Source organism: Antedon mediterranea, chromosome 8, assembly GCF_964355755.1.
Source record: "Antedon mediterranea chromosome 8, ecAntMedi1.1, whole genome shotgun sequence".
NCBI lineage: Eukaryota > Metazoa > Echinodermata > Crinoidea > Comatulida > Antedonidae > Antedon > Antedon mediterranea.
Genome location: NC_092677.1, coordinates 4,006,712 through 4,285,145, shown reverse-complemented (window position 1 = coordinate 4,285,145; position 278,434 = coordinate 4,006,712). Strand labels below are relative to the sequence as shown.

General features: G+C 33.8%; 17 protein-coding genes across 22 annotated transcripts; 12 read left to right on the top strand and 5 right to left on the bottom strand.

Annotated features, from left to right (window-relative positions):
* The first annotated feature begins 2,773 nt into the window (after nt 1–2,773).
* On the top strand, nt 2,774–3,748 carry LOC140057148 (histamine H2 receptor-like). The gene has a single exon (XM_072102700.1). It carries the CDS (start codon nt 2,774–2,776, stop codon nt 3,746–3,748), a length of 975 nt encoding a protein of 324 aa, XP_071958801.1.
* An 8,708-nt stretch (nt 3,749–12,456) lies between these two features.
* On the top strand, nt 12,457–14,544 carry LOC140056715 (trace amine-associated receptor 7d-like). Its single transcript, XM_072102184.1, has one exon. It carries the CDS (start codon nt 12,602–12,604, stop codon nt 13,523–13,525), a length of 924 nt encoding a protein of 307 aa, XP_071958285.1. The 5' UTR covers nt 12,457–12,601; the 3' UTR covers nt 13,526–14,544.
* Nucleotides 14,545–17,218: 2,674 nt separating this feature from the next.
* Nucleotides 17,219–31,146, top strand: LOC140056106 (purine nucleoside phosphorylase-like). The gene is made up of 6 exons (XM_072101358.1): nt 17,219–17,352; nt 20,078–20,247; nt 26,277–26,380; nt 27,053–27,228; nt 29,140–29,330; nt 29,524–31,146. The coding sequence occupies exons 1-6, from the start codon at nt 17,309–17,311 to the stop codon at nt 29,727–29,729; spliced, it is 891 nt and encodes a 296-aa protein (XP_071957459.1). The 5' UTR covers nt 17,219–17,308; the 3' UTR covers nt 29,730–31,146.
* A 1,240-nt stretch (nt 31,147–32,386) lies between these two features.
* On the bottom strand, nt 32,387–49,876 carry LOC140056105 (uncharacterized). The gene is made up of 9 exons (XM_072101357.1): nt 49,714–49,876; nt 44,839–44,987; nt 39,171–39,467; nt 36,752–36,849; nt 36,378–36,466; nt 35,798–35,833; nt 35,212–35,313; nt 34,483–34,611; nt 32,387–34,113 (listed from the first exon to the last, which is right to left on the bottom strand). Exons 1-9 carry the CDS (start codon nt 49,745–49,747, stop codon nt 34,055–34,057), a joined length of 993 nt encoding a protein of 330 aa, XP_071957458.1. The 5' UTR covers nt 49,748–49,876; the 3' UTR covers nt 32,387–34,054.
* Nucleotides 49,877–63,864: 13,988 nt separating this feature from the next.
* Nucleotides 63,865–68,201, top strand: LOC140057273 (uncharacterized). The gene is made up of 3 exons (XM_072102856.1): nt 63,865–63,984; nt 66,783–66,841; nt 67,214–68,201. The coding sequence occupies exons 2-3, from the start codon at nt 66,822–66,824 to the stop codon at nt 68,127–68,129; spliced, it is 936 nt and encodes a 311-aa protein (XP_071958957.1). The 5' UTR covers nt 63,865–63,984; nt 66,783–66,821; the 3' UTR covers nt 68,130–68,201.
* A 3,150-nt stretch (nt 68,202–71,351) lies between these two features.
* On the top strand, nt 71,352–83,469 carry LOC140056207 (phosphoenolpyruvate carboxykinase, cytosolic [GTP]-like). 2 transcript variants are annotated; one of them, XM_072101501.1, is made up of 9 exons: nt 71,352–71,485; nt 73,192–73,449; nt 76,621–76,805; nt 77,288–77,491; nt 77,686–77,873; nt 78,413–78,751; nt 79,169–79,370; nt 80,161–80,256; nt 80,704–83,469. In XM_072101501.1, the coding sequence occupies exons 1-9, from the start codon at nt 71,454–71,456 to the stop codon at nt 81,156–81,158; spliced, it is 1,959 nt and encodes a 652-aa protein (XP_071957602.1). In that variant the 5' UTR covers nt 71,352–71,453; the 3' UTR covers nt 81,159–83,469. The 2 variants fall into 2 exon arrangements, with proteins under 2 accessions (XP_071957602.1, XP_071957603.1); XM_072101502.1 differs by lacking the exon at nt 71,352–71,485 and adding an exon at nt 72,578–72,730.
* A 1,020-nt stretch (nt 83,470–84,489) lies between these two features.
* Nucleotides 84,490–88,872, bottom strand: LOC140056792 (proteasome assembly chaperone 2-like). The gene is made up of 7 exons (XM_072102276.1): nt 88,750–88,872; nt 87,269–87,440; nt 86,885–86,943; nt 86,415–86,533; nt 85,820–86,020; nt 85,424–85,544; nt 84,490–84,841 (listed from the first exon to the last, which is right to left on the bottom strand). Exons 1-7 carry the CDS (start codon nt 88,804–88,806, stop codon nt 84,758–84,760), a joined length of 813 nt encoding a protein of 270 aa, XP_071958377.1. The 5' UTR covers nt 88,807–88,872; the 3' UTR covers nt 84,490–84,757.
* A 161-nt stretch (nt 88,873–89,033) lies between these two features.
* LOC140056412 (AN1-type zinc finger protein 1-like) lies at nt 89,034–97,257 on the top strand. Of its 2 annotated transcripts, XM_072101779.1 has the most exons (9): nt 89,034–89,091; nt 89,462–89,504; nt 89,796–89,835; nt 89,920–90,059; nt 90,246–90,337; nt 90,441–90,565; nt 90,869–91,030; nt 91,571–91,757; nt 96,995–97,257. In XM_072101779.1, the coding sequence occupies exons 1-8, from the start codon at nt 89,037–89,039 to the stop codon at nt 91,736–91,738; spliced, it is 825 nt and encodes a 274-aa protein (XP_071957880.1). In that variant the 5' UTR covers nt 89,034–89,036; the 3' UTR covers nt 91,739–91,757; nt 96,995–97,257. The 2 variants fall into 2 exon arrangements, with proteins under 2 accessions (XP_071957880.1, XP_071957879.1); XM_072101778.1 differs by lacking the exon at nt 96,995–97,257 and having other exon boundaries at nt 91,571–93,752.
* Nucleotides 97,258–107,503: 10,246 nt separating this feature from the next.
* LOC140057856 (adenylate cyclase type 2-like) lies at nt 107,504–170,506 on the top strand. 2 transcript variants are annotated; one of them, XM_072103621.1, is made up of 24 exons: nt 107,504–107,890; nt 128,079–128,443; nt 130,322–130,681; nt 131,183–131,332; nt 139,953–140,116; nt 144,935–145,046; nt 146,404–146,531; nt 147,985–148,143; nt 148,424–148,556; nt 154,038–154,196; nt 156,130–156,188; nt 156,679–156,759; nt 158,475–158,547; nt 159,286–159,468; nt 159,949–160,068; nt 162,248–162,439; nt 164,273–164,439; nt 164,772–164,856; nt 165,162–165,320; nt 165,655–165,801; nt 166,151–166,276; nt 167,324–167,447; nt 167,740–167,864; nt 168,113–170,506. In XM_072103621.1, exons 2-24 carry the CDS (start codon nt 128,171–128,173, stop codon nt 168,269–168,271), a joined length of 3,438 nt encoding a protein of 1,145 aa, XP_071959722.1. In that variant the 5' UTR covers nt 107,504–107,890; nt 128,079–128,170; the 3' UTR covers nt 168,272–170,506. The 2 variants fall into 2 exon arrangements, with proteins under 2 accessions (XP_071959722.1, XP_071959723.1); XM_072103622.1 differs by lacking the exon at nt 107,504–107,890 and adding an exon at nt 110,969–111,043.
* A 1,156-nt stretch (nt 170,507–171,662) lies between these two features.
* On the top strand, nt 171,663–174,589 carry LOC140057147 (uncharacterized). Its single transcript, XM_072102699.1, has 2 exons — nt 171,663–171,730; nt 173,986–174,589. The coding sequence occupies exons 1-2, from the start codon at nt 171,663–171,665 to the stop codon at nt 174,587–174,589; spliced, it is 672 nt and encodes a 223-aa protein (XP_071958800.1).
* An 84-nt stretch (nt 174,590–174,673) lies between these two features.
* On the bottom strand, nt 174,674–182,838 carry LOC140057539 (ribonuclease P protein subunit p29-like). 2 transcript variants are annotated; one of them, XM_072103243.1, is made up of 7 exons: nt 182,796–182,838; nt 182,194–182,334; nt 181,824–182,059; nt 180,514–180,591; nt 175,517–175,578; nt 175,252–175,353; nt 174,674–175,006 (listed from the first exon to the last, which is right to left on the bottom strand). In XM_072103243.1, exons 2-7 carry the CDS (start codon nt 182,272–182,274, stop codon nt 174,870–174,872), a joined length of 696 nt encoding a protein of 231 aa, XP_071959344.1. In that variant the 5' UTR covers nt 182,275–182,334; nt 182,796–182,838; the 3' UTR covers nt 174,674–174,869. The 2 variants fall into 2 exon arrangements, with proteins under 2 accessions (XP_071959344.1, XP_071959345.1); XM_072103244.1 differs by having other exon boundaries at nt 182,568–182,801.
* A 38-nt stretch (nt 182,839–182,876) lies between these two features.
* LOC140057537 (cleavage and polyadenylation specificity factor subunit 1-like) lies at nt 182,877–215,544 on the top strand. 2 transcript variants are annotated; one of them, XM_072103241.1, is made up of 42 exons: nt 182,877–182,969; nt 183,335–183,511; nt 183,802–183,847; nt 184,045–184,178; nt 184,621–184,701; nt 185,082–185,230; nt 185,578–185,721; nt 185,922–186,061; nt 186,442–186,552; nt 200,922–201,015; nt 201,580–201,667; nt 202,121–202,211; nt 202,327–202,352; nt 202,441–202,492; nt 205,275–205,372; nt 205,662–205,736; nt 206,051–206,131; nt 206,302–206,391; nt 206,513–206,605; nt 206,883–207,024; nt 207,153–207,328; nt 207,756–207,886; nt 208,273–208,365; nt 208,691–208,769; nt 208,960–209,054; nt 209,714–209,810; nt 210,054–210,143; nt 210,417–210,566; nt 210,771–210,923; nt 211,359–211,475; nt 211,575–211,665; nt 211,753–211,837; nt 212,026–212,167; nt 212,302–212,370; nt 212,562–212,645; nt 212,847–213,023; nt 213,398–213,464; nt 213,732–213,779; nt 214,159–214,317; nt 214,549–214,678; nt 215,099–215,237; nt 215,409–215,544. In XM_072103241.1, the coding sequence occupies exons 2-42, from the start codon at nt 183,368–183,370 to the stop codon at nt 215,454–215,456; spliced, it is 4,299 nt and encodes a 1,432-aa protein (XP_071959342.1). In that variant the 5' UTR covers nt 182,877–182,969; nt 183,335–183,367; the 3' UTR covers nt 215,457–215,544. The 2 variants fall into 2 exon arrangements, with proteins under 2 accessions (XP_071959342.1, XP_071959341.1); XM_072103240.1 differs by having other exon boundaries at nt 182,878–182,969; nt 183,324–183,511.
* Nucleotides 215,545–215,763: 219 nt separating this feature from the next.
* On the bottom strand, nt 215,764–217,348 carry LOC140057538 (mevalonate kinase-like). The gene is made up of 2 exons (XM_072103242.1): nt 217,216–217,348; nt 215,764–217,114 (listed from the first exon to the last, which is right to left on the bottom strand). The coding sequence occupies exon 2, from the start codon at nt 217,097–217,099 to the stop codon at nt 215,936–215,938; it is 1,164 nt and encodes a 387-aa protein (XP_071959343.1). The 5' UTR covers nt 217,100–217,114; nt 217,216–217,348; the 3' UTR covers nt 215,764–215,935.
* A 3,984-nt stretch (nt 217,349–221,332) lies between these two features.
* Nucleotides 221,333–229,594, top strand: LOC140057418 (vacuolar protein sorting-associated protein 26C-like). The gene is made up of 7 exons (XM_072103065.1): nt 221,333–221,660; nt 227,583–227,726; nt 227,848–227,997; nt 228,123–228,278; nt 228,629–228,806; nt 229,107–229,232; nt 229,426–229,594. The coding sequence occupies exons 1-7, from the start codon at nt 221,607–221,609 to the stop codon at nt 229,506–229,508; spliced, it is 891 nt and encodes a 296-aa protein (XP_071959166.1). The 5' UTR covers nt 221,333–221,606; the 3' UTR covers nt 229,509–229,594.
* An 819-nt stretch (nt 229,595–230,413) lies between these two features.
* LOC140057417 (cystathionine beta-synthase-like) lies at nt 230,414–242,572 on the top strand. Its single transcript, XM_072103064.1, has 13 exons — nt 230,414–230,665; nt 232,609–232,743; nt 233,556–233,665; nt 235,241–235,375; nt 236,688–236,972; nt 237,515–237,606; nt 237,757–237,967; nt 238,386–238,491; nt 238,646–238,729; nt 239,187–239,321; nt 239,632–239,740; nt 240,188–240,272; nt 240,420–242,572. Exons 2-13 carry the CDS (start codon nt 232,643–232,645, stop codon nt 240,551–240,553), a joined length of 1,587 nt encoding a protein of 528 aa, XP_071959165.1. The 5' UTR covers nt 230,414–230,665; nt 232,609–232,642; the 3' UTR covers nt 240,554–242,572.
* Nucleotides 242,573–242,721: 149 nt separating this feature from the next.
* On the bottom strand, nt 242,722–247,395 carry LOC140057419 (uncharacterized). Its single transcript, XM_072103067.1, has 5 exons — nt 247,238–247,395; nt 246,246–246,334; nt 245,434–245,520; nt 244,694–244,996; nt 242,722–244,486 (listed from the first exon to the last, which is right to left on the bottom strand). Exons 2-5 carry the CDS (start codon nt 246,280–246,282, stop codon nt 244,230–244,232), a joined length of 684 nt encoding a protein of 227 aa, XP_071959168.1. The 5' UTR covers nt 246,283–246,334; nt 247,238–247,395; the 3' UTR covers nt 242,722–244,229.
* A 309-nt stretch (nt 247,396–247,704) lies between these two features.
* Nucleotides 247,705–264,854, top strand: LOC140057146 (uncharacterized). The gene is made up of 12 exons (XM_072102698.1): nt 247,705–247,735; nt 248,843–248,902; nt 249,234–249,484; nt 249,662–249,911; nt 250,032–253,834; nt 257,877–257,978; nt 258,630–258,783; nt 259,038–259,376; nt 259,851–259,991; nt 260,083–260,189; nt 260,388–260,640; nt 260,916–264,854. The coding sequence occupies exons 2-12, from the start codon at nt 248,872–248,874 to the stop codon at nt 263,786–263,788; spliced, it is 8,304 nt and encodes a 2,767-aa protein (XP_071958799.1). The 5' UTR covers nt 247,705–247,735; nt 248,843–248,871; the 3' UTR covers nt 263,789–264,854.
* Nucleotides 264,855–278,434: the final 13,580 nt, after the last annotated feature.

Sequence of the window (278,434 nt, the reverse complement as noted above, 5' to 3'; positions counted from 1 at the left end):
TAAAATATTTTACACAAAGAATTTTCATTTGTTTGTTTTCATTTTACAGCCTAAATCATACAATGTAATTATATACAAGATAAAACGAAATAAAAAAACATAATAGCTTAGTACCACCAGTAACTCGTATCACAGTATTTCCTTTTCTGATAATCGTATCAATTTAGAAATTATATTAGCATAATAGTATTACTTAAAGCTACCCATTTTTCTATACTTGTTTCTTTATTGTTATATATTTCACAATCAATGTTATATGGCATATTGCTTTTAAATAAATTCCATAAAGATTTACCCACTGGCTTATTTAATGCTGATAATAATATTTTTATTCTATAAAATAGTGAAGGCTGCAGATGTGTAAATATAATCTATTAGGTTATCTCCCGTTCCTAGTATTAATTGCTTAAATGATATATTATTGTGGTTTAAACTTAAAAAGATACTAAGCATTTTCCTCCAAAATTTCTGAATAAATCTACAACTATAAAACAAATGATTTTCATTATCAATTTCTCCACATTTGTCACACGTTTGTGTTTCTTTAACTTTCCACTGATAAAGCCGTTTGTTGGTAGGCAGTATTCTATGTAACATCATATAATTGAATCCTGTTGTTAGATTTCTTTTAGATTTGCCTTCCCACAGTTTAAAAGCGGTTCAGAGATCCTGGGTCCGGATTTTTTAAAAAATGTAGTCTCCCGTAGCTATATCTTTCAGGGCTTTGAATTTGTTAGAGATCCGTTTTATAGTTTTGAAGTGTACTAAGGTCTATTATAAGTAGGATAATAAGTGATCCAGTATTTGTCCCAAAAACTTCTTTTCAAGTTCAGTCGCTTGTTTGTAGCGTCCATTATACCACCCCTTTGATTTTTTTATTATAGTTTTAACTTTTGATAACTGTTTTATTGTAAGTCAACTGAAAGTTTTGTTAGTTGATACAATTAATATTGTTATTCTGTTTTTTAGTACCAGAATGTGTCGTTTGTTTTATGATTCTGTAAAACTGACATCCAGTAACCCTGTATGGTTAATTAGGCACCACTGTCTTACAGAGGTGATCAAAATCAGCTGATAATTAAATATTAAATAGACCAAAAAAAAAATCAAAAAAAATTCCTACAAATATTTTCAAGCTTTTTTTGCAATTTATGTTTTTTAATCATTACATTATAAAATCGTTAATTTTATTTGGTCAAGATCTTTGTCAACAATATCAACAAGAAAAAAGAAATACACATAAAATGTAGTTAAATAGGATAAAACTGCACTAAAACAATAAAAAGCAGAAGAGCATTAAAAAGTATCAATGAAGCAATGAATCCTATGATAGAATACTGTATATCTTTACCCGAATACACTAAAGATGATACCGTACGAGAATTAAATGTTTAGTAGGCCTAGTTTTATCTTATAGAACAAACAATTGCATCTTTAAATGGACCCTCTAATTTCAGCTTGTATCCTTTTGACAAAAGAATACACATTTTTGATAAAATGTGCACTTATGTGGTACGTAATTGTGTCTATAATTCCCGAGTGGTTCATCACATTTTAAGCTCTGTTTACGCTATCAATGTAGTTTGACAGGAAAAGTGTAACATGCCCAACCATGGTAGTGATATACCAAAATATGGTAGTGGTGTGACATCATCATGTCCATATATAGGCACATCACATATTTTGTCACATAGAGTTATAAAAGATAGTGTAGACAAATCTTTGGACGTCATACACATTAAATCTTTAGAATTGTCATAAAACTAAGTGGTTCAATTTCACCACTATCTATCAGTTCACTGGGTCTCTCTTATTACACGTTCGAGTACATGCACTCAATTTAACAATTTACTAATAAACGTTAGTGATTTTCTATTTAGTTCATTATTTGTTGAACAATACTCCAGATGTTTATTGTGTAATATGACGCATAATTGCTAATTTCAACCAATTATCGTTTCTTTGCTCTTGGTTAAAACCATTGTTGTACCACTTTAAAATAAATTACGTCAAAACAAACAGTGTTATATAATATTCATTTCGAAATTGACATGTTTAAAATCAAAGATGCCTATACAATTAAAATGTGACAGAGCGCATGAGTGTTAAGGGCTAATTTAAAAGGCAGTTTGCTTGGCCATTCAACATAGTGTTAGATCAGTGCATATTACTGACCAAACATCAAGTATATTCAGAACTACTGCTGATTTTGTCATTTATTGTATCATACCAAACACATTTGAATACTAACGACTTGACAAAAAATATAAAGGTAACTATTTTATATTTATTCTTATATTTATACTCAAGTATACTATATATATATATATATATATATATATATATATATATATATATATATATATATATAACTATATCATTAGTTTTGAACTAATATTAGCGTTCATCAATGACAATGTAAACAATATAAATTATATTATAATTATGTATATTTGCAAATTGTTTACTTTTTAAATGTTCATAAGTTGTACTGTAATTTATTATCCTAGGTCTGTTTTAATATTTTGAGATTGTAATTTATTTTTTATTTTATAAAAGCCTAAAAATAATTCAATTAATTTGTGCGTTGATCAAAGAAGGAATAAGATACACATACTGAGATACAAGATACAGATGCCTGTAATAAGGAGGGCGGCTCGTTTACCATTCAACTGAAGTTTCAATACTTTGATTTATTGTGCGTTTTTCTTTTTATTTCATTTCAGCCAATTTTAACCAATTTCTCAACCAGGTTACCGGACCAATAGTCATAATGAATTATTCTAACAATACCGAACCGTTTAATTTTGCAATACCGATGGCAACTCAATTGCAAGACATAATATACTTGGTTCTATATCCAATATCTGGTGTAGTCGCCGTACTTGGAAACGTGTTTGTTTGCTGGGTTTTTATTCGTAATAAATTGCTACACACTCCGACTAACATGATGTTGCTTAATCTTGCTGTTATTGATGAAGTGACCGGACACCTACTGATTATTATGTCAGTATTTTACAATACAGGTGACTTCGTCAAATTTGGAAAGGGGTTTCAAGTTGCTGTCACTTTCGTCTTCATGTCATTACTGAATCTATTTGTCATTGGAGTCGATCGACTACTAACTCTGACGTATCCGTTGAAATACATGAAAATAAGTGACAAAACTAAATGTATTGTTTTTATTGCGTCTGTGTGGATTTCTGGAATGTTTGCGTCATATATCGTCTTCTATTCCGGCTCCTCAGTCGTTATAATTGACTGTGGAGTGTACGTGACGACCGTTAGCAGCATGTCCGTTGATATAGTAATTGGAGTGTCTATCGTCTTTACGATTGGGATTCATGCAAAGGTGTACTTTATAGCATCTAACCAGGCAAGACGTATTTCAGAATCTCAAGTTCAAGGCAGAAAGAAGCATAACATCAACGTCAAAGCCATCAAAACCACGTTGTTTGTACTTGGTGCTTTTGTTGTGTGTTACATACCGAGCTTAGTGTATCGATACTCATCATATACTTGTAGTCCTCTGGGTGGAAAACACACAGCAGATGTGTTCGCTGTGGTTTTTTACATCTCGATGAGTGGGAGTACCGTCAACCCTATCATCTACTCTCTGCGAAAAAAGGAATTCAAGAAACAGATTTTGAACATTTTCAACAGATGTGGTTTATGTAGAAAGCATCAAGCGTCTGCAGAAATGTCGATGTCTATGTCTGTCACAAGAACTGCCATTCGTGAGGACTGATCCTTAACAATTTACTAACCGTTCATGTTTCTGCAGAAGAGTTGATGTCTGTCACAAGAACTGCCATTCATGAGGACTGATGCTTAACAATGTACTAACCGTTCACGTTCCTGCAGAAATGTCAATCTCTGTCACAAGAACTGCCATTCAGGAGGGCTGATGCTAAAACATTTACTAAACGTTCACGTTTCTGCAGAAATGTCAATCTCTGTCACAAGAACTGCCATTCAGGAGGGCTGATGCTAAAACATTTACTAAACGTTCACGTTTCTGCAGAAATGTCAATCTCTGTCACAAGAACTGCCATTCATGAGGACTGATCCTTAACAATTTACTAACCGTTCACGTTTCTGCAGAAATGTTGATGTCTGTCACAAGAACTGCCATTCATGAGGACTGATCCTTAACAATTTACTAACCGTTCACGTTTCTGCAGAAATGTTGATGTCTGTCACCAAAACTGCCATTCAGGAGGACTGATGCTAAAACATTTACTAACCGTTCACGTTCATTATACATTCTTATGATGATTGGCCCTTTAGGCAAAATGAAAAAGTAATGCTTACATTGCACTTATAATGCAGTTAATGATTGTGCATGTTATTTAATGTCTCATTAGTACGTACTAATGAGACATTAAATAACATGCACAATCATTAACTGCATTATATTATACTTACGTACTAATGAGACATATTCATTATCTTGTGCAAATCGTTCCTATTATCTGTGTTCACAGTGCTATGACATCAATTGAACAAATCGCTATTTTTACATTACATAGTTGTGTAAAACATCTTCTTACCTGGTTTCTTGACGACAAATCAGTTAATATTTCGCAGTGATATTTGATTAATGATATCTGTAATAATATAACAATGTAGACAAGCTTATGTTTCAGGCAGTTTAAGAACTACAAAAAGCCCGAATTTAACGAAGTCAAAAAAAAAAAAAAAAAAAGTCAATTTAACAAAATGACACTGAGCTCGTAACAGCTGCGACAAATAACAACAGTATAATGTACATTCTCCATGGCGTGCGGGGCGTGGAACTGATCGTGTCGCAGCCACAGATAAACCGTTTGATCTCCAGAGCTCAGCATCCTATTAGATTGCCTTTATTTAACCATCTTCACACAGTTTAAAAGCGGTTCAGAGATCGTGGGTGCGGATTTTCTGAAAAATTCAGTCTCCCGTAGCTCTGTATCTTTCAGGGCTTTAAATTTGGTAGAGATTCGTTTTATAGTTTTGACGTGTACTATGCCCTATATAATATAAGTATTATAATAAGTGATCCAGAATTATGATCCAGGTCCGGATTGCCTCCGAAATTCAATGGAGTGTTTCTTGGCCATACCTATCAGTGGTAAAATCCGTCTTTTAGTTTTAACGAACAACGAACAAAAAAAACCCCACAAATATCGCAATAATAACCTTCTGGTGTCGGTAATAAAAGCATTATTATTAAATGACTAAACATAAAAAGGCCATAGCATTAGTCTCGCATTCTGATGCAAACAAATTCAGTACAGGAAATGAAAAATTTGAAATGAAAATGGAAAATACGAAAATGTTATTTCTCCGTGTGTGAGTTTGATTAATTAATTTAAATAATGCTTAGAACATAGGTAGGCAGATTGTAGGCTACATAGAACTGTCTGATCCGAATTAAGCTACATTCCCACTCTGTTTCACGGAAAGGAAGACGGGACCGTTCAATTCCTTGCAGGATTTTACAATCTGTCTAGGCCTACGTCTGTACACTATCAAACTTCATGTGACAAAAACATGTGACATATTCCAATGTATGGACATGATGATGTCATATCACTACCATATTTGGGCACTTTGTTGTGAAACTAGTTTGATAGTGTAGACAGAGCTTCACAACCAACGTCGTGCTCGTGAGATCAGTAAACACCATGTGGTTAACTTTGTACTCCTGTCCTTATTTTCCTATGAGAATTGAAGTGGATTTAGCTTATCTAATTGTAGACATATAAACATTATTTAGTTGGTGACATCATTATTGCGTAAGTTGTTGTCTACCATGGCAACAACTTTATACTAATTCAATCAGATTGTAATACAAAACTACCCTCATAAAATGCGGGAATACGTTGTTTTTAGTTAAGTGTCAAATAATTGAAATGTTATTACAACAGCGATGGCCACCTTTCAAGGTATATTGTATTTACGCATGTAAAGTGACCGCCGTGATTGTCTCATCAAGTTTGCATTTATTATTATGTGTGTATTGTAAAGATGTCCTTTGTGTGTTTAGTTATGTTCATTTCATTCCATATTAATTGTTATATGAGATTGTTCATGTAAGGAAACGTCTCTATTTAATACAGTAACCTAATTTTAACTTCTGATTTTCATAATGTTATACATAATTTAATATAATAATGTAGGCCTACGTATATAAGTTTATTACTCGTAGGCATATACATGAGCTGGGAGTTCAATTGTGGACCGGAGGATGAAATGACATTTTGGCATTTGAATTTGAAGTAATTAGTTCTCAACATTTAGATGTGTCACCATTTTTTTCTGATATTGATAGAAATGTAAAAAACGAACTTTGTAATCAAGAGAGTTTCGCTAACATTAGAGGAATTTCAAGACATGTAAAACAGCAAGGTAAAGGATCCTGATTCAATCAAAACGTTTCACCAACATTAGAACTATTGTATCGATAGAAAGGTAAAAACAAGACAACCTGATTCAATCGAGATGGTTTTACTAACACTAGACCTACTGTAGTTTATTCGGGAGAATTTTGTGTAATAAATGATAATTATGAATTTGTCAGATTCATCTTTGAACCCTTTCTCCTTCTCAGTATCTACGACGGAAGATGTCGTTTATGGAGTTCTTTTTAAAATATCTGGAATATTTGCTTTACTTGGCAACTTATTTGTGATGTGGGTTATTATTGGAAACAGATCCTTGCATACCCCAAGCAATATTCTGTTGTTAAACCTTGCTTTAGTCGACCATCTCACCGGTCTCCTACTGACAATAGCTTCGACATTTTACTCTGTAGACCACTTGAAAGGGTTTGAAGGAACCATTCAAGCCGTTGCATCTGGTCTTATTATCTCTGTATTTAATCTTCTCTTTATTGGACTTGATCGATTATTAGCTCTTTTATTTCCGTTAAAATATATGACTATCAGCGATAAGTCAAAGATCGTAATGTTACTGACAACAATCTGGATCATTGGACTAACGATGGCATTCTTGAGCTTTTATGGACCAGGCACTGTCGCATTTAATTGCGTTGGATTCGTGCCTGATGTCTTAATTAGAGGCGTTGTCGTCCAAAATGTCCTGTCAGCTACCGCAATTCTATCCATTCTGATACACACCAAAGTGTACTTCATTGCTGCGAAACAGGCTAGACGGATTGCAGAATCACAAGTCCAGAATAAGCATCAATCTGGAATAAACGTTAAAGCAGTGAAGACCACCTTGATAGTGCTGGGAGCATTTCTTATTTGTTATTTCCCTTCTCTTATTTACCATTATTCTGCGTACGACTGCACTCCACTTGGTGGAGACAATTCGCAGGTTCTATCTAGTTTCATATACTTGATTTCTTTCAGTGGGTGCACTGTAAACCCGGTAATATACACCTTGAGAAGAAATGAATTTAAGAAGAAAATTATTTGGCTTTTCAACAAGATTTTTAGATGCAAATGTAAAACTGACAATTTTTCCAGAGAAGTGACAACTTCAACAAATGCGTAATTTTACTGACATTTACACAATTAAGAAGACATTATTTTAAGAAGAGTAATTTGCCTTTTCATCAAATTTAATGCAGATGTTAAAAATATTCGTTTATCCCATTTTTAGTCGCGTGCAACGCGACTCTACAGCTCACTATGTCGGTCGGTTGGTTGGTCGGTCGGTAAACACTAACTTAAGCACGCGACTGCAGCCATGTATATGACATTGTTTTCTATTTCAAAACACTTCTTGTTCATTTGGAGAGAGTTTGGAGATTCTGCCGGTCCAGACCTGTGACTCACAGCTGCTTCTACTGCACCTCTTAAGCCTCAAATGATAGACACACTTTAGTATGAGAAGAACAATTCTTAAAATGGTCAACATACAAATAAACCAATATTGACCTATCATTGTGAGTTATAATCAGGCGCGCACTGTAATTATTGGTGTATACACACATGCAACATACCGGTATCAAATTGATACGCCTTACTCAGAAACAATACTTTAGGTTTGTATCTAGAAAACAAGAAAAACGCTATAGCCTACTCATCAGTATATTCTGTGATCTAAGTGGTCAAGACGCCAGCCTCTTTTTAAGGAGTTGAGATGACGTTTTATCACCGAAGAGATTCAAATCATGTTTCTAGGCTAATTTAATTAAAGGCGCCGTGAAGGTGAATTTTGCAACAGAAGATGCTTTTTTTCACACAGTTCCATCTTCTTTTATTTGATCGCTAATATTCATAAACAATTCAGCAAAAACAATTATGATCGACTTGATGGCTTTAAAGTGTATCGACCTTTCAGGTTTATTGTTTCACACAATACAATATAATACAGAACATAAATTAATAAATATAATTGTGTGAGGAGGACGCATTAAGCCAAGGCTTTAAGTTTGGTTCTCCAGATGCTCTCCCTATGGTTAGGGTTCTTGTTGATTGTACAATTTATTAATATTACAGGTATTATTAATTGATGAGTGATATTGAATATAATCATAACATACACTTTTTCTTGTAATTGTAATCCTTTGCTGTTTTATAGATTGTGTACATTTGGTAATGTCTTGTGCACGCGATATCACGTGATATCAATACGTTAGATTGGTGTCCCATTTTTACTGTATCCTTTTCATATTGGTTCTTTTGACGCATGTGATTATGTATGTATACACCCATATGCAATGACATTAATGTTAGTTTTAAAACTACTGTATATTATACCCACGTAACGTTTAGATTGTATCGATTCGAATAATAAACCGAGACATATCTGGTGAAAAAAACAGCTGAACATTATTTTTACGAAGAAAGCATAACTACGTACTCTCACCTATCTCTAAATGGACACATAATGTTAATGATCGTTAAGTATTTTATAGTGTGACGTCACTAATATAACCTAGACAATTCTAGCTGTCTGATGTGACGCTTTAAGAAGGCACAGTATTAGTGATAACATTAAGAAAATGTACTTTCTCTGTTAGAGTAGCACCTGTTTTGTCTTAGCAATAATGAAACTATTATAACGAACAGCATATATTGAATTATCTCATTGTTATGATGTTACGATATGTAAACTCCGTATCAATTTGTTGTAGGCTACTTTTAATCGTGTGTATATAATATATACCATGTTTATTATACATAGGCCTACTGTATCGACGTATTAGTTAGTGAGGAAACCATTAAGTGAACTTAATTTAAACATTGATACCTGTGTCACTTGGAACGTTGTCCAAAATATCCAAGCTCAAGTAGTATACGTATGAAACGTCATATGTGCAAAAATATTTATCTTTTTACTAATATTAAGACAAAACTCCGTCTGGAACCCAGACTAGGTTTATGTCTATGCATTGATAGGTTGTGTCTGTAACACATAGACATTGACACGTTAAGTAGGCATATGTCGATGCTATGCGCATTATACGTAGGGACCTCTGCTTCACTGGTGGGCATTGATACGGTGGGCCTGAATATGGATACTGGGCATGTAAGCGACCTGAGCATTGACGTAAGCGCAACATGTTGACCCATATGGATTATTCGACATGTCACTTGTGATTGGTTAAATGGCTTGCGTTGAGTCTACGCCTTTGCCATGACGTGAGCCCAACGTAAATGTTGACCAAATCACAAGCCATGGATTATTCGACGTGTCGTTTATCGTTGGTCAACTCGGGTTGCGTCATTGCATAGTTAGTGTAAGAACCCGCTTAAGTATTAATACGTTAGACCAAATGAGCATTCCATGTCAATGTGAGACGGAGAGGGGACGGTACTTTACTTTGTTGATACGTCGGAAGTGTATTGGGTTTGACTTGTGTATGAATAAACTTCTCATGAACCTGAAAAAAAAACGTATAAAGGTGGTTTCTTAATAGCCTACACTATATCAATAAAAATAGAGTACTTGCGTGCGTGTCATAGTTGCAATTATGAAAAACAGTATGAGTTTCTAGATCTTTCTAATTCTCAGATCAATAAAGTATTAGCTATCAAACTACTCCTTTTGTGTAAATAATTTATTAACGAGAACGGATATGAGATCTAGATCGCGCATAAGCAATATGTAGTTATTGTTATATTAAGATGTTTTTTAACTAAATTGTTTTACCGATAATATTCAAATTAGTAGTAAATTCAGTGTTGATTGTGCTACTTGGTAAATTACTCGTTCGTCATATCTAAAATGAGTATGATCGTTATTGAAATGAAAGGTAAACACGAAACAGTTTCTGACCGGATTTGAACCTTGCATAGAATACTATTTGATGAATTCAAGTTCGGATCCATTGCATGTGATTGTTCAAATTACTTACGATGCGCTTACGTCTTTGCGATGCGTCTAAGTGGATCGTGACCAACTAGCTTATCATCCGAACTGATTTGTCAACTGGTGCTCTTTGGCGTCCAAGTGAGACTTAAGCTTTTTATCCTACTTCGATTATGATTGTTCAAATAATTTGCAGTGTGATTATGTCATTGCGTTGCATCCAAGTGTCACCCAAGCTATGACCCGAAGTCGCCTGTGATTGGTCAACTCATTAAAGCTTGATTTCCACTAGGAAAGATGCAAGGCGTAAGCGCAACTCAAGTAATTTGACCAATCACACGCGATGAATCATCCGAATTTTCGTTTGTGATTATTCAAAAAGTGTAATGTGCCCAAATATGGTATTGATATACCCAAATATGGTAGTGATATGATATCATCATGTCCATATATGGGAGACTTGTGTTGTCAAATAGAGTTTGTATATACAGTATATACAGCGCTTTAAACGACGTGATGATTTCATTTATGCACACAGCACTGACATCATTGCTGTGCCAAGGTTCCTAGAGAAAATAATCAATATTGTGCAGACACTGAGACGTGTCTTGAATACAGTACTGTACTGTGAGTTATATATTTGATGCACTTCGTTTTAATTGCAATATTAATCAAACTTTTAATGTGCATGTTAAATCACATATAATAATGTATTAGCGAGCGACAAGTAATTGACTTAGAATCTCTTAAGAGTAAATATGGGGAGTTACAGAAACCTTTAAGGACGTTTGTTGCCCTTAGGTTTGAATGCGTCAACGTCAAAACGTAGCATTTGTCAAGTCAATGATTCGAGGACTGTGTCATGTTGCCTATTGTATTACGATTTTAACATCTGATCAGCTGATCTAAAGTTCCGGTTTTCCTATGTGCATATTAATTATTATATATTTCGTAATAAATTAAATTGATCATGATTTTTTCTACAGCTCGCTATATGCTGGTCGGTCGGTAAACACTTATAACTTGTTCTTTTAAAATGAACTGCATGTAACTGAATTTGTTAACACAAAGCATAAATTAAACGGTACTGACTATCACTTGCTGTTGTAGTTACGAAGGAGGATTTCTACAATTCGGCTTAACTTTCAATAAGATTTTGTTTTGGTTTTGTGGGAAGTATAAAATAAAAAATCTTCTTTAAGATATTTGATTTAAAAAAGTTTTTGTTAGCCTTAACCACCCGCAAGTAGGCGCCAGGCGTGAGCTTGACTTGCTTTGGGGCAGGGATATCAGAAGGCTAATTACTTTGACTTTTTCGCCAAAGATATGAGCTTTGTAGTAGCTCAGTACGTAGCACTGCGACAGTGTAGGCCTAGGCCTACTACTGGGGTCCCACCCATCACCTACAACCGGCTCTCTACCACCAGACGTATTAGCTTGCATTTTGGAGCACGGTAGAGTTAGTCAAGAGAAGCCGTCTTGAAATCTCAATCGAATTTGAACCATACGACAAAAGTATCAGTGGTCTAGGTAGACAAACTATCGTTTGTGATTGGTCAAAAAGTGTGATGTGCCCAAATATGGTAGTGATATATCCAAATATGGTAGTGATATTACATCATCATGTCCATATATGGGAACATCAGACCCGCGTTGTCAAATACAGTTAGGTAGACGTCAGCATATCCAGCAGAATGATTCAGGGTTGAATCTCATCTCAGGGTTTTTCTCAATCTTACATTTTCTTCCTCTTTACTGTTTAAGAATGCAATAAGCAATTCCATGTATATCATTCTTCTATGCCTGTCAAATATTATATATTTTTATATTTATATATTTCATATTAAATTAGTACATCATGCGGGTATGTATTTTATCACCCAATCATTGTATCTCACCTGCCTATAAATAGAATAATAATTGACAGTAGTCCAATTGTCACCTTTGAGTCTATTGAACCCGAAGTTCATACCTTGATCGTGTATTAATTAAAATAATCATCCACACCCAATTGTATAGGCAACTCCACGAATAATTGTGTTATTGTCCCTGTTTTACTGTTACACTGATCATAAATGGGAGTGCTCTATTTTGATCCAATCGGTTTAGAGCATAAAAATGCGAACTAAATGATTCGTTGAAAAGCATTAGAAATACTTCATAATGAATAAAACGCCAGCTAGTTAATCATCTCGGTTATCAATGTGGTAAATGTAGAAACAATTTTGATGTTGCTTCATAGTGTAACATACATTGGCAGTTCATCGTATTCTGGAATTTGATCGTCAGGATTTGGATTGTGCCGTGCTGGTAGTGACGTTAAAACAGCATGAATTCTTCGGCTTTGGAAGATGACTTTTGGCAGGTCAACTATCTTATTTTTCTCAAAGTTACCAATATGAATTACTTAATTTTGTATTTTATTTGGCCAGTGACTGGTTTATTAGCAGCGCTTGGAAATGGATTTGTTATGTTTGTCATATATCGATACAATAGACTACATCATCCACGTTTCTACTTCTTATTTAATTTAGCGTGCGCAGACTTTATATCCGGGATCACGCTTGTTTTACTAAGCGTAACACGTGCGCTAAATAGAGAGACATACACCGTGGTATTGTACAGCGTTGGTGTTTTCACAATATTGGTATCTGTTGCTAACATTTTACTAATAAGCCTAGACCGATTGTTTGCCATTTTAAAACCGTTTCGTTACGTTAAAAAAATGACTACATCGACTTCCTTCAAGTTAATTGCGTGTACATGGATAGTTGGACTTCTGCTGGTAGTGTTCGAATACACTATACCGGATACGCTATTGTATACATGTCCAAAATCAAACATTCAAGATATTCGATTAAATTTTCTCTTTCCTGTGATAACGGTATATGGAATGATCGTGATTGTTACCGTCGTACATATGAAGATATTTATGATCGCAAGGAGGATATCACTGTCGATGACTAGTAAGGCTGTTAGCAGTGCCCGCCGAACAGAATTAAGAGCCGCTAAAACTACAAGTTTCATCGTATGTGGATTTGCTGTCTGTTTCACGCCTCTTGTCGCCTATCACAACCTTATATGCTTCTGTGTTCCTCTGTCTCTTGACAGCATCGCAGCTTTCAGTACCATACTCTCACTCACAGCGTCGTGTAATTGTGCTCTCAATCCAATTATATATTCATTTCGTAAAGATGACATTAGAAAGTGTATATTGCGTGCATTGAAGAAATTCAAGGTATGTAAATTGTGACAATTTACTGTGATGGAAAAAAACTCTTAAACTATTCGAAAATATATAGCACAGCACGTATAAGGCAATGAAAACACTTTTGCTGGTTTTTCTTCACTTTGTAACAATCCAAAGATCCCGTCCTCCTGAAGACAAGTCTCCCGATCATAATAGTTTTGTCCGTGCCTTTGCCTAATTCTTCCATTGATTATTACAAAGAGGAAGGCGGACAGTTTTCAGCAGACACACTTTGTAATATTATGCAAGAAAGAGTTTAGAAATAGTTGATGTGATGTTATATAAACGCTTGCCATTTATTTTATAAATGAATTTTAAAATAAAAAAACATTTATTTCCTAAAGGTGCTTGCGCTAATATTAAGCGATTATTATCGATTGGTTTTCTATGCAGGGAACCCGATGTGGAGACGGGTAGCATAATTATATTATTTTTGTATTTATTACGACGAGTCTTCTAACTATGCCGTTTCTAGGCATGTCTATTTTAATTAATACGCTGTCTTATTTGTGCGATGCGATTGTACATTTTGTGTAATAGCTAACATTCTAAGTATAAAAACTGAATTTATTAGCATAGCATTGAACATCAATATAATCAATATAACTACTGAGGTATTATGTAATTAAATTATAATAATCCTTGAATACATGGATATACTAGGTTTTGTTGACAATTTTGTAAGTCAGGTTTTTCATCATGATAATAGAAAGAGATATTACAGTTCATTACCCATCAATCTTAATGACACTTCGTATGATTCGCAACTCCCTAACGACTCGATACTAGAATATTAAATTAATTTAATTTGTTTTTGTATCTCATTTATTAATGATTGTTCGGATATTGATATGTTAAATATTGTTTTAATGTTTATAATATAAGTATATATTTTTCTACAACTATATTGTGGTGGTATTGTCATCCATACAGAGTGACAATGATTCGAACAGAATATTCAATTAAAATGATGCTATATATTTCTCTGGCTGTTTTACTTTTTCGTCTTGCTTTAGCTTTTTGCTTATTTTATTTCGTATCTCCATTTAGAGATGCAGCCACAGCATTGTCATTTTTTTCTTATTAACTTGCCTTCGGATTTAATTAAAATTGTGTTCTTATATTACTTCAATATATTATTAATTTCATTGCACTGATAATGATAATTAATTTGACACGATAAGGATGAGAAAATCTGTGAGAATTATGAGAAAAAGTCGCCCAAACTCCGACTCTAACCCGGAACCTTCTGCTTGATATGCAAATATCCTAACCATTAGACCCGGAACTTCCATGGTATTGTTCAAACTCGATTGGATACCGATTCTTTAACATTCTCGGCGTGGTACGGCGTTAAAGCAATAGTTCCTCAATTGTACGCATGCGCACCAGAGATCATATATAATACATTTATGTTAATATAATTGTTTATTATTTAATATTATTATATTAATATAAATTAAATATATTTTTTCTAGAAATTCCTGTTCGTACTAATGGAATATTCGGATGAAATAAAAATAATTACTTATCTTTATAATTATCAGCTGTTTGCTGCAGAGTTTAGCTCCGAGTTTAAAATGTTTTCTGTTTATAATGATATACAGACTTAGTTTCTAATTAGTCTACCTTTATAACATATTAATTTGGATGTGGCGATGATTATCGTAGAAATGTTGTTTCTAAAGGTATTACGGATTATGACTTGTTGCAAATGCGTCGGTAATTAGTCTAGAAAATTGATTAAAGCCTCAAGACTCGAAACTCGGAATGTTATTGCTTTCTAATTAGGTAAAAAAAGTGATGGTAAAATAGAAATATTGGAAATAATTGTTTAAAGGTGTGTGGTAATGACGAATTTCAATAATGTGCTGCCAAGGTATCGTTAATTAGTCTTATCCCAATTATAGTTAAGATAATTATAGAGATGATATTTACACCAATTAGCCGTAGGCCTACTGCAAAACACAATTGCTTAGCTATTGCGAAGAATATTTGCCAATATGGATGGGGGCGCTGCTCTACAACTCATATAGCAAAGCTACTCATAGCAACCACTAACATCCAGTCCTTGCCGGAGATTAAGACTTGTTGTTGACGTGACAACAAGTCGAAATTAATTACTGGTTTAACGTAAAGAATTGTATACAGATATTGCGAAAAGTAGCTAATAATTGGTCTGATGTTGTTTCTATTCTCACTTGCGCTCAAATCTAACCCCAGCCCTACGCTCAAAGTAATAGAGCAAACATCTGACCAAAAAGTATAAACTCTATAAAATTAAATCATCACCCTTAGTTCAACTTAACTATTTCTGAATATTTTATTTATGAGATATTTTTGTTGCTGTTTCCATTATTTTCGTGCACTTTTTTTTTTCTATGTTTTTGTTTAATACGTGAAACGAAAATTTATTTTTTCTAATAAAATAATATAGACTAGGAAAAAAAAGTAGCATTCGGTATTAATATAATTGTGTGTTAATATAACTTGACGGAAAAACTAAATGAGTGAAAACGCATCTTCACCACCTGTACGCTACCGATTGGTCAAACGAATTGTGTTAATGAAAGTTATTCTAATAATGATTTTTATTGAACTACCGAAGTCATATGTATTCTAGAACTTCTAAAATAATGTTTATGTATTATCATATTTTTATGTGTGTGTGCTCTAATGCTTTAAGATAACCTAATTAACACATTCCCGTTCCGTGTTTCAACCCGTACCCCATCGATGGTATCGGATTTCAAAACGAATACACACGGCATAACTGATGAAACTGATATTATATTAGTAGATAGTCGATTTTATTTATGCCTATAATTGTTTTCAATAGCAGTATAATCTATAAACGGATTTTCTCATCAATAATACCAGGGAAGAATTAAAATTAACTCTTCCCTGATAATACAAACATTGACTTTATTTTGAATTAAACAAAAAAATAAGAAGGTATATTTTTAAAAACGCATTAAAAAATTATGATTTAAATACGATCATTGTTTGTCTGCATCTGACATTAAGAGAAGCCTATCTTGAAAAGAAGCCCAGTGGGCTTGATTTCGGGATGAGCTTCTTTTCGAAATTACTTTTGCAAACCAAAGAGGGGGTTTATTTTTATAATTTTTTTTCGGTTTTACGGTACTCTTCCTATTTAATTTAGAGTGAGGCATACCGGTAATTATGACATAGAGGATGGTACATTACATATTTGATATATTTTTTTAGAGTGTATGTCTTGTTATAGCAACATACCGTATCATTTAAAAATGACCTTTACGTCGTGATCAAATCTTAAAATAATATAAATTGTGACAAATTATCTATATTGTCTGTACAATCAATCTGCACAATCAATTTTGTTTACAATTTGGATTTGATTTATAATTTTAGAGTAGTTTTATGGAATCCATTAGTACGCCCTCAAGTTTATTTGATAGTTGCTTTTTTAAGCTGTGTAAAAATAAAGCACTAACTGTAGTTGGGCTGAGGGTTTACAAAAAGTAAAGTTGCAAACAAAACACAAAAAACGTTAATATGATATGTCTGTAAAACTTTTTTCAAACAACGTCATCTAGGCCTACACACGGCACGTGGGAAAAGGCACGTTGTGGGCGTGTCAATTATTGACGTCACACATCCGGTTCACGACAATCGGGAATGAAAACGCGCCAACTAGAGAGACGTAGTTTTCATTCATTAATATTTTTATCACAACTGTGACACGCTTGCGAGGGCTACGCAGTATTTTGTGTATTTATTTGCTATTTTGTTAAATTAACCATGGAAAGTGGTTCAGTGTGCTCTGCTGGTAGAGTGGGTAAAACGTAAGTATATCTATTATTAAAACTAATTATCAATAGTAATACTCTCTACCCTAGGCTTAGGCTAAGGCCTCATTCATTGTTACTGAGTGAGTGTCGGCGCGCCTCTAGGTAGGCCTACTAGTACTACTAGTGTAGTAAAGAGTTTATATAGCCTATATAGGCCTCTCAGTCAGTCTCTGTCTGTAGTGAGTAGGGGTCTACTACTAGCCTAAGCTAGCCCTACTAGTAGTACTAGTACTACGCCTAGGGCTAGGCCCTAGTTAGTAGGCCTAAGGCTAAACTAGTAGTAGTAGTCAGCCTACTACTAGCTAGTCTAACTAATTTCATTTTTTACTTTAGTTAGAAACAAAGCATGGCATGGATGGTGTCCAACAACAGAACAGCTAACTTTGCACAAGAAGCCTAGGCTAGCGTTTAACTTGTGTTTTTGTGTTTCAAATAAATTACGGGTAATTTTTGTCAAAGCTGGCGGTATATTAATGTCAGCGTATGCCAGCCGTTGTAGTAACATTTTGATACAGTACATTGTCCAAATTTATACAAAAAAGGAAAAGAAATGAAATTAATATTTTCTTAATACCTCGTCTGGACTATTGTACATGTACATGGGCACTTTTCATGATTGTAGATGAGGCATTATTACAGTAATTGCAACACAAAACTTAACCAAAAATAATGAATTAAACTATATTTTTATCAAAATAATTAATAACAATTAAATGTACAATTTGTCCAGCTGTCCTCTGTAATTAGGCTGGATATCCAAACAAAAATGCCAATAGGTTCCAGGATGTGATTAGTAACCACAAGGTCATTTATCAAGGTCAAACTCAAGTTCAGTTACTTGACACCATTTACTTGGTAAAATTACTCAACTTTATCTACTAAAGTAATAGGAGCTTTCACAGGAGCAAATGAAAATAAGTTTGCTGTCTCATACTTTATTGTGTTTTTATCCTATGATTTTATGTCGGAATAAAGAAATAATAAATAAATGTTAACTTTAACGGATGACGTCAACATTCTCCTCATTTGCATATTATTAGCAAAATTCAGCGAACAATTGCGGGAATGTACGTTATGATGTGGTGTTTGATGTGCACTGTAAAATGAGCCCAGTTTCGATACATGGTTCTAGCGTGTGGCTGATTGTGGGTACAGTATAGAAACTGCCTTGCTGAATGTTGTTTACTGTATTCTTGATATCAAAATAATTGAGCATTTGTTTTCTTTTAATTTGCTTTGCTGGAACGATGTTCACAGTAACGTCCAGTAAGTAAACATATTGTAAATTGTTTGCCTTTTTTTTTATTCTTTAATGGTGAAAGTAGAGTACGTTATTAATTTATTTTAAAAAGGCATTCTCTTTTGTGAATTTGGAATTTCTGCTTGGTTTAATAATAATAAATGCATTTATAGACAACCATATATTTCAATACATCTGTACGGGTAACAAACTCACCCTTTCTCTAGATAGTCTATATAGCCTTTCATTGATCTCAATGGCATTATTGTACCTTCCTTTCACTTTCTCCTGCTCCACCTTCTCCTGTCTTCCTCTCTTTCACTTCCTCTTCCTTCTACAATATATCCTCCCTCTTCCTTCTAATATCTCCTCCCTCTTCCTTCTATCACCCTTTATCCCTCTCACTTCCTTTTCCTTCTAATATCTCCTCCCTCTTCCTTCTATCACCCTTTATCCCTCTCACTTCCTTTTCCTTCTAATATCTCCTCCCTCTTCCTTCTATCACCCTTTATCCCTCTCACTTCCTCTTACAATATTTCCTCTCATTTTTCCTCTCATAGTCTTCTTTCTCCCATCATCGTCACCTTGCTTCTCCCCTCTCCCTTTTATGTACCCTTTCTCCCTCTTAACCTTTATCCCTCGGCCTTCCATCCCCTCTCTCTCCCTCTCACTTCCTCCCTCTCACTTCCTCTTAAAATTTCGTCCTTCTCCATCTACTTTTCTTCCTTCTCCCTACCTCCTTTTCTTCCTCTCCCTCCCTCTCATTTCCCCCTTCTCTCATAGTCTAAGTCCTTCTCCCCTTTTCCTCACTTCCTTACTTCTTTCCTCTCCATTTTTCTCTTTCTCCTTCTCCTTTGCATCCCACTCTTTTTCCCTCTCACTTCCTCCTAATTATTTCCACTTCTTTCTTCTCCCTACTCCTTTTCTTCCTCTCCCCTCTCATTTCCACCCTGAATAGCAGTATGAATAATTATCTGGTATTTTGTACTTGATTTATATTTTTATCACCATGCTTCATTCATTTTAATGCATTGGATGCTTTGCATGTGACTAAAATAAAAACATAGGTTTTAAAATACACTTACAATTAAATAGATGGTGGTTGGTCATAAAGCACTGATTTGGGAATAGCTCACTGTATGCTTTCTTGTAATTGTATATTTAATAGATACTGTGGTGTTGTGATTTCTGTATTTTTTCATAATATTTTTTACATTACACATGATATGCAGTGTTTATTTTCTTTAAATGAAATGAACTTGAAATTTGGTGTTGGTACAGTATATTAAAAACAAAAGCTAAAATGCCTCTTGTGACCCACATTCAGTTACTTACAGTATACTTTGAAGCCCATAATGGTATTAAAGTTCTTATTTGACCACTCAGGCCGGTCACACCAAAAGAGAACCTACCAGCCCCCTGCCTCAGACACTTCTTCACCCCTTGCACACTATTTGAACATTTTGATTATTTTTTCAGCTATAGCTATGATGAGATTGAATCAATGGCCAACCTCATCCGTGGCAAGGTGTCGATCAAGCCCGAGATTGGAATCATCTGCGGAACTGGTTTATCAGGACTAGCTGCTAAAGTTGAAAACCCAGAGGTCTTTTCTTACAAAGATATTCCAAACTTTCCTATCAGCACAGGTATAAAGCATGAACAATTTTGTTTACCTGTATATATTGTTTCTTTAGATAGATTTCTAGTTTTTTTATTTGAAATATTAATTTTGGATCATTGTTTGGATGAACTCATACAGTACATGTGGCCCCCTTAATAGAGGTTAGTTTTATTGCCTCCTTGTTCATTAAATATGGGAAAGAGTCCCCTTAACAGAGGTTTTTCCTGATCAGGGGTATCCCAATGGAAAGCTACAGTACAGGTTACTGCAGTATAGCACTTTACATTAATTATAAAATGGTATAAGGTAGGGTTATTTCCATGCTTGCCTGATCTGTCCATCACAGGTCACTACTGGATAACGACTTCAAACCAGGATACATCCAGGACTTCTATAAAAGGGACAGGCATGTCTTGACCACTCCACATAAATGTCTGTATTTTAAATAGAAAAATTCAGTAGTTTTTTATGCATCATGTCAAACATTCTCCATGTAGTACAGTACATTCCAAGTATAGAGGTATATGGGTCATTCCATCTCAGATCACCCAATTAGTTAAACCCTACCTTCTTCAATTTTGGTGAATGGGTAATTTATAGTTATTTAAAGTCAAAATTTAACTTTATCAGTCTAGCGGTTTTTAAGAATAATTATTTCAATTTTCAATTAGCGTAGGGTTTAACAATGCATTTTTTTTTTGGGTCAACTTAGATGGAAGAATTACCCATATACTGTACCAATATACCGTAATATAAAGGTCTATTCAAATTGTACTTAAAAGTAAGTCAATATTTTGGCATAACAAAGTGATACTAGCACAGTAGTAGTGATAAAGTTCATCCATTGTCCATGTCCAGCAAATAACCGTGGAAAGACCATCGGACATAAATGGAGTGGTAAACAAAATCAATTTGACCATCAGATTAGCAAGGAAAAAATGCAAATGTCGCCTTCCAATGTTTTTTGGAAATCATAACTAAACCGAAAAATCAATATGATTTTATGACAGATGTGCCATACAGTGTGTTGACAATGTGTTCTCAACTTGCTATTTAAATTAATTTTCGTCTTGATAAAAAATTCTGTTAAATAGAAAATTTCAGTTGTTTTTACGCCTCACATCAATCAGTTATTCTGCACATGCCCACGTGTTTCTGATCATGTTTCTAACAGACAGTACAGTAGTTGCTTAGTGCGTCATGAAATTAAAAGTCCACCACGCTGTGTTTTAACTCCCCCGTACGATCAGGGAAAACCCTGGAAAGTGCCCTTTCATTTGTGTGGGTCACGTTAATTTGTCGTTTCCAATAATGTATTAAAGGCCAATTTAATTTTACTTGGTTTGTATAAATTTTTCCCATTGTATTATCTTCATTTTTATACGTCTTCTGTAATTGTGTATCTGTACAGTTAATAACAATACAAAATAGATAATTATTAAACTGTAATTAATAATTGTTTTGCATTTTTTAATAAATACAGTATTAATCGATGATAATGAATTAATAAATCATGTTTAAATTTTAAATTGTTGAAAAAATACTTTTTTCTTTTCCCCCTCCATTCATCTCTCTCACTTTTCCCTCTCCCTTCTTCCCTCTTCCTTCACCCTTCTTCCCCCTCCCTTCTTTTCCTCTCCCTTCTTCCTTGTTCCTTCTTACTTTTCCCTTCTTCCTCTCCCTTCTTCCTCTCCCTTCTTCCTCTCCCTTCTTCCTCTCCCTTCTTCCTCTCCTTTCTTCCTTGTTCCTTCTTCCTCTCCCTTCTTCCTCTCCCTTCTTTCTCTCCCTTCTTTCTCTCCCTTCTTCCTCTCCCTTCTTCCTCTCCCTTCTCTTCCTCTCCCTTCTTTTCCTCTCCCTTCTTCCTCTCCCTTCTTCCCTCTCCCTTCTTCCCTCTCCCTTCTTCCTTGTTCCTTCTTCCTCTCCCTTCTTCCTCTCCCTTCTTCCTCTCCCTTCTTCCTCTCCCTTCTTCCTCTCCCTTCTTCCTCTCCCTTCTTTCTCTCCCTTCTTCCTCTCCCTTCTTTTCCTCTCCCTTCTTTTCCTCTCCCTTCTTCCTCTCCCTTTTTCCTCTCCCTTCTTTTCCTCTCCCTTCTTTTCCTCTCCCTTCTTTTCCTCTCCCTTCTTTTCCTCTCCCTTCTTTTCCTCTCCCTTCTTTCTCTCCCTTCTTCCCTCTCCCTTCTTCATTGTCCCTTCTTCCTCTCCCTTCTTCCTCTCCCTTCTTCCTCTCCCTTCTTCTTTGTTCCTTCTTCCTCTCCCTTCTTCCTTGTTCCTTCTTCCTCTCCCTTCTTCCTCTCCCTTCTTCCTCTCCCTTCTCTTCCTCTCCCTTCTCTTCCTCTCCCTTCTCTTCCTCTCCCTTCTCTTCCTCTCCCTTCTCTTCCTCTCCCTTCTCTTCCTCTCCCTTCTCTTCCTCTCCCTTCTTCCTCTCCCTTCTTCCTCTCCCTTCTTCCCTCTCCCTTCTTCCCTCTCCCTTCTTCCCTCTCCCTTCTTCCCTCTCCCTTCTTCCCTCTCCCTTCTTCCCTCTCCCTTCACCCTCCCTTCTTTTCCTCTCCCTTCTTCCCTCCCCCTTCTTCCTTGTTCCTTCTTACTTTTCCCTTCTTCCTCTCCCTTCTTCCTCTCCCTTCTTTTCCTCTCCCTTCTTTTCCTCTCCCTTCTCTTCCTCTCCCTTCTCTTCCTCTCCCTTCTCTTCCTCTCCCTTCTCTTCCTCTCCCTTCTCTTCCTCTCCCTTCTTCCTCTCCCTTCTTCCTCTCCCTTCTTCCTCTCCCTTCTTCCTCTCCCTTCTCCCTCTCCCTTCTTTTCCCCTCCCTTCTTTTCCTCTCCCTTCTTTTCCTCTCCCTTCTTTTCCTCTCCCTTCTTTTCCTCTCCCTTCTTTCCCTCCCCCTTCTTCCCTCCCCCCTTCTTCCTCTCCCTTCTTCCTCTTCCTTCCTTCCCTTTTCCTTCTTCCCTCTTCCTTTTAAAGCTGTTTTAAACTATTTTAATCTCCTGAATCCTATTCAATTTTAATACCTAGTCATTTTTACACCGTGTTTCATAACTTATATTTTTTGTGCAATTATGTGTGTGTACATAATATATTATATTGTATATCTATTTATTTTTGTATTGTACTAATAATTGTCAATCTTCAAGAAGAATTTCTGTTTTTATTTTATGATGATGGACAAATAAAGCATTTCAGTATTCAGTATTCCTTCTTTCCTCTCTCTTCTTCCCTCTCCCTTTTTTCCTCTCCCTTCTTCCCCCTCCCTTCTTTTCCTCTCCCTTCTTCCCCCTCCCTTCTTTTCCTCTCCCTTCTTCCTCTCCCTTCTTCCTCTCCCTTCTTCCTCTCCCTTCTTCCTCTCCCTTCTTCCTCTCCCTTCTTCCTCTCCCTTCTTCCTCTCCCTTCTTCCTCTCCCTTCTTCCTCTCCCTTCTTCCTCTCCCTTCTTCCTCTTCCTTCCTTCCCTCCCCCTTCTTTCCCCTCCCTTCTTTTCCTCTCCCTTCTTCCCTCCCCCTTCTTCCCTCTCCCTTCTTCCTCTCCCTTCTTCCTCTTCCTTCTTCCTCTTCCTTCCTTCCCTCTCCCTTCTTCCTCTCCCTTCTTCCTCTTCCTTCCTTCCCTTTTCCTTCTTCCCTCTTCCTTTTAAAGCTGTTTTAAACTATTTTAATCTCCTGAATCCTATTCAATTTTAATACCTAGTCATTTTTACACCGTGTTTCATAACTTATATTTTTTGTGCAATTATGTGTGTGTACATAATATATTATATTGTATATCTATTTATTTTTGTATTGTACTAATAATTGTCAATCTTCAAGAAGAATTTCTGTTTTTATTTTATGATGATGGACAAATAAAGCATTTCAGTATTCAGTATTCCTTCTTTCCTCTCTCTTCTTCCCTCTCCCTTTTTTCCTCTCCCTTCTTTCCTCTCCATTCTTTCCTCTCCTTTATTTCCTCTCCTTTATTTCCTCTCTATTCTTTCCTCTCCCTTATTTCCTCTCCCTTCTTTCCCTCTCCCTTCTTTCTCTCTCCCTTCCTCCTTTAAAAAAACTTTATAGTGAACTATGTAACCATTCAGTACGTCATGTATACTAATTAGTAGTAAGTATACTGTACACTTGTTCCAAACATCCTGGTGCACTGTACCACATAGTAGTACAGTAGCCCAGGCTGCGGTTTTCAAATGTTAATGTCTCAATAAACTGGTTATGATTATTCAATAAATATTTACTTGTGATTAGTTTTATCATGACAAGAGTTTTATCAAACGGTTTGCTGTACTTAATGCCTATTAGGTAATCTTGAGTTTTATCGAACTGTTTACTATACTTAATGCCTATCTGTAATCGTGACAATAACGAACATTGCTTCCGAGTTAGCGTGATTACATCATGTGACTGTGTGACGCCAGAAAAACAAAACAATATAGAACAACAAATTTTGGGGTCAATATAAAATCATTTTTCAAATCAACATCTGCTGTGTGAATTCTGTTTAGAATGTTATTTCCGTCTGTCATTATACAGTACAGATGTTATATTAGGTTATTTGCTAGATAGTGCGCCGCACTTCTTGTAAACATTGAAATGCTAAGTGCTCGTTACTTTTTGATGACATTAGTAATATACAGTAGACGATGTAAATTATTATTATTCCGCCCCCCCCCCCCCCCTCGTCTCGAAAGATGTACTAAGTTCTTTTGATTTTTATCTACTGTATTTATTGCATCATTTTTACCCAACAACATCTGTCTTGACAGAGGTTACTTACAACATCAGTATCAGAAGTCTCGCGCAGGCCATGTAATGTCTACTTCCCTATTATAACTTCAAGTGTAATGCAATATGCTGTATGTAAAATCATATATTGACCTTATGTCTGGAGTTTTAGGTGACTCTATTTGGTTTATAATTCATGTGAGGCAGGTACGGTTTATCAGTTGACGAACAGTCAAGTTTAATGATTGTACAGCGGTGGAATAAAGTAGTACATTAACATAAACATCTGGTAGACTACAGCACAAAGGTTATTGAGGTATACTGTAGCATCCTGTGTTTCTGAGAAACTTGCCTTATTGGGCCATATGTTTACTTTGTGGTAGTGATTATTACCTCCACCCAGGTACTAAGGTTCTGACCCTAGTAATGACAAAATGGTAGAAAACCACAGCATTTAAGCATTAGAAATGACTGTATTATCAACATTCATCAAACAATTATAGCGATTAAAATGGCTGAGCAGTTAAAGTGACGTTTACCTAAAAGAGCCAACAGTATTGGCAAGGGTTCGAGGCCAACTCGCTCCATGTTCTCGGATAATGACTATAAACCGTAGGTCCAGTGATAGACAGTTATAACCTGTGTGCACTTTAAAGAACCCAGTTCATCATTTGAGACGGGTAGGGGGTTACCCCGGTAAACTGGTTCACAAAATAGCCCCTGTATCAGGGGGATTACCACCTATCTGATAGGACAGTGATTAATTTACTATTGTAATGTTGTGTTTGGGTGGGGTCATTGTGGGTGGGGTCTTTGTAGTACGTTACTTAAGTGGTAGGTTTATAAACCTACCATGAATACTGTGATTATCTACGATTTAACATAATTAGGTTGCCAGGTTATCATAATACAACGTGCTATTTGTTTTGTTTAAGCTTGTCGTCATTCAGTGGTATGTCATTTATCTCAACACTTCTTTTAAATGTCATAGGTAATCTTAGAGATTTACTAATTCAGACAATGTACCATACTGTGTCTAGGGTTTCATTAGAAACTGCATATATTATAAATAATAGTATATTAATTTATTTATTGTACAACTGTTGCTCCTGTTACTCTGCCTGTGTACAGACTACTGTAATAGAATGCACAGTAATTATTTTATTTTACTCTGTATCAATATATTATCATAATTTTTAAAGACATTGTAGATATCTGAAGTCAATTATATTATTTTAGACTACCTGTACTTAAAAAACCAATCTTAAAAATCCTTGGTAACGTTACAAATACAAATCCTTGAAATGAAGTATTTTATAACTGTTTGTAAAATTATTAAATTTTAAGTTATTTTTGTTTTTAAGTTGAAGGACATAAAAGTGAATTTGTGTTTGGTCACATCGAGGGAAAACCAGTGATGTGCATGTTGGGAAGATTCCATTTTTACGAGGGATATTCATTACCCGAGGTACGTAATGTTTTACTGTATCAACATGGTTGAAAAGATATAGTTTTGAATACAGTACACCCCCTTTTTTGGAACGTCCCTATTCAGAGGTCATACCTATTCTGGAGACACCTGTATTACAGTACACACCCCTCTTACAGTACGTTCAGTAGAAAATGTGTGAAACAAACAAGGCGTACAGTACAGTACAGTATTTTTTAGCATTAGCTCCTACTGTATTTAGGGGCATTCTCATTATGTAGACACTTTGATGAAGGATTTTGACTATTCAACTGTATTAATACTGTTCTGTATCTATGTTACATAATGGATATTAAACTGCAGCGAGTGAGTGGTGAGCGGTTAAGACGGTAGAACCGCAATTACAAAGCCATATTAAACATCGGGTTCAAGGCTCACTCGCTCCATGGTTCTGGTGGTAGAACGAGTCTTCTCAGATAAGTACAAACCAGTGTACACATCAAGCTCATGTGCACTTTAAAGAACCTAGTACATCTTTCGAGACGAGTAGGGGGTTACCCCAGTGTACTACAGCAGTAAACTTACACAGCCACTGATCATAGCTGGGCCCCCTGGGAGAACAGTCTTTGACTAAATAGCCTATACCTAGTATAAAGAATAAAGAAAAAATGAATGAATGATTTCTATTTTATTTGTTCCTACTTGATTTAGCTTACTATACCGGTGAGAGTGATGCGCCTACTTGGTATTAAGACCTTGTTTGTAACAAACGCTGCCGGAGGTGTGAACAGGGATTATAACGTTGGTGACGTAATGATCATCAAAGATCATATCAACATGCCAGGGCTATCAGGCAACAATCCATTGTGTGGACCCAACGATGAAAGGTAGGTCCTGTACACTAGTTTCTGTGGGAAACATTTTGTTTTTAAAAAAATTAGATGAAAGTTCACAAAATAAATTAGATTTTAATTTCTGTTCTGGAGCAGCTATCATTCCAGAGTGTCCATTATTTGGGGATGTTATCTAACACACAGTATACTGCACGAGGCAGAACACCCACATCTCTCATCTTTGCATTAATAATACTTAACCATTGAACACAATTGAACTCTGGACCATAGGATTGAAACAAGCTTGAAGTAGCACTTGAGCTACCAGTAATACATTTATACAAAATAAGACTCATTTAAGAACTGGACCACAGTAATATAAAAAATATATAATATTAAAAAAAATTTATCTTATTTTTAATACATTTATACAAAATAAGACTCATTTAAGAACTAGACCATAGTAATATAAAAAATATATAATATAAAAAAAATGTATCTTATTTTTAATTATTGTAAAAAAAATATCTATAAATAATGTGGATTGTTTGATACTGATAGTGAAATGAATGGGAAAAAAGGACAAAGAAAGTTATGAAACATTACAATTTATTATGTCGCAAGATTGTGAAACATACTGGTATAAAATTATAATATGTGGTAGATGTTTATTCATTTCACTTGCATTTAAAAATATATAAAAAAAAAACATGCATACATTATTATCATATTATAAAATGGCAATAAAGAAGGTTAAAGAAAAAGGTTTTTCGAGTTTAATCACCTTTACAAAAATGATATCAATGATTTTATTATATTCATGGTATCTCTCTGTGTGGCTTTACATTATTTCTAGAATGCTAATATTATTGAAATGCACCTTTACCGTCTCATACATGCTTGTGATTTTATTGATCCTTAAATACAGCCTGAAAGACTAGCATGACCTTTTACCTTTGTCCATTCTATTTTGTAATCTGTTTGCTTTTAAATCTTTTACAAATTACCCTAAATTCCATGTCTGGTTCCTGCTGTTGTGTGGTTTTATGTCTACGTGATATGACGAAACTGTGCACCGCTCCTGTGGACTGGTCACAACGTGAAACAAATACATGCTGTTTTTTTCCGTTTTTGTTAATTTAAAACACTCATTTTCTGTAGATTTGATTGTTTCTCTCATACAACAAATGTATACAGTTTTATGTTAAATGATAAAATTAATTTTCTCGGTCTCCAATAATTGGATAAACTCTGTATAATAATATCAAATGATGCATTTTTTATGAAATGGAATTTATCCAATCGTTTCCTCCTTTCAATAATAATTAATAATCTTATCATTATTCAAACAATTTCTAAATCTCATTTTCAATTTTTGTTGCTGTGTTTTGAGAACTTTATGATTTCAATATTATGCTGGTGGTTCCTGTACAGAAGTTACTTATAAAAAAACATGTTAGTTTCACATCACCTCCTTATCGCATATTGGAGGTGATGTGAAACTGAACATGTTTTTTTATAAGTAACTTCTGTACAGGAACCACCAGCATAATATTGAAATACATATTTGTGGTTGCAAATACAAAGTTTAGGGTGAATAACACCATGATGTAACAACGCCATCACCTAATCACATTATCTCTCAATTTATCTATAACAATAGCATCACCCAATTTATGTCATCTCCTTAAAAGATAAAATTTCCATTGTATTCACCAAAGTCGAAACATATTAAACATTCTTATGAGACAAAGGTTACTTGGTTTTGGTAAACAGTAAATAGACCCTATAGTAATTGTATAAGAGCTCTCAATTCAAGCGAGATTTGCACTACATTCAACTCTATTAAAGATTTGCAGAAAGATTTACATTTTCAAAATTCCACACCTTTTTGATAGTGTAACTCGGAATGGGTTGTGGCAATGTCGCTTAGTTGTTTTAATTTAAATTCTTGTCTTTTTAAAGATTTGGACCAAGATTTCCTGCAATTTCAAAAGCATATGATCCTAAGCTGAGAAAGTTAGCACGAGATCTTGCAGACAGTCTAGGCTATTCGTCGTTCTTGCGGGAAGGCGTCTACTGCATGGTGTCTGGACCCTCATACGAATCCCCAGCTGAAATCGCCCTCATCAATAAGGTTGGAGGAGATGCAGTGGGTAAGAAAATTTAAAAACTAGGTTGTATATTCAGGGGTAGATCCAGTGGGTTCATTTGGGGCATGCACTGCTCAATTGACAGCTAAAATAAGTCACAACAGGCTATACATTTTTTTTTATCATCATCCAAATGAATGTTTATTGGGAGAGAAAAATGATTACTGTATTGCTGACATTTACTGGTTATTTGCAGGTATGAGTACATGTCCAGAAGTGATTGTTGCCAGGCACTGTGGTTTGAGGGTTTTTGGTCTTTCTCTTATAACAAACAAATGTATAATGCTGGGAGATGAGGAGACGGATGAGGAAGCTAACCACAAGGAGGTCCTTGAAGTCGGTGCCAAGCGCAATTCTGCCATCGAGTTACTATTCCAGAAACTTATAGCCAAAATGGAGTAACAGAAGTTACAGAAGATTTCTAATTTTATTTAATATCCTGAATTTCTGCCTATACCTTAAATTAATATTTATTTTTTCTTCAGCCAGTGTAAATATTCTAAGTGTTATTGATATAAGCTTTGTCGTTTATTTAGGATTTATTTCTTTAACTATATCGTAAAATTGGGTATTTAAACTAATATAAGTATCTTGTTTTTTTAAAGACACCTTCCCTACCTTTTTTAGATCTATTTTAAGATCACAAACTATATTTAATCTAAAAATGATACTATATGGTCCTATTGCGATAACTTTTTTTGTCTTTGAATGGTTAAAAATGTAAAAAATAAGTCAATTCTAATAATTATAGCGGCCCGCTATAAATCCCAAAATGCATTGCGCGCGGATTGATATTTCTGTTTTTCTTCTGTAATTCACCCACTTTTCGATCGATCGTGAGGCCAAAACAAATGGAAGACTCCTAACTTTTCAGCGAAAATACCGGGTTTTCCCCAATTTGTATCAACGGAGTCTGGCAAAAATAGAAAGACTAATGCAGCAACTATACAACGTCAGGCTAGGTATATAAGTAGCATACGATGTTCGTACGTTACCGATGTTTACCAGCTAGGCCTACAAAACTAAGCCTAGCTAGGCTAGGCCTAAAGACCGTCCACGAGAGGTCAGTCGCCGCGAGCTACCTAGGTAGTGCATTGTTTCTCACTTTTTATCATAATTTACCATAAAACGTACATTTAAGACAAGGAATGAACTGGTTTAATGTTTTTAAAGTAATATATATGTATTATTTTTACAAAACGTCACAAATTGTACTGAAGGTGTCTTGAAGTACTGTTCTTTACCAGAGTATAGTCGCATTAGCTCTTCAGCTAGGTCACTCGCAACAGAGATATAACTCGCAGAGCAATGCTGAACTGCAATGCAACTCCGATAGCGCTTTTTTGACTATGGTAAAGAAAAGAGCATGTAAACGTATTTATGCTCTATGTCCTGGACTACCAGCATTCTTACTCTTGAGGGACAATCAAAGCATATTGATCAAAATGTTGAGAAACTCTTTTCAGAACTACATACGTGTTGTACCGCAAACTTTATATGAAAACATATCTATTGTTAAATTTAATTTGTGTAATTTTGTTTTATATTACAGTATTACGTTTCGAGAAGCATATAAATGCTAGCGTTAATATCCTAATCGATCGCGTTTACTACGTATACCTGACATTCAGACGATAGAAATCAAAGCCGACGTATTACGATTATTTTCCGCGTCACTTTCATCGTTTCCGCTAATTTTTGTATTTGGATCGTGCGTATCGTCAACTTTAATCAACGTACAAATGCATTTGCTTGCTTGTTTTTTGAACAAATATTTTATTACATTACCTTATTAAATTTGTATTACCAGTATTTATTTTTTTTTACTAAATATGCACAAATATATTAGGGTAAAGATTTTTACCTAAATAACCATTAAAACAAAACAAAAACTTAAAAAGAGTAAACTTCAACCATGAAGGAATATATATTTCCCCCTGGCTTTAATTAAATTTATAAGAGATCGTACACAAATACGCAAAATGTATTTTCAATATGCATTCCTTAAAAATATGCTGTAAAACTGAATTTTTTTCTTTCTCATTTTCAGTAAAAGCTATTTAAAATGTTGGGAAAATGCATTTTGATGTCCAAAAAAAATGTGTTTTTTTTTTTGACAAAGAAAGAAAATGTATTTAAAATGGTGCTCCTTTAAATTCGGGTATTTTTATGGTCATTTGTATTACTTAATATATTTAACAATAAATTATTTTGGCCGTTTGAAGAAAAGTCTTGCAATACTGCAAAGATTTAGTGAATGGTTGTACTGTAGTAAGGTTTTCTGGGTTTTCTATAAATTTTGTTTCTACAGGGTAGGATTACAAAAGCGGAATTTTAAAATGATTGTAAGAATAGATAGAGCAGCTGGTATAATTATTATATTATTATAATTGAGACGTCACGTTATTAAAATTAAATATAAAATTTTGTTGTGATTGTTTAAAATTAGACAATATTAGTAAACTCCTTTATTCAAAGTTAAAACGTTTCTATTTTCTCTGTTTACTGCCCTCTATTGTCTATTTTTTTCCGTGCTGGAGTCCCCCATCCCATCCATCGGTGACATGACTCAATCGACTCTTTGGTATAAGGCTGCCCGCTATTTAGTTTTCTGCCGTCTATTGTCTGTTTTCTGCCGTCTATTGTCTGTTTACTGCCCTTTATTGTCTGTTTACTGCCTCGTATACGTAATTCCTCCACGTTAAAACCGTTTAATCTTGTAAAAAAATCCACTTTTTGTATTTTTGTTAACATTTGTTTTGTTTTCATCGGATATTTATGAATTACAGGAAATCGAATTTCTACTATTGTCAGTAGCCTACTGTCATCAGTATCTCAGTGATACCATGGAGGAGGTATACAAATATTTGTATACCTGCCTGATGAGACATCGTTTCTTTCCACAAAATAATAGAAGATTCGTTAAGTAAATTAATCGCCATGTAACGGTTGTATTAATCTATTAATTCCAAAACCTTTTAAACCAAAAATCGAACATTAAAGATTGCTGAAAAAGAAACTCCAAATAAATAGCAAAAGCAAATTAATTGTAATGTTGCAATTTATTTAGTTTCATCAAGGTTCATAATACAACGGGACTTCACAAGCTTGACAGCATATTAATATATATTTATATATACACCTGAGATATTAGTAAGATTCCAGCACTTTTACTACGGCAAGGTAAATAAGTTGCAAATTATCAAACATTGCCAGTTTTTGCTGCGTTTAAGGAAACCACGCATCAACCTTTTCCCGAGGTGTAGTATCAAAAATTATCTGTAGCTATCCTTAGACATATCATTGTAGATAGATAGAACAACACGTGTTGTTAATGTCTTAGTGTGTGTTCATGGCGAACTTTTTAAAACTGGTGACATCAGGAAGTTTCTCTCGTGTGGTCCCGAGAGGAGAAGTACTGCTGCCCCAAGGAAATTTACACGTGTCAACATACTATGAATATCCCCTTTCTGTTATACACGGGTTTCCTGTTGTTTGAGAACTTTCATTAGATAATGTAAAACACACTGATGCGTGGTCTCTTAGTGGTGAAATTGATCGATGTGTTACTAAAAAGTGTTTAATTGTATACTGTTTTAGACCTATTACTATTGGTCTCGTGGTCAAAGGAGACACGTAGGCCTACTACTACATGCATAACGACCTGGGCTAGAATTCTCACCCAGTAATAATCGGGCTATATAGCCTACTTGAGGCTAAATAAACATTGTACTATCTGTCAATATATAAATAAATTATTAAATTAAATTCCAATGTTCATTTACATGAAATGTTTGAATTAAGTTTGTTGTAACCACTGAGTTGTTTGTGATCAGCTGCATTTACCTTATATACTGTACATCCATTATATATATTATATTTACACTTATTACAACATTTACCAACAAGAAGTTATATCTATACGAATAATTCCAATGTATACGTTACAGCATAATCTTATATACAGGTGTGTTTTATTATTCATTTACAGTCCCCCAATGAGGAACCCATAAGTGTTCCATTAGAATAGCCATTTGAATAAGGCCGCCTAAGGTGGTAGAAAATATATCATAGCCCGTGTTCGTTTCACTGGAAAGTGTTCCCTGAATAGTGACATAATGGGTCCAACTGTGGTATTTTTTTTAGATTCAAGTTTAAATAATAGAGACATTGATTAGGCCCTTCTCCCATTGTTAAACATACCATTATGACAATTATCTGTTTAATAATATAGAATAGGCCTATGTTAACATTAAACCCATGTACCTATTTTCAATTCCATTTTGTTTTGTGAGCTAAGTGGTCTGCATTAGCATTACACCATTTGGCCATTTGTCTTATTTGTTTATTTACTAAATGGAATTACGTTGTTGTAAGTTAGAATTATTGGTCTGTCTTAATTTCTTAAATTATGATTTATGTTTTGTTGTTTTTGTATTTCATTTTAATCTGTTCATGTTTTATTAAAATAAGTGCTAAACTGTAAGGTTTAATGGCAACCTTTAGTGACGTCACGCTGTAAGCGTTTTAATTCCTTAGTAGAGAAACAAACTAGTCTGATATATTATTGTTAATAATGTTATTTTCATCGATTTCATCTTGTAAAGATTATTCGAAGTCGATGACTTTATGCAGCGCATCGTCTTCTGAAGTCAAAATGTCAATGACATTATGACGTCGTCGCGATGTGTTTTGGAATGCAGAATTCATCTTAAATGGTTTCTCTACTACTCCTCCTTCGGTAAGTGTTGTTGTTTTATCAACTTAAGAACATCGGGTGACTTTTCTGTGGTAAAATAATAAATTTTGATTATTATTAATAATTTCCATTACGTACTTTAGATGTCAGATGTTTTTTCCTAACCTGACGTAATTGTACCAAATGTGTTTTTGTTTATTTGAAATTACAGACTTTGTGATTGTGTTCCCAATGGTAATTTTATCTGTTCAGAAAGTCTATCTTGTGATGAGTCGTTTATCTAAGGTACTATTTATCAATGGTAGGATTAAAACTGATTAAACTTTAAAACTAATACAAACTATCTAGGTGATATGACTATAGACTATCAATACCTAACACTTCATCTTTTTTTTTTGGCAATAAATAAAAACTTATAAATCCAAAAATGGTTTGTATACAATACAAACTACTTACTGCACCCATAGTCGCAGTTCTCTTTGCAGAACAGCAGCTGAAGAAACTTGTCGTTCTTACAATGTTCTTTCGTGTTTATTTCAGCACAGTAGTCAAAGTTTTCGTATATCTGGACATTTTCACAGACATCTAAATAAAATAAACAATAATTAAAAACTGATAAACTGTTGATTTGAATATGTGGGTTATACTTTAGATGAAAACAAAAGTAGGGAGTAGTGAGATTATCTCGCTCTCTCCTCACAAAATAAAGGAATATGTCTATCTTAACATATAGAAAAACTTTGTCTCTGTGATTGTTATGTTGTCCTCCTACCTCGTTCTTTATTATGTTAATTATTTATATACACCTGTATAGTAGGTGGAAAGTACTTGAGGCGTTGATTACAGTTCTGATGAGAAACATGTCGCGTAATTCAAAGACAGTTTGACTGTTCATCAAATACGTTTTTATACGATTTTGATTTTAACTCGAAATGTTTGTCTCTATTTTAATATACACAGAGACGAATTTTCAATTTTCAAGTTAGAAGATTCATTATAGTTATCAAATTATATTCTTAATGAATGAGATGTATAGACGTAGGCATATAGTACAAGACAAAAGGATAATGCCGATTTGTTGGAATTCCTTAAATAAGAAAGCAAAAGGAAGCAGAAAAGAGATGACTAATGTTGATCCTATGATGGAATACTGCTGATTCCCATTACAAAGTTAGTTAATTTTACCTTGGCAATCTGTTCCTGTTCCATAGCTGCATTCACATGTGCATCTTGTTTTGTCGAGAATGCCTAAGCCAATTCCCGTGTGAACGCACGTCTTTGGGCAATCTGTCAGAAAAAGACATACCAGGATAGTAGTAACATAACGATACACGTTTCAAGTTTATTTTTGGTGCGGTGCTGTGTTCACAAAGTGAAACAATTTCATCGTATTTTGCACTTTATGTTATTTAAGTCCCATAAGCTTAACTTAAAATCTATATCGGAGGTAAGAATGTTAACAATTTGACAATAGGTTAACTAATTAGATGAGTCATTGTCGTTATTGATTAATTACTTGGCATGAGTTTACAGAGATTCTCGTTTTATGTGAAACATTAAGATGTTTCCAATCAACAGGATTCGATAGATCAATTTGGTTACAACTTTCAAACATTGTGGTTCGGTAAAAACATAAACACACGAAGGCAAGTGTGCCTCTATGGTGGATGTATGGATTATCATTAGCGGATATTAGAATCGAATACAGGCCAATTTTTGTATGAACTTGGAAAGGAAAAGTATTGTATGGTAAAGTTACTTTAATACTTACAGCACGTGTCTGCCCTGTTAAAACCACAGGAGGAAACTGCAGAAAAAATGGTTAAAGAAATGGTATCAGCATTTAAAATAATACAATATTCAATGTAGTTCCCACTATAGACGCAACGCAAGGACTTGAGGGCCACGCAAGCGAGCTGACAAATGACAAGCGACAGCTCGAATAATCCATTGTTTATGATTGGCCAACTTGTGCGTACGTTGCGCTTGCGTTACACCCTAGTGGTTGGGAATTAAGCTTTACAATATGCAAAGTAACGTGTGCAAAGTAACGTGTGCTCGTCTGATTTTATCCATTGTAAAAAAAAAAGTGGAAATCTAATTTTAAAAAACAGCATCAATCATCAAAATAGATATCGGCAAAGAACATTAGGCCTATATTCTTTGATATCGGATATTTAAAAATAAAGTGTTCAAACTATTTAATGCTATGATATTCAACAATTTACATTTAGTCCCACATTGAAAGAAATCATAGTTGTTTTAATGACTACTATTTTGTTTAAAGATTTGTTTAGTGATGTCCCAATTTAGATATCTTCTTTGTGCATTTTAGTGTTCTGTCTACTTACCACATAAACCCGCGTCACAGAAAGATGCAGATTCCGGGCATCTAGAACACACCGGACCCACCGCAAAAGGCTCGTCCAATGACTTTGCTCTAAAAAAGAAATATTGTATTTTTAAAATGTACTTGTTGACAGAGAAGACGACATTGCAAAACTCTAGCTTAGATTTTTGTCCGAGAAAGATTATGTAGTCAAAATTCTTGTTAAGATGAATTATACAAATTCAGAGTCCTTTTGTTATCCATAATGGAAATTACATAAGATCTTGGACCCTGGTTTAACCAGTTAGAGCACATAGCCGTTACGCCACTGCAGCTTGCCTTACCCCTTTTCATTGTAAAGTTAAATAAATATGCTATTTTATGTAATTTACTTACTCAATATTGAAAACACAGTTGAGGTAATGAACGTTCTCATCCGAATGGCATTTAGAGTTGATGCTGCAACCGACTTTATCAGCATCGGCCCACGCAAGCTGAAAAGAGAGAATGTCGAAATTGTTACCAGCATTTTCTCTCTCTTTCTTCTGGATTTTTTACTTTATCGTTTTGATTTAGCTTTTTGCTTATTTTTGGTTACTCTGCTTTTCTTCTTTTTTTTTTTTTTGGTTATCTTAGGATATTTTATGGATCATTTTTTTTAGTGTAAATACAAATTAACTACAATCAATGTAAATAGAAATCAACTGAACATACAATTGGACATTGAATTCAATTTAAAGTAGCGTTGTTTATGTCGGTACCGTTTATGTCGAGCTGACACAATTCGGAAACAATATATCATCAGTCGCTAAATAATTCCCAGAGCTGCAACTGTGACGTCATAGACAGCCTACGGCAGTGTATTACGTCATGGTCATATATTTTGCCAATGTTTTTTTCGCGACTTTCAATTTTGAAATTTATCTGATAAAAGTTGATATCACATCATAGATATGAGATATAACGCAGGTACAGTACCTACAGTATTATTATGCGTTCGATTTTAAACAGGGAATTGGGCCAAAGGTAGTCGCATGCAGTATTCACTGTACATAAAATCTAACCTAACATCCGTCTCGCATAATTGTGAATATAGGCCTATAAATTGTCATTTAGTCATTTGGTCTAATATAATTAATTAATTAACTAAAAAACAAGTTGACGAAAATAAAGTCTGTTGTCAGCTTCTACTCTGTTTTGTATCGACAACATAAAGGTTAATGTACAGCACAAAAAAAATACATTTTCTAAAACTATTAATTAAAGATAAAAGAAAAATCGGTGGCATTTTTTCTTACTATTTGACAATTTCATATAAATTATATTAAAGAATTAAAGATGTTATTGTCTCCTTAAAAAATAATGTGTTTAATATTTTGTTGAACTGGATCGAGAAAAAAAAATGATTTCCCTGAAAAACTGTAATTTAAAGCAAAAAATAGTAAAATTTACTGAAAGGCAATGGGTTTTTAGTTGAATTCAACGGTTTATTTTGTATTACTTTTTTCTCTATGGAAGTGAATAACTTTCTTAGACTTTCTGAATATTTGTTTTTGAATATGCCATTTTAAATCACGTGATCGTACTTTTGGTAGGATAACTTCCTCATCCCTCTCAATATTTATACTGTGCATAACGCATTGGGTGTTAAATATGTTGATTTAATGGAGATTTATTGTATTAATGAAATTTCACTGGGTGAATTCCGGCCTATACCGTTTAGTTTTTAACTTTCCTAATGATAGCAGCAATTTCACTGGCGTTTAGGCCTACTTCGTATATTAAAATCAATATATTTTTATGATGTAAAATATTACAAAGTTGTCACTTGTTATTTATGCTGCCATAAACAGTTTCGTTTTACCGATTACCCAAACTTAAATTCTGTCGAAAATCGAACGATTCATGGCAAGTCACACTTCCTACAGGTGATGAGATTTAACAAACGGGAGCAATGATACGGGCATTGCCCCCTGATCTTTCCAGTCAGTCTGTCCCCCTAACAAGGCCTAAGGCTAGAAAATATTTGACCTCATCTAGCGTGTGGTGTACTTACAAGATATAATGATATAATAAATGATATACAATGTGATAGAAAAATAACAGTAGGCTCCGACGATCGACATGCCAGGATACTGTTTACCACGGTAGCGGAAATCATAGGAGATGGGTGGGGAGAAAGGGGGGAGAAAGCAGGTGACGAATCCCCAAATCACAGACATGATTGATATAAAAAAAATATGAAAGCTTTTAACTGGGTCAATGGAACATTATCTAAGAGAAACTTCATAGAAACAAATCTATTCGTAGACGTGCAGTGTTCGGTGGCGAATGATTACGTCAGTGCTATTTTAAGATCGGTTGTCAACAGTTTTGTAGTAAAGTTTATGTCTTTGTTTCATAGGCCTATGGATTTTTGATGATTTTTTTTTGTAAGAAATATTTTCTATGATATTTTTCTGCATTTAATAAATATTTACATTTTGAATTGCATACGGAAATTGTTTACGGAATATAAAATTTCTTCTTTTTATGAATTGTTAAGAAAATCGTCTGATGTGTAGACTCAATTCAAGTGATAATGTTTTAGTCTCAAGGATTATAGGCAATGTCTTATATAAGTCAAAGATGCTCTCCATGTGGAATGCCATTGGAGATGAGTAGTAGTAATTTGTACAGTCTTGTTTATTTTTTATTCATTTATATGTAATTTTACTTTCTATGGACCAGAGATTTCGAAATAACGCCCCCGACTTTTTGTTTTAACGATGGAATCCGTTGTCTTGGTCTCAGACCTTTTTTTTACGAACCTCACCTGAAGGAAACGGCTACAATTTGAACCTTTCTGGCACCGTCGAGTGAAGAAATTGAAGTTGTCGCCTTCTTCAAAAACTTCACTAAACATCTCGTCTAAAGTTAAGGCGGCCGTGTTCCGAATAGACAATACACCTTGGCTGGCCGCGGTGTCGATCCATTCCCATTCTTCTCTGAATGACGTTGAACTACCGCTACTGCTGAAGTCAAAGAAAGACATTTCGCTTTCTTCCTCATTCAGTAAGTGATCGCAAGATGTTAGCAGCGTGGCTTCCTCCTCAAGAGCTTTATCCCAATGCTTGAAAGAAAATATATGAAATTATTATTCATTAACTACATTATTACTTAAAGATGTATTGTCCACCAAAAACATGAAACATGAAGATTAATAAAATCAAACTTTGAATAGGCCATTTTGTAGTATTAACAAACTCAATCACATGCGTAGAAAAAAATACCCCTAAAAATAATATTTTCACTTATAAAATAACGAAATAAACGGTTAAATTCAACCAAAAACACATAGGCTGTCATCCAATTTTTTACTTAAGTTATAATTTTTCAATCTAATTTTTGGTAAAAGTGAATAACTATTATGTTGATATTAAAATGGCATATTCAACAAAAAATTATTGAAAAATATTTTCAGGGGGATAATACATCTGCAACCTCCGCGCCATACATCTGTGAATATGAACAGGGTAAAGTATATCGCAACATTTACAAATGTTACTTTACAAATAGATTTGCTTGAGACCATTGATGTTTGCGCGTGCCATACCTAAGCGTACCATACAAAAGACAAATATTAAAGTCATCTCTTTGACGCTCGCTCAAAGTTAAATTAAATTGGTTCGAAATCAATATTTTCCATCATAAAAGAAATAAAGTAACCATAACGTTTCGATTGATGACGTAATTGTTATTTGCATAGAACACCCATTTAAGACCCAAACAAGTTCCCCCGTAATTACGGTTGCCCCCCTTCCCCGACCAGGCTTTGGTCCGTTTTGTGTAACCTATTGCCCTCCATTTGTTTCACAAAAATGGGGTCTTAAATGAGAGGTTCTGATCTATCTCAATTGTATTATTATCTCTTTGTAAATTAAATTTGTTACTACTGTGTGTTTTGAGAGAGATGTTGATTTTCCTTCAAGTCATCTTCGTTTCATCCTATATGAGTCAGCAAAAACCGTAATAGATTTAGTTCCCGTAATACAACATTTCCGAACTCCAAAGAATAACTTAACTTAAAGTGTATACATGTAAATATGTTTCCAATGAAAAGCATTATTTTGTGAAATTGAATTTCACTTTCGTTTAATGTTTTATACTTCTATTTACGATTACACCATTTTGTGCTACTCTGATGCGTAATTCGGAAGGTTCGACTTGATTCTATTTTTAGCATGTTTTTTAAAAACGTTCAAGTTGACAAAGGTATTGCACCTGCTATTTTTCTCTGGAGTAAATTTGCTCCGGAAATTGAGATGAACATTGTGAATGTTAGGGCACAACATGAATTACGGGAACATCCGTAGGGATTTGATACATTGTCATGTGCAATATCCATAGGGTTAGACACAAGATCTTTATACACGCAATTTAGTTGCTTTTACCAATCAAAACCAACAGTTCAGATAATCCTTGGCTAATGATTGGCCAAATTACTTTCGTTGCGCGTAAGGTTTTTTTTTCGTTGTGACCATGAAGCGTGGTTCCCTAGAGACGCAACGCAAGGATGTACGCGTAATGCAAGCAAGCTGACCAATAATAATCCATCGTTGTGATTGGTCAAATCACTTACGTTGCGTTACGTCCTTGCGTTGCGTCGCTAGTGGGAAATAAGCTAAAGAACCAATGGTGAAATTGGATTTCAATCCTACCATTTTAAAGTATACAACTTATCTATCAGTGTATATACTTACTTCACCCCCACCTCTTAAACACTGTTAGTTTCTTAGTAATTGGTGGTCGATATTTTTTTTAACAAAATGCTTATTGAACATGCGCAATCTCAGATGCATGAATAATTTATAAGGCAAATACAACATCAAATTGAATATTTTCCCTGGGGTAATCAGTGGTCTTTGGTAAGAGTTATATTTTTTCTATTTTTAGAAAATTCAGCTGATTTTAACAATTTATCTGGAATTTAAAGAATTTTAATGACAGTCATTTACTATAATGTGATTTATTTGAGTTATTATCTAGATTATCACTAAGTATTTTTATCCAAAATAATTTTAAATTTAATTCATGTTTAAAAATAAGAAATAAATCACTTTTCGACCTTCATCGTGGTACTGAAGCTCGACGATTACCTTTCAAACCAAGGTGTTTGGTTCAATCCAGAAATCAGCCCGACACAAGCTTAGTAAACGATTTTTTAATCGTTTATCACCGTCCAAATAAAGGAAAATGTATGTTTTAAAACATGGTCAATCGTTATTTTATGTAATACTTCCTAATCCTCTGTCTACACTATCAAACTAGTTTGACAAAAATGGTGTGATGTGCCGAAATAATGGTAGTGATATGCCAACATATGGTGGTGATATGACATCCTCATGTCCATATATGGGCACATCACATATTTTTTTTGGCAAATAAAGTTTGATAGTGTAGACAGAGCTTTAGACACTTCGTTGAGTCCAGAGGGTGTCCCCTTAATAGTATTCTCTGTACACGATGTTAAGTTGCAATATGTATTATGTAATCACAATTATAATTGTAATAGTTTGTTTTAATGGGAGTATATAAAATGCTACTAGAATACTAGAAATGTTGTTCATTGGCGCTTTCTAAAAATAATTCTTTTTTATTTGTTATCTATTATTTTAATACAAGTTTAAGCTCTGTCTACACTATAAAACTTTATGTTTTGAACAAATTTGGTCTGCCTATGGACACGATGACGTCATATCACTACCATATTTAGGCACTTTTTTGTCGAACTATAGTTTGATAGTGTAGACAGGGCTTAAGATTCAGCATTGTAAACGATAAAATATCCCAGAGTTCACTTGTGTTATGAGTTATAGTCCAACTTTTGATAATTGCAGTAGTGGTAATTAATACTTCCGCACGGCCACCGTCTCTAGAGAATTCTAGCGTATCCGGCGACCGTCTAAACAGACTCAATCCGCACTTAAACACAACGCTGTGTAGATTGCTTATGACTGGCAATGTCTAACTTGTGTAGTTCGTAAGAGAGCAATATCCTTATATATTACGTGTTATGTGTTAGTTAGAAGAAGATGTGAAACTTAACAAGGAGTCTCATGGGGAATATCTTTTATGAAATCAATCGAAAGTAGTCGCACTTTTTTTATTTCAACATCCACAGGTGGAAAATCCAATTACAGTTAATAACATAATTATTATTATGATTGACGAATAACATGTAAATTTAATCAATAATGATTAAATATAATTTAATATCCCGCTATGAAAACATAATTTAGAATTTTATTTTCTATGTAATGTGTAAAATCTAAGCAAATCTTTTTATATACTCGGGTTTTTTTCTGGAAAAATTTATATGAAATATATTTAGTATTCCTCTTAAGAAATTATTTTAAAATTCAGTAATACGAAATATAGGCTAATTTGTAATGAATATATCGACACTTTATAACAATAAGGTTTATAAAGGAAAATTGACAAGAAAGTAAAATTCCAAGTGTCTTCAGTTTCAGTTGTTCATTTTTCGGCACTGCATCTATTATTTGTAAATAAAATCATAGGCAAACTATGGGATACAGTGTCACTTATTATAACATGTGACGCTTGCATTATGGGCCATGATAACCTTACCTAACTGCCTCACTCTTCCATTCATAAACATACAGGATAGTATGATGTAAAAACGTATAACTGTTAGGTATAATGAAACTGTACAGGAAGTGCTTCCAGCTTCTTCTATAGAAGAAGAACTACCATGTCCAGTAGTCATTAAGTTAATTAATTAATTGTTATGTCTTGGTGTTTAATTTTAAATATAAATAGACTGGGTAATCATCAGGAATAGTTCTGAACATGGAGATGAGCGCCCCTGCCCATCGATGAGTTTCGGGATCCCTTTGACCCGGAGGGAGAGTACCCGTCAGGGTCCCTACCTTGGATTACTGGTCTCAGGTTTTTATTTTTTTTAAAATTAATTAGTGTTCCATGACCTTCTGATCAAAATTAATGTCTCTCCTTGTTGTATTATGTCAATATAATGTCAATGACGGCGAAATGTCCCCAAGTAAGTAACACCATGTGGAGATACAGTCGAAGTAGGCCTATATCTGATGTTGACAACCATGTCACTGCTTCCCATATTAAAAGGACACATTTAGGACCCAACAAAGTATCCCCTTAATACTCTGGAGTTGTATACCTAAATAGAGATTGGGCCGTAGTGTTCATTCAAACTTTTATGTTTTCCCTCATTCGTTTTAGGGATAATGTCCCCTTAATAGGAGTGTCCCGAAGGGGTGCATCTAGTGTAAATGTAACTGGATACTACTAAGTGTAGAAATCTCATTAAAAGTTTGGCAGTATTTTTAATTGATGCGACTGTGCTAAAAGGCTTGTAACAGTTTTAATGAGGCCGTTAATTAATATCGTTATAAATAATATACCGTGCAAGTTATAACGTTGCCGGTAGTTACGGTAACAAAGGAATTAGGTATAATGACCAATTCAATGACGCTTATTTTGAAATGCCGATAAATCCCTGTAAACGACTTAATCCCGCGGTATAAGACGAAGGTTTGACCCTTGCTAAAAATAGCCACCTTTAAGAAAAATTGTACTCGTTAATCGGAACGCAATTAGTGAATGATGACGCAATTATTGTTAAGTAGAGATCAGAAACAGGACGCATTCCTGTGGTATATTGTCAATTGATTGTCCAGGTAGACCAGAATTAATATATTACATTATTTTTCTTATTTTTATTGAACATTTGACTTTCTTAAATATACATTGTCCTCTCAAAAATTAAAATGGATGATTAATAAAATCAGACTTTGAATAGGACATTTTGTAGTTTAAAACAATTAAATCACTTCAGTAGAAAAAAAACGAAAAACAAGTTTTCACTTTCCCAAAAAGACAAAATAAACGGTTAAATTCAACCAAAAATTAATATATAAAAGAAATTAAATTACATTTAAATTTTACATTTGACAATAAAATGGCATAATATTGATAAAGATATACTCAGAGGGGGTAGGAGGCCCTATTTTGTATACGAAAACTATGTTTGAAAATGGTTACTGTAGAATACATAAAGTATATACAGTATATGGTCCATCGTGCTACTTATAGCTAGGTTGTTAAAACTATGCTGTTAAAATATCGACATAAAAGATTGGTCACTTATCGTACTTTTTTAACCTTGTGAGGGTTTTAAAATATATTCAAATATTTTTTATTCGTAGAAATTTTAAGACGCTTTAAATGATCAACACACCCTTTATACTGTTAACAACGAATATAGGATTAGTAAATAATCTGGGATTAAGTCGTAATATTGGAAAATTTATCGTTTTCGCTTCGGAAATATCCTACGCGATTCGATGCATTTAGCGTGAAATTAACACGTATTATTGAGTTATTTATCACTTGGAAATAGAAATGGTGAAATGTAATCAGTTGTGGATAATTGCTCTTACCAGCATTTTCATATTTGACGCCGTCACGCCTTCCGCTACTTTAGAAGCCGCTTTACGTCGTAATGAGTTGAGTGTGTTTAGAATCTGTTGGTTTTGTCGTGGTTCGAACCACTGCTCCGACCGTCGCTCGGCCCACGTAGCTTTTACTACTGAAAATAAAGAACATACATTCCTTGTTATTATCTAATACAGTAGAACCGTAGGCCTACTTTGGGACACAACCTATTCCAGGAACACGGAACTCTAAGTGGAAACTTCCATGTGAACCGAATGAGAGGAAATCATATCAATCAACATATATATTTTGTTCATCTCTTTTAAACTACTGATTTATGTAAGTTATTGAAAATGTAAAAGCCCTAAAAGTTTTTAAAAAAACGGTTAGAAATGATCAACCGAAACTTGTATCGGGTAAGCCGAATATTTGTTACACTACAATACAACTAACGTCTATATTTATGAGAACACCACTCGTATAATGAGGACAATTTTTGTAGTCCAAGATTTTCCAATAGATTCTAATCTCTGTATTGTTAATTACGTTAATTGGTATTATCTTATCAATATCGATGTCATATTTTGTCAGAAGATAATTAGACCTACAGTACATACAAAAGTAACAAAACAACTAATAGAACAGTTTAAAACATGAAGGCTTGTTAAAAACCGAAATAAATAAATAATATATCTCACTAACGTAGAAAATGCTAAGAATATTTAAAAATTAAAATTTAAAAAAATCTTTGGAATATAGATATATTCGTAATCTGAGGATGATGTATTTGGTACATTGTACCATTATCTTGCCCCGTTTTCAGGAATGCAACACTCATGTCAGAATTGAGATAAGAATGGGTGATGATGTTGTTGATCACTACACTGTAATATCTTTAAATAGTATCTGTAAATAGTTTATTGGTAGCGCCCTCTATTAAATAATATTCTCAAACTTTTTTGAGGAAGTTTGTTTGTTAATATAATCGCAGAACCACGTTTGTTTTGCTTGTCTATTCGGGAGCGTAACCTTGTCAAATACCAATAGAATATAAAAATAAGGAGGTTCAAAAGGTCATTGTATTAAAGTACTAATATGTTCCCTTCGTATAGGATAAACGTGATTTAAGAGTGTGGAAGTTATTTTGAGCAAAAAAGATTGTTTCCATTACTATTGGAATGGCATGTTTATCCAGTAATAGTGCCTATATTATATGACATTGTTGATCTTGACCTCAATAATCCAGTTATATATAAAATAATACCATATATCAACAAGTGTTTAATATATTGCATTATGATTACGTAGGATGTCTAGACGAATATTATGTATCGTATTATGTCATTTATTTTGTATTATTGAGAATCAACGCATAAACTAAAAACTGGACTTCAGCTGATGAATTATACTTTGGTTTAGAATAACAAAAATCCTATCACATAAAAGATCCCAAAAAACATGAAAAATAAAGATTAATAAAAAAGACTTAAATAGGCCATTTCTCAGTTTTGTTAAAGTTAATCACTTCGATAGGAAAACAAAGGTTTTAATTTATAAAACATTTAAATTCAACCAAAAACCTCCAGAGTCAGTTTGACTATTTGTTGCTTTAAATTACAGTTTTCAGGTAAATCCATATATTATTTGTTTGTCCAATTTTCGGTCAAAGTAAATAACTATTACTAGCAGTAGGCCTACAATTACGTTTGTTATCATACGTAAAGCTCTGTCTACATTATCAAACTAGTTTGACAAAAAACAGTGTGATTTGCCCAAATATGGTAGTGATATGACATCATCATGTTCATATATAGGCACATCACATTTATTTGTCACATAATGTTTGCTAGTGTAGACAAGGCTTAAGTCAATGAAGACAGCAGCCATAATAAAACTATTACCTAATAATCAGACAAGTGTGATTGTCAAGTTAGTTATCGGTCATTTCCGAATTAGTGACAATTACGAATAATTAGTAATCTTTATTTTATTTTGGTAATTAGAGAAACTTGATTAACAAACTGTTTCGTTTTACTCCTTACTGTATGGAAAAAACACTCATCATGCTGACACATTTAAACATAAAAAGATAATCAATGAAAATCAATTAATCAATCAATCAAAATCAATCAATCAAAATCAGATGTATTTCCTTCATTCATAAACAAACATAAATCTAATTTCTTAACAATATACAACGTAAAGGTTTGAAAAAGCAAAGCTTGTTATGAAAGTGCCAACAGAAAATATAATTTAAAAAAACAATGATAACAATTAAGTACATAAATAAAAATAACAAAAATCTACAGATAAATAAAGTAAAATTAAACTATTGTTTTATTTCATATAACTTAAATTAGTAATCTTTTAAATTAGAAACAACAAAATGTGTGTTATGGGTGAATTGATGATGATGTTTTCAGGAAGTAATCTAACTTTGTTTTAAAAGATGTCTTTTTATGTTTTATGAATGTGAAGTTTATTACAGATTCTGGTAACATATATATGGAAATCGTTATTATATGAATATAAATGTGATGGAAGAAGAACATTTGAACTTTTAAATAAACATTGTATAATAATGAACACTATCAGTTATGCCTGTTAGGCTATAGTTACAAGGTGGAATTTCATATACATAAACAGTATTACACCATTTAGAAAAATCAATTAATTTCAAATTCAATTCATTGATTACAAAAAGAATGATATTCAAAGAATGTAATTTAATGCACTACAAAAGAAAAAAAAAAGTTTAAAGAAGTTACCAAACAAAATTTGAAAATTGCCTGAACAATATATTATTATAAAAGAGTCTGTATTTATTTTCGAATATACAGTACTTATACCTCTGAATCGGAATGAAATTAATCGGAGTTGTATCGGTGTTAACGACATACTAGGTAAGAGATTAACTGTTCACATGTGCGCTTACGCCGGAGTTAACGGCGAGTTAAAGATAATTAACCAATGTGCGCTTACGTCGGATGTTCAGTAATTCTGATTCGGATCAGCTGAACTTAAATGTTATACACGATTAACTCGTACGTGTGAACACAGGTGGTACTTTAAATGTTGGCCTATTCTTAGCCAAAGTCATTTCTATAGGCTAGATATGACTCATTCCGAAATAATTAGAAATGAAATAAGTGATAATAGGAATAACATTTCCTCCCCAGCATTCTCTCGTTGTAAGATAGATGGGCCATAAAGACAACTGAAATGTGTCATAAAACATAATCACAGTTAGGCCTAGCGAGCGCGTCGTTTGTAATTGAGAAAACCCCTCTCCTGTCCCCAGCGTGTCCCTTGTTCCAAGGGAATGAGTGGGCCTTGACAACTTGGCAAGAACATCAAAGATTGTTCACCATAAACCACAACAACTAACCTAATTTATATACCAAATCACTTATATTAAGTTAAGTAATTATCCGTATTTCCCATTTTTATCTATAAATAAAAGAGCTCATAAACTTTTTGAATTACATCATTATTTTTACGGATGGGGTTGACGCGAAGGCGTTCAACCCTCCTCCAGGGTCACGCGCGGTCGTTTTATTTGTTTAAAGACATGAGCTGCGGCAAACGGCTTTCCTGTTTTTCAGTAACACTCATAAACGCGTCACAAGAGAATCTACATCAAGATCACATCAAGAAACACATTATGAAAAAATTACAAAGTCATTCGTATATTCTTCTCACCACGTGTTCGCCTCAGTGTGAATATTAATTCTACCTGAAGTATTTTGCAACGCTTCACTTGTGATTTAGTGTCTTTTAAAGCTCTGTCTATACTATCAAACTTTATGTGACAAAAAAATGTTATTTGCCCATATAGACATGATAATGTCATATCACTACCATATTTGAGCATATCACTACACCATATTTGTGACATAAAGTTTGATAGTGTTGACAGAGCTTAACGGATACATTTCGTTATAAACCAAAAGAGTTCCTTCTTCAACCCTCGTTTTATCTTCGCAGAAACAGGATAGTATACTTCACGTAAAGTGGTTGGGTCCACATTTACTACTTTGTAGCTAGGCCTATAATCTGTTTAGTTTGTATACGGTGATTTTGAACTTCTTTCTCAATGAAAATCGATTTTCCAGAGAGAGGCTAAGAAAAGTGTTCAGCCGTTGTCACAATAGCTAATGTGATGGCATTAATCGCACATTATGGATTTTCGTTAGTGTGAGTGACATACAGGGAACGTACCACTACCACGCCATATCATGTATTAAAACATTATTGACACCAAAACGTGTTTTATATTTCATGCCATCTTTGTACAACGCTAGAATGCTAGACCGCTACAGCATTGCAAAATAAATGGAGAAACATTCCCCTAAGCTAATCAATAATAAAATACACAAAAAAAACCCCTCCCTCTCCTTTGTCGATTAACATCTGCCAAATGCATTAAAAATTATTGCATGCATACTGCGTATAATGTTCTTATAATGTTTTCATTCAACATTTATAATCATTTTAAAGAATACATTTGCAAGTTATTTATTTATTCAGGTTACATTTTAATATAATTATTTTTTATTATTTATGCATATAAAATTAAATGAATTTTAGTTATAAATCATAGTAGCAGCTTAAATTTTAGTTAGAGTTTAAAAAAAAATTAATACAGTCAGACTAGTATCTAAGTGACTTGGGACAGTCAGTTTCCATTTTTTAAATTATTTTCTAATAGAAGATTACGTAATAATAGATTTAGTAGGCAGCTATAAAGTGAACCCTAAAAAGAACTGTCATTTTTAATATATAGGTATATGTTGTTGCATAATTCAAGGTGCCGATTTATACTCATGTGTACTATTATGTTCTAGGCCATAACGTAAAAATAATAAACTTGTACTTACCCACAATTAAAAAGATCAACACGGAAAATTCCATTTTATACGTGTTTGTACAAAACTACACAGATAATCAATTTATTCCAATATTCGTACTCATATAACAGTGAAATAATACCATACTGACAAGCAAAATACGTTTTTCTTGTTTATAGGTAAACCGGGTACAGAATGTGTGCGCGCTTATTCAATGAACAACCAATCAGGATGCGCTATTTACCCGTCGTTCTCAATGGGTCTTGGTATACAATCGTTATTGGCTCATAATCCTGAAACTTCCAAGATGAGGAATATCAGTAACTTGTTGTGTTATTGGTTCGCTCTGTTTGACGAGAGATGATTGCTGTTATGCTGTGTTGAAAGCGTGTGACGAACTAACCGTTAGTAAGCACTTTGATTTTTAACCGTTCCGTTAAGAAGCTAATTGGTACTGTGTATTATCCACCTCGTATTCGACAGCATTGAGAACATGTGTATGTTCTTGCCCGGGTAATTCGGTGACCTACCCATCAAAGTAAGCGACGGTGCCCATTAAACCAATTTCCCCGGGTAAATAACACATGAAGGCCAATTTACACATACAAATATAGAATCCATTTTATTTCTTAAGCTTGGTTCCCACTGGCGACGAAACGTAATGCAACCTACGCAACGTAAGAAAATGCCCTTCCAATAATTGCGTGAAATCAAACCGGCGATGTTTGCAGCACTGTTGCGTCGTCGGTTCCCACTTGTGATTACGTAATACAGCACCTTGCGCGAGTCGATACGTTGCTGCGTTGCGTTACGTCTCTAGTGGGAACCACGCTTTATGACCATTTACACACAACGCGAAGTGGACGCGCGGTTTCCGCGTTCTGAGGATACGTGGGACAATCTACGCGGTTCTCCGATGACCTTAAACGAGCCCATACCGGTAGTGTGTGTGTGATGGGTTAGGTGAGTGATTTAACTTCCCATAATATTTTTATTACATTTTTTATCTAGGCTTGCATAAAATGAAACCATATATTTGGCTTACTGTACCCGCAAAATAATGTTATTGTCAAACTACGAGGGTTTATAATGTAACATGACAATTTAATGTGTCTTTTGTTAGGGTCCTATATTTTATTACTGCTATGCAGTATTATAAGGCTTTGTACATTGGTAGGCCTATAAGACTTTCTTTAATATGCGCATGACCTCATAAAATAAATACTTATTTACATCATGTCTGTGCATGGCGAATTCGTTTTGGCTATAGTAGCCTAGAATTACTCATTTGGGGGTACCCCTATTCAAGAGACACCCCTACCCAGTGAATACCTCTATTCAAAGGACACTTACAAGTGGAATTTTTTTCAAAACTTCTAAATGATCGTGAAAGGTGTCTCCTTATTGGCGACCCACTGTAATTAATATTTTCTTAATTATTCAATTTTATAAGTTTGTTTTTATAAGATAAAATAAACATAATTCTCTATTCGTCTATAAAGGAAGACGAGATTTCCACAACGGTGCAGTTAGCAAAGCTAATGCAAACTCGTTATGACGTCAGTATGACGTAAAACCGATTTCCATGGCCAAGGTCAAGACGCTATGCGTTGCATTGCACTCGTTGGGTATAAACTGTGATCACGGTTTGAATTGGTTCGTGAACGAGGGTTTTCAAAGCCGAAAATGAGTGTGTTTAATAACCCTGTCACCTGGAAGGCAAATGTATATGTGTAGGACCGCATAGGCCTACAATATTGATATCTGATATTATATCGTTATGTTACTTCATCCTTCGTTAACACCCACCCATAATGATGATGGTTGGCCTGAATGAAAGTCATTTAAACGAATCTCTCGTAAATTATTTATTGAGTTATCTTCGTTGAGACTTTTGTATTGAATTAATTGGTATTTTAACAAATATAGGTACAATTTAAACAGGGATTATTTTTGATATATTGAACAACAACAACATGAAAACCTCTATTTGATGAAGGATAAGAGTAAAGGCTCTGTCTACACTATCAAAATTTATGTGACAAAAAAATGTGATGTGCCCATATATGGACACGTTGATGTCATATCAGTACCATATTTGGGCATATCACTACCATAATTGAGCACATCACGCGTTTTTTGTCAAACTAGTCTGATAGTGTATAGCTTTACGGCATGGAAACCAACATGTTTAAAAATCCTAATCTGTTTTAAATATTATGTTTAGGCCTATAGCATTACGTTACCTCAAAGCTCTGATGTCATACTAGGCCCTTTGTTTCGACAAATACTGTAGGCTCTTCAGACCTCGATTTGTTCATACTTATTTAGATCAGTGTATATTAAAATAATATTATTATGCGTAGGCCTATTGGTTTATAAAATATTGTCGGGATTACACTTTACCAAAGATTGCTACCCTCCGAGCAGTTGGTTAACGCAGAGGCTTGATACAAGGTACAAGATAACTTTATTGTCAAATAGTTCGTCAACGAAAGATTTGAAATTGGTTTTTCTCATGGCAACTTAATATAAAAAAGAATAAAATCAGCACCCTGGTGTAGTGACCCTCCAACCCTGCAGGCCTCGGATGTTTTTAGCCTTTTTCAACATATTTCAATGCCTGTTTTTTCCTCTGGACACTGCTCAGGGGCTCCATATAGGCCCCGGGGCCCCTGTGTTTAGCCAGCGAGCGCTCATAGCCGATAGCCGTTACGCCGCTGCCTCAAAAGTTTCCCGTTGCAAACCTTATATTCTCTTTTATTTTTGTTTTTGAAATAGCATAAAAATGCTGCCAACATTTTCAAGCTTGTATCTCGTGTCAATACAGCGTTATGCAGTTCTAATTAATCCATTGATTGAATTAAATTTGTACTTTTCGAATGAATAAAAAATACAGATTTGTAAAAATTCTTTCGCGGCAAGTTGACAATGCTTGTCTATATAATCTTAATGCCATTCAATTTGCATCGTAGTTCTAAAATTGCCATTGACTCACAACTGACAAGAGTATAACTAGAACTTCAGAAGCAAAACCACGGACACCAATTTAAGAAAAAGTGAAACCCGCCGAGAGACTAATTTCCCCACACGCGTTGTGGAGTCAATTTCCTGAGTAAGTTGGCACTTACTCCTTCATGGTCTTAGTTTTGATGGCTTAGAATTGGAATGTTTTATCTAAACTTTGGTGGTCGTATAACACCGTGATATTGCGTGAATGATGGTGAGATTGTAAGCGGACGATTTTCCAGATGGGAATAATGAAATGATAGAAAACAAAGCGCGGTGACACTAACATTAGTATGAAGTACTCGATACTCGTGCGGTATCATGCCTACCGACAACAAACAGTGTACAGTTTCGTGTCTGCTGACGCCAACCTTCGTCTGTCGTCCTTGTTGAGGACGGGACTAGGCACTCGCGCCGGGTAAGAGGAAATGTGCTTAGTATGTACCTGTTTAAGCATCTTCACTTGGTTGGCCTACGCGTCGGGACTACAAACTGTCCTCAGTTCGTGGTGGTAAGACCCAACCTGATGACGGAGGTGGGGAGGGGGGCGGTTAGCCTACTATGTGTCAGATCTGTCATTCGTTATTGGCCTTTTGGCCCTGATAATGATCAAAATGAATATCTCTATAGTGGGTAAGGGTATGATGGTTATCGGCCTGAACGCCGCGGAAGCAATTAATTTAAGTGACGTAGTAGGCCTAGCTTGTCTGGTCATTATGCCATGGGGATGTGATGCATTTATGTAAATTGACCTCACCACCTGTGATTATTTATAAATTAGTCCGCAATTAAGATAACATTTGTTTGTATTCACAAGGGAAACTCGTCATTGCCAAACAGAACATTGGAAACTTCCTAAAGTTCTGTCTTCACTATCAAAAATTATGTGACAAAAAAGTGTGATGTGTCCAAATGTGGTAGTGATATGCCCAAATATGGTAGTGATATGACATCATATCAAGTTTGATAGTGTAGACAGAGCTTTACATGTCATTTTGTTTGACTTTCCCCAAGGCCGTAGTTATTTCGGGCTCAAGTAGTACAGTATGAAACGCCATATTTATCCTGATTTTATTTATATTATTATTTGGTTCAAATTGCTATAGCCTATTATCGTTATCGCCTCAATAAAAATATAGGTCGTATAAATGCTGTTATATTTTATAAAACCAGCGTAAATACACATAAACTTTCTCCACCTGCACATTCGGAAGCTGAAGGATGTCTGGAGATTGACCTCTTATAGAAAATACCTTTTTTGTAGTATCTTATCTTAAGCGGAGATAAAATATTATTAATGAAAAACAACGTCTAAGGGCCAATTTACACAGACAAGCGGCAACGATAAGCGGGAAATCGTAAGCGGAAACAATAAAATCTATGTTATTTCTTATATGACCATTTGCACAAAAAGCGGAGCGAACAGACGTCGTTTGAACGAAGTCCTCCTAAATACAGAAATGCCAATTTACGGATGCTCTGAAAGCTTGAACTGGGATACAAAAATGACGTATGTACAGATGAGATGTGCCTCATCGAACTATCTCCTGTGATTGGTCGAAGCACATGATTTGCGCGTACGTCGATCGTTTGGGTCATCATTAGGCTTAGTTCCCACTACAACGCAACGCAAGGACGTAGACGCAACGGAAATGAGTTGACCAATGACAAGGAACGGTTCGAATAATCCATCGCTTGGATTGGTCAATTTGCTTGCGTTGCGGCTTACGTCATTGCGTTGCGTTCTAGTGGGAACCAAGCTTTACGTGCGAGAACAAATCTAATGCAATCCGAGCACCCTTCGAGCAAAGTTCTTATTAACTTTCCTAAATTCACACATAGAATTGCACAGTTAATCTGTGATAGCAGGGAATTTCTCTGGTGATAGGTATATTGCCGTGTTTTGTGTTTTCACTGGTTTTCTCCTACTTTATACAACCTAATCTAATTTATCATCATTTTGTACTATGACGACATCGTTTTTACGTCACCGTAATTCTTTCAAAGCAATGAAAATACCGTTATAATTAATTGAACATTTATACTTGTTTTTTAAGATTTATGTTTCTATTTCATGAGCTTCGTGTGGGATGAATAAATATAATTTTATGTTTTTACTGCAAACATTGTTAAGAATCTGAATGTCAAAATGTTTTTCCAACTGCGGTGGTCGTTTATTTAATCTAATGTAAAATAATATATTGATCTTTCAATTTGCGACGATCTAGTACCTACGCGCGCGCGTATTGTGCTGGCCGTCACGTGGACCTATAACATCCGTCTTGATAAAGCGTGATGATGTCATATTAGCTCGACTAGGCCTATATGTGATTATATATTTTATTCCATGCAAACGTTCTAAGTTATCAGGTAATCGTTTCCCTCCATTATCGTCATCAGTCCTCGGGTTCCTTAAGATTGGTTCCCACTAGCGACGCAACGTAACGCAACCTACGCAACGTAAGAAAATGCCCTTCTAATAATTGTATTTGTCCCGCCTGCGTGAAATCAAACATACGATGTTTGCAGTACTGTTGCACCGTCGGTTCCCACTTGTGATTACGCAATACAGAACTTTGCGACGATACATTGCTGCGTTCTAGTGGGAACCACGCTTTAAGGTGACCCAGAGCTTCTATACTTCAGGGTGACAAAAATGTAAATGCTAAATCGACCAGCAGAAATATTCAAACATCAACGTCATCAGAGCTTTTTTCAGTCAACAATTCTATCGACAAAGAAATTTATGAATAGTTTAGAATGAGGTGTTGACAAATGTGTCGAATAATATTCCAAACATTGTTTATCCTGCAATCAAATACCGACACTTGTTAAAGATTGACTGCCGGCCAACGTACTTTGAGTGACACGCGAGGGCTCCGCTTGCCAGACTCTACATCTAGATATGCACCCGATTTTTAAACTACTGTATCTAAATTTCTTCTCCAGTATCATAGGAATTTGGTAATACAACATCACATCATTTCCTGGTATAGTATTCATAACCTAACCAAAAGCTAACCTAGACTAAAGCTCTGCCTACACTATCAAACTTTATGTGACAAAATGTGATTTGTCTATATATGGGCACGATGATGTCATATCACTACCATACTTAGGCATATCACCACCATATTTGGGCACATCACACTTTTTTGTCAATGATAGTGTGGACAGAGCTTTACATGATACAGGCACCGCACGTGATACAAAAGAGATGCTGCTGTAATACAAAATATTCCCATGATACTTGGTAATGCTATTTTGTGATGTGATACAGTACAGCCCTGAGCAGGTACTTGACTGTCAATAGTCAGTTAAGATCTACCTAGAGACAGCCGCAGACACGGGTGAAATACATTACCGTCATTATTACATTATTACGTATAAACTTATTGTTAATTACTAAAAAATCAAAATCAAATAAGTTAAAACTGCCTCAATTATAAGTTTATTTATACGACATACATCTTTGTTATTTAAAGACAATACAATTAATTATAAACACTTCTTAAGTACGGTACTGTTTGTAATGCGGGCCGAGCTGATTCTGGGTACTCTATAATATATCCTGTATCCTAGGTAATCACAGTGTCACATTATGTATCACATGTGATGTCTTTAAAATTCATAGGCCATAAAACTAGTTTAATACTAACATAATTATGTACAGACACCGCATGCGATGCAGTGCATATACAGAATCAATATTGAACAATTTATATAGTAATATTTCGAAGAAAAATATTGTCTGATCGCATGGTTCAAATTTTTTGTAGAACTTTCGTCGTGTGGGGACACTCTGGGGACACGTTTAATAAGTGTTAAGGGAGCCATTTTAAGGGCATATTCAATAATCGCCCCTAAATCAGTTGAAATTATCGCAGTGTGGGGCCATCCTAAAATGCGTATTGCGATACAGATTGTGATTTTGTTTACCTAATATAATTTTTCCTGTTTTCAACACAGGCATCTGAATTTGTTAATCGAAGTAGCATTTTGCAAATATAAAAATAATATAGATTTCTATAGACCACATACCACTCAAGAGTGCTCAAGGCGCGTTAAAAACAAATTTAAATTATTATTATTAAAACAAAATAAATAAATTCAATATACAATATCTGGCTTATTAAAACGCAATGTCTTTGTAAGTATCGATGCTACCATATTAGCCGGTTTTTTTTCAGTACTGATTATGCACACATGGTGTTTTGTGGTTTTTCTTTTGCTAATCTGAAACTAACATGCCGATTACTAATACGTTGGAAATGTTTAGTAGACTAATAAGGCCGTTATCGAATCTTCTTTAAACTTTCACTACAACACAAGTCGTTAAATAGCTTAAGTTTATGCAACTAATTAATATGAAATAAGTAAAATGAATAAGGATTGAAAAAAATGAATGAAAATGAAGACTGAATTGCATTCTCATACGAATGATATCCGACTTGCTTTGAACATCTTACTCTTCCTCAAAATTTCTGCTTAAAAACCATCTTCTTGTTTAGTTGCTTCCTTTTTCCTATCTTCTTTTCTGAGATGGCCAATTTTATTTCATTTTATTTAATTTTTGATTCAAATTTGTTCGTGCTTTATTTTATTTTGTTTATCTTTATTAATTATATCTATTTTAATTACATTTTCATTGTTACATGTTTATGTCTCGTCATGTTGTATTTTTGTGAGTGTCCCTAATGACACCCTAATGATCAGTTTCGACTAGATGGACCACCCTCGTAAAATATTGTTAAAACAAATAAACGATGTTGAAGACCGCTAATTGGTTCATATCCATCCGCGTCTAATTGTGCTAATACTATTTCACGTTACCGTCCCACGCAACATGTCATAACACGATAATCAAACATCATACTAAAGTTTATACTTACATTTAGACAAATTTAAAAAAAAGAATACGCAGAATTTTAAGTCCATATTTCATAATAAATTATACAATAAATTAGCTATTAAACTTTTCTGAACTATGGTGATTTCTTCTCGGTCGATTCAGTCGTTGTTTTGCCCACGCGTAACGTGTGTGATTGGTCAATTCGAGCCGTTAACGTTCCCACGCTTCAGGCCGTTGATTGGTCAATACGATTCCTATATCAAACGCAACTTTTAATGGCACATTATTATTGTTTTCGGGTCTCGAGATGTTGTGAATTCAAAATGTCAGCAATGTCAGATAACGAATTTATTATCATTAATTCTAATTGTCCTCATTAATTAAATTCAGATGACATTGACCGTGAGTAGCTTTATAATATCTCGGATCACACTGTCTTCTTATTTATGTGTTGAACACGATAACACTAATATTTAATTGATTCTTCTATTTTTTTTAAAGATCGCCATCCAAGTATTAAAGTGGTCGGTTTGAACCAGGGTTCTGCCAGAGTTGGTTGTGATATTCCGCCTACAGATAACATTCATTTTCATTTTTTTCCTAAAAAATCAAGGTGACCGTGTGGTGCATAACTCCTAAATGTCAAGTTACATACTATACGTTAGGATAATAATCAAATTATTTTGATAGCTCTAATGCCCATTGATTTACTTGTAATAGGTTGAAAACCGGAATCGATCGGTCATTACTGATAACATCCTTATTATCTGTCCATTCGGAGGTTAGGTGATGTCCTCAACAATCAGAATATTACCTTGGCATTTAATATATATTTTTTATAGCTCTATAAATACTTACCAATTGCTAATGTATGTATGCTTTGGGAATAGCGAGCAATTACATATGACTACGAGGTTCGTATAAATATTGAATTTTAAATACACGGATTTGTATACGATATCCTGAACTGATCACATTAAAACAATAGCTCTTACTCATCTTTTTTACATTTCTTTGTATTTTATCCTAAAAGAAGAATGGAGCCTAACAGTAAGTGGTTAAATAGACATTTATATTCAGTGTAGACTAAGGACTTCTTCATCATACTTTGATAGAGCAGATATTGTATGTTTTTATTAAGGTCTATTTAAACGGCAACATCGTTTCTCTAGCAAGTTACTTTGACAAAAGTCGTGTATAAAAGGAAGTTCATTTGTGAGATTCTTTATAAAGAGTCCTACACATCCTATATTACAGTCTTGTGTTTTTGTTGAAAAATATAATTGATTATGAAATTAATTAAACCAATTAATAATAACTGCTATTTCAACGTTATCGTTTCTCTAGGAAAGTAGTGTATGAGGTGCTCATACAATAGATGAATTATTAACGAGCACAGACTCGACAATTACTATTTTATAATCTTGGTGTAATCCTCTATGCTCACACAAAAACATATTGGTGTTTTACTTACTAATTCCACTAAGAAATAATTTTATGTGAATGTTTTGATGAAAGTAATTAATACGTAGGTATATAATTGATTTTTAAACAACCGTTTCTCAGTAAGTATAAATGATTAAAAAAAATGTAAATTATTTCTTTAATAAACTTAATCTTCATCTTTAACTCTTTATCTTTAAATTCAATTGTAAAATGTTTTATGATTAAGATTGACTGATGTCTATTGGAATACCAGGTGGGGTTAATCATTGAGTCATGACAAACAATTGGGTCAAAAAGGGATTCAAATTCAACCCTCATCGTATACATATTTTTCAAAGGTAGTTGAAAGAAGAGCAAATCCGGTATGTGGTTTATTAATAAACGTGTTGACACTTCCTGTCAACAACGGTGTTCAGCTTGCTAAAATATCTAGCGTGTTCGTTACTGTAGCTGTCGTGAGAGTGCTGGAGTCTAAACGCCTCTTTGGCATCTGTCGCTCTTTGATGATGGAACTCAACGTCTGACAAATTGTTGTTGTCTCAAATAACAACAAAAAAAGTACATCTGAACCAACAAAGTCTCCATGTGTCTACATCCGGGTTTTGCTTACATTATGTTGTAGAATGTTCAGATGTAATAAGCTATATACTAACCAAATTGGGTAAGTGTTTAAAGAATATTTTCCCATGGGTTATTAAAATATTTTGTATTGACCTATTTCAAACATGAAACGTCAAAAACATGACAGAAGAAAACCAAAAACTTTCTCATTAAAAATAAGGTGTCACCTGAATAGGAGTTGGTCTTAGTGTAAAATCGTTTGTTTACTCTCGTTTGGTTCACTGGAAAGTGTTCCCCCGAATAGAGGTGTCTCCAAAACAGAGGTGTCTCTACGAACAGGGGTGTCCCAAATAAGTGAGTGAGTGAATGTATAGTGAATGAACTAGACCAGACCAGACATATTAAACATGTACATTTTCATTTGGATCTATATGAGTCTCAAATCTTTTTAAAATGTTAGACTTTCTTCATTTTTTTTACGATTTCAGTTATAGTTTTTTTCGTGTCGCAAAGAAGGTGTGTGAACTTTTCAGAATCAGTAAACTCGCATTGGTTGAAGTTCTACAAAATTCTTTACATTCCATAACTGTGGAAACAGTTGGAATTATAACACATCAAATTTTTAATTTCGTCATAATCGCTTCTTGCCGGAGAGAACATTTTTAAAGTATCCTTGCTTTTCTTGTATCCTTATCTATGGCGCGCAAGCTTTTTTTTCGGCGGAAATAAAGATATCTTAGTTTTAAATAGAGATATCTTAATTTTTAATAAAGATATCTTAGTTTTAAATAGAGATCTATTAAAACGATATCTCTATTGCTTGAATAAATTACAGCTTGGCGCGCCATACCAATCCCACCTCATATTAATAAAGTGAATATAAAAACATATATTCTAACGATTTTGACACCATAATTAAGTATCTGTGACTAGCGGTTTCCTAGATACAGAGTATACGTTATTAAAAATGGCGGCCATTATTAATTATGCAAATTAGGCTATTTCCCGTTGTCGAAAAATGTCCTAACGTTGATAAATATGTTCAGTAGGGTCTAAAGAACACATTTCATCAAAAAAACCTTTTCTTGCAATTTGTGTGAGAAAAGGGTCATTTTTTAGCTAAATCCCATGGACTATATACCAAACCAAAATGTTGTCAGTTTCTAATACAGTAAATTGTAAATTTTGTTTGACGACGTTACACTGCAAACAACCATCTTTAGCGCCCACGTTTATATGGAATGACATTTTTATTTACTTTGCTTGACTTGTAAGTTAGGCTATATATCCATAAATTATAAAATGAAATGAATAACAATAAATTATTTTAATGGTCCTCTGATTGGTCAATGTGGTGGGCGTTTAAGTAATAGTCCTACTAAAAGCACAGTCTAATACTACTATTAATTGGTTTGTTTTATCACCAATTAATAGCCATCCCTGTCCACGCTTAAAGGTCACGTGAATAGCGTAGTTTCAGTGGATCTGTCGTCCAAACCCATGCTCTTTAGATATCTGTATGTTTTTCTTATGAATAACTAAATTGAAGAAGAAACTTTGATTTGTTTTCCTTTCGATTTGGTTTCTTAAAACAAAAAGGAATGTCTGATTTATAGAGTGCTTTAATCCTGCTTCGTACTTTAAGAATTTTATCATTAATAGAACATAAGCTTTGATTGGTTGCGTATATTTTTTCGTATTCAAACATTGAAACGATTTCGATTCGGGGATGGGGGAATACATTCACCTACTGAAAACAGACCTTAAAGATGTATTGTCACCCAAAAACATGAACAATGAAGATTAATTAAATCAGACTTTGAATATGCCATTTTGTAGTTTTAATAAAGTTAATCACTTTCGTAGAAATTTGTTTCCTTCACTAAAATAACATAATAATGGTTAAATTCAGCAAAAAAAATCCATTGGCTGGCAGCCAATTTGACTATTGTTTGCTTTAAATGACAGTTTTTTCAGGTAAATACATTTTGTTTAGATCCAATTTTTAGTGAAATTGGATATTAAAATGGCATGTTAAAAAAAATAAAAAAATATTTTTCAGTGTTTTTTTTCTTCATATTTGTGTTTCTAAAAATACAAGATAGAATAAACAAAGACTCCTCCTCCTAATATTGTGAAAATACATTTATACCAGCAGATAAATTGCTGTGTCAAAGCAATTCTAGACAAAATCACTTACTTTTACCGCCTTTCTCAGTCCATGTCATTCAAAACAAAAACCATATAATTTCGAGGTAGTATCGTAACACCATTTTGGTGTTGAACACGTGTCATATGTTTCAAGTCAATATTGGTTTCCCTTTTCTTGTACAAGCACGCGAGGGAAATCCCTCGATAATCAGCAGGATTGTATTCCCCCACATAGCCTCACTTAATCACATGACCTCCTGACCTAGTTACTCGTGCCCCTATGTATTATAATGATAAAGTTTACTTGCATTAATTTCGAATTAAACTTAATTATGAGTGTTTTTATGATTTCATTTCAAAACGTCATTCATCAACTTTGGTATTGATTATGGTTAACTATTTAGACCAGACTGAACATTTTCTGTCATCGGTCCGATTGACAACGTTAGATAAAGCTAATGCAAAGAATATCTTAATCAGTATACACTTTCATTATTTATTTATTTATTTAAGATCCCGAGTGTTACTTTTGAAGATGTTAACATACAACATAGATTGTTAAATAGAAAGCAACAACATAATTAATTTAAATATTTATATGTAACATAAAAGAAAGACATTTTGAATGTAATTGCACATTGAGAAAAACAAACCTGTTTGATTTTAGTAATTTTAGACAGTAATTTTGTTTACAAGCGTGTATAATTATATTATTATTATTATTTAATAACACCAACTATTTTCTGCGTTTTAAAGCAATTGCAGGCATAAAATAATCTGTTATTGTCATGCTGCAATGGGAGCCTCCGTTAGGATTTTGTTTAACTATATACACTAACACGTTCCTTCAAACCTTCTATTGGTAAAGGTGGTTTTAGTAAACTTTACCATTCTCAGAATGTGCTGAGTTTGCAAATCTTGAAAGGTTTGCTATTGTGATATTACTGAACGTGTTTTCTGCAGTTTCACAAAGTTTGTCAACTAGCCTACTAGCAACCTTTGGAAATCTTTTCTCGAATAACTTAGTTTTTGTTCGAATTTTCAACGAAAGGTTCACCAGTGTCCCCTTGTCTAGGTCTTCACACTACAGCTGGGTTGAGTTGAGCTTCCATTTCCGAGTTGACATAAGCCCATCAAAATATAAAAGTAGTAGTTAGTAGCATGTCCATTATGTATTCGTGTACAAAGGCTATGCGATGAAACAAATGTTACGGGTCGAAGACCGTTTGTTTTGTTATAGTACAAGTCTGTGATATTTTTAAATTCTTTTCACACAAGTGGGTGGTTCATGCTATAGTAAGTGCACCTGTTAAATAAATGAGAAAAGAAGACACAAAAAGATATTCAAAAATAAAGTAATTACACGTGAGATTGTTACTAATTAAAACCAGACTTAACAAAAAAATTGTAAACAATCCACTGTTGGTATTATTTTTGTAAAAGACAGTGTCCCGTCACCTCAAATGCACCTGGATTTCAGGTTTTGTACTGATTTTAAAACAATAAAATTGACCCGGACGACCGGACGTGCGCGGGCGGGAAGAATTTGCAGAGGATCAGTTTTTTATATCAATATTTAATTAAAGAGCATAAATACACCTCACTGTGAAAATTTCACCTGTTAAAAGACGAACGGTAAAACTACAAACGAAAGAGGCTTTACCTCACAAACAGTTACATAGGCCTAATCTGAAAGAGCTTCAGTCTTCTTAAATAGAACCAGGCTATCTCACATACACATTGTACAAATGTTTTTGTTTTGGCCTAATTATATGACCTGAATAAATTCGGAATTGGTAATATAAAGCTACCATGCAATGAAGTACAGACGTCATGATCATTTTAACTTTGCGTTGTACAAAGTCTAGTTACTTGATTCAACGAATTTAGGATTACAGCAGTTCCCAAATGATAGTAAAGAAGTGGATAAATTGATAACATTTCTACGCTAGCAATAAATTTCAACCAACGAACAGTGACTCCATATGGGATTGAATTATTGACTTATAATCGTCACTTAACCTTTACATTTTCAGATTTTCTATACAACTATTATAACTCGCTTACAACGTATAGTTTTAGTTAGTAAAACTATAACAATACCATATAGACTCAGCTACGGGCAGGAAATTCAGATATTAAATGTGCACTGTACATGAATTAAAATGGTGTAACAGAAATCACGAAGAAAACAAATCTGACTTCTTTTTTTTCAGTCTGTAGTTCTGATACTGATTACCTTTACCTCAAGATGACTCAAATTGATTGAGTGGGTATATACGGTAGGTAATGTTTGATATAGCGTGAACATAACCAATCTGAAGTTGAATAAAAACACAAAATAATGTAAAATTCAAGTTATTATTCAAGTTTACATAATGTTGACAAACCAACACACCTGGGCAATTCCAACTGAAAAATTATAAACATAGTGGAAACTATATAGATCGATAATTATTGGAAAGTATGAATTCGTTTGCCTGCAACTGGCCTTAAAGTAGAGGTGACGTTAGGGGAGGGGAGGGCGATGCGTTCATGAGAAGCTATTGTCTTCATACTCTATTGGATTTAAAGTTACATCCTGGTACCTCTGAAATCTTTGGAGTTATATCGAAGAATATATCGGAGTTATATCGAAGGAATACATCGGAGTTATATCGGAGGAATACATCGGAGTTATATCGGAGGTAGGAATACATCGGAGTTATATCGGAGGAATACATCGGAGTTATATCGGAGGTAGGAATACATCGGAGTTATATCGGAGGAATACATCGGAGTTATATCGGAGGAATACATCGGAGTTATATCGGAGGAATACATCGGAGTTATATCGGAGGAATACATCGGAGTTATATCGGAGGAATATATCGGAGTTATATCGGAGGTAGGAATACATCGGAGTTATATCGGAGGAATACATCGGAGTTATATTGGAGGAATACATCGGAGTTATATCGGAGGAATACATCGGAGTTATATCGGAGGAATACATCGGAGTTATATCGGAGGAATACATCGGAGTTATATCGGAGGAATACATCGGAGTTATATTGGAGGAATACATCGGAGTTATATCGGAGGAATACATCGGAGTTATATCGGAGGAATACATCGGAGTTATATCGGAGGAATACATCGAAGTTATATCGGAGGAATACATCGGAGTTATATCGGAGGAATACATCGGAGTTATATCGGAGGAATACATCGGAGTTATATCGGAGGAATACATCGGAGTTATATTGGAGGAATACATCGGAGTTATATCGGAGGAATACATCGGAGTTATATCGGAGGAATACATCGGAGTTATATCGGAGGTAGGAATACATCGGAGTTATATCGGAGGAATACATCGGAGTTATATCGTAGGAATACATCGGAGTTATATCGGAGGAATACATCAAAGTTATATCGGAGGAATACATCGGAGTTATATCGGAGGAATACATCGGAGTTATATTGGAGGAATACATCGGAGTTATATCGGAGGAATACATCGGAGTTATATCGGAGGAATACATCGGAGTTATATCGGAGGAATACATCGGAGTTATATCGGAGGAATACATCGGAGTTATATCGGAGGAATACATCGGAGTTATATCGGAGGAATACATCGGAGTTATATCGGAGGAATACATCGGAGGAATAAATCGGAGTTATATCGGAGGTAGGAATACATCGGAGTTATATCGGAGTTTATGACTACGACGGACGTTGGATGTGTAATTCGGATAGATTCGGATCAGTTTAATCGTATATGAATGAAGTGAAATTAATTGCGTGTGAGAAGAACCAAGTTTAAAGCACAACCAGCACAGTGCTTTACATCCCAGGTTCCGTAACCAGATACATAGAAGGCACTATATACTAACAATTGAGTGTGATCAATCGATTTTTCAATACCTGAAATGCAGTATCCTATAGTGTCGTAGGCCTAACACAAACGTACGTTACGTTATTAAATCCATCGCGGCATGATGCGTCACTACTGTATTACGTGGACATTTAAACCCAGTGAAATGTAGATGCGTATGTGTTTTGTTCGCGCCGCGGCTCTAGCCAGCTATGTCCCAAGAGGACATATTCATTAATCAGCTGTTTCATAGCGGTATCCTTAGTATCTAAGGCCGACAGTTTTGCGAATTTGTAAACTCGACTATAATTTATAGGTCCCAGCTGCTGGACCCAAAAAAAAAACGTCTAGGAAAAGAGAGTCTATGAGGGCTCACGATTGAACGATTTTGGATTCTCGCCCTTTGATTGGTTGACGCGAATCAACAGACTGGAAGAAATTTCTCACTTGTGTACCACCGTGAAGTCACGTTGTCTCGTGAGGGTATTCAGTTGCATGCCTACAGTACAGGTCGAACTCACACACAAACAGCCTACAACACATTAAAGTTAAAAATTGACCATTTTTAAATGCCATTTTTTAATTAGTAGTAATATTTTTTAGCAAATAATACATTGTTGGAAAGGTACACATGTCTTACAAATGCTGTGTATACAATTAACTATCTGTGATTTGTATGTATCTTTGCGATTAAAGGACATCTTTAATAATTAATCATAAATTAATCAAAAGAACAATGATTCATTTTAAAATGTCGAGCGGCGTTTTTTGTAAGAAATATTTCTTGTTTATTTACATTTCACAGATAATTTAACAATATGCTTTATACGAAGGTACAAATAGCCCATAGAGGGAGACCTTATGATGATCAAAGTAATCCCTGTTTCCACACCTATCATTTTACGATACGATACGATATTATTTATTCTCATTTAAACAACAAGGTACAAGTGAAATTTAGTTGGTTGGTTTAAATTTTGTTTACGTACAATGATACAATTTGAATACAAAACAACGAGTTTAACCAATGAATCTAAAGAAATCTTACGAACTTCCTAAATTAAAAACGTGAATAGAATTATAAACAAATTATATTGTCGGCAACTATTGTGACGTCAATTATAATATATGATAAATTATTCTTAATTGTTTATATTTTAAATCGTGTCATTTACTGATTTTGGACGTGACACTTTGGTGGTAATTTCTGCATTCCAGGGGATTCATTGTTTTACATACGATAACGTGTTCTTGAAAATGGCACTTCGACTGTTGCGGTAAGTACAAGTGCTATGGCAGTCAAGCACGATTAGAATTTTTGACTTCCATTACTTTTTGTTCTGAAGCTCTACTTGTGTATTAATTATTGTAGTGTCTACACTATCAAATTAGTTTGACAAAAATAAAGTGTGATCTGCCCAAATATGGTAGTGATCTGCCCAAATGAGGTAGTGATATGCCCAAATAGTGATGACATTATCATGTCTAATATGGGCAAATCACTTTTTTTTTCAAATAAAGTTTGATAGTGTAGACAGAGCTTTTCTTTCAATCGTCCTCTTAATTGAGGTCGTTGACTGGTTTCAATTGTCAATAATTAACGTTAGCGCCTAATTTTACCGGAATCGCATTTATTATTTGTTTTTTAGAAGTACCTCTGTGGTCAAAACATTCAACAATGTTCAACAGTTGAGAGGTTTTACAAACACAACACATCCCGCAATGGCTATGATGACGGGAAAGAGAGGTTTTACAAACACAACACATCCAGCAATGGCTGTGATGACGGGAAAGAGAGGTTTTACAAACAAAACACATCCAGCAATGGCTGTGATGACAGGAAAGAGGGGTTTTACAAACACAACACATCCAGCAATGGCTACCATGACTGGAAAGAGAAGTTTTACAAACACAACACATCCAGCAATGGCTACCATGACTGGAAAGAGAGGTTTTACAAACACAACACATCCCCCAATGGCTACCATGACTGGAAAGAGAGGTTTTACAAACACAACACATCCAGCAATGGCTACCATGACGGGAAAGAGAGGTTTTACAAACACAACACATCCAGCAATGGCTGTGATGATGGGAAAGAGAGGTTTTACAAACACAACACATCCCGCATTGGCTACCATGACTGGAAAGAGAGGTTTTACAAACACAACACATCCAGCAAAGGCTACCATGACTGGAAAAAGAGGTTTTACAAACACAACACATCCCGCAATGGCTGTGATGACGGGAAAGAGAGGTTTTACATTGCCAACACATCCCGCAATGGCTGTGATGACGGGAAAGAGAGGCTTTACAAACACAACACACCCCGCAATGGCTGAGATGAAAGAGAATAACTTTACACCTGGCGTCAAAGACGTCATGGAGATGGCTGAGATCTGCAGACCATACAGCATTGATAGATGTGACGGTTCTGAAGAAAAAGAACGATCACTTCTTGACCTCATCAAGGAGGTTGACCGCTGTAAATGTGTTGCCATTTCCAAAAGAGGTTCCACACTTTCAGAATCAAGGTTCTTAGCAATTTTAAATAATCCTTTTTGAGCGTTTAAAAGATTTTTTATTTGTCTTTAACTTGTTTTTATTTATACCGGTGGTACTAAATAGCGGAAGGGATTTTGCTGTAATTTTCTTTTAAAATGTTTCTTTCTTTTTTTTGTATTTATATAGTGTTTTATTAATTATCACTATTTTTTCCAAATTTTATTACTTTCTGGGTTTTGCCTCTGAATTATTTATATTTAAATTGTTATTTCGTTTACTTTGAAAGATAAGAAATAAATGTTATTATGAATGAATTATTAACTATTAAATTAGTTAAAATTAGTTATTAAAAATAGCTATAAAAGTTGTTAAAATTATTAAAATGCCAAAAGACCCAGATTCAGTCATAAACCAAGGCATGTGGTATTCATTACTTCGTTCATTATTATTAATGTTGCAAACCTACAAAGTTTTAGTTTGAGAAGCTTCATTCATTCTATCAATAATGTTATGGGATGGTAGAGCGTTTCCAACGATTAGTTTTACATATATCATCACGAACTTGTGTAAAAACAACAGTTGTGCTGTATACACCAGTCTCGTGAATAAATGTGTATATATAAATATATAACACCTCTAATTTAATTATAAATTTAAATAATTAATTTTTGGCGTGAGACCAAATAATGACTTCGTTTGTGTAATTTACAAACAATAGAAATAAATAAAAGATCATCAATAAATACGGAGGATTAATAAAATATATTAATAAGTAATTAAAATACAAATTTGATAAATGTCACTGAATAACAATACATTATACTGCTACTGTACAATTTCCTTTCAACAAACAGTTAAACAAAAGATAGGAAAGCACAGTGGGAATATGATGAACTTCCAGATCAAAAAACAAATTCGAAATAAAAGAAAGAAAGCTATATTATGACAATTTTGAGAAAATTTCGTATCGCCACATGACGTCATATTGGCCTCTTAAATAATCAAGAAATAAATTAAAATCAATTTTTAATTGATTTTTAAATATAAGCCAATTATGGGATAGAATTTTACTTTAAAGAAAATTTTTAATTAATTTTTAAATATAAGCCAACTATGGGATAGCATTTTAATTTAGGCTAAAGAAAATGTTTAATTAATTTTTAAATATAAGCCAACTATGGGATAGCATTTTAATTTAAAGAAAATTGTTTAATTAATTTTTAAGTATAAGCCAACTATGGGATAGAATTTTAATTTAAAGAAAATTTTTAATTAATTTTTAAATATAAGCCAACTATGGGATAGAATTTTATTTTAAAGAAAATTGTTTAATTAATTTTTAAGTATAAGCCAACTATGGGATAGAATTTTAATTTAAAGCAAATTTTTAATTAATTTTATTTAATTTAATTATTGCACTAACATTAATATTGATATTTATATTTATTTAAACTTGCACATTAATTATCAATATTAAGTGTTGCACTACATGTATTAATACAAGTTTTAATTGTTTTAAGTATCTGTTGTCAACATGTCGGCTGCTGTCGTGTATCTAGAATTTCCAGTGTCATTGGAAATTCCGTAATACAACATATTACATAATTTCAATGTTATCAAGATTAATAATCCACGTAAATAAAAGGTACTGTTTAGTGTATCCTGTTGTATTTTTTACGTAAAATAACTTTAAAATAATTTTTTTAATAATAATTTTTTTTTGCTAGCTACATCGAAATTTGCATAATTAGTTATCAACTATAGAGGGAGCTATGACGTTTCGATAACCAGAGCCATATATATGGCTGCTCTGTCGATCATGATAATCGATGCATTTTGTGTTTACCAAAACATTTCATTGAAACTTGAAACTTATTGTGTGTGGGTATAAAAATTACATAGGCTAATTTGCCTCTTGTGACCCACTAGTCAAATGGTACAAAATCCTTATTTGACCAATACATTAGTTACATAGCTTCTTATTTTTTTTAATAATTGAGAGAGTTTAGAGGGTTAAGTTCCATTAATATTCGCGGGTCGTTTCGTATTTCTACCTTGGAAAAAAAAACCAACCCTGTCAAATTTTCTATAACTAACTAAAGCCTAAGATTTCCAAATATTAAATTTGATTAGTTTTTACTATTTTTGTTCCCACGATATGATTTGGTTTTATATGTTTACCATGCTTATAATTTATTTTGGGTAAATAAAAGAAAGAAAGAAGAAAGTAGCCGATATTGCCATCATTTACCACAATAAATGTTTATTATTAATGTTAATATTTATAATAAACAAAGAAATAATAGTGTTTTTAATAATACAGCTTTTTTAATGAAGCAAACATTCAATATTAAATCATTTGTGGCCATACGACTTCACTACTGCATTTGATTACCTGTACATTATAAGATAGATTATGTACGTGTTACATAAATACCAGGATCGCAGGAAACGTGAACCATGCAGCAACCCGCTCCACCCAAACCCACACACCACCCCTCCCCCTCCTTGGTCCCCTACCCGGCCCGTTTTGTAAAGAATTATTTATGACGTCAGTGTAATTGTTCTTGCTCACACGTCACAACACAGTACGGTGTCTCAGGTACGGTAGATTTAACTTTGGAGTCGAGGCCGTGTCATTGTAAAATGTCGTCAAAGTCATTGTTGGTTGCCGACGTGGCATATTTATACGTTGTACCTGTACCTATATCAATGCATTGTAAGAATACTCATCCGTAAAGTGGTTTTCACACTGAGTTGATGTTTAAAGGACGTCTTTTTTTAAATAAATAGGCTAATCTCAGAACCCCATATTCAGGAGGCCCACGTGATTTGACGCGCGCTCGTTCAATGGCATAGAATTAATAGGCCAGGTCGTCTACTAATTTTCTGTGGAGGTTAACATGTCCTTTCAGATTTCACTGAAGAAAACAAATCGTCATAAACTTAAAAGTCACAGTAGACGCATGGTTTATGCCTCCCTTGGTTTTTATGCTTAATAATAGTGAATCGAAGTTTTTTTTTAGTAAAGAAAACGCTTTTTTAAATTATACAGTAAATAGTGCAGAATCATTTTAAAACAAGGACAATAATTTGTCATTTTCCAAACACAATAAAATGATGGTTGCATCATACGCCAGTCGTCACGGACTATTGACTCACAATAGTTATTCCACAAAATGTCACCGAACACACCCCCGAATTAGCCAATGAAACGGCAGAAATATGCCATGCCCACTATTTTCCATACCAAAGCCATTCATATTGTACGTCACAATATTAAAACCATCTCACAAGGCAATTTAATCTTAAAGTATTATATTTATTTGTTCCTACGATTATAACTGTCGCTGTCATCCGTGTCGTCACTTGATAAGTTGATCAATGTCCGTAGTTCTCGTCATATCCTCACTAAGGTAAGTACACGTTTTTAATTCCGGTTTTCTAATTGTAGATCATTATCAATAATAGCAATGATAACGAAACAGTTAGATAACAAAATATAATTTAAATAGCTGACGAAAATGTCGACGAGGATAACTATTAGTGATGTGATTCATTTTAAAGTTGAATTTTCTAGTATTACAAGCACAGATAAATAAAACTATCATGCTTTATTGATTACGAATATAAATCAATTGGTTTTTTTTCTTGTTAAATCCATTATTATACATAATATAAATCACGAAGATATAGTAGATAATATGTAGTAACTAAGTTATCTTGATAGGCCTATGAGTTTGATATTATGATAAATATATATTGATATGTTGATATAAAGTTTGCCGTCACCACGTATATTAATTCTGAAAAGAACTGTGGAGTTTTTCCATAAATATTGTATTTAGTATACATCAGTGTCCGAATACTACTCAGTAGGCATAGCTTAGTTATTTACAAACACCCACCTACCTGAAACAGAAAGAAAACGCGATCCTAATTTTTTTTTTCTTAACAGTGGGCTAGGACTAAAATACATCATTTATCTTTATATCGTGGTTTTTTATATACGTTAATGTAGTAGATTTAATATAAAGCTTTCATAGGAGGAATATTTGTTTTGATTGCGTATTAATCATAAAATAATTCGTGGCTACTATACGTTTTACCACATCGATCAGCTGTTGTCAAAAACAATGATGCAATGGCCACACCGGCGACACACACCACTTATTTAACCAATCAAAATCTGTAATTATTACACACCTCCACATATACTTAATATTAGTACGCGGGTGATAACAAGACTGTACTTAGTGGCGATCTACTTTAATTAACCGAAATTAATATTCATAAAATTATCAAATTTGAATTTAATAATTAATTAAAACATAAAAATAAATCAATAATAATAATATACCGATCAGAAATAAGTTGTTAATAGCAAATTTTGCCTTTTTGGTATATTTTGTTGCTTTTAGCACAAATGAGTGGAATTTTCCTATGTGTGAATTGACATTTGAGTCTGCGCAGATTGATCTCCCGGCCGGCTTTGCATTAGGTCATCTTCAATCCAGCTGATCGCGCCGTTTGATGCTGTGGTCACTTAGTGAATTGACAGTTTTTGTATATTTTTAGCAATAGAATCCTTATTTATTTGATCTAAAATAGTATATAAAAGTGTGCTTCAAAATGACACTATTAACATTTCAGCTGTTACGGTAAGTGAAAGTGTTAAAAATAATCTTGAAGCTAGGCCTCTTCAAAAGAAGGGACCGTCCAACCAACCGGTTGTTGCTGGACACTAAACAATGCCTGTTGTGTTTGTGTAGGAGGAGGGGCTAGCCTAGGCGTACGTGTCAGTTTGAAAGAGCGCATTCATATTAGTAATTTATAGCAGTTTGGTTGGTTTAAATATACGCCTTCGAAATACAGTCCTAATAATATGTGCTCTTAGATTTCCAACAACAGTAATGACTAATGTTGAATGTCAGAATTAATCGAAAATCTACTTTTTCAAAAAAATATTTACCTGGGTCTAATCTGTAGTTGTTTTAAACAAACTAATAGCATGTCTTAGTATAAGCCAAGAATTGTCTGGACTACTGTCAGACGTACTTTTTTTAAATTATTATAAGCAATCATAATCAATTATATACTGTATTAATTTTATTTTTTTTAGGAGAAGTACCTCTGTGGTCAAATCATTTAACAGTTTTCAAAAGTTGAGACGTTTTACAGTAACAACACATCCAGCCATGTCGTCGATGACAGTGAATGACTTACGACCTCACGTCAAAGAGTATGTGTTGGAAAAAGCAGAGCTCTGCAAACCGGACAGTATTTATATATGTGACGGATCAGAAGAAGAGGAACAACAACTTCTAAAGCTTATGGAAGAAGAAGGCATGATAAAAAGACTAACAAAATATGAGAATTGGTAATTTAGTGTTGTTATTAATTTTGCAATATTATATTCATACTACCTTTATTGTCTGAAGTTTCTTAATCACTCCTACAGTACAGTAAAGCTCTGTCTACACTCAAACTAGTTTGACTAAAAAACGTGATGTGCCAAAATATGGTAGTGATGACATCACCATGTCTATATATGGGCACATCACATTCAGAAGGCCTACATGATACCTTCTTGTAAAGCTCTATCTACACTATCAAACTAATTTGAAAAAAAAAAAATTTGATGTGCCCAAATGTGGTAGTGATATGACATCATCATGTTTTTTGTTACATAAAGGTTGATATTGTAGACAGAGATTAACATAATTGTGACAATGTGTTCCTCCTTTGTCTTTCACTTTTAAATACTTTTTAGTTTTGTTGAATCACTCCATTGTTTCAAGTAATGACCAGTGATTCATAAGTAGGTAGTTCTAACACTCCCAATACCGAACACAATTAGGCTGTTTTTATTGTGAAACAGATTTTGGAGGCCAAAAAGTTTAGTTAAAAGAGAGTTTCTGGTGTCCAGTGAATCCTGTATTGTGAGAGTTGACTGTACACTTGTACAATAAATATAACTAATCCCTTGCCCTGTTATTGAGAGTGTGTAGCCGGCCCACCCACCTATTTCATAAAGCATAACTACTGAACTGTTTTGTTTGTTTAGTCCAGGTAAAATTTACTTAGTAAGAATTCTGCGACAGGTTATCAGAAAATGTGTGAAGTAATCTTGATAAAACAACCAGTCCAAGGTCCGTAAAATATTTCAATTGTATGGATTAAAACCGGGACATTGTTTTTACAGTCAAACTACATACATTAAATAAATTCTAATAATTGAATAGTTGCCAAGTACTGTAGCGTACACTACAGTAGTTTGACAAATATGGTAGTGATATGCCCAAATATGGTAGTGATATGCCCAAATATGGTAGTGATATGCCCAAATATGGTAGTGATATGCCCAAATATGGTAGTAATATGCCCAAATATGGTAGTGATATGCCCAAATATGGTAGTGATATGCCCAAATATGGTAGTGATATGCCCAAATATGGTAGTGCTATGCCCAAATATGGTAGTGATATGCCCAAATATGGTAGTGATATGCCCAAATATGGTAGTGATATGCCCAAATATGGTAAGGTAGTTATATGACATCATCATGTCCATGATAGTTTGGTAGTGTAGACAGAGCTTTACAGGGGTGACAGTTTTTAAAGTCAAGTGTCTCTGTTTAAAGTACAAAGCATTTATGTACTGTCGGTCTAGGTCCCCTACAAAAGATAGGTGACGTTTAGCATTTCGTACATACAGTGTACCTATCCTCTTTTGCCCGCAAGGCTGCACATTTTTTCTCAAGTGAACCCAGTCTTTGGTCACAATCTTGTCTTCATTCTCTATAGTATTTCCATCCCAATCACATTCTCTCCTTTTCCACTCTGTTCACCAGCACATTGCTCAAAAGGCGTCTAACAAACTATTCTTTTTAAAAAAACCGAGTCAATATTAACCAAAAAGTATCAAAATAATTTGTAAAACATTTTTTTAATACCAATTGGTCATCACTTCTTTATGTTGCAGATCATTCTAAAGATGAGCAAAAGAAAAGATATGTATTACTACTTAGACAGTACAAACACATTATTTTATAAAATGACACTTATATACTACCAGCAACTTGATAACTGATAATATTTAAATGCCGATTTTATACAATACAGTATAGTTAAGTTTTTTGGTTTTTTTGCTGTGATTTGACTCCGTCTAAATTTAATTGGTTAAATTTATCTTGAATACAAAGAGTACAGTACTATAATCAGTATTATTAATAACATAACAAAAAATAATCATCTTTTTAAAATATTGAAATCCTTAATTATTCATGTTTATTAATTTATTTTATTGAAATTGTCAGGAAAACTTTTTGAATGGTCCCTAAAGAGGAATTATAGAAAAAGATTTAAATATAGTATAGGTTAATATTGAAAGGTTAGATAATGAAAGGAAGTGAAAACCACATTGTCACATGACAATCTATTATTACTACTAAGTACTAAAGAATGGTCATCACTTAAATTGCATTGTGTTGTGGTTTTTGCCATTTGAGTATTTTTATAAAGTGTAGAATTCTATCTAGAGATAAAACAAACAGGTATTGTTGTACTGTAGTCATCGGATCGCCTTTGTTATGCAAATCATTTTCTAATTTCCAGTTACATCTGCAAGTCATGAACATTAATTTTTTATATTGTGAAATACCAATCTGTACCATCCTATTGATTTGTTTTCTGAACAATTTAAGTCATGTGTAAATAGAGATTTGGATTAATATTTGTAAAAGAAATACATTTGGCACACATTGAATCACTTTAGAAAAAAAGACTTATGTACTGTATATATTACAGTAAGTTAGGAAGCTTTTCGAAAGCTTTGCAATTTCTTACTGCCTGTACTGTATGTATTTATTACCGTTTTAATATCGTTTTGATTTTGCTTATATTATCTTTAAATTTTTATTAGAATTCCATTGAAATCCAGCCACTGAATGTACCCACAACATTTACATTTTTTCAGTATTTTTCCTTTAGATATTGATGTTAATATGCTGTACACAGTACATTTCTTAGTAACTCTACAATGTTTAAGATATTGTACAGCATTATGATGCATCATTGTTATATGAACCACATTGGTGTACTGTATTTACTTAACATTACCACCAGATGTTAAACATATTGTTAAATAATCATATTTTTAATGGTTTTTATAGCTGTCTGAACAGACCTTTTTATTGTGTGACACACAATATCAATATTTAAATTTTTACCAACTAAACGGATAACCATATCAATTTTAAATCTTGTGTACAGCTTAGGAGCTTCATGATTCAAATTATTCTCCTGCAATTACTGCAGTAACTAGGCGATCACTGCAGTAAACTATGTACTAGTTTACACTCAGCCACTGTGTCGTGGACAGAAGAGTAAGCGCCGTAAGTGGCTGCAGGACATGACAAGACCCTTAGGGGAGAAGCATGTTATTGAAAGTGTAACATTTAGTCCACAGCGCCTTGAGCACTTTAGTGGATATGTGCACTTAACAAATCTTAAACATATTATTATATTGTGCAAATGTTATTAACTTTTAGCTGGCTTGCAAAGACTGACCCAAAGGACGTAGCCAGAGTGGAGAGCAAGACCGTAATATGCACACCAAACAAACGAGACACCATTCCAATTGTGAAGGAGGATGTTAAAGGAACTCTGGGTCAATGGAGATCTCAAAACGAGCTCCAGCAAGACTTCAGGGAACGCTTTCCAGCATGTATGAAAGGTACAACCGTAGTTTATTAAATTGTCAATTTCAATTTTAAGTTGAAAATCGTAGATGACAATACAGTAGACCTACTAAGCAACCTGTCTGTATTTAGAGTATTTATACTTACTGTACTGTATATTAGCAACAGCAAACTTTCCATTTCTTCGAGATTGTACACAAACATTAATTCGACCAAATACAGTCCTGATTATGAATCATTGGACCAAGGCAATATACAGGACCATGAGCTCGCCATGCCAAGATAGGAACTCGTAACAGTCCTTTGATCTTATGTCTGGCTGCAACAAATACTAACAGTACTGTACCATGTACATATTCTCTGAACCTTAGTAGTAGTAAGGAGACACCTTTTTGGTCCCAAAGATGTGCCCGTTAATAGAGTTTGTGTTTGAAAGATTGTTACAATTGTAAATCCACTATATAAAAAAAACCCATTGATATAAACAATTGTAATTATAAATTATAACCTATTCCAGGAAGAAAGATGTACGTTATTCCATTCAGTATGGGACCAGTCGGGTCTCCACTGTCCAAGATCGGCATCCAGGTTACCGACTCCCCCTATGTTGTAGCTAGCATGAGGGTTATGACTCGAATGGGAGGTAAAGTTCTTGATACGCTAGGAGACGGAGAATTTGTCAAATGTTTACATTCGGTGGGACAACCTCTTCCAATGGAGAGTAAGTATTTTGAAACATTTTTCTTCTTATCTTGAAAGTTTTATACAGTAATCTTCATTATCTAAAATGTATGGTGAGACAGGTGTATACTACAGTATACTGTATGGACAATACAAGCTGTTTTTTAAAATAAACTATTGTTGTAATATTCTAATAAAATATACAATGTAACTAATTTAACTTGTTTATTTTAGAACCACCTGTAAACAACTGGCCGTGTAATCCCGCAAAGACCCTAATCGCTCACATTCCTGACCAAAGGGAAATCTGCTCATTCGGTAGCGGATACGGTGGAAATTCTTTACTCGGCAAGAAGTGCTTTGCGTTGAGAATTGCGTCACGCATCGCAAAAGACGAGGGATGGTTAGCCGAACATATGTTGGTAAGAATGGTTGTTAAATTTAATTAAATAATTGAAACCATTAGAAAACATAATAGCATCTTATTTATCCATTCATCATATTAATAATTGAATACAGACTACACTTAACACTCATAGTCAAATTGTTTTTTTTTTAATGAAATAATTAAAACCATTACAAACCAATAATTTAATCATATTGAAATACATTTCATTTCATTTATTTCACTCCAAATATATAAATATAAAGTTGAGGAGCCTAAAAGAAATCAAAGCTTGTGGTGAATAGGCTCGACCTCAAAACAAAAAAAATAAAATATAAATAATATAGTACAGATTTGAGTATATCAACCTCAAGGGCAAATTAGATACACAAAAGTAACACAATTATGAATTTATATTATGACATTTCTTAGGAAAAACCAAAAAAACCTTGACACTATTACTGTTTTGATTGAATTTAAGTATTAGCCAATTTATAAATTAAATTAATTAAATATGCATTCTTGAGGACAAAAAAACCAAAACATGACATTGTTTTACTTTTTGATTAAATATAGATTTTAGGCATCACAAATCCTGAAGGGCAGAAGAAGTACATTGCAGCGGCTTTCCCAAGTGCTTGCGGAAAGACCAACTTAGCCATGATGAACCCAACCCTTCCTGGCTGGAAGGTGGAGTGCGTTGGTGATGACATCGCTTGGATGAAGTTCGACAGCGAAGGAAAGCTCCGTGCTATCAACCCAGAGGCTGGATTCTTTGGAGTTGCTCCAGGAACGTCGATGAAGACAAATCCAAACGCAATGCTGACGATTCAGAAAAACACAATCTTCACAAACGTAGCAGAGACCTCCGAGGGAGGGTTCTGGTGGGAAGGATTAGAGGATGAAACACCAAGTGTAAGATATTTTCCTACTTTGCCAAATTTACTATAAATAATTATTTGTCTGGAGCAACCAGTTCCAGCTATATAAACATACCAAAAAGCTCTGTCTACATTATCAAACTAATTTTGCCAAAAAAAGTGTGATGTGCCCAAATATGGTAGTGATACAGTATGCCCAAATATGGTAGTGATATGCCCAAATATGGTAGTGATATGACATCGTCATGTCTGTATATGGGCACATCACATTTTTTTTGCAAATTAGTTTGATAGTGTAGACAGATCTTCAGAGGGTATAATACTTTTTTTTTACTATAACTTCTTTCATAAAACCTTATCAATCACTACATGTAACGATAGAGATTTATAAGAAAAATTATTATTTTAACTATTCTTTTAGGTCATTACGTTTATAATTATTATTTTTTAGGGCCTTACATACACATCTTGGCTAGACCACAAGAACTGGCATAAGGACATGTTAACAGACACAGGCAAGAAGATCCTTGCAGCTCACCCTAACTCTAGATTCTGCACCCCAGCCAGCCAATGTCCTACCATGGACCCAGCCTGGGAGAGCTCTGAAGGAGTGCCAATTGACGCTATTGTGTTTGGTGGGCGTAGACCAGAAGGTAAGGTTGGAAAGAGTGTGAAATCTCACAACAGGACCCTACTGAGCTTGCCTTGCCAAAATAGGAACAAGAACAGCCCTTTGATCTTATGTCTGGCTGCGACAAATATTAACACTACAGTACTATATACATATTTTTCACGGCGCGCAGGGGTGTTGAACTGATCATGTCGCAGCCACAGATAAACCCTTTGATCTCCAGATCTCAACATCCTGTTGTTAAATTGCCTTGATTTGTGTAAATGTTATCAATTGATAAAGTATTCCTTTCAAGTAATTGGGAGGGTTCGAAATTAGGAAGGTCATTTCATCCTATTGGAAAGACAATAACAATTAGTACATAGATTAAAATTTATTTATTTATTTATTACCATATTTACTGAGGGTAGCCTATCCAGTTCCTAATAGAACTGATCATTCAGGGCCCTCGATAAAACAAACATACAGTACAACACATAAAATATTAAATATTAAAATGACATGAAATATATTAAAGGCTTAAAAATTTACAATGATTATATAAAATTCATATAAAAGTTAAAATCGTTGACAGAAAAAAACAAAAAATATATATATATATATATATACATAGTACGAACAATATTAACTGGAAATAAATTGTTTAAGTTCACGTTTAAAGGAAATAACATTTTCAGATTGTCGAATGATTTTAGGAATCATATTAAAATACATAGGCGCTTTATAACTGAAACATTGTTTCACAACACTATGTATATTAGTGTTTTTTTTTTTTATATAAACCGACTATAATATGTACAATTGTCTTTCAGGTGTTCCCCTAGTATACGAATCTTTTGATTGGAAACATGGAGTATTTGTAGGAGCTGCAATGAGATCAGAATCAACTGCTGCAGCTGAACATGTTGGTAAGTATGGTACTATTGCACGCCATGTGACCAACAATCGTCCAATCAAATGACAGGAATTTATTTAGGCGTTATATAATATGGTCTACTTCTTCTTAAAAAAGATATTTTTTTTAAGTAAAAACATTTTTTCTGAAATGTTTAATTGATTTTTACATTATTGTTTATGTTTTTAGAAATATTGTAATCTGTTTTTTGATGATTCTATCTATTGCTGTTCCTGTATATGTAGCTATTGAGTACAAAGGTCATTGTGAACGCTCAGAAACATATGAGCATGCACCGAACGACTGTTAGACTGACTCAATAGCTGCTTATTTTAGTGGCGTATCAAAAGATTGCTATTTTTTACCTTATTTATTGTAGAATTTTTTTAACAAATTATTTAATATAACATGTATATTTAATAAGTAAATAAAAAAATTATTTGGTTTTTTATTTTTCTAGGTAAAGTAATAATGCATGATCCATTTGCAATGAGACCATTCTTTGGTTATAATTTTGGTGATTATTTGGGCCACTGGCTGAGTATGGAAAACCATCAGGGCGCAAAATTACCAAAAATATTCCACGTCAACTGGTTCCGCAAGAGTTCAGAAGGAAAATTCCTCTGGCCTGGATTCGGTGAAAACTCACGAGTGCTCGATTGGATCTGCCGTAGAGTTGACGGAGAAGACAATTCCAAGAAAACCCCGATCGGTCTTGTGCCAACGAAGGGCAGTATAAATACGGACAATCTCGAGCCAGTAGATATGGATGCAATCTTCGATTTGCCAAAGGAATTCTGGGAAAAGGAAGTACAATCAATCCGTACATATTTTGATGAACAAGTAAATAGGGACTTACCAGAAGAGATTGCTAACCAGTTGAATGCTTTAGAGGAGCGAGTTAGGAATATGTAAATGTACTCTGTTAACAATATTATAATCTGTAAAATTAATCCACTTTTTTTTCAAGGATATTAATTTTAATACATTGTGTTTGATATAAAAACAACTTGTATTTATGTTAATACAGATTAAAAAGTTGTATATTAATTAACATTATTTGTTAATTAATTATGATTGTAAAAACTGTGCTATTACCTCATGTAAATTATAATTATGAAGAGGTCTAATTAAAAAATATCATTTTTTTTCTATATAAATTATGTTTCATCATATTGATTGAAACATATTGAGGTATTATATTATTGACAAAAATTTGCTAGAATATTAATGCTAATAATTATTTACATGTTATTTAATTTTCATTTACTAATTATTAAATTCAACCATATGTTGTGTACTGTTTAGTATTTCTGGTTTTTTCAGTTGTAATTATTGAAAAAGAATTTTTTTAATTCAAGTATTTATAAATATTAGACTACTGTATGTTTGTTTGTACTGCACTGTGCTTAAATACACACAAAAACAAAATACTTTATTATCTAATGCATGGGTTGTTGACCCAAGTGTGTCAATATCTCGGAGAGTTGCCCCCGATTTTTAAACATTAATCTACTAGAATTGTTGATTTCAACATTCTGTTTTTTCCCTTGACAGAGATCAACTAACTTATACTCTACAAACAATGTTTTAGGCCACAAATTAATTAAATAGTTGTATAGAGATTTTGATGTTTTTAAGCTTGTGAATTACATAGAATAATAAATATAATTGTGAATTATTGATATTGTAAGGCCAACAAAAATAAAAGTGAGATTTTTAAAATTTATTCATTCCAGTTTTTTGTGCAGTAAAGTAACTTTGAATGAGAATGAGACTCAATTTAATTATGATAAATTTCTAGGTAAAAGTCTTATAGTGTGTAGGCTTTATTATACTGCATTGCATCAGGGGAAAAAATTATTATTTCATTTAAACTTGACCCTTTATTATTACTTGCAGTTAAAATTCAAAGGTCACAAGAAACCTAACCCCAAACAGGTCTTAAATTGAAAAAACTTATACTAAGCTATCCTTTTTAGCATTTGATATAAATGTATTGTTGTACGGATAATATTATACATCACAAATATTTAGCATGTGCACACATTTATTTTATTAATATCTGAAGATATGTTCTTGTAAATGTATAATAATTCTACATATGGCTTTATTATATTATACAATAAAACCGTCCAATAAAATAATACAGAAGAAACTAGTAGAAATATTTAGGGGACATCTTCAGGACCCCTTTAATAGGGTCATATTAAAAGGGATTTCCCCTTTAGGGTTGTCCTTATAATATGGATGTGTCCTGAATAGAGTGACCTGTATTTCTTCTCAATCATTTGATAATACAATAATACTCTACTGTCTAAGATCAAAGAAAATATTGTACTCAAATTACCTTACATTTCTTTATGTAATTATTAATATTCAACTACAGTAGTAGTATAAGTACTGTTGTTGTGAATTTAATTTGGAAATCGCAGATATGAAACAGATTATTTATTTTTTATGATTAATTTGAACCCATAAAAAATTAAATTAAAGTATAGCAATAAATACACATTCAGGGCCGTAGCCAGCATGAGACAGACAAGGCGCTTGCCATTCCACCTCAATTCTCCAGCACACAGATCGTCATATTTTATATTAATAATTATATTTAAAGCATCTTTGCCTCTTCTGTTTTTAACCTCTCGCTACGGCCTTGATAGTGACATAAATAGAGAATAGCATCTACTCGTTAAAACAACCCCACCCCTTTGGTCATAGCACTGTCTAATAGTATCGCACTGTACATTGTACATGTATTTTTACCAGTCATTGCCATTTTTGTTATTACCTTGTCAATTATGCAGTAAATTTTAGAATCAAGGATTTGTATTGGAGGCTTCTCTTTCTCACAAATGGGGCAAAAATCATCCATAAGCTAGGCCTACTTAACATCACGTCCACTGACTGTTTGTTAAGGGCACGGCAGCAAAAATGAGGGTTTGTTTGAACTCTCAATCCCCTTGTCTACAGGCTTGACAAAACATAGTATGGCAGTATAGTGGGGTCCATTGACTATGTACTCCATCACATTGATGGCAATAGATTTATACCATATATTGGTGTTAAATGAAAACAATATTTGTAAGATATTAGTTTGAAAGATAATTTATAATATTTTTCATCATCAAATTGCTAGTTGTTGTAGTGTTACACGAACGTTTATGGTAGGGGTCGAAATAATCTGTGCTATGCTTTTATTATTAAATAAAGAATTATCTTGTTACTTTACTGTTGTTTAATTAAATTTATAATTGTTAACTAGCTAATTAGCTTGTGTATTTGGTAAGGTTTTAAGAGCATGTGTGGTACCAGTAACTTGTTACTGCTACCATCTTGGCTTAATTTTAGTATCTCATTACTTGATGTTAACTAACCAAGTACTTAATAATAATCTTCTGTAGTTAAACCCATATTTCAACTGGTATTATTACCGTATATTCAATAGATAGCAAGTTATTAAAAAATCGCCGTGGCTAAAGATACGGTACCGTATTCTAACTTCTGTTTACTAAAGGTACGGTAAAATTGCATTACGTCATAACCAGCCAATGAGGTGCTGGTACGTGTGTGACGTCATCGTATAAGGACTTGGGGATTTTTTTCATATCGCGAAAACAGTGATCAACCGCATTTTCTTTATGTTTCATTTATCGCTATTATCGCCGTCGTGTGTGACAAAAACTAAATGTAGCCTACGTCTGTTATTATTATTGAAAAGCCAAAACATGTTGATTTTAATTCTAGAATACAGAAAACCGTTTCAAAAGAGGCCTAGGCCTAGTACTTACTACGTACTATAACCTCATTATATGAGTTTGTTTGTGTAGGGAAAGCGATGCCAGCTGCATGTGTGCGCTGATTTCTGTGACTCAGACCTGGGGCTACTGTCTAAAAATCATAGTATTTGAGGGCCCCTTTATTGTCCGCATTTGCTTGTTGTTTATGGTCACCATTGTAAACAAAGTTTTAAAAAATATAGGCCTATAAAGGCCATTTGGAATAAAAATAAAACCCTCATCAGCGCACACACATCCATGCAGCCTGGCGCCGCCGACAGGAATTCTCTACATACAACAGACGCGATATGAAAAAAAAATCAAAAGTCCTTATACGATGACGTCACACACGTACCAGCACCCCATTGGCTGATTATGACGTAATGCAATTTTACCGTACCTTTAGTAAACAGAAGTTAGAATACGGTACCGTATCTTTAGCCACAGCGTTAAAAAATATAATAATGGTAGTACATTAAATATACCAACCAATTAATGTACACCTTTGTGTAAATTTATAATTGCTGACCAATTATGGCACTCGTTGTACACCATAACTGTAGGTATGGAAGGCACAAAGTAACAAAACATGTTTATTGTGTTTTGTTTGGGTCCACTGCTGCCCACCTTTTTGTTTTTATAGCAATCCATATTTGGATTTTTTAGAAATTCGTCATCCGAAATGTCAGACTTTCCAATCTTATTATTCACTAATTGTGTTTAGAGGGGGATAGTTCAATATAGTTCCGGATTGACAGCATTTCCAAATAGCAATGTCCATGAGCTTGGTATCTTGAAAGAACACCCTGATGCCTGTTTCTGTAGAAATAAATATAACTGAACCAGCTTATACATGTTATGTATTATAAGAGTTTTTGCTATTCAAATGAATGGATCATTGCTCATGGCACAGTGAACTGGGGTGTTACTTTTCAACTATATACTTCTACCCTAAGTGTCACATCAGTGCCAAACTAAGGTGCACTCTCTTCTGTCCATGACAGTCGCTGTGTGTGAACTTGTACACCGGGGTATCTCCCCCACCCCCACCCCTACTCATCTTGAAAAATGTAATAGGTTCTTTAAAGTGCACCCGAATGTTTTGTGTAATTTATTATTCACATTTTGGAGAAGAGATAGGCACTGCTGGGAGATATAGCTTATGCCTGTGTATCATATCATGATGAGTACTACTACTGCATCTCATCTGACACGCCCCTACAATCATCTAGGTCATGCAATAACTAGAACTAGATAATGTACACATGATTAATTATTTGAGGCTTAGGGCGTCATTAGGTCAGAATCAATCCCTGGGATTGCAAGCTACTACTCCACTACAAATCATTTTCAGTATGAAGGAGTTTTAATGCTCTTGTTTTAATGTACCTATATACATACCGATTTCTCTGTGACTTTGAGCCACTCATTCAAGTAGTTTGCTAGCTGGAGGGCGTGCGGAATATTATCACCCTCGGAGCAGAAATTCAGTAGAATAGCGAGTGCAATATCTTCCCGGCAACTAGTTCAAATAGAATAGAAATGTTAAAAATCATAATTTATTAGCATCGATTCTAATTGTTCAGATGCTTTGCCCAACTCGGACGTAAATTACTTTTTATACTCTATATATTTTGAGAACACTTTGCAAGTCATTTTTGGGTCGGACTCAAAACCCATGACTTCCAGATCACTAGCCTGGCGTTCATATACCTCCAGACCACAGAGCTTACGCCGATGGCGACATTTTGATCTCTTTTTCGTTTTTATAAATAAATAAAATATCTTCAACCATACCAGTCTTCAAAGAACCTTTTAGCAATACCTCCACCTGGTATGTAAACACCTTTGGCAGCTTCAGGTATTGATGTCCCTTCTGGTTCTGGTGACCACACAAAATCCCGCCTCTCAAGTTGTTTCCAATGCCCCAAGCCGCATTTTGTTGGTGAATTTGGATGTTTTTCTAGCATTGGTGTTGTAAGATATCGCAGAGGTGATCTGTGAGTAGAATAAAAGTAGGGATATTATTGTGTGTAGATAGTGGGGTTTCAACATGAATGAACATTTTTTTGATGACGATTGATGTATCTTCCTCTTTATTGTAGTAATAACGTATATCCTCAGGTATAATCCCACTAGAGTCTAATCCCACCCTCTACTTTATGTCTGATTTCACAGTATCCCCAGGTATAGTCCTAGTATTGACTTTTGATCTGGATGTAGGCTTATATCTAGCCAGTTCAAATAAGGTTTTTACAAGAAATGCTTACCAATCAATTTCTTCCCTAAACCAGGTATAGTCCCACCTTCACAGTCGGCCCAATTTTGTGTTCTAGGGGGTCGGATTATACCAGAGGTATCATGACAAATTTAATAAGTAGCTCAGATATACCCTGTGATTTGTGAATCTATTCTTTCATATGCGAAACTGCTTGTTAGAAGAATCACTCGACTAAAGTTACTCCGTTTGATCCAGTCAAGTAACTTCTTTCTGAACTGGCTGTGTTTACCCTAATAAAGATAAAAACATACAGCTTATTCAAATCATAAAGCAGTACATTATATATTTTTTAGATTAGTTGGGTGGAAACTGGTATCTCCCTTCTCCCCTTCTGCATTCGCCTATTCCGAGGTGAAAATATTTTTTTCAACTGCGATGTTTACGTATGAATGGTATTTCAGAAAAATAGTCATTTAAAGTCATTAATGTTTAATGAAAGATAAATAATAATGCTCTTTCTACACAAATCAAACTTTTGTCAAAAAAATTGATGTGTCCATATTTGGACATGATTATGTCATATCACTACCATATTTGGGCACATCAGATTAGTTTGATAGTGTAGACAGAGCTTAACACACCTTCACCAGCAAGGCACGCAACTGTACCACCAGTAATTTTTTCTCATCACTTTGGTATACTAAAGGAAAAATAATAAAGGAAAAGATTTTGATAGGAATTTTTTCAAATGGATGTGTATGTAGTTTTAAGTTTTGAATACCAACAATATTTCTTAAACCGTATTGTTTATTTATTTTGTAATTAAAAATCTGGAATCATGTTAAATTCTTAAGCTCTGTCTACACTATCAAACTTGATCTGACAAAAAAATTTGATGTGCCCATATATGGACATGATGATGTCATATCACTACCATCTTTGGGCACATCACACTAGTGTAGACAGAGCTTAAGTCGATTTGAATCCATTGTAAGGTGTACCTCAACCTCCAAACCATATCTTACCCTCTGCTGTTGTGCACAGTTTTCCTTCTACAAGGCCTGACGTATTAAATGGGTCATTGCCGCACATTGGTAGCATACTGGAATCAGAAAGATAACCAACATGCTCCATCTTTAAAGTGGAGATGATAAGATCTGTTGCTAGCTGCCCAACATTACCTACAGAAATGCAGGGCTAGACAAAATTGAAAAAATAATTTGTTTTTTTTTTAAAATTTATAATAACAAAACTAAATCTAAAAAAAAAAAAAGATCCTGACAATAACAAGGGGTTATCCGCCAAGTACGGATAACCAAATATTATTGTGAATATTTTGTAATAAGAGATATAACCTAAACTTCGAAGTTACTAAAGGAATTATTATTATTATGAACTTTCCCATACTTTAATGTGTACAGAAAATGCTTTATAATTTGTATTAGCCTAAAATGGGCGCTAGGCCTAGTTCCGTTTCGCACCTGTCGTTTATTTCGACTCAAAATTGGTTAAGTAACTTTATCGTGAGTACCACACCTTAGAATTAGGCCTCAAAAATACTTTTACGAAGGAGATCACACAAAAAGTAAAAAATAAATCCTTTAAATTGATGAATTTACAGACGTGTTTCCCGCACATCGGTTCGTGAATTTAGCATACTCCATGTTCAATGTTGTTGTTTCTATGGAGCGCCAAAAGAGCAATCATAATAGAGGGCTAAAAACTCAGTAAATTGCGTATATTTAATGCATTTATTGGTGAAAATTACGTTCAATTTTGTCAATGTAACAAACATTTTACTGTTGATACTGTACATGGTTTTTGCAGGAACTTTTAGGAATGAAAATCGACAAATTCATCATCATATTACATGTACTGTAGGGGTATACCTGATCTAAATAATATTCCTCTTATAGTCTTAGTCTTACTCTTAGGCCTAGGGTTGGTTGCTATTTGAAAACAGCAAATTATTAGCAGTAAAATGTTACAGCATTTTTATTGACAAAATATATTAAAATTAAACGTGTATTTCAATAATAAATGCATTAAAAGAAGACGCATTCCACTGAGGTTTTAACCATCTATTGTTGTTGCTCTTTTGGCGCTCCATAGAAACGAAAATATTGAACTTCGAGTATGCTAAATTCGCGGCGAACGGTATGCGAGAAACATGTCTGTAAAATCATCAATTTAAGGATTTATTTGTTACTTTTTATGTGATTCTTCTTCATAAAAGTACTTATGAGGCCCAATTTTAATGTGTGGTATTCACAATAAGTTGCTTAACAATTTGGAGTCAAAAGGAAGTCGAAATAAAAACAGGTGCGAAACGGAACTAGCGCCCTAAAATGGACCCGATCGTCTTTGCTTTTGGGATCTATGTATCCAGATGCTCTCAGACAGGCTATCCACTTATATTTTTTACAGCCTTTACTTAGCCTAGATTTAAACTGCATTATAATAACATGCAAAGCATATATATGACTGTAAATTCAGGAATACGTACACAGACTAATGTAAAATCTGACCACTTTGTATCGCTAGAATTTAATGGAATAAACATTATGAAATAATGAATCAAAAAGTAAAGTAGTAATTCACAAACACTGTGTGGCACGCGGTTGTTTATCGAAACTAGTCAAGCATACAATTTGCGAAATCATGGTGGATGAGAAATTGTATCCACTGAAGTCCTATTGTGTGAAAAAAAATCAACAATCCGACGATCCGATTGGCCAGAACGAAAACTTTAGCACGGTGAAGGTTCCGTTTCATACTGTCGAAGAAACCGCGATGGCTGAACTTGAAATCGGCGAACACTGTTCTTTTCCAAATTGCAATCAACTTGGTTAGTTATTAGTTAGTTACATGAATAAATTAAATTTCCTTTGTTAATACATGAGCTGAAATGAACGTAATTAATAACGACTCTAAAAATAATAATGAAACGTATTCGCGGCGTAAGATCGATCTAGGTTAGGCCGCCTCCTACTTGTTTTACCCGCACCGTACCACCAGGGCTTCTTCGCCGATTGATTGAGTGGCTGCTCCATGAGAGTCCAAAACAAGACACAGGCCTAGCCCTTTTGTTTTTGTTTGTGGTTGGTTGTGTTGGTCATTTATCATTTACTTAATTCTAGACTAATTAAAACATTAATTAATTAAAAATAAACATCAATTTTACATTCCAAACACACATCCTTTTTTTTTCTATTCAGATTTTCTTCCATTCAACTGTGAGGACTGTTGTCAAGTCTTTTGGTATGTTAAAAAAATAAAATCTACGATCAATTTCAAAGTCTAAAGTTAATAGGAAACAAACACAATGTTAATGTATAATGTTATAAGTATAGGCCTGGCCCTAGTGTTGACTAACATAATTATTACACATGACATTAGTCATATTTGTGTGTGACTGAAAGTATCAATTAATAATATTATTCCTACAAGTTTATATATAGATTTGTTTGTACTTTTTTTATAATTCTATATTTATTCATCAGCAATCATATATGGTTATAACTTATATGAAAACAATATTTTTAATTATAGTAAAGATCATCGAAGCAAATCCTTGCACCAATGCATACAAGTAAGTTGCATGAAATAAAAATATAATTAATATCCTGAAAAAAAATTTCATTTTTCACTTATACATAGTTGTTTTTCCATATAGGATGTTCAAGATACTGGAGGAGTATCATCAGAACCTCCAACATCAACTTTCTCATCATATCCATGTGAACTAACTGAGTGCAAGGATAAAGTACCCACACAAGTTATATGTGAACATTGCAGAAAGAACTTCTGCCTTCGGTAAGGTGTACAGGCATGATTGGCCAGAAAGTGACCATCATCTCCATATTTAGTAGCACTTTCACTGCTGGTGTCTAAGAAAGGCACTTCAAGAAAAAAAAGTGTTCTTTTATTTCAAGCAGATATGTTCTGTATCACTACGTAACAATTTACAAAGTAATTTTTCAATTCAATTTTGTTTTTCAGACATCGACATCAACAAGATCATTCCTGTGCAATGCTGATAGAAAAGCCAGAACCAATGCAAAAAACAGCTGAGCTTGTGAAAAAAATAACAGGTACAGTAAAAGCTAAAGGTCAACAAAAGGAACCCAGCTTTAATTGCAGTAGGCTTACAGTAAATGTTTATTTTTTAAATTTATTTTTATCATTCTCCTGCAGACTCGATAAAATCAAAGCCACCCAAACCAAAGAAACAGCTGAGCAGCAAGGCACAGAAGACCGCTGCTAAGGTGGCCCTCATAAAGATGAAGATGCATGCAGTTGGTGATGCTTCTATTCCTCAGGTAGTGCAGCTGTGGCTTGGTTGTTAACATGTTTGCCTTCTAATCCCAAGGTCCAAGGTTCAATCCTGACCTACAGTAGTATCAGGGTTGTAACTTACGACTCTTTCAACTCTACTCCCTAAGCCTCAAATGAAGCACTAAAAGTTAAAATTATATTTAATTTTTTTTAAATATTAAATTATCTCTTTATTTGCTCTGTAAAATATAAGCGAATTCTCTCTATTAATTAATCTTATTAAATTTCCTTCTATTAATTAATTAATTGATCTTATTAATACTCTTTATTGCATTTGTTTTACTTAGACTGAACGTTTATATTTCCAAGTATATTTACCCATTGAACATCGGTGTAAAGAGAAGAGCAAAGCAATGTATTTTTCAAAAGAATGGAGTGTAGGTCGCCTTGTGGACAAAATAGCAACTATGGCAAGCTTAAGGAACGAAAACAATCTAGCAGATAGTAAGGTAAATAAAAATACCTATTATCTGAAATTGCATGCTCAATGGAACCTGTTGGGAAAACACCTCTATTAAAAGAATATTGTCATATGAAACAACTAAGGGACAATATAAGTTTTAGCACTAAGTTCAACCCTTTTCTTGTTTGGGGAGAGGGGCAGCTAATAAAGGGGAACTGTCCTTTGAAACAAACAAGGGACAATATATGTAATAACACAACCCCTTTTTCTTGGGGTGGGGACATCTAAAGGGACACTGTCCTGTGACAATAATATGTTTATAACACTAAGACTAACAGCTATTTAGAAGATACTTCTATGGATCCTGAAGGTGTCCCATTAATTAAGCTCTACAAGTTTTTTTTATGTATATGCTTGTATAAAGCTCTGTCTATGTGTGATGTGCCCAAATATGGTAGTGATATGCTTAAATATGGTAGCGACATCATCATGTCCATATATGGGCACATCACATTTTGATTGTCTCATAAAGTTTGATAGGTGTAGACAGAGCTTTAAAAAAAAAATCTTTATTTTCTTCTTTAAGAAACTCCGACTTTTCCATCCGGTTGTTGGTTCAACATTCCCGATGGATGCGAAGCTGACCAAACTGCTCCATGAAGACGAACCTCTGTTCAACGGTGGGGATGTAATAATAGAATACGTAGATAACGACGAAACACAGCTTGATGACCTTGACCTCTATAAAGTTTGACACGATTGATCATGAAAACGTAAGCAGAAAATAGATCCATTTTCCTTTATTTCAGTCTGTGTATTGTTTCAATCTGCAGACTGAATGTTTCATGGAACTGTATATTATATTCATGTATCTTTTGTCTGCTAAAATATATCAATTTCATCGTATCAACCGAACTACTGGGTCTTCCCCAATTTGCATTCTTCCAAAAGATGAAAGACAATTAATGCAGCAACTAGACAACACCAGGCTAGGCCTAATAGCTAGTGTACGATGTTCGTTCGTTATCGGTGTTTGATTGATTGATTTTATTCGATATTCATAAAAATAGTTAAAATATACAATGTACATATTAAAGAGAATACTAGGATAACCCATTAAGTCGACAAATAAAAAGTAAACTTATTTCCAATGGGGTCCAATCCAACTAAGCCAGGCTAGGCTTGAGACCATCCATGAGAGAACATTCAACCCGAGTAAGTTACTATTGTACAATATTCATTCAGATAGAATAAAAATAAATATGAAATTGATCTCATAAAGCAGAGGTTCTAAATAGACGAATCAATATTTAGGTAGTGAGCCCTCTATATTACTTGATTGCATCAATGCTGGAAGGATGATACCAACATCACAGAATTTCAATATTCTATTTCGTAGATGTGGTATAGCCGAGTGGTTAGGAAAATTGACTATCACACAGAAAAACCTGGGTTCAATTCCTCAATTAAATGCATTGATGATGATGCATCTTTATCTGTGTTAAATAAACAAATCTTATTTTAACTGATATAAGTTGACTAACTTTGGCCTTTTCTCACTTCCTGCCATCTGATTGTTCATTTTTCCTATGTTTTTTTCTTTTTGGGACCCCTCAGGATACAAACCTCCGGGTTTAGAGGGTTATCCTTTGCTCCTACTCGTTTTTTTGTTGTCTTTGGACTGAATTTGCCTGTTTCTTTTCTTTGTTCTGACTTTGTTGTTTTTTAAGTCTGTGACTTTTGATGTATATTTCTGTTCCACTGTTATTTTTATATGAGCAAGAAATAAAAACAAACAAACAAAATAGTGCAAATGTACTATTTGTCTAGAGAATCTATTGTATTTAGAAAGAAATTAAACTAACTGCAATTAATTTGATAATTTATTCTGCAATAACGCATTGTTCTGTACTTTGAATCCTTTTAAATCTAGCAATTTTGTTAATATTTCATTAATGAATGGATACAACACGTAGTATAAAAGTGACCGACTTCTCTATTTGACGGCTCAGTTCGGTCAGTTTATGGCACTGTTAACTCAGATGTAAAGCTCTGTCTTCACTATCAAAATATTGTGATGTGCCCAAATATAGTAGTGATATGCATAAATATGGTAATAATGACATCATCATGTCCATAAATGGCCAATTATTCAGGGGAGGCGTTTATTTTTTTAGTGCAATATTTGTAACATGCCCCGTTTATTTTAATAAATATGGTTAGTAAAGTTATATTTTATGATTCCTGAAGAATTACATGAAAGGTAAGAAGGTCAAAGGTCACTATTTTTATGATATTCCAATAAATACGACTTTATTATGTTGTTATAATTCTGGTATCCTTTAATAGGATTAAGTACTCGTTAATTCATTAGCGTTTGCAACATTTAATAGCATTTGAGAACATTTAATTCATTTCCAATTAATATATGGCATCTTGCGCCATTTTCAGGTCTTCAAAGAGATCAAAGATTACTCTACAGTTTTGCACAATGAACAATAATAACACTAGAACACTAAAAAATGCCTTTTGTTCGCTAACTAATGAGTTAATATGTTTTTGCGTATATGTTATTCAATTATCTAGATTGCAGCTATAAGAGTACTATGGAAAGCCTTTGTTTGATATGTCATTGCGCAACATATGAAGTTTATTAAAATTATTTCATCCTTTTAAATATAACTCATCTTGTGATAAGTTTATTCAAAGATAAATCAAAGATTTTCAACAAGTAGTTTTATTAGAGGTCTGGGAGGCTGGATTTCTTAAATAGTAAATAGTATCATGGGGAGGGGTTCTCAATTTAAGGGGTGGGGGACGGGCATGCAATCAATCCTAGCTTTTTGAGGTTTGCCATTGTTCTGTTTTGTCCAATCATAATGATTGTGAAGTTAAAACTTAGATACAAAAATCAATCAAGTAACACACATTTGTACTGTGAAGTAGTTACCTCTTAAAATTTACGATTACAGATAAAAATCACATACATTTTTCACAAATAATTAGAATTTCATCTGGTACATTATTAATGTGTTTACCGCTTAAGCTGATATGATAAATAAAAATAAAATGATATAACATTTCATATCAAATTTTCAATTTTTTATTCTTATAATATATATAATAACATAGTTATTATGTAAAAAAAATCATAACATTTTAATTTATTGAAAGAAATAAACTGAGTAACATATTACAGAAATACTCCCTATTGCCAGTGATCTATAGAGTTATTTGAAGCCAAACACATTTATCACGTTTTGTACAGATTTGATGATCAATTTATGAAACTAAATAGAGATATCAAACTATGACATGTTTTACATTTGATACATTTGAGTGTGAACGCTCAATTAGATTTAGTAAAACAATATCCAACATGAAGAATACATCACTTGTGCTTGCTGCGTTTATTGCTTGTATAAAAATGACTACTTGTGTTTTTTTTGTTTATTTAATAATTATAATTATGTATTTGTTGTGTTCAATATAAATGTAAATAATATATAAAGCTCTAATCTAAAAATAGTGAAAGATTCAAAATTAAACAATATGCTCGAACTTTATTAAGGTTGAGCTCTGTCTACACTATCAAACTAGTTTGACATAAAAGTGTGATGTGCCCAAATAGGGTAGTGATACGGTACGTTCAAATATGGTAGTGATGACATCATCATGTCCATATATAGGCACATCACATTTTATTGTCACAAAGTTTAATATTGTAGACAAAGCTGTATAAGCATCTTGTGTACACAGAACTTAAATGTATATGCTAATAAACTTAGAAATAATATAATACCATGAAGTGCAAGGGGGTTTTTCTGGTTTCAAGTCATACTTGTTAGTATCCATTTTGTTGTCACATAAACTAATAGTGTAGACAGAGCCTTATATGGCGCATATAAGTACTGCACTGTACATAAATAAAATTGACGAGAAGTGGCCATAATTTAAATTAATTTAAAACTTGTCTTATTATATAATACAATAAACTTATCTTATAGTTTATACATTTCTACCTGTTGCATCTGCTGTGTTGTCTACATTGGGCTTTCTTGCATATTTGAGGTACCAAATGTAATAATAACCAACTCCCACTGACATAGACGGCACAGGGTCTAACATTTATCCCTAAGCTATACCCGTATCCTACTTTGTCAAAGACAACATGACGGTACAATACATTGCATGGGTTCAACAGAAGACACACATTTGTCTGTCAATTATAATATCTGAAATCAATAGTAGTCGGCATGACATGAGGTATGGTTGAATTCTCTTCATGTTTGATTTCTTTTCTTCCATTGATGGATATAATGAAATTGAAAGTGTGTCGAGTCGCCGGCAGCCTGAGCGTACCTGCTTTACAGAGCAAGTTTGTGGTCAACTATAATAAAGCTCTGTCTTACACTATCATAGTTTATGTTACAAAAAAATATGATGTGCCCATATATGGACATGATGATGTCATATGACTACCATATTTATACACATCACTACCATATTTAGGCACATCACATTATTTGTCAAACTACAGTAGTTTGATAGTGAGACAGAGCTTAACTTCTTTTGAATTGATCCTTAAATAACTAAAGCTAAAAATATTATTTCGCTTCAACAGACCTCCCAAGTCTCCTGATTATCGAGGAAGTTTCAGGTGATATCCTGTCTCCAGCTAAAAAGTGCAATTTATTTCAATTTTTTTCTTTTTTTTATATACAAAAATAGATTATGAAATAAATTTACCATTTAAGCTCTAATACTAGGCCCTCTTTGGCAACGCATTTTCCACAATGCAAACCAGCAAATTGGAATGCATGGTTAGAAATCACCTGTCTGACCATCGTTTGCTACAGTAAACTGATTTTTATATTCTTATATAGTATATTATTTTAGATTATTGTCTTGTACTAAATAATATTTAAACTGTGACGGCCATTTTTACTGGTCTCTCCTTACTGTTAGTGAATAATTTCAGGGCCGTAGCCACCAGTACGGTTGGTAAAGTTGTTTCAACCTGACCAATTTTTTCTCAGAGGCCTTTGACAATCCAGTGGCTTGAACAGAGATTGTTCCCTTTTTTTGTGAAAACCGGACCACTATTTCTTGTGGCTACACCACTGCATTTCGCATCTATCGTTGACGATCTATGTAGCCCTAGTACATCTATGGTTTCCACAGAAACGTAAATTATTATTAGTAATTATTAATAGTATTACAAAAATAATGACCTTTAGTCTCCGTCCGTCTGATTATGTTGTAAAAACATTTTTACCAGCTTTGTGCTACTTTAATCAATATAAGGACCATTTAGTATATAGCTTCATTATTTTTATTATAATTTCTATTATTGTGACGTATCTCCAGAAACCGATTGATTGAGAGTTGTTTTAATGGAAATTCTCCATTTCTGATGTAATCAATCAACCACTGTAATATTGTTGAATATGATTTGTATCGGGGTAGCGAGTGGGGGGTGGAGAGATATCTATACTTTTAGGTAACTAGTGTTTCTTGGGTCATTTTTTACGCTTGGTAGAAAGGAAGTCCATAGTAGATGAGATACAGTGCTCCAAGTCCTTCCATTTTCGGCAGAGTCTAGAAGCTGGTAGAATGGCATGTTCCATGTCTTGATGTTATCCCTTTAAGTCATTCTGGGACAGCCTCGTTTTCGTTTTCCTTCCAAAGATCCTAGGAGGATGGTTTGTGCAAGGTTTGATGTTACAATCAGTGCAATTAATATAGATTAATTAACCCTATACAGTAATTACAGTATATCTTTAATCCTTCAATATCACACTGTTTAAAAGCACAATTATCTATTGTTAAAACCAACACATAGTATATTTTTCAATTATTTGTATGAATTCTGCAGGATGAGAAACAAATCCTTGCTACAATAAAGAAAATAAGCAAACATCTAATTTTAGCTCAACAAAGGATTCTAATAACTATTAACATCATGATTAACCTAAAAAATCTGGTTTTCTTTTTGAAATTTATGTAGATCGTAGAAAGAAGATAAAAAAAATTACCAATAGTTATCTCAGAACATCGTAGGCTGCCCTGATCCTGTACACAGACGTACAAAGTTTGGAGGTGATACGCAAAGGTTCAATTAGAATATCAGGAGCGTAAAATGTATAGTTATAAATTGTTTGAATTGCTCTGTATTGTTCTGAGGTTCCATGATCAGCTTCAGCTGGATGGACCACCCTCATAAAATATTGTTCTAATTAAAATAAATGTGGAACGATACAAAGAACCTTTCCGTTGGGACACCCAACTTTTTTTCAATTTTGAACTCCATTTAGAAAATAGTTTAAATATATATATATTTTTAGAATTTTGGAATTTTCTTCTTTCTTTTTCTGTTTGTACGTTTGTTGATATGGATGAAATATTTTCAAAATAAAAAAAATTCAATATATCTTAAAATGAAAACTATATAATCTTATGTGAAATGTTATTACCATTAAATTTTAATATAAATCGAGGAACAATGTGTATGATTGTATTTTACCATTATACTTTAATTCATTTATTAAAATATACTTTAGTACGTGATGGTGAGTTCCACTACAGGCGATCATAACTAGAGCCACCTAAACATGCAAATTAGATTAGTTAGATAAACCTAACCAGGCTACTTCATTGATGTACTGATGAAGAAAGTCTATCTGATTCTTGATAACTTTCAGTATTATCTTTTTAAAGGAAGATACATTCCTTATTCAATCTCAGCGTGCATTGACACAGATTTTACTGAATATGAAAATTGAATTATAAATACACCTAGCCCCAGGGTTTACAAGCACTGTACATCTGCTTATAAGATCAGGGTTATAGGTAGCCTATACCTGTTTGTTTGAAGAAGTGTTTTGTTCTGAGATCTTTGCCAGATGGAAACCATACTGGAGTATTCCCAGTGTGGGTGGTGTTTGTCTAATATTTGTTTCGTGTCTGTCTGGGTGTATGTATACATTTTTTTGTATTTACCAAAATGGTTGCCAAATTAATTTTTAGTTTTGGTTACCATTACAATTGTTTTTATTGGAGTTTTAGACTACCTACCACTTAGTTGAATAAATAAGGTTGGTAATTTCTTTCTGACTTTTGTACTTTTTTGTTTTGTTTTAGCTTTTTTAATGTTTTCAGTAATTTTCCTTTTGAATAAATAAATTTATATATATAAGGTCTATAAAATCTATGGACAAATGACAGTGCCTTGGTTGCCAATGGCTGGATCTCAATGGAGATACAAATAAAATAAGCACTGACAAAATGACAATGCTGTGGGTATCAGTGGCTGGATCTCAATGGAGGTACAAACAAAATATGCAATGAAAATGACAATACTGTGGGTATCAGTGGCTGGATCTCAATGGAGATACAAAATAAAATAAGCACTGAAAAAATGACAATGCTGTGGGTATCAGTGGCTTGATCTCAATGGAGATAAAAAATGAAATAAGCGTGGAAAAATGACAATGCTGTTGGTATCATGCAGTGGATGGATCTCAATGGAGATAAAAAATAAGCAAAAAGCTAAACCAAAACAATAAAGTAAAAGTAAAGCAGCCAGAAAAAACAACAACAACAGCAACACAGCCACTTTGTCAGTGTATTACCTTTATATATCCCCATCATATAAACTTATAACATAACCAGAAAAAAACCTATTAAATTCAGTGTGTTAGGTTTAGTTACAAATGTAATCATGAAAGTCAAACTACATACATTTGTAAGGTCACAGAAAACCTTTAGGCACCTGGAATAATATTCTCATCCCTGGAGCTACAGTAGTTACCTTAACGTCAATGCAATCACGTAGTGTTCAATCCATTCACTCCAAATTACTGTAATTATATCTAATAGAGCATTTGATGTTATATAAATTATATATATAAATTATGTAACATTGTGGCAGTATGACATTAGAAATTACCTATATACAACTGTGACGCCCATGGGTCCCTGGAGATTTATGGGTAATCCCTAGGCTACCAGATAAATGAGACGTGTGTTTTATGTTTGCTCTCAGTTTTTCCATAGACTAGGTAATATAATAATTCTATGTTTTCAGGCTGCTGCTCTAGCCCGCTACGTCCCATTAGGACTACTCAATCAGAAGCTAAAGCAAGCAGCAGTTATAGTTCTAAGGACAGACAGTTTTGTGAAAATGGAAACTCCACTATAATTTATTGATTCCAGCTGCTACAGTAGACCCAAAAAACGTCTGGGAAAGAGTATTAGGACATTTCATGCTAAAATTAAAAATCCCTAAGCATTTCTGGTATATTCACTGTCAGATATTCATTGAATTATTATCGAAACAGTCCATTAAAGTTTGTGTTTGTAATAGGATACTTCACAATTGAAATATCTAGGGTGATGAAGTGACCCCCAGATTTGACCTTAGCAATAAAATTAACTAAAGTGACAGAAATTGAGTATTCACTTCTGTAACAAAAAAATAATATTTATTCACATATAAAAAAAGAAAAGAAACCCAAAAACCATTGTCTGACAGACAATTTAAGTATTTGTTGCTTTAAATTACATTTTTTTCAGGTAAAATAACTATTATGTGACAATAAAATGACACATTCAAAAACATTTGAAATAAAAAATATTTTTCAATAAGTGAGCAGCGTTTTTTGTAAGAAATATTTCTTGTTTATTTTATCCTTAATTCATCTATGTACTACTATCAACCAGGCTGCTTTTTTTATGTAAAATTTAACACTTGCAACTATTTTGATTTGGTTAAAAAGTAGATGTGACTTGTCATAAATAAATTGAAATGGGTCACATTCACATTTGCCTATAAAATAATAGCATACAAAAAGGTTAAAAAAAATATTCAATCCAAAAATGTGTTTTTTCCCCAAAGTTAATTTTTCTTATTTGTTTATTAAACAACCTAAATAAATATTCCATCCAGTAATGTGTTCTTTTCCCCAATTTATTGTTCCAGGCCTATTTCTTTAAACTTGCCAAGAATCTAAATGACACAACTATACAATTATTCCATCTTATATTGTATACTTAATTTTCCACAATTAGATGCTCTTTATTAATGTTAATATGTTTCATAAAGTATTGTATTCACTTTTGTTATGAGACGTCTTTACAATTTAGTTTCAAAATGACATAAACTATGTAAAGTTGGTGACAACTTTGGCTATAGCTTTCACAGAATTTTAGATTTATTTCCTTCATGCTACGATTGCATATCATATTTTTAGATTTTCCAATAAACATTCATAGTTTTTGAAATGTGAATATTGGGGTCAAAGGTTGGGTGATTAATGACCGATTTTAAGTAACACTGTTGATCATCCAGGTGCTACTTTGCATATTTAGTATTTCTGTAAAAAGATGTGATATATAACTGATGTTTTAGTAAGTATTCAAAAAGGCCTCTCCAAAGCTAAAGGTATGTTTCGTCAAAACTGCTGAAATGTTTCATAGAGACTGCTGTAATGTTTCATCAAGACTCTTGAAATGTTTCATCAAGACTCTTGAAATGTTTCATCAAGACTCTTGAAATGTTTATCAAGACTGCTGAAATGTTTATCAAGACTGCTGAAATGTTTCATCAAGACTGCTGAAATGTTTCATCAAGACTGCTGAAATGTTCATTAATCCTGCTGAAATGTTTCATCAAGACTGCTGAAATGTTTCATCAATACTGCTGAAATGTTTCATCAAGACTGCTGAAATGTTTCATCATTACTGCTGAAATTTTTCATCAAGACTGCTGAAATGTTTCATCAAGTCTGTTGAAAATGACATCAAGACTACAACTTGGGCCTAGATTTATTATTTATTGTAAGTTGAGAAAACTGTGCACTACTACTAGTAAGTATTATCTACCTGAGTTTACAATATATTTATTTCTCTTCAACAAAACCAGAATACTTTCATTAACTTGACCTTGTTGTATTTCTTTGTTTTGACACGATTTTAAGACATGAGCACGCCACACCCCGAGGCATCACATGCCGTAACTCACTTCCCTGTATTCCTAATACTGTAATACAATAATTATAAAATACAATTAACCAACTGACTTGCTAATTTTTTAAACAATAATTTTATTTTGTCCCTTTAAAAAAGTAAAATAGGCCATTTAAATATCACATTTTCACTTTTACCAAAACTATTTATCAAATAAAAAAGTAAAGAAGGAAAAAACAAAATAGTCACCCGGAACACAACGTGATACAACGTTAACAAAAAAACCTATTTAAAGTTATTTTATGCACATTTTTTTATGTTTTGGGAACAAGATATCTTTAAATCCCATGTAATTTTAGGATTTCAATTTATCCAGTAAATTTAGAGGGAAATCTAACTTTTACTAACATACAATAAATGAACGTTCAACCTGTTATGGTATCGTGTATAAACGTTACGGCTCATTGGCTCACCATATCCCCAGGTTTCCAATTCAGAATCAAATGAGAGTTTGACTTTTCCTGAACAAAATATGCAGTGTGTGAGTTCATTAAGGTTTATTCAATAAATAATACATATAAAAAAAAATAAATAAAATTATAAATTCTGGAAAAATGAGTTTGTACAAAAAGTGTTTTAAAAATTCTTCATCTAAAAATACATCTTGGCCTATGCTGTGACAGTTCTAAAGGCTTTAAAAATCTGAGATAATTACATGCATTGTGAGTATAGGTATATGAATATAAATAAGGATTAGCATAATTATTATTTTAATTACTTTATGGTTGCCTTATAAGACAAATTGTTTTGCGACCTACAACTCTCCATAGACATAGTGAGTAGATCACTTTAATCAATTAGCTTGTCTGTCGTGTTTTTCACTGGAGACAAATATTTATCTTTGGTCCAGTTGTAATGACAATGGAGTCATAAATCTAAAGTCAATCAATTTGTTGTCTAATAACGTGAATTAACATTAGATTTAAAGATGTGTTATTTTGTATGTTGCATAATATCTCTTTTCTCACACAACTGTGGAATATACGGAGAATGAATATACAGTATTCATGGTATGGTCTTCCGACAGAACAATTAAGTTATCTAACCTGCTCATAAAGCACTGTTGCCTGTACAGCATTTTTCCGGCACTAGCATTGTTTCTAAAGCTCTGTCTACACTATGAAACTAGTTTGACAAAAAAGTATGATGTGCCCAAATATGGTGGTGATATATGTCCGCATATGGTAGTGATATGACAACATCATGTTCATATATGGGCTCATCATATTTTGTCACACAACATTTGATAGCATAAACAAAGCTTAAGAAGAGCTGCTAGAGCAGAGTTATAAGCTGATCTAAATCATATCAGAGTAATAATTAAGTCCTTGTGTGATCTTTTATACAGTTCCCCATGAAAAATGTGCAGTAGTTGCAATAGATTAAATATTCATTTTATTATTGACATGTGTCGTGTTCCATGCTCTTAAGTGTACAACATACCATTAATTAACAGCATACTTGTCTTGTGTAGCAACTATTACACTGCAGTAGCAGGGGTGTAATGCATAAACAAGTGTTTCATATTTTCAATAGCATGTGGTCCATCTCAAATGCAGTTACTGTAGCCACAGATGGTGTATTTGATTGGACTTATGTAATCGGTTACTCAATGTGAAAAGATTAAGTACAGTTCAAGTTGATGGTTAAGTTGTTCTAAATTATTTTTCTTCTAAAGCACATTGTGTAGAAGAAAAGGAACAACAGTGGGGTGTCCATCAGTGGAAAAAAGGCTGGAAGTATTTAAACATATTTAAATAAAGAGGCCTGAACCTAACAAATTTTTTATTTATTTTTAATGAAACCTATTCTTTTTTTTTTGAATAAAATTGTATTTTCCCTCAAAGCATGAAAAATATAGATTAATAAACATCAAATTTTGAAAAGGTCATTTTTTCCCTGAAAACAAAAAAAGTTCATACTGTATTCATTTCCTGTAAAAACATATAATTATTTATTAACTATTGATTGTATGTTTTTATAATTGTGCTAGTATTTTATCTCAAGGTTGGTTAATTGTCATCAGTCCTGTCTCACCTGTACAGGTGTATGGTTGCCATGACACTGGCATGCAAATATCTTGTTAATGTCATGTGATTTCAATATCGCCAGGTGTTTCAATGCAATGCATCTTGTCAGACTTAGTAGGAAATAGCATTTTATATTTGTAGAATATCGATCTGCGTAAGCATTTATAGTTGATACAATGATTTTAAAAATATTGGTACAAAGTACTTTATATTAAATTCATAGCCATATTTAAAGCCCCATTCCCTACGTTTTTTAGATCTAATTTAAGATCACAAACTATATTTAATGTAAAAATAATACTATATGGTCCTATTGCGATAACTTTTTTCGTCTTTAAACGGTTAAAAATGTGAAAAATAAGTCGATTTTAATAATTATAGCGGCCCGCTATAAATCCCAAAATGCATTGCGCGCGGATTGATATTTTTGTTTTTCACCTGTAATTCGCCCACTTTTCGATCGATCGTGAGGCCAAAACAAATGGAAGACTCCTAACTTTTCAGCGAAAATACCGGGTTTTCCCCAATTTGTATCAACGGAGTCTGGCAAAAATAGAAAGACAATTAATGCAGCAACTATACAACGTCAGGCTAGGTATATAGCTCGCGTACGATGTTCGTACGTTACCGATGTTTACCAGCTAGGCCTACAAAACTAAGCCTAGCTAGGCTAGGCCTAAGACCGTCCACGAGAGGTCGATCGCCGCGAGCTACTTAGGTAGTGCATTGTTTCTCACTTTTTATTATAATTTACCATAAAACGTACATTTAAGACAAGAAATGACATGGTTTAATGTTTTTAAAGTGATATATATGTATAATTTTCCAAAAAACGTCCAAAATTGCAGGGAAGGGGTCTTTAAGTTACATATCTCTGTTATATAACTGTGGGTAGGTTTTAATTACTGTAGAGGATTTAACAGACAAGCTCTTCTGGTTTTTGTCGGGTGAGTGGGGATGGGGGCGGGGGAGGGAGCACAAAAATTGTAAATGTGAAACGACCTATGGACATTTTGAAAAATAGAGCTGCTATGAAAATGGTAGTTATATGAAAGTCAACAGGACCAGCCCACCATGATTGGGGTGGATCAAGAACATTTTGAAAACTAGAGCTGCTGGGTATTCATAAATTGCACATACTTTGAATATGTAAGCGTATAAAAGTGAACCTTTTTTGGGGGAAAGGTGGGGGTGGCCATGCCTCTGCAGGTTGAGATGGATGGTGTTTGGAATGGGATTTATAACTTGGTTTTCCATAAAAGGGGGTAATCTTGGAAGTTTCTAGACATCCCTGTTTATTCAAGTACTACGATAATTCTATTTTAAATCATATTTAAAGGCCAGGTGCGGGCAAAAAATTTCTATTGATCATACATTCCAATAATTATCGATCTATAGTTTCCCCTATGTTTCATAATTTTGTAAATAGAGAGGCATTTTAAAAAGCTACGAAAAATAAACAGTGTGGTAAAAAATTTTATCAGATGACAAAGTAAAGGTAATATAACTTGAATATTACATTTCTGGAATTTTTATTCAACTTCAAATTTTTATTTTCATGCTATAGCAAAAATTATCCACCGTATATCCACCATCTTTTTTCACCTTCTAGGGAGTCACAAGACATGTTATTACATTAGGTTAACTACCTAACTACTGAAAAAAGGTCTTCCTGGTTTTTATGGCAGAATTTTGCAAAATTTTGTATTTGGCCATATTAAGAGAAATTCATGTTTTTTCGTCTTGATTTCTGTTACAAATATTTGATTTATGTACAATTAACCAAATATTATATTTAAAATTCATGCCTGTACCTGAGCTTTAAAGTCTAATGTTGAAAACATGAATGTGAGTGCCTCACATTGATAGCTTTTCACCATTTCTTCAATATTAAAACCTTTTTCCAATACTTAATGAAATAGAACTGCTATATTGCTTCAACCGGATAGAGCCTCTAGGCAGTAGAAGCATTTATCAAAGACTGATGAATCTATAAAGTGTTTTGACCCTAGGATCAATAATTAGCCGTTCAATTATTATAGTATGTCTATCTGCAAAGACACTGTATACTTGTGAATGTCTTATTTCACTAAGTGCCTATTTAAAGAGCAGCCATTTGTCGGCACCTCTTTGATGCTGATTCTGTATAATGTAATAAGTGAAAATAATAAAATATATTTTAGCCCTATTTTTTATGTTTAAGTTAGTTTTTATAGCATGAATGATATGTGGAGTTTGGAAATACCCACTTAGAAAAGACAGACATATATAAACTTTATTGTCACATATTGCTGTATTAAATATAAAATGTGAGATTCAGCACCTTGTTACAATCAATTAGAACATACATAAAAACATAATACAGAAAAAAAACACATAAAAGACATATAAAAAAAGTTACAATATCAAAAGGTTAAAACATACTAAACGTATTAAGTCTATATCTTCTTCAACCCAGCATAATTTTAACAACATGCTCCTATTAACAAATTTAAAACAACCTCTGGATATTTGAAAATACTTTTATTTTTATTTATTTTTTTTGTGGTAAACCACCATTTTCATTAATTTTGGACAATTGTATGCAGGATGATAAACATAATTACATTATACTTGTAAAAAGATTGTTATAAATCAATTTTGTTTGTTACAAACAGAACGGCAAGAAATAATGGTTAAAAAAGTAACAAATGTGATTAAATCAAAACAGTTTATTCTTGTTCGAGTGGCTATAACACACTCTTAAAACGTTTTTGCTATTTAAAAATAAAATAAATACTACATTGTAAATGTTAATTTTAAAATGTTTTAATTAACGAACTAAAATTCACAGGTGAATATTTTTAATTTTATTTACAATATCCTAACCAAAAAAAAAAAAAAAAAAATCTATATCCTTTTTGTAAAACCACAACATAATCTTGTACTTTTCCTGTTTCTATAATTTTTCCAAGAAACAAGGAAGCAATTCCATTTAACTAACTAGAGCCATTTTTTTGTTAGTGAACATGAAACCAGCACTGTAAATTACATTTTAAAGGTTGATGTGACTACTTTAACAAAGTATGCATTGTAAATTGTATTTTGGAATAATAAGAACTTTAAAATTTAAAAAAAAAAAAATTTTTTGTTAGCTTATTTTTTTTCCTAAAATGTATTATATTTTGTACAATGTGTGGAAAGTGAATGAATGAAATTAAGTCTTATGAATGGATCGTCGCCTTGTATTTCAGGGCAGTGGTGGAGTACTGTACGAGATTCCTTATTGACAACGTGCAACGTGCCCATACATAAAATTAAATAATAAATCTTGGCGATTTTTTGAGAGAGGAGTTGAACTTGTAGTTGTGTCGGTCAGTATCTTTTCTAATACTAATAACAATGTTCAAGGACTCTATATCCATATTTGTCCATTATTCCAATTACCAATCAAAATAAACGTTGTGTAATAGATCTTTGGTTTAATGATTAAAATTACCATATTATGCCAATTATCAGTCGAGGACATGTTATATAAAGCTCATTGATGGAGATTTCTTAATGAGTTCACGGTCTTTTATTGTAATATTGAGGAATATACTAATTATAATAATAGTAATAAATTTTATTATTTGAATATATTGGGTAGAATACCATATTTACATTAGTTTTATTGGATCTCTTAAAGTTGTTCTTTATCATATTTATATTAGTTCTTTGCTTGACGTGTGGTTGTTATTTATTTGGTGTTGTAGGATTATTAAACCTTGTTATTTTGTTTTTTTATCTGTAATTAATTTGCTCCCTCATAAGCCAGAATTGACTGGTCTTGTAAACAAAATACAGTAAAACCCATATTAAGGGCAGTTCTTCCGGACCAACAGAGCCTTCCTTTAACAGATGTCCCCTGAATAGGTTTTCATACTTCAGTTGTAAAACATACCCTTGTTTTTTTTCACAGGAAAATGTCCAGTACAGTACTATACAGATGCCCCCTCAATAGGGGGATCCCGGCCCCTGCTTAGGGATGTCTCAAAGGGGGTAAAACATTATTATGGTTCGATATAGTGTAAATCATTTTCACATGATTTTTTTTTAAACTTTTCTTTATCGATACAATATTATGGAACATTATCAATTATACTTTATCAACATTGTTATTAGCTTACTGATATCAACTTGATATTGTTATGATCTTACAATTGTACCTTTGAGAATTATATAATTACTCCTGCATGTTTCTCTCAAACTATTAAGTTTAATTGAAAATGTATAATTTATACTAGCGTTTGATGATAGTGTAAATAGTACAGTAACACCTTATGTACACACTTAATAATTGTTAATTTTCCAACACAAATATATAGTTTATAAATCAAGTAGAGATACCATTTGTTTATCATTGTAATTTAGATTAAGATTATAAAGATTATACCTAATGCGTATTAAAACTGATTTTTTTTTCTCAGAATAAACTTGAATCGTGAGTGTACACCCCTGCATGATAAATGGAACAGACCATATAGTGTGTCAAAAGGAATTTTGCTTTTCCTACTTCAGATGTGTGGCCCTGTGAGAGAGCCAACAACTGTACTTCTCTACTGATATATAATAATTGACAACAGCGATGGATAGACCAGGGAAAAGATGCTAGATAGATGGCATTTTCTTTCTTGAGAACAATAAGTCGTAATTATTATTATTTTGGAAATCGTAAACTGTGAAGAGAAGAGAAAAAAACGTTTTGGAGGAGGAGGAGGAGTAGCAAAATATTGATTTGAAGTGGCATAGTGGATGTACTTTTCAACTTCCTGCTCTACATTGCCATTGGTAAAAAGAAGCTGGCAATTGGAATATTTCAGGTTTATGTAAGTTTTTTGACTTATTTGTATTATATCTCGACTGTCCTAAAACAACCTTGATTCTACATTTGAAGTGTTATTATCCGGTGAAAACTGCTTCACACATGTGCACAGATATTTAAATTGTAATTATAGCTGTTGTCAAAGTGTTTTTTTCATTAGTATCATTTGTTAAAATTGTATTGTTTTGAGGGTCCCTAATGACCAGCTTCGACATAAAACCCTTGTAAAATAGTGTTGAACACAATTTTGGTGCAGGATTTGGTTCAACCAAGTCAACCAAGATAAACATAAACAAAATCTTCCTAAGATCTAAAAAAAAATGAGTAAATGTTAATGGCAGTGGGATAGGGAATATTTAGGATATTTAGGAACTTTTTCAAGGTGTGCGCATGGGTTGCTGACAGGTACTATATTACTAAAATAACCAACAACTTTGTTAACCCATCACATGATTCAATCAATTAAAACTCTTCACTGACAAATTTCTACAAATAAATTATTAAATGCTTGAATATTATTATTACACTGAATTGAGAAGATGCCAGCCTTTCTTGAAGGTATTTCACCTTGACCTCATGAGTCTATTAATCCTAATTTAATTGTTTTTTGTTTATTAAATGTTTATTAATATTCAAACTGCATGGTTCATGTAGAATTCTGAAAGTCAAGAACGTTATACTCGCTGTGCCTCATTTTCATCAATTAACAATACAATTCTCTATGGACCTATACATTTATTCTCCTTGTTTCTACATATTGATTGAACAAAAATAACACAATTATTTATCACAAAATAATATTATGATTCCATCACTTTTAAAATAATTCAATTTTAATTAAAGTAAACATGTTTAATTAATTACCTTCAAATTGCAATCAAGTAGGATAGTTACTATAGGTCTACATTTTAAAGGTTTCACCAACGGATATTCGTAAATAATTGCTACAATTTTATTTTGTACCAACTTTTTCTGCCCCATTTTAATTACAAATTTGTTCCCAACAAGCTCAAAATGATTTTTGTGAAATACTGAAAAGTTTACAAGCCTGGTAGCCAGGATTTTTCTACATTTGGCAAAACGGAAGAAAGTAGGCTGTTATCTAGTGTAGATGAAAGTACATTTGTCTGCTGGCCATGTATAGGATTGTGATGAGTTAGGCCTATTTTACTAGAACTGTTGCTGAAAAGGGCACTTCAGGAAAATGTGTCTCGGTTCTTTCTAACAGAATTTATTTTTAGTTTTTTATTTATTATTTTATTACACCTTATTTATAGAGGGTGACCCTAAACAACCTATGCTGACAATCAAGGGGCCCTCTTGATGAGTGACAGTGGCTGAATCATGTACAGTATACTGTTTCACACACATTTGAACGCAAAAGAATTAAGCGTAGTTTCCACATCGGACACATCGCAACAAACGTACAGTAGGAACAACGCAACAGTTTGGATAGTCCATCGTCCATCGCATCGTAATTTATCAAATTGCTTACGTTTGAACCAAGGTTTAAACCGATAAAGAAAATAGCGAGTAATCATAGGTAAAATGAGTACAAAGTGTCTCTTAGTGTAGCTTCTTCTTTGATTAAACAATCATAACTAATTGATTTATCGGTTTGTTAATAGCTTCTCTTATTGACAGTCTGGTCATTGACCCCTCTGAGTGGCAGGTAGTAGAGTATACTGTACTGTAGGTGCATCCTGTTTTTAGCTATTAGTACTGTAGAATGCCAACACAGTTCAACAAATTTAAACTTTCTTTTTGATTGATATATATTAATATAATATAATAAATATTATATCTCATCTTCACCCTTGTTATAAATTAATTAACATTAATCTCTCTTAAGGACAAGTAAAATTAATTAGTTAGTTTCACATTCCCTCTTTATAAACTTTAGGAGCCGCATGAACAAATTTACTACAGTATTTACTATTTTCAAAAAGCATAATTAAAAATAATTAATTGCATTATTTAATGCAATTAGGATTGATTATTCTGGGCTTAGGACATGAAAATATGAAACATTTAGTACAATGATTTACTTTAAATCAAATACACAAATGTGTGTATTCACATATTTTACTGTATGTTTTTTTTTTAAAGGCAATGAAATGTATTAATAACATACAGTAGTAATAGTTACGCCTTACCATATAAAATCCCAGACTTAAAACTAACAGTCAATCAATATACTGAGTGCCTGTAAACATTCAGTTTTTCCACTTTGGAATACTAATGGAGAAAGTTTATTATTTCTCCATGTATAAACCAAACCCGGTCTCCTCTTTCTTTCCTCTGTCATTATTTTTGTTTCGGAACAATCATATTTATTTTTTTGTTTTTATAAAATTGCAGGTAGTAGTAATTTAAATTTTTGCTTGTTCTTACTAAATTCCTTTTTAGACATCATATCATGTGATACGTCATGTGATACGTGTATCCCTGACTGTTTCGTCCATTATTACCATGGTTTCTCTTTTGACTTCTGATTTGACATCCCCTCATGCTGGGATTTGGTAATCCATAACATATTTATGAGGACTTTAAATAATGAATATGACATTAAATGCCATATTGTACTTTTTACCAGAAATTTGTTTGTATTGCGTGTGAGGTTTTTATTTTATGGATTTGTTTATGATTCTCATAAATACATACTGTACTATTGATGTTGAATAATATTCTAAAATTGTGGACTTGACATCATAAAAGAAAAAACTTGGTGCAGATACTGTTTACATACATACGGGTGCCAAAAAGGTATGAGGGTAGAGGTCTATAATCTTCAAACAAGGGGTATGGGGTGTTTTGGTTAAATACTTGAATATTATAAATGGTATAGAACTTAGATTGTGTCAGTAAATACAGAAGGTGACATGATTTTGAGCGGTGAATACATATTTAATAATTATTTCTTTATGAAATTAGTGGATAGAAGCCCCAATGGAGGAGTCTCTCATTGCGTCTGTGGCAGTCCAACACTAATATGTATGTATATTTTGTGTGGCATGTTTAGATGACCGTAAGGCTGAGTTATATCATCTATGGCGTCTTCAAAATCACTTTTGTACGGTTTGAGAAGAGATAATGATCATGTGCAGTGTGGGATATAATCCACTCATTACCTCTTCTAATGATGTGTAACATTTTGGTGAGCTATTAATGTATTTTTTATTACATTAATTAAAGTAATGATGGTAAATAATATTGATTTATTTTATATTTTCTTAGGAATACTTAATTTTTGATAAATTTTGTCTTAGTTCATTTGATACAAATCTATTGATGATGATGCGATTTGCCAAATAAGGCCGTTGCACCGTGTTGAAATCATGGATGTTGATTGGTTTATGTTTTTCGGTCTCTGGAGATGTTTTGCGAGTGTGTAATTGGAGGTTTTCTATTGAATATGGTCATGCATAATGTAATCTTCAACTACCCTAAACTGTTTATTATTTTCTTGCAATGAAAATGTTAACATTATAGATTTGTTTTTCCAATATGCATGTTTTCTTAGAAGTAATGCCAGAATTCCAGGTGTGAAACTAGCTAACAATTGGAAACAATTCGATCATTTCCAGAAAATTCAGTTGATATGACTTTTTAACTTTTTCATGTCTTTACCATTTTTATACTGCATATTTATTTTAGAGTTTTTCTATGCCATTTTAGGCTAAAATAATTCTGTACCACAATATATTTTATTACAGCACTTAGGTATTCTAACTCAAAATCTTTAAAAAACACGATTATCAATATTTTTAATTAGATTTTTGAGAAGTTTTAATTAACCATATCCCAACTGTACTTTCAGAATTACGTTTCATCCAAGCTTTTGACATATTTTTTTGCTTAATATATTTTTATGGATTATTATATCATAATATTAATTCGTATTACGTAGGCAGATAGACAAACATAGTTTATAGTTTTGTTTATTGATGACAAATGGAGCATAGGCAACTGTGTTACTGATCCGTAGAGTTATTTTAAATCATTGGGGATGGATTTTAGTTTATCGTGCCGAAACACGAAAGCATACGGTCTACTATACTGTAATTTGATATTGCAACATGCTTGATTTTACTAATTGTACAAAAAGCACTGATGGAAAATACAGTGTAATAATAAAAGTCTAATGAGATTAGAAATAATTGTTATATTGCTGATGATGGTGCCTGTGGTATGAAGTTATAATGATGCAGTCAAGCATGACCAGATTGCAAATTAAAATCATCAATGTATGCTAAAGATATTTTAAGAAAATGATGTTTAAAATATAATCCCTTTAACTGTATAGCTAGGATTGTTTAGAGGAAGGTTAAAAAAAGGGGGAGGTCAAAGTGCTAAGTAGGATTGGCCAATAAATCTTCAATGACTGCTACAGTAGTAATTGCTACAGTAGTTTGAAAAAGGCATCCCTGGCTGTTTGTTTATGTGACAACAAAATGTGATGTACCCATATATGGACATGATGATGTCACATCACTACCATATATGGGCATATCTCTACCATTATTTGGGCACATCACACTTTTTTTGTGAAACTAGTTTGATAGTGTAGACAGAGCTTTTTAAGCTGTCCTTTCAGGTTTATGGTGTTAACTATTATAGTTTTACTAAAACATCAAAAATGGTTTAATTTGGTGAAATGTTTGCAAATACAGCTGGGTACAGTTCCCCTCACTGAAATGTAGTTTTTGTAAATGCATTTGATCAGTTTATCAACCAATATAGTATTATATTTCTTAAAGCTTTTTTTTTAGATTTCTAAAGTATAAATTTCTTTTTTGTGCTTAATCACCTGTCATGTTAATTAAAAATATAATAATGTCAAAGTTTGTTATCTGCTTTACTTATTTTTCTATGGCAGTGAAACTTGAAAGGGAAGTCTGAGTAGCTTCTAGCATCCTTTGATAGATTCATATTGAATCGATAATTTTCTCATATTTTCTGACGCTTTTATATCGCTTGACATTCCATGACGGAACTTGATTAAGAGATATTTAATTCTTGACAGTTTCTTTTCTTCATTCCAATCTGTTTTGATAACTTATTTATTTATATCTATTTTTTACACACGCATATCAAATTGCAATGATGCATTTTATTTTGTTCAAAAGTATTCTACTGCAGTAACTGTTTTTTTACTGCAGTAAAAATATCAAGTTGAAGCAGTCAATACAGTATGTCTAATTACCCAAATAATTATAAAAAAAGTTTAAATCAAAATGTAGTTACTGCAGTAACTGCAGTAGATTAATTTGACATAGCATTTTACTTTTTTTTATTAAAAACAAAAAATAATTAATTGGGGTGTAAAAAATCAAGACCAGTAGAGCCTAGTGTAAAACTAAAACCTAAATTCCGAAGATATGATTCAGGAACAATGCTTGTCTCTCACCATGAACCTAGCTCCTCTATATTACACCATCACACCATGAGCAGTCGTTTTCAACCGCAAACCGTTGTGCACTCAGCATGACCTGTTGCGTTTCCTTTCTGGTGCGAAATAGATGATCGTATAAAATTACACGAAAAATGCAGTAAAGGTGAGGTTAGATAAATGATGAATATCATAGTCATCTATTCTTGTCTCTCATTAAAGAAGAACGAGCTTGACAAGAATCGGTCTGATGTTTTTAATTTAAACATTTAAGATTCAAGGACAGGATTAATATCTGGAAAATATTTTGTTGAAGCATTGAGGTAGAAATAATTGTGGTTGAAGGGACCATTCGGGTGTAGGCCTATAAAGGAACCCAGTTCTTCCTTAATTTGAATGTCAACATTAATTGAAACGTGAAAAAACAAAGCAAATTTTAGTTATTATTGGAATATGATTTATTTATTTCAGTCACTTGTTGTGTTGGGATTGAGGCTTTACCAATGAGTATTGTTTTTCTGTTGAGTACTTGGGGTACTGTACTTATTTAACCAAGTATTTTGAGTGTTGAAATTGTTCTTAATAAAAAAAAGCTTGATTTGTTGTTTTCTATTCAAATGATTTTCTGGTGCACACAATCTTCATGTTGACTACGAAAGTTCCAAATTAAATACAACCATTCACTCACTCGATAGTTATGTTATAAAAGTACAGTTCAGATTTTAATCCACTGTATTTTTTGATGATAAAATTAAATTGATCTTTTATGCTTTTTTTTTACCAAGTCTTTTTGTAAAGTTTGTCAGTAGGTGGATTGCCTGCCAAAGAAAATAGTATTGTAATTGACGGAAACATTTCACAAACAACAATTAAGTCCTTAACTTAAATATCTAATCTCTTTTTGTCATAAAACTGCCTATAAATGACAAATCTAAAATCTGGCTCAATTAGATACTTGATAAGGTCAAAGGTTACATTGTTTTTGCACAAATATGCATATTCTATGAACAATAATACTAATGATTTGTATCCACTTTGTTTTTAAAACGAAGAATTTGGAAATATTAAATAAAACTAGACATGTAACTCGTCACTTTGACGAGTTAGTTATCCGCACGACAAACGCCACGTGCACGTCATACGTTGGAATATTCCACACAGAAAAAGATTATGGCATTATGACCTGAACTGATGAATATGATAATAGTTGTTAGTGCTGAATTCTGTCAATTTTGTGTCATATAGTATATAGTACAAACAGTATAATCTGTATATATATTATATACAGTGTAGAATAGGTGAAATTACGGGACCCGCCATTTATTTCAATTTTTAACATGGAGACGGTATCAAAATGAAACACTAAGGTAGCAATTTCGGAAGGAAATTATCTCGGCAACAACATATTAATGTGTAGAAGAAATTAAAATACGTAAAATATTGATGCGCGCTCTTTTAAATGTAATGAATTATGACGCAAAAGATGAAAATACGACTTTTTTTATTTAACTGGCCATATGATGACGTCACAACATCCGATTGGCAAAATTTTTACATGATTTCCTATCTGCAATCCAATAGCTTCTAGAAAACGTTTTAATCGTGATTATCAGATTTTATTCTTACGAGCTATAACAGATTAAAATTTACTGTAAAGATGAAATTATTGCCATACGTAATTTAAATTTTTAGGCATGATGCCGTGACAAAAATTTAAAAAAATTGAATTCATGCGAAAGATAGTTGATTGACCTACACAATATTAAAATCGGGGTGAAAATGGAAAACGAATAAGTGGAGAAGCGCTCTATTAAATGTGATGAGCTTTGAAGAAAGATACAAAACTCCTAAATTGTATATTCGCGTGGCCACACGATGACGTCACAATGTCCGGTTAGCCATATTAATACATGATCCGATATCTACAACTCATCAACATCCAGAAAATGTCATTCACAAAAAGTTGACCGTGCAGTTTAGAAATTACGACTGTTTAAAAAAAGGCATAATTTTGACGAATTTTTGAACTTTTTCATCAAAAACGCGCGCAAATTGTCCAATTCGACGTGCTCGTATGACGTAACTTTAAGTCGAAATTGTTTAAAAGTTGGTAAAATTACTAGAAAAGGCTGGAAAAACATAAATCACGCGAAAAAATTATGTTTTCAACGCTACTTGCGCACCGCACACGTAAAAATTTGCGCACGCGTGGGAATTTTTGACATGCTTAAAATGACATGAAACGCGTAGAAAGTTGATACGACATTAATTTTGCGCATTTTGAAATTTTAAATGCGCGTGCGCGCGTAACTTTGTGTAAAACACGCAATTTTTTTTCAACAGAAAGTTAGCGCATGATATAAATTAAACTTTTGAAAAGTTTCAATTTAAAATGTTATTTGGTTTTTTACCTATGTTAAATACGAGAAAATCGTTAAATCGCGCGTAAGTCACGTTGCGCAATTGTAAACATCCTGAAAAGGTTCGCTGCACAACTTCATATGAATGAAGATATGTTGAGAAAGTTACGAAATGTTATGTTTGCAAGTTTTACAGATACGGGTGACACAAAATTTACAGAAAGAAAGAAGATAAAGAACTAGACATGAAACTCGTCACTTTGACGAGTTAGTTATCCGCACGACAAACGCCACGCGCACGTCATACGTTGGAATTTTGCACACGGAAAAAGATTATGACATTATGACCTGAACTGAAGAATATCATATGCTGTTAGTGCTGAATTCTGTCAATTTTGTGTCATATAGTATATACAGTGCAAACGGTATAATCTGTATACATGTTACATACAGTGTAGAATAGGTGAAATTACGGGTCCCCCCGTTTATACTTATTTTTAACACGGCTTTGGTATCAAAATGAAACACTAAGATAGCAATTTCGGAAGGAAATTATCTCAGCAACAACATATTAACGTGTGGAAGAAATTTGAATACGTAAAATATAGATGCGCGCCCTTTTAAATGTGATGAACTATTACGCAAAATATGAAAATATAATTTGTATACATATTACATACAGTGTAGAATAGGTGAAATGACTGGACCCGCCATTTATTCCAATTTTTAACATAGTGACGGTATCAAAATGAAACACTAAGATAGCAATTTCGGAAGGAAATTATCTCGGCAACAACATATTAATGTGTAGAAGAAATTTAAATACGTAAAATATTGATGCGCGCTCTTTTAAATGTGATGAATTATGACGCAAAAGATGAAAATACGACTTTTTTGATTTAACTGGTCATATGATGACGTCACAACATCCGATTGGCAAAATGTTTACATGAATTCGTATCTACAATCCAATAGCTTCCAGAAAACGTTTTAATCATGATTATCAAGTTTTATTCTGACGAGCTATAACAGATTGAAATTTACTGTAAAGATGAAAATAAGTGACCCACGTTATTTTCATTTTTAGACATGATGACGTCATAAAAATTAAAATATTTTAACTCATGCGAAAGAGAGTTGATTGACCTAGATAATATAAAAATCGGGGTGAAAATGGAAAACAGATAATTGGAGATGCGCTCTATTAAATGTGATGAGCTATGATGAAAGATACAAAAATTCTATTTTTTATATTCGCATGGCCATACGATGACGTCACAATGTCCGGTAAGCCGTATTGATGCATGATACATGATCTACAACTCATCATCTTCCAAAATACGTAATAAAAATAACTTTTACCGTTTAGTTTAGAAACTACGACTGTTTAAAAAAAGGTATAATTTTGACAAATTTTGACTAATTTTTGAACTTTTTCATCAAAAACGCACATAAATTATCCAATTCGACGTGCCCGTATGACGTAATTTGAAGTCGAAATTGTTTAAAAGTTGGTAAAACTACTAGAAAAGGCTGAAAAAACATAAATCACGCGAAAAAATCTGTTTTTAACGGTACGTGTGCTCCGTGCGCGTAAAAATTTGCGCGCGCCTGGGAATTTTTGACATTCTCTAAATGACATGAAACGCGTAGAAAGTTGATTAGAAATTAATTTTGCGCATTTTGAAATTTTAAATGCGCGTACGCGCGTAACTTTTTGTAAAACACGCATTTTTTTTTCAACAAAAAGTTAGCGCATGATATAAATTAAACTTTTGCAAAGTTTCAATTTAAAATGTTATTTGGTTTTTGACCTATGTTAAATATGTGAAATTCATAAAATCGTGCGTAAGTCATGTTGCGCAACTCTGACATAATTCAAAAATAGGAGGTGCACAACTTCACGTGAATGCCCTCATGCTGACAAAGTTATAACATGTTATGTTTACAAGTTTTTGAGATACGTGAGACACAAAAATGGGGGAGAAGGAAAGAAAAAAAAAAAGTAACAGGACAGTTACAAGGAGTTATCCGCTCAATGCGGATAACTAAAAACTAGATTTGAACTCGTCACTTTGACTAGTTCTGGTTATCCGCGCAAACACAACCATGCACATACTTAACCATATGAACCTCGACAATTATTATGCCATCCTATGACATGAAATAAATATGTTTACAGTGCTGAATTGTACCTATTATGTAGCATATATCATATTACAGTATTTTACAGAATAAACTGTATAATGTTATATACAGTGTAGCATAGACAAAATTACGAGACCCATCTTTTAAATCCAATTATTAACACAATGACGTCATCAAATTGACATATAAAGATAACAATTTTAGAAGATAATTATCTAAATAATTACATTATTGCAAATTTGAAGAATTTTGGGCACGTAAAATTGAGATGCGCTCTCGTTTAAACGCAATGAACTTTTACGCAAGAGATGAAAATACCACTTTTTGAACTCAACTAGCCATATGATGACGTCACAACATCTGATTGGCAAAATATTCACATGAATTCGTATCTACAATCAAATAGCTTCCAGAAAACGTATTAATCATGATTATCACTTTTTATTCTAACGAGCTATAACAGATTGAAATTTACTGTAATGATGAAAATAAGTGACCCACGTTATGCACGCTTTTAATCATGATGACGTCATCACAATTTTAAAAATGTTAAATCATGCGAAAGATAATTGATTGACCAAGACAATATAAAAAACGGAGGGAAATGGAATAAGGATAAGTGCAGATGCGCTCAATTAAATGTGATGAGCTATGACGAAAAAGACAAAAATCCTATATTTTATATTCGAGTGGCCATATGATGACGTCACAATGTCCAGTTAGCCATATTGATCCATGATCCGATATCTACAACTCATCAACCTCCAGAATATGTAATTAAAAAAAAGTTCACCGTGTAGTTTAGAATCTATGACTGTTTAAAAAAAGGCTTAATTTTGGCGAATTTTTTAACTTTTTCATCAAAAACGCGCACAAATTGTCCAATTCGACGTGCTCGTATGACGTGATTTTAAATCGAAATTGTTAGACAGTTGGTCAAATTACTAGAAAAGACTGGAAAAACATAAATCACGCAAAAAAAAAAGGTTTTTAGCGGTACGTGCGCACCGCGCGCGTAAAAATATGCGCTCACGTGGGAATTTTTGACATGCTTAAAATGACATGAAATGCGTAGAAAGTTGATTAGAAATTGATTTTGCGCATTCCGAAATTTTAAACGTGCGTGCGCGCGTAACTTTTTGTGAAACGTGCCATTTTTAATCCATAGAAAGTTTGCTCTTGATATGACTTAAATTTTCACCAAGCGTCAATATAAAATGACTTTTGGTTTTTAATCTATGATCAATTATTGAAATTCATAAAATTGCGCGTAACTTACGCTGCGCGACTCTAAAGTAAAAAAACGAAATGTCCTGCACTTCTACAGTTAAAGGTCAATCTTCTGACAAAATTATACGATGTAATGTTGATAAGAATTTGAGATACACGTGACACAAAATTCTGGGAAAGAAAGAAGAATAAGATAGAAAAAAAAAAAAAAGATCCTTACAATAACAAGGGGTTATCCGCCAAGTGCGGATAACCAAAAAGATGATGATGATTTCGTACAATCACAAGGAGTTATCCTGCAACTTCGTTGCGGATAACTAATGAAAAATTACAATTGACAAAAGTCATACTTACATTTGCCTCTCTCCACCCAGATAAATGGATGAAAGAGATGAGAACAAATGAAGCAATGTTATTGATGAATAAATGTTATATAGTACCCTGGTCATTTTTATGGATCAAACATGTATGGAAACATATTCTCATAATGCAGCTAAAACTTTGTGCTGATTATTATTAACGAAATATTATAATTTACATTTAAAGAAAATGTTCATCCCGATCTTGGATAAAATGAATTATATTATGAAATATGGATCAACACAGTCTTCTGTTGCATGTCATATTAACATCCATCAATATCTATTCATCAATCATCTTACCTCATTTGTTCTCATCTCTTTGATCTCATCTAATTTACCTTTTGAACCAACAATGACAAAAAAAACTCAACTGACCCAATTCCGTATTATCTATACATGAATGTTCTTAACACATTTGCTTTTCTTTATGAGTAAATAAGATGCAAGAAATTCTTGTAAATGCTATTTTCATCTCGTTTAATTATCTTGGATCTTCATTTTTTCATCAACTGTTTTCCAGAAAAAAATTTTTAATACTTTTACAAACATCATTTCGTCACTCGAATCATCAATATTTGATTGCCGTTGTAGCCATAAAACAGAATTTGCAATTAATTCCCTTGAAAGAAATGAAATAAACATATCTTTTTATATTTCCTATTTTTCAAGATTTTAATGTTCAATTGACACCATTTTTATGAAAAAATTAGGTTTTTGACAAGGTTATTATTAATGCAGCAAGAGAAGAATTAACATATTATGTATTAGCAGGTGTTTTTCATTCCTGTTTTGTAATTTTTTTTAATATAGAAGTTGGTGAAAGATGTGGAACATAATTCCACAAATGTTGTGTGATGAAACCAAAGTTGGTTTCGTTTTCGTGTAAAGTTTTTTAGAATGTTCTGTTTTGCAAAGGTTGCAATATCTTTACAGAATTTGTTGTTTTTAACCTCCCTTGTAATGTAAGCTTTTGGAAATTGTCTTGTGAAGGTAGAATTATAACCTTCCATTAATTTTTCAAATGTTTCTGAAAAATGATCACACATGGAGGACATGTTGTCAGCTTCATTGCCAATTCAATTGCTATTTTTAAATTGCGAAGGTAAGATTTTTTACAGTAAGTATAAACACTTTAATTTCCATGGTGTACACATGTAAAATAAACAGAAATCATAGTTGATACAAACATAGAAAATGCATAGTTGTTTTTATTTTGTTTTATACTTGTTAGGTGCAAAGTTTTTAGGACAAAAAAAGTTAGGTGTGCCTGAAAATGGTAGTGATATTCCCAAATATGGTAGTGATATGACATCATCATGTCCAAACATCATCATTTTTTCCACATAAAGTTTGATAGTGGGTACAGTATTAGTATTGGTTTGAAAGTGGTATAAAAAGTGTGAGCAGTATTACAAGATTTTATACTATTAAAGACATCCAAACCAGACTTTCTATTAAATTTGTAAGCTCTACCATTTTGCCGCTTTTTTTGACTATTGACAAATTAATTCTGAAAGAAGACGATTTTGCCAGCTAAAGGTAGTCTGGGTTGCAGACAGAGTTTTGACTTAATATCAGTAAAAAGATTTTGGCACATATCGCGTTTCATTTGATACTACTTGACTTTGGATAAATTTCAGACAAAAATCAAAATAAAAACAAATAAATAAAGAAAGACAATGAATACAGACTTGGGGCAAGTCTAAGCTAAAGGATGTACATTTTTTGCAGAGAGTTCATTGTTTTAAAATTAGTTTCTAATTGTGTAAAATTTTTAGAAGATACTATGTTCTTGTGAAGGATTTTAAGCAAAATTAGAATTGACAATCTGACATTGGTGATTTGTTGTGTATTATTAGAACATTTATTGTTCAGTGATATTAGAACGCCAAGGAAATTGTCTTAACATAAAAAAGTACAGTAATGTCAAGTTTGTTTGTCATAGAAAGTTTTTCGAATGTGAAAGAAGTGAGCAAGACAGGATTTGACAAATCGTAAACATAGGTGTTATTAACCTCAGTTTGTTCCTTGTTGTGCAATTATAACTCAACTGAAATGACAGTGATAAAATATCAAATGTATATTTGTTGAACATATGCTGCAATGGTTTGTATGGTTAATGGTGCTTTATTAGAAAAACCTTCAATAAGGACAGTAACCTTTTCAATTTTAAAAACATTCATTTGCTAAAATTACCTAACAATTTTATCTAATAATTTGTCACATCACATTCTGTACAAGATTTCATCTATTTTATTTCATTTATTTTCAACAAAAGTGTCTAAAGCTGTACACTATCAAACTAGTTTTACCAAAAAAGTTTTATATATATATGGTAGTGATATGCCCAAATATGGTAGTGATATGCCCAAATATGGTAGTGATGTGACATCATCATGTCCATATATGGGCAAATCACATTTGTTTGCAACATAAAGTTTGATAGTGTGGACAGAGCTTAAAAGTCTTCTAAAGAGTCAATGAAGCTCATAAGCCAGAAGTCCCAAAAGGTATCATGATACATTTTGATTTCATTCGGGAAATTATCTTGTGATGTATAAACACAAACTATAGTTGATACTTTTTCTCATGAATCGATTTTATTTTAAATTAACTATCTATATTCAAATATTGTTTCACCTATAAAGTTTCTATTATTTATTCATAAAGTAGTTTAAAGTGTGATATTGTAGGTTAAATGGTTTAGTCCTAAATTGTAGTGGCTTCTGTTTTGTTTAAATGGTTTGTCACAATTTACATTCAATTAATTACTGGTTCAGTACTTACTACTTACTAGTTCAATACTTACTGGTTCAGTGAACGACATAAAATTATTAATGTTTCAAAGGCCATTACATTTTGTAACTGATACTAAATAGATAAAAATGAAGGAAATAAAAACTTAATTCTCTCGCAAATGATTTATTTTAGCTTAGGAATGTTTTATGTGAAGTTATAAAATATTACAGGAGATGATTCCATCGATATACTGTAATTAAACTTTTGCATATCCCATGACAACCATTATTACATAATGTATTTGAACGAACTGTACAATTACTTTGGTTCCAAGGACACCATGTATAATAATTTGTCTTCTTTTACATATCTCACAACTCACAAAGATTTTACTGATGATGATGATTACTGCCTTTCCGCTAAAAAGTCTGCCGACATTTCCGCTTGGGCTGCTCCGTAAATCTCTTTTACCAGTTTCTTCCAGTCTGATCTTTCATTGGCTAGTTCTTGTTGTTTGATGTATTTCTTGGTTTTCAATTGTCCGGGATACTTGATGTTTGTGTTCTGCTAATAAAGGGTGAGTAGGTCGTTGCTGAGAGTTATTGGTAGGGTGGTTCTCGTTCTTCCTCGAAATTTTACTATCTTTTTAAATTGAATTTAGAAATTGTAAACCATAACCTTGTTAATCGATTTGTTACAATGTTGGATGGACTCGCTTATCTGTTTATACTACTTTACATGCAACTTTACTGTTTTTCCAATTGACTTCTGAATAAAAGAGTTGGGAGTTGGTGGTATATTTTGTTGATGCATTACTAAAATAGAGAAAAAACAGACATTTCAAATTGTCTGTATACAATTGTACAACATATTTAAGATGATTACATATACTGTAGTATATTGAATTTGTTGGTTGTTTACTGAAAGTAACTGTCAATGTCTGTTTAATGATGTTGCTATGTATGGGCTGTCAACATAATGCCTAGAGTATCTACAATACTCTATTTACACAAAACACTAAGTGCAAACAATACAGGTAGGTTACAGTATGTCCTTGATTAAACTGATGTAATCCTCAATTACAATAGTATTCATGTTTAGGAAAATGGAAGGCAAATTTTGAAGTACATTTACAATTGTCATTGTTAATCAATGAAACTTGACTTGAATAGAATATACTATTTTATAGTGCTAGTTTACACTATATTGAAATCAAGGTGGTTGGTTACCAAAAATATACAGAAACCGGTTTAATGCTAATCCACTGCCTTGTTCAGACAGTAACGTGTGACGAATCACAGATGAATGACTAAAAGTAGTGCAGGCTTTCTTCATCTGAATATGGAAATCCAGGTTTGTACCGAAAGTGAAACAGTTTATGCTAATCCACTGCCTTGTTCAGACAGTAACTTTTGTCAGTTGTGTTCATAGATAAATGACTAAAAGTAGTGCAGGTTTTTTTCATCTTGAATATTGAAATCCAGGTTGGTACCAAAAGTGAAACAGTTTATGTTAAATCCACTGCCTTGTTCAGACAGTAACTTCTTTCAGTTGTGATCACAGATAAATGACTAAAAGTAGTGCATGTTTTCTTCATCTTGAATTGAAATCCAAGTTGGTACCAAAAGTGAAACAGTTTATGCTAAATCCACTGCCTTGTTCAGACAGTAACTTTTGTCAGTTGTGATCATAGATAAATGACTAAAAGTAGTGCATGTTTTCTTCATCTTGAATATTGAAATCCAAGTTGGTACTGAAAGTGAAACAGTTTATGCTAATCCACTGCCTTGTTCACACAGTAACTTTTGTCAGTTGTGATCACAGATAAATGACTAAAAGTAGTGCAGGTTTTCTTCATCTTGAATATTGAAATCCAAGTTGGTACTGTGAAAGTGAAACAGTTTATTCTAATCAACTGCCTTGTTCAGACAGTAACTTTTGTTAATCCAGATCACAGACAAATGGCTAGAGTAGTACAGGTTTTAGTCACACTGGTAATAACTGGAGCTTCATCCTCATTTAATAGTGAAATCTAGGTTGGAATGGTTTAGTGTGAACAAGAAGGGAACCTATTCTGTGGACACTTTCTTGGGTTCAAAAAGTGTCTCCTTTATAGGAGTTCTACTGTTCTACTGTATTTAAATTTATTTACAAAATGTTTGAGGAATATCACTTCGCCAGGTGTATCTTTACAACCTACTAACTATAATTGTCTCTGAATTTCTTGTACAAATATAACTGTCAGCCCAGTAGCAAATATCCTATTAGGTCATTATTGCTATAATTGCTTTAGAGAAATCCAATTTGTGTATTTACACAAAAAAACTTCAATTAGTGTCAATGTAGAATAATCTCTAAGGAATGAGAGAATTGTACTCCCTGCTCAGAGGAACTCCATTAATCTTTAGTTGGTTATATTAATGCGATTCAATTACAACTCCCCTGTCAAAACCTTTCAAAGAACGTGTTATATTAAAGGTGTATATATTGCAAACATTTATATTATCAATTTGCAGAGACAGAAATAGTTGTTCTCCAAGACTTCAGACAAAACTTCATTTTTATCAACTTTTTCTCCAAATTTGATACATTGAAAGACCGATATTACAAAATACAATACATACAACACAAGTACAATAAGTAGAAACTAGAATGGGTGTATGTGATGATAATGCTGTTTAATGATAGAAAAGGATTTTGTTGTGGAAAAAAAGTATAATCCGTTTGTATCAAATAAACAACAAACTGTACAGAAAAACAATGATTGTAGAGTGAGAGTGAGAGTGAGACAAGGCCTCTATTACAAAAGGAATGCCAAGACAAGTTAAAAACTTATTTCCACTTTACACAATTCCTAGAAACAAAGAAATGAGATAAATAATATTATATATTTGTATAATATATCTGCTTACAGAAGGCCAAAGAAAATTTGAATATTAGAATAGAAGTTTATTAGATTAGATTAGAAGTGAAGTCAGAAATAGAGTAAAGTTTAAATTTAATTACAAACTAAAATATTAGCAAGATACTTTTCATATAGCATTTCAGTGTATTTCACATCTGTATTTCGTCTGATGCTGAGTCGTCTTGCTGCTTTGTGTGGTGTACTGCCAAAGACCTGTCAGAAAGCATAACAATGTGGTAGATGTTTGTTAGTGTTCTTGTACAAGAGGCAGTGAGCACAGCATGGGCAACAAAACTTACAATGTTCCAACTGTCATCTGTTGTTTCATAATATTTTAGTTGACTTTCTCTTTATAATTTCAGAATGTTTCTAATTTAGCTTTTATTGCTTAATTTGAGAATTGAAAGAGAAAAAAAAAAGATTAATAATAAACAATATTATTTTTTCCTTTCTCATAATTTAATTCAAATTCATATCAAACAGATTTTAACTAGAAAAGAATACACACTGCATGGGTTCCAAGAATCACATCCGATGTTCCAGGAAATTTTCATCACATAAACATTACTTTTGGTGAGATCTTTTTGTAGTCGTACTGTGAAGTTTATCATGGAAACCAGTTGTAGTCATTTTGCAGATGATTCAATTTTGTTTCCATCCCTATCATCTATTTGGTATTGTTTGTATCTATATCTATTGTATTTGTAATGCTGATTTAATATTTAAGATATTGCTATACCTGGTATTTGAGAATGTGAGTAAAGCTCTGTCTTAACACTATCAAACTAGTTTGACAAAAAATGTGATGTGCCCAACCATGGTCCATATATGGGCACATCACATTTTGTTGTCACATTAAGTTTAATAGTGTAGAAAGAGCTTAACATGAGCTTCATTAATCTAAGTTCCCTTATTTACCTTGATCTTGGACATCTAAAGCAATGCTTGTGTGTCCCTCCGGTATATTCTATTGCATGTTCTATCATACGGGGAAAACTTTAGTGGGTGGTGATTCCAAAATTTTTCTAGTCGGTTTTTAAATTGATTAACATTTGCAGCTTCTATTACATCCTGAGGCAAGTTGTTCCATGTGTCGATAATAGAGTTTGTAAAAAATTTCTGCCGTATCCTTAAGTGAGTACAAGGTTTACTAATTTTCAAAAAGTGTCCTCTGGTTCTAGATTCAGTGGTTAACTTAAAAAAATCCTCATTGTTACATTTAGTGAAACCGTAGAACATTTTGAATACTTGAATCATTGCGGATCTCAATCTTCTGTATTCTAGAGTAGGAAGGTGCATTATGGAAAGTCGTTGACTGTATTCATACTGAAGTAAATCTGCTATCATTCTTGATGCACGCTGTTGAACCTTTTCCAACTTATCAGATTCTTTCAAAAAAACATGTTGCCAAACAGTACTGCAATATTCCATGGATGGTCTTACAATCGATTTATACAGAAGAGATAAGGAGTGGCAGGATAAATAATCAAAAGACCTATATATGATGCCCAGCTTTTTATTTGCTTTCATAGCAACTTGAGCCACATGGGATTCGAAAGTTAATTTATCGTCAATTACGACCCCGAGATCTGTCATTTTGGAGACCCATTGTAGTAGTTTCTTGTTTTCTGCATGGCCCATCTTGTATTGAAATGTATTGTTCTTTCTACCAAAATGCATGACACTACATTTATCTAAGTTAAACGGTAGTTGCCATTTTATAGACCATTTAAACAGCTTGTCAATGTCATCTTGTAACTTTTTGGCATCATCTAAATTATTTATTTTTCTAAAAATCTTGGTGTCATCAGCAAAAATTGTTATCTCGGAATCTATTTGATCAGGAAGGTCGTTGATATACAAGTTGAAGAGCAGTGGTCCTAGAACACTTCCTTGAGGTATTCCACTTGTTACTCTTTTGCTGTTTGACCTATATATAGAGACATGTGCAAGAAAAATGTTCTCTTGCCACTTTTGTTACACAATTTTCTAATGATATACCTCTATATCCAAAAATACTTTGTTTCAGATTGTTAGCAGTTTAATAATGCTAATCAAAATTGGTTAAAAAAATGTTCCATTCAAATCAAATTTTCTAATTTATCTGTGGAATATAATATTACAGTAGAAACATTTTTTTTATGATATTTGGTAAATTAGTTTTAATCTTCAGATGTTGTTTGATATCCTTGTCTCATTCTGCCATATCAAATAAATACAGTGATTTTATTTAGCGAATAATAGTCTAGCATTTAGTTTGTCATCTGAAATGTAATAAATATAGCAAGATTACATCTCTCATTGTTCGAATAAGAAAGAGGGGAAATCTATTTAATTATTTCTATGCACATTTTTTTATACAGCAATATTAATTGTCTAAAGTAGTATAACTATAATTAAAGGGACTAACACAGCTGTGTACATACTGTATGTCAGATTATATAAATGGGCATATTCATTTAAACATAATGGAAAGTGATTGTAGGCATTTTGTTTGATTGAATACTGTGTTTTTCTTTCTATTTTGAATGTCTGATCAGTATTTATGTAAAGATGAAAAGTTAATCCCCCTATTTTGAGAAAAATGATTTGGAAGATTTAGGTATTTTAGAAAATAAATTATTGAAACTGAAGTAGAGATGTCTTGATAAAAATAAAGAAAAGAAAATTCAAAATAAACATATTTTGAGAGAAATTGGTTGGAAGATTTAGGTATTTTAGAAAATAAATTATTATTGAAATTGGAGTTGAGCTGTCTTGCTAAGAATAAAGAAAAGAAATTCAAAATAATCATATTTTGAGAGAAATTGTTAGAATTATGTATTTTAGAACATAAATTTGAACAAATTTAGTAAACAACTGTACTTTTTCTTACTTTTTCTATAACCTTTATTTTATTAATTTGGATTTACAGTATTGTATGCTACTGTGCGAACCAAATTGATGATAATATATGGATTGAATGATTTTATAATAAGTTCATTGTACAGTAAAATTGTTCATTATTTTCAATTTAATAACTCTTTGGATGATTTTATTTATTCCTTTTCTTTCAGTGAAAATGAAAATTGTCGTAACCATGGAAACCATACAAAACATGCAAAATAACAGAAACATGTAAGGAACTCCTCTTGCTGAAAAAAGCAAAATGTCTGCAAAAGAATATTACCAAATGAGACACCCTCACGGAGACTTTATGAACTTTGGTTCGCTTGAGGACTTTTTAGAAGAACGAGGAAACACGATTGACCATGCGGGATGGTCTTTGCGCCATCTTCAACGTAAATTCCGAGGAATGGACATTGAGGATTTGTACCAGAAATATTGCGTCTGGTTGAAAAGAGCGTTGCTGTCACTGTTTTGTTTGATAGGATTATTAAACGCTGCATGTATGCTAGTTGTAAATGTTATTTATCATAAGGTACGTTTTAGAATCCTAATTCATTTTTTTAATTAGAAATATATCATTTTTATTACTTGGAAAAATTGAGACCAATGGCAGTGAAAAGCATTTCAAATGTCAACTTGCTAGAGGAGGCCAACTTAAAAAAATCTTGTCAGCATTTTCTTTTTGTTTAATGGAATGTAAGTCTGTGTTCTACTTTGAGCTGCATAGAGAAATGTTTAGATTTGGGAACAAAATGAGTCTTACTTTTAAGGTGAAATGGGTCTATAAATGCTATCTTTCATAATCATATAATCATAATCAATTTTATTTCCATCATAACAAACATAAAATACAAATTGAGATAGAGGACGTACAACAAAGGCAGAGCCTGAAAAAACGTTGTACTAAACCTTTACAATAAAAACACTAACAATAACATACACATAAAAATATTGAAGGAACATAAATAAATAAATCTTTCTTTCATATATTCAATAAGTTGTAAGTTGTAATAATAAATTTTATTTATTCATCTCATATTTGTTAAACTAAAATAACATTCCTAAAATATGACACTGACTTCTAACCTAGTATTATCCGTGATGGAGTCTGTTATTAAATCTTTCAGACCTTAACTCTCCGTGACATATTATCAGTTTGGAATCACAACCCCAGATGTATTTATTTGATCAATTAATGTGAACAAATTGTGTAAGCCACTTGAGTAAATACCCACAGAAAATCAAAGGATTATTAAGAGGAATTAATTAATATATGTTGATAGATATTTGTTTCTGGTAAATTGACATAGTCGGCCAGACTACTTTAGGGATTTAGTAAAGGTATATTTTAATTTAAAGTGTATGTTTCATTGATACAAAATTAAAAGTCGACAAATTCCAAGTTTTTGGTGTTTTCTTGGCAACTTTAAAATGGCTACTATTGCGTGGTAGGTTGCTCTATTGCATGGTTAAAAGTTAACATACTCTAGGTCGTTGGTTCAACTCTTTGTTTCATACTTAGAGAAGAAATATTACTATAGTACATGTATCTTCAAGGTATCAATTATGGCCAAAAAATTGGTCTGATTATGCAATTTAATTAAGTCATTTTTAAAAATAACTTGAGCAAAGGGATAAAGTTTTTTTTAATTGATATGATGATATTTAGGAATTGAATAATAACCAATATGTTTCATTCTTTTGCCATGCATGTTTTAAAAAAAATTTAGAATACAGATTACGAAAACGCTATCCCTAGGCCTAAGGTTCAAGTTTATATCTGTCACATGATATCATTGCCTGTAGGTGTATTACTTGATATGTTTGTTTAAGTGGTGAATTTGTTTACTCCACCCATCTATGCTCATGGGTTTGTTTTTTAATTGGTTTATTAATTACAATCGTTTATTTTTCTTCTACTCTAGTTATGTTTATTATAATATAGACCTCCCAGATATTTAGGTTTTTCTGAATTCTCAATTTCTAAAAATTTACATTTTACGAAAAATGTATTCAATAAGATTTTAAGTAGCTCATAATTACTTACTTGTAATTTGGCAAAATACCATATAAATTTTTTTATATGGTATTTTGTTGAATTACTGTACAAGTAATTATTATTACAATCTTATTAAATCAATTTAGTTAATTTGTTTTATTGTTTTCCGTTCGTTCCATACATTTAAAGGTATTAGGCAAGCCCAGTATACATTGGTCCTTGAATACACTTTAGGTCTTATGATAAACTTTACCAGATTTAATGTCTCTTGTGGGCCTATCCCTGGACCAGTCCTGTGCAAAAAAAACTATGTATATTCCAATTTCAAGGACTATTTACTAATTTTATTATTTATTTTAAAATGGATATTTAAAAGAATAACATTTTATATCTCTTGTTTTCTGTCGACAGGATCATCTTCGTTGGGAGCAGCTTAGTCTACTACTTATATCTTCTCTTATATTCTTAGTTTTCTTTATCGTTACAAATCTCGACACAATTGTACGTGGACTTATGCTAACTATTTCAATCATAGTCTGGTTAAACATTGTAATAACGACATATATAGTCATTGCGCTGCAAAAGGTGCATTATCCATTCGATGAAGTCGGAACGATTATATTAATTACTGTGTTGGTGTACACGATGTTACCATTGTCACGGATTCAAGCGGTGGTCATTGGAGTTATAACTTGTTTTCCACATATTGTGTTATTAGCAGTGCTTTCAAAAGAGAACAGAAATGTAACGGACAATGACATTCTTCTTCAAGTGAGTACCTATTTATATCGGGGTGTTTAGGCTTTTACGCAACGCAATGGCATACACACAACGCAAATGACCAATCACAAGCAACAGTTTGGATGTCCATTGCTTCATGATTGGTCAAATTACTTGTGTTGTGCTTAAGTCTTTGCATTGTGTCCTACTCAGTGGGAGTCCACATCAAAAATAATTGTACTGCTGTTACTGCAGTAATTACATTTAGTTTACGCTTTAACTTGATTATGCAACAATTTAGCAACATTTATTGGGGGATGAATGACTGCTTTAACAATTTAGCAACATTTATTGGGGGATGAATGACTGCTTAAACATGAACAAATACATATTTACTGCAGTAATAGAATAATTTTTTAATTGAATATTTATTTATTAATCTATATTTTTTTTTTACATTCATCCATACAATTATTTATTCCAATACAGTACAACAGACATTTTTTTCCACAAATTTTGTTCTAACATTTTTTTTTTGGTTGTTTATTTCAGATTTTTGCAAATTTAGTTATTTTTGTTTGTGTAAACTTCACTGGGTTGTATCATAAACATTTGCTGGATATAGCGCAACGACGTACTTTTCTAGATACAAGAAGCTGTATAGAATCCAGGATCAAGCTAGAACATTCGCAAGCCCAACAGGTGAGTCATAATAATAATAATATCCTAGATTTATAGATTTATAAAGCGCCTATGTTGTGAAACCTCTAAGCGCTGTACATCTAATACGATAAAAGGGATTCCAACCATGCCAAAAACACCCCTAAACCGAAATAATCCTAAGCGTTTGTCGCTAACCAGGGATTGGTCTAATTGAACCCCAGTCAGCACCAGTTGTGTCTCGGTAATCCTGGACTCCGGCACTTCCTCCCCTACTTAAACTAGATCTAAAACAATCTACTGTAGGTGACATGGTAAAGGAGAAAAAAATGGTATTAATATGCTTTATTAAACAAGTATTTCTAAGAAGCCTCTTAAGTTGAGAGGGCGCACTAGCGGTGGTTGGTCGTGTTTGTGATTTCGTAGTCTGGAGATCTTTTTACTATCATAATTTTTACACTTTTCGATCGCAAGTATTTAAAAAACATAACGCTATTTGCTCTTTAGTATTATTGCTTGACGGATTCATTGAAAACAAGCCTTTTTGTTCAAGGATTGTTGTGATTTTTAAGGATGGCTAGTGGAGGCTATATTGGAGGTGGTGGTAGGCCTAAGACAGCTCGTAAGCTTAGGTCGGCGTTAACCCCAGCGGGGGATGATTCGATACCTCATCTAGGCCTATGTGGTAGTTGTAGTAAAGCTGTTGACAATCAATCAGTAACGTGTGGCATGTGTGGGTTTTGTTTTCATTGTTCATGTCAAGACGTAGGAAAGTCTTTATTTGATGTTATTTCATCTGGTGAACAGGGCCTTCATTGGTATTGTCGTACCTGTAATAAGTCGGCTTGTGGTTTTTTGAAAGCGTTGTCGACGATCGGTAAAACACAAGAAAATATTCTCAAAGACATAAAACGTATAGATGATACTATCACACGAAATTCAAGTGATATTGCTGATCTCAAGGCTAAGGATTCAACTGATAAGATTGATTTGTTAACAGCAATAAATGAGAGATTTGAAGATGAAGCTGAGAAGGAAAGAAGAAGGTGTAACCTAATGTTATATAATATTGAGGAAAATACAAGTAGTGATCCCATGATCCGCAAACAACATGACTTATCTGTTATCCGTTCTTTTTGTAACGGTTCAGTTGATATCGACGCCGAAATGAAAGTTATCTATCGTGTTGGAAAAGCTGAGAAGGATATTAAGAGGCCTTTGAAATTAGTTTTCAGAAAGGAGTCTATTAAACGTCAAGTTTTTTCTCTAGCAATTCAAAAGGGTTTTGCTGTTAGTAATGATAGAACCATGAAAGAAAGAGAAGCATTCACTAAGTTAAAAGGTGAATTAAAAACGCGATTAGATGCAGGTGAGAAAGACATAGTTATCCGAAGTGGGAAGATTGTGAAGCTTTTTCGTTCCCAATAAAGAAAATAAAAACAGAAAGTTCTCTAATTTAAAAGAAAGTACGTTTTCCAATCAGAAATTTAACTTTTGGTACTCAAATTGTGATGGTTTTCTAAATAAGAAGTCAGAGTTACTTTCCCGTTTGGTTTCAGAAAAAGTTGATTTTATTGCATTGACAGAGATTTTACCAAAGCATTGTTTGTACCCGCCACTGATAAATGAATTTCGTGTCCAAGGTTACCAAGCATTTTTTTCGAATGAGGATTTTACTTCTGGTCGTGGTGTTTTAATTTATGTCAGAAATGGAATTTCAGTTTCTCAAATTTTCTTTAAGAAGAATAAGTTTGTAGAGTCAGTTTGGGTTAGAGTAAAAGAAGTAAAAACGGATCTTTTATTAGGTTGTGTTTACCGTAGCCCGACTTGTAGTATGGATAATAATATCAAGCTGAACTCATTGTTCCGTGAAGTATATAAATCATCTTTTTCTGATTTAATCGTTGTCGGCGATTTTAACTATAAAAGTATTAACTGGGAATTAAATTGTGTGTCTTCGGAAGATGGAGATTCCAGCAGAAGTTTCTTTGACACCATCAACGATCTATTTTTAATTCAACACGTTATGGAACCTACTAGATACAGAGAAGGCGAAACACCCAATGTTTTGGATCTGGTTTTTACAGACAAAGAGAATACTATAAATGGCATTATGCAGTCTCCACCACTGGGTAAAAGCGACCATATGGTGTTACAATTTTCATTGGATCTTGTAAGAGATGACAGAATTGAACCAAATATTCGAAGTTACAGGCATGGTAACTATGATTTGCTGCGCGAGAAAATTGGTTTGGTAGATTGGGATGTGGTTTTCAATGACAAATCAGGTATTCAATCGTGGGACGAATTCGAGCATATTCTTGCGAAGAATATTGATGAGTGTATCCCGATGAGGAAGGTTTGCCACGGAAGAAAACCTCTTTGGATGAACAAAAAAATTGAAAAGCAGATTGCCAAAAAGAATAAATGTTGGAAACAGTATGTAAAGGCCAAGAGAAAACAAAAAGTATGTGTGTCAGCAAAATGGTCGAAGTTTGTCCAAGTAAGAAATCAAACAGTAGATCTGATTCGATGTAGTAAATCTGACTTCGAAAATAAAATAGCAATTGAGATCAAATCTAATGAAAAGTCTTTTTGGAGGTATCTCAGTTCTCAGATCAATATAAAGTCTGGTATACCCAACTTAACTGATAGTAATGGAAGGCATGTGTCTGATGACAAGGATAAGGCTGAGTTGCTAAACACGTTTTTTAGTAGTGTATTTGTCGATGAAAATTTTTCGAATGTACCGGCTATTGATGACATTTCAGAGGATTTTTTATCTCAAGTTGACTTTCCTTGTGACGAAATCTTAAATATTTTATCAACGTTGAATATTACTAAAACAGCTGGACCTGATGGTATTCACCCACGCATCTTAGTCGAACTAAAGGATATCATTTGCTATCCCCTCCATATTATTTTTACGAAATTGTTTCAAGAAGGAGCCGTCCCTAATAGTTGGAAACGGGCTATAGTGGTACCGATTTTTAAAAAAGGAGTGAAGTCTGACCCAAGCAACTATAGACCTGTGAGTTTAACTTCAGTAGTTGGTAAAATTATGGAGAGAATTATCAGGAAGGAATTATTGGACTTTCTTGAACATCACTCACTTATTTGTTATGAGCAATTTGGTTTCCGGCAAGGTCGTTCCTGTGCTTTACAATTACTTGATGTTCTTGAAAACTGGTTTTCTTATTTTGATAATCAGGATTGTTTTGATTGTATCTACCTTGACTACAAGAAGGCTTTCGATAGTGTGCCTCATCATAGACTCCTTCTGAAAATGAGTGCATTGGGTATTAGAGGTAAACTTCTAAACTGGTTTCAAGAATTTCTTAACGATAGACAACAACGGGTTAGTGTCAATGGATGTGTTTCAGATTGGGCTGATGTTCGTAGTGGTATCCCGCAAGGAAGCGTTGTTGGACCTGTTCTTTTCATTATGTTTATAAATGATTTACCTTCTGTTATTTCCTCCTCTGTACGCATGTTTGCAGATGATACTAAATTGTATAGAGTAGTTAACACTGTGAATGATGCTCAAGTTCTACAAGAAGATTTAGAGAAAGCATGTGACTGGTCTGACAAATGGCAATTACCTTTTAACGAGGGTAAGTGCAAAGTAATGCACTTTGGGAAGAAAAACAACAAACATCTGTATGCCATGCGTGGTTTCTTATTGAATGAAGTTGATCATGAAAAAGACCTCGGTGTTACTATTGACTCTAAACTTGTTTTTAATGTACATGTGGCAGATGTAGCAATGAGAGCAAATCGGAAGTTGGGCATGGTATATCGAGCTTTCAAGTTTTTAAATATGGATGGGTTTCTTCGTTTATATAAAGCTATTATTCGTCCGACCTTGGAATACTGCAACGTTGTTTTTAACTCGCTACATTGTAAGGAGGAAGACCTATTGGAAAAAGTCCAAGAACGTGCCACCAAGCTTATTTTTTCCATTCGTCATTTACCTTATTCAGAAAGGCTGAAAATTCTCAACCTACCTACTCTCGCATACAGAAGGCAAAGAGCTCATTTGATACAGATTTTTAAAATTTTACATGGAGTGGATAGTATTTCTGCTGATTCTTTTTTTGAGCGTGATGAAGATGTTAGAACACGTGGTCATTCTTTTAAATTAAAATTTAAGTTCTCACGCACAAATTGGATGAGGGACTCATTTGGTCGAAAAGCTATTATATTATGGAATTCGTTATCGGAGGATGTAGTAGCTTCAAGATCAACCAATCAATTTAAGTCCGGTCTTGAACGGGCATGGTCCAACCACCCTCTTAAATTTGCGCCATATTCAAGAGTTGATGTAATTATCAAGAGGGGCTTATAGGCATAGCCTAGCCTCGACTCCGGACCCAGCATTGCTGAGCTCCGGAAACAAGTAAACAAGTAAGTAAACAAGTAAACAAGTAAAATGAGCCACAGACTGTGCATCTTTAAAGCAGTTTGGAAGAGAATTCCAAAGCATACTGTAGGAGCTTCATAAGATAATGCACGATGACCACATTGCACACAGATTTGAGCGTTACTGTCTAGTTCTATTGCATGCCTCCATTCAGTTCTATTGCATGCCTCCATTCAGTTCTATTGCATGCCTCCATTCAGTTCTATTGCATGCCTCCATTCAGTTCTATTGCATGCCTCCATTCAGTTCTATTGCATGCCTCCATTCAGTTCTATTGCATGCCTCCATTCAGTTCTATTGCATGCCTCCATTCAGTTCTATTGCATGCCTCCATTCAGTTCTATTGCATGCCTCCATTCAGTTCTATTGCATGCCTCCATTCAGTTCTATTGCATCATAAAGTTCTGTTTTGTTCTATTAAATCATTCTATTGCACATTCAGCTTTTTGTAAACGTTTTGTGCAACGCGAGTCTAGTGAAAGTTGGACATCTGAAAATCAACTTGTACTGTTCTACTCGGTGGTTAAAATAGTCTTTTATTGGTCTAGTCTCGCCTCCTATAACTGTAAAGATAGACTCCTACATCTTTCTATGAATGGGTGGCTACTTGGTGACACGAACGCTATTGGATGATGCCCAGTACCCGATTGATTTTACGATCATTCGGGAAAACATCTCACAGCGAAAATCAACCCAGTGTTCTACTCTGCGGCCTAAAAATCTTGCTTAATGGCCTAGTCTCGCGTCTGGCTACTTATGTAGCATTCAACAGTAATTAAAGATAAAAGCAGTAGATTAATTGAATATTATAGTAATAATAATATTATAAAATTATATCATTAGAACAGTTACAATAGAATAATGAATGTGTTCATTCTTTAAAAGCCTTTTTCAACTCATGAAAATATTCACTCGATTCATAAACATTCATTATTTGTATAATATTTAGTCAGTGAATAAAGAATTGCTTATGCTCAATATATTTTGCAGTTTTATTTAAAGGTTTCCATGGCAAATAGTAAAGAACTTCAATTTTATACATCACACCGTGCATACAATAGCTAAAACAGAAATAAAAAATGTATTGCATAACATAATTTACCGCAGAAGATTAATATGGGATAACATGACAACAACGTAAACATTGTGACATTCTCAACTCTGTTTCCTTTTTAGGAATTATTTTGGTGTACTTTAACCTTAATACTTTAATAATAGCATTTTCCATTTTTTTTATCAAATGTATTAAAACATTAAGTAGTTTATTGATGGTATTAATGTCTAAGACTTAGATCAAGTTATAGTTTCATTTAAATTACAACACGCCTATTTAAAGAGCGTATAAAGCTCTTTCCTACAATGAAACGATGATTTGTTCGTCTGCGGATTACATTGATAACAATTGCTTTGAAGAAATGCTCGTAAACCGACTCAAAAGTCATTCCACATCTAGTTTTACCATCAAAGTTAATTGAATCACGCAGAAGTTATATCTTAGAGAATTTATTTATCCATTTCTTATTTTCTATTCTATTAGTATTGATTCTTTTCAAAATTGTAAAAACTATAGCTAATTTATATCTGTTTGAATTTAAATTGTTTTGATGTGTTTTATGTGTTTTCAATCTTATATTTTACAAATACAGTAGAACCGCCTTTGGGGTCCAACAAAATGTCCCCTTAATGAAATCTCTTGAATATGTTTGGCTGTAGTGTAAAATGTACATTGTGCACCCTGGATAAATCCAGGGGCCTTGTCTTTCCTGGCTAAACACAGGGGCCTCAAGGGACCCAGAACATACTGTAAGCAGCCACAATGCAACTACCCAGCGTTGGAGGGCCCTTAGGAGTGCTAAACCAGGGGCCTTTTCCACCTGCCTTATGCCACTGGGTTCTAGAAGATCATTCATTTTTTTAAAGTGAATTCTTATTCAGTAATTACAACATTAACAACGATTTAACTCAAATCGCATCAGTAAATATCTCATCTACAAACTTGAAAGTGCTTGTGAGTGTAGATTTAAAGTTTGATTGGTGTGGTAAAATTTAAATTATTTTTAAGAGCTGAGATTTGTTACTCCTTTTAAAAAGTATAACTCTAGTTGAACTATACTTGAACTCCATGTTTTATTTCTCACTTTATTGATATTTCAGTTGACAGATTCATTGAAAAGTATGTCTAGTATGTGATGTTATTTATGATGGACTAGGAATTAAAAAAAAGAGATGCATTTTCTGGAAGTCTGTAACTCTGTATTTAATCATTCCTAATGGATATCCACCTGGATTTAGCTTGACTACAGAGGCCAAAGCTCCTCCTTCCCCTCTCCTGGAAAATTTTCAGGGACCACACAGGTCGTTTGGAACTGTGTAGTGTAGTAGTTTCAGATATAAACCAAGGACTTTATGAGAATTCTATATGCAAATCGTGCTACTTTTGTGCAATGTAATTGTTATTCGGTTTAGATGTTACAGTTGACATGATTCGAGGATGCTTGTTTTTTGGTAGCTTATACCAAATTTGTAAACACAACTTTGGAAAGAAAGGATGGGTTACTCCAACTCCAATCGACCAATCATGTATGAGAATAGTTTGGTGATGGTGAGGTCAGTGTTCTGAAAGTTAAAATCAAAGATTTATGAAGTCTGTGATACTTAAGAAGATTTTCACACAAGTCCATAAATTATTAATTCCTGCTTTTTTTTTTTTTTTTAATCCATCCAGATTATAATTGTTTTCAATAATAATTAATAATTCAGTAGAAACTTTATTAAGATGTCACCTTTGGTACCAAGTGTTTACTAATATTTTTTATAATATAAATATTTATTCAATTAAAAATTTATTTATCTTGTTTATTAATATAGTCATGCTATAATCCATTTGTTAGTTGATTTTCATTGTTGTTCCGGTATTATGAGATTATAGATTTAATTATTATTTTTTTGGAAACAAGTTTTGATTAAAAATTGATGGTGTATAATCTGATTAGTCTTACTTTCTAAAATCAATTCAAGTAAAGTTGAGAATGTTTAGTTTGTGCTACTAGGAATAGTACTGCACATCTGAAGTTCTGTCTACACTATCAAACTTTATGTGCCCATATAAAGACATGATGATGTCATATCACTTCCATATTTGAACATATCACCACCATATTTAGGCAGATCACACTGTTTTTGTCAAACTAGTTTGATGGTGTAGACATAGCAAAGGTAAAGTTGAAGCGAATATTCTTATAACATTACAGCAACCAATATGTTGAGACATTTTCAACTGTCTTTTTTAAAAGTTGTCACAAAATTCACAGTAGAATTCATTTCCTGACGCTTCAATGCAATAAAAAACATTATGTGCTGCATAATTAACTAGTGTCTTCTCGACAAACAACATAGTCACACCTGAATGGGTGTCATGTAATTACCCAAAGTTATGGTTTAATTATCTCAATTGATTACATTGATGACGGCAATAGCGTTATTTACGACTTGTTTTATTTATCATGGAAATGCTCTTAATGTCAAAGTCTGTATTATTCATCTTGTGAACAAACGTCTTTCAGTCAGCTTGTCCTGACCTTATATCCACATCTGAGTCCTCTTCCCTCTTTTCATTTGAGTGATTTATAACAACAAATTTTATGTGTTTACTAACTGTAAATGTTTATACAATTGTATTTTAATGTGTTTTGCAATTAGGGATCATGTAAAAAGTATTCTACTGCAGTTGCTGCAGTATTCTGAGTAACTACAGTATATACTTACAGCAATAACGTATGATTGTTAGTTTCCTTCAATGTACTGCATGTGCAATATTTAGATCTACACACAACAACTTGTTTACAAAAATTGTTTACAAAGAGGTATTTATTCTATGGTACCTTCCAAGCCCCATGCCAGGATTTGTACAGGGTATTCTTTTTTCTATAAAAAAATTATCACAACACAACCTAGGCTAGTGAAGGCCCCGTGAAGGCCTATTTACCATCACATCTGATTTGGTTGAACTCTCAAAACTCACTGGCCACATGTTTGCTTCCAATTGTTAAAATGGGAGTCAATTTTGAAAGGTATGTGAAATTAACCATTCACATGGTAAGGATACATGTTTACTGTGGGTTTTTATAAAGATATAAACATTTTCTATAGTAATGTAGTTTTATTTATGTTATCTATTTTAAATTTTTAAGGAAAAACTTTTTGAAAATAAATTAGTTTGATATTTTGTGATATTTTCAGGAACGTTTGTTACTCTCCGTGTTGCCTGCGCATCTGGCTTATGAAATGAAAACAGAGATGATGGAGCGAGTGAGGGCGCCGACTATGCAACGATCGCCACATAGAAATGTAATGAATACCACACATTTTCATAATCTCTATGTGAAACGCCATAAAAATGTCAGGTGAGTTTTACGCTTACATATAACTTTGAACATCAATTAAGTATAATGTAATTTACTTTTGAGGAGAATTTTTTCTTAGTGAGTAGCCAATCGCTTTAGGCTGGGGCACCGAAAACCATAGCTATAAAATTGTCACATTTCTGTGGGTAGTCAAGTCTTCTATGATATGAGAACTGGAGGACCCAGTACATCTCTTTAAATGAGTAAAGTCACAATACACCAATGTTGGTCCATCAGCCTGTGTTGTGGACAGATGAATGCGTGTTGTTTGTCATGCCAGTTTACAACATGAAGGGACACTTTTGAGTCCACTAGTGACTACACTCAAAATGAGGTTCTTCACAGTACAGTAAAGGATATGAAGTGCTTTTGAAATAAAGATCACAGGCCTAAAAATGATGAAATGAAGTTGTCAAGTTTAATTTTATGTCCTATTTTTTACATTACAATTGGCTGGCACTTACTACCACCTCCCCCCACCCCTTCGAATTCACCCCTGATGATAAAATCAGTTATTATTTTAAATAAATTAAGTGTATGCCCTTTCTGCTAAAACCTTTTATTCTAAGCTAGACTAAATAGTATAAATGCTATGATAATAAAAACAGTGGGTGATTAAAAATGATGTTATTGTTTTGACAAGTGAATGTAAATTACTATTTGAAAAATGTTTCTGTTTTGAACGGTTTGTCTGTTATTCTACTTTACTGAAAACAAATGTAGCAAAGGTTGTATGATATGACGCAAGTAAAATTAAATTTTATTGAATGTTGCATCAGGTAGACAGGTATTTTCACCTGTGTCTGTAATAGTAAATAAAAAAGTATGAGTGTTGGAAATTATTTATTGATTTACATATCAACAGTGTACCGTAATTGATGAGCAAGTTGCGGCCACATTATAAAAGGTTGATAAATTGCATAAATGATTCTACTGCAGTTATACTGCAGTAACAACATTTTAAACTGTAATTATATACAGTATGTGCTTAAACTAAATTTAATTTGTTTATAATTTTCCCTTTATGGGTATTGAACAGTGTCACGTTTATTATCAGTTTATCCAGTTTCTGCTACAAGGAATTGTGGGTAATTTATTCACATGTTTAATAATCGGTTAACAACAGAAACAGGGCCTAGAATGATAATGAAACATTTTTGGGTCTCTGAGAAAAAGGGTTGCCCTAAAAATGTTTAGTATAATTTTGTTCACACCAACTGATGTTGAAGGAGACAAACTATATTTTGACCCTTGAATAAAACTTATCTCAACTGTTTTATAATTTCCACTAATTTTCAAAATGCGTGAAAACTGCAGTCAAGAATTTATTCTTGCATAAAGATTGTGTTTCTCTTCCTAACACAAAGTATATCAATCGCCGTTCACCAGCTGTGTGCTGTTTGCGTTGTAAAGTTAGATTGGTCACAAGAACCTTCGATCAGTATGTTTTGATTATTATTGGAATGTAATCCTAAAATGGCTTGAATTTCTTTGTAGATTTAGCGCTCTTAGTTCAAGCAAATTAAATTTTAAGTTTGCTTGTTCTGTAAGTGAACCTCACACCTTAAATACCAACATCAAATTGATCTTCCATCATCTAATACTTCATCATCTGTGATGTATTGTGGGATAGTCGTCTTTCATAAATTAGATTTGCAATACTAGGATGCAGAATAATCTTAAATTTCATTTCGATTTCAACCAGTTAGTAAAATATCTATAAATGATGCATGTTTGTTCAGTTATTTGATACTTTGGCCTCGAATTCAGTTTTAAATTAAACCAACTTCACAGTTGTACAATGCAATCTCAAAGACTATCTCACAGGATATATTTTTTTGTTGAATTTGCCATTTTAATGTCACATATTAGTTATTATGGCGCTTGCGAAACATGTGACCCGGCAGTGTGCGACAAGCAACCGAGCGAGCAATTTACAGTGCGCATACGGATACAAGAAATCTTAAGCAAATCGTTGAACAGGCAACGCAATTTGACATTGCCTGGAGGAAGGCAACGTGAAGTTGTTTCTGACTTGCGCATCGCACACTGCTGCATCACCTACGCTTTGACGAATGATACAAACTAGATCGCCAGTATAAAGTCATCCGAGTCATTCTTGTCCCTGATCCACAGACTGATCCGGCTGCGAACCCAAGCCAATAAAGCAGCCCATCTTAACTTCCCGTTCATTGACTCTTCGTGTTGCTTTATCCTCTTAATTGTTAGTTATTCATTAGTTTGTATACATAATATTTATTTGATTATGGCACTTAATTTAATAACACCAATCTTTAAATTGGAAACGTGATTGGTTTCGACAATTCCTTTTTAAATTAATTTTCTTTTTAACTACAAACACTGTTAGTAAAGAAAATCCTCTTAGGAATATCAATAATTCAGTTATTTATATTGGTCAATCAATTTTATTACATTGTAAAATTAATTGTTTCTAGTACCACTCAGTATATTAAATATTTAATTTTAATCTGCAATTGACCTGAATTTTTCTTTTTAATTCTGGCCCTATGTGTTTTGTGAACTTTAGAACATAAATTGTAAAATGAATTGTGCAATAATGATTTTAATAGTGTGTGAGGTTTTTGAAGTAGTCGCAGCAATAAAACAGTGTGTACTACTCATAAAGGCTTGCTATAATTGTGTAAACATATTTAATAGTTTATACTTACTGCAGCTACTGCAGTAGAATAATTTTAGCAGGTTCCATCTACAACTATTAATTTAGTACAGGGGTACTATCAGTATATTCAAACAGTTTTGTTGCAAAATGTCTAAATATTTATCTAAAACATATAACTATTATTATTATTTTTAAAAATGTCATTGATTTTACAAAAGGAATTTCTTATCTAAATAGTTTGAACAGGGAGTTCTCCCTGGTTTGAACATGTTGATTTCTTTGTCAGAACTATTCTTGATCACATTTCGTTTATGTAATCTGTGAGCTTTATAACAATAAATGCAGTTATTAATTATAATGATAGCTTAGATCATGTATCAGTAGCTATATATACATTCTCAGCAACATGAGCTCCCTGTAGGGTGCCATTCTCAATTGGTGGTATCAGAGATAATGATCTTGTTTAAAATTGTGGAAGATGAAGTTATCACATAATCAGTTCTTGAAGGGGATGTTACTCAATCTTTGGAACATAAAGAAATGCAAGAAAATGGTTTTCTCACGCTTTTATTAGAATTAATTCACATTTTGTTAAGTTAACACATGCATTTGTTTTGAATTTTTTTTTTATGATGAAAATATTTTGTATTCATTAAAAGGAGAGAATATTTATATTTATTGAATGGTGAGAATATTTATATTCATTGAATGGTGAGAATATTTTGTGTATATTGAATGTTTTGTATTCGTAAAATTGTGAGAATATTTTTGAAAGTCAGTCAATCTTTAACTCAACTTAAATAATAAACTCTATTCACCCCAGAAAATGGTGAGAAAGTTTGTATATTTGTTGAAAGCCAGACTTAACAGTCAATCTGTAACTCTTTTTTTTTTTAATGGTGAAAATATTTTGTGTTTATAATTAAAAGGTGAGGATATTTATATTCATTGAATATGGTGAGAATATTTTGTATATATTGAATGTTTTGTATTCGTAAAATAGTGAAAATATTTTGTGTTCATTAAAAGGTGAGAATATTATGTATTCATTGAATGTTTTAAATTCATAAAATGGTGAGACTGAACAGTCAATCTTTAACTCATGAAAATATTCACCCCATTCAACTCTTAAACATGAACATGATAACTTTGGATATAGTGTATTCAATCACTATAGAGAATTGTAATTACATTGTCCAATTGCATTCAATGAGTAATAAAGAAGTTATAGCTTTTCAATGATTCATGAAGTATTTCTGTGCAATCACTATATTATCGTATTTAAAATTCAGAATTTTAGATACGAAAACCGCATAAATTGTCTTAATCATAATACATGGGCAATTTTCCTTAATTGTTATGTGAAATGCCGTTTGTGGTATAAGAAAAAGTCCCTGGTGTAAGAGAGAGAATTATACTTGGTGATGGCAAGTTTACAGATAACATTTGTTTTGATTAAAGCTCTGTCTACACTATTAAACTAGATTGACAAAAAAAGTGTGATGTGCCCAAATATGGCAGTGATGTAATATGGTAGTGGTATGACAATAAAGTTTGATAGTGTAGACAGAGCTTTATATAGCTATAAAGAATGTATGTTAATATACGTGACTATGTCAACATAATGCAGGGATTTTGTTTATTCTTTATTACATGTTTATGTCATTATTTTGTAAGATTTTTTGGGTAATCGCATTGTTCATTTTTATGGCCTCATAAATTCTAATTTCAAACAAACTTAATTCATACGTTATTGAAGTACATACAAAATATATTTACTGCAGTAACTACAGAGGAATTATTTTGACATTCCTTAGTTTGATAGTGGCAAAAAATGCCAATTTACACACACGAATGGTAACGGTAAGCAGAAATGCGTAGCTTGTCTCGCATGAATCTTTTTCTATCCAAGGCGGATTTCAACCGTCCGTCCTCTCCTCATTTTTTTGTAAATAGAAAATGTTTTTGGTTTTTTCCCAAAAACTTTATTCAATAATATTTTTTATTATATTTAATGCTTACACATAAGAAATATTAACATAGATTCTATATTTTGTTTTCCATTTACCATTACCGCTTGTTTTTGTAAATTGACCTAAATACAAGATAATTCAATTTTAAACCATTTAATAAATTAATTAATCAATTTGCCTATTTCTTTATTGATTTCTTAACAGTATCTTATACGCTGATATCGTTGGTTTCACGGGCCTTGCAAGTGAGTGCTCTCCACCCGAACTTGTGAAGACTCTCAACGAACTCTTTGGTCGATTTGATAGGTTGGCCGAGGTAAGTTGTAGAAAATAAAAGCTTTACATTAAATATGCAATTAGATTAAGAATGCTTCAGCTGATTAAAATCAATGTATAATAAAGAATACTAGGAATCCTTACTATACATTCAGCTCATGTACTAATTGATCAATAAATGCACAAATCGTTCGTAATGCATTGTGTCCAATACAGATTGCTTTGTACTTTGAAACAAGTATTATACCACAATAATAAGCAGTATTTACTTAGGCTAACAACATCATGCTCAGTGAATGTATTACTTAATTTTAAGAATGAAGTTGTATCCAATCACGAGTGTAATACATTTACAAGGCAAATACGATTGCACTTAAGGCTTCAACATGTATTCAATTAGTGTAGGTCAATATTGAACCTCAAGTAGATACAATGTTTTATAATCCAAACAATATTTATAATTTTTAAACAAAATTGTAATTGTATAACAAAAAATTTGGTTTTTGAGTTTTACTGTTTTTTCTAAATAACTGAAAAGCGTTTATTTGCAAATAACATTTTTATACAACCACATTTCTGCTATTAAGTCTGTGAATTTTTTTTTTATTAAGTCTGTCTAAGAAAAAATATTTGTTGAAGATCGTTTATGGAACATTTTAACACTTAACAAAATGCAATGTCCTCATGCTGATGAAATGTTTAGAATTATACAATAGTTGATTCAATCAATAATAATAATTCATTATTTTGTGTTGCAACTAAAAGTTGCAAAGGGATAACCAGTTAAATGCGTTTTAACATACAATCGATCGGGTGTTTTTAAAAGTTATTTTTAGAACACCATTTATTGAAAATTTAATATATTTAAATATAAATTTAATATTCACGCAGTTTAAAATTAACCAGTTATTTTTTCTTAATTAATCTATATATCAAAGAATACCGTTAACTTTAAACCATGCTTTGAATTTAATCTGTGTTATTATTTTTGTCCATTATTTAATTAAATGGATAATTAGTATTCATCGTATTATACCTTGACGCTTTATTGAAGTGCTTAATTAAATATTAGTATCTTGTTATTATCAATGACCCTGTATTAGTATAACCTTAATTAACATTAATTATAAAATCATGTTTATGTGTGATGGAATTTGAAAACTAGAGATGTTGAATCATCTAAAATAATGGTGATTGGCCATATGTAAAAATCATGGATCTCATTCTTGGACAAATACCTACAATGGGCCTACACACACCCCCTCTTTTTTCCTTTCGTTTTACTGTACTAAGAAAAAAAAACTATACTGTAGCTTTCAACCTATAACATTTTTCTGTAAACCATATTAGTTTTAATGAATTTGTATTTGTAATTTTTTAATATTTGTTTATAATAGGAGAATAATTGTATGCGTATTAAGATCCTTGGTGACTGCTACTATTGCGTTTCTGGTTTACCAATCTCGAGACCAAATCATGCTATCAACTGTGTTGAGATGGGATTGGCAATGTGTGATGCAATATTGTAAGTACTACAAGAAAGTGAATGTATGTTGAATTCCCAGGGACCAGATCTGAATGCAAAATGCCCAGGGACCTTAATGTAAATTCCCAGGGCCTTAATGTAAATGCCCAGGAACCTTAATGAAAATGGCCAGGGGTATGATTTCAAATGCGCAGAGACCTGAATGTTATTGCCCGGGGGACCTGAATGCAATTACCCAGGGACCTGAATGCCAATGCCCAGGCACGTGAATGCAAATGCTCAGGGATTTGAATCCATATGCCAAGGAACCTGAATCCATATGCCAAGGGACCTGAATCCATATGCCAACAGACCTGAAATAAGGTTCCCTCAAGGAATGTACACTAGGCTTATAAAAATGATTCCATAATGTGGAATCAAAATACACATTTAAAATGTACAGTTATTTAAAAATAAATATGTAAAATAGAAATTTTTTATTTAACAAAATCTATAATATTTTGAAATAACAACATAGGAATGTTCACAAGTGACATGAATTATCCTGCTGGAATACTAGATTACATCATGTAATGAAAATATGCGTGGAGGCGATGGTATTTCTATTGCTCTCATCATGGTGCTTAACACATTCTACAACTTTCTCGATAATTTTCTTGACATCGTAACATTAATGTCATGTCTGCCCGTGTTGATACGTCCTGTGGGAGTCCATCTCACAGTTTGATGTGAATAGATTGTGCCAATAGATTAGCTATCAATGTTCTAGTGCTAACAAGTTCAAATGCCTACGTTCAAAGCTTGTTGTAAGGGTTTATTTTGATCTTTTATGAGAAAAGAATGCATAGTAGAGATTGAGAAGTTGTTTAGAGTGACAGATTTAAAAGGTGAGGGGATATTCTTCGAACGTTCACTGTGATTTGGAATTATACCATACCATAATAATTTATTAACAAATTGCGATGAAATTTACACACAATTTATTCACTTCTAATTTATTGGAAAAATTTATGAAATTTATCGACTATCACAGATGTGTAGCCATTGGCCATGTTTCCGCAGCCAAAACAAAATAGTCGGTTAATTTTTGTTACCAATAAGTGCCCATGATCAGTCATTACCAAACAACCAGAACACAATGCAACAATTTGTCCTTCAAGTCAAAAGTGGAAAATTATCGCATTTATCCGATTATTATCCGATTTGAAAGAGATAAGTATTAGTTCATTTTTCTCGAGTGGGATCGGTTAAACCCCGGTTTCCACAGGCAGCATATCGGTTAATTTTTATCGGTTGAATTATCGGTTAATTTTTAGCGGTTGAATTATCGGTTAATTTTTGGCTGCAGAACACGGCCATTGAAACCAGGCGTCATTAGAGAGTTATTTCATAGTGATTCTGTAATGTCTGTCTATCAATGATTGTGTTAAGAAAATTAATCATACCAGATAACATAGATCACATTCACTTTTAATCTGCTATCTTTTTGCAGGAATGTACGAAAGGCTACCGGTGTTGACGTAAACATGAGAGTTGGTGTGCACACAGGCAATGTACTATGCGGCGTTCTTGGACTACGGAAATGGCAGTACGATGTTTGGTCACATGATGTGAGTTTAGCCAATCACATGGAGAGTGGCGGTTTACCAGGGTAGGTTTTTCTTAAAAATTAATTCTAGTATTGATGTCTGAAACACCAAGATAACCAAAAGAGATCAGAAATAATTAATTTTTTTTTTTCACCATCGACTTGAAATGTAAGGTTCATCATACTTTTGTATGTTCCTATATTTCTTTTCAGATTTGTTTTCATCAGAAAACAGCAAATTGAATAGAAAGTGATTCATAAATTTCAGATGTATGTCTAGTTCAATTGTCTACAGTAAACTGTGTCTATTACATCTCTCTCTCTTATTTGTACTCTTTCTTAGAAAAGTACATATAACTATGGCAACCCTGGAACACCTGAACGGGAAGTTCGAAGTGGAAGAGGGCAACGGCCAGGAAAGGAGTCAATATCTAAAAGAAAACGACATACACACGTTCTTTATTATTGCGCCTAAAGTAAGTTCATTGACCTGTCTTTTTTCAATGGCTTGAAGATATTTTGTTGCTATTTTAAAGATGGAATGTGTATTTAGATAGGAAAGCTGCAGATATCCATACATGCATGTTTTAGATAGGGACATGTGTGAAAACTGTATACAGTAAGTAAAAGTACAATTTTTTTTTATTAATTTTTTTTTTTCATGCGCATCCCAACAGCGAGCACAAACACGCCAATTACAGGATGGATAAACTATTTTATAATTTATCATGCTTATAAATAAGTCTCTTTTTGAGGTTTAGGGAGTGGTATTAAAAGAGTCGCGAGTTACAACTCTGGCACTAGGTCAGGATTGAACCCCGGACCTTGGGATTGGAAGGCAAGCATGTTAACCACCAAGCTACAGCTTTATACCATCAAGATATATTGTATTGGAATTTTTTATTTTTTGTTTCACATTTGTTATTATTTCATTTTGTTTACATCCAAGAGGCATGTGCACCTGAGAGTTACCCATCATCATTTTTATGATTAAATGTCACTGATGTACTAACTTCTCCGCTGAAATTTTTACATTTTATCATCAAAAAAATGATAATTTACACCAAATTAGAATCAAAGATGATATAATTTTCTTTCATTGTCTTTGTTCTACTTCAAATGAACTTCCAAGAAAAGGGAAAATCCCTGCATTGGTTCAGATTAGTGGGACTAGTGGGATTATTAAGTTTGATAACCTCTAAATAAATCAATACTGGCAAGAAATCCTGTCAGCATTACTGCTATTAAATAAACAATTATGAGAAAACAATGAGAAAACATCACAATAAAATATCACTACAAACTCTGATTTGTAAGTCTTTTAAGCTTCTGATTGTAAAGCTCTGTCCACACTATCAAACTAGTTTGACAAAAAAATTGTGATGTGCCCAAATATGGTAGTGATATGCCCAAATATAGTAGTGATATGCCCAAATATGGTAGTGATATTACATCATCATGACCATGTATGGTCACACCACATAAAGTTTGATAGTTTAGACAGAACTTTAGATAGTGTTAAGTTGATAATGAAGCCAAAACATGTTTTTTTCTTTCCTGTTAGTTACATCAGACAATGTATACTGTATGTCTCAATTCAACACATTTCCCAATGTATATATTTCTCTATGCCTGAATTTATATAGCTTACAGAATAAATGAATATTAAATTCCTTTTAGGTAATAAACCACAATTTGTATGCAGTATACACATTTTGTTTGTGAACAATCTGATGAGTGATGTAGTCTACCTTAAATTTTTCTACTTTTTTGTTTGTTTCTACTTTATCTTTAACACCTTGTTGATGTGTTTTAGAAATTCCTAAAATGTGTATGCTGGAAATGTAGGCAAATGAATAAATAGATGAAACAAGAAATTAAGGCAAGAATTTTTAGAACATTTCTTTTTAAACTCCAAAAAGTAATTTAATATGTTTTCAAATTTTGCTGCCTTCCAATCCCAAGATCCGGGTTCAATCCTGAACTGGTGTAAAGGTTGTAAGACATGACTCGTCGTACTCCACTCGTTGTACTCCACTCACTAAGCCTCAAATGAGCTTTATTACTACCTAACTACTGAAAACCGGTCTGACTGGTTTTTAGTTTAGACTTTTCAGACTCTACAGCTCACTATGTCGGTCGGTTGGTCAGTCAGTAAACACTAACTCACGTTTGAGCACGTGACTTGAGTTGCCTTGTTAAAGTAAATTTTTGAAAAATTCTGTATTAAGATTTCTGTTGTACATTTTCAATTAACCAAATATCATATCTTTGATAGCATGAGCTTGATAAAGCTAATTGTGTCTTATAATCTATCTTGGCTGCTTCTCTTCTTTCTTTGACCCTTTGAGCTCTTTGTCTTCGGTTACAATTAAAGCAGTTGAAATTTGGTGTGTCATTTATAATTGGAGTAGTTAACCAATTATTGGCAAACATATCATAACAATCTCATTTTTAGCTTATTATATAATGAGGCTATCACATACACGCCCACACACATCTTTAGTATTTACGACTGTCAAAATTAATTCAATACATTTATAAACAATATTTTCTGAATATATATGATATAATTTATAATTTAATTTATTACATTTTTGTGCAATAATGTATTCTATATTAATTTTTGTTTATATATATCTTTTTTATCGTACTAATATTGCCAATCTTTAAAAAGAATTTCTATTGTTATTTTATTATGATAATGGACAAATAAAGCATTTTCAGTAATATTAGCAATTTGAACAAGAAAATAATAATAAAAAAAATTATGTTAATTTAAACATAAGTAATAGCAATAATTAGTTTTTTTTATTGTTACGAAATATGAAGACGAGTAATTATCATCACTATAGTGGCACTGTAGCTCGGTAATTAAAATATTTGCCTGTTATAAACCCAACGTATTAAATTCACATTTCATTTAATTTCCCATTTCGGTTCATTCAATCTTACAGACCAAAAAAAAAAGTACAAGAAAACAATATTAACTAAATGAACATGATAACCCAAGAAATGTTAATAAAAAACTTTCTCCCCAGCGAGAGGGAGGGAGAGATCAGCCAGAGATCGATCAGCGAGAGAGAGGGGGAGAGATCAGCGAGAGAGAGAGAGATCAGCGAGAAAGAGATCAGGGAGAGAGAAATCAGCGCGTGACAGAGAGAGAGATCAGTGAGAGAGAGTGCCAGAGTTAAGTACAGTATCTTTAAAATTACTACTTTAAACTCCATGGAAAAGTAGACTACCTATGTACATATTTTTATAATTGAAGAACATAGTAAATGAATCCAAAACTTTTGTAATGATTGTGCAGGCCTAATTGTCATAACGCTTTGATAGTTTAGCTTTAAATTTTAGCTGCTGGAACCTATAGCTAATTTATAACTAGACAATTGGACACAAGGGAAGCAACCCATTTTTACTTATTATCATTTTACATATAATAGCATGTTTCTGCATTACTAAAACCGATCAATATATTGATGAGTTATCACAATATTACATAAGCATATGTGTTTATTTTTTTTAAATAAATACAATAGGACACCTCTTTTGGTACATCCCTTTCAGGGGGTATCCCTATTAAGGGAACACTTTTCCTGTGAAAGTAGTAGTGCTGTTGCATTGGTGGTTTACATGCTTGCCTTCCAATCCCATGACCTAGTGCCAGGGTTCAATCCTGACCTAGAGCCAGGGTTGTAACTCACGACTCTTTAAACTTCACTCCCTAAGCCTCCAAATGAGACTTAGTTTATAGGCACAATAAATTATAAAATAGTTTATGCATGATCCAGCAGTTGGTGATTTGCTCGCTGTTGGATGCATATGTAATAAAAAAAACCTCTATCCAGGAACACCTCTATCCAGGGACACCTCTATCCAGGGACATCTCTATCCAGGGACATCTCTATCCAGGGACACCCCTATCCAGGGACACCATATCCAGGGACACCCCTATTCAGAGACACCTCTATCCAGGAACACCTCTATCCAGGGACACCTCTATCCAGGGACACCTCTATCCAGGAACACCTCTATCCAGGAACACCTCTATCCAGGGACATCTCTATCCAGGGACACCCCTATCCAGGGACACCCATATCCAGGGACACCCCTATCCAGGGACACCCCTATCCAAGGACACCCCTATCCAGGGACACCTCTATCCAGGGACACCTCTATCCAGAGACACCTCTATCCAGGGACACCTCTATCCAGAGACACCTCTATCCAGAGACACCTCTATCCAGGGACATCTTTATCCAGGGACACCTCTATCCAGGGACACATCCCTATCCAGGGACATCTCTATCCAGGGACACCCCTCCCCTGGTGATTCTCAGTCTTTTATATCCTTTTGGTCTCCCTAAGTTAGGGTTTTTCTACTGGATTTTTGAAATTATAAGAAGCCATTTTGATTGTTCATATAATTGGCACTTTATTAACACTAATATTTGGACGTGTGCAGAAATACGAAGAAAGCATAAATGACAATTATTTTTCATTACAGACAGAATCTTAGATTTCGCGATAATAATTGAGATTTAGGTCTCTTTCACACAGCTGCTATTGTAGACACCATCAATCTTATCAAGTGAATTTAATAGTTGGCAGTGAAGATAAGACTTCCTATCTTATTGTAATACACATAATGTCACCTAAAGTAAAGTCGGTGAATCTTGCTATAGGCATAATAGGTTTCTGTTATACTCTTTGTGCTTCACACGGCGGCAAGTAAAAGCTATAGAATTTTAACTAAAAACGTGTCTTTGTATATTTTGATTTACATTCTTGTTGTGTAGGGTAATTTTTTTTCTCACCCACAGTTTATTTTAAGTCTTTGAAGCCAACCAATCAATTTTATATAAATCCTAAAATTATAGAATGGTTTACCAACTCATGTTCAATCTTAAGAAGAACAATTCTTATCATTTTCAGCACTATAGTCAGAAAATTGTGAAATTTACAAATACTTTTTGATATTTTTTAGAAAGATTTTAACAAAAAAAGAGTTCATTATTATATGTAGGTTTCACTAATCGTTATGCCTTTTTTTTAAACAGAATGTATGATATACTTTTATACGTCGGTTGTAGACTGAAATTAGTAAAAAGATAAACATTTTTGGCACTTATGGCGTTTCATATTATGTATATACTTGAGCTCACAACATAAAAGGACATTAACTACAGATTTCTTGCAAGTCTATTATTATACTGTATATTTAAATTAAAATAATTTTCAAACTATTACTGATTATGATTAATGAGTAAAGCCTTGTTTACACTATCAAACTTTATGAGACAAAAAAATATGATGTGCCCATATATGGACATGATGATGTCATATTTGGGCATATCATTACCATATTTGGGTACATCACACTTTCAAAATTAGTTTTATAGTGTAGACAGAGCTTACAGTGTACTTCTTTCCACAGTTTTGTTTCCATTTTTTTTCGTTTAGAGCAGGATAGTTTGTTACTCATGTCTACACATTCTTGTCAATCTTTCTATATTATTTTAAAGTGTGTAGTAAAATTAACTTAATTTTGTGTTTTGTATTAGTTAATGTTTGGATATTACAATTTTCTATTGCCGCAACATCCTAGCGTTTAGTTGTAAACAATTCAAGAGTGTCTCATTCATCAACATGATCTTTCCTCAAGAGACCTACTTGTAAAGTACAGTGTGTTTTACAATAGATTCGTAAATCTTGTATCAAAATCGCATTTTAACAACGTCTATCACTGTGCGATGAGTGTCTTGTTGATGAATACAGATGTTGAAAAAAAATGTTTTTTTATTATCAAAAAGTTATCAAATTGATATACTATTTCTTTTTTATTATCTTAAAACTTACCTTCACATACTATGTGTTTTTCTTTATTATCAAAAAGTTATCAATTATATGTTTTATCATAAAAGTTATCAAGTTGATATGTGTTTTTATTGTAGTCATCAAAGAATGAAATGCTACACCCTGAGGATAACGAGAAGGAAACAAATCGTATGAGAGCTTCCAAAAAAATGGCAAGATATCTTGAAACGTGGGGAGCTGATAAGCCATTCGCAAATTTAGCCTTTCTTCCTGTTACCCGGACTGTCGGTTTGTCTGTAAGTACACATCATGAAGTAGAGAAATCATAGTATATTTGATACCGTACATGACTATTCTTAAGTTCTGTTTACACTATCAAACTAGTGCGACAAAAAAAAAAGTGCTTATAAATATGGTAGTGATATGTCATCATGTATATGGGCACATCACATTTTCTTGTCACATAAAGTTTTATAGTGTAAACAGAGCTTTATACTATAAAGCAATAACTTCAAAAATTTGAAAAACTACAGAAAACTACACACCATAAAGAACGACAATCACCATAAAAATGTCAGGCTCTGTCATATTTTGCCATTTCACTACCATATTTGGGCACATCACATTTTTTTTTTGTCAAACTAGTTTGATAGTGTAGACAGAGCTTAATAGACCACATGACCTACATCTATGACAAAAGTCACATTCAGATAGATTCTAGGAATTTAATAGTTACAATTAGTGCAATTGTTTGAGTAATTAGCATTCTGGAGACACATTTCTTACAATCAGAATTTACTCAAATAGTTTGACGTCTTGATTTGAAAGAATAATTATCATGTATGTGACATTATTAAGGAACAGTTGTTGTCAAAACCATTATCATTCTATTTTTGTCACATATTATTTTTAAATGACAATGTTTACAAAGTTTATTGACTTTGGGAAGACGATTACTATTATTACTGAAGGAATAGTCTAAAATAGTGTTGGTCCAACTTAAGCTTGGTTCCCATTAGGACACAATGCGAGGACATAAGCACAACCGGAAATGATTAAAAATTCTTTAATTTTAGACAGTTTTCAAATATTTTTAAATTCACTTAAATCACATGTTTTATATTGACTTTGTTGAATCGACTATTATGTATTTTATCCGTTTATTTTATATTAACACTGTTGATTCGTCTATTTGTTTTTTAAATATTTTTATATAGTTTATTTTATATCATTGTTGTTACTTTGGGAGTACGGAACCTTGTTATAGTGATAAGGTTCACTTTTAGGTTCCTGCCTACTCCCTTAGTTTCTGTGTTTTGTTTGTTTGTAACTGGTTTTTGGCAATAAATAATAATAATAAATAATAATAACAACCTATCAAGTTGACCAATCACAAGCGATAGTTAGAATAATCCATCGCATGTTAGTGGTCCAGTCTATTTCGTGAGATCCCTCCTGTATAGACTCTACATATGCCATTATTCCCAATATGGACACCCCTCGAAAGGAAAATGGAATAGTCCAGGCGCCGTAGCGGGCTGTACAAACGTCTCTCACGCACTACATCGTCCTCATGTTAGTGGTCAAATTGCTTATGTTGCACTTACGTCTTTGCATCGCATTCTAGTGATTTAAAATTCCAAGATTTAATGTCATGAGGTTTTTCTTTAACAGTAGAACAGGGAACATCTTTGGCGAAAAAAATGAATAGATGAGGTGACCATAGTTTGGAAACATACAATGCCTTTTGTTCGTTTCAAAGTGTCCCTTTACTAAATATTGTAGTGATTATTACAATACTTTGTGTTACAATGTTATACGTCATGGTGGAAGAACACCTTTCTAGAGTTTTTCTTTCCGTTAGAAAAATAAAGATTTTATTATTGTTAATACTGCGCTATTTAAAGTTAAAGGATTATTCTGTTTGTGATTTAAAAAGCATGACGCATAGAATATATGTTTTATGTATGTTTTTATTAAGATATTGTTATATCCGTTGCATGAAAAAGGGATGAAGAGAGACAGATTATGAATATAAGACCGCATTTATTGATCCATATATTTTTATTCATCTTGGATTTGTGTAATATAATCTGGTGACGTTCGAGTTACGATTCCATCTGTCATTTGCGATCATATTTATGAGAATCAAATGCAGAAAATTATATATTAAGTATTATATAATAACTTTAACATGCACAGCCATACTTTTTTTGTTTTAATCCTCAGGGCATATTTGCTATCAACACCTGCCTATTCCCATTATCAATAATGGAACACAATGCCAAGTAAGTATCGGTATACTTAGATATTCTGGAATTTTTATATAGATTTTAAGAAGATGTGTAATACTTATTTTGTGCTTATTGATATTATTTTTTTTAACGGTTAATATATGTTTTAAAATGTCTCTGTTTGTCATAGGAAGGAGAGAAGATCAAATTCAACTTTTTGACAAACTTTAATGAGGTGTTGTTTCGACTAATAAAAGCTTAACACCAACAGAAATTAAAAATTCCCAATGTTAAATCTAAGATCAAAGAAAGAGTTGTTTTATTGAACATAGCAGTAAACAAAACAAAATGAAAAAAATATATATATTAAATATTTATAAAACTAGATATTGTTTATTGTGATAAATCATTTTCTTTCTTTTTTCTCAGAATTCATTGTCATTCTATGATATAAAATTGGCCTATATTAGAATATAATGTATCGGTTTTATTCACCGCTACTCTGTCATGCAGTAGAGTAACAGATGAGTTTTTTTTCTTTCAGAATTCATCGCCATTCTATCATGTTTGACAGACGTGTAAACGAGAGGATGTATGAAGCAATTGACGGCATTAATTCCGAAAAGTAAAGGATTTATATTTTATTTTATATAGCGATATTTTATAAATGCCAGAAGGCTTGGTCGATTTAATGTTTTATATAACATGCTCATCTCCTATGAGTCTGTCATGTCATATTCTTTGCAGCCATTATCTATCCATGATGATAATGCTAAGCTTCTAAGCCTTGTCTACACTATCAAACTTTATATGACAACAAAATGTGATGTGCCCATATATGGACACAATGATGTCATATCACTACCATATTTAAGCATATCACTACCATATATGGGCACATCACACTTATTTTGTCACACTAGTTTGATAGTGTAGACAGAGATATTGTCTTGAATCTAACCCTAGCCATAAGCACAACCTTGGTGGTCTAGAGGTATGAACACCAGGTTAGTGATCTGGAGGTCATGGGTTTGATTTACCTGACCAATTAATGTGAAATAAGTATGGCAACGCAAAGTAACCTCTTTTTTTGTCAAAGGATGTATTACATTTGACATTGGGAGAGTCGGCTGCGAAAACATGTCATGAAGCAACCATGGACTCAACGTAGCTCCTATCTTTGGCCTTGACTCGCTGACTTTATATATCTGTAATAAGACCATAATTCTCACCATCATGCTACTAAAAATACTTCGGCAACAAATTCAGTCGTACACATGCATTACTGCATTCATTGCTATGTACATTTTGAAATTTTAAATGCGGTAAAAAATGATTATATTAATTGTTGCATTTCACATTTGTATTTAGTAATTTGTCTAGTGTGTGTTTATATATAACATTAAGATTATAGCTATTTATAACTTTAACATTAAGTGTCCTATTTCTCTTGACGTGATGTCGATGTTATGTGTGAAACAAGGACATTCAGATGACATTTAACCAATATGTTTTCAAAGACAATACAAAATAACTGTTAAAGTGTAAAATTGGAAACTGTGTCACTATTATGAAGTGCACTGTTAAATGTCACCTTTCAGCTTTTGCAAAGTTAATACTGCAATAAAAATAATATGTTTTAAACCCTGATTTTACTATGATTTGTCACGACAACATTTGTTTGGGGTCATAAAATTCTGTGCCAATTACAAAAAAAGTCTTATAAATAACTTATGTCAATATACTTTCACATTATTTATATAAATGAAGGAATATTATTTTTGATTACAAAAAACATATTTTGAACCACCTAGCAATACTCCTTCAATAAATAATATCTGTAGCTTGGTCGTTAACATGTTTGCCTTCCAATCCAAAGGTCCAGGGTTCGGTCCTGACCTAGTGCCAGGGTTGTAACTCATGACTCTTTCAACTTCAATGAGACTTAGTTTATAAGCATCATAAATTATTAAATAGTTTATCCATCTTGTAATTGGTGTGTTACTTGCTGTTGGATGCATATAAAATAAAACTATACAACTATGTACCTAGAAGAATCAAAAGTTCATTCTAGGCACACTCTTGTACTAAGCATCCGCAATAGACACATAGTCTAGTGGTGCACTGTGAAAATGAAACATTACTATTAACAGTGAAGATGATACAATTTGAGTGAAGAAAGTCTTGAACTAGAACCTTCTATGTGTTATGGAGGCACCATAACATATAGACCATAATTAATTAAATATTACCTGGTAGTTTATTGTACACATGGAACAGAGACTATAAAGATGTGGTATAAAAAGACGTATTTAAATTTAATTTTTTTCATTATTTCAGTCGGTTATGCATGAACTCTGACGATTTAGAATTTGGTACCATGATATTCAAAGTGGACAACTGGGAAAAAAGGGTAAGAAAAACTAAACACTAAAATTCACTACCAAATTTGGCACATCAAATTAGTTTTATAGTGTAGACAGAGCTTTATGTATGCCGCTTCTAACCAAATTCTCCATGTTGAACTGAAAATATTACAAGAAATGGAGTCATAAATTTGAAATATCTCAATTCTTATTTTTTTTAAACGGTTCAATTTCACAGTGCTTTCTTAATTACCTATTTATCAAATTATAATTGGTTGACACATTTAAAAATGCCATCTCATCAAGCAATTAAAAAAGTATTTAACACTGATACTAAAAAAATGCTATAAATTATTCCTCTGTGTTATTAGATCTTTTATGTAACAAATGTGCAAATTAGTTTAACATTCTTTGTCTGCAATACTGCAAAAAACTATTATTATACTGCAGTAACTACAATTCCAGTAATTATTTAGAAATTTTGTTTCTACATGCTGTTTATTTTGCCATGACTGCCTCTGTTTTACTCATTCTAACATCTACCAAATACAAATAAAAGGCAAGGAAAGACCAAAAAAACAGAAAAAAAAAACCAGATTAATTACAACTTACAATTACAGCATCTACAGAAAATTAAGCAACTAGAAAAAAGGGGTTATTGTAATTAAATTTCCTCTTAAAAGTAAACCATACATTATTGCAATAAAATAAATGTATTTTCTGCAGTAACTGCAATAGAATAAATTTGAAATGATCCCCAAATAATTGTTTTGTTTTCATTACAGTATAGTGAGCTGGCAGACCCATCTTTCAAGTACTACATTGGAACATCTTTCTTCATATTTATATGTATCGCAGCTGGCCAGTTTTTGACGATGCGTAAGACGCCTCTGCTCTACATCTCTTTCACGGTTGGCTGTCTTCTTCTTCTCTGTGTTCTTATTGTGGGTATGGCTGATCAACTTCTAGTAAGCTATCATTCGTGTGTTTTGATTACCTAAATTAGCACCCATTTGATTCCTCTCTATAATATTTCTGTCCACTCTTGCAGTAATTACCCAATAAAGATATTCCTTAGGTATAAGCCTTTGCACAAGTCATGGAGAAGGGAGTATACTTATAAACCTAATTTTTTTTTTCCAATTGTGTTAACACATTAATACAATAAAAAACAGGGGCGGATCCAGGGGAATGGCACTAGGGGATGTACTACCCCCTTTTAACAAAAATGAAATTTTAAACTTTTTGTAAATTATATGTATAAAAATCGCCCCTTGATAAATATATCTGTATTGTTCTTGCCTGTTTAAGCTGATGGACTTGACTATTTTATTTTTTTTTCCTCTGCGCACACACATACACATAACATTTACAATGAAAGAACAAAATTTATACACTATAAAAAAAATAGATACTAATAATTATAATAATATTATTTATTCCGATAGTGTCACAAAAAATTGACAGCAAATTGGATAGCTCAGATGGTATCGTCTAACAGATCGCTACGCTGTGCTATTGCACTGATTACCGTCTCCATTACGCTATTAGTTGCGTTTGTGAATGTGGTAAGTAATATGCAGAACCTGATACACTTGCTTTCAAACTAATTTTAATTTTATCAGGCATGAGACAACGTTATATTTGCTCATCTGAAAGGGATCGGTTTGATTTACTTTGTTATGACCAAACGACTACCAGCTTGTACATTCATTTATTGTTACTGGAGGATTAAAATTAATCCTGTGTTGTTTTAATTTCAACAATATTCAAAAGTATTTTTGATTTGCATACTGAATGTTAACCATTACATTTTAACAAAATTCTAAGACACTTTCAGTTTCTGAGATCAATAAATTGTAATGATTACTGATTTACCTAAAGCACTACTGAAAGATCCGCAACCTGTCCTATACCATAAATTAAAGTGCGTTGCTACTGGGTATTACGAGGAAAATATTATCTTTTTTGATTCACTTCCTGTTTATGTGTTTGCTGCACTTACTTTGTGGACTTTTCTAATAAGGCCAATTGTATGTTTATATTTTCAAATTCTGTTAACATGTTCCCAATTCTTACAATTGTTTGTTGTTGAATATGACATTAATGTAACATAGTAGTTATCCACTTTGACAAAAAATTGGATCGAAAAAAAATTATTTACTTTAAAAACTGTAATTTAAAGCACAATGAGTTTTTGGTTGAATTTAACCAGTTATTTATTCATATTATAAGTGATAACATTTTTTTTTAATTTTTTTTTTCTATGGAAGAGATTTATTCTATTGAATAACCTATTCAAAGTCTGATTTAATTTATCTTCATTGTTTATGTTTTTGAGGGACAAAATCTTTAAGTGTACAATATAATTTGATGTTTTTATCTAGGTGAATGTACACATTTAAGCCTTTGGCTGCCTTCCATCGTATAATTGTAATTGTTGATTGAATGAATGGATAAATATTCCTTAAATCATCATCATTATGCACCAAAATGTATGTCACAGTCACACAACACAACAAAGACTAATCATAAATTACACTGTTGCAGAATATACAGTTCCTCATCAGCATAGTTTTTTATAGTCTTTCCATATTGATCTATGGGTGCTTTGGCTTTTATACAATAAGGCCTAGCTTTATCTTCAACCCATAACTCTAAGCGACAGCCTGGATATCCGTTATTGAGTATGATCAATTCCTCTGTGAACATCATGATTTCAACAATTATATGTTTACTGCCCTCTGTTGATTGGTTGGTACATAATGCCTTGCTGAGGCTACGCATACAGAATCAACTAAATGACAGTGAACAGTGCAGAGAATTCTCCTCAGAATGGTACGAAAGCCCATTAATGCCATTTTAAGTATATGTTTTTCGAACGTAATCCGTTCTAACGAATTAGTAATTCGTTTGAACGGATTAATAATCTGTTCAAACGAATTAGTAATCCGTTCAAACGAATTGCAACATATACAACAAGTGCCATTTAAAGTATATGTTGTAATTCGTTTAAACGGATTACTAATCCGTTCAAACGAATTACTAATCCGTTCAAACGAATTACTAATTTGTTCAAACGGATTACTAATTTGTTCAAACGAATTACTAATCCGTTTAAACAAATTAGTAATTTGTTTAAACAAATTAATAATTTGTTTAAACTGATTACTAATTCGTTTGGGCGGATTCCTAATTCGTTTGAACAGATTATTAATCCGTTCAAACGAATTACTAATTCGTTAGAACGGATTACGTTCGAAAAACATATACTTAAAATGGCATTAATGGGCTTTCGTAGAATGGCTACCGTATCTGTTCATAAATATGTGATTACTGCTCTCTGTTGATAGGATTTTGAGCTTTACAAAATCCTAGTTGATTTTAATAGTTGAATTTATAGAGGTATTATATAACTAGAGAGAGCTCAGCAGCAGCGAAATGATGACATCTCAAAATTTTCCCTGTATCTATTTATAAAATTTATGATTTAAAATATGAAAGCCAAAATCAGTTTTTAATATTACTGTACAGGGATATAAATGTAATTGTTAATTAACTAATTGTGAAATTAATCATTTGTTGGTAAATGTTGTGTTGATATCACAGTGTCTATTGAATATCTGATAGAAGGTGCAGCCATATTAGTGAATAACTAAGTTGACACTCTAGTTCTCTAGTATAATACCTTTATGGTAGGAGTATTCTCTATTCTAATTTTATAACCTCTATGTGTTTTACCAACAGATAGACTGTCCACCACCTGTACCTAGTAAATATCCCATCCTAGCCAATCAGCAACAAAACGCAACAGAATTGTTTGTTTACAAAAATGATATTGTGAATGATGTCATTGGAGTAAACAATTTAACCATCATACAATCAACAGTGACAACTGGTGTCAACAAGTTATCAACTACAGAATGCGAATTCCCAGCTGTGAGTGGTTTTTTAAGAAAACATAAAACATATCTTATTTTATTTTCCTTCACACTATCATTTCTGAATGTATGCGTCCGCTACGTACACAACTTGAACACAAGAAAAGATTCCATTTTTAATTTAATTTAATTCCACCTATATTTTTTGTCAAATTTTATACCCAAGCCTGCTGGATCAGCAAATTTACGATTGACAAGTAGACTCAAATAAAATAATCATTCAATGTTAAGTTTGCAGATGATACTTGCCTAGTTGGTTTAATTTCAAATAATAATACATCCCTGTTTAATGAATATGTTGAACATTTTGTAAGTCTGGTGTAAACAAAATTTTCTTGAACTAAATGCCAAAAAAACTAAAGAGGTTATTGTCGATTTTAGAAGGAAAAATAAAACTAATCATGTAAATATTGAAATCGATAATGAAATTGTTGAAATAGTAGAAAGTCATAAGTATACTTGGGATTAATAATTGATAATAAACTAAATTGGGAGAGCAACATTAAAGAACTCCGTACCAAGGCTAATAAGAGAATGTATTTATATACAAAATGAAACGGTTTAATGTTAGTTCTCATCTCATTTATATGTTTTATTCCTCTGTTGTTCAATCAATCATTTCTTATTGTATTATTGTTTGGTTTTCTCATATCAATGTAAACAGTAAAAGTCAAATTCAGAGATTAGTAAACAAGGCCAGCAGAGTTATCGGTGTAGAAGTGAAATCTTTAGATGAAATGTTTAATATGTTCATACTTAAGAAATTTGACACAATTATGCAAGACCCATCACACCCATTACATTCAGACATCATTATACGTAGATCAGGAAGGGTTAGACTGACACAGGAAAAAATTTCCACAAACCGTTTCAGATTTTCACCAATGTACATAGCATGCGGCAATTTATTTAACAAAAACTTTTCAAGATAGTCACTTGTATCATTTTTATTTATTTATATAGTTATCACATCGTATTATTTATTCTACTCAGGTACAAAACATATCTCGAAATTGTTAACAATTTTGACAATAAAGTTATCTTGTATCTTGTAAAATCCTTGAAAAAAACTTCTGTTAAGCTGAAAATTTGCATACATGTTTCGGTATGGTCCTACCATGATCAGTGAATAAACACAAGATTATACAAAATGTACACCAACAAAAGGCATTGCAAACATCTTATATAAGAACACATGTTCAATTATGTAAGATGTCAATAAATTAAAGGGATTTAAGAATGTCATTGTGTGCATATTATATAATTTGAATATACCTGGATAACAACATTCATTAAGTATATAGGTATACTTTCGTTTTGTAAATGTTTATAAAGATATGTTTCTTCAAATAAAAATTTTAAAAATTAAATAGTAATACATCATCATTAGAAAAAATAAGATATGAATACATTTATTTATTAAAACAAAATTAATAATGCAATATATTAGTTGTACAATATATACAGTTCAAGTTCTTTAATTCAATAGTCATTTCAACATAAATAACATAGCGTAAAATTAATCAATATCATCACTTTTTTTTCACTTTTTTTTTAAACTAAATGTAACATTCTTTAGTATGTTTTTATGTACTTTTTTATACCATTTTTAAATAACAATAATAATAATGATAGTACAATTATTCTTCAATCATCACCTGATAAAAAATTATCATTCTTTAACTGTCATCTGATAAAAAATTCTTAAATGTGTTACCTTTATACTGATTGATTGATTGAAATATATATTTCAATCAATCAATCAATTTATTTGCTTTTGCAGTAAATAACCAGTTTTTTTGGCATTTAATAAGTGATTTTTTCCTTTCAGTATCTTCCATTTTCCGCCATGCTAGCAATGTTAACAGTAATGATGTTTATGAAGATGGGATTCCTCCTGAAATCAGTTGTCATGGCAATCAGTTTTGTTTTGTACTGTTTAATTCTCCACCTCACCCATAAATCTGTTTTTACAATTGATGATCAAACAACAGATGGGTAAATAATTTAATTTTTAAAATTTAAGAGTAAAATTCACAAATTATAACACCTCTACTAAAAGTTAACAGGGTTTTAAAAAAGCATTGGATATGATTAGCAATTAGAAAATTAATAGAACATTATTGTACCTGTATTAAATCCCACCTTCTGTACTCTCTCTCAGAAACAGGGCCTTCAAAACTAGAATTTTATGAATTATTGTTTAAAAGTTTTTTTTTAAATATTTCTGGCCTCTAAAATGTTGGTTAAGGATGGGTTTTAAACAAGTAGAATAGAGATTTGTAACCATATTTACATTTTTGTTTTATTTATTTATTTTGGTATTTCAGTGAAGATAAACGTATACCTATGGCAGTATCTATGACAGTTCAACTGGCTTTGATATGTATTACACTGCTTCTGCTAGACAGACAGGTAGGTGGTGGGGTTCAAATTGGGAGAAACATGTTATGTTACAACTTGTGTTAGGTAATTTTGTGAGTGAATTGGTTTGAAAAAATGGAGAAGAATTAGTTTGAGGCAATGTTTGGGGTAAAGATGTTTTAGGAAGGGATGTTTGCCAAGAGTGGTATACTGCTGGTGATATTCCCAAATATGGTAGTGATATGACATCATCATGTCCATATATGGGTACATCACATTTTGTTGTCACAAAGTTTGATAGTGTAGACAAGACTTTTATTCATTTCTTAATGGTGTTCTGTGTTTTTATATTTCAGCTTTGTTACATGTCAAGATTAGGCTTCTTATGGCAAATGAAGTTCAGAGTTGAGAGAGAAGAAGTTGAAACGATGGAATCTCTTAACAAAGTACTCCTTGAGAACATGCTTCCAGAGAATGTAGCAGGCCACTTTCTAAGAAGGAAGATAAAAGCTGATGTAGGCAACTGTTAAAAGTATTTGCATGCTGAAATGTATCAATCGTTTTGCTTAAGTCAAGATAGTTAAAAAGTGCTTAATTGAAAAACTCAGGCTTTATTATTATTTATCAAACCTACATAGAATGAACATCATTCGTAAGAAGGCAAAAATATTTACTTAAGCTTATTTTAAACAAAGTAAAATTATTCTTTAAATTTGATGAGTCTTATTCAAATTAGAATTTCTTATATCTTCCTGTGAAATGAACTAGGGTCAATGTTAAGTGTTGTTGGTCTTGTTGGTGTCCCCTTATTAGGGGTTTTACTACTTACCTGTTTTAATCTCTTTCTAGGAACTGTACCATCAGTCATACAGTTTGATAGCTGTGATGTTTGCCTCTATTCCTAATTTTAAAGAATTTTATATGGAAACGGACATTAATAAAGAAGGTTTAGAATGCTTAAGGTTACTTAATGAAATCATCGCTGATTTTGATGAGGTGAGCTCGACCCTTCCATATTTTCGAAACTTTGTTTTAAGAAAACTCGAAAATTTAAACTGGAGGTAATGCACATTTCTGTGGGCATTTTAAAAAAGAGTAGATAGTTACCCTGGTGTTCTGTTCCATTTCAGCCCCTATCGTCAATTGCTGCATTTTCCCCCATCTTGAAAAGAAATCCTTTAAAGGTTTTTTTAGGAATTTTAGGTGCGCTTCTTTTCAAGATGGGCTCCTTTTCGAGATTACTTTTTCAAACCAAAGAAGGGGCTTATTTTCAAATGGGCTTCTTCTTTCAAAAAGAACCCAGGGGCTTCTTTTCAAAGTTTTACGTAATACATTTTTGTTACAGTTGTTATCAAAACCAAAATACAGCTGTGTTGAGAAGATCAAAACGATAGGGAGTACATACATGGCAGCTGCAGGCCTACACCAGGACAACGAGAATAATGACTCATCATTTAATGATGCCTACAAGGTAGGGATAATGATAAAGGAAGCAGGGACAATAACATAACATTTTGACTATCTTAGACCAGTAGGTGATCATTCTCCTTAACTTAGTAGTAAAGAGGACAAAAGGCTATTTTTTGTAAAGTAGGCTAGATAAAAGTTAGACCAGTAGGGCATCTAGGCTGCCTAACAACGATCATCCTAAATAATGTTTTAGCCAGTGGTGTAATGGCTATGAGCGCTCACTGGCTAAACCCCTGGGCCCTAGAACTTTAGGGACCCCACAAGCTTTAGGAACCCCAGAGCATAAGCAGCCCAATGCAACTACTCATCATTGAGGCTCCTTAAGGAGTGCTAAACCAAGGGCCATTGCCTGTTGTGTTATGCAACTGGTTTTAGCCAAAGAGCTGACAGGAAGTAAATGGCCTCAAAATATATCTAAAAATAACAATTAGGAATATTTAAAAAAACATCCAAGGACATCATTTGGTTCTTTGTTTAAGACACAAAAAGGAAGCCAAACACCTGGAAAAAAATAATTATTGGTTTCTGTGCCTAGAAACTATTTTAGTCTTTGAATGAATGTTCAGAAAGTTCATAGATATATTAGAAATTATACATTTTATATACATTTATACATTTTTAGATATGGTTTAAAATATATGGTATATCATCTTTATTAATGTTAAATATAAACCAACTACTTAACTTTTTGTCTAAGTTTTTAATATAATTGTTTACTTTTGCGCAAGCCTCACTCTGTATTAAAGCTTACTTTTCCAAGTTTGGACAGGGTTTGGAAAGCGTAAGTTCAAAGGTCACAAATAAAGGGTGCTATACTAAATATTTAGAAAGATTATATTTTTACCCTGGGCTGTGATTTCAATCAAATAGTGAAATCATAGAGCTACAAATTTAGATAGCTCCATGGTAAAAGTGTTGGAGTCAGTGTAGAGTCAAAGGTCACAAATTCTAGGTTTATATTCTATGGAATATAGTATCTCTAGTTTAGATTTATTTTTGAAATAGATGAATAAGGCTCATATCAAAATTGTTTTTTGTTTGTTATTAGGATCAAGCTTGCCAGCGACAAGCCTTGTATTACGTTGGCGTCCTGACTGAATTTGCGATGTCAATGCAAACCAAACTAGAGCAACTAAACAAACATTCATTTAATGAATTTGAGCTTAGAATAGGTAAGGTAACATTCGCAATGAATTCTGTATTATATATTATAATATTAACACAACAGGAATTTAATTCATTAACTTAATAAGATGAGGAAATCTGTGAAATGAGAAAAAGTCGCCCCAACCGAGATTCGAACCCAACACCTTCTTCTTGATATGCAGATGTTTAACTATTAGACCACTGGGGGCTTTCATGGTATTATAACCGTCTTCTATGTGAGGGAGGCCTGCTGATTAACCGAGAAAACACATGTAAAAAAATGTTTACAAATGTAAATTAACTTTTTGTTTTGTTTAGGTATAAATCATGGTCCCGTAGTTGCTGGTGTAATTGGGGCACGTAAACCACAATATGATATATGGGGAAACACTGTGAATGTTGCCAGCCGAATGGACTCGTGTGGCGTTATTGGAAACATTCAGGTTTGTGTGTTTGTGTATAGGCATGCATTGGTTAGATAATTGGTACAGGTATGTATTAGTAATGTATGTACCCTGTATTGGTAATGATTGGTATATATTCGTAATGGTATGTATTGGTAAAACAATTGGTATTGGTAAAATAATTGGTATTGGTAATAATTGGTATGTTATATGTAAAAATTAGTATTGGTATGCATTGGTAATTGTTTTTTCAATGACATTTATTATCATTGTTTCTTTTACACCAGGTTACAGAGGAGACTGCCAGCGTATTGAATGAGCTGGGCTTTACTTGCGAAAGCCGTGGATTTGTGTCCATTAAAGGAAAAGGCAATCTGAAGACGTACTTAGTAAAGAAGATGAACAGATCTATATCACAATCCGCTAACCTTAGTTCTGTCTACTGATTTTTATTTGAGAATTGTTTTTTTTATTTATTCAAATTTCTCACTAAGATGTACTGTACATTAGTGAAGAATGGAACCAACAGGTGGTAAACACCTCTAAAACGGTCCAGTACCAATTGCATAGTGCTGTGTGTGTGGACTAGTACACCGGACTAAATCTCTACTTGTGTCGAAAGATGTACTAGCTTCTTTAAAGTAAGCTAGATTAGATGTGAACACTGGACCTACAATTTATAGTCCTTATCAGAGAAGACTAAAAAAAATTAATTATGGTTCCACTAACTAACTTAACCGCTCGGCCACTCATTATATGTATCTCATATTTAATACAGAATATCTTGGGTCTGCTCCAAGCTTTGTGATATCCTAGAAATGTCAATAAACCTGAGCTATATCTGTTAAAATTCACTTAACTTAAAACATATTTTATGACCTGGTTTGGACTTTAACAAACTCAACTGTATATTTGCAAACAAACAAACCATGTTTAGGCTGCTAAATTGTGTCAAATTATGAAAATGGTCCCATGGCCCATTAAGTTTGAGTACAGGTATTTTTAAGTGGCGATTTGTGTTTCTGGCTTTACCAAAAAAAGGTTAAAATTGCCTTCCAATTGACGGAAGTCTAAACAAATTCTGAAACATAACATTTACAATATTTATTGCGATTTTTCTGCATTAATTAAAGGTATGTTGTTGTATGGTGCTGTAAAGCTTGTTCGAACTTCTTCTGGTAGTTGTAATACTATGAAATCAAGAATTGTTTATTAACAAATTTTCGTTATGTATGTATTTTATAAGAATGAAGTTTCAAGGTATGATCATTATTAAACATGGTTGCTTAGTGTGTGTATGGAGTTAATAATTAATTACAACTCCCTGGTGCGTGTGTGTTTATATTACAGTATTACAATTCAACAAACCTTAAATGTACTGTTTAGATTATATAAAGTGTTTTGTGCTAAAGCACCATAATTATTTCAATGTGAACTGGCTATATATGCAGTATATTTCATTTTTATAATATTTGTGAATTATTATAAAATATTTTTTTTTATAATATACAACCATACAGCAAAGAAATATTGACAGCAATGCATCAATCTTCTAAACTAATAAAAGCTCCCTAGACTATTTTTGTTTTTTTGTTTTGCTCTACAGAAAAACAGACCTCTTCTATATTTTTCCACCTGGACCTTGATATAAAATTCTGTATGTTTGTAATTAATTAATCTTAATTTATTGTAAAATAATAAACATTCCAGGTTTTTTTTTAAACTATAGACAGGACTGTAAATATATTTACCTGTTAAAACCCTTTTACAAATGTCCTCACATATTGTTAGGTACACAGCCATCTGTACCCGTATTAATACATTAGGTTTGAACAAATTCTTGAACGCGTATTGCAAGCGTACTGTATATACAGTACAATAAGGCATTCTAATATTTAACCCTTTTGATGATCTGAGGGTGTTTTTATTTGTTACAGTATGGGTCTTTTACTTTTCCGCATATTTTATAGACTATGCGCATTGATGCATCGTTGGTCTTATAGTCTGAACTTTAAAATACAAAAAAAGTCAGGAAATAGAGTGATTTCCCAACTTCCCGGCGTTAGCACAATGAATTTTGACATGACCTTGTTCCTAACGTCGTTGGTTGTTGCTCCCTAAAGCTACCTAATTACTACTGCACATCCCAGCACGTGTCTACGACTTCACATACATACCTGTGCCTAAAGTAAACTACTCCATTTGCATAACAACGACATAATTTTGAATGCTTTTCTTCCATTTTTTTTCGGGCTAAAACAGTTTCTAGTCAAGTCTTGGCACAGGAAGTGCTCCCAACCCAAAGCACGATAAAACACATAAAGCCAATAAACGAAAGATGAAATCTGATAAAACTTTTCCACAATTAAGTCTGTCTGCTAGAATCAATGTTCAACATTTATCAATATCAATTTGACAATTGATATTTATTTATTTTTTTGGCCAAATATATGTCATTTATGTGATATGGTACTGTATGTCTATAAGGACACATCTTTACAACATGTACATTTATAGCATAATATACTGTGTAATATATACATAAGTTTAACTTATTGTCACATTGCTCTGTTAATATTATTATATCCAATTGTTTTTTATCTGCTGAACTAATTGTTGATGATATTAATAAATTATTTAAAATGTTTAACTACATTGTATATTATATTCAGTGTATTATTTTCAAACTGATTTTCTGTATTGTATTTTCATATATGAATATTTTTCAGATTATCTCGCAGATTCTGCAATACAGTATCACACGTGGTGCCTGTATCATGATTAGATTAAGGGTTATGGTATATCATACAGGCTTCAAATGTGATGTTCAAAACAAATAATTTCCAATACCATGATGCAAAAACAACCAAGAATTGCACAAAGGTCAATGAACTTCAAACCCAGTTGGTCTCCTGTTTACCACTAATTAATATCAATCTTTAAAAGAATATTGAAAAAATGACAATTTGTTTATTTTGTTGACATTGAAAATATAGGTTAATATTAAAATATATTTCCATCAAAAACATTGTGTTCAATACCGATGAAGGGCATATGTATCATCCAATCAAAAACCTTGTCTTTTGCAAATATTTTACATTTTTCTTATGGTCTTTAAAACCATTTTCTGCTTTGTAAAACTCTTTAGAAGTTATCTAGTTTTGCGTTAACAATTGTACCTCCCACCAACATTATTATAGACCACCTTCAATGCCCCCACGTCGGAAACGAATTGCGTTTGCGATCATTCTACTGATAATCTCAAGGCATTAATAGATCAATTACAAAAATCAATAAATTCAGAAATAAATGTCCTCATTTCGCAGTGCAAACTAGATAAGAACGTGTTTCAAGTACAATACCAGTTTACGTCTCATCGACTACAGACCACCATGGCATATTAAACGGTCTGACGCGTCAGAGGCCAGTAACTCAATGTTCTGACAGCTTGCGTAATGTATCAAATGGTACAAAGCGTGAAATCGAGTCGTAAAGGAATTAGTGCTGTTAAATGATATTGTCAATTGTTTTAAATAATTCATGGCACAATAATCTTCGTCGATATATAATCTCTGATTCCGTTGTTGAATTTTTTAATAGTATTGATTAAGAATATCGATTGATAGTGATACAGCGTATTAACGCGCTAACGAACAAAAAAGTTTCGGTTGTAATTTTCCAGCTGATGTGTTCATGTAAGGACAATGATACGGCTAATTGAGAACCAATGAGATATCTTTTGCCTCATTAGCGCAGACATCTTAATCAAAGTTACCCCCTGCCGACTGAGATGAACGTATAAATTGTAAAAGATGATGCGGCCTCTCTTCATTTGCTATGAAACCATTGCAGTGTACACATCACAACAGAGCTCTTACAACAACACTTGGTGTATTTAAGTGGAGGTGAGTTGTAATAATTAAAATTGTATTCATACTTCATTAAGTACTAATAACTTAATTAATAGTTTAGTAGATCCCCTTTTTGGACATCCTTATTAAGGAGCCAATTTAACACCCCTGACAAGAGGTTGGGTCTTGGGACACTTTGTTGGGTCCTGAAGATGTCGCCTTTTATTTTGTTCTATTATATAAAAATATTTTTATGTCAGAATGTTTTTTATTTATACGTATAAGAAATTAAAAAGCATATGACAATATTATAATTAATAAAATAAAATTTACAATACTGCAGAAGTGAAAATGTCTATTTGAAGTTGTTAAATTATAAATACATAATATCCGGCATATCTACATAGAAATTAGAAATATGTAAATTTACTTTTTAACAAAATATTTTGCTTGACAGGTTTTATATAATTCTATTTGGTGCAAGTGTATTGATGTTCTGAATTAGCATATATTTTCAATATTTGCATATTATTTTGCATATTATTTTGAATATTCACATATAATATCAGCCATCACATTGAAATTAAAAATATCTAAATTTGTAAAGTTTAAAAGCAAAATATACTTTACTTGCTATTTTATAATTATATGCTATTATATTATTATATGCATAGGTGCAAGTTTTTTTTTCTGAACATTTGCATATATTTGAATATTTGCATATATTTTGAATATTCACATTAAATGTTCAAAGATTTGCAATGTGTAATTATTTATTTTAAACTAATTAGAACTTCAATTAGCAATGTTTTCTAAATAAATGACTTATAATAATATAATATAATTATTTTAAATTAATTTTAACCATAGAAAAGTAAACTGAACATAATTGGCCAGATTTTTAAACATTTAGTTCAAATTTAATAATTGGTAAGAAAATATACATTTATGATGCAGGATTATTTCAGTAGAATAACCAAAAAACATATTAACCTATTAAGTTTAAGATTAGCTTGTTTAAATAAATAAAGAATAAATAAATATTAATGTATTTAAATTATTAATATTACATTTATATTATTACCAATTATTATTATTACCAAGTATACACATTTTAAAATTAAAATCTAGCCTAACTAAAATATCTTGCAAAATTAAAAAAGTTATTATAAGTACAAATTTCTAAAAAAAAATGGTATAAAATAGTTTGTTAAAATAAAGTTACGAAAGTTACTCATAGAATCAGGGAGTTTGTTGCTTGGTGGGTGACACCTTATTTTACAACAACAAAATATATTTATAATTAGTATAAATGAAAAATGTAATAGAATAGTTGCTCGTTACCAGAAATACTCATAGAATCAAGGTGTTTGTTGCTAGGTTACACCTTGGTTTGTAAACAAATGAAAAGATCAGGCTTGGTAACGCGCTACAGATGCGCGTGTGAGAAAACTCACTGATAGGTATTTGAAGTATTTCCACGACAAGAATTCTTTTGTCTCAAGTTCTCAGCAAGGGACGAGCAGGTTGCGATTTGAAGGTCTTATGCCCCACGTACTTTTTAACCAATCACGCGGCAGATATGTCGCTAATTTGCTGAAGATCATTGATTTTAATGAAACGTACGATACCTACACTAGTTCAGACAATAGCCTTCGCTTATGATTATTGAATATCATTTCATAATCAATATAGAAAAATTGTTTCAGTATCCGAATCAAATATGCGTACATTGTTCAATTTCGGTGATGCCTTTAATAATTATTGATGAGTATTAATTCATCAATGCCTTCAGAGATACATTGGTTAAGAAAATAAAAAATTCCAAGGTTTTAGTCCACAGGGGATGATGTCCTTCATATAAAAATCCAATTGTCATGAAAGGTGTTACATGTATTAATAATTTTTGTTAAATGCCTAACCAACTTAAGCGCATTAAGTGTGTACTTAATGTGTACCATGCAAATAGAGTAGAGTCTATCTTAAGGTGGTATACGTATCTCCTTACGGGTGTCGCTTGAATCGGGGTTGGCTGTAAAATCATATCAACTCCCCTGTACCCTGAACAGAGGTGTCTCCAGAATAGGGATGCCCAAAGAAGACTTCTAACATACACATACAATCATTACAAAAGTGAAATTAGTCTTAATTTATTTTCTTTCATTTAAAAAAAATAAATATACACTTTTTATATCCTAAAGTAGTTGTAATTACATATAAATACATTTACATATGTAAATACATCTTTTATAAATTAACATTTTTTTTAATTAAATTAAAAAATTAAGTTTTTTATTTGTATTTTTCAGACTATTAAAGAAAACTCCCAAGATGCATTGTTCTACTTTGTTTATTCTCATCACCATGGTTACTTGTCTGCTAGCAGAGGAAGTTAACGACAACAACATCAGACATCTACATCATAAATTATGCAAGCAGTTCTGGAAAAAAATGCTGAAAAACTTTGACGGAAACTCTGAAGATGTTTTCCTTGAATGGTACATTTCTTCAAAAAAACAAACAAGCACATTCCCGACGATATCATTCAACAACGATAAAAACTTTGAATATCCGAAAATGGTACAAGACACGGACGGAGCACCGGTTATTGATCGAGCCAACGAGAAAGGTCGCCAGACTGTATCATTACCGAAACCAAACCATTCTTCTTTAATTCAATCACTTCTCAACAATGCTGGTTATGAGACAACATCAGTAAAAAATTCGGAAAATGTCGAAGTAACGTCAGTAAAACATTTAGAAGATTATGTGAGTGAAATAAGAAAAGAAAATCTACACATTAAAGATGCTTTAAATCGGCGCCACCATGGAAAGACGCATCACAAAAAAGAGCACATTCGACACAAGGGTCACAGTAACACACAAACATCTTCTTCGGAACATCTACAATAAACTTTTGCACAATAACTTTCTCCAGAAACTTTTTCAAAATAATATTGAGATTTAAATGACTTTTTCAACATAAAAGCAAACATTTTTAAACAACAATAAATAAAAAGTTTTGTTTATACTGTATATAAAAAATCTATTTAATTTTATTGTTTATATAGTATGAATAAATTTTATATTTGAAAAATAAAATTGATGCAGTTTGTATTTTTAAATATCAGGTTGTTTCGAAATATGAATCCGGTACATCACAAATCTATTGTTCGGGCTTACAGTAAGAATGTTACAAATCTACTGTTGGTTTGGTCTTAAACCGTCTCGCTGACCTTTGACTTGACCTGTGTTTGAACTGATTTCCATAAATGTCCACCACATGACCACAGAATTCATATGTGAATATAGAGTTTGCTTTTGGAATCGCTGTAAAAAAAAAATGTTTTATCATTGTGGTTGTGGAAATTGGAATTTTAGCAACGGTAAATGGTATGGTTAACTGTTAATGGTAACTGTTGGTGAATAATGGTGATGAATAATGGTTGGTGGTAATGTCTGTGGTTATACAGTATTGAACCAATAATGGTAATAATTGTGGTGTTGGTAGTGGTACTGGTAATGGTGTGGTAAGAACAATTGTGGTCTGTGGTAATTCTGGTTGTTGTTCTTACTTTTGAGTTTGTCTTCTTTGGTGATTATCTTGAAGACGTTTCTTGTTTCTTGTAGTAAGATACCAGACTGTCCGATGTATGTTGGACATTTAGATTTGGTTACTGCAAAAGAACAATAATAATATAAAAACATATTTGCAGCAAAGAAAACAATTATACACACCCCGATTAAGGGCGACACTTTACCATGAAACAAACGATATATGACCAACCAGGGGACACTTTTTTGGGTCCCAAAGGTGTCCCCTTAATAGGTTCTACTTACCTGTCATGATGCATCCATGAAGATCTGCTTTTAGAAGTTTTGCTTGAAATTGCTTCATGTCTCTGGATAAAAAAAACATAAAAAACCAAATTTAAGGTGGTGTTTATACTGGTCCTTAAGCTTAACTGGAAACTAAGGAAATTCGGATTAGGTTACGGACCCACGGCAGCAGTGCAGCGCCTACCAAATCAGCACATCAACGGAGGAAACGATCACCTACTCTTTTCGAATAACATACCATGATCTTTAACATGCACAGTATGGACCATCTCTTTAATATTGAGAAAATTAATGAAATTTTATTTTTATTCCCTTATAAACTTGTACATTGAGACAAACGAAATCATACTTTATTGTAGGGAAAAATGCAGTTTACTGCAGTAACTGCAGTAGAATAATTTCTAAGTTTAATTTTGTAATGAATTTGAGAATTTTAACTTTATAAATCCTCTTGTATCTTTATGTTTGAATGTATTTATAATGTATATATTTCTTTATTGTTTTTAAGAGTGCCTCTTTAAGTAAGCTGTACAGCTGTGAGAGCTACCCTTGTAAAACAAATTTGAATAAATAAATAATCTCTAAACTAAATTCTCTTTTTAAATTTCCTTTCATCATTTGATGATAAACAAAGTTGTTTTGAAACGTTGAAAGCAAATCTAATTATTTTCTTTCTTAATCGTTTATCAATAACATACAAGGCAATCATCATTCGAAGCGTACGTATGACGCAAAGCCCGTCGTCGTTGTCGTCATTGCTTGGTACGAACAAGATAAACAACTTTGATTAATTAAACATATTTTTTGGATCAGTACTCAAAGAAAAAGAATGTTTTCAAAAACGTCTGAGCAGTTATTGATGCTTCCTTGAAAATAATCAATATCATCTTAGATCAGGAGAGAAGACGGAACTTTTGTAAACAACATTTACGAAAACTGTACCATCTGTAAATGATTCACAAAAAAGACTGAAAAGAAAACTTTCCAAATATAGCTGTATATTGATTATGTTTATCAATAAAGTAATTAATTAATTATTCTGTCTTATTTTTCAATTATTAATCATATCATAGATCATTAATAGATGGGAAATGTGTGTAAACATCTATCGAAATTGTACCATCTGCAAATTATTCACACAAGGGGGAAGTATAGTAATATTTATAATTACCAATTAGGTTTATTAATAGAATACATATTGTGCTATTTTTAGATGTTTATTTGCTTCAGAATCTATGGTTTCTTTCAATAGCATAATTTATGTTCAGTCTTAATTTGATGACAATTTATTTTTAAATATTCTTCATTAAAATTATTATAGTCAGGCAGCATTTGTATTTTACTTCATATATTTAGCCAAGTTTGATTTTTCACTTTTAAGTGATCAAGGACGTCACAACGAACAACTTCCAACTTGTTGTCCAAATTCTAAACGCGTTTTTCATTCGCTGGGGGCGCTTTTTCAAAATGGCCGCTTATGCTATCAAGTACTTATATCTCGGCAACCACTAATCGTAGAGACTTGGTTTTAATCTTAAAATGTTTGTAAGGTACATATTTATATTTACTCTAATGGAATATTTTGACCAGAAATGACTGAAAATGCCATTTCTGACCGTTTGACCTTTGACCTTCTATCATCATATCTCGGTAACTAATGGTCACACAGACTTGACATTTGTTTCAAATTGTTCGCAGTATGCCTTTTTATATTTACTGTAATTAAATGTTTTGTTTTAAAGCAAACAGAAATGCCATATCTGACCTCTTGCCCTAATGCATGTACAGTAATATCCACAACTGAGAGACTATAGATTTGTCTAGTATTGTTTATAACTTGTACCGGTACTTGTGGTTTTGTTGATGATATCCCTTGTTCCAAAATCAATATTTCAAATCACCAATGGAACTGTTATAATAAATAAATACATACCATAAATATTGAAAATAGTCAGATTACCCTCTCCAGTCAATAAAGTTCATCGATATTGTCTACTAGCTCTACATTCCAGTCCTTTGTATTCTCACATCCATCACCACACTCATATGCATCAGTACAGAGCAAGTTGTTTTTCTTACAACTACAGTGATTTGTTGAACATGAACCATTGCAGGTACATCGACGAATTTCTAGAAGAGCTTCTGGTGCTGGTGGATTGTTGAAAAATACCGGCTTCAAGTGACCATCTTCTAGTTACCAGGAGTAGTCAGTTGCTGGTGGAATAGATGGAGTTGGCTTGCATGATGAATTACATACAATAGACATGTAGTATGCTCTTTCCACGTGGGATCTAAGAGTTTCCATGGTTGTGGGTAATTGTTGTCCTTCCTTGCCTTTCTGTGCAAATAACATCCATCTCAAGTCTGTGACATAATCTGCCTTGATCTTAGAAGTACTGTATAATATGCAAACATATCTTTCCATTTGCCTGAAAATCCAATTTGGTATTTCAGAGGTCAGTCCATATACAGTAAATGCATCTAGTATTTCATCGTCACATTTCAAAAGTGCTTTGAAATGGGCGGACACTCCTTTTCCAGCAAATGTACCTGTGTTATCTGTACCTTTAAATGCGTACCATCCAATCAGTGCTGCTGATATTTGTTTTCCAAGTCGGTAATAGCATTCCCATATAGGTATTTTTTTCCCTCTTTTCCTACAAATGTGGTCATTGGAGGAAGTAGAGGATAGCTTCCTGTTAAAAGGATAAAGACATCAGTATCTACAGAAAATATGTCAACATTGGCACTTGGGTCTTTGTTCATACAATCAAAGGCATACAATAAGACCAGTTGGTCCCCTTCTTCCAATGTGTGTTGTCCGTGTTTCATCTCTGGCATCATGATAACTTCTGAGAGATTGCAGTTTGCCATCATGGACGTGTGATGTGTTACTAGGACCTTCTTCGTGTTGTTCTTGAAGTGATTAGGTATCTTCTCTGACAGATATTTTGTAAGTTCAGCTTTGGTCTCTTTGTGCGATAAAAATGTCTTAATGTTCTTAATCTCAGTGTTGTCATTGACATGGTAGTGAATGGTAGTTGTTTTCTGTGTTCTCTTTCTCGTGTAGATTCTTTTAAAGATCCTGATAGATATTGATCAAATAAAAGACGAACTTCATCATATGGTTTGCTCATACCAACAATCAGGTTAACAAATTCAGATGCAAAGTCAGAAGCATTGAACTTATCAGACACCTTTTTTACCATATTGATGACACACATGCCATCAATAATTGGGATTGATGCTGCTTTTTATCATCTTTCTGTACAGGCCTGCTGACATTATCTGGTAGAGGGAGTTCTGTTATTGACTGCAATACCTTGGATTTTCCAGAAAGCATTATCATTCTTCCATCTGGATGGAAATTTGATGGTGGAGTGCTATTGAACTCATAGTTGCCTAAGACATCCTTTAGAGCGAACTCTGGCCTGCTCTTCGCCACAACTAACAATCTAGACAGCAGCTTTCTCTCTTGCTTAATTGAAACTAGTTGACCATTAATTTTGGTTTTCACCACTGCTCCTACATGCTTGAAATAAGAGAAGTTGTTTTTCTTTTGAGGGTCCCAAAATGTTACGGTTTTTTCAACCATTCGTGAAGTCACAAATTTATCCAATGCTTCTTTTCCTAATTGGTCTTGCTTTTCAATCGTTTGACTGACATCATCGGAGGTTACCATGCCAGGCACTGAGTTGGCTTGTCACTGAGTTCCACGGGGATCTCACCAGGCTAGCATTGTTTGCTAGGTGTTAGCGACAAGGCCTAGGCTGAAACTATAGTTTATAACTATTTAACTAAGGCCTCTGTACAATATTTATATCAGCATAGGTACATTATTATACAAGTAAATGTATATGTACTAATAATAAGTATGATTTCCCAGCAAACACTGTTTAAATCGGTTTAAAAAACACTTACCATTTAAACTCATGAAATGTAATCTGCTTGAACTTTCAGCCAATCACAGGCTAGGATTATGTATGGAGATAATGAGTGGCTTTTATTTATTTTAAAACTTTAATTTCCAAGCTTAAGTGAATGTTTTAAAGCATCAATAATTCAAAAATCAATAATGTGTTACAAATATGGATGTTCTGAGCAATCTGTCGAAAAATGTTATCTATAACCAACATGTTGCGGATATCACACAGGTTATGGTCAAAGGTTAGATATGGTTTTTCCAGCCATCTTGAAACAAACCTTTGCATTAAAGCAAATAGAAACATGTATTTTCTGAACAATTTGGGATAAATATCAACTCTTTCTGACCAATAGTTATTGAGATATGATAAGATTAGGTTAAAGGTCAAATGGTCAGAAATAGTATTTACGGTCATTCTATGGCAAAATATTCCATTATAGTGAATAGAATTATGTACCTTACGAACATTTTAAGACTAAAACCAAGTCTCTACGATTAGTGGTTGCCGAGATATAAGTACTTGATAGCATAGGCGGCCATTTTGAAAAAGCGCCCCCAGCGAATGAAAAACGCGTTTAGAATTTGGACAACAAGTTGGAAGTTGTGTCTTGTGATGTCCTTGATCACTTAAAAGTGAAAAATCAAACTTGGCTAAATATATGAAGTAAAGTTAATATAGTGACAAATGCTGCCTGACTATTAATAAAATATTACAAAAAGAAAATTTGTGACTTGAAAGAAAAGCAAGAGAATCTATTTTGATAAGAAAAACCACAGATACAATAAACAAAATGACAGTGGACGCAACCTCTCACATATATATGATGACATTATTTAAACCCAGGGAAACAAACGTCAATGTCGCAGAAAAACACAGCACCCTAAAAAACACAGAGGTAACATATTGTCCAGACTAACCAAGATCAACAGTCTACTTGTGAATGCAAACTGAATGTTTGTGAAACGTACTTTTCAATTGATTGGATCAACAAAAAAGAAAAACTCTCTCCTATTAATAAAATAATTTAAAAAAAAAGCAAGTTTACAGCTGTTTTGGATGTCATTAACTCACTGTTTAGGTAGGTGTGTTAACATGTATTCTTTAATGTATTCAAGCCATAGCTGATGCAGTGGTATATACATTTCATATCTAAAAAAAATAAAAAGAAAGTTTTTTACTTCTAGAGGGCTCCATAGTCTAAATAGTTTATTAATACAGGGTACTGTGAATTGAATACTTGTTAGTGGTATCATGCAGTGTATTTATTTTATTTCATCTAGTATTCTTCCGTGACTAATAAATACTACCCCTTTTTTAGAACACCCCTATTCAGAGGATACCCCTATATAATGGTACACTGTATTATGTCCAAAGATGTCCCCTTCATAGTGGTTTTACTGTATTGCACTTAAGGCTCAACAATAGACTAATCACAACCTTGCAACACATCATAAACATAGTGCAATCCAAGTCGGCCCTAAACCGTCTCGGCCAAAGTCAAGTCGGCCCCAAGTCAAGTCGGCCTCACGTCAACTCGGCCTCAAGTCAACTCGGCCTCACGTCAACTCGGCCAAAAAATAATCTGTCAACTCGGCCCCGTTAAAGTATGGAACACAAAAAGTGCAAATGAAGGGGATTGATAAAATAATATTTCTTCACAATTTTTTAACTATGAATAATTCTGACTTTTAATGAATATTATTATTTAGACAATAATATATTTAGCAAAAAAAATAGGAAGGATTTCACCAACTTTCCTTTATTTACGTTTAATAAAATTTCGTAGCTGAGCCTCCCTGCGCGTTTGCCAGCTTTTTCGATATCTACAACTGCTACGTGTTTTCGCTGACCGGGGGATTCCCCTTTTTTAAAAACGCAAATCATGCACAAAAACGCCTCCGTCTTCGATTTCCTAAAATACGGTACCTGCACATGTTTTTTGTAACACGCGGGTACTTCTATTCATCGGCAATGAGTTCATTTTTTTATATGATATTATATTTTTTATTTCTTCATTTTTTTTAAAACGTGGATAGTAAGAATCGTAATAATATTAAGCACTTTTTGCGTTCCATACTTTATTGTGGCCGAGTTGACCGATTAGTTTTTGGCCGAGTTGACGTGAGGCCGAGTTGACTTGAGGCCGAGTTGACGTGGGGCCGACTTGACTTTGGCCGAGACGGTTTGGGGCCGACTTGACCTGCACCCGCGAGTATCATGGAGTACTGGTACTGGTCCTTGTAAGTGTGATACTAGATCAAATTTTGACTGTATACAGTTAGCGCTCAGTTTGACCATCTGTTATAAGCCAATGTTAAGTTTAGTGGGATTATATTCTCTCTGAAAAACAGAAAAATACAAAATAAACATCTATTCTTTACTTTTGATGTTCTTTTGAAATCTCAAACAGTTTCAATGCTTTTTTTTCTTTTGATGTTAATCTTTTCTGCTTTCCTTTGGCGACTCGCTTCCGGTTCGTACGGTTCAACTTCACTTTTTCCAAGCTTAAAAAACATTTTCCTTTGCCTTCCGTCAACCCTTCTATGGTCGTTTGACGACTTGCTGGCACATTCCGTGTAATAAAACTATTTATGAACTTTTGAGAATTTCCGGCTTCCTGCAATTAAAACAAAGGAGATGGTTTACTTTATGACAACGCATAATATGAATGTCTAAATGAAAATGTGTTACAACATCATTGTGTGTGATAGACATGTCTTCTAGTCATTAGGTCTTCAGTATAACTTCTACCTTGATATCTGTATCCTCATCCACGACGATGTTCTGTGATAACCCTCTGTATAGACCAGAAACCAATTGTTTTTCATCCATCTTCTACTATTATGTAGGCCTATTGGTGTGTGAGGATTAGATACTTCTCTGCAACAAGTACTGATTAAATCAATTTTTATTTTATTATTGAATTTAATTATTAACAAAACAGTGTTTTATTTGTAAAAAAATTGTAAAACTAATAATAATATAGGCTTATTAATAAAATTTATTGATCATTAATATTTAATAATACCTTTTATTCTAACTATATATTAAGCCTACAGTATGCATATATATACTCCATGATCTACCTCTAATCTACTACATAGGGCCTATCTAAGCTAGCCTACCTAAGGCGGCGACGTATATAGACAGTGAGTAGAGTAGAGGGCCACCGTCCTCTGTGACTGTGACTTACTGCCTGGCCTGGTCTGAACGAGTGAGGAAAAAACCCTATTTTATGCCAATAAATAATCAATAATTAGCCTAGCTAGGCCTAGTATTCAGCAAACCTAGATTATGAATCAAGTAAATAAAAACAAGTAGTATAGTATAGTATCATTAGATCAATAAGTTACATTAATTTGAGACAACAAATGATGTAAACACACGAAACATGTGTGTTTGTGTTGATATTTCAGGTCAGGTCAGAGTTCAAAGTTCAGTCAGTACCAACACACGCTTCTTTTTGCACTACTTGTTGATGTATTTGCTTAGTTTCTCAAGTTTACTACCACTGTAAATGGTTTATTGTAGGTATTTCAATGATTAATTGTAATGCAGTTTAGTACATTTTAGATATAGGTATTTCTTTTTGCATTTCAGATCACAATTGTAATGTGTAGCTCCCAGGCCCAGCTAGCATAAATATAATCCACACCTAATGTTTGGTATCGTGTCCTTATGAATCTCAGTGGTCATTTCGTACCGATCATTCTAATCAACGACCGGTGCATATTAAGCTACGCCCGGTAGGGACCGTTGTTTTATGATATAAAATGTTATCAAGTACATGCTAACATTATCATTTAATTTTTTTTAAGTTTAATTGTACATTTTATACATTTTAATGTAATTTATGATAAAAAATGAGGAAATGTGTTTAGTTTGTTTACAGTTTGTTTGATATGAATGACTGCTAAAACTAATCATGTATGCTATGTACAAGCAAACGCACCCGCCAACTGGCATAGAGCATTGCGTTTACTGCAATTTCTACAACGGTGACGAAGAGAGCCTACTCATAGCGGACACAAACCAACTTCATGTTTATAGGCTTTCTAAAGACAATCAGGTAACACTGTCTATTACTGCAATAATGTACGATTTTTTTTAGTATGTAGTATGAGGGCCGTAACTTAAATAAATATTTTGCGTATGCTTATCTAAAAAAACTGGCTAAATAATTCAAAATGTTTGCATAAACAGGTTAAAGAAAAGAATATGTAGTAACTGTTGTATAATATTTTAGACATGGTCCCTTAATATATCTTTTAAATACAAATACTTTTATCATTCAGACTTTTTATAACTAGCATTGTAGTATAAATAGTGGATGCCCAAATATGGTTATATCTTTTGCAGGAAAATCAGGAAAATGAAGGCTCTAAGAACACAGAAACATCTGCAGGTAAAAAAAATAATCATTATCAATTTAATGTGGCCCCTGTTAAAACATTACCCCATGTTACCCCTCATTTGTTTTACATTAAAGTGTCCCCTTAATAGTAATATGATTGTCCCCTGAATAGGGGTGTTCCAGCTGAAGGGTTTTACTGTACTGTGCTATACATTTTGATTTGTGTATTCATTATGCCTCATTTGCAGACTTAAAACCCAAGAAGGACAGGTTAGAACACTTACAGACATTCTCTATGTTTGGCAGCATCATGTCAGTGAAGCCAGTCCAGCTATCAGGCTCCTCAAGAGATTCCCTACTTATCAGCTTTAGTGAGGCTAAGGTAACGTAGCTTTGTCTTCTCATAAATGAGTATACTGTTAAGCTCTGTCTACACTATTAAACTTTAAGTGAACAAAAAATGTGATGTGCCCATATATGGACATGATGACATCATATCACTACCATATTTGGGAACATCACACTTTTTTGTCACATAAAGTTTGATAGTGTAGTTCATTCTGATTCTGGTCAATAGTTGGTAAAAATTTTAAGACAGTTCTCAGCTGTAGGTGAGTTTTGACACTGGTCTATAGTTGAATTTTTCCACCTGCTCTATTATTCTGACTTGTGAACATGTTCTTTAAATTCTCCTAAAAAACATGATGGCTTTGAAACCATGCAATGGATTCAAATGATGATATGATGATGATATTTTCTCTTAAAATTTGCATTAACAAATCTTCTATGTTAATGAATATATTTTATGTTTCTGATACAATTAGATATCTTTGGTGGAGTATGATCCTGGCACTCACGATCTGAAGACCCTGTCTATGCACCATTTTGAGGACAACGAATTAAAGGTTAGTTATCTAGATTTATCCATGTAAATTGTAACAACAGACCGCTTGGTTTATAATATTAGTTGGTATACTACACTATAAAATCCATGTTAGAGGAATACCTTTTGGACTGAACAAAGTGTCCCTTGCCCTTAAGCTCTGTCTACGCTATCAAACTTTATGTGACAAAAAATGTGATGTGCCCATATATGTACACGAAGATGTCATATCACTACCATATTTGGGCATATCACTACGATATTTGGGCACTTCACAGATTTTGTTGTCAAACTAGTTTGATAGGGGTTTCGCATAAATAGGGGTTGACCTTGTTTCCCCCTAATAGGGATGTCCCCTGATTGCTATTTTGTTTAAAAATAAATTTATGTTATTAATTACAGAATGGATATTTTGATCGTTTCACGATCCCTGAAGTGCGTGTGGATCCTGAGAATCGATGTGCCGCTATGGTGGTGTACTCTACCAAGTTAGTCGTAGTTCCATTTAAGAAAGAAAGCGTTTTAGATGACGTTGACATTATAACTGAAAGGTAGGGTGCAAAAAATCATTATATTTTTAAAATGTATTTTAAATGGTGTAAAAGTCTTTTAAAGTATTGATAAAAGAAGAATTGTTTTATAACATACCATTTGATTGGTTGATTTTAAATCATGTAAAATCAATCAACCAATCAAGAATGCCAACTCTACTCAAACAGTTGCTGAAAACATAGTATGAAATGACATAATTTCTACATAGTTTGAGCTTTTTTTTAGAGAAAATTTATTAGGCTCTATACAAAAGACAACTATTATCATCATTACCGTCTATTCTCAACAATTGGAGGTACTATTGCATGCATATCTTGAGACTGTATTATTTTTTCTTGTGTATTAGTCGATCAGCAGTGCAACCGACATACATGATAGATTTAAACACATTGGACGAGAACATTTTCCATGTGATTGACATACAGTTTCTGCATGGTTACTACGAACCAACGTTGCTTGTTCTTCATGAGCCGCTGCGTACTTGTCCGGGGTAAGCGTATCACATTCCTTGCCTTTTTTTTTTCAATTTTGTTTACCTCCATATAAAAAAAAACCAACAACCATCCAGTGGATTTTTCTTTTGTTGTGATTTTAATATACTAAATAGTATAATTAAATACTAAAGTGGAAAATCTCCTTTGGAACTTTTAATTTACAATGGAATATTTTGAATACATGGTTTCTCCTCAGACGTATTGCTGTTCGTAATGACACATGTTCAATTGTAGCATTGTCGCTAAATATTGCCGAGAAAGTTCATCCTGTAATCTGGGCGCAGAGTAACTTGCCCTTTGATTGTACACAAATACAAGCCGTTCCAAAACCTATCGGTAAGACTATGCAGATAAAAAGGATAAAATACAGTAGAAGCCCATCTTTGGGACACCCTTAAGGGCGTTTCACACCTGTTCTGGTACTGTCCCGGTCCGGCACCGGCAAATCAAATCAAACGTCAATGTTTCATTTTCACTAAGAACCAATCAATATGCGTGTAGCTGTTTCGAAACGTAATGATGTACCCCCGACTGGAACAGGTGTGAAAAACCATTTATTCAGGTGACACCCCTGTAATTGGACATTTTCCGTGATACGAATGAGGGGTCATAATTTATTATAAAATAATTTATTTTTAAATATCTATTTGAAATTTTTTGAGAACATAATTTATTTGTTTATCACAAATTATAATAGCATTTTTCTTATTTTCAAGGTGGAGTCTTAATATTTGCTGTAAACTCACTTTTGTATCTTAACCAGAGTGTGCCTCCATTTGGTGTTTCTTTAAACTCCATAACGGAAAAATCAACAGCATTTCCACTGAGTAAGTAGCAATTAATATAACAAACATAATACCATTTTCACGAAAATATATTTAAATGTTTTGTATTGTACAGTTAAACCGGTTCTTTGGGGACACCCTCTATTCAGGGGACATGAATGAGAAGCATTATATACCGGTTCTTTGGGGACACCCTCTATTCAGGGGACATGAATGAGAAGCATTATATACCGGTTCTTTGGGGACACCCTCTATTCAGGGGACATGAATGAGAAGCATTATATACCGGTTCTTTGGGGACACCCTCTATTCAGGGGACATGAATGAGAAGCATTATATACCGGTTCTTTGGGGACACCCTCTATTCAGGGGACATGAATGAGAAGCATTATATACCGGTTCTTTGGGGACACCCTCTATTCAGGGGATATGAATGAGAAGCATTATATACCGGTTCTTTGGGGACACCCTCTATTCAGGGGACATGAATGAGAAGCATTATATACCGGTTCTTTGGGGACACCCTCTATTCAGGGGACATGAATGAGAAGCATTATATACCGGTTCTTTGGGGACACCCTCTATTCAGGGGACATGAATGAGAAGCATTATATACCGGTTCTTTGGGGACACCCTCTATTCAGGGGACATGAATCAGAAGCATTATATACCGGTTCTTTGGGGACACCCTCTATTCAGGGGACATGAATGAGAAGCATTATATACCGGTTCTTTGGGGACACCCTCTATTCAGGGGACATGAATGAGAAGCATTATATACCGGTTCTTTGGGGACACCCTCTATTCAGGGGACATGAATGAGAAGCATTATATACCGGTTCTTTGGGGACACCCTCTATTCAGGGGATATGAATGAGAAGCATTATATACCGGTTATTTGGGGACACCCTCTATTCAGGGGACATGAATGAGAAGCATTATATACTGGTTCTTTGGGGACACCCTCTATTCAGGGGACATGAATGAGAAGCATTATATACCGGTTCTTTGGGGACACCCTCTATTCAGGGGACATGAATGAGAAGCATTATATACCGGTTCTTTGGGGACACCCTCTATTCAGGGGACATGAATGAGAAGCATTATATACCGGTTCTTTGGGGACACCCTCTATTCAGGGGACATGAATGAGAAGCATTATATACCGGTTCTTTGGGGACACCCTCTATTCAGGGGACATGAATGAGAAGCATTATATACCGGTTCTTTGGGGACACCCTCTATTCAGGGGACATGAATGAGAAGCATTATATACCGGTTCTTTGGGGACACCCTCTATTCAGGGGACATGAATGAGAAGCATTATATACCGGTTCTTTGGGGACACCCTCTATTCAGGGGATATGAATGAGAAGCATTATATACCGGTTCTTTGGGGACACCCTCTATTCAGGGGACATGAATGAGAAGCATTATATACCGGTTCTTTGGGGACACTCTCTATTCAGGGGACATGAATGAGAAGCATTATATACCGGTTCTTTGGGGACACCCTCTATTCAGGGGACATGAATGAGAAGCATTATATACCGGTTCTTTGGGGACACCCTCTATTCAGGGGACATGAATGAGAAGCATTATATACCGGTTCTTTGGGGACACCCTCTATTCAGGGGACATGAATGAGAAGCATTATATACCGGTTCTTTGGGGACACCCTCTATTCAGGGGACATGAATGAGAAGCATTATATACCGGTTCTTTGGGGACACCCTCTATTCAGGGGACATGAATGAGAAGCATTATATACCGGTTCTTTGGGGACACCCTCTATTCAGGGGACATGAATGAGAAGCATTATATACCGGTTCTTTGGGGACACCCTCTATTCAGGGGACATGAATGAGAAGCATTATATACCGGTTCTTTGGGGACACCCTCTATTCAGGGGATATGAATGAGAAGCATTATATACCGGTTCTTTGGGGACACCCTCTATTCAGGGGACATGAATGAGAAGCATTATATACCGGTTCTTTGGGGACACCCTCTATTCAGGGGACATGAATGAGAAGCATTATATACCGGTTCTTTGGGGACACTCTCTATTCAGGGGACATGAATGAGAAGCATTATATACCGGTTCTTTGGGGACACCCTCTATTCAGGGGACATGAATGAGAAGCATTATATACCGGTTCTTTGGGGACACCCTCTATTCAGGGGACATGAATGAGAAGCATTATATACCGGTTCTTTGGGGACACCCTCTATTCAGGGCAGGGGATATGAATGAGAAGCATTATATACCGGTTCTTTGGGGACACCCTCTATTCAGGGGACATGAATGAGAAGCATTATATACCGGTTCTTTGGGGACACCCTCTATTCAGGGGATATGAATGAGAAGCATTATATACCGGTTCTTTGGGGACACCCTCTATTCAGGGGACATGAGTGAGAAGCATTATATACCGGTTCTTTGGGGACACCCTCTATTCAGGGGACATGAATGAGAAGCATTATATACCGGTTCTTTGGGGACACCCTCTATTCAGGGGACATGAATGAGAAGCATTATATACCGGTTCTTTGGGGACACCCTCTATTCAGGGGATATGAATGAGAAGCATTATATACCGGTTCTTTGGGGACACCCTCTATTCAGGGGACATGAATGAGAAGCATTATATACCGGTTCTTTGGGGACACCCTCTATTCAGGGGATATGAATGAGAAGCATTATATACCGGTTCTTTGGGGACACCCTCTATTCAGGGGACATGAATGAGAAGCATTATATACCGGTTCTTTGGGGACACCCTCTATTCAGGGGACATGAATGAGAAGCATTATATACCGGTTCTTTGGGGACACCCTCTATTCAGGGGATATGAATGAGAAGCATTATATACCGGTTCTTTGGGGACACCCTCTATTCAGGGGACATGAATGAGAAGCATTATATACCGGTTCTTTGGGGACACCCTCTATTCAGAGGACATGAATGAGAAGCATTATATACCGGTTCTTTGGGGACACCCTCTATTCAGGGGACATGAATGAGAAGCATTATATACCGGTTCTTTGGGGACACCCTCTATTCAGGGGACATGAATCAGAAGCATTATATACCGGTTCTTTGGGGACACCCTCTATTCAGGGGACATGAATGAGAAGCATTATATACCGGTTCTTTGGGGACACCCTCTATTCAGGGGACATGAATGAGAAGCATTATATACCGGTTCTTTGGGGACACCCTCTATTCAGGGGACATGAATGAGAAGCATTATATACCGGTTCTTTGGGGACACCCTCTATTCAGGGGACATGAATGAGAAGCATTATATACCGGTTCTTTGGGGACACCCTCTATTCAGGGGACATGAATCAGAAGCATTATATACCAGTTCTTTGGGGACACCCTCTATTCAGGGGACATGAATGAGAAGCATTATATACCGGTTCTTTGGGGACACCCTCTATTCAGGGGACATGAATGAGAAGCATTATATACCGGTTCTTTGGGGACACCCTCTATTCAGGGGACATGAATGAGAAGCATTATATACCGGTTCTTTGGTGACACCTTCTATTCAGGGGACATGAATCAGAAGCATTATATACCGGTTCTTTGGGGACACCCTCTATTCAGGGGACATGAATGAGAAGCATTATATACCGGTTCTTTGGGGACACCCTCTATTCAGGGGACATGAATGAGAAGCATTATATACCGGTTCTTTGGGGACACCCTCTATTCAGGGGAAATGAATGAGAAGCATTATATACCGGTTCTTTGGGGACACCCTCTATTCAGGGGACATGAATGAGAAGCATTATATACCGGTTCTTTGGTGACACCCTCTATTCAGGGGACATGAATGAGAAGCATTATATACCGGTTCTTTGGGGACACCCTCTATTCAGAGGACATGAATGAGAAGCATTATATACCGGTTCTTTGGGGACACCCTCTATTCAGGGGACATGAATGAGAAGCATTATATACCGGTTCTTTGGGGACACCCTCTATTCAGGGGACATGAATGAGAAGCATTATATACCGGTTCTTTGGGGACACCCTCTATTCAGGGGACATGAATGAGAAGCATTATATACCGGTTCTTTGGGGACACCCTCTATTCAGGGGACATGAGTGAGAAGCATTATATACCGGTTCTTTGGGGACACCCTCTATTCAGGGGACATGAATGAGAAGCATTATATACCGGTTCTTTGGGGACACCCTCTATTCAGGGGACATGAATGAGAAGCATTATATACCGGTTCTTTGGGGACACCCTCTATTCAGGGGACATGAGTGAGAAGCATTATATACCGGTTCTTTGGGGACACCCTCTATTCAGGGGACATGAATGAGAAGCATTATATACCGGTTCTTTGGGGACACCTTCTATTCAGGGGACATGAATGAGAAGCATTATATACCGGTTCTTTGGGGACACCCTCTATTCAGGGGACATGAATGAGAAGCATTATATACCGGTTCTTTGGGGACACCCTCTATTCAGGGGACATGAATGAGAAGCATTATATACCGGTTCTTTGGGGACACCCTCTATTCAGAGGACATGAATGAGAAGCATTATATACCGGTTCTTTGGGGACACCCTCTATTCAGGGGACATGAATGAGAAGCATTATATACCGGTTCTTTGGGGACACCCTCTATTCAGGGGACATGAATGAGAAGCATTATATACCGGTTCTTTGGGGACACCCTCTATTCAGGGGACATGAATCAGAAGCATTATATACCGGTTCTTTGGGGACACCCTCTATTCAGGGGACATGAATGAGAAGCATTATATACCGGTTCTTTGGGGACACCCTCTATTCAGGGGACATGAATGAGAAGCATTATATACCGGTTCTTTGGGGACACCCTCTATTCAGGGGACATGAATGAGAAGCATTATATACCGGTTCTTTGGGGACACCCTCTATTCAGGGGACATGAATGAGAAGCATTATATACCGGTTCTTTGGGGACACCCTCTATTCAGGGGACATGAATGAGAAGCATTATATACCGGTTCTTTGGGGACACCCTCTATTCAGGGGATATGAATGAGAAGCATTATATACCGGTTCTTTGGGGACACCCTCTATTCAGGGGACATGAATGAGAAGCATTATATACCGGTTCTTTGGGGACACCCTCTATTCAGGGGACATGAATGAGAAGCATTATATACCGGTTCTTTGGGGACACTCTCTATTCAGGGGACATGAATGAGAAGCATTATATACCGGTTCTTTGGGGACACCCTCTATTCAGGGGACATGAATGAGAAGCATTATATACCGGTTCTTTGGGGACACCCTCTATTCAGTGGACATGAATGAGAAGCATTATATACCGGTTCTTTGGGGACACCCTCTATTCAGGGGATATGAATGAGAAGCATTATATACCGGTTCTTTGGGGACACCCTCTATTCAGGGGACATGAATGAGAAGCATTATATACCGGTTCTTTGGGGACACCCTCTATTCAGGGGATATGAATGAGAAGCATTATATACCGGTTCTTTGGGGACACCCTCTATTCAGGGGACATGAGTGAGAAGCATTATATACCGGTTCTTTGGGGACACCCTCTATTCAGGGGACATGAATGAGAAGCATTATATACCGGTTCTTTGGGGACACCCTCTATTCAGGGGACATGAATGAGAAGCATTATATACCGGTTCTTTGGGGACACCCTCTATTCAGGGGATATGAATGAGAAGCATTATATACCGGTTCTTTGGGGACACCCTCTATTCAGGGGACATGAATGAGAAGCATTATATACCGGTTCTTTGGTGACACCTTCTATTCAGGGGACATGAATCAGAAGCATTATATACCGGTTCTTTGGGGACACCCTCTATTCAGGGGACATGAATGAGAAGCATTATATACCGGTTCTTTGGGGACACCCTCTATTCAGGGGATATGAATGAGAAGCATTATATACCGGTTCTTTGGGGACACCCTCTATTCAGGGGACATGAATGAGAAGCATTATATACCGGTTCTTTGGGGACACCCTCTATTCAGGGGACATGAATCAGAAGCATTATATACCGGTTCTTTGGGGACACCCTCTATTCAGGGGACATGAATCAGAAGCATTATATACCGGTTCTTTGGGGACACCCTCTATTCAGGGGACATGAATGAGAAGCATTATATACCGGTTCTTTGGGGACACCCTCTATTCAGGGGACATGAATGAGAAGCATTATATACCGGTTCTTTGGGGACACCCTCTATTCAGGGGAAATGAATGAGAAGCATTATATACCGGTTCTTTGGGGACACCCTCTATTCAGGGGACATGAATGAGAAGCATTATATACCGGTTCTTTGGTGACACCCTCTATTCAGGGGACATGAATGAGAAGCATTATATACCGGTTCTTTGGGGACACCCTCTATTCAGAGGACATGAATGAGAAGCATTATATACCGGTTCTTTGGGGACACCCTCTATTCAGGGGACATGAATGAGAAGCATTATATACCGGTTCTTTGGGGACACCCTCTATTCAGGGGACATGAATGAGAAGCATTATATACCGGTTCTTTGGTGACACCCTCTATTCAGGGGACATGAATGAGAAGCATTATATACCGGTTCTTTGGGGACACCCTCTATTCAGGGGACATGAATGAAAAGCATTATATACCGGTTCTTTGGGGACACCCTCTATTCAGGGGACATGAATCAGAAGCATTATATACCGGTTCTTTGGGGACACCCTCTATTCAGGGGACATGAATGAGAAGCATTATATACCGGTTCTTTGGGGACACCCTCTATTCAGGGGACATGAATGAGAAGCATTATATACCGGTTCTTTGGGGACACCCTCTATTCAGGGGACATGAATGAGAAGCATTATATACCGGTTCTTTGGTGACACCTTCTATTCAGGGGACATGAATCAGAAGCATTATATACCGGTTCTTTGGGGACACCCTCTATTCAGGGGACATGAATGAGAAGCATTATATACCGGTTCTTTGGGGACACCCTCTATTCAGGGGACATGAATGAGAAGCATTATATACCGGTTCTTTGGGGACACCCTCTATTCAGGGGAAATGAATGAGAAGCATTATATACCGGTTCTTTGGGGACACCCTCTATTCAGGGGACATGAATGAGAAGCATTATATACCGGTTCTTTGGTGACACCCTCTATTCAGGGGACATGAATGAGAAGCATTATATACCGGTTCTTTGGGGACACCCTCTATTCAGAGGACATGAATGAGAAGCATTATATACCAGTTCTTTGGGGACACCCTCTATTCAGGGGACATGAATGAGAAGCATTATATACCGGTTCTTTGGGGACACCCTCTATTCAGGGGACATGAATGAGAAGCATTATATACCGGTTCTTTGGGGACACCCTCTATTCAGGGGACATGAATGAGAAGCATTATATACCGGTTCTTTGGGGACACCCTCTATTCAGGGGACATGAGTGAGAAGCATTATATACCGGTTCTTTGGGGACACCCTCTATTCAGGGGACATGAATGAGAAGCATTATATACCGGTTCTTTGGGGACACCCTCTATTCAGGGGACATGAATGAGAAGCATTATATACCGGTTCTTTGGGGACACCCTCTATTCAGGGGACATGAGTGAGAAGCATTATATACCGGTTCTTTGGGGACACCCTCTATTCAGGGGACATGAATGAGAAGCATTATATACCGGTTCTTTGGGGACACCTTCTATTCAGGGGACATGAATGAGAAGCATTATATACCGGTTCTTTGGGGACACCCTCTATTCAGGGGACATGAATGAGAAGCATTATATACCGGTTCTTTGGGGACACCCTCTATTCAGGGGACATGAATGAGAAGCATTATATACCGGTTCTTTGGGGACACCCTCTATTCAGAGGACATGAATGAGAAGCATTATATACCGGTTCTTTGGGGACACCCTCTATTCAGGGGACATGAATGAGAAGCATTATATACCGGTTCTTTGGGGACACCCTCTATTCAGGGGACATGAATGAGAAGCATTATATACCGGTTCTTTGGGGACACCCTCTATTCAGGGGACATGAATCAGAAGCATTATATACCGGTTCTTTGGGGACACCCTCTATTCAGGGGACATGAATGAGAAGCATTATATACCGGTTCTTTGGGGACACCCTCTATTCAGGGGACATGAATGAGAAGCATTATATACCGGTTCTTTGGGGACACCCTCTATTCAGGGGACATGAATGAGAAGCATTATATACCGGTTCTTTGGGGACACCCTCTATTCAGGGGACATGAATGAGAAGCATTATATACCGGTTCTTTGGGGACACCCTCTATTCAGGGGACATGAATGAGAAGCATTATATACCGGTTCTTTGGGGACACCCTCTATTCAGGGGATATGAATGAGAAGCATTATATACCGGTTCTTTGGGGACACCCTCTATTCAGGGGACATGAATGAGAAGCATTATATACCGGTTCTTTGGGGACACCCTCTATTCAGGGGACATGAATGAGAAGCATTATATACCGGTTCTTTGGGGACACTCTCTATTCAGGGGACATGAATGAGAAGCATTATATACCGGTTCTTTGGGGACACCCTCTATTCAGGGGACATGAATGAGAAGCATTATATACCGGTTCTTTGGGGACACCCTCTATTCAGGGGACATGAATGAGAAGCATTATATACCGGTTCTTTGGGGACACCCTCTATTCAGGGGATATGAATGAGAAGCATTATATACCGGTTCTTTGGGGACACCCTCTATTCAGGGGACATGAATGAGAAGCATTATATACCGGTTCTTTGGGGACACCCTCTATTCAGGGGATATGAATGAGAAGCATTATATACCGGTTCTTTGGGGACACCCTCTATTCAGGGGACATGAGTGAGAAGCATTATATACCGGTTCTTTGGGGACACCCTCTATTCAGGGGACATGAATGAGAAGCATTATATACCGGTTCTTTGGGGACACCCTCTATTCAGGGGACATGAATGAGAAGCATTATATACCGGTTCTTTGGGGACACCCTCTATTCAGGGGATATGAATGAGAAGCATTATATACCGGTTCTTTGGGGACACCCTCTATTCAGGGGACATGAATGAGAAGCATTATATACCGGTTCTTTGGTGACACCTTCTATTCAGGGGACATGAATCAGAAGCATTATATACCGGTTCTTTGGGGACACCCTCTATTCAGGGGACATGAATGAGAAGCATTATATACCGGTTCTTTGGGGACACCCTCTATTCAGGGGATATGAATGAGAAGCATTATATACCGGTTCTTTGGGGACACCCTCTATTCAGGGGACATGAATGAGAAGCATTATATACCGGTTCTTTGGGGACACCCTCTATTCAGGGGACATGAATCAGAAGCATTATATACCGGTTCTTTGGGGACACCCTCTATTCAGGGGACATGAATGAGAAGCATTATATACCGGTTCTTTGGGGACACCCTCTATTCAGGGGACATGAATGAGAAGCATTATATACCGGTTCTTTGGGGACACCCTCTATTCAGGGGACATGAATGAGAAGCATTATATACCGGTTCTTTGGTGACACCTTCTATTCAGGGGACATGAATCAGAAGCATTATATACCGGTTCTTTGGGGACACCCTCTATTCAGGGGACATGAATGAGAAGCATTATATACCGGTTCTTTGGGGACACCCTCTATTCAGGGGACATGAATGAGAAGCATTATATACCGGTTCTTTGGGGACACCCTCTATTCAGGGGAAATGAATGAGAAGCATTATATACCGGTTCTTTGGGGACACCCTCTATTCAGGGGACATGAATGAGAAGCATTATATACCGGTTCTTTGGTGACACCCTCTATTCAGGGGACATGAATGAGAAGCATTATATACCGGTTCTTTGGGGACACCCTCTATTCAGAGGACATGAATGAGAAGCATTATATACCGGTTCTTTGGGGACACCCTCTATTCAGGGGACATGAATGAGAAGCATTATATACCGGTTCTTTGGGGACACCCTCTATTCAGGGGACATGAATGAGAAGCATTATATACCGGTTCTTTGGGGACACCCTCTATTCAGGGGACATGAATGAGAAGCATTATATACCGGTTCTTTGGGGACACCCTCTATTCAGGGGACATGAGTGAGAAGCATTATATACCGGTTCTTTGGGGACACCCTCTATTCAGGGGACATGAATGAGAAGCATTATATACCGGTTCTTTGGGGACACCCTCTATTCAGGGGACATGAATGAGAAGCATTATATACCGGTTCTTTGGGGACACCCTCTATTCAGGGGACATGAGTGAGAAGCATTATATACCGGTTCTTTGGGGACACCCTCTATTCAGGGGACATGAATGAGAAGCATTATATACCGGTTCTTTGGGGACACCTTCTATTCAGGGGACATGAATGAGAAGCATTATATACCGGTTCTTTGGGGACACCCTCTATTCAGGGGACATGAATGAGAAGCATTATATACCGGTTCTTTGGGGACACCCTCTATTCAGGGGATATGAATGAGAAGCATTATATACCGGTTCTTTGGGGACACCCTCTATTCAGGGGATATGAATGAGAAGCATTATATACCGGTTCTTTGGGGACACCCTCTATTCAGGGGACATGAGTGAGAAGCATTATATACCGGTTCTTTGGGGACACCCTCTATTCAGGGGACATGAATGAGAAGCATTATATACCGGTTCTTTGGGGACACCCTCTATTCAGGGGACATGAATGAGAAGCATTATATACCGGTTCTTTGGGGACACCCTCTATTCAGGGGATATGAATGAGAAGCATTATATACCGGTTCTTTGGGGACACCCTCTATTCAGGGGACATGAGTGAGAAGCATTATATACCGGTTCTTTGGGGACACCCTCTATTCAGGGGACATGAATGAGAAGCATTATATACCGGTTCTTTGGGGACACCCTCTATTCAGGGGACATGAATGAGAAGCATTATATACCGGTTCTTTGGGGACACCCTCTATTCAGGGGATATGAATGAGAAGCATTATATACCGGTTCTTTGGGGACACCCTCTATTCAGGGGACATGAATGAGAAGCATTATATACCGGTTCTTTGGGGACACCCTCTATTCAGGGGACATGAATGAGAAGCATTATATACCGGTTCTTTGGGGACACCCTCTATTCAGGGGACATGAATGAGAAGCATTATATACCGGTTCTTTGGGGACACCCTCTATTCAGGGGACATGAATGAGAAGCATTATATACCGGTTCTTTGGGGACACCCTCTATTCAGGGGACATGAATGAGAAGCATTATATACCGGTTCTTTGGGGACACCCTCTATTCAGGGGACATGAATGAGAAGCATTATATACCGGTTCTTTGGGGACACCCTCTATTCAGAGGACATGAATGAGAAGCATTATATACCGGTTCTTTGGGGACACCCTCTATTCAGGGGACATGAATGAGAAGCATTATATACCGGTTCTTTGGGGACACCCTCTATTCAGGGGACATGAATGAGAAGCATTATATACCGGTTCTTTGGGGACACCCTCTATTCAGGGGACATGAATGAGAAGCATTATATACCGGTTCTTTGGGGACACCCTCTATTCAGGGGACATGAATGAGAAGCATTATATACCGGTTCTTTGGGGACACCCTCTATTCAGGGGACATGAATGAGAAGCATTATATACCGGTTCTTTGGGGACACCCTCTATTCAGGGGACATGAATGAGAAGCATTATATACCGGTTCGTTGGGGACACCCTCTATTCAGGGGACATGAATGAGAAGCATTATATACCGGTTCTTTGGGGACACCCTCTATTCAGGGGACATGAATGAGAAGCATTATATACCGGTTCTTTGGGGACACCCTCTATTCAGGGGATATGAATGAGAAGCATTATATACCGGTTCTTTGGGGACACCCTCTATTCAGGGGACATGAATGAGAAGCATTATATACCGGTTCTTTGGGGACACCCTCTATTCAGGGGACATGAATGAGAAGCATTATATACCGGTTCTTTGGGGACACTCTCTATTCAGGGGACATGAATGAGAAGCATTATATACCGGTTCTTTGGGGACACCCTCTATTCAGGGGACATGAATGAGAAGCATTATATACCGGTTCTTTGGGGACACCCTCTATTCAGGGGACATGAATGAGAAGCATTATATACCGGTTCTTTGGGGACACCCTCTATTCAGGGGATATGAATGAGAAGCATTATATACCGGTTCTTTGGGGACACCCTCTATTCAGGGGACATGAATGAGAAGCATTATATACCGGTTCTTTGGGGACACCCTCTATTCAGGGGATATGAATGAGAAGCATTATATACCGGTTCTTTGGGGACACCCTCTATTCAGGGGACATGAGTGAGAAGCATTATATACCGGTTCTTTGGGGACACCCTCTATTCAGGGGACATGAATGAGAAGCATTATATACCGGTTCTTTGGGGACACCCTCTATTCAGGGGACATGAATGAGAAGCATTATATACCGGTTCTTTGGGGACACCCTCTATTCAGGGGACATGAATGAGAAGCATTATATACCGGTTCTTTGGGGACACCCTCTATTCAGGGGACATGAATGAGAAGCATTATATACCGGTTCTTTGGGGACACCCTCTATTCAGGGGACATGAATGAGAAGCATTATATACCGGTTCTTTGGGGACACCCTCTATTCAGGGGACATGAATGAGAAGCATTATATACCGGTTCTTTGGGGACACCCTCTATTCAGGGGACATGAATGAGAAGCATTATATACCGGTTCTTTGGGGACACCCTCTATTCAGGGGACATGAATGAGAAGCATTATATACCGGTTCTTTGGTGACACCTTCTATTCAGGGGACATGAATCAGAAGCATTATATACCGGTTCTTTGGGGACACCCTCTATTCAGGGGACATGAATGAGAAGCATTATATACCGGTTCTTTGGGGACACCCTCTATTCAGGGGACATGAATGAGAAGCATTATATACCGGTTCTTTGGGGACACCCTCTATTCAGGGGAAATGAATGAGAAGCATTATATACCGGTTCTTTGGGGACACCCTCTATTCAGGGGACATGAATGAGAAGCATTATATACCGGTTCTTTGGTGACACCCTCTATTCAGGGGACATGAATGAGAAGCATTATATACCGGTTCTTTGGGGACACCCTCTATTCAGAGGACATGAATGAGAAGCATTATATACCGGTTCTTTGGGGACACCCTCTATTCAGGGGACATGAATGAGAAGCATTATATACCGGTTCTTTGGGGACACCCTCTATTCAGGGGACATGAATGAGAAGCATTATATACCGGTTCTTTGGGGACACCCTCTATTCAGGGGACATGAATGAGAAGCATTATATACCGGTTCTTTGGGGACACCCTCTATTCAGGGGACATGAGTGAGAAGCATTATATACCGGTTCTTTGGGGACACCCTCTATTCAGGGGACATGAATGAGAAGCATTATATACCGGTTCTTTGGGGACACCCTCTATTCAGGGGACATGAATGAGAAGCATTATATACCGGTTCTTTGGGGACACCCTCTATTCAGGGGACATGAGTGAGAAGCATTATATACCGGTTCTTTGGGGACACCCTCTATTCAGGGGACATGAATGAGAAGCATTATATACCGGTTCTTTGGGGACACCTTCTATTCAGGGGACATGAATGAGAAGCATTATATACCGGTTCTTTGGGGACACCCTCTATTCAGGGGACATGAATGAGAAGCATTATATACCGGTTCTTTGGGGACACCCTCTATTCAGGGGACATGAATGAGAAGCATTATATACCGGTTCTTTGGGGACACCCTCTATTCAGGGGACATGAATGAGAAGCATTATATACCGGTTCTTTGGGGACACCCTCTATTCAGGGGATATGAATGAGAAGCATTATATACCGGTTCTTTGGGGACACCTTCTATTCAGGGGACATGAATGAGAAGCATTATATACCGGTTCTTTGGGGACACCCTCTATTCAGGGGATATGAATGAGAAGCATTATATACCGGTTCTTTGGGGACACCTTCTATTCAGGGGACATGAATCAGAAGCATTATATACCGGTTCTTTGGGGACACCCTCTATTCAGGGGACATGAATGAGAAGCATTATATACCGGTTCTTTGGGGACACCCTCTTTTCAGAGGACATGAATGAGAAGCATTATATATTTTAACACTAAGGCCAACCCCTATTTAGGAGACACTTTGGATAGTTGTAATGTATTAATAAATATTTTTTATTTTGTATGATCATTTAAAAAATTAATATTAATAATATCGTTTTGTTTTATTAAATTTCAAATATTTTACAATTTTTAGAAAAACAAAGTGGAGTAACGATATCATTGGACTGCTGCCAAATTACATTCATTAGTTTTGATAAGTTAGTGCTGTCACTAAAAGGAGGAGAAATGTAAGATATATAATATTTTTAATAAACATGTTTAAAATTTCTATTATAAGACTTTGCGATGGCATTGATAGTAACTCTACTAATTTTTTGACTGCAGTGAAATAGAACTAACATGAAAATAAGCCAATTTTTTATGAAAAAAGTAGTGCTACAGGGCTTTTTTGTATGCAGTCAACTCTCCCAATACCGGACTCTCAGAAAACCGTCCAAAAAAAAAAGTCCAAAAGGTTCAAAATTCCTTTTTACAATTAAAACACTTTTTATATACAAGACTTTTTGAAAAAAACTGACATATTTTGCCAGCCCAAAGATGTCCGGTATTGGGAGAGTTGACTGTATATCTATAACTAAATTTTAATTCATCATTACATTTTTTTTAAATAAATGGTAATGAGAGAGGAATGTTCCAGCAACAGCTTATGAAATTTGGGTGAAAAAAAATTGTTTTTGATTGATGATATGCAAGATATAATAATAGGACTCCACATTCCATATTTTTAGACCTACAGCTACTCTTTTAATATGAACAATTTTGTTTGGAGAGTTGTATTTTAATATTTTCAGCTATGTTTTAACTTTGATGATTGATGGCATGAGGAGTGTTAGAGGGTTTCATTTTTACAAGGCGGCGGCTAGTGTACTGACGACTTGTGTGAGTAACATGTATATAAATTTAGTTGAAATTAGTCATGTCTAAAATCCAGTCAATAGTGACCACCACCAGGTAGATTTTCGTTATTAGTAATTTTATTATGAATGACTGGTTGAAAGCTGGCCAAATTCCAGTATATGTATTTATGTTGTATATTCCAAACAATTTAAGTATCATCCTGTAACATCGTTTAACTCAGCTAATTATACCTACTTTTTAAATTAATATTTGACCATGGCTCGGGGTTTTTTTTACCCTTTGTTCAGCTGCGGTTTTTAGTGCAGAAGATGACCATGCACTCTCCCACTTCGGTTAAAAGGACTAGCAAGCCACCTTCGTCAATTTTGAAAATGACCTTTAAAAACAATTCAATAATCCACACTATATTGGTTGCTAAATTTTCCATCTCGGTAAGAACAAATACCTAAAATAAAATAACGTATTCTTTTTTAGATATGTAAAATGGAAGAGGGCTATTTATTTCTTGGATCCAGACTGGGAAATTCTCTACTTCTTAAATATACAGAAAAAGCTGAAACAGAAGGTAGGCCGTAATTAGATAATTATGTTTTGGTCAGTTAGAGTTGTTTATTGTATGTTGTGGTAATAATAATGTTTATATGTGATTATTTATATTACATGGTTTTGTTGTTTTTTAGATGCTGTCAAGAAAGAAAGAAAAGAGGTTAGTATCAAATATTTGTAAAAATTCTCTTATGTTGTTATGCCTTTATCTTCTTTATTTCTGAAGTACCATCTTATTTTTTTTTCAGGGAGAACCACCAACTAAGAAAGTGAGAGGAGAAGATGCAAGCGACTGGATTGGTAAGTACTGTCCCTTATTTTGTAAGTAGTGTCCCTTATTTGGTAAGTACTGTTCCTTATTTGGTAAGTACTGTCCCTTATTTGGTAAGTACTGTTCCTTATTTGGTAAGTACTGTCCCTTATTTGGTAAGTAGTGTCCCTTATTTGGTAAGTACTATTCCTTATTTGGTAAGTACTGTCCCTTATTTGGTAAGTACTGTTCCTTATTTGGTAAGTACTGTTCCTTATTTGGTAAGTAATGTCCCTTATTTGGTAAGTACTGTTCCTTATTTGGTAAGTACTGTTCCTTATTTGGTAAGTACTGTTCCTTATTTGGTAAGTACTGTTCCTTATTTGGTAAGTACTGTTCCTTATTTGGTAAGTACTGTTCCTTATTTGGTAAGTACTGTTCCTTATTTGGTAAGTACTGTTCCTTATTTGGTAAGTACTGTTCCTTATTTGGTAAGTACTGTTCCTTATTTGGTAAGTACTGTTCCTTATTTGGTAAGTACTGTTCCTTATTTGGTAAGTACTGTTCCTTATTTGGTAAGTACTGTTCCTTATTTGGTAAGTACTGTTCCTTATTTGGTAAGTACTGTTCCTTATTTGGTAAGTACTGTTCCTTATTTGGTAAGTACTGTTCCTTATTTGGTAAGTACTGTTCCTTATTTGGTAAGTACTGTTCCTTATTTGGTAAGTACTGTTCCTTATTTGGTAAGTACTGTTCCTTATTTGGTAAGTACTGTTCCTTATTTGGTAAGTACTGTTCCTTATTTGGTAAGTACTGTTCCTTATTTGGTAAGTACTGTTCCTTATTTGGTAAGTACTGTTCCTTATTTGGTAAGTACTGTTCCTTATTTGGTAAGTACTGTTCCTTATTTGGTAAGTACTGTTCCTTATTTGGTAAGTACTGTTCCTTATTTGGTAAGTACTGTTCCTTATTTGGTAAGTACTGTTCCTTATTTGGTAAGTACTGTTCCTTATTTGGTAAGTACTGTTCCTTATTTGGTAAGTACTGTTCCTTATTTGGTAAGTACTGTTCCTTATTTGGTAAGTACTGTTCCTTATTTGGTAAGTACTGTTCCTTATTTGGTAAGTACTGTTCCTTATTTGGTAAGTACTGTTCCTTATTTGGTAAGTACTGTTCCTTATTTGGTAAGTACTGTTCCTTATTTGGTAAGTACTGTTCCTTATTTGGTAAGTACTGTTCCTTATTTGGTAAGTACTGTTCCTTATTTGGTAAGTACTGTTCCTTATTTGGTAAGTACTGTTCCTTATTTGGTAAGTACTGTTCCTTATTTGGTAAGTACTGTTCCTTATTTGGTAAGTACTCTTCCTTATTTGGTAAGTACTGTTTTTTATTTGGTAAGTACTGTTTTTTATTTGGTAAGTACTGTTCCTTATTTGGTAAGTACTGTTCCTTATTTGGTAAGTACTGTTCCTTATTTGGTAAGTACTGTTCCTTATTTGGTAAGTACTGTTCCTTATTTGGTAAGTACTGTTCCTTATTTGGTAAGTACTGTTCCTTATTTGGTAAGTACTGTTCCTTATTTGGTAAGTACTGTTCCTTATTTGGTAAGTACTGTTCCTTATTTGGTAAGTACTGTTCCTTATTTGGTAAGTACTGTTCCTTATTTGGTAAGTACTGTCCCTTATTTGGTAAGTACTGTCCCTTATTTGGTAAGTACTGTCCCTTATTTGGTAAGTACTGTCCCTTATTTGGTAAGTACTGTCCCTTATTTGGTAAGTACTGTTCCTTATTTGGTAAGTACTGTTCCTTATTTGGTAAGTACTGTTCCTTATTTGGTAAGTACTGTTCCTTATTTGGTAAGTAATGTCCCTTATTTGGTAAGTAATGTCCCTTATTTGGTAAGTAATGTCCCTTATTTGGTAAGTACTGTTCCTTATTTGGTAAGTACTGTTCCTTATTTGGTAAGTACTGTTCCTTATTTGGTAAGTACTGTTCCTTATTTGGTAAGTACTGTTCCTTATTTGGTAAGTACTGTTCCTTATTTGGTAAGTACTGTTCCTTATTTGGTAAGTACTGTTCCTTATTTGGTAAGTACTGTTCCTTATTTGGTAAGTACTGTTCCTTATTTGGTAAGTACTGTTCCTTATTTGGTAAGTACTGTTCCTTATTTGGTAAGTACTGTTCCTTATTTGGTAAGTACTGTTCCTTATTTGGTAAGTACTGTTCCTTATTTGGTAAGTACTGTTCCTTATTTGGTAAGTACTGTTCCTTATTTGGTAAGTACTGTCCCTTATTTGGTAAGTACTGTCCCTTATTTGGTAAGTACTGTTCCTTATTTGGTAAGTACTGTTCCTTATTTGGTAAGTACTGTTCCTTATTTGGTAAGTACTGTTCCTTATTTGGTAAGTACTGTTCCTTATTTGGTAAGTACTGTTCCTTATTTGGTAAGTACTGTTCCTTATTTGGTAAGTACTGTTCCTTATTTGGTAAGTACTGTTCCTTATTTGGTAAGTACTGTTCCTTATTTGGTAAGTACTGTTCCTTATTTGGTAAGTACTGTTCCTAGGAGTTGGATAGCCGAGTGGTTAGGACACTTGACTGTCATACAGATAGACCCGGGTTCAATTCCCGACAACTCCCAGTCCACTCAGCTGTAAATGAGTACCTGGTTGAAAATACTAGGGAGAAAAAAGGCGGCATGGAAGGGAACTGGCCACCCTACCACATAATGCCGAGGCTTAGTACAATGAGCTCCTAACAGAGAACACGGGACTCGCCTCCTCCTCACTGTTCCTTATTTGGTAAGTACATTTTTTTTTCTTTTCACTTCAGCATCTGACGTGAACCTACTTGAAGATCCTGATGAACTTGAAGTGTATGGCAAGCAAGCACAGAAAACTGGCACGCAAGTTAAAAGCTATACATTTGAGGTATGCTACCGTTTGTTACTTTTTAGCACTCCATACGTTACTGTAAAACCATAGCATTGCTTACATTGCAATCAAGCTTATAAAATATTTATAAGTTATGAATATTCATTAGATTCCACACAGTCTTTTATTATTATGATGAGTTGATAAAACGTCTCATTTAGGCTTTTATAATTATTATTATTATAATGAGTAATGGATATTCATTAGGTTCCAAACATGCTTTTATCATTATGACATTCCGATTAGGTTTTTATAATTATTGTAATGGATAATGATTATTCATTAGGTTTCAGACAGTCTGCTTAATATAGGGCCATGTGGAAGTATGGTTATGGGTGAGCCAGCATTTCTTTCTGAGGAGGTAAGAATTTATTGTATTACAGTAGAATCCCTCCTCTATTCAGGGGACACCCCTATTAAGGGGACACTTTCCCATGAGGATAAGGAGCAACATGTTTAAAAATACATCCAACCCCTATTCAGTGGACCTATTAAGGGGACACCTTCTTCAGTTATTCTGTTACAGCGATTGAATGCTTAGCAAGAATTGTATATCTGTCTGTCTCCCTTTTATTAATTATATATATATATAAATTATTTTCTGAATAGGTATAATAATAGATAATAATCATACTTCATAATACTTCATAATAGTAATACCCCCTGTTTTCTTAGTTTCAAAATAACCCAGACCCAGATATCGAATTGGTGATTTGTTCAGGCTATGGTAAGAATGGAGCTCTATCTGTTTTAAGGGTGAGTTATTTTTTATCATTCATGCTAAACTTTAATATTTCTGTGGGTGTTATGAGAAAATGTTTATAATAACTTTAAGCTGTATGCTTTTATATCAGCCCTACATGACTATACCATCTTTGTTTTATAACACTTTCTTGTATGTAACACTGTGTACATTTAAATTTCAGCGTACTATAAGACCACAAGTTGTCACAACCTTTGAACTTCCTGGTTGCTTGGATATGTGGACAGTGATTGGTCAGAAAGAAGCGATTAAGGTACACATTGTATTCTGTTTAACTTTCAAAATATAACATTAAACAAGCACTTTCTATTTCTATATATAACACTTTTTTGTCCAACTAGTTTGATAATGATCATTTATTATTTTGCTCTAAGGAAACTGAAGGTGTAGAGGGTGAAACAAAGACCAATACAAGTACAGAAATAAGCCATTCGTTCTTGATTCTCAGCAGGCTGGATTCTACTATGGTAGGTAACAACTATTTATATACCAATAGCGAAGGTATTAAGAATGATATTGTATTGTATCTTCTTAGTATAGAAAGTTGGAATATTTAAGATGTATTGTCTCTCTGAAAAAATAATTCTTAAAACATTTTTGGTTGAATATGCCATTTTGATGTCACATAACAGTTATCTACTTTGACCCAAAATTGGATCAGAATTAATACCTTTTTATTTTATGTTGACTACAATCAACTGATCACATTCTAAATAATATTTTGATGACATCATTTTGTTTTAGATTCTTCAAACAGGACAAGAAATTACAGAGCTGGATCAAAGTGGTTTTAGTACACAAGGGCCAACTGTTTACGCTGGTAACCTAGGCAACAATAAATACATCTTGCAAGTCTCACAGATGGGTGTCAGGCTGTTAGAAGGAGGTATTTTAGGCAATTTTTCTTTATATCATAATCTAGAAAACAATATATCAATCAATCTTTTGTTTATTTTTTTTATGAAAAAAAAACAGAATAGTATGCACGTTTATATTATATTATGATTCTTGTAGCCAATCAACTGCAGCATATTCCACTAGACATCGGCTCTCCCATCATGCTGTGTTCAGTGGCTGATCCTTTTGTCGTCATCATGAGTGAGAGTGGGCATATAGTGCTACTAAGTCTGAAAGAGGACTCTCATGGTACCGGTCATCGATTGAGTATACTCAAACCAGAGATTTCTCAGGTTAGTAAGTTTTAAAAACTATTTAACAAAAGTTAAAACACTTTTTCTCAAGTAGTACGATTTTTAAGTAACTCCTTTTTACACCCTTGCCTCTCCTTTTTAACATTGTCCATACAACCTAAAGCTCTGTCTACACTATCAAACTGACAACAAAATGTGATGTGCCCATATATGGACATGATGATGTCATATCACTGCTATATTTGTGCACATCACTACCATATTTGGGCATTATATATAGGTACTAAGGATAAATAGAAAGATGGATGATTGGACGGACAGACAGACAGATAAAGATATAGATAGTTAAAAACCCACAAAAGCACACTAACCAAATCAACAATACATATTTTCTCACACTAGAACAAACATAGTTTTCAACAACCAATTCTTAAAAATAATTGTTTTCCCTCCATACATATTGCAGACATCAAAGATTCTTGCTCTGAGTGCTTATGTCAATGAGGGCGGTATGTTTACGACCAAATGTAAAGTTGCGAAGACTCCTGTGAAAAAAGATAGGAAGAAATCCGAATCTATATCTGTTTCTGAAACAAGGTATTGTTTTATAATACGTTACAAAAATGCTATCAAGATTTCTGAAATGTTTTCATATCAAGATATTTGACCTTGGTTATTTTATCTACCCACACTATAATTCCTTGTTCCCAAAAATTAACAAGTCATGACATCTATCTATTGAACTGTCTAGGTAAACACTTACATACCTCAGATGTTGTATTCAACAATAATGCTAAGGCTAAGGGATATACCATAAAATCCAAAAACTCTCCTATCCACTTAAGAAGAATCCTTAAATATTTATTAACTTAAGTAAAATACTTAAGGGAAATATCTCACTTAAGTTTGATTGATGAATATGACCACAGATCTCTATTATTTTTTAATCATTTAATCAAAAACATTTTATTTATTTATTATAGAAATGTAGATGATGAAGATGAGTTATTATATGGTGATTCTGAACCCACTATGTTTAAACCTACGACTGAAGAGACAAGTACGACCGAAAGCAGGTAATATTGTGTATTTTTTATTGTTGTTATTAAGAGAGTGGGAATTTTTTTCTGTTCATATATTTAGGCAAATTTATCAATGTTTTTGCTTAAGTCAATGTAGTTAAGATACCTTATTTATCAAACCAGTTATTTTGATCTATAGCATAGTATTTTGACAGTATTTTTGTAAGTAAATATATTTTCTTAAGTTAATAGGTTATTTTGGAAACTGACTTAATAAAAATAATTAACTTAAGACAACGTAAAGATGAATTTTGTACTAAGCATGTTTCATAAATTTAACCCCATGTACATAAGTATATATGTTTTCTATTACTTTTAGTAAACCAGAAGAGGTCAAGGAGGAGGTTATTAACCTAAGCTATTGGTGTGCTGTTTGCAGGGAGAATGGTTTACTTGAGGTAGGAAGGTTAAAATATGAAAATCACTACATACAATATATATATGATTTCTTTCTGCTATCTAATTGGCTATTAAGACGAATAATTTAGCTTTATGAATATTCATGTAACATGATGTAATGCATTAAAAATAGTTTTTACTCAAATAAATGTCAATCATATTTTATAAAGTTCTTTTCTCTTATTCTAGATATACTCTCTACCCTCATTTCAATGTGTTTTTGTAGTGCGGAATTTCCCGATGGCCGGAAAGGTACTCGTGGACAGTCCATTGGCAATCACAAGGTATGCTCTCCCAAAAACTTATACAGTAGAACCTCCATTTTACGTACGGTACGGGACCGAAAGGCGTACGTAAAACAAGGGATTCGTAAAATCAAGGTTGACCTTAACTTGACCCCAAATACGTAGAGATCGTAGCTAGCCGTATTTGCCTACTTCTGAACTCAGTACTGTGTACAGTATGCGTCACTAGCTTAGCTAGGCCTAGGCTATTCAGGCTAGGCTAGCAGGGCTAGCAAGATGTGAGGCCTAACTAGAAAAGTACAGTTATACAGGCTGTGCGATGTTTAAATAAAGTGTAAAATATAATTGTTTTCTATCAATAAAAACAGTCGCTGCTTTAGGGGGAATGCACGTGCGTAGCTTGTCCCCCACACACAGCAGAATTCCTCACACAGCCATGATTGTGGCTTTGTGTGCTTTGTTGTTGTTAAATTGCGCCCGCAATGTAACAAAATGATGACGTCATCGGTTATTTTAAGCGTACGTAAAATCGAGGGAACGTAAAATCAGGGTACGTAAAACACAGGTTCTACTGTACTCTGTGAAACCCTCTCCCTCCAAAAAAGTAGTAAACCCATTTTAAAAGCCACTCTGAGGTGGAATATTCCTTTGCTTGTATTCAGCAATGATTGATGCGTTTTGTTTTACCCACTTTATAGTGAGCAGACACAACAGCAGCAACATCAGATGTTACCGGTGGTGAAAGAGATTATGATAACTGGCCTAGGCAAGGGTAACAGTCGGCCATACTTGTTTGTAAGTCTTAAGCTCGGTCTACACTATCAAACTAGTTTGAAAAAAGAAAAGTGTGATGTGCCCAAATAAATATTGTAGTGATATGACATCAAGTCCATATATGAGCACATCACATAAAGTTTGATAGTGTAGACAGAGCTTTGTGTTCCGTGTTAACCTTCTATTTTGTATCCGCACACAGAAGTTTGTTCATCAATTTTTGTTAAAATGAATAATTTAATACAAATTCTGCTCGTTTTGTAGGCAATTGTTGATGATGATCTGATAATATACGAAGCCTTCATTTACGCTGTACATTCAGATCAAGACAGGTTAAAGGTCAGGTTTAAGAAGGTAAGAGTTCATCACAAATTGGGTTTTTTTTCACCTCAATTCAGAAGTATTATTATGTTCTATCTTTAGTCACCTGATAATGGTCATAGATTTCTCTTGCCCACTTTCTGGACCCTGGACACACCCTTTTAAACCATGAAGTAAAAATTTCTCCTGCGATAGGAGTATTCAAACCCATGGAATTGATATACAAGTATGCAATATTGTATGTAAGAATATGTGTGTAATTATATTTACATAATATTAAAAGTTTATTACCTTTTTAATTGGAAGATTCCTCACTCAATGATGATGAAGGAGAAAAAGGCAAGAAAGAGTAGACAGAAAGAAAAGGCACAAGAAGAGGAGGAACCAGTAGTAAAACAGAGAAGAGCCAACAGGTTGAGGACATTTGCTGGGGTTTCTTCTTCATCTTATTCGGGGGTAAGTTTGTATTGATTGAAACTAATAATTAAGATTAACATTAACATTTTTTATATTATTTAATATAAACATAAAGATTTAACATAAAAATGTGTATCTCCATTGAGGTTCAGTCCCTGATCATAACCCACAATATTTAACAATTTTCAAAATTATACTACTGTATTAAATATTTTGCTTATTTAAATATTTTGTTTTTTACAGGTGTTCATCTGTGGACCTTATCCATACTGGTTGTTTGTCACGGCTCGTGGATCACTGCGAATGCATCCCATGCCTGTTGATGGCGCTGTTACTTGCTTCGCAGATTTCAATAACATTAATTGCCCCAAGGGGTTTTTGTATTTTAACAAACAGGTATAAAAAAAAATTTCACTTTCTGAAAATTTGAACCATAATAATTAAGATGTTTAGAGTATGTACATCAAAATGTTTGTTTTTAAGTTTGTTTTGTTTGTTTTATCTTTATACTGGGTAACCTCTTCAGTCAAAGACTGATCTCCCAGAGGGCCCAGTTGGTGATCAGTGGCTGTGATGTACTAATACACCGGGGTAACCCCCTACTCATCTCGAAAGATGTACTAGGTTCTTTAAAGTGCACACGAGCAAGTTGTGTACACTGGACCTACGGTTTATAGTCCTTATCCGAGAAGACTCGTTCTACCACCAGAACCATGGAGTGAGTGAGCCTCGAACCCCTGCCGATGTTATGGCTACGTGATTACGGTTCCACTGTCTAAACCGCTCGGCCACTCACTCTTAGTAAAATGTATAATTGACTAATTTTTCTAGGGTGACCTGAGGATATGTGTATTACCGTCTCATCTGTCATACGATGCGCCATGGCCTGTGCGCAAGGTACCATTAAGGTGTACACCGAATTTCTTGGCCTACCACATCGAAAGCAAGGTATGTTTTCTGTCACATAAAGTTTAATAGTGTAGACAGAGCGTTAGCGTGTATGGTACAGTAGTAGTGTGATATTCATAAATTATTGTTTTTTTATAGACATATGCAGTTGTAACCAGTACACTTGAAACCACAGACAAGATGGTTGTCATTACAAATGATGAACGGGATGTTGTGGTTGCAGAAAGAGGTTAGTAACAATGCTGGAAAATATCTGATCAAAAATGAGGTTTAAAATGAATTTTATTTATTCCTAATATGTGATGTTTTCTTTTAGATGATCGATTTGTCTACCCTACAAAAGATTATTTCACCATTCAGTTGTTTTCACCTTTAAGCTGGGAACCAATTCCAAACACAAAGTAAGTATTATGACAAAAGTGTCCTCTGAATAGGGCTTGGCGAAGTGTTAAAATATATATGCTCCCTAATTCTTCATCAGAATGTGTCCCCCTAATAGAGGTGTTACTTTAATAGGATTTTACTGCATACATTTACAGAAAGTAACTTTTTTTTCAATATTTAATTTTTTTAATATAATTTTAATAAGAATCCAATTGGAAGAGTATGAGCATGTGACTTGCCTGAAAGCAGTTAGCTTAAATTGCGAAGGAACTGTGTCTGGAAAGAAAGACTACATCGTCATGACATCAACTTTTGTTTACAATGAGGATATTCAATGTAGAGGAAGGGTAAGAAGAACCGCCTATTTTTGTTTTTTGTTTTTTTACCAAATAACATTAACAAACATATAATGTTGAATCTATCAGATTAAATATTACATTACTGTTGCATTTAAAAATCAAAATGGTTTTCGACTTTGCAGATATTTATTTACGATATTATTGAAGTTGTACCAGAACCAGGTCAACCACTCACCAAAAACAAAATAAAGGTAAGATAAAAGTCAACTTGATTTGGTTATAATATTTTTTAAATGGCAAAGAATTAAATAAAATTTAAATTTAATTACTTAATATTAGGCATAAAAAACGTTGTTACCCAAACACAACATCAATTGAAAAGGCAGTCAGTTGGTCAGAAGTAAAAAAAAAAAATTAATACTAATATTATCTATATTCATAGACACTGTACGAGAAAGAGCAAAAAGGTCCTGTGAGTTGTATATGCGATGTCTGTGGCTTCCTCCTATCCTGCATTGGACAGAAGGTAAGAATGAATAAATTCTAACTTTAATCTAGAAAGTACATTATTACTACTTGTAAATTGCAGAATTTTTGACCCACACAGACAACTTTCTTATTTAAAATCAATCCATTGGAAGGTTTAAGATGGGCACATCACATTTTTGTCGCATAACATTTTGTGTAGACTAAGCTTTATATAAGTTTTTTTCTGGTTCTTGTATAGATTTACCTATGGACATTCAAAGATAACGACTTGATAGGCCTAGCCTTTATCGACACCCAGGTATACATACACAAGGCTCTTAGCATTAAGAACTTTGTCATCATTGCTGACATCACAAATAGTCTGTTCCTCCTTCAGTATCAAGAAGAAGACAGAACACTTGCTCTTGTTAGCAGGGTAGGTTGTAGACATTTATGTAGTGGAGCTGTAGCTTGGTGGTTATCGTGCTTGCCTTCCAATTCAAAGGTCCAGGGTTCAATCCTGACCTAGTCCCAGGGTTGTAACTCGCGTCTCTTTCAACTCCCCTCCCTAAGCCTCAAACGAGACTTAGTTTATAACCACGATAAATTATAAAATAGTTTATCCATCCTGTAATTGGCGAGTTTTGGCTCACTGTTGGATGCATATGAAATTCAAAATAAATTAATAAATATTATAACATGCATATTTTTGTTATAACTTGTTAAATAATAACTACTTCACAGTTACTAATTAAGATTAATTATCAATTTTGTTATTTTTTCAATATTATTAATTTTAATCATTTTCAGGACACGAAACCTTTAAGAATATACAGTGCCGAGTTTATGATTGATGATAAACAATTAACATTCCTAGGTAAGCTTACATTTATTTTACTTCTAAATATTAAACTCTTAAGCTCTGTCTACACTATCAAACTACCAAATATGGTAGTGATATGACATCATGTCCATATATGGGCAAATTTGTTTGTCACAAAGTTGGTGTAGACAGAGCTTACATATTTAGTAGGACATCTACATGCTCATATATTAAGCTTTTTAAATGTTTGTATAAACACAGTAACCAAAATTTAATTACTGCAGTAACTGCAGTATAAGTAACAATATTTTCTCTTTGTAGTTTCTGATGCTGACAAGAATCTCATTATCTATCATTACCAACCAGAAGGTATGTATTGTCTTCTTAAGCTCTGTCCACACTATCAAAAAAGTGTGATGTGCCCAAATATGGTAGTGATATACTAAAAAAAGGTAGTGATATGACACCATCATGTCCATATATGGCCACATCATATAAAGTTTGATAGTTTAGACAGGGCTTAAGTCTTTGTAATCAGAAAGTGTTCCTAATTAAAGACCTTTTTTGGCAAAACCATGGACATATAGTACAGTGGTGTATTTACATATCATAGGAGATTCTGTAGGCAATAACCAAGATTGAGAATAGACCAAATCCCAAGGATAATCTGAATTCGCTCTTTTCCACTTTTTCAAATGTAATTTAAGATACATTAAAGCTTTAATAATTACATTTATCTGCACTGTAGCACCAGAGAGCTATGGTGGCACCCGTCTTCTCCGCAGATGCGACATCAACATCGGAGGTCGGGTCAACACTTTTGTTCGAGTGCGCTGTAAGAGACAGGACCCAGCTAGTGATAAACTTATGTCAGGCCCATCAGAGAGAAGACATGTAACATATTTTGGTAAGGAAGCAATTCATACCGTACCTTTTCTGCAAATCATTGGTCGTTTCATTAAACTTATTATAAGAATATTTATAATTTTTATTGTATTACAGATGTGGGTGACATTGTAAAAAATTGTAATGTGTGGTAAACATCCATATACTGTGAAAACATCCATAAGAATTAATAAAATTTTCTTCAGAGTTATTATTGAAATATTAATGTATAGAAATGTAATATTGTTCACAGCTACACTGGATGGAGCCATGGGTTTTCTTGTGCCTGTATCTGAGAAAACGTACCGCCGAATGTTGATGTTGCAGAACGTGTTGACGACGAGTTATCCCCACGTAGCTGGACTGAACCCAAAGGCATATAGGTAAACCGGACATAGAAATTCCAAAAAGAAAAACCATACTAAATAAATGATTATGATAGTTATTAGCAACAAACAAAAACATGCTTCTCCCATAAGTGCCAAATTAACAGTCCTTTGATCTTGTGTCTGGCTGGCTGCGACAAATACAGTACTGTACTAATCTCCGCCGTGCAGTGTCTGTTAAGGGGCGTGGAACTGATCATGTCGCAGCCACAGATAAACCCTTTGATCTCCGGAACTTGGCATCCTATTATTAGAGGCCTTGGTCATTCTGTTGTTAGGGCATATACAGTGAAGTTTGATAGAATAAGCATTGCACCAAATCTTTAAATAATAAAATATATAGGCCTAATATATATATATATATATATAATGCTATTGAAAAAATAGAGTTTACAATGGCACGTTGTATTGTTACAGACATATAAAGTACAATGAAAAAATGCTGATTAACCCAAGTAAGAATATTGTGGATGGTGATTTACTGTGGCATTTCAACTACCTCAGCGTCGTTGAACGAAACGAGCTGGCAAGACGTATTGGTACAACCGTAGACCAGGTAAATAAAACTCGTTCAGAACGTTTGCAAAAGATAGGAGTTTTTTTTTTTTTATTTCCACAAACACAAAAGGCCACCAGCTGTTTTTGCTAAAGAAAATATTGATTAGTTTATAGAATAGAGGTTTTCAAGCAGTCTTTGATGATTTGGGTTTTTTTTTTCTTTTTTCAGATTCTTGATGATATAATGGATGTTGAACGGCAAACAACACATTTTTGAGAAAAAACAAATTGACAAATTTATTTTGATACTTCTGAAGTACACAGCGTTGCCCAGCAAAGTTACATTTTGTTATTGAACTCGCTATTGTTTACAAATAACCGACCACAAATAGGAAGAAAATCCTAGAAATTTAAGAGAGGTCTACCACTAATACTATATCTTATATTTCATTTAGCTATCACTTTTCACACCAAACAGTCACTTATAACTTAGATATACAATTGAAATTATGTCTAAATCAAATTAATTCCCCAAAAGAATATTTCCACATCCCTGTGTCAAAGTATTGTATGTAAATAATGGTTTTTTTTATACCGATGGTAATAAAATTACTTTAGACTATATCTATACGTTAATTTTGTTAATCTACATACACGTACAAGATTTTACGAATATGTAAATGGTGCTCTTTTAGGCATAGGAAGAAAAGTGGACAATTTGTTCAGAAAATTTGTTAATTGATTTATTCAGGTTTGTTACTGGGCAAAATGTTCTGGTATGTTATTTCTAGTTTTTCTAAATTCATCAATGTTTTGATGAAGTAAAACACCTGGTCCTCCAACCTTTGTTTTCCAGCAACTAAATCCCCTACCCTCTAACTTGCTCATAAAATCTTCTGACTTTGAACAGCTAGTGGGTACAAAGCAAAAAGCACCTCCTCCACCCCCAGCACCTGTGAGTTTAGCACTAAAACCACATTCAGCAGCTAGCTGACAAATTTCATTGAGTTTAGGATGCGATACGCCGAGTGCACATAACAGTCCCTGGTTTATATGGACAAGTTCATTTAATTTATCGATATTAATGCGAGAAACATCCTGAAAGATATTCTCCACTGATTCAATAATAGCACCAATACCATCCAATACAGGTTGAATAACCTTTGGCCATTCTATGTTTCGTTTTCGCACTTTCTCAACTAATTTTTTCGTTTCTCGTTGAACTTTAGTGTTAATAAGAATAATTTCTAAAGTAGTTGGACATTTTACGCGAGTTATTACACCAGATTGGTATTTAATCAACCCGCCAAACACACTGACTGAATTATCAACGCCGGATGGGTTCCCGTGTAGGATCCGTTCGGCTGAAAACGCCCATCGGTTCACCAGGTCAAGATCGGTATTACTAAATTCTTTGATTGCTTTTACGGCGGTTAGCATAGTTGCAGAAAGACACGTTGTATACGACGCAGACGATCCAAGACCTGCACCAATAGGAAGACACGATGCAACTTCAACGTCCAATGGGAGAGGTTCATTTGAACACACTATCGATGAATATAGATAAAGAAATACTAATACGGCTGTATTATCATAATCAGATGGAAACGAGGATTTAACTTTTGACCATAAACACTCGATGTCTTCCACCGACAAATCTGGTACATTCTTCACATCACCACCTCCTGAGGGTTGATACAACGTCTCTGTTATTTGTTTGATTGGCCATTTGAATGTCTTGTTAAAATCTACGAGTTTAAGATGGACATCGTTGCCTTTGCTAATCTTAGCGCGTACAAATGTACACATATCTAAACTTGCTGCTAATGCTGGCTTGTCATACACCACAGCATGCTCCCCGAACAAGATCGCTTTACCTGGGGAGCTTACGCAAATCTCTTCTGTCTTTTCCTCCATCATTAAATCTTCATTTCCCTATAGAAAATAATAAACATGTTAATTAAATAAAATCATGTTGTTTAGGAATATATGGATGTAAAATAATCCGGATATAGTTGGCTGGCCTATACACGTACCTAAAACAAATTTGTTCCGATAGAATGTATTGTTATGTTTCTTTCATATTATTATTTGAATTTTCTTTTTCCTTGATAACTTTTCCATCACTCGGAATTAAGTTTGGGATTCCATTGGTAATTTTATACGAGACACCAAGTTTATCATTAATCAGCTCATCATTGACAGGATCATATCTGGAAATAAAAAGATGTGATATTTTTAAATGCTTTTATTTTATATAAATTGTTTTATACCGTGCTTAAAGGCGTATTTGGCGTTTCATAACTTCCAATATCCTAGGCCTCTTACTGAATTTATCTAACCCACCACCAGAGAGACACCAGCCATGCGATAGCTTTCACAACCCCCTGACACATTTTTCATCCGACCTACCTTAGCTTTTCTTTACTTAATGGACAGGCGATTGTATCTAGAATCTTTGGATCAAAACTAGAAATGCCACATCTGAAAGCAAATGTACTCGACAACTTATTATATAAGATTCTACCAATCGCTACCTTTCCGAAGCTAAGGTTTTGCATCATTTGCAGGTTGAATTTTGTCGGTTTTTTTGACGAGCGTGAAAAACTCGAGCGTGAAATAACCAATATGTATGGGATGCCATTGGTGTCTTACTAGACTATTTGCTAAATATAAATAGTAATTGGCTCGCAATCATTCATTAAACAAAAATAAAATAAAAATGAAAAAAGAAATATATAGACCTAGGCTAGACCGACCTGAGAAGTAAAATAATGTTCGTTGAGCTTGTATTTTTCAGAATTTGTACATTCAATTTCATTAATTTCCCTTTCTCTCTCCATTCATTTCTCCACAAATATGTAGAGGGCCTCTTTACGCTCGAGTTTGTGTTTAGAATAGAATAGGATTCAATCGGTAGACTGAGGACTTGAGAGAGGCCTGTCACGCCAAATGAGGTACCACTGCCAAATGAGGTACCGCACTTAATTTGGCGTCTAAGGCGCCAAATTAGGTACTATTGCAAAATGAAGTTCTATTGTAATTTTGTAAAATACAGTTTATATAAAACAAACATATTTAAGCCAGTATTAAACTACAATATGTATTCTGTGTTGTTACGCCTGTTATTAGATCAAGCTATTAGTAATTACATTAAATTAAATATAAAGCAGAAAATAGTTATCCTTTTTTGATTTTCGTCGAATAGATCAAAGCGGAAGTGCTTCGGTCATGGTCCGCAAATTATATGATACGCCTTGTGTGTTTTTACTGCTTTTAGTTGAATCACCGCGTGTACAGTTAAAACCAATAGATTGTGCTGCAGTGCAGATTGTCTGTACAGTAATGTGGGCTGTCTGCTTGGGGGTCTGTCTATCAAGGTACAACATTTCGACGAAGCCAATTTAATATTTTCATTTTGTTTTAATATCGGTAGAATGCGTCGTCATAATACTGTAGGCCTATATACCGTAATCAGGCGGTATTATTAAGGCTAGCTCACGTACAGCAGAATTCACGTAGAATTATGTGGTGTTGTTGCTTGATTGTAAATTGCCCAGATTCTTCATTAGAAAAGAACTGATCTATTTGAATTGAATTAAGGTTAATTCTAGAACTGATATTAAGGAGTCTTTAGAATAGATATTAAGATGTCCTCTATAAACGGAGTCCTCACAAACTCATATAAGAGGTCCTCTTGTAAAATCAGGTTCCCGTCGAATTTATTTTAGATAAGTAACTAAATTATCATGGATTTCGTACCCACCATTCCATCGATAGCTTTTTTTTTCTCTTTTGTGGCGCAAACACCACTTTTATCCACATTCATATATTATCTCATGTCATTACATAAAATCATATTATTTAACACATTTGTTAATTCCCAATGTCGTTACAATTCATCAGTAACATTTTTACATTTATGAATTCCGTATTGCCTCCTATTTTCATTAATGTTCTTCGTTTTAAAATATTTTACACATAAAGAATTTGTGAGATTTTCAATTGTTTGTTTTAATTTTACAACCCGGATTATACAATGTATTTATATACAAGATAAAACGAATTAAAGATAAAACGAATTAAATCAGATCAGCACCACCTGTAACTCATATCACAGTGAATTCCTTTTCTGATAATCGAGCAAATTAGAATTTATATTAACATAATAGTATTTCTTAAAGCTACCCATTTTTCTATACTTGTTTCTTTATTGTTATATCTTTCACATTCAATGTTAAGCATATTGCTTTCCTTTTGAATGAATTCCATAAAGATTTACCCACTGGCTTATTTAATGCTGATTTATTCTATAAATAGTGAAGGCTGCAAATGTGTATATATAAGCCTAATCTACTATTATTCCATCGATATAGCTAATTAAATTACTGTATGTCAATAAATAAAAAATATTAACTTACAGTAGCGTCCCACTCTCATCACCCCACAAAGTATAAAAGTGCATGCATGTTCCATATTATGTACGACGTATGAATTGATGGAACGAACAATCGAGATGAAAATAACGCATGCAATCTCCATTGCAAAATTAGGTTCCATTTAAGTATAAATTCTAATATTCCCGACCTCAAAATAATTAGTGTTATAACTACGGTAACTGTATTTAGCTTCCTAGAATTTCGTCCACCCCTCCGAACATGTTTTCAACATCGTATGAACAAACAAGGTGACCGACTTCATTGCAAAATTAGGTTCCATTGCATTATTGCGAATTTAAGGTTGTTTCCGACTTCGAAGTAATACTTACTTAGAATTTTGCTCACCACCCCATTCCCATCCAAACTTGTTTCCCACATCGTAATATGAACAAACTACTTTATTGGACGACTTTATTGCAAAATTACGTTCAATTATTTGCGAATTCACGTTGTGTAATTCCCAACCTTAAAATAACTGTATCATGTATTTAGCTTGCTTAGAATTTCGCTCACCACATTCCCATCCAAACTGTTTCTCACATCCATATGAACAAATGAGATGACAACTTCATTGCACAATTATGATCCATTATTGCGTATTTATGTTCAAATGTTTCCGACATCAAGGTAAAAAGTACCAGCTGAATAAAATATCTAACATATTGCAAAATTAGTCTCTATTATTGGAAATGTTTCCGACATCAAATATTGTTAAAACTTGATGAAAATGCTTAACTAATTAGGTGCCATTATTTATTTATTGTGATATGCATGTTCAACTGTTACATTCTATTACGGTACGTGACATGAAAAGATTGATAACAAAAGAGAACAAGGCAATATCTCATCTTTTAATATTTAGATAATGGAACCAAATTTTGCAATAAAGACTTTATTGCAAAATTTGGTTCCATTATCTAAATGTTTCCGACCTTATGAGTTATTGTTTTGATGAAACAATTTGATGAATTTCCCCTCGACTACCTTTAGGCCTACCATCCCTTATTTATTTATTATAGGTCACACACACATGTGTAACAAATGAGATGATGAAATTATAACGAATATCCAACTAACAATTTGCGACTTAGGTTCGCCATAGTATTGCGAATTTATGTTTTAATGTTTCAGACATCAAAGGAAATATAGTGTTATACTGTAGGTATAATAAGTGACAAAAATGTGATCATGTAACTAATATTTTTAAAGAACTTATAAATAAAAAACATAGGCCTAAATAACATTGGTCATATACATTTAAAAAAACGGAATTGATTAAATAGTAAGCAATGTTAAAAAAAAAAAAAATATATAATAATCAGTAGAATAACAGGATACATTCATATTCAACGAATAATCATTTTAATTTGAAAACATAAACATAGAAATTCATAAAACCGAACAAAATAATAACGGGAATAATGTACCGACGAAAGGAACGTCAAATCAAAATATTACTAGAAAATAATGCAGCAATAGCGTCCCATAACTCAAACACTAAACGCTTTAGCGCCAAAGGAAAATTGTCCCAGACCATGTCCGCATAACATGCAGACGTGACTTCAGACACTTTCCTTTGGCGCTAAAACGAGTAGTCTTCTTTTCCAGCTGCTTAGAAAGGGGTCGGTAGGCTTCCCATCATGCATTTCGAGTTTTCTAGATTTTTCGATGAACGTTTTTTACACTAAAATAGTAAATTTTCGTCGTATGTTTCAGTTATAATGGTTTAATTTCATACAATGAGTAAAGGTTATTAGGTTAGAAATACTCCGGTTAATAATTTTCAGTTTGTGTTTATTTGGAAATAAGTAATATCAATATTTATAACACGATTAGCTCGCCAGAAACGTGCTGCCAAATTAAGTGACCTAGCCTTGTGCGATACAGGCCACGCGAACCTCATTTGGCAATGTCACTTCATTTGGCGTTACAAGGCCTACTACTAGGTAAACAATTTGTTGTGTTTTTAAAGCTTAATTAACGATAACATGGCTGCTCTCGATGTACGACTTAAGAAGGTTAATAAAGTTTACCACGAAGGGGTAAGTTCAGTTTTTAAAACTCATTTATAATAAACATGAAACAAGCTAGGCCAGGGCCTGGCCTAGGCCTAGCCGGAGTATCATGGTGGTCGAAGCGGCCGCCAGTTTAATAATACAGTCGACCTTCTCATTTACGTACCCCTTGGTCTGAGAGAGGCGTTCGTAAATGAAAAAGTTCGTAAATGGGAAGGTTCGGAAAAAAGCGCCCTCTATTAAATCAGTGGTAAAAACATGTCCAAACAAAATGCCCTATGTACAACTTACTGTGTATATAGTACACTATAAAGAACAAACAGTATTAAAAATACAGTATAAAACAATTTGAATTAGATTTAACATGTAAATTAACACCTTAAATGCCAAAAAGATTGATATTTCTGCATTTTGTTACGTTACACACACTCTCTGTACCAAAATTCCATCGTTTACTTTTTATTGTGCATATTTTGACACAAACTGTAATTTACGAACTCGTTCCTAAAGTAATAATATCAAATCCGTTCTGGACCGCAAATATTTACATTTTTAAGCTACTATGTATGTGTGGTGTTTGACAGCAAGTAAAATGGAATTCCCAGAAAAATGGCTACGATACGCGACGACTGACAACAAAGTTTTAAAATGTTAATAAATAAGAGTCAAGTGTTTTTTTATATCGTAACCACATGCACAAACAGGATCAGGTGCCGTTTTCGGCCACCTCGACTTGTATGGACTATACCATTATAAAAAGATGTTAAAATACTGCTGCTTTTGTTCTTTTGTTTTTCTTGTTGTTTCAGCAACAAAGGGAAAACAACTACGCCCTGCATGCCGTAGAATTAATTTCAGTTTTCAAGTTAATGCAGTATATTATGGCTCTTTATTTCTATATAATTTTTACAGATTTATAGATACAAAAAGTATATAATTTATAAAGAAAGTTTTTATTTGAGTTACAAATAAAAAATATAATTTACCTAACGATAACACAGTAGTACATTTAATAAAGATGACAGTAGTATATTTATCACATACTGATTATTAGGTAATCAGTAAAACAAATAAACATTATAATTTTGTCAATGAATCTGTACCATTTTGTTCTCAGAAAACACAGCGTTTGACATTGTATGTTTTTAGGTTTGGTCTTTTCTTTCTAAAAAAATGTTTTAAACACGTTTTTAAACGTTTCTGTGTAGAAATACATTTTATTTATTTTATTTACTTATACAGTATGTTCAAGTGCATTGGTGTCTTCCAATATAGCATGGAATACATCGGAAAGCCGTTCGCTGTAGAACGAGTCAAGCATTTGCATACTAGACAAACCAATTACTTTCCCCGCTCTACCCAGCACCTTCTCAATTCGGTCTTTATCCCCCTTACATTCCCTTACTGATATTCCTAGCCCAATATACAATATGCCCAAATAGAACATCACTGATTAGTAAAACATAAACATTCTATAGTACAAATATGCTGCTTTACCCCAAAGAACCGAGTTTCCTCAAGCAGTACAGCCTTGTATTTAACTTCTTAACTACGATCATGTCCACCCATTTAGCTTTAGTCAAACACTACTGCCAGATACTTATAATTGTTAACAATCTCTACTTCCTTTACTTTAATTAATGTATACTGTCAGACCAATTATGTTTTTCGAAAATCAATCCTTATTTCTTTCGTTTTATTTATGTTTAGTTCAAGAAAATAAAATATATGATTTATCTACCGATAGGATTGGGCCGATAACTGATAACATTGTAGATCTAGTAACCCATGCTTTCATTAAATATTTTTTACAATAAAAATCAAAGATTTTTCCTAATGTTTCATTTTCAGTGAATAAATTGTCTAGCATAAAGTGGTGTTTTAATTCCTAAGGTCCACAATTAAAATTATCCCGGTACACACTTAATTTGTCTAACAGAGTTTAATGAAGGACATTTAAATAAAAAATGGTTTACTGTTTCTTTTTCGTTAGTACTGTACACATCTTACATAATCCTGTGTTATGATTTGACCAGGATTGTCTACGACCCTCAAGATCTAGAGAGTTTGATCTTTCTTTAAATTTTAAATTGATACTCTTAAAATTAGTTTTATCTAACAAATATTGTTCAAGGTTTGGTTCCTTTATACATAGTATATTCCGTTAAAGTTGTTTTGCATGGAATTTCGTTTTGCTTTGGGCCTTTGAAAACCACTCGTTATGATCAACTTGTTTATTATTTTTCCTAAATGGCTTTATCCAGTTAGTAGATGGTTCTTCATTAAATTTGTCTATAAAATTTGTTTTATTTAAAATATCTTTAGTTAATATATAGTAATTGTTACAAAATCTTGGCACACAGTACCTAATAATAACATGCCTTATAAAAAGTACATGCATTGCTAGTTTTTGATGTTCTGTATTGTTCCTTGTAGTTTGTACTGTAGGTTACATAACATAACAATTGTATTGTCTTCCCATTCAATAGCCACCCTTCTCTACATAAAACATAATACACCACACCCCTATCATAATAATGGTATAGTCCATATAAGTCGAGGTGGCCGAAAACGGCACCTGATCCCACAAACAAAACTAAATTGATAGTATGGTCATCGTAGCTAGCCCTTTTTGCAGTTCGCGATCAACATTTGTTTTTTTCAAAAACACGTGCAGGGTGCTCTCCATGCACTCCCAGCAGTGGGGATGATGATCTCTAGCTTAGGCCTAGACTAAACGGCCTAGCTAACGGCCTAGGAATAGACAACTTTTAAACTAGAAATAAATCGTGGATCGTTTTTAATAAGCTTTGCTTTATTTATGAAATAATTGTTTTGGGGTAGTTTAATAAATTAAGAAGATAATAAATTAGTAGGTACGTAAAAGTTTTATTAATGGTACTGATGACGTCATCGTTCGAACGGCGTTCGTAAAATAGAAGGTTCGTAATTGAGAAGTGTGTAAATGAGAAGGTCGACTGTATCGTCATTTGTATGGAACGCCATGTGCGCTTTAATCTTTGATTGTCGTTGTCAACGCCATGGCCTATGGCGAGTTGAGTTACAGCTGTATGTATGGTAAACTAGAGCTTCTCCAGCTCCAAATGGCGCGTTATATCTTAAAAGCACCTCGAAATACACCTTGTGCCGCCTTATATGGAGAGTTTGGTTGGTCTCCAATTAACGAGATCCATAACGCTCTTCGTATGAAATACTTCCATAGAATTATAAAGATGGAAAACTATCGATGGCCAAAAATTATGTTTATTGGAATGCTACAACTTAATTGTGTATTTAAAGACTTAAGGTATAAGTTTCTATCTTGTATAAACGATATTCTCTTGAAGTGTAATTGTTATTCCAAAAATATTTTCACCACTCTCTAGTCTCAAATTATAAAGAAGTCTACTTTCCAATTTCTGAAATCTTAAGAAAACTTAACTCTATAATGATAGATGAATGGAGAATTGAATTACAAATCAAGTCTCCACATCTATGAAACATTAAAAATCAAAACATGGACTTGAAAACTACTTAATTGATAAAACTAATTTTGAAGGTGCTGCATTAAAATTTAAAGCTCGTTCAAATACTCTACCTTTGAATGATAGAACTGCAAATTGGAATATTGATATAATAATAAAAAATGTAAATTATGCGGTACAAATTCGAACGAAGACATCCATCATTTCATCCTTAATTGTCCAGCTTTAAATAATATACGTAATCAGGAATTATTTAATTAATATGTGGATATGTATAGAAATGGCAGCAAAGATATGTTTGATACTTTTTATACTTCTCATGAAAATGACAAACTTAAATATATTTTGGGATACTCAGATAATTTAATTGATGAAGAGTGTGAAAATATTTTGGATAGTTTTTGTAAAAGATACCTAAAACAAGCATGGAAATTTCGAAATGATTCACTGAATTCCATGACTCAATAACTATGTTATCTACATTGCTACATTAAGTAAATTGAGGGGTGGGTGAGGGGGTTGGTGGGTTTGCGTAATAACCTGTGTTTGTTTTGTATTCAATTGTGTAAAGTAATGATCTACTGTATGTATCGATGTAAATTGGAGGGGGGGGGGGGGGTGGTAGGATAGGGTTGATAGTTGCTTTTGCCTTTTTACTTTTTCTGTTAATTGTTATATTTTATATTGTTATTGTAAAGGATGCACCTTTGTGCTAAGTGTGCCACCGATCTAAAGGTGTAATTCCAAATAAATAAATGGTCAAACCAATAAATATAAGCCAAATCATGTACTATCGAATCTTTATATTTCTATAATAATTAAGTTTGCCTGCCGATAAACCAATGTATTTTTATTTGTATTTTAATATTAACTAACTAAATATATTTACATATACTATCGAATCATTAATCATTTATGCATCATAATCCACATACTATTGAACCTTTATGTCTCATTTACGTACTATTTATTAGTTTATTTATATCTCCTTTTTTTTTAAATACATAAAAAATAACGTTGAACTGACCCGACGTTTCTTGAGCACTCTCCTATCGAATCTTTATACAGTATTGCTTTAATAATTTACGTACGGTATTGCCGAATATTTATCTCATTTATACAGTATTGCATTAATAATTTACGTACGGTATTGCCGAATATTTATATCTCATTTACATACTATCAAATCTTTCAGTATTACAATAATAATTTACGTACGGTATTGCCGAATATTTATATCTCATTTACATACTATCAAATCTTTCAGTATTGCAATAATAATTTACGTACGGTATTGCCGAATATTTATATCTCATTTACATACTATCGAATCTTTATACGGTATTGCATTAATAATTTACGTACGGTATTGCCGAATCTTTATATCTCATTTACATCGAATCTTTATACATTATTGCAATAATAATTTACGTACGGTATTGCCGAATTTTTATATCTCGTTTAGTTTACACTGTACTATCGAATCTTGTTTTTATTGATTAGTAATAGGGTGTGTTATACATTTAAGTGTTATTCCATTGTAATACATTGTTTGTGTTTTTAATAAAAGCAACGTAAAGACGAAAACGCAACCTTCTACAGCACTATTCCTGGCCGGCCGCCAGTCGAGTTATTAGCAGAAATTCGCGTAATTAATTACCGTACCGTACAGACGCATCTTATTTTAGTATTTAAAACTCATTTTAAATTGATCAATATTTATATATCTGAAGGTATAAAACAATTAAGGATATTAAATAAATAAATTGATGTCATCATGTTATTGTAATTAAATTATGTTTGCGAACACGTACTACTTACAGTAGTTACTTTACTAATATATTAATATACAATAAATATATTTTGTTATACTTTATTGAAAAAATATATATATCATTCTTAATAATTGGCTTATTATATATTATATTAATATACAATACAAACACCACAATGTATTTTATTGACTTTATTAAACATATAGGCCTATATCATTTAGAACAGTTAAAGTAAGTAATCATCGATTCGCCATTTCGTTTAAAAGAACGTATCATATTCAATCTGTAAAAAAAGAGAATAAATTACATAATATTAATAATATGTAGGTTGTTATTTACGTCCGAGGAAAAGAAAACCTGTTGATCAAAACAATGACAATCAAAAATTACAAAACAACGACAATCAAAGCACACACGGCGTTCCATACAAATTACCGTTATTGAACTAGCGGCCACTTTGGTTGGCGGCCGCTTCGACCATAATCCCATATATATACTGTAGTACTACAAACCTCTAGGCATAGATTTATTTATTTTTATAGTCTTTTTAATTTATCAGCCTAAAAATAAAAACATTTTTTTTTAATTAAAAAAGGGTCTGTCTGGGTTTGACTGTTTTTTTCTAGAGCATATTTGCTTTTTTTTTTCGATTTTTTTCAATGTTTTTGTTTTTGGGGTTTTTTTTGCAGGAGGTATTGGCTGGTGTTGTAGTGGTCGATAGTAAAGGAGAGTTACAGCACCAGGGTATTAATCTGTTAATAGAAGGCTTAGTTACATTGCAGCTGAGCTCAAAAAGTGTTGGCCTATTTGAGGCATTTTACAGTTCACTAAAGGTATTTATAAAAATATGTGTATAATTTTACCATTAGTATTATTTATTAGCTATTTACGCTCAACCTTATTGAAACGAAATTGTTGCCAATTTTAAGTTTGTCTTTTTTTTTGTACTTGCAGCCCATCACGTTACTGAATTATAGTTTAGTGGTTGCTAAACCAGGGAAGCTTCCATCAGGAAGGACTGAAATTCCATTTGAAGTTCCATTAAAACCGAAAGGAAATAAAGCTCTTCATGAGACATACCATGGGGTGTTTGTCAATATACAGGTACTGGTATGACCTTTGACATTATTTTTTTCTTTTAATTGATGGAAAGATTTTACTTTGTAATAAAATATATATAAATATGAAAATGGTGCAAATTATTTTTAATGATTTTCATTTATTTGCAGTATTTAATCAAGACGGATATAAAGCGGCCTCTACTGGCTAAAGATCTAACAAAGACGGTTGAGTTTATCATCGAGTACAAACCACAAAAGGAAAAGATAATTCCAAATCCTGTTTCATTTTCAATCAAGCCAGAAACGCTCCAGAATGTTAAAGATGTAAGTTGAAGATGTAAAGGGATTGCGATCAGACAGTTATTATATTTACCAAAGAGATTATATAATTAACTAGAGGGTTAACTACAATGTAATTACAGTTCAAAAAGTGATTCAAGATGCAAAAAAACCATAGAATGTTGATTCATCACATTGGCCAATCAGATATTGCTATTTTGAAGTCCCGTCCACTACGACGCAGCCACGCACCATTACATCTTATACAATCCCTGTATGCAGAAATTTACCAAAAACTTATTTTTTCTATTGCCAAATTTATTTTTATTTAAAAAAAATCTTTCCATGACATTTTTAGGACATTATTTTTCATACTAAATGTTTCTCCTTCACAGAAATCAAATCTTCCCAAGTTTCTTGTAAAGGGACGACTAGATTCAGCTCACTGTAACATCACAAAACCACTGACCGGTCAGTTGGTAGTTGACCACTGCGATGCACCTATCAAGTCCATCGAAATTCAACTGGTCAGAGTGGAAACTTGTGGATGTGCTGAGGGTTATGCTAGAGATGGTAAGTTCTAGGGTCAGAGGTCCTCTTCTAGGATTATAGGTCAAATCTAGGGCCATATGTCAAATCTAGGGTCATATGTCAAATATAGGGTCATATGTCAAATCTAGGGTCAGATGTCAAATCTAGGGTCATATGTCATATCTAGGGTCATATGTCAAATCTAGGGTCATATGTCATATCTAGGGTCATATGTCATATCTAGGGTCATATGTCATATCTAGGGTCATATGTAAAATCTAGTGTCATACATATGTCATATCTAAATACATCAAAAAATCATCCCAATATATTTTTTTTTAGCTACCGAAATTCAAAATATTCAGATTGGTGAGGGCGATGTCTGTCGTGGTTTAACGATTCCAATCTACATGGTATTTCCGCGATTATTCACGTGTCCAACCCTTGCTACTAGTAATTTCAAAATAGGTAAGTATTGTGGCCATTGCATTGATGGTGATTACATTCTGTATGTGCTGAAGGCACAGTGTAGCCTGAAAGCTCTTAATTTTTCTTGCTGTTTTACTTTATTGTTTTGATTTAGCTTTTTGCTTATTTTATTTTCTATCTCCATTGAGATCCAGCCACACCATTGTCATTTTTCTGTGTTTTTTTTTTTCAGAATTTGAAGTAAATGTTGTTGTGGTATTACAAGATGATCACCTGATAACAGAAAACTTTCCAATTAAGTTGAACCGTGCATAAAATGATGTTAATACTGCAGTAAATTCACTACTGCAGTAAATTCACTACTGCAATAAATTTACTACTGCAATAAATTCACTACTGCAGTAACTACCAACTTTACAAGATGATCACCGGATAACAGAGAACTTTCCAATTATCTTAAAACTATGCATAATATTATTAATTATGTTATTACAATAATATATTATTACTGCAGTATATCCAGTATTGCAGTAACCACCAATTGTTCAAAAAGGCTGTAAATGGGCAATGGAAACAAAGTGATATTCCGGACTGGTTGTTTTGAATTTGTAAGCTATGTAGACAATTTATTTTTATGGTGTCACTGGAACCTGAAGGACCAAAAATGAATAATCTCTCAACAATTGTTTAAAATTCATTAAATGCATTCTATATTATCTAAGATACAATAGGTACTATTAAATATTATTTTATTAAATATTATGTAAATAAAATATATAAAGTTATTTTAATTAATAAACTTACAGGCAGAAAGCAGATAATTAGATTGATTGTACCATGGACCTAATTTATAGATCCATGATTGTACTAATAAAGTGACTGATTTATTTTAAAAAGTACATTTTTATGACAATAATTAACATATTTCATTTTTTTAAATACTATTTTTATGTATGATTATGTAGCAAAATATTTCTTTTGTTTGTACTGTACTAATATTGAAATTTATTATAATGTTACCATACTGATGTGAATAATGATTGAGAAATTGATGGCCTTCTGAGGAAACATACTTGTCATCAGCAATATGTTATTAATTTGCTCTTGGGTATGGTACAGTAATGTATTTTAATCATATCATTTTAATTAATCAATCTATACAATATTATTTTATGAACTGAGTTACTTATTTGCTTTTTCCTCCTCTTCCATTTCCTACAAAAATTTACCAATAATATAATATATATATCTTAATAAAATAATATTGTGTGCAACAAAATACAGTACTGTAAATCGTGTACGCATGTCAAAACTGATTTGACCAATCCGCTTACAGAGAATGCCCTTTCGGTACCAAAACGAGGCTATACTTATTTTTCGACGATCAAACGTGGTCCACTTTTTCTCTACACACCTCACGTATCCGATCATTGTCTAGACCTCCGTTGGTGGACAAGGCAGCTGTAGAAATTGTAAGTTTTTATTCTTAAATTCCACTGAGTATCACAAATGTACATAATATTGGTATTTGATTTAATTTAGTATTTTTTCAACAGGTAGGCTTAAGATGGTAGTTTTCCTATCCCCCATCATATTACACAGTTTCGGTTGAAATATGCAGTGTGTATTTTCCATGACGTAATAACTGATTGGTTAACTATTCAATGGGGAATACACACCCACTTCACACCTCCTATAGAGAGAATGTGCTACATGGCCTAGGCCTAGCCTAATTTTAATTTTTCTATAAACTAGGCTTAGAAACCAAGCGAAAATTCTATCGTTGGTATAATTATATGAGACTGCAGTGTTGTCGATGTCGGAAAAGTCACGTACGTTTTGTTGTGGTCACTTAAACAAATTTATTAAATCCATGTCCGGGTGGTGGTGGATAACAAAAAAGGTCATCTACTTCTTTACTACACTAACTACTTAACTAGGCCTACTACTAGGCCTAGAACTACTATGCTATATACCACCACCAGCAAAGTGTATGCTAACAACTGCAGTACCTATTATATAAGCTCTAGCCAAGGGCCAAGCCTACTGTTTAATTATATTTATACTATTTATAACTATCTATACAATACAAGTGAAGATACTAAAAAAATTTAATCAATTCAAACAAAGATGGATTCACTCTTTTTACTGTCATTTTTAAACATTTATTTTAATGTTTGATTTTAAACTCTGTGTGTTGACATTTGTCGTGAAATTTTACTTCTGTTTTTTGGCTGTTAATTAACAGTAACACTAATAATTAATTTTTAACTTTAATAAAAGACCACGCTTCACTTTTATAACTGTTTCTATATTGCTGTAAATTTTATTTAGGAAATCATAAATGATATACTAGTTGACCTCCATTTTACCTCCATTTTACCTCCATTTGACCATATAATGGAAATTTTCCCCCATGCCTTGTCACACCTGTTTTCAGTTATTGGTCAAACAATTAGTTTATTCCATAATGCTATTTATGCAGTTTGACGTATGCCAATTTAGTTAGTAATTTAAAGATATTTATAGAATTACATCTGCATTATTAATGTTGATTGTGAGCGTTTAAATTATGATTAACAATATGTTATAGCAGAATTAAGAATTTTAAAATGTGCATCTACCATTAGCCTTACATTACAGTAAATAAATTGTAATTTTGTTTTTGTTTGTGGTGTTGTAATAATTGTGCTAACAGTAACAATAACATAAAGAGATGATTAATAATATGTTTATTTTTGGTAGAAAAATACTTACAATTTCAGATGTATGCCTACTAGACCTAACTGCTGATAATTTTGTTTTATTTTTTGGTATAAAAACACATTTTTTGATATTTTTACTGTATGAGTAAATTCATTTTTCTACCTGGACCATCTGTTAATTTTTAATGAGTGAAAACACAGTACTTCTGGTTTCAAGGAAACACAAATTATAGAATAATTAATATACGCTATAGAAGTTATAATGTTCGGTACGTGCTAAAATAAATAAAGGGTAAATAACAAACGGTTTATAATTCTAGGTGCCTTAAAGTTTCTGCTCCATAGCGCTGAATAAACCATTTATTTCAAAATAGATTTAAAATATAATTTTTATATGGACTGCATTTATGCTCATTTTTTGCTCCTGAATAACCATTTAAATCAGTGGGTGGTCGTTGATAGAAATGCAATCGGTCCTGGTGGCCAAGAAATTGGGTTTAATTTTTATATTCACATGGTTAAAAACCGGTGAAGTAGAAACAGGACCTTATTCCAAGCCACCATCCGCCTAATTACTGTACGGTACATCCATGCGCTGTTTGATAAGAACTGGTTTTAAAATGAATTTAAGATTTTCATCATAAATGCTTCCTGTTCTTCACATAACATTAAATTGGTTTGATTATCTCCATTTTGTTATTAATTTTTAGTTATTATAATTTAACTTGGAAAAAAAAACACAACATGAGTAATTCTTCAGAGTGGATTCGACCAGATGCTGTTTCTCGTTGCACTTGGCATCTTGGAGAAGATAAAGACAAAAGTCCTCATATTCATGAGAGTTCGTAAGTTAATTTGTATGGTCCTAATATTATATTTTGTCAGTCAACAATTTTTTTTTCAATTTGAATATAAAATTCACAATTCTTGTTGCTATCTGTAGATCTTTGTTTGGTTAAATTTAAAAATAAATCATTTTAAAAAATTTTTAAATGATGCAATGTAAATGTCACATCCAGGGGTCAATACCATGCTGATAGAATTAGGTCATCATTAGGTTCCCTGGTTATCTAGGACTCACTGTAGGCTCGCCGTTGCCAACATTTATACAAGCAACCTTTAAAAGACATAATCTAGGGGCTTGTTTACCATATTAAATCAAATCTGTCTTGTGATCTAAACTTTCTGTTTCAATGACATTATTTTAAGCTCTGTCTACACTATCAACAACAAAATGTGATATGCCCATAATGGACATGACATATCACTACCATATTTGGGTACATCACACTTTTTGTCGCATAAAGTTTGATAGTGTAGCTTTAACAAAGTTCATTCCGATTCTGGTCAATAATAGTTGGTATAAAGACAGTTCTCAGCTGTAGGTGAGTTTTGACACGTGGTCTATAGTTGATTTTTCCACCTGCTCTATTATTCTGACTGGTGAACATGTTCTTTAAATTCTCCCAAAAAACATGATGGCTTTGAAACCATGCAATGGATTCAAATGATGATACTTTATATTTTCTCTTAAAATTTGCATTAACAAATCTTCTATGTTAATGAATATGTTTTATGTTGTGATATAATTAGTCATATCACTACTATAAACTAAACTGAAATTCGTTATTATATTACAATTTTTTTTTCATTACAGAAAGGATAGTCGGCCAAAAATATTCCCCAACATTTTACACAATATTGGATTCACGCCGATGGTGAGAATCAACAATATAGCGCCCTCTGAAGGTGTCAAGTGTGAAATGTGTAAGTAACGAACAAAAACTTTTTAGGGTTTTAAATTAGTAAGAACAAATAATTAGTTTTTTTAAATAAAAAAAATGTGACATACAGTATAAGTCACAAATAAGTATACAGTATACAGTACATTATGAAGAATTTAGTTTAGACATTCTGTGAACATTTAATTGTTCATCAATAGCGAATTTGTTGAGCTACTGTATTAAAAAATAAAATGTTTTTAAGTAGTAAAATTAATAAGGAGAGTATATATAAGGAAGTAGTTGATAACAATTGACATTATGCATGACATTTTTTTTTTCTATTCTAATATTCTTAAAATAGAAAATGCAACATTATTATTTTTTTATCAACAATGATTATCTCCTTATGGAACTGCCAAAGTAGCCAGTTTTCGGAAAGAAAAACTTATCTGATATGTTAACCTATAGTACTATTTACACAGTACATTGTTTAATAACATGTAAACAGTTCATTTACAAGTGTACATCATAAAAGTGATACTTTTATGATGTTGACACAATATTGTATAAAGGTACCTGTTTATTATCAGTAGTGTGAAATAACAATAGCTTAGGAGGTTTTTTCAGTATATTTCGTTTTATAATTGTTGATGTATTTACATTTATGCTTTTCATAGTATACTGGTTATTTTTATCATACTGTAGGGTAAAGAAATATTCATCAAAACAAACTCTAGATTTTAACACTGTCTACATTATCAAACTAATTTGACAAAAACGTGTGATGTGATATGGTAGTGATATAACATTCATCATGTCCATATATGGGCACATCAAATTTTGTTTGTCACATAAACTTTGATAGTGTAGACAGAGCTTTATGTACATTTGCGGGAGTCTATAAAAACAATTTTATGAACCATTGTAGAAAATTTGGCTACAAACAAACAGCAGCGACAACGAGATTATAACTTTATTACGATGTGCAAACATGTTTATGTTGTAACAAATGTTTACTTATGAAACATTTCCATGTTATATCAGACTATAAATCTAGAAACAAGTCGGTGAATTTTGCATGCATTAAGCAAAGTCTGTAATGTTTGCATTGATATTACATCACATGTTACATCACATGCTATATCGATGTTACATGTCTAATGAGTTTTTTTCCATCGTGAAAAAAAAACCTTGGGAAAGTGTTGTAACTTGCTAATATTATCCCAGGGGATATCCATGTAAACAATCTGTTAGTGTTACATTGTGTTGTGTGTGAATTGAGTATACATTTTTTACTTTTTCAAAAATAATATAAGCAACAGCTTAACGTAGTCCCACTTGAAAAGCAAGGTGAAGCATCAAACATGGCTCTGACAGGGCTTCAATTTTCTTTATCTTTGGATTTTTTCTTGCCAGACCACATATGGTACCTCTTGTACCTGCCCCTGCGACAATCATGTCAAATTTCCCTAAGATGGATGAAAATATTTACTTATTTTCTTAGCGTTCTATCTACAAAAATTATGCCCTCTCTCAAATATAATAAAGTATAATTATGGTAAAGATTTTATCTTTAAAGAAAGATAATAGTTAAAGAAAAGAAACATGTTTTTTGCAGTGGCGAAATGCGAGTTTTTTAATGCCGGTGGCAGCGTAAAGGACCGTATCGGACTTCGAATGATCGAGATGGCCGAGAAAGCCGGGGAATTAAAACCAGGCTGTACTCTCATTGAGCCCACATCTGGCAACACAGGTACGTACGTATTGATCTTTGCATATATTCTGTGAAGTCATTGTTGTTTGTAAATACCTATTATTACTGTATTGCTCACATATTTGGTAATATTTATAATTTTACCATAGTAACTTTTGTAGTGTTTGTAACTCCAGCTTGTGTGCTTAGTTAAAAGAAAATAATTTATAAATCTATACTAGACTTCTTAGAAAACTACAATGAGTAAATTCCAAAATGTGATGGTGACCATTATATTGATTAAAGCCCTTTATATAGTCAGTGATAAATATGGATATAAGTTTAATTAGTAACTTTTGTAATGTTTTTAACTATTAAGCTTGTGTTGCTTATTTGAGAGAAAATAATTTATAAATCTATACTAGACTTCTTAGAAAGCTATCAATGAGTAAATTCCAAAATGTGATACCAACAAATATTGATTAAAGCCCTTTATATAGTCAATGATACATATTTAAGTTTAATTAGTAACTTTTGTAATGTTTGTAACTCAAGCTTGTGTTGCTTATTTGAGAGAAATTAATTTATAAATCTATACTAGACTTCTTAGAAAAATACAATGAGTAAATTCCAAAATGTTATATGCCAACCATTATATTGATTATAAATAAAGCCCTTTATTTGTGAATTTGATAAATATTGATAAGTTTTCTTAACTTGAAGCCAGATGGAAATTACCATAATAATAGCTGGCTCTGCCACTCTTGGAATACTTAGTGGTCATTGTGTCAGCTTTAACTAGATTTTCTTGATTTTTAACTTATTTCAATTTCAACTTCATTTTGTTTTCCTTTAGATTGGCATTGTTTGTTCTATTTATTGTCTTTATCTTGTAAACTAGGCTAATATATTGGCTCATGATCGTTGATGTGTTTACTAGTCTCTGGTAATGATGCACTTAACTCATGAACCCCTTAAAGGTCCGTAATTAACCTAGCCCTAGGGTGAGATAAAAGATAATGCCAACTAGCTAGCAATGTTTGATGAGGCACATTAGGCCTTTCAATTTAATCTATCAATCTATTGTCAAATAGAATTTAATATTTTTTTATTTAAAATTTCACTCATTAACTCAAGTCTGTATTATCTTTTTTATGTTAGTCCACCAGTCAGCATTTCGATTTTTGTCTGCAAAATACAATTAATTATGAGCTCAAATGTTATACTTATGAAACGCCATATGTGCCAAAATATCTATCTTTTTGCTAATAATAATTAATAACGACAGTTGCTAGAACCTAGACTAGTCAGCAGACCTATACTAAATAAATAGCTGGTTTATGTTTTTTAGTATATTTTGTTTTTGCCATAGGTATTGGAATAGCATTAGCAGCTGCAGTTAAGGGATATCGTTGCATTATCGTAATGCCTGAGAAAATGAGCAACGAGAAAGTAGACGTGCTACGTGCACTTGGGGCAGAAATCGTAAGGACGCCAACAGAAGCACGGTTTGACAGTCCAGAATCGCACATCAGCGTTGCTCAGAGATTGAATCGAGAAATTCCAAACTCGTTAATCTTGGACCAGTACAGAAATGCTGGCAACCCACTTGCACACTATGATAGAACGGCTGAAGAAATCTGGGACCAGTGTGATGGTCAGTATAGACTAGTATTGGTCAAATTTTTTTTAAATATTTGATTTATTTCTTTGTTATATGCTGGGTGACATGTCCAGTACAGGAGTACTATGCACAGCACATCAGGAGTTTTTATAGAAAAGCAATCTCACAACAGGATGCTGTGCTCCGGAGATCAAAGTGTTTATCTGTGGCTGAGACACGCCCCTTAACAGACACCATTCGCCGCGAAAAATTTCTAAATAGTACAGTACTGTTGGTATTTGTCGCAGCCAGACATAAGATCAAAGGACTGTTACGAGCTCCTATCTTGCCATGGGACAAACCGGTTTGCATGTTAATCGAAAGACGAGGCAATGAGTGTACAGTATATAGTACCTTGCCTATATATACGGGTGCAGACTGGTCTCCAACCCATGCTTCTCCCATACTAATCCAAAACCCCTATATATTTACTTTATTTTTAAACTATAAAATGCCCTGCATGGTTTGATTTTAATTATCTTTTTTTTTTCATGTTTTGAAAGAAAATAAGTAAATATTTTTATCCATCTTTTTAGGCAAATTGGACATGATTGTCGCAGGGGCAGGTACAGGAGGTACCATATGTGGTCTGGCAAGAAAACTAAAGGAAAAAAATCCAAAGATAAAGGTACACAAACACTTCGTATCTTTAACTTCTTTAGCATATATTTTATTTTATGTAAATAGACATTTTATGAAAAATTATTATTTAATTTATATAATTTAATTTATTTTTTAATAAATTAAATATTATTAAAAATATTATTTTATACTGTAGATAATTGGTGTAGACCCAATTGGATCAATTTTAGCTTTACCAGACAGCCTTAATGAAACGGATGTTACGTCATATCAAGTGGAGGGCATCGGTTATGACTTTGTCCCAACTGTCCTTGACAGAGATGTTGTCGACGAATGGTACAAAAGTGACGATAAAGAGTCCTTTAGAATGGCCAGACGGTTGATACGAGAAGAAGGTATCTTGTGTGGTGAGTTGAAGTTTTTAATTCTTAAGCATTTTCCCCACTAGAACGCAACGTAACACAGCTACATGTCGACCCAAAGCAAAGTGTGTAATCACAAGTGGGAACCGACGCAAACATAGCTACAGGAAATAATTTCACACAACGATGCAAGGCAAAAGAACACTGGAAAACGTAGTAAAGCGTGTACTTAAAAGTACTAAACACTAGTAATAAACAGGTTTGATCTCACACAGGCAGGGGCAAACACAATTATTGGAAGGGCATTTTCTTATGTTTGCGTTGCTAATGGAAACCACGCTTTATTGTAAATAAAAAAAAGTATCATGCGTTTAATGTGTTTTCCAATCTTGACAATCAGGTTAATAAATAAAAACATATTGACAATAACATATTTGTTTTAACATTATTATGTCTCATCCAGGTGGAAGTTCCGGCACTGCATTGTCAATAGCAGTCAAAGCAGCTAAGTCTCTCAAAGAAGGAGAAAGATGTGTTGTTATCTTGCCAGATTCAGTAAGGAATTACATGTAAGTACACAGCAACGATTCTGGCAGAATAATAAGAATAATTCCATTTATATACACTAGTATAACATTACTTGTATAGCCGGTTTTCTCCATAGCCTAATAAACCCTTTTGAATAACTCTAGGCCTAGAAAATAAGTACAGCATTTTTTTTAGGACCAAATTTTTATCAGAGGATTGGATGATAGAAAATGGGTTTATGGACAAAGACTATGGACCAAACACACCACAAAGCCAATGGTAAGTTAAAAACAAAATGACAATTTAAACCAATAACATGGATACTTTTAAGATAGTGGGTGAAAACCACTATTTGGTTAAGGTTATGTTTGGATCACGAATCCAAATATATTCACATGTTGAAGCTCAAGTACCGGTATGAATTTTAAATGTAATATTTGGTTAATTGTACATAAAACAAATATGTGTAACATAAATCATGAAGAAAAAACATGAATTTTCCTTTTAATTAGACAAAATTCTGTTCTAAAAACCAGACAGACTTTTCTTTCAGTGGTTAGGTATTTTAACTTATGTAATAACATATTGGGTGACTCCCTAGAAAGTGAAAAAAGATGGTGGGTATACAGTGGATAATTTTTTGCTATTGCACAAAAATGAAAATCTGAAGTTGAATAAAAACACCAGAAATTTAAAATATTGATGAAGATTTTTTAAAAAAACTTGTCTTGTGTAGGTGGTGGAACTTAAAGATTTCAGTACTCGAAGTAAATGCGCCATTGACAATCTTACCAACTGTGAAATGTCAAGACTGTGTTAACATAATGAAGGAGCAGGGATTTGATCAGTTACCTGTGGTGAATGAAGGAGGGTGAGTATTAAGCTTTGTCCGCACTGAGCCTCCTGGATTCTGGTTGAATGACCAAATAAGTTCACACTAATCATTCCAAAGTCTATACAAATGTACAGTTCAGTATGTTGGAACCATCCATTCTATAGTTAGCTTTACATTATAAAGCTGAGTTCTCACTTGAACACCTGTACGTTATGTAGGCACAACACAAGTCAAGTTGACCAATCACAAGCGATCATTTGAATGGTTCATCAAGTCGTGATTGGTCAAAATACTTGCTGTACTATTTTGTTTTATTTATCATTCTTTACAAATCCCTATCTTGTAGTGTTATTCTTGGTACAGTGACTCTAGGTAACCTGTTATCGCAGCTGTTAGCTGGACGAGTGAAAGCTAATGCACCCGTATCAGACATGTTATACAAGAAGTTTAAGACGGTATGTATCAGTTCTTCTTGATTTCTGCTTGAACTTATTCACAAGGAGTAATAAAGAAGAATGAAATCATACAAAAAAATCTATAAATTCAAAAAATGTGTGAACTGAAATGTCATGGCTAGCTAAGTGACCCTGCTTATATATATATATATAAATATCTGTTTCATTTTACACTTAACTTTGCATTTGTATGTCTTACACAGAAGGAAGTGTAAGAAAATTTGTTTTTACCTTTCTTTATGTATGCTTTTTTTAAGTTAAGTATTTTATAGCTTTGCTTTACTTTAAACCTTGTAACGGAACATTTTGAAAAGCAGTACTACGTTACTGAAAATGCAATCCAGTCAAAAGAAAGAATAAATATATATTTTTAAAATTTATCATTGATGTATACTGGCCTAGTGACCCAATGTATGTATTTAATTTCATGTTTTTTTCTCCATTCAGGTGAGATTGGACACAACATTGGGAAAACTTTCTCGTATTTTGGATATCGAACCATTTGCACTTATTGTTCATGATCAAAAACAATGTATGTTAATGAATAAAATTAATTTTAAATTATTATTATGTTTTACCCGATAAGTTGTAGATGTGTATATATATTTCAATCATTTTTTATATTTTTTAAAAATAATTTTCAATCATAATTTTAAATTTTATCTCCTTTTATATATAGATGTTGGAGATGGTGATGTCACAAAAAAACAAATGATATATGGAGTGGTGACCCAGATTGACCTTGTCAATTATGTCACCAAAAATCAGCCAACATCTCCACTGCCTACAGAGGTCAATTCGCCTGGTTTTTAATTTCCTTAAATTTCTTTTTTAGATCTATTTCTTGTTTACTATAATACTGTTCTTCAAAAATCATCATGTTCATAAATAAGTGTTCTGATTGAGTAAACCTTCTGCTTGACTAAGCATTCTCCTTTGAAGATTTATTTGTTCAACTGATTAATATCTACTGTATCTTAATATTACTTTCCATAAGTGTTGTTTTGTTCTAATTTACTGGAACCAAGTGAATTTTTGCTTTGTTCACTTCATGGCGTACATGGATTAGCTTTTAAATGATCCAGTACCAGTAACATTATTTATTATAACTTGTAAAATGTGTGTGAATATTATTATACTGGTGATTTATTTTAAAGTGCAAGTTATTTATAAATCAGAAGTGCTATAATTGTGAAAAATTATTGAATTAATAATTTAAAAAGTACAGGTAAAAATAAGCAATCTCTGTTTTGTCAAGTCATGACCCACGTTTGTGTCTAATAGAGCCAGCCAATAGTGTTGTATTAATACAGCAAGCATATGTGCTTGATTTGAGCACATTATTAGCAGTTTTGCAATTAAATGGTGACAGTACTTATTTTACGTCATGCAAGTAGCTTAGAAAAAAGGCTGAATTTAGCTTTATCATAGCTTTATAGTGTTTTCGTGTTTTGGTGGACGGCCGTATGTAGAAACATTGGAAATGCGATATACAGTACATTACGTGTGCATTCAATTGTTGGAAATCGTTGCATTTGAGCAACATGTTTCGAGATCTAGAGTTTTAGTAATTCTATTTTTTTATCTTCATTTTGGTAAACAGGCATTTTGGCTTGATTCTCAAGACTTCATAGCCTCAAGACTTTATCTTCCTTTTCCTTATTACTTTTACATTTAACCCTTCATATTCACAAAAATTCTGTCAATGGTCAAACACTGAGTTCATGAGGTACATTTTAATTCAGACCCAATAAATAATAGTGCTTTATTTATTATAACCACTTAAGTGTATTCTTGCCATTTGATTGGTTAATTTCAAATCACATGATGTTTAATAGTACTATTAGTTTTACTAGAATGCAAAAGTAGATTTACTAGTTCATTGCATGGATGTTCAGCTTTGTCGTTAGAATTCTGCAACACAATATTGTTGTGCGCGTTCTACCTTGTGGTGAACACCTTTTAATGGCATAGCTTTCAACATTGTTTATGGGACTGGGAAGCAGCGGGTTAATTGAATAAACATTTACTATTTGTTGTATTAAGGTTAGATGATCAACATATTTGTTGAACACATTTAAAAAGCAGCTTTAGAACATATACGTATGTTATATAATGCAAATAATGACAAAACATAAACATTAATTATATATTCGAAAACAAATTTAAAAAGCAACTTTAGCATATACATGCTGGATATTTCATCTATATATTTATAACATTATACAGTTGTATTTTTAGTATAATTTTATTCTTGTATTAAAACTTAAAAGCTTTTTCCTTCTACATTGTGGTTTGTCTTTTTTCAGGCTGCTGCTCTAGCCCGCTGCGTCACACGAGATGACTCATTAATTAGATGAAATCAAGCAGCAGTTATAGTACTACACTTTGACATTTTTGTTAATGGAAACTCCACTATAATTTATAAGTAGCAGCTGCATTTCTGGTATTTATGAGTCCCATGATAATACTGTATTTCGCTGTCAGATAATCATTGAATTATTATCAAAACAGTCCATGAAAGTTTTTGTTTGTAATATGATACTTCACACTTGAAGTATCTAAGGCTTGATGAAGTGACCCCCAGACTTGACCTTAGCAATAAAATAAACTAAATTGAATCTGTTTCATATCAAAGTTATTCACTTCTGTAACAAAATTCACATTATAGAAAGAGAAAAGAAACGTTTAATTATAACTCAAAAACCACATTGTCTGACAGACAATTGAAGTATTTTTTGCTTTTAATTACATTTTTTTCAGGTAACAATAAAATGACACATTCAAAAACAAATTTGAAATAAAAAATATTTTTCAGAGGAACAATATATCTTTAAAACTGTTACGTCAATAAGCGAGCAGCGTTTTTTGTAAGAAATATTTCTTGTTATAAAATGTTTTTATTGTCTGTATGTATGTAGGAAGTGTTTTCAAAATATGTTTTATTTTCTGGTGTAAAAAATTAGGCTAAACAAATCAACTTATTATAAAATAGTTTTTATTGTTTACAGATAGGAGTGTACAAAGAAATTGGTTTATTCTAACCTTTTATACATATATATCTAACATCTTACGCTGATATATGACCGTATTGATTGTTTTACTGTAGTACAAATTAAGTTACAGTGTGCTCAGTTAGATAAAACAATATTGTATGTCCACTGTAATATACAGTACGTTCACTCATTATATAAAATACAGTATTAGTTATAGAACAGTACAGTATGTTCACTTATATAAAGTTGAGCATACAGTACAGTTCATGCTTATATAGTGCATGACATATAGTCTGTTCATGCTTATATTATAATAATGCATGACATACAGTACGTTCATGCTTATATAATGCACAGCATGCAGTAGGTACATAGTACAGTATTATGTTAACAATATGTATGGTATTTAATCTATAACTGAAATTAAATTTATAATTTTAAATACTGTATTTATAAAGGTTGGTAAATAATGCAAAACATTTTGAATCCGCACCAGAATACCACCCGATGAAATATTCCAAATATTTAAAACATTGCTATTATTAAATAATAAATAATGTCACTTATTTGTAAATAAAATAAGCACAGTAAATTTAAATCAAGAAAAATGAAACAAAAAAAATATTTAATATATTATAATATGAAAAACCAAATCAGATTATACAATATTTGTTAAAATGTACTTCAAACCCTGTTAAATAAATAAATCTTTAAAAATAATGATTTTTAAAATGTTAAATAATTGAGTAGGTAACTACGACAGGCACTGTCTGTGGAAGCAACTATTAATATTATTCTATATAATTATACCGACTTAATTATCATGATCTATCATTTTAGTTTAGCACGATAAAAAGAAGCCATTCACACAGAAATCGCACCATGATCTATTTGTAGTATACTAATTAGGAAACATGGTATGAGCCAATATTTATGACATTACTGTTGGTTAAGTTAAAATGTGTGCGAGCGTTTCCGTGAATCATCAAATAACATCGCAGCAATCGAGGCCTGTAAAATTACACTGATGTAACATTGATGTAAAACAACGGCATCTACGCATAATTATCTTCCCATGTATAAATTATCAAGGCTATATCGGTATACAGTAAATCCAAACCTCTTTCAATGGGCACTCCTATTGCAGGGACACTTTTCCGAGAAACTAATTAGCAACAATATAGCCAAATTTATTTAGGGGACAATTTGTTGGGTTCTAAACATGTCCCTTAAATGTTCCGTTGAATATCCCTTATCCACACACTTTTATTATGATGTCTACTGCACATAACTAGTTAATGTGTATTATGGTGGCATCATTACGCCGTATTATGTAAGGATTTTCTGTATTTAGAATAGATTCATAGAAATGAACTGAGAAGTAGAATATGTACATCTATATATGTTTAGTGAAATCCTTTAAAGCACTATTTTTTTTTAACTGTGCTTTACAGTATGATTCTTTATAGACTGTACAACATGAACAACACACACTAAGCATCTGGCAATTCTTGATAAGCTGGGGGCGGATAGTCATCTTTTGGGGTACAAACAGACGAAGGCAAGTTATCAGTTGAAACCTCGCTATATGGTGGCGGTGTCATTAGGAGGCCTTGCGTTCCTGTGGAGCATGGTACAGTGGGTACGCCATTGGTGTTGTCCAGGGTTTCGGGCTCCACGTACATAATAGTCGCCGGAGTAACGAGATGAGCACTATCGTTGTCAAATTCATTTGGAATACTTATTTGATCTGAAATTGGAAAGACAAAATTAAGTGTGAAATTTTAAATATTACCGTAGTTCCTCGGGTATAATCCCACCTCGAGTATAATCCCACCCCTGACTTTACGATTACCTTCGCATGCAAGCATATCCCCGGGCATCTACGGTAATTAAGCAAATATTTTTATACCCATAATCGTCGTTATAAAATATATTGTGCAGCTGTTCAACTTACTTGATGATACAACCGACATCCTTTGTTGTAAACGGCGCCCTCGTCTGACCATAAGCGCAATCAACGTCAGTTTAATAAGAACAATAAGCGCAATAGCTACTGCTATCATGGTACTAGTTATCAGATTACTTCGATTACTGTTGGTGTCCCAGTCGTCCCAATAGTTGGGATGAGGGGTAACGTACTCGTCATTGTTTGTGTCGTGCGGTTGGTCTGTGAACGGCAATGAAGCCGGGTAATATTGCTGATTATTGTAATCGTTTCTATTATTTTGAGAGTAAGAAAAATTCATCAGCTGCTCCACTGAAAAGTAATAATAAATTTCGACTTATTGAATGAATGCATAAAGCATAAAAAAAAATTATACTTATACTATACTAGTTATACTTTGTTGCTTTGTGTTCAATAATGGCCTTGGATAGTATGTAGTTTATTTGTTATTGTATTGTGTGTAGGTGAAGTTTATGTCAAAATTATTCTACTGCAGTTACTGCAGTATCTGCTTTGTTTCATTGAAATAACTTGTTGGTACATTTTCAAACCAATGTAGTCTTTCATTTTAGATTTATGAATAAAATATAAATAGATTTTTTTTTGATTTTTTATTTTAACTATCATTAAAGAGGGTAATCCTTCCAGTTTAGCCCAGTAGGTTAACTGGTATTTAGGCCCTCTTTAATAAAGAAAAAATGTAATTCCTCATTTATACCATTAGGCTACCTGACCAATGCTGTACTTACAAAAGGTTGTTAGATTTAGTGGAACATAGTCGGAATATATCTGAGCCTGGGTAGTAGTTGTGGCTTGGTAACAACTAAAAATCAAAACTAAAAGAAAGTGAAAAATACTTAACTTAGTAACTGTATAATATTAAACCAGATTAAAATTTATAGCCTGTATAATTCTCTACAATATATTATTGCAAGTTACAGTAGTAAAGGCATGGAATAACCTACCTCATTCCATTCAACAAATAGAAAACAAATTTAATTTTAAGAAAAATGTTAAATCACATTTCTGTTCTACCAAATAATTTTATAAGTCAATCATAATCTTTAATTTAACTTGTTTTTTGTATTATTGTTTTTGTAATATTTACGTGTTTAATGCAATACTTTGTAATGTTTATATTTTTTATTTTAGATTGTAAAAGGATCCCAATGGAAATAAGCTGATAAGCTTTTTGGGCTATCCTGGAAAGTCTTTTATAAATGTATTATTTGTAATGTCCATAATTTATGTTATCACTTTGTATGTATTTTTTATGATGATTTTCCAAATAAATTCAATTCAATTCAATTCAACAGTGTTGAATGTAAATGAAATGGTATTTACCATTTTATTGTTTTGTATTGATATCCCTATATTTTATAACAAAATACAAATTATTGTAGGGGAAACATACAGTATGGATTTCCCTACAGTATAAATACAGTAGGCCTATAATGTATATAAATAAAGTCTTAATTTGATGTTTGGATTACATCCTTGGCTTATTGTGTTAAAATGTTTTTCAAATATTGTAATGTAAGCCATATAGTAAACTTCTTACTATAAATAATTTGTGCACTAGATGACGTTAAAGCCATCTTATTCTTGAGATTGTTGATAGTGACACTACTAGAGATTTTAGCTGACTACCTGCAAGAAAGGAAAAACATTTTTATGACATTGACAATAAAAAAGGTAATATGATAGGCTAGCTAGTACGTAGTATAAAAATATAATACATTACTAGGCCCTAGCCTATCATTACCCGTTTAGTTAGGCATAATTTGTTTATAGTCAGCATACGCCCACATCTCGAATTTTGTGTTCAAGTATGGAATCCGTATCTTCAAAAGGACATAAATGTAATTGAAAGAGGACAACGTCGTGCGACTAAATTAGTTCCATGTATCCGTTCATATTCATATGAAGATCGACTAAAGCTTCTTGGCCTAACAACCTTGTACGACAGAAGAATTCGAGGTGACCTGATTGAAGCATATAAAATTTTTGAAGATTTCGAGGGTGTAGCCAAGGATGACTTTTTCCAAATGAGAAGTAACATAATAGCCGAATTACTCGAGGACATCACCTGAGATTTTTCAAGCCTATTTTCCATAAAGGATTGAACTGTAGAAGACATACCTTCTCGCAACGAGTAATAAACCATTGGAACAGTTTACCAGCTGACGTTAATTCTGAGACCACTAACACCTTCAAGAATCGCATCGACACAATGTAGTTGATATGGGGTTAAAAAGGCACTCGCCTAAACTTTCCCATTATAACTAAACTAAACTATACGTATGCCCTATGTTATTATGATTGTAAGCTCGCCTCCCGCTTCTCTACTCTATCGACTCTTCGCTATCTAGGCCTAGCCTACTAGGTAGCTATATAGCCGCCTAACTAAAAACTAGCTTTTAATTAGCTTGTAGGCCTAGGCTAGGGCCTAGTAGTAGTAGGCCTAGCCTAGTAGGCCTAGCCTATCTAAAGTAGGCATAGTCTGCCCTCCTACTAGGCTAGGTCTAACCTAGGCTAGAGTAGGTTACTTACAATTATCAATAGTTGTACCGTTTTTACGGCTTATGCTGGAATTATATTCGTTTGTTTATTTTATTTTCATTTTCAAAAACCAAAACAAAAACACAGACAAATCACAAAATCATGGCGATCGTCATCGTCGTCGAAAAACAAAACAAGTATCTTCTTTTCCGGTTTTGATTTTGTCAACTTGCTTTTTTTAACGAAGTATGTCATTGGTTGTTGACATTGTTGATAACTTTTACTAATTCTGAGCTTTATTTTCCAAATATCTAACGTAAAATTATGTCATCATTTATATAATTATGTAATGTACGACCATTAATAATACAATATTTTCAATAATAACGGTAAATAATAAGGAGTTTAATATGTGTTTTCTTTAGAGTACTCTTTTAAATATCCAATGGGAACTGTTGTAATATCAGCTCTCGGTAGATTACAATTTTGCGACCTCTCTCCGCGTATTCGAGACGAACCAACGCGGATATGTTTTGCCAAAATTAGTAGGTTGGTTTTTTATACGAAATCACTATTTCTTTTACAATATACTTATCATGAAATATAATATAAAAATATAGTGTAATTAATGTAATGTATAGTAATTGTGTAACATTCTTTGACTGTAGTTTTATGTAGAAAAATGTATGAAAAAAATACAGAGGCTGCACTTTCTCTAGCCCTTCCATGTTTTACATTGTGCTTTTGGCGCGGCGGCGGGTAAATATGGCAACTCGGAACGAAACGGTCCATGCTTGGCATTGGTTTTTACAGTTCCACACAGATAGAGTACACTACTAATCTACTACTAGTAATGTATCACATGTGTTTGTACCACGCCAGCAGCAGTGTATTTGGTGTGGTACATTCAACCTTTAATTTTTAAAAACTTCCTTAATTTCTATCAGATAAATACTGTGATCGAGCAACAACAAATATGCTAATGGCAATGCTATTGCTAGGGATCCCCTCTAGTCTAGGCTGGGCCTACCTACTAGATAGAAAGCTCAACCAATCAGGCAGCTAGCCCTACCCTGCTACTGCTGTAGCCTATCTATTCTAATCCATGCCCCATGAATGACCCACCATTCAGGTAGGCTAGGCCAAGAATTGGCCCAAAGTTAATAAATTAAAACTGGCCTGAGAGATACGGTTTGGTGGCGGGGTGTACCACTCCACTCTAGCCCTTGCTAGTTGGTTGTGGGATGTGTTTTCGGAGACTTTCAAGACTTTGAATATGAATGAAAATTATCTTCTGAAGAAACAGAAATAAAATGTTTAAAATACAGAGGCACAACACGAAAACCATACTTTCCTTTCATAAAAAGTTTTGCTTCAGCCAATGTGATTACCAAACGTTAATACGTTATTTAAAAAAATATATATCAAAATTGAAACAAACAAGGCAAATGATTGTTGTGGGTATACACAGCGTTTATCATTTCACAATACCTGTAAATTAATTTAATTTTATGTAAATGGTAACTAATGGGCCTACATTGATAGTACAGTACTGTATATTGTGTGGTTAACATTAAATTTTTTATTTTAGGTTTAAACATTTAAACCTAAAATGTGTATACTGTAGGAGTTACAATAATTTTTTTTTCTGTACAGGTTCAAAAAAGTGTTTCAAATCTTGAAAAATGCAGTCTGACGAAAATTCTACTCCATTGTGTAAGTTGCATGATTCCTAGATTGAACATGATTTCCAATTTTTCTATTTAAGGAATCGTTTTAAAATAATTCTACTGCAGTACTGAAACTACACTTTCTGCCTGTAGAATAATTAGACATGACTCCTAAAGCTGTATTCTAAAAGTGTCTTGCTGTGCATTGCGTGAGTGCAGGATCTGTTTGGGCTTTAGCCCATTCTCACTCATGGTTATTTTTCATTGTTTACTGAATAATTATTATCTGGCAACAAAACTCTGTTAAACTGTATTTAAGTCTTTTGATATTACAGTACCTGTATATTTAAATTGAAAGTATGATAAACATTTTTTAGGGTGTGAGGATTGTCAGGATACGCATGAGACCGAGTGCCCTCTTGCAGGCAGCATTCTCAATGTCCTCGGAGAACCTATTCTGAATAAAGCAGAAGCCACTCTTCCAAGAAGTTTGAACTTGAAAGTTATTGATGGGGAGAAGCATGTTGTTGCAGGAATTGCAATTCCAAAAGGAACAAGATTTGGTCCTTTTGAAGCACCTCTTCTGGATAGTATTGCTGATGACAAATTGGAAGGATTTTTTCTAAAGGTAAAATACAATATTCGAGCACTGTACATTAAATAAAATGTTAAAACACTGCACAAATGTATTGTTTCCAAACAAACAAGTCTGCCATTTGTATAAGTGAAAGAGATAGATAAAAAGGCTTAAGAATCCCAGCCACAGAAAAGAAGGAAAATTATTTTTACTTTTAACACATTTCAGGTATTCAAAAAAGACGAGGAACCTGTGTACCTTGATCCAAGTAATGAAGACAAATGCAATTGGATGTGTCTTGTGAAAGTAGCTGGCAATGCAGTGGAACAGAATCTTAGTGCGTTTCAATACAAAGATGGCATAATGTACTCTGCTATTAAAGATATTGAGGTTGATGGCAAGCTTCTGGTTTGGTATGCTCCACATTACGGACGTCGATTAGAAAAAGAAGCGTTGGAAAATTATCAAAATTCAAGAGGTAAGTTTTGAAAACAGTACATGTATTTTGAGGTGAGGTTTTTACAATAGTCTAGAAAATCGAAACAGCACTACTGTATCTGCTACATTCTTATATTTTCACTGGATTTTTTTTTATTAGGTAAAGAGTTACAAGAAATAAGAAAGAGGAGTATTGGCAAAGAGTTTGAAGAAACAAGTTCGGTAAAATCATCACCTGCGAAAAGGACTAAAAAAGAAGATACCATTCAACCAAAGATTGTGTCGCCAAGTAAAAGTCGCAAGCAACGCGTTATTCCTTTTGCAACTAGAAAATCACATCGGCAGTCTGAGAAAAAATTTAATGTTAAAGAATTATTTAGTATTAAAGAAAATTCTGTTGTAAAACGGAACACTGAGGCAGATGGAACAGAGCCATGTGTTGTAACGATTCCTCAACTAGAACAAGGTTCAGATGGTTTTTTCACAGTCAATGATGTTTACAGCAATTCTGTAGAAGTTGTCAACAGTGATGATCCTATTCAAAGTAAAGATAAGCCACCTGAAGAAGGCACAAGTAGTATTGTCGTAGATGAAATAGGTGGGAAGGGAATTGATTGGCAATGTATAGAATGTAAAATGGTATTTAATGATCAGTTTGCGCTAATCACTCATGTTCAAAGTGAAATTCATACCAATGCAGAGGTGATTGCTACGTTAGAGACTACTCTACCAGAGCCTATAGAGAACCAAATTCAATCAACATCACCAAGTACAAGAAAATCCACCAGAGTAATAACACCATCACCAAAAAAAGCTGCTGCAGATAAACTCCAAGAAGAAGACACTGTGGACGAGGTGGCCACATCTGTTAAAAAAAGAGGTAGAGGAAGACCCAGAAAGAATCAGTCTGAAAAGCATTTATGTGAAATGTGTGAAAAGCAGTTTGATTCACGAACTCAACTTGTTCAACATTACTTGAAGTGCCACCAAGATGATCTTGATAAGCTAGAAACTGTTGATATCTACGGTTGTCTAGAATGCGGTGAAGGATTCTGGAAAAAGGCAGACTACGAGTCACATATGTTGAAGTCTCATCACGGTATACCATGCAAGGCTTGCGATTTGACCTTAACATCAATGAAAGCATATAACAAGCATGTGCTAATGCATTCTGAAGACCTCATTCCTTGTGGAGTTTGTAACAAGAGGTTTCTGAAAACTGTTCTTCAGGCTCATCTTCTTGAGGAACATGGAAGAAAAAATATGGGTTGTACTATGTGCCCACAGAAGTTTCCTTCAACAACTCTTCTTACAAGCCACCTTATTCTTGACCATGATATTAGGTTAACAACACAAGACGAAAAGAAAGAATGTGAACAGAAGTCTGACAATTTTACTTGCGATCTCTGCAAGGCTGTATGTGAAGAACCAGGTCTGTATATTTCACACATGCATGAAGTTCATCATTTGTTGATGTTTCGGTGTGATCACTGTGAAAAGGTTTTCGGAACACAAAACAGTCTAAAGAAGCATTTAGAAGCCACACATTCAATGAAAAGTCAATTCATTTGCGAGTATTGTGAAAAGATATTTGTCCATGAGCCATCATTAAAGAGACACGTAGAAGAGGTACATGAGCAGAAGACATTACCATGTGATATTTGCCTCAAGATCTTCCCAAGTCAACGTCGTCTTCATGAACACATGCGTACCGTGCACAAAATCATTGTGTCAAAGCAGTCCTCGGTAATTGAAGACTTATTCAAATGTAAGATTTGTGATCAGGAAATGGCCTCCAAAGGAAATCTGAGAAGACACATGGCAGTTCATAGTGGGCAGGGTACAGAATCGGAATTCAAACTTAGGAACGACTTAAAATGTAGTTTATGTGGTGTGCAGTTTAACAGGCGTTACCTTTATATGGAACATTTAGCGCATCACAAGGCAAAAGGAGAGAAGGTAAATGATATTGATATAGACGCTGATGATGTCACATGCAGTCTATGTGGACGAGTTTGTACAACTAAGCAAAACCTTCACCGTCATATGGCCATGCATGAAGAAAAACCTTATGCCTGTCAACTTTGTGACAAGAAGTTCCTTCATGAAATGTCTCTTACAGAGCATATTTTAACAGATCATCCAGAAGTGAACATTAATGTTGGTATTTCAAAAGTGTACAGATGTGAGCATTGCCCAAGTGCGTTCTTGCGACGTAATGTGTACAATAAACACATGCGTAAGCATAGCAATCTCATGTACAAGTGTGGTCAGTGTGAGAGTGTCTTCAAACGTAAAGACAGTGTCCAGCGTCATAACTGCCGTGTAGACCTTGAATCGCAAAAACTCTTGACTTGTGAGGAATGCGGTGCATCATTTAAGTTTAAAGAGAATATGGAAACCCATGAATGTACAGATGAAGATATTTTAAAATTCAAAGAGGCCAAAGAAAAGATGTCAAATAAATTTAATTGCAACAATTGTACAGAGACATTTGATGACCAGTGGGCTCTAAAACGCCATAAGAAGAAGCATTTACCAAAGTTGCATGAATGTGAAATGTGTGGCCGAAAGTTTCAATGTAAAGCGTCACTTAAAACACACACGAAAGTTCATTATAAGGTTGTCCATGACACTGATGGCAACACACAGGTTGTGAAAATACCGTATCTAAAAAATTCCATTCTTAACATCTGTCCTGAATGCCATTGTCAGTTCAGCACACAGAAATCATTCATCAATCATTTGAAAATGTTCCATTCCATTGAAGCGCTGCCATGTACTATTTGTCCCAAAGTTCTCACCTCAGAAGAAGAGATCAGTATCCATACTGAAGAACATCAGCAGATGGTTGTCACAGACGCAGAAATCAAGAAGCAAATGGTCAGTTGCTGCTGTGACCAATGCAATCGTGTGTTTCTAGAACCAGCAAGGCTGGCCAAACACAAAAGAATGGTGCATGAGAAGCAGCAGGAGTTCATGTGTGATACATGTGGAAAAATGTTTAATCGAAAAGATTCATTGAAGGCACACATCCGATCCCACACTCAGGAAACCGTGGCAGAATGTAAAGATTGCAATAAAAAATTCAGATCTCGCATTGCTTACGATATGCATGTAAAAATCCACCTGAATCAGCGTGACTTTAAGTGTACATTCTGTGAAAAAGCGTTCATCCAGAAAGGTAACTTGAACAAGCATTTACTTACTCACAACCACACATTTAATTTTCAGTGTGAAATATGCAAGCGAAAGTTTAATAACCCTGCATTGTTAAAACGCCACGCTCTCATTCATGACGAAGGTTCCAAACTACAATGTCATATTTGTACACACAAGTTTACCCGTCAGTACTTTTTGAATAAACACATTAAACAACATCATGAGTTTCAAAATTCATGTCATTGTGAGCACTGTGGTTCTTTTTTAAAGACTGTAGCGTCATATCGCCGCCATATGCGTCGTAAGCATCCACAAGTTCTCGCTTCCGACTACTTGCCAGTCATGTACGCTGATGATCCGAGTAAGGTAAGGAAGCTCGGAACCATAGAGGATGAGGATGAACAAAACGATGCAAACAAAGAGGAAAACATATTGCAAATTGAACAACATGCGAAGTTTGATCCAGAAACTGGAAACATAATTCAGGAGCTTTCAGTTCCGGCAGGTAGTCTTGGTCCTGTTTTAGGGTCAGTCATCCATGGTGAAGAAGGATTTACTGTTCATATTATCCAGTCGCCAGAGGTGGTTGTAAGATCGGCAGAAGACGGCGAAGTAGTAACAGCAGTCAGTGATACAGGAACTGTGCTACAATTAGATGATGGAACTGCTGCCAATCTGACACCAGATGTTGTGGAAGGTGTTCGCGTGCTGCAACAATTTGTTGAATTGTCTGGACGGGTTTCAGAGGCAGAGCTGACCCAGGCCACTGCTCAGGTTACTTATGAAACTGTTGAACAAATCTAAACTTATATTGTATGAAAGAGAGTACAGTACAGTTTGCAATGTACAGGATGTATCATCATGTACAGATATCACATCCTTCCATTTATCCCATACCCAGTGTAACCCTTTAGAATTTCAGCGTGTCTCTGAATGTTTTATCCTCATTAATTATTCATGAATCAAAAGAAAGAGGCGGGCAACTTTACTAGCTGTTTCGAGAAATTGGTTAAGCCTAGAGAGTGTAAAGCTCTGTGTTAGATGCGATATACGTATGATGGTGTTGGTGTTTGATGGAAAGCTGTGGAGTTTAATAAGTTTACGAAATGGTACAAGACAATGCATTTGATGATTAATTTACTTTACATTTTCTCCTGGTGCCATATGTATGTGTTATCCATAGACACACCTGAAACAATACTTTACTTTAATGTACGTTAATCTTTTTTTAATCAAAGTTTGATATGTAATTAAACATAATTGCAATAATATTTAATTTTACAGTAATTTTAATTTATAAATATCAAGATATCAAACAGTTAAATGGCAATTGCAGAAATAATTTTTTAACAACTATTTTTACTGAACCCATTCAGGATCCATAAATGTCCACCTAGTATTGGGGTTTAGTGTTACCCTACCTCCAATGGAGGAGTTCTACTATAAATATAGTATACTGTACTATAATATAACTATACTATAATGTGGAATTTCAACAAATATCAAACGGTATTAAATATGTCAAACAAAGAAAAAATCCCTCATTCTTATAAACTAAAGATTGATTTGTCATTAATAAATTACAAAGACAGCAACCAAATTAACCTAACAATTTATTGTACAGTAATAAGGTTTAATTTTTGTAAATTTTGTTATTAATTTTTTTTTATAAATAAACTAAAGTTAATTTGTAAAAGAGCACGCTGTGTACGAACCAAATAAAATGATAGTAATTTAAATAGAGTCAGTCGACATTAAAATATACAATTTGTTTGTATTGTTTCTTTATCACTGTATTCTGGCAGATATTAAACCACTCCATGCTGTTTGTGACGATTTATATTCTGCCCTCCCTTGTAGCCGAATTCAGAGATATTTCCCTAATGTATTTATTGAGCCTGTCACCACTCACTGAGCCTTGAATTGGGACATGCATGCCACTTGTCCTTGTCCACACTCAAGGCGAATTTGTTCGCGCGAATAAAAATCGTCGGCTTATTACATTCATATTTCCAAATTCCAAATCCCTCTCTGCGACGAATTATATTTCCTTGAGTGAAAGTAGTTTTGTTTAAAGAATTGTTTCAAATTCTTGAAGCGAAAATTGCACAACCAATCAAAAGCTCATCAGAAACACGCGATGGTAATGAATATCGCAGCTATCATTCTTGTTAAGGGTGCGCGATTTTTTTACTTTTTTTTGCAAAGTGGAAAGGCTTCAATATAATTATATGTCAACCTCCAATTAAACAGACCTGTATTCGAACTGGAACATATGGGCTTCAGTGAAATTGAAATCTTAAAAATTGAAATCTAAAAATTACAAAAGTGATGTGATGTGTGAAAGTGTTCGACGAAAAATAGTTTTATTTGTGTAAGATAAGATAAGATAAGATAACGTTTTTATTGATCCTCAAAAAGGAAATTCATTGCTCGTAATAATAACAGAGAAAACACAATAAAAACAAATATAGCATAAGACCATTCATATAAAAACATCTAAAAAATTACAAGATAAAATTATCTTCTTGACTTCCTGTGGTACTGGATGATACCGAAGGAATAAAGGATTTAGCAAATCGATTTGTTTTCACACTGAGGAGCCTCAATCTACCAGCGCACTTGTATTAAGTTGGTCTATGATCACTTGTATGTACTATGTACACCAGAAGAAACAAATATTTATTTATTTTGTTTTGATTTTGTTTATGTTAAAAGTTATTTTCAAGGTAAATATTTCTTAACGATGTATTGTCCCCTTGAAAAATAATTTTGAAATCTTTATTTCTAATGCTTGTTAAATATGCATACAGGTCAGGTCGTTTGACCATATTTAACCACAAGGCAGTATAATACAGACACCAGGGAAGAGAAATTCTTCCCTGCAGACACAAACGTACAGTATGTATGAATAAAATTATAAAAAAAACTGAATTAAATTATTTAACATCTAAATGTCATTGGTTGCTTTTCACAAAATGTGCATGCTTTTCTTTTTACAGTATAATATATACAGTAGCGCAACCACGTTTTTAGGAGGCGGATAAAGTTTTATGAGATCGGAGAGAGGAGACGAAGTACAGACAGGAAAAATATTTATCTCGGTAATGCATATTCATAAGCATTTCAGCTACGAATTATGATGTAACGGCTTGTCCTATTGGCTACTTTTTGTACACCTAAAATGGACGGTTTTATACATTTTTTAGACAAATTCAAATATTTATTTATTATTACTATACAATTGCCATAAGAATATTTTGTATTAACTTGTTTGCTCAAGAAAAATGATATTATATTGAATCATACACTTTTCGTGTTGTTTTTATTCCCTATAATGACAGCTTCCATGCGGTAGATTGTAACCAATCAAAATCCACCTTACGTAGGCTACATTGTATTTGGCATAACCGACGCTTTTCGGGAGGGAAGAAAGGTACGTGTACAAATTTGCATTTATTATTTTCTGAAATCTGCTTTAATTTACAGTTTATAATTAGCCCATATTAGTATTATACCTTAGTGAGTGTGTTGTAGTTATTTAATGTATATTTAGTACTTATACATTCGCTAGTTTTTTTACAATTAAATGCACACGAACAACGTATCGACCAGACCAAACAGCCGGAGTAGGTTTCGTCGATTTTGTAGCAGATTTGTCAGTATTTTATTTGCTTATTTTTGACTGATGTTTCTGTTATTAATTCGTTTTAAAATGTAAATCCTAACTATAAAATATTTGTTTACTGTTTTGTTAGAAATCTTCTGAATTATTCAATGTGATTGTTGATTAATTAGTTCGAATTTTCGGAATGTTTTTATATTTGGTTGTCGTCTGCGAAAAGAAAGAAGACAACCATTTTGGATAGGGGAGGTCGTCGTTCGAAAATGGCGAAGAGTTCAGAGATTGTGATGTCATATCGTTGTTGTTTTACACACATCAAATCGCTTCCTTTCACTAATATGTTGTGTCTGGATACATTTAAAGATATAAATAAAGACAACTAAATCAAATATGTAATATTTAATGCACGTAGTACGAATAAGCGAAGATAAAGACGTTAGATTTATATTTTAGTCGTTGAACGATTCGGTCAAACCATTCGGGTGGGTACACACGGCAAGGAAATGGAGTAGGCCCATCCCCAGGATAGTCCATTTTTTGTTTACGAAGAGCGTTCCACTTTTTGGGATAATTCAATAATCTAAGGGGGTGCTCTTTTTGTTTGATTGAATTAGCAGTACAGGATAAAACTATATAATTAGTACAATCTAAAAATCAGGATTTATTTTTAGGATAATTGCCTACATTTTATACCTAGCTAGCTAGGCCTTTCTTAGTTAGGCCTTGCCCTTGGCTTGCTATAGTGTGTATTAATAGCATAGATCTATCTGTATAGTTGCATGGAGTACTTGATATACAGTAGTCTAATTTTAATAAATAGTTATACTGTTTCATTTTAATTATTCATAGGTGGCAACTATATAAAAAATAAAAACAATTCATATAACTGAAAATACATATTTTATTACTATATAATAAACAAATTACACCATCCATGTGATGTATGTAGACATATTCTTTTTATATCATTTCTATGCAAATTTATTTAGCAATCCGAATCCCGTCACATTGTTCCTTTCTTATAAATTCATGACATATGGCTAACTGATAAGAAGTAGTGACTGCTCCCAGGAACAGGTGTTTTATGGAGTTAACCAACAGATAGGACTGATTATCTGACGAGGAAAACACTTTAAACTTTAAAACTATTTTGTCTATTTTTTATATGTCGTTAAATAATGATAGCTAATGTTATTTAAATGTGTTTTTTTAAAGTAAAATATGGAAGCTGAGGGACGAGAGCCTGTGTGGCCACCACATGCCTCACAGGGAGGTGAACAGGATGATGGTGTATCAAGCTCTCAGGGCACTAGCCAGCAGGTACAATTCAATATTTAACTATTGTAGGCTAGCCTAGAAGGAAATAAATCGTACACTGTACACTAATTTATTACTAAATTAGTAGTATGCACATAATATTTATAGATCTTTTAGTCTGGTCTTAATTTTAAGTGTGTATGTATGTTGCTTTAAATTGGTAATACCAGAAAAATCTTTTTCTACCTAAACCAGAATTTTCCTATCTAGGAAGCCGCTTCATCAATGATGCTTCTGCTTCTCATGTTTGTCTTGTTTTATCTCTTCCGGGTTTAAATATTTAGTACTGTATAAACAAATCAAAAACAGAAATACTGTACTTGACTGATTTCATAGCGCACTATTTAATATTCCAGTACTGTACATCATAACTATAGATTTTAATAATCTTTTTGACGTTGATTAAAAAAAAAATCAATAGGTATTTGTCTGTATATAATATTTTAGTTAAATACTAATTATACAAAAAAAGAAAATCCGAGCAGGCTGGGAGTTAACTTGAAAATTGTGTATCTTATCATGCAAACAAACTGAATTAATAAATACGTTTCTTGGAAGTTTGCCAATTCTAAAGAGACGCCATACCATGTTCCCATTAAGAGGAAACCATAAGATTCCTTTACAGAGTGCATTATCTAATGCTTTATGATTTAGGGCAGCACCAGCAGTCGTTTTGCATTGTCTTCGGAGGCAGAGTCAAGTCATCATGAACCTGAGTCAACGGTGGCTGAGTCGCTACCACCAGTAGATAACGAACAACCTAATGTTGTCTGTGTCCATGTCGAAGAGATTTCCACAGTTATGGAAGGTTAGTTCCGACACAAAATAATTCAAAAGAGTATTTAATGCTAGCTTTCTACTTTAAGTCAGTGAGACATTTTGAGGTCACACATTTTGCATATATTATTAATAAATTTTGATTGATGATAACAAAATGAATCAAATTTAACAATTAACAATTTTATACTTTTAATTATTATTAGTATTAATCATTTTATTGAATGTTTTGGAGAACTGTATTAAAATTGTGTTTTAATGCAGAAAATATTTTTTTACTTGCAGATAGAAATACTGAAGGTACAACAATACCAGATTCCACGGGCGTTCTTGCTGAACCCCCTTCTGATCTCTTCCTCCTTCATGAAGCGCTCAGCATCCAAGAGCGTGAAGGTGAGATAATACCACATGTGCCAAGCATGATCCATGAGAGCACCGTGGATGAAGAGATGACTGCATCCACGTCGGGGGTAACCCCTAAGAAACGTGGACGCAAAAAGGGTTCCAAGGTCATTGTTCAGCCTATTCCATACAAATTGGAAGGCGAAGAGGAACTTGATAGTCGCCCTCGCAGGCGATCAATGAAACCAGGAAATCCAAACGATATGGATGTCGATGATGAAGGTATGTGTGTAATGATTACAGTATTGTCTCCAAATTCCAAAACAATTTTGCTATGAATTATTTTTCACTAGGGTGGTTTTACCTTGTGATGCCCCTTTGTAAAATATTGAATTTAAAACAAAAATGTTTTATTGTGAATAGGTATCATTTTGAACCAGCGTTTAATTGTTTTCACTTTTGTGCCAGCTATTTAAAAAAAAATATTTAGGACTTTTGGAAATCAGGTGCAGTCCATGTTCATGACATTATGAAATATCTTTCTCTTACCAAATGAACTGTAGTGGTTAAAAAAAAAAAAAAAAACTTACTTTCTATAAACATGGTGTTATATACTTTTGATTCCTACTATGTTTGGTTTTGAAATATAATCATCCGGCACAGAAATATGCCATTTGTTGGTTGTAAAGAAAATTTCAGCACTGCATTTTTTTTTCTTCATTATTATTCATTATTTTTTACATTTTGTTTTAACAGAAGAAGGTAATGAGTTTAACGAGGAAGACTTTCTAAAGCAAGGTATATTTCATACCATTGCGGATAAGCCTGTAACATCTCGAGCTAGGGCTAGTCTGCCTGCCATTTTACAGATATTTAAAGTAGAAGATGGAGAAATAGGTACAGTACCTTTATCAAAGTTATTTTGATGCCATTTGCTTCTTTAATAACACCAAATATTAGAATATAAATATATGAATTGTTTTTGTAGGAGTGTTTGCTCGTAAAACTGTTCCTAAAAGAACTCAGTTTGGGCCTCTTGAAGGAAAAGTAAGAACCGCAGAAGATGAAATAAGTAATGCAGCCATAAAGTGGAAGGTGAATATATCATTTGCATATCATTATCAGGCATTTTATAATTAACCATCATATTCCTGAATATCACTTCACTATCATTATCATTGCCATTACCATCACCATCTTAATATTCTTCATATTCCTGAATATCACATTACTATCATCATTTGCCATCGCCTTTCGTTAGTCAATTAATTTTAAAAAAATGTTTCCATTTAGATCCAGAAACCAGATCAATCAGTGTCGTATGTGGATTGTTCGGATGAGGCAGAATGTAACTGGATGATGTTCATTAGACCAGCTAAGAGATACAGTGAGCAGAACCTGGTAGCGTTCCAGGCCGATGGCAACATCTACTTTGCCACAATGAAGAATATCGACCCAAAGACTGAACTTAAGGTCTGGTATACAAGAGTGTACGCAGAATTTCTAGGGCTTAGCGTTCTAGAAGCCACGGCCGAAGAAGTACAAGGTATGACAATTTTTAATTAAAGATTCTACTGCAGTTACTGCTGTAATGTAACTGTATTTTCTTTACTTGTTAACCTGTTTGCAATTATTTAGTTGTTCCTACAGTAGTAGCATAGGATTATGGAGCTTCAATTGAATGAAACTTGTCTTGCATGATTATCTTGTGTGTTGTGTTATATATAGGAATAATTGTTTGAATGGCACTTCACAGACAGGTGTCATTACAGTAGTAATAAAATCAAGAAATATTTGAAAATTGAACATTATTTTTTTCAGAAATGGAAGAAAATGATAAGACCTGGCCTTGTTTTGAGTGTAACCGTAAATTCCGAACATCAGATCTTTTACAGCGCCACCTTGCAACACATGATGCCCTTCATACTAAGCCACAACGAGGCAAAAAGAGCAAAAGAGGGCGGCCTAGAAAATACCCCGAAGGGTATCGTGGTCGCTTGGCAATGTCTAAGCTGAAAGGAGCCAAAGGCTTGAAGTTAAGAATGCAAGAGGGATATGCTTGTACAGAATGTGGAAAACAATTTGCTAGGCTGTACAGCTTAACACGTCACATGCTAATGCATTCCGGCGAGAAAAACTTCACTTGTCCCGTATGCAAGAAAACATTTTCCCATACATATAACAAGCTACGGCACATGAGAAAACATGAGGAGGAATCTAATGAGGGACAGAGACGAAGCCGAAGGGGATTTGACGAAGAAGATGAGGATGATGTCTGGCCTTGTTTACAGTGTGATTTGTGTTTTGAAAGCAACGATTTGCTTGATCTTCACAGTAACATTCACGACCTCCGAGACGATGAACCGGAAGCAAAAGAAAGCAAACCAGAAGGAGAATTACAACCAGTTTCATTTATCACTGAAGTAATTGAGACTGCTGCCAAAGAAGCTGGTATCACAGAAGATGGCGCAGCTAAGAACAAGGATGAAGAAGCAATGGAAGTTGATAAGACTGAAGATGATGACAAAGAGAACAATGATGATGATGATGATCCAGGCCCAGAGTTGATGTGTCCAGATTGTGATGAAGAATTTGAAGATAAGAAAACGTTATGGCTGCATGCGAGTGCACATGGTCAACATAAACCTGGCATTGTAGAGCAGTATCGCAATGCCATCAGATGCGAAATCTGTAAGAGATTTTTACAAGATGAAACGAAACTCGAAAAACATATGGAGTTGCATATTGAAAACGAGAACTCAATTCAGTGTGAAGTTTGTGGGAAGTCAGTGCAAAGTCAATCTGCTCTTGCCTGTCACATGAAAGTGCATTCTGAAGACAGGTGCTTACAGTGTCCCTTTTGTGAAGATTCCTTTGACAAGAGTGATCTTCTCCGACAACATGTTGTGCTTCATCGTAAAAATGGACTTTATCACTGCCCACACTGTGAAAAAATATTCAAGGAATACGCTCAGATACGGAAACATATTCGTAGCTTTCATTCTCAAAAAGAATTCCCTTGTGACCACTGTGAAAAAGTGTTTCCAAGACCTGATAAGCTTCGGCTTCATCTTTTACGACATTCGGACAAAAAGGACTTCCTATGCGCCAATTGTGGAAAACAATTCAAACGTAAAGACAAGTTAAAAGAGCATATGCAACGGATGCACAATCCTCAAAGGGAGGCAGAGATCGCGTTACAGGCTAACAAGCCTAGGAAGGTACCTTTCAAGCCACAGATCCCACCAAGTGATATAGACCGTTTCACCTTTAAATGTAGAATTTGCCGAGTTGGCTTCAAGCGACGAGGCATGCTGGTAAACCACCTTGCAAAAACACACCCTGACGTGGTAATTGACTCTATTCCCGAATTAAATCTTCCGATTGTAAAGCCAAATCGTAATTATTTCTGCGCTTATTGTGAGAAAGTGTATAAAAGCAGTAGTAAGAGAAAAATACACATTCTAAAAAATCATCCAGGAGCGCAGTTACCTCCAAGTCTGAGAGTCACCAAAGGAGATCCTAACAGCCCAATGGGTGATCCTCATACAGCTCCTGCTGGCACAACAACTACACATTACTTTGCATGTGCTCATTGTCCACGTCAGTATAGTACAAAAGCTAAGATGATGGATCATGTACGGAAGAAGCATATGGAATCAAATCCGCAGGCTTCTACTCTGGTTAAGCGAGGTGCTACAGTTAATCAAATTTCTTTGATGCAGGAACAAATGAATTCTGACATGAATCATGTCATTGTGCATGACAGCATTCAACATGGTGTTCAACAAGTTGTTATCGGCGGTGAACAAGTGGTGTTCCCATCTGGAGATGCTGCCGCTGCTGTTGCTCTAGCTGCTGCTGCTACAGGACATCCTGCAACAATCACAGTTGAGGCTCAACCAGAACATGGTGGAGAGGTTGAAATACAACATGTGGTTGGTCAGGATCAGTTGCAAGCGCCTCAGACTATTCAAATTCGGTATATTGAGACGCCAAGTGGTCATCAACAGGCGCAGGTTATTCAAACAGAGCCTGTACAAGCTACAGACTTGCTAACACAGGCTATGACGGAGCTGTCGCAGTCCATCAACGAGATGCGCCAGCAGCAAGGTGGATCTGAATATCAACCTGTTCAGCAGATTCAAAGGATTATACACCAACAAGGTCAACCACCAATCCTTCAGACTCTGCACGCTCAAATACCAGTTTCACAGATTCAAATGCCAGTCTCGCAGGCAGCTGGAACAGTGCCAAATATAGCCAGCGTCAGTGGAATGCAGATTCCTATCTCACAGAACTTGTCTTCCGGTACTATCACGGTCACACCGATTCCTGTGACACAGATCCAGACCAGTTCGATGGCAGTGGCAGCCGCAGCAGCCACTCAGCTGGTCAGTGCTCAGCCAGGCACGTCAACCACTACAGTAGACTTATCGCAAGTTCGGCAGAATGTGACACAATTTCAGCAGGCATCGGGTGATCAGACCGGGACGCCTCAGTTAACGCAGCTTCACACCGTGACACAGTCAATGAGTCCAGTACCTCAGCAGCTAATACAAGTGCAGACGCAGCCAGCTCAACAGCAACAGGTTGCTCAGGGACAACCTCAACAAAACGGCCAACAGACGCAGCAAGCTCAACCACAAGTGTTTATACAAGGAAACTGGGCTCAGTACCCACAATTTCGTTAATTAATTTGTCATTGAAAAATTCTATAAATGACTTTCAAATGATATTCTACACCGAAAGTAACAATAGAATACTATAACTTATAAATGACTTTGTCACAGTATGCTATAGTGTATTTTTAAATATTTAAATGTTTTATGATTAGTTAGCATTTTATGTAGATAAAATTTCAGTATTCATATCGGGAACTTCTGGCTATATTTGGATATTTTGCAAGTACGTTTGTATTTGTTAAATTGTCGAAATATCGTGTATATTATTTTATGTATTAAATGTTAACTTTTATATTTTACTTATATTGTAATTGTATTGAACCTTAGAGCAGAATTTACATTTATAGTGCCCCTGAACCCCGCCCTCTATGTAAGATTATGTTGTTTCGTGATCGTAAGCACCCTTGAAACTTGGTTCCCACTAGAAGGCAATGCAATGACGTAGACGCAACGCAAGCGAGTTGACCAATGATGAGCGACAGTTAAGAAATCCATCGGTTGTGATTGGTCACGTTGCGTTACGTTACTGCGGGAGATTTAAATGCAGTAGGGATGTCTCCATATGTGTTGGCCATGTTAATAGTTTTGTCCTGGATTCGTTTGGAATTCAATTGTAGTAGGTAATATTCCAATTCCATATACTGTATCTACATTATTGTCCAGTATCATTCATAGGCAAGTGCCTTGATACCGTAACATATATGCATCACATACATTGTGTATCCAGGAACATTAGCGTTAATAATATTATATCCTAAGATTTATATTGTAGACATAATAATACAGTTTCATACAGGCAGAATTTCAAATGAAAAATTGATGTAGGGGTCTAATTTGTATTTATTTTTCCGAAATCTTTTTTTAAGGAAAACATTTTAAATGGAACTGGAATTACGAATATCTCCATTAAAACTGTAATTACATTTTGAGTAATAGGACTTTAATTTTTTTTCTCGAATTTATGAACTATAAATTATTAATAATGTAATCTATATTCTTCAGTTATAGTATTCCGGAATTGTAAAACTGAAAATTTTAAATACTGTAGGTTATGTTTGATCTCAATAAACACGATCTGGGTGTAATTTTGCTTTTGTTTTTAATAATAAAGGCGCAACTCAAGTGAGTTGACCAATCACAAGCGACAGTTTGGATGATGCATCGTTGTGATTGGTCAAATTACATATGATAGTAACGCAGTGTTGATTTTCCCAAATTGGTCACGCGTCATCCACAGCAATAAACAAACAACGTCTTTTTCTGTGAATCATGCTGCATATTCGCATGATTCTTTTCGGCCATGCTGAGAATTGTTTTGTTATTGTAGAATTAGATAAGCGTGACGTAAAATCACTGTCGCGATTGGTTCAATTTAATTATACGTCATAAAAATCAAGTCGGCGCATGAATATTCGTTGATTGGTTGTGGGAAAATAGTTCGTAATTTAAATTCAAATTACTTCAAAACTGCAGGAAATCAGATGGAGAACTTTTAGATTTATGGTAAATATTTTATTTACAATATGTTTCAAGTAAAATTACGTAGTGCTATCTTCATCGGAACGGGATGAAACAATACAGGCAGCTTTCGTATTAGGCCTATATATATTTCGTGTTATATATTACCCTCCCCTCACATGATTACTTCATTGTATTTATTATCCTATATGTTATTATATTGTGGAAATAAATTAAATTGAAATTATTATCGTGGCCAATTAATAAAACTTAATCTAAAATTGTTTTCAGAATAATGACAGCAATAAAGGTATAGACAACATAGTTCTCCTTCTCTGTATTAAAAACAAAACCATTAACAATAATCCGGAAAATATCAGGAAACTGGTGAATGCTTTTAAAGGCATTTGTTGAACTTTAACGGAAAGAAACCTGATACAGTATTGTATATAATATAATTATTCGTCACCGGTTGTACATCCCTAACAGATATTTCAAACACTCAACATTTCCAAAATAGGATTATTGTACACATGTTTTGATAGTTTCGAGGAATTCATTGCAGAGTGGAATTTCCATTTTTGTTTAAACTGTTACAATTATCTTTTTTTTTTTTTATCATGGATGGATTTGAGTTAGTTGACCAATCACAAGCGATGATGTATTCGAACGATCGCTTGTCATTGGTCAACACGTTTGCGTTGCGTTTATGTCCTCTTGGAAACCAAGCTCAATTGAATTATGTGTTTTTGACAAACATAATGACAGTTCTACTATGGTACAGGGATTTTTTTGAAAAAAATTGCCAAATTTCGACCTTTTTATTTTTTGACTTAAAAATGGTTACTATACGTATATAAAATGATTATAACGCAATATATGCCCTATATAGCAATAGTATTGCATAATAAAAGTATTTTAAAAAGTGCCTATTTTGGCCATTTAAAAAAAATCCATGTACTACCTTTTAAAAAATAAAAGGTCAGGGTTTTTTTCAAAAAAATTGCAAAATTTCGACTTTTTTATTTTTTCGAAATTATTCGACTCTACGCATGTTTATTATGCTATAGTAACCATTTATGTCAAAAAATATAAGGGATGGTTACTATAGCATAATTTAAAAAAATGACAAAATTTCGATCTTTTTATTTTTCGATAAAACTGGTTACTATAGCATAATTGACATGCGTAGAAAACATTATTCGACTCTGCGCATGTTTATTATGCCATAGTAACCAATTATGTCACAAAATAAAAGTGCTGGTTACTATAGCATAATTGACATGCGCAGAAACAATTATTCGACTTTGCGCATGTTTATTATGCTATAGTAACCATTTATGTCACAAAATAAAAGGGCTGGTTACTATAGCATAATTGACATGCGCAGAACCAATTATTCGACTCTGCGCATGTTTATTATGCTATAGTAACCATTTATGTCCAAAAATAAAAGGGTCGAAAAATGGTAATTTTTCGAAAATTTCCCTGTTACTAAAGTACAGGGTTTTTTGACATGTGCAGAACACATTATTTGACTCTGCGCATGTTTATTATAATAAACATGCGCAGAGTCAAATAATGTGTTCTGCACATGTCAAAAAACCCTGTACTTTAGTAACAGGGAAATTTTCGAAAAATTACCATTTTTCGACCCTTTTATTTTTGGACATAAATGGTTACTATAGCATAATAAACATGCGCAGAGTCGAATAATTGGTTCTGCGCATGTCAATTATGCTATAGTAACCAGCCCTTTTATTTTGTGACATAAATGGTTACTATAGCATAATAAACATGCGCAAAGTCGAATAATTGTTTCTGCGCATGTCAATTATGCTATAGTAACCAGCACTTTTATTTTGTGACATAATTGGTTATTATGTCCAAAAATAAAATGGTCGAAAAATGGCAATTTTTCGAAAATTTCCCTGTTTTAAAAAAAAAAATGGCCAAATTTCGATCTTTTTATTTTTCGATAAAACTGGTTACTATAGCATAATTGACATGCCTAGAAAACATTATTCGACTCTGCGCATGTTTATTATGCTATAGTAACCATTTATGTCATAAAATAAAAGTGCTGGTTACTATAGCATAATTGACATGCGCAGAAACAATTATTCGACTTTGCGCATGTTTATTATGCTATAGTAACCATTTATGTCACAAAATAAAAGTGCTGGTTACTATAGCATAATTGACATGCGCAGAACCAATTATTCGACTTTGCGCATGTTTATTATGCTATAGTAACCATTTATGTCACAAAATAAAAGGGCTGGTTACTATAGCATAATTGACATGCGCAGAACCAATTATTCGACTCTGCGCATGTTTATTATGCTATAGTAACCATTTATGTCCAAAAATAAAGGGGTCGAAAAATGGCAATTTTTCGAAAATTTCCCTCTACTATAGTATAGGTTTTTTTTTTTTAAATGGCAAAATTTCGACCTTTTTATTTTTCGATAAAACTGGTTACTATAGCATAATTGACATGCGTAGAACACATTATTCGACTCTGCGCATGTTTATTATGCTATAGTAACGATTTATGTCAAAAAATAAAAGTGCTGGTTACTATAGCATAATTGACATGCGCAGAACCAATTATTTGACTTTGCGCATGTTTATTATAGTAACCATTTATGTCCAAAAATAAAAAGATCGAAAAATGGCAATTTTTCGAAAATTTCCCTGTACTATAGTAGAGGTTTTTTTTCAAAAAATGGCCAAATTTCGACCTTTTTATTTTTCGATAAAACTGGTTACTATAGCATAATTGACATGTGCAGAACACATTATTCGACTCTGCGCATGTTTATTATGCTATAGTAACCATTTATGTCACAAAATAAAAGGGCTGGTTACTATAGCATAATTGACATGCGCAAAACCAATTATTCGACTCTGCGCATGTTTATTATGCTATAGTAACCATTTATGTCAAAAAATAAAATGGTTGAAAAATGGCAATTTTTCGAAAATTTCCCTGTACTATAGTACAGGGTTTAAAAAAAAAAATGGCCAAATTTCGATCTTTTTATTTTTCGATAAAACTGGTTACTATAGCATAATTGACATGCCTAGAAAACATTATTCGACTCTGCGCATGTTTATTATGCTATAGTAACCATTTATGTCATAAAATAAAAGTGCTGGTTATTATAGCATAAATGACATGCGCAGAACCAATTACTTGACTTTGCGCATGTTTATTATGCTATAGTAACCATTTATGTCAAAAAATAAAGGGGTCGAAAAATGGCAATTTTTCGAAAATTTCCCTGTACTATAGTACAGGTTTTTTTTCAAAAAATTGCCAAATTTCGACCTTTTTATTTTTCGATAAAACTGGTTACTATAGCATAATTGACATGCGTAGAACACATTATTCGACTCTGCGCATGCTTATTATGCTATAGTAACCATTTATGTCACAAAATAAAAGGGCTGGTTACTATAGCATAATTGACATGCGCAGAACCTATTATTCGACTCTGCGCATGGTTATTATGCTATTGTAACCATTTATGTCCAAAAATAAAAGGGTCGAAAACTGGCAATTTTTTCGAAAATTTCCCTGTACTATAGTACAGGTTTTTTTTTTTTAAAGTGGCCAAATTTCAACCTTTTGATTTTTCGATAAAACTGGTTACTATAGCATAATTGACATGCGTAGAACACATTATTTGACTCTGCGCGTGTTTATTATGCTATAGTAACCATTTATGTCAAAAAATAAAAGTGCTGGTTACTATAGCATAATTGACATGCGCAGAAACAATTATTCGACTTTGCGCATGTTTATTATGCTATAGTAACCATTTATGTCCAAAAATAAAGGGGTCGAAAAATGGCAATTTTTCGAAAATTTCACTGTACTATAGTACAGGTTTTTAGTCGCGTGGAAGCGACTCTATAGTTCACTATGTCGGTCGGTCTGTCTGTCTGTCTGTCTGTCGGTCTGTCTGTCGGTCTGTCTGTCTGTCTGTCTGTCGGTCCGGTATCACTATGCGTTTTATCGCTTTATGACCTTATCTTGATATCAGTTTAATCTAGCTAAGTCAATTTTTCACAGAATATTCCTTATGGCCAGGAATCGATGTGGTTATGTTTTCACGGTGCGCAATAAAAAATTACGCGGTCTACGCACGATTTAACGAAATCACGTTTGTAATCATATCTTAACAACCATGAATCACAATTAAATAAAATTTGGTACTCATAAATTTCAGGGCATAAATCATCATATGGCAATACAATTACGTGCGTAGCGCATTTAACGCATGCGTAAGCGCGCTTAAAATTTTCAAAATTTATTTTCGATGAAATAAGAGTACGTTTCAGGCAATTTTAAGCGTTTACAAAATTGCCATGAGTGCGCAGATTTTTGCGCGCGCACTGCGCGTTAAATGTTATTGCGCACTCTTCTTGCCCGATTTCTGTTTTCTTGACTTACTTTTCAACTCGAAATTACGTTATACGAGCACGTCAAAAGTGACAGGCTACGCACGTGTAAATTAAAAAAATATAAATGTTTTTAAACATTTCAACATTTTTAAACATGTTCAGTAATTTCGGTCAGTATAGTTCACTATGTCGGTCGGTCCGTCTGTCTGTCGGTCTGTCTGTCTGTCGGTCTGTTTGTCTGTCGGTCCGGTATCACTATGCATTGTAGCACGCGACTTAATGGCTGTTGGCCTTGTTTTTCAAAAAATGGCCAAATTTCGACCTTTTTATTTTTCGATAAAACTGGTTACTATAGCATAATTGACATGCGCAGAACACATTATTCGACTCTGCGCATGCTTATTATGCTATTGTAACCATTTATGTCACAAAATAAAAGGGCTGGTTACTATAGCATAATTGACATGCGTAGAACACATTATTCGACTCTGTGCATGTTTATTATGCTATAGTAACGATTTATGTCAAAAAATAAAAGTGCTGGTTACTATAGCATAATTGACATGCGCAGAACCAATTATTCGACTTTGCGCATGTTTATTATGCTATAGTAACCATTTATGTCCAAAAATAAAATGGTCGAAAAATGGTAATTTTTCGAAAATTTCCCTGTACTATAGTACAGGGTTTTAAAAAAAAAAATGGACGAATTTCGACCTTTTTATTTTTCGATAAAACTGGTTACTATAGCATAATTGACATGCGTAGAAAACATTATTCGACTCTGCGCATGTTTATTATGCTATAGTAACCATTTATGTCAAAAAATAAAAGTGCTGGTTACAATAGCATAATTGACATGCGCAGAAACAATTATTCGACTTTGCGCATGTTTATTATGCTATAGTAACCATTTATGTCCAAAAATAAAAGGGTCGAAAAATGGCAATTTTTCGAAAATTTCCCTGTACTATAGTACAGGTTTTTTCTAAAAAAATGGCCAAATTTCGACCTTTTTATTTTTCGATAAAACTGGTTACTATAGCATAATTGACATGCGTAGAACACATTATTCGACTCTGCGCATGTTTATTATGCTATAGTAACCATTTATGTCCAAAAATAAAATGGTCAAAAAATGGCAATTTTTCGAAAATTTCCCTGTACTATAGTACAGGGTTTTAAAAAAAAAAATGGACGAATTTCGACCTTTTTATTTTTCGATAAAACTGGTTACTATAGCATAATTGACATGCGTAGAAAACATTATTCGACTCTGCGCATGTTTATTATGCTATAGTAACCATTTATGTCAAAAAATAAAAGTGCTGGTTACAATAGCATAATTGACATGCGCAGAAACAATTATTCGACTTTGCGCATGTTTATTATGCTATAGTAACCATTTATGTCCAAAAATAAAAGGGTCGAAAAATGGCAATTTTTCGAAAATTTCCCTGTACTATAGTACAGGTTTTTTTTTTTAAAAATGGCAAAATTTCGACCTTTTTATTTTTTGATAAAACTGGTTACTATAGCATAATTGACATGCGTAGAACACATTATTCGACTCTGCGCGTGTTTATTATGCTATAGTAACCATTTATGTCAAAAAATAAAAGGGCTGGTTACTATAGCATAATTGACATGCGTAGAACCAATTATTCGACTCTGCGCATGTTTATTATGCTATAGTAACCATTTGTGTCCAAAAATAAAAGGGTCGAAAAATGGCAATTTTTCGAAAATTTCCCTGTACTATAATAAAGGGTTTTTTAAAAAAATGGCCAAATTTCGACCTTTTTATTTTTCGATAAAACTGGTTACTATAGCATAATTGACATGCGTAGAACACATTATTCGACTCTGCGCATGTTTATTATGCTATAGTAACCATTTATGTCAAAAAATAAAAGGGCTGGTTACTATAGCATAATTGACATGCGTAGAACCAATTATTCGACTCTGCGCATGTTTATTATGCTATAGTAACCATTTATGTCCAAAAATAAAATGGTCGAAAAATGGCAATTTTTCGAAAATTTCCCTGTACTATAGTAAAGGGTTTTTTAAAAAAATGGCCAAATTTCAACCTTTTTATTTTTCGATAAAACTGGTTACTATAGCATAATTGACATGCGTAGAACACATTATTCGACTCTGCGCATGTTTATTATGCTATAGTAACCATTTATGTCACAAAATAAAAGGGTCGAAAAATGGCAATTTTTCGAAAATTTCCCTGTTACTAAAGTACAGGGTTTTTTCAAAAAATTGCCAAATTTCGACCTTTTTATTTTTCGATAAAACTGGTTACTATAGCATAATTGACATGTGCAGAACACATTATTCGACTCTGCGCATGTTTATTATGCTATAGTAACCATTTATGTCACAAAATAAAAGGGCTGGTTACTATAGCATAATTGACATGCGCAGAACAAATTATTCGACACTGCGCATGTTTATTATGCTATAGTAACCATTTATGTCCAAAAATAAAAGGGTCGAAAAATGGTAATTTTTCGAAAATTTCCCTGTACTATACTACAGGGTTTTTTTTTTTTAAACGGTCAAATTTGTACCTTTTTATTTTTCGATAAAACTGGTTACTATAGCATAATTGACATGCGCAGAACACATTATTTGACTCTGCGCATGTTTATTATGCTATAGTAAGCATTTATGTCACAAAATAAAAGGGCTGCTTACTATAGCATAATTGGCATGCGCAGAACCAATTATTCGACTCTGCGCATGTTTATTATGCTATAGTAACCATTTATGTTAAAAAATAAACGGGTCGAAAAAAATGGTAATTTTTCGAAAATTTCCCTGTACTATAGTACAGGTTTTTTTTTAAAAAATGGCCAAATTTCTACCTTTTTATTTTTCCATAAAACTGGTTACTATGGCATAATTGACATGCGCAGAACACATTATTCGACTCTGCGCATGTTTATTATGCTATAGTAACCATTTATGTCAAAAAATAAAAGGGCTGGTTACTATAGCATAATTGACACGCTCAGAACCAATTATTCGACTCTGCGCATGTTTATTACGCTATAGTAACCATTTATGTCAAAAAATAAAAGGGCTGGTTACTATAGCATAATTGACATGCGCAGAACACATTATTCGACTCTGCGCATGTTTATTATGCTATAGCATGGAGAAATAAGTCTCCATGAATATAGTAACCATTAATGTCCAAAAATAAAAGGGTCGATAAATGGTAACTTTTCGAAAATTTCCCTGTACTATAGTACAGGTTTTTTTTTCCAAAAATGGCAAAATTTCGACCTTTTTATTTTTTGACATAAATGGTTACTATAGGTCTATAAGATGATTATAACGCAATATATGCGCATATATAGCAATATTATTGCATAATAAGATTATTTTAAAAAGTGCGCAAAAATTCCTGTACTATGCTATTTTTTAGAAAGTAGATATTTTGGCAATTTTTCGAAAAATGGCCAAATTTCGACTCTTATATTTGTTGACATAACAAGTAACTATGTCTCTATAAGATGTTGATAACACAATATATGCGCATATATGGCCATTTGTCGACCCCTACTTTTGTGTCATAACTGAACATGCGTATAATCAAATAATGTGGTCTGCGCATGTTACCAAAAAATTGCATGTGCAGACGCACATAATATGGTATGCGCATGTTACCTCTCAATGCATATTTTAAACAGTCGATATTTTTTATTTTTTAACAAAATGATGAACAGTGTATTCTTAATTTAAAAATATTTTAAGAGTAATAATACACTCCAAAATTAAAGATCCTCCTTTCTAGTTTTGAAAAAAAAAGATATCTTGAAAACATCAGGAAACTGGATATAACGGTAGGAAAGTGTTGAATTCTCAAAGACAATTGCACTTTCTCTTTCCTTTAAATTGAAAGAAAATGTGACTTTTATATATCATATAGTTATTAGTAGTGCCTGGTGATTACGAATACATTTACTTTTATAAATATTATGTTCTGTTACTACTATAATAATGCTGTCTGGAATTCTAATTAAAATAAAAATTACTTAGAAAAACGATGGCCAGTTTGTAAATATTAATATACACCGGTACATTACGTAATAGATCTTATAAACTAATCATGCATAACGAAGAGTACCTAGCGACATAACACTACCACATATCTATCATGGTCAGTCAATAAGTATTATCGGGTGCAGAAGTTATATTTTGACACATGTGAGCCCGATAAACAAAAACAAGGAAACAAGTATTGGTTGTAAAGTTATTTAATATGAATGGCAAGTCATCGTTGCAGCATGCACGTAAAAGGAAAACATAAAAAAAGGAACATTGGGATGCTCTGAAAGGGCCAAAACACATGTCTCAAAATCGTAATTGAAAACAAAATAAAGAGGGAGTGGAGGGAAGGAAGTGAAAATTATTTTACTTAGCCAAAAACTGGCGTGGTAATCTGTTGACAGCGTGAGGTGAAAAGGATGAGATGCTCACGCTGTCAAAAGATGATTGCGAGGGCGCCCCGCAATCACGTGATTTTGACACATGTGAGCATGATAAGCAAAAACAAGGAAACTAGTATTGGTTGTAAAGTTATTTAATATGAATGGCAAGTCATCGTTGCAGCATGCACGTAAAAGGAAAACATAAAAAAGGAACATTGGGATGCTCTGAAAGGGCCAACACAGTTGGCAACGAAGGAGCCAACGAAGCAGCCCAAATTAAGTGCAGGTAGAACCGATGACAAGCCATTCAGATGATGGTGCAACATATGTTGACACCCAGAACGTATAGAAACTATCTACATAGTCTACCTGGAGCAACATGTGTTGACTCCAGTACCCGGTTAACCATTAGCGCCTGATAGGTGGAGCAACCAAATATTGACATCGAAAAACGTATAGAAACACCTACATTAGTCTACCTGGAGCAACATGTGTTGACTCCAGTACGTGTTTAAACATTTTAATTAGGTAGGCAGTGCAACCAAATGTTGGCACCGAAAAACGTCTAGAAACAATCTACATTAGTCTGCCTGGGGCAACATGTGTTGACTCCAGTACGCGTTTGAGAATTGAGTTTAATAAACGGTGCAACCATGTTGACACCGAAAACATATAAATAACTTATTAGTCTACCTGGAGCAACGTGTTGACTCCAATTGAACATATGATTATAATTGGCGGTGCAACCTATTCTGTCACCGAAAGAAAACAAAATGAAATAAGTAAAACGATATACAGAAAAAATAAGTATCAAACTTTGTTTAAGCTTGACGCTTAATACCCAGTCATGCTTTAGGAAATATGCCAACCAGCCAGCACCCATATTTACAACGCTGTATTTGACAAAGTTATGTGGTTCGACCATCGTCCAAAAATCATAATGTCTTGGTGAGAGTGTCCAAGTTGGTGAAGGTCGGTAGCTCGACCGATTCTGAAAGAATGAGTGTTAAACTGTGTATGTTCCAGACTAGCATGGCGAGCTAATTGTTTATAGCATAATAGTGTGTGTTCTGCGGCTTTGGAGACTACTGCTTCACTGGCTCCGAGGCATGCGAAGTAACATATTATGAACAAGGCTCTGTATTGGATGAATTTGTATTTGGATTTCATGCTACCTCGCATATGTCCAATTAGCGTTACAAGAATGTCGGAGGTGACCTGCGGTCTGATCGGTTTGGATGGAGAGTTCGTTTTTTGTTTCGCTACTCCTCTGCATAAATTGCTGACTGCTGGATTTGCGGTAAGGTCTTCCATAAATGATACCCTGTGCACGAATGACACTGGGCTAAGGTAGTTTCGAATCGTGGAAATCGCCAGTGCATTTTTAGTCAGCTTACTTACATAGAGAACAATTGTCTGTGGAGTCGCTGGTAGCGGAAGGCTTAGTGATTTCCTGAATTGGTTAAAATGGTGCAATTTGCTTTTATAGTTACTAGCGGTTCATTTGCTTAATGAGTTCCACATTAGCTCTCGTGTGAGGATCTTGAGTTGTTTAGTGGTTCGAAGTAGATTGGTTGTAAGTGCTTTGGTATCTTTAGCGGTGTGCGGTTCATACTGTGCTCCTCTAGCATGGCCTCCGTTTCCTGAAAACGAGAAAGAGCGTCACATATCCTGTTTTGCTTACCAGGGATGTGCCTGGCTGTAAACTGAATGTTGTTTAGTAGTAACAAAAGGACGATAGCGCGAACCACTCTCATGACCTTTTCGTTTGATGACGATTTTTTGTTAAGCACATATACATCAGCTAGGTTATCACAGTGGAAAACTACATGGGTGTTGGCTAGCTGTTTTGCAAAAATCGAAAGCATGACATAGATGGGGTAAATTTCGAGAACCATGATGTCGAACATTTTCCAAGATTCCGGCCAGCGGCCTTGAATCCAGAACTTTTGGAAGGTCGCACCAAGTGCGGTTTTTGAGGCAACAGAGGAGAAATGTAAACGCTGCGAGTCAAATTTTTGTGGGGGTGAAAAATGGTAACGCCATTGTGTTTGCTAAGAAAGTCAGCCCAAATTTGGAGATCCTCTTTTGCTGAGTCAGAAAGGTGAATAGTTGAAAAGGGGGGGTTAGTTAGACCGGCCGTTAGGGCATTAAGCCTTCTTAGGAACGCCAGTCCAGAGGGTATAACCCAGGTGGCAAATTGTAGCTTTTCAAAGAGATTGGAGGGCTCTCAATGTAGTTGAGTGAAGTTTTGAACTTTAAAGGGAGTAACGTAATTTTATTATCTCAGATGGAAGCCTGTCTTACATTTTCTGTAAATCAAGTTCAATACCCAGAAAAGAAATGGTGGTGGTGGGTGAAATTGTTTTGTGCGGTGCTAGAGGTATGCCACCGCGGTCAGCAAGCGCCTTGGATATCTTCAAGGAGTTCGCACACAGTTGGTGTGTGTCTTCAATGACGAGGATGTCGTCTAATATTTTCACGTTATTGGGCTGTTTTAACTTTTTTATAAGGAAAAATTTCACTCCGTCAGAAAAACTTATTGAATATTATACACGAAGATCCGCCGCCTTGGGGAAGCGTTTTATCGTAGTAATATTGGCCTAACCACGTGAAACCTGTGAGGTGATATTGAGTGGGATGTAAATGTATTAGTCTGTATGCGTCACTGGTGTCCGTCTTAGCCATGAATGCCGGGTGATTGTGTATGTCAATTATGTCTATTGCGTTGGCAATTGTTTCGTAATGAACTGTTATGCAAAACCCAGGGATGTTGTGATTGACAGCGTTTGAGTCGTAGGGATAGGAGAGGTTGTGGAGGATACGACATTTTTCAGGTACGGAATTTCCAGAAGGTTGTTGATGATAGCTTGGGAGTTAGTTGCTGTAAAAACAGCCCCATGTAAGGTAGAAGCCATGAGCGAAACATTGGGTTAAGTAAGCGTGGTGTTTGTAACCAGATAGGAGTGCGCTTATTCTAGTGGGAATTATTGGGATCCCGAGCACTGAAAAACGAGTGGCGATACTGACAGTTTGTCTGGACACATCTATTGAATCTGTTATGGTAGGAGAAGCCGAGTGGACGCTCCACGGTTGGATGGGTTAGAGGTTTATGGTTAGCTCGTTGCGTCTAGTTTATGCAGGAGGTCGGCTCAAACCGATGACCAAGAGCAAAGTGTGTACTCAGTAGCCATTCGAAATTATCAGTCGTAAAAGTACCATTAATTTGGATGACTGCACATGAGGTATTTAATATACTTAAAATAATTTAAGATGTCCTGCGTATATTTACTTAAATAAAACTGTGGCAAAGTCGTGAAAGGCCTAGTGCCAGTTGTGTTCGTTTAAGATGCGGCATTTGGGCTTAGGCACAAGTTCAAAGGTACCAGTGAACGTTAGCGTCAAAGCTTCCGCTGCGCTGTTAAAGTCGAGCAGATTGTGCAGCTCGATGAATTTGTGGGAGATTATTTTCTCTTTAAGTTTTTGACAAGGTAGGGGGTTTGAGGAAGAGAGCTGCCGGTAGGTTCGGCTTACCGACATTAATCTCAACCACAGAAGTTACCAGGGTTTCGACGATATGCCTCATGTCCTTTAATTCAACAAGTGGCGCTGTGCAACACGGCGACACAGCTCGTCTCATTGTCTCACTATTGTTACTCATTTTTTGACGTTATTTTCGTATATTTGGACTGTATTGTATTGTGGAAGTAGTCATTTGATTTATACATTATGTTGTATGTGAAAGTTTTGAAATTTCTGTATTTTTTGCTGATATTTTGGCTGTTTTTACTGTGTGGATTGAGTAAGCCGGGCGGTGGAATTGCGTACACGTCATCTGATTTGCATTCCATGGGCGACCTCACCGCTACCGGCACACGTTGAATTACCATCTGAGATACAACGTCGCAGGCTTCGGAAAAGGGGCAAGGCTGGTGGGGTCAGAAAGCGACTACAACGAAGGAAATGTAAGCCTTTTATACCATCTTTAATATTTGGAAATGTAAGATCTTTGAATAACAAAGTCGATTTACTCAGAGCAAACGTCGAACACTTCAGCGATTTTAGGAATGCCAGCTTACTTGCATTCACGGAAACCCACCTGAGCGATAAGCATAGCGATCAACATATTCAAGTAGTTGGCTTTAAATCTGTTCGTGGGGATCGTACAGCCGAAGCGAACAAAGATGGCGGTGGTGGTCTTTGCCTCTACATTAATGAGAAATACTGTCATCCAAATAACTCTACGCTTAAGCTTCATAAATGTTCGCCACACTCGGAAGTGCTGGTTGTTGGTATTCGCCCCTACTATCTTCCGAGAGAGTTCTCG

What these genes read in the sequence shown, in the direction of transcription:
- LOC140057148 (XM_072102700.1), top strand. Translation starts at nt 2,774, where the DNA reads ATGAATTATTCTAACAATACCGAACCGTTTAATTTTGCAATACCGATG.
- LOC140056715 (XM_072102184.1), top strand. Translation starts at nt 12,602, where the DNA reads ATGAATTCTTCGGCTTTGGAAGATGACTTTTGGCAGGTCAACTATCTT.
- LOC140056106 (XM_072101358.1), top strand. Translation starts at nt 17,309, where the DNA reads ATGGAAAGTGGTTCAGTGTGCTCTGCTGGTAGAGTGGGTAAAAC. An exon ending in TGTGGACCCAACGATGAAAG is followed by an intron (nt 27,229 to 29,139) that starts GTAGGTCCTGTA and finishes GTCTTTTTAAAG; the next exon opens with ATTTGGACCAAGATTTCCTG. An exon ending in GGTTGGAGGAGATGCAGTGG is followed by an intron (nt 29,331 to 29,523) that starts GTAAGAAAATTT and finishes GGTTATTTGCAG; the next exon opens with GTATGAGTACATGTCCAGAA.
- LOC140056105 (XM_072101357.1), bottom strand. Translation starts at nt 49,747, where the DNA reads ATGGAATTTTCCGTGTTGATCTTTTTAATTGTGG. An exon ending in TAACAGGGCAGACACGTGCT is followed by an intron (nt 35,314 to 35,797) that starts GTAAGTATTAAA and finishes TTTTTCTGACAG; the next exon opens with ATTGCCCAAAGACGTGCGTT. An exon ending in AACAGGAACAGATTGCCAAG is followed by an intron (nt 34,612 to 35,211) that starts GTAAAATTAACT and finishes TATTTTATTTAG; the next exon opens with ATGTCTGTGAAAATGTCCAG.
- LOC140057273 (XM_072102856.1), top strand. Translation starts at nt 66,822, where the DNA reads ATGGCACTTCGACTGTTGCG. An exon ending in ATGGCACTTCGACTGTTGCG is followed by an intron (nt 66,842 to 67,213) that starts GTAAGTACAAGT and finishes TTTGTTTTTTAG; the next exon opens with AAGTACCTCTGTGGTCAAAA.
- LOC140056207 (XM_072101501.1), top strand. Translation starts at nt 71,454, where the DNA reads ATGTCCGTAGTTCTCGTCATATCCTCACTAAG. An exon ending in CTTTCCAGCATGTATGAAAG is followed by an intron (nt 76,806 to 77,287) that starts GTACAACCGTAG and finishes AACCTATTCCAG; the next exon opens with GAAGAAAGATGTACGTTATT. An exon ending in TGGTGGGCGTAGACCAGAAG is followed by an intron (nt 79,371 to 80,160) that starts GTAAGGTTGGAA and finishes ATTGTCTTTCAG; the next exon opens with GTGTTCCCCTAGTATACGAA.
- LOC140056792 (XM_072102276.1), bottom strand. Translation starts at nt 88,806, where the DNA reads ATGTTTATTCCATTAAATTCTAGCGATACAAAGTGGTCAGATTTTACA. An exon ending in ACTGTGCACAACAGCAGAGG is followed by an intron (nt 86,944 to 87,268) that starts GTAAGATATGGT and finishes TTTTTCCTTTAG; the next exon opens with TATACCAAAGTGATGAGAAA. An exon ending in TGCGTGCCTTGCTGGTGAAG is followed by an intron (nt 86,534 to 86,884) that starts GTGTGTTAAGCT and finishes TATCTTTATTAG; the next exon opens with GGTAAACACAGCCAGTTCAG.
- LOC140056412 (XM_072101779.1), top strand. Translation starts at nt 89,037, where the DNA reads ATGGCTGAACTTGAAATCGGCGAACACTGTTCTTTTCCAAATTGCAAT. An exon ending in CCTTGCACCAATGCATACAA is followed by an intron (nt 89,836 to 89,919) that starts GTAAGTTGCATG and finishes TTTTCCATATAG; the next exon opens with GATGTTCAAGATACTGGAGG. An exon ending in ACAATCTAGCAGATAGTAAG is followed by an intron (nt 91,031 to 91,570) that starts GTAAATAAAAAT and finishes TTCTTCTTTAAG; the next exon opens with AAACTCCGACTTTTCCATCC.
- LOC140057856 (XM_072103621.1), top strand. Translation starts at nt 128,171, where the DNA reads ATGTCTGCAAAAGAATATTACCAAATGAGACACCCTCACGGAGACTTT. An exon ending in AACATTCGCAAGCCCAACAG is followed by an intron (nt 131,333 to 139,952) that starts GTGAGTCATAAT and finishes TGATATTTTCAG; the next exon opens with GAACGTTTGTTACTCTCCGT. An exon ending in TCATCGCTGATTTTGATGAG is followed by an intron (nt 165,802 to 166,150) that starts GTGAGCTCGACC and finishes TTTTTGTTACAG; the next exon opens with TTGTTATCAAAACCAAAATA.
- LOC140057147 (XM_072102699.1), top strand. Translation starts at nt 171,663, where the DNA reads ATGAAACCATTGCAGTGTACACATCACAACAGAGCTCTTACAACAACA. An exon ending in CTTGGTGTATTTAAGTGGAG is followed by an intron (nt 171,731 to 173,985) that starts GTGAGTTGTAAT and finishes TGTATTTTTCAG; the next exon opens with ACTATTAAAGAAAACTCCCA.
- LOC140057539 (XM_072103243.1), bottom strand. Translation starts at nt 182,274, where the DNA reads ATGGATGAAAAACAATTGGTTTCTGGTCTATACAGAGGGTTATCACAG. An exon ending in ATGAGGATACAGATATCAAG is followed by an intron (nt 182,060 to 182,193) that starts GTAGAAGTTATA and finishes TTTTAATTGCAG; the next exon opens with GAAGCCGGAAATTCTCAAAA. An exon ending in CAAAGAAGACAAACTCAAAA is followed by an intron (nt 175,007 to 175,251) that starts GTAAGAACAACA and finishes TTTTTTTTACAG; the next exon opens with CGATTCCAAAAGCAAACTCT.
- LOC140057537 (XM_072103241.1), top strand. Translation starts at nt 183,368, where the DNA reads ATGTATGCTATGTACAAGCAAACGCACCCGCCAACTGGCATAGAGCAT. An exon ending in TATCCTGCATTGGACAGAAG is followed by an intron (nt 212,646 to 212,846) that starts GTAAGAATGAAT and finishes GTTCTTGTATAG; the next exon opens with ATTTACCTATGGACATTCAA. An exon ending in TAAACAATTAACATTCCTAG is followed by an intron (nt 213,465 to 213,731) that starts GTAAGCTTACAT and finishes TTCTCTTTGTAG; the next exon opens with TTTCTGATGCTGACAAGAAT.
- LOC140057538 (XM_072103242.1), bottom strand. Translation starts at nt 217,099, where the DNA reads ATGATGGAGGAAAAGACAGAAGAGATTTGCGTAAGCTCCCCAGGTAAA.
- LOC140057418 (XM_072103065.1), top strand. Translation starts at nt 221,607, where the DNA reads ATGGCTGCTCTCGATGTACGACTTAAGAAGGTTAATAAAGTTTACCAC. An exon ending in GGGTGTTTGTCAATATACAG is followed by an intron (nt 227,998 to 228,122) that starts GTACTGGTATGA and finishes ATTTATTTGCAG; the next exon opens with TATTTAATCAAGACGGATAT. An exon ending in TGAGGGTTATGCTAGAGATG is followed by an intron (nt 228,807 to 229,106) that starts GTAAGTTCTAGG and finishes ATTTTTTTTTAG; the next exon opens with CTACCGAAATTCAAAATATT.
- LOC140057417 (XM_072103064.1), top strand. Translation starts at nt 232,643, where the DNA reads ATGAGTAATTCTTCAGAGTGGATTCGACCAGATGCTGTTTCTCGTTGC. An exon ending in AGGTGTCAAGTGTGAAATGT is followed by an intron (nt 233,666 to 235,240) that starts GTAAGTAACGAA and finishes TGTTTTTTGCAG; the next exon opens with TGGCGAAATGCGAGTTTTTT. An exon ending in AACACACCACAAAGCCAATG is followed by an intron (nt 238,730 to 239,186) that starts GTAAGTTAAAAA and finishes TGTCTTGTGTAG; the next exon opens with GTGGTGGAACTTAAAGATTT.
- LOC140057419 (XM_072103067.1), bottom strand. Translation starts at nt 246,282, where the DNA reads ATGGCTTTAACGTCATCTAGTGCACAAATTATTTATA. An exon ending in TAGTGCACAAATTATTTATA is followed by an intron (nt 245,521 to 246,245) that starts GTAAGAAGTTTA and finishes ACTTTCTTTTAG; the next exon opens with TTTTGATTTTTAGTTGTTAC. An exon ending in ACTAAATCTAACAACCTTTT is followed by an intron (nt 244,997 to 245,433) that starts GTAAGTACAGCA and finishes ATTACTTTTCAG; the next exon opens with TGGAGCAGCTGATGAATTTT.
- LOC140057146 (XM_072102698.1), top strand. Translation starts at nt 248,872, where the DNA reads ATGCAGTCTGACGAAAATTCTACTCCATTGT. An exon ending in AAATTATCAAAATTCAAGAG is followed by an intron (nt 249,912 to 250,031) that starts GTAAGTTTTGAA and finishes TTTTTTTATTAG; the next exon opens with GTAAAGAGTTACAAGAAATA. An exon ending in CACGGCCGAAGAAGTACAAG is followed by an intron (nt 260,641 to 260,915) that starts GTATGACAATTT and finishes TATTTTTTTCAG; the next exon opens with AAATGGAAGAAAATGATAAG.